The sequence below is a fragment of the Bos indicus x Bos taurus genome, chromosome 15, assembly GCF_003369695.1.
Source record: "Bos indicus x Bos taurus breed Angus x Brahman F1 hybrid chromosome 15, Bos_hybrid_MaternalHap_v2.0, whole genome shotgun sequence".
Lineage (NCBI taxonomy): Eukaryota > Metazoa > Chordata > Mammalia > Artiodactyla > Bovidae > Bos > Bos indicus x Bos taurus.
The window spans coordinates 18,062,712-18,351,069 of NC_040090.1; the positions used below are offsets into that span (position 1 = coordinate 18,062,712).

Below are 288,358 nucleotides of genomic sequence, written 5' to 3' on the forward strand. Positions count from 1 at the left end.
AACTAAGAAGTCAGTTACCTGGTTGCTGTCTCTCTCTCTCTTGATAAAGAAAATAACTTTATGAGAAAAATATTTTGGGATTTGATAACAAAGCCCCTCTCAGAATTACCAAGTTATTTCATAAAAAAAAAAGTGAATATAGAAAATAGAACCATAATAACATCACTGGATTTCTGGGGTCACAGAAGCCTAGCTTGGGTCCTTGGTTTGATCCTTTAGCCTAATCATTTAGCATTTAACCCCAGTAAGCTGTGTCAAGCAACAAAATCCTCTCCTGAAGGTTAAAAAACCCCTCTCTCCATCATTTTGCCCATCATAAAGATGTCCCTGCTGAATGCCATCCTAGCAGAACAAAGCGAAGTGAGAGATGTATAAGCAGCATTCTTTGCCATGATTAGAAGAGATGGGGGCGGGGCGGGGGAGATAGAAATGAAAATACCAGCAATAACTCTTGAGAAGCATTTCTACTTTACACTGGGATCAAGCTACTAAAAAAGAGACAGTTACTCTAATTCAAAATTGTGTGGTTTTTATGGTGGACATAAAGAATTTGCACCAACCCTGACATTTTTTCTCAAGTTATCTCCTAGAAGAAGATGCTGACACACAGGAATGATGAACCAGGGACTCACAATTCATCATTTCCCCTGTGTCCTTACGTCTTTCATCTGTGCTGAGTAAATGGAGTGAATTCACGCTCCTTCTGTTAGAATTCATCAGGCAATAAGTGTGGCTAACAAATGCTTCAGTCTTCCTGAGCCTTCTACTTAATGAGGTGGTTTCTGCCTGAAGAATGGATTATATTTAGACCAAGTTCTCAGTCTGAATTGAGATTTCTCTGAAGTGACATCTCGTTTCTCATCAGTATAGAGAGTCAGGTAAAAATAGAACTCCCTTACTTCCTTTTTGCTAATGCGTGTTAACAAGAAAAGAGTGAATGAACCTAACTTGAATCTTACTGCTCTGAACACCTGTGGGAGGGGTAATTCTCTTTCTCTTCTATTCAGTGACCACAGTGGACAAACAGTACTATAGGCAGGCTCATCTGCAGCTGTACTGTGTGGTTGGATCTGACGCACTACCGCCATTATCACTCCAGAGTGACGACAGCGTGACAGGCAGGAGGCTGACATAATAAAGATGACAATAGCCACCACTGTATGCCAGAAACTGTGACATCACCTCCTTTAGTTCTCCTCCAAGCACAGCGGGTGGGGTCATTACTAGTCCCATCAGTGCCCAGAAGGTTAAGTGACTCACTCATGTTCATTCAAAATGCAAAGGGGGGAGATGGATTCCATCTGAAGCTCACAACTCCAAACATGATTGAAATGAGTGGTTCCCAGGTCAGTGTAATTCTGAAAGTGAAATTTGCTCAGTCTTGTCTGACTCTTTGTGACCCAATGGGTTATATAGTCCATGGAATTCTCCAGGCCAGAATACTAGAGTGGGTAGCCTTTCCCTTCTCCAGGGGATATTCCCAACCCAGGGCTCAAACCCAAGTCTCCCTCATTGAAGGTGGATTCTTTACCAGTTGAGCCATAAGAGAAGCCCAAGCATACTGGAGTGGATAGCCTATCCCATCTCCAGTGGATCTTTCCAACCCAGGAATCAAACCAGGGTCTCCTGCATTGCAGGTGGATTCTTTACCAACTGAGCTATCAGGTAAGCCAATTCTGAAGGCCATGTTATAACTTCTGTGGATGCCACCGTCACTTTCTTAAGACAATGACCTGTGGCTGCTGCTATGAAGATTTTCCTCCCACCAGTTATCACCCTAAACTCCCTTCTCTTTCTACAATCTTTTCATTTTCAAGTTAAGTTTCAGGCTTCTCTAATGTCTCTCTTCGATGCTTTCAGCTTCGGAGCCAATGCTGTGCAAGAATATCACCTTCTAAAATAGAATATTATACAAGGATTTTCATTCATGATTTTCATTCATCCTAAAAATAGCTCACAGTTCTGAAAAATTAGCATACTCATTTCAATTGTCTTGATGAAAGGGCCTCCAACATCCTCTCTGTTTTATTTCTTTCTTAAAAACCTCACGGTGTCTATCTTGTAGCCTAAGTGATCGGACCAAAGTTTCAAAAGACAGATCCAGACATGCTGCTGTTTCTCTGGGTCACTTTCTTCTGATAAACTCTGGACATTGAAACATTTCTCCTCTGTTGTCATCATGATGGGGAAATGGGCTTATTTAATGGCCTTTTATGGAAAAGCAGTGTAAGACTTTTTTCTTTCTTTTCTATATTAGGAGTCGCCCTCCCGCCCTGTGCAGCATCAGAGATGCAATAACCAATCTCAGGCGATCCAAAGGAAAACCAAGACAGGGAATGAATTCCTTAGAAGAATAAATAAGAGAAGGCAAAGCCTTTATCCCTTCTTTGGTCCAACTAAGCTCCTAAAAGTACTGGAGAAGAACACTGAGAATTATAGGATTTAGGATTGGAACCTTTGAGGCCATCTGGTGATTTGTTCCATGGTATTAAACGTACCACCTTCTCATTTCTAGCAAATGGCCTGACTGGGTCCTCTCTGCTAGAAGATCCTCCATGATGGAGAGGGTGTTGCATGGGGGTGAACTGTTCCAATAGTGATGTCATTATTATTACTATAGGTTGCATAGAAGAGAGATTAAAAGCAAGATTCTGCAGAAAGACTGCTTGTACTCAAACACCAGTCTTGGCCCCCCTTATTCCATCGGTCCTGTAGGTTCATTCTCTGACTGTCTCCATTCTGCACTGTTCCCCGGGAGGCTGAACTATAAGAATTGGACTATAACTACTGCATATGAGTTATGCCAATGTGCTCCCCTGCCCTCTGCTTCCAGCTATAGTCAACAGGGAGTCCCCGCAGGGGAGAAGAGAACAGTAGGGAAGTGGGGGGCAAGTTATTTATTGCCAGACCCCTTGCCAGCATGTTGCCATGGCAACAAAGTCTCAGTCTGCATCAGCTGGAACCGGTGTGTCCTTTGGGTTCAGGCTTAGGGTGGGTAATGATGCCGCATTGTTACAACCTGTGGGCTCTGCCTTATGCCTTAGAGTTTCCCCACATCCTTCCCTTACCCTTCTAAATTGTCTCTTTATTAAACTTTGCACAACTTCCCTAATTTGAATATGCCAACTTTTCCTAGCTGAGACCTTGACTGACACAACCACTCACTATCTCTGTAATGTTGGTCAAATTCTATCACCGCTCTTGGATTCGGTTTTCTCCTCTGTAAATTGGGGGTAATAATAATAATATATGCTGTAGAAGGACATCTTAAGAATCGAATGAGATGATATATAAAGATACTTGGAACACGCAGTAAGGACTCAGTAAATGAGTAAAACTATTAATACAACTACCATGAAGTCTCAACCTGAACACTACCTTAGTTCAACTATGGTAAGTTACTTCTCATAGCTTAACTTAGGTTTTAAGTCAACAATCAATACAGAAAAAAAGAAAAAAATAATTCCTCAGAGTCAAATTAGCCTTGAACATCCCTCAAGATGGTGTAGTCAATTTTTTGGTATTCAGTCCTGCAGAGCTGTTTTTATTCACGGCAAGTTTGATAACCTGTGGGTGAGACTTAAGAAAGGTGAATCTACATGCAAATGTCAGAGCATCCCACCCCTTCTGCTTCTGCTATAACCATGGAATCCCTAGAAGAGATTGAGAGATGCTAGAAAATTCTAAAGTGTTCCTGCTGGCTTATAGGGTTGACCTCGTTCTGTTCTCACATCAGAGCTTTATCGACTTAATGTTGGCTGGGAGATTTGTAGTTTGCTGTGAAGACAGAAAGGAGTTAATGGGGTCACACTTTAGATGGTTTTAGGGGAGGCTAGATTTTAAAGTGGGCTCAGTGGGAAATTAAATGGGGTGCATGCTGCTGCTTCCATATGTCTGAGATGACCCTTTGCTGATCATTCAGGGTGTGCCGGCTTCAGAGCTAAGCGTTTCCTCCATGTTAGTTATCCGGTTTAACCTCATGGCAACTATGAGGTGGAACTATTATGTTCTCTGGTTTTCAGATGAGAAAGCTGAACACCTAAAGTGCCCAGTCTAAGACTATACAGTCTTACTGATGCCAGGGGCAGTATTGAAAGTGTTTCTGCCTCACTTAGCTCTGAGTTTAGATCCAGGACTGGGGCAGAGAGAGCCTGGCTTACCCTCCAGTGTTCCATGTATGTGCAAACTGAGAATTAAACTCCATGTTTGATAGCTTTTCGTGTTAGTTGTCCACAACAGCACACACGTTTGCCTGAATAGATTTTTACATGCCCTGTGTTTGATGAGAAGAGAGTCAGCCGGGATCTTTCTTCCTCTCCCCATACCCCCAAAAGACTAAACACACCAACTCACTTCAAGTGCTCCTCAGGGCCATGTTTCTGGACCCCTTTTCATCTTGTTGAACCATCTCTAGTCCAGTGGTTCCTGATGCTGGCTGGAGTAGGATAAATCACCTGAGGAAGTTAAAGAGAAAGACCAAAAACTGAGTCAGGACCCTGCTCCAAATCTCTGGTAGGTGGCCTGAGCATTATTGTTTGTCAAAAGCTCTCTCAGTACATTTTAATCAGTAGTCAATATGGGAAAGCACTGCTCCAATTTGCTGCTAAAAAATTGAAGAATTAGTGGGGATGTTGGCAGGGCCCTCTGGAGCGAGGAAAAAGAATCGGTTCCTTCTAGCTAATGATTATTATCCAGAATTATCTGCGGCATGTTCCACACGATTTAATAGGCCTCATCTCCAAGGGCAGCTGAATGCAAATGTCTCTCATTGTAGCATGAGATGTGAAGGTTCCCGAACAAAGCCGCTTGCAGGGAAGGTGCAAAGTGGAGCCACTTCTCCCATGGAACCTGGCCATGCTTGTTGACCCACCAGAATTCTCTCTGATCCTGAATGCTGAAAATATAATTAAGACTGCTTTTGATCAGATGGTTTAATGTGTAAAATCAACACCATCCCCCTTTCTCTGTCCTTTTACTTGCTCTGTGTTTCTGTGCCACCAGCTGTATTGCCCTTGGCAGTGAGAGCTGAGGAATGGTGTGGCTCAGTGCTCCTCACCTGCACGCAGGTACTGAGGGATTCAGACAGAGGAGTTCCTCCGTGCTGCTTGTAAAGGGGGTGTGGTAGTGTGCTGGGAGCACGAACATCTAGGGAGATGCCCGAGGTGTTGTTCTCCAGCTGCCACCTCAGCAGAAAGGGCAGTAAAATCTTTAAATTATAAAGAGAAAATGAGACTGTACAGATATGCACCTGAAAACCTCACATACAAAGTCACACGTCCACTCTTGACGGGACTCAAAGGGGAGAACCAAACACGACAAGGAGGCTCAGGAAGGTCGTTTTTCATCTACAAATGATTATAAATCGCAACTAAATTTTTAAAAAAGAAAATTAGAGGTGCTATGAGGGGTCCTATGATAGATAAGATATAGGTCTGGTTAATCTAACGGGGGCTTGCAGGAAAGAGAGAGAGAGGGAAGGGACGAGATGGGGGAAGCTTTGGATGAAGGAAGATGTTAGAATTCAGATTTGGAGAAGGGAGGTGCACAGAAACGTTTAAAAACCTTCTATTTAGTTCTTTCCTCTTTTTCTTGTTATTTCCCTCATCTGCCTATTCCCTCTTGGATATCGTGCTCAGAAAACTATCCTCCAAGGACGCTTAGATTAAACTGAACACTTTTTGAAGGTTTACTGGGTGCCAGACTCTAGTTTAAGAACTCTGAGTGTCTTTTAATTTCATTTAGATCTCTTCGCTCTGTGCGGTTGGGAATGGTACTCCCGTTTTGCAGAAGGAGTGAGGAAGAGTTGAGGAATTTCCTCCCAGATTATCCCACTGGAAGGTGAAGAACTCAAGCTTTCAGATATCAGCGTCAGGCATTTAACCACGAAGCCGCCCTGCTGGAGCTCCAGCTCCCCTGGCACGGTCCCCGAGAGGAACTCCCGAGTTTCTACGTGGCCAGCTGCATTCGGTCTTCGGAAAGGTGTCAGCACAACCATCGGGCTGGAGAGCGCCAGGAACCAGGCCAGGCATGCGGCGACTGAGGGCAGTACCCGCGTCCCAGACCCCGCCGGGAGAAATCTGGCAAGTTCCAAAGGGCAGGTTTGCACCGCGGACATCTCTCGGGCGAGTTGCCACTCTGGAAATCAAGAGAGTCTGTTTAATTCTCACCGCGGCCCTGCAAAGGGGGTTGTTTTGGCTCCATTTCTTGGAAGAGCAAAATGAGGCGTGCCCTCCCCAGTGGCCGCTACGTCGGCAGGTGGTGGAGCAGTAGGTGTCTGCCTCTTCCCAGAGATAATAAAATCTGCACGGATTTTGCCATTATTATGCAAAGCCGGCGGGGAGGCTCGGACCCTCCCTTGACCGAGCCCATCTGTCTCCGCACGCCGCCCCCGGGGCACAGAAGCCGACTATGAGCAGAGTGGAGTGGGTGGAAACCCGTCCCCGCTACTTGCCTCACCATCTCTCCACTTCTTCACCACCAGCGCCCCCGAGGCCGACCTCCCTTGGCTTAAAAAAAAAAAAAAAAAAAAAACACCTACAGCCCCCCCGCCCCCAATCCCGTACCCTCCCGCCGCCCCAGGGAGCTGCATTAATATTAATCCCGATGCATAATTGAAGGCCGGAGATTTATTCGGGCCGAGGCAAGGGAGGTGCGCAGCTGGGCTGTATTTCGGCCGTGGCCACTCATGTGTTTCGGCCGCTTGGGTTTCGCTAGGCCTGGTACCCAGGACGTGGGAGGATGGAGTGGGTGTGCCGCCGGTGAGGATGAGCTTGGGAATGAAGTGAGCCCGAGCGGGTGTACCAAGGAGTGAGGCGAGGTGCCGGGGGCTGCTCCAGGGAGGCAAGGACGGAGGGGCATCCCAGGTCTCCGCGACGTGGCCAGCGCTGTGCCCAGCGAGGGGTGACCCGGGGCCACGCGGGCTTGAGGGGAAACAATAGCGACTCCTTAGATCCTGGGCTCCTGCCACGGGCAGCCCGGGCTTTCCCGGGAGACCAGCCGGGCTTCTTTTCTTATTTGGCTAATTTATGGCGAGAGGCTGGGGGCGGAGGGATGGCAGAGGAGGGACCGCGTCTAGAGACTGGGGGCGAGGGGGCGGCAGTTAAAGGAGTCTCCCGAGGCGGCTGCCCTGGTGATGTCAGCTCTCGACGAAAATAGAGAGGGATCGCCTGCAAATCCCCAGCTCCGGCGGGGCTAAACCTTGCAATCCCTCCCCGGCCGGCGCCGAGCCAGGGTGCAGGGGCCTCCACCGCCTCTCCTGGCGCGCACACACACACCGCACACGCGCGCACGCACGCACCCACTCCCTTGCACACCCACCGCACACACTCGCCGCCCTCCCCCCTGCCACCGTCCTCCGAGCCCGCGCTCCGCCACGCGGCGAGCCCCGGAGCAAATACAGGTGGCCGCTGCACGCCGTCCAGCGCCCCCTCCTGCAGCCCGAGGGCGGCGCTCTCTCGGGGAAGCCACCCTCCAAGCACCCCCACTCCCCCGCCCTCCACCCAGAGCACCCAGCCAAGCGACACCGAGGCCGGCGGAGGGAGCGCGGGACGCGCGCGGCGGAGAGCGGGGACGCGGCTTAGAGCCGGCTGGAGCCTCCTGCGCGCGTTGAGGCGCTAAAGGGCTTACCCAGGAGGGGGGTGGAAGGGCGGGGAGAGGCTCCCCCCTTAAATACTGCGCTCTGCTGCACTCGTGCGCTCACCCCGGCTCCCGCTCACTCCACGCCCGCCGCTGCCGGATAGTGCCGAAGAGGAGGGGGCGTTACCCCAGGACATGGCATCCACTGAAGGGTGAGGGGGGCTTTGCTCGCTACCGGCAGGCAAGGGGATGGGGTGGGGGCGGCGCGCGCGCGGAGTGGCGGTTCCCTATCCCCGATGAGAACAGAGAGACGCCGGCGCCGGGCCTCGGAGACCGTGACGGAGCGATGGCTGGGCTGGGGGTGGGATGGTGGAGAGGATATTGATTTTCTTTCGCGAAGCTTGCTGCTTAACCCTTTGAAGATGCGAGAGACAGAGGATTGTTTCATTTAATTAAAAAAGGTTTCGGTGGAGGTGTGCAAAAGAGTGACGAAGAATCCTCTTGGGGTTACTTTTGAGATTTGCAAACAATAAGGGATTGGGCACAGTAAGAGCGGCAGACGCTGCCGAGCGAAGCAGCGCCTGGAGCTCGGCGCCGGATGGAAGGTGGGGACCGGCCGGGAATGAATGAACTGGGACCCGGGCTGGGGCGGGGCGAAGCCCAGCGCGCGCAGCCTTGAATGTCAGATTTGCAGAGTCGCAGAGCAGATACCCAGTTTGCTCTGATCTCTCCTTGTCCCTGGATGGCGGAATCTCCCTAGCCAGTTTGAAGGAAGCGTGGAAAAGATTTGGGTGCTTCCCGAGAAGAGGCGGGAAAATAAGTGGCTTCGGGCAAGGACAGGAGGGACAGGAGTCCCCAAATTCCAGCGGGGGGAGCGTTGATTTCCCCGATTCTCCCCGCTGTCTTGCAGTTGTCTCCTGCCTCCTGAGGCTGCAGTTGGATGGAGAATGCTCCCGCTGATAATAAGGGCAGCTTCTTTACCAGGAAGGAGATTTAGCTGCAAGAAACCCTTAAGTACTCCTATGTCAAAGAAAGTGAAAGTTGCTCAGTCGTATCCGACTCTTTGCGACCCCATGGACTATACAGTCCATGGAATTCTCCAGGCCAGAATACTGGAGTGAGTAGCCTTTCTCTTCTCCAGGAGATCTTCCCAACCCAGGTATCGAACCCAGGTCTCCCACCTTGCAGGCGGATTCTTTACCAGCTGAGCCACAAGGGAAGCCCAAGGAAGGGTCCAAAACTAGGTCCCTGGATCAGTATTTCCCAGGGAAGTCTCTCAGATTGGTAGAGTCTGAGTAAGAATAAAAGGACTGGTTGGGGAGCTCAGCCCTTTGGTCCATTCACAAAAGTGCACTAGCCTCTTGCAAGGCATCACTGGATCCATATTAAGTGGCAAGCCAGTACCAGGGGCTCCTCTAAGCACAGGTGGAGCATCCCTGGTGCCAGAGCTTTCCAGGGCTTCTAACAAATTTTACCAACTCTGCAGGCTTGTTTTGGAAAATCGATCACTAAGTAGACATGTAAAGCAGCCCCAAAGTTAGATCTCTAAACTTCAACCTCCAAGGAAGGACAAATATTTCTGAAACTGTCTGCTCTGTGTCCAGGAAAAGGAACCCATCTTTTTTCTGGCCCTGGAGTCCTTCTGGCCCCTGGAGTCCTTCCAAAGCGGGTGGGGGGCAGCTGGTATCTTGTAGCATGAGATTTCTCCTCTCTTTTCGTCCTAACAGTTCAGCTGTGTGGACCTTTTTGACTGTTTCTTCTCCAAACCGATGCTCTGGAAAGAGGTTTGTGTACAAGGAGGGCAGTACATTGTTCTAACACAGATCTCTAGAGTTCAATGTTAATATGCCTCATCCTCAGAGTCTTTTTGCCTGTTTAATTAGTCATTCATATTAGAAAAGATACAAAGGCACTACTGGCTGCTTTCAGGTCCCTTCTAGATTTGCCCCTGCTTGTAAGGGCTAGGTTGGACAACATCTGTGAAAAAGATGGATGATGGCAGTGTTTCAAGTCCTGCATCCTTATTTGATGGCCAGATAGTAAAGGGAGAGGTTAAGACAACAAGAATCCCCCAGTCAAGTGGTGTTTATCTCACCTTTGTCCTAAATGAGAGCTGCCAAATGATTTGACTCTCTATTTGATTTAAGTATAGAGCAGAAGGGATTCACATTCTATTAGTAAGGTATTATGCCCTGTGCTATTGTCAAGAAAAGATTGGTCAAAGGTATTTGTATTTAGGGAGGAACTGAGAAAATTTGAAAGACTGGGAAACAAATAGAGAAAGAACTCTGACCCTTTATCATTTCAGAGCAATACTGATGAGCAGGTGACACTCTCAGAAGCCCTGGTCTTTCCTTTTTTCTTCTCTTCCTTTCTTCCATCTTTTCACCAGATGCATTGACTCAGCACCTGTTGGGTAGACCTTACGTGGTGGGCACTCTGGGTGTGTGGGGGCTCCAAAGATGTAAGACTTTGATTAGTAGACTGTTCATATGGTTTAGTGAGATTCTCTTGCCTCTTCTGATGCCTTTAGTTAATGTACCTTGTAAAGGGAAGTTCACGGAGAATCCACAGACTGGTTGGTTGCCTTTGTTAGCCCATGTCAAGCTGTTTCCTTGAAACAAACATTGCTGAGAAGGAAACAAAAAATAGCAACAGAGTCTTATGCTTTCAATATATGTATTTTGAGTTCGATTGATCCTGAATGTTTGGGGAATGGAACTGTATGGCAAACTGGCCATTCTGGTCACCATTTATTTGGTGATGTAGTTACAGTCAACAACATAGGCAGATTACCAATTTTGAAAGAATTATTAGAAGCCATAGTGACATCTTATGTTTGTTTAGCACTTCACTTTCAAAGCTCTTTCGTGTCATCATCACATTTGATTCTTCCAGTAACTGTGAAATAGGTGGTCCAATGAGGATGAACTTTAAGGATAAAATTACATAGAATATATCATCATCTTTCCGGGAAGATTCCAGGACTTGACCCAACTTTAGAGTTACCATCTGGAAATACCAGTTATCATGGAAGAGTGTGCTAGGCATGTCTGGCACAGGATATTACCAGCTTTCTTTTGAAACTTTGGCATACACTGTGCAAATTGCCTTTGGGAATATTCTCATTATCAGCCTGTGCACTTGATTATTGCCTTTGCACAGCATACTCAAACACGATCTGGTTATGTGAGGTTTATGATTGTTTGGAATTGGGATTATTAGCATCCAGCTTCTGGAAGACTCTACATGGACTCTTTGGTAGTTCCTAGACCCTGGGGGGCATTTTCCTGCAAAGCAGTGTCTAATTTGATAGTTGAGGATTCTGTCTTTCTGAGTCCTCAGACATGGCTAAGAATTATGGTTTTGGTCCTGATCCAAATTGGGAAGAGATTATTAGTATTAGACTGGCTAGTGTCCAATATATACTGAATTATGTTGGAGCACTCATATGCGTAGTGGCAGGCATTTCAGAAATACATTCTAGGGGTGGGAGATGGCTAGGTTACCAAGTATGTCATGGACCCAAGGCGATCTGTCTTCTGATCAGCTCCCAGGAGCCAAGGGGTCAGAGCAAAAGCCAAGTGCAAGGGCTTGGGTTTCAATTTGACTTTGAAAGCCAGCAAAACAGAAAGCTGCTGACAGCAGAAAAGCCCCGCAAGAGGGACCACTGGATTTATTATTTCAAGCAAACAAAAAGCAAAACGTAACAATTGCCTTCTCCCGCCTCCCCTTGGGAGTGAAGTTGAGGTCAGCGGGAGGAAGAACCCACAGAATAGACTTATTGAAAAAGGAACGGAGGGCATAGGTGTAGGGTCCAGAGGGGGTTGCATGTTGCCTGCCTCATGCAGTTTTAATTTCTCATTTTCAAGAGTATAAAATCAGCCTCCCTGGGTAAAATAAAGATGCGTGAAACTCAAATGAGAAAGCCATTTCACGTTTACTAAGATCGCCTCTTGTGAGTGATTGAAAGCTTAATTCTCATGAAACAATTTCTAAAACCAAATGAAGCCTGTGATATGGAAAAAGCCAAGATGTTAAAAACCAGAAACAGTTCTGCCCATCAGTATCAATGGCCACTTCTTTTCTTCTCTAATGCAACATGATTAGGGGCTGTCTCCCCTGGCTTTGGATTTAAGGGAATTGTCAGATAAGGAAAAATCTTTAAGAGATGGCAGTGCTTGGGGTACAGAAACAGGCAATATTTAACAGCAAGGTGTGAGATTTCTGGGTCAGTGTGCCATAAATCATACAGATCCAGGATTGCAAAACTGACAGTTTGAAGCTCAAGAAAGGTTGATTTCAGTGAAAATCTTGCCTACTTACCCTCCTCCACGGCTGTATCACACAATGCCCAGATGTCTGGTTTTTCCCTCTTTTAAAGGCAAACTAAATTGTTTTTCATGCTGATTTTTCCCCCCTTGGGACTTGCTTCCTCTTGGAACCAACTACATCTCCTCATTTCAATCACTTGCTATACTTATTTTAATCAAACCAGACACTGGTCATTTCAAATCTAGTAATAGTAGGCAAAAGAGTCATTCTCAAGATGAAATTTTAGTTTTGTTTGCATTTTCAGAACTTGTTCTGGGAGTTTGAAAAAGCAAATAAATGCCACACACCGCCTTGCCTGCTCTCTTCTCTCCCATACCCTTAACAGCTTTTTGGGGCCAGCAGAATGTTTCATAGCAAGGGTTTTAGGTATCCAGATTACGGCAAATCTCTTTATTTACCAGATCATGAGCTTGCTCTCTCTTCCCTCTGTCTGCCCCTCACCCCTCACCTCACCAAGCGGCCAAGTCCTTGGAGTGAATTAATTAAAGGAGTGTTTAAAAATATCTCATTGCTCCATCTCCACGTGCTCCATCATTGATTGGAGGCAGATGGGTTGCAGATTTGTCAGTAGAATAGAAAAGGACCCACATCTCGTTATAAATCTGTCTGGTTGGCATCAGATGATGGCAGAAAAGACAATAGGCCAGCAATATGAAAGGGGAATGAATAAAGGCAGGGGTAGATCCTTAAATTTCAGAAAAGGATACCTCATTTCCTTAGTGTGTGTTTTTGTTTTGTTTTTGTTTTTAATTTAAATGGCTGTTTTCCAATGATATTGATATTTATTTACTTATCTTTCATTCGTGGATCTATTTAATTTCTCATGGCTGTCTGCTGAACGGCCGTCTGGTGTTCTTGGCAGTCTCAGCAGCTGCTTCAGATTATGGACTCGTTGAGCAAGGACTGTCCTTTAAAAGGGAGGACCCAGAGGGATGGTACGGGGAGGGAGGAGGGAGGAGGGTTCAGGATGGGGAACACGTGTATACCTGTGGCGGATTCATGTTGATATATGGCAAAGCCAATACAATATTGTAAAGTTAAAAAAGAAAATAAAATATATAAAAAAAATAAAATAATCAGAAAAAATGGAATGAACTCTATTTTGGCGGCTGGATTTGCCCATCTGGGTCCCAGTAGAATAGGTGGTGGTGTGTGTTAAAGACCTTGAATGAAGTCCATGGGGACAAGGAGAGGGACAACCCCCACTCCCCCACTTACAAACCCTGCATATTAGAGGCTTCATTTAAACCAAGAGGACTTTCTTCTGTTACATTTCATCAGGAGTGCCATCTGTCACTCAGTCTTTGTAATCTGGCATGGAACTTCCCATCATGTGCCCCTGCCACCCCAGCTTCCCAGCCCCTGTGCCTGAAGGATCCCGGAGATGGTGGCCAAGGTGGAAGTGGGTGGAGGCCTGTCTGCCTCCCAAGCTCCGCTCTTCCCATAGCAGCAGATTTGGGGTATCGGATGCCCGTGGACCATAGGTGGCCCACAGACATATATGTTTTGGGTCATACAGGATTCTGAAAACCTTTAAATAGTTTGCTTAGACTTAACAATGTTTCACCTAAAAAAAAAAAAAAAATGTTGATTCTGGTTTCTCCCAAATGTTGGGAAATCTGATAATAAAGGACCAGCCCTTTTGTCTTGGTATCATTTATTGAAATACTTAACAGCCCTACAGTTGCTTAAGCACTTTGCATGTATAAATTGATTTAATCCCCACAACAATGTGATTTAAAAAGACTATTATTATCCCCATTTCGCAGGTGTGAAAACTGAGGCATAGAAAGATTAAGCAGCTTGCTGTTGGCTTTACAGCGAGTGAGTGGCAAAGCCAGATTTTAAACCCGGACAGCCTGGCTGTGGAACCCAGACTCTAACCGCTAAGCTACACTGGTCCCACAGGGGTGGAGGGTGGGAAGAGTCAGCTGGGGATGAAGAGTGGCTGTCCCCCAAGACAGGCCATGTGCTCTCCAGGTTGGACACAGTCTTTTCTGAGACCAGTTGCTCGTGTTTCTTGCTTGACCCCTTACTTCTCTAAGGCAGCTACTGAGCAAGAGAGCTTGGTGTCTCTCTTCTCAGGGTATGACGCTGTCTAGCAGTTGTGGCTACTTTTCTTGTTAATCCCTTCAAAACACTCCCTTCTTTTTGTTTCCATTAACTGTGTTCTTAATGAAGAGTTCCTTTGTAATTATTGGTTGTCCAGACACCAATAGCATGATCTTATCAGATGCAGTGCTTTGAGACAGCCCAGTGCACGACCACATGGGTTCAATCCTTTGGAATATCAAGCCTTGAGAATATACTTCTTAGTGGCAAATGTAGTGGAGCATTTAGCAGGCCCTGGAATTTATTCTTTCTTATGTGATTTTCAAGCGTGGCTGGTTAGGGCTGTGACTTCACTTACCCATTTCCTAACCCAGCTACTTTTCTTATCTCCTTAGGAGTGTGGCTGATGTCCTTGATTTGTTTGTTTCTTTTTTTTTTTTTTGCAACATATGCAGACAGTGATGACTGGGGATGCCTTTTAAATTGAGGAAGAATCATTCAGAGAGTGTGTATGTTCAGTCAATTGTAACATATTGTTACAATTGTATATGTTGTGTATTGTTACAATTGTACATATTGTTACAATTGTTTATGTTCAGTTGGTCGTGTCCAACTCTTGTTACGTATTGTTACAATTGTGTATGTTGTGTATTGTTACAGTATGTTCAGTTGGTCCTGTCCAACTCTTTGCACCCTATGGGGTGTAGCCTGACGTGCTCCTCTGTCCATGGGATTCTCCAGGCAAAAATACTAGAGTGGGTTGCCATGCCCTCCTCCAGGGGATCTTCCTGATCCAGGGATCAAACCCATGTCTTGCTGCGTTGGCAGGAGGATTCTTTACCACTGAGGCACCTGGGAAGACCCTCAGAGAATGTATTTCTGTGCATTTTTAAGAGTGGCACAGTTTGATGATTGTCCAGTAGGTGGCAGTAAATGTCAGCACTTTGTCCAGACTGGCTGTTTGAGTCCCTTTGGTCCTTAGGGAATCTCAATTCTCAGAGGATCCCATTCTCTTTTGATTAAAAAATGTCTCCACCAAATATATTTTTTTGGTGTTCGTGACATGATTCTCATATGTGTGTGTGTGCTCAGTCGAGTCCAACTCTTTTGAGACCCCTTGGACTGTAGCCCTCCAGGCTCTTCTGCCCATGGGATTTTCCAGGCAAGAATAGTGGAGTGGGTTGCCATTTCCTCCTCCAAGGGATATTCCCAACACAGGGATCAAACCCTTGTCTCTTGCATCTTTTGCACTGGCTTACCACTAGCACCACTTGGGAAGCCCTGTTTACAGATATCACCATGCTGCTAAGTCGCTTCAGTCATGTCCGACTCTGTGCGACCCCAGAGACGGCAGCCCACCAGGCTCCCCCGTCCCTGAGATTCTCCAGGCAAGAACACTGGAGTAGGTTGCCATTTCCTTCTCCAATGCATGAAAGGGAAAAGTGAAAGTGAAGTCGCTCAGTCGTGTCTGACCCTCAGCGACCCCATGGACTGCAGCCAACCAGGCTCCTCCGTCCATGGGATTTTCCAGGCAAGAGTACTGGAGTGGGGGTGCCATTGCCTTCTCCAGATATCACCATAAACAAATACAAATATGACCATTTTCTTGAACTTGGAATTCCAAGTCTATATGACTACACATATATGATTTCATCAAGTCCTTGAAAAACTTATGAAATACTATGCTCATTTTACAGATGGGGGAACAGAGATATTTTGCTTTTACACTGTAATTGGGTACCTGTTTTTTTGTCTGTTACTTCTACTGTGTTTCATAGTATCCACATTTTGCAATTAATTCACATTTTATTAAAATTTCACAAGCTTTGAAACAGTACAAGGCATGACCACTTGTCTATAGTCCTTTGTTCATTTGTTTGCTCCAATCATTTTGATCAAAGGAAGCAAGATAGCCAAGTGTCCTTGCAAGAAGAGATAATCAAGAATTTAAGAGGCAACGCACAATAAGGATGGCAATGGTGACCAAAAGAAGTGAACTTATCTTTGAACAGAGGTGTGACAGTCAAAAGAAAATACTGCCATTGAAACAAAGTGGGAATAAAGTTAGGCAACTGAGAATGATGGTTAGACCTGAGCTTGTAGACATTAATCTAAAGATTTTCAAATAGAAGAAGCAGTTGCAGTGCACGAAGGGAGATAAGGTAAAAGAAAACAGATAAAAGAAGGAAAGCATTCTTCTCAATTAGGTATCAGGCAAAATTGTATTTTTGTTTGTAGACCAAATTGTAGTTTTGTTTTTACCTCCTGTGCTTAGTCGCTCAGTCGTGTTTGACTGTTTGCGACCCCATGGATTGTAGGCCGCTTGGTTCCTCTGCCCATGGAATTTTCCAGGCAAGAACATTGGAATGGATTGCCATTTCTACTGCCAGGGGATCTTCCCGACGCAGGGATCAAACCCTTGTCTCCCACATCTCCTGCACTGGCAGGCGAATTCTTTATCACTGAGTCATCTGGGAAGCTCTTGTTTTTAATCTCAGTATTCATGTAAACAGACAGTTATGATCTGATAACCAGCTTTGTTAGAGAAGTCCATGTGAACAAAGCGAAATTGGGTTAATATGTCTAGAAGTGAAATGGATGAATATCAACTGACAACGCTTAGACATGCTAAAGGGATGATGAGTTCTGGGGGATGGGTTCAGCTGTTACTTTTTATACTGAAATGCAACACAGGGTCTAGAGGAAGTGTCAAAAGTAAATATTGGACTAATTTCTAAGAAGAGAATAGAGTGTAATGGAATTATAGACTGAATCTGTTCCCCTAGTGTTTTCCTGGGATTCAAAGTCATCCATCAGCAGACATTAGTAAAACCATCATAGCACAGAAGCATTGCAGGGATCATTGATTTTTCCATCATGATTAATTGCTAACATTTCAACGAAGAGCTAATCATTTGCAGGCATTTCTGTCTTAGTCTGAAAAGACCAAAATTTGCAGTCTTTTCAAGACATTAATACACTGGGGTTGAGGACCTGTTGCAGTTCTTTCCTGGGAAATACTTTGGGATGGAGACTTGTGTGCAGGAAATTTATTGAGAGAACTTCTCAGAATAAATCCTTGTAGAAGAGAGAAGGGAACAAGGAGGAGCAGAGGAAGCAGTTGAAACAGTCCAACAAAGTGCCTGTCCCATCCTTCAGGAAGTTCTGGTGCAGAAAGGTCCTGAATGGAGAGAAAAGAGACCTCTACCACTTAGAACAACCCGCCTCTGGATTGGGTTGTGCTCGGGCAGTGGGCCTGGCCCTGGGTGAAGACACGGCAAGGCCTTAGACAGAGATAGAGTTGGTAAGCATTGTCACTTACCAACACTCCCGGCAGCTGGGGGGATAAACGCCTCAGTCCTGAACATGGGGGCCTTCAGGGGAACTCACCACAGCATCCACTGTTAGCTCCAAATTCAAATGTTTGAGAGAGGTTCTGTTGCTTTCCATCTGAATATCCAGGCTCCACAAAACTGTCATCTGTAATAAAATACTGTGCCTTAAAAGGAGGGTGCCGTTGGGCAATAGGGAGGCAGGTGGATTCTGGTGGGCAAGGCTGGGGAGCATTAGCAGGCGTCACTGCCTTGATTCTAGCTGTGACCCACACAGCCCCCAAAGACAGATGACCTAACCCTTCTCATCACTCAGACCTTCCAAAGGTATCTGGTCCAACAGGAGCCTGATTATCTCAAATTGATGCCCAAGAAAGGGAAACCTGTTCTAGTGAATGGAAGGGGCCAGAAATATCAACAGATAAATATCCCAGGAACCAGAGTCTAGCTATTACTGATAGTTCCAGCGTTCACAGCAGCTGTTTCTATGCTCCTGCTACTGTTGTTTCTCGTGGAGTCCTTGCCTTGGAAGAGGGGAGGCAGGGGACTGGGTCATCCCTTTCTGGAACATCCACTGCCTTGTTCTGTTGATTCAAGAAGCCATGCGTTCTGTCAACCTCCAGCCCAGAGCGCTTGTATGTTGACTTTTCTCTGCTCTGTTCCCTTGGTAAATATGCAGATGTGTTCAGAGACGAAAGAGCACTTTTGTATGTAATCCAAGGCCTTGCAGATTATACCTCTGCGGGTATTTCCACTTGTTTTCTCACAGCGGGTGAGACCTGGTCTGCTTTGAGACCAGGACATCAGTTATCAATGTGTTTGTATTTTTATTAGCATGACAACTCAGTTCAAATGGCCCAGTTATAGAGTAACAGAAGGTAAAGCAACCAACATCGAAACCTTCCTTCCTTCCTTACCTGTTTTTAAGAGTTACACGTCTCTTATTTACAATGGCAGATAGATATCGTGTATGTTTCCAGCAAATGGGTAAGGCAACACTGATTGTTTTCAATCTACATTTAGAGACTACAATTGGCACATGAAATATATCAGCTAGATAAGGGGGTATGAAGAATTTACTATCCACTGTCAAATAGATTATCTTAAACAATTAAAAGAAAAACTTTTTGTCCTTTGGGTTAGTGGCTCTTTTCCCATAATGAAAAATGTGGCCTTATTAAAAAACAAACCAAAAAACCCCCAAACTTCTAATATTACAGAGTAGCATAAAGAAATAAAAGATTGTCTCTCAGCTCAATCCTGTTCTCTAAAAATACTCACTTTTGGGGTCTTTTGAGACAGACATGGAACATGTAACATGAGACAATGTAAACATCCAATCCTTAATATGCAGACTGCATCGTCCTATCCAGCTTACTTCAGCTTGCTTTTCACTTCATACCTCTAAGTATATAGGCATGTGATATATACATATATATATCCTCTATATATAATCTATATATCAGGTATATATAGATTGTATATAAATATATAGGTAATATATAGATATATAGATTATATATAGAAGATATATATATGTATATATCACATGCCTATATACTTAGAGGTATGAAGTGAAAAGCAAGCTGAAGTAAGCTGGATAGGATGATGCAGTTTGCATATTAAGAATTGGATGTATGGACCTAACAGAAGCAGAAGATACTAAGAAGAGATGGCAAGAATACACAGAAGAACTGTACAAAAAAGATCTTCATGACCCAGATAATCATGATGGTGTGATCACTGACCTAGAGCCAGACATCCTGGAATGTGAAGTCAAGTGGGCCTTAGAAAGCATCACTACGAACAAAGCTAGTGGAGGTGATAGAATTCCAGTTGAGCTACTCCAAATCCTGAAAGATGATGCTGTGAAAGTGCTGCACTCAATATGCCAGAAAATTTGGAAAACTCAGCAGTGGACACAGGACTGGAAAAGGTCAGTTTTCATTCCAATCCCAAAGAAAGGCAATGCCAAAGAATGCTCAGACTACCGCACAATTGCACTCATCTCACACGCTAGTCAAGTAATGCTCAAAATTCTCCAAGCCAGGCTTCAGCAATATGTGAACCGTGAACTTCCTGATGTTCAAGCTGGTTTTAGAAAAGGCAGAGGAACCAGAGATCAAATTGCCAACATCCGCTGGATCATGGAAAAAGCAAGAGAGTTCCAGAAAAACATCTATTTCTGCTTTATTGACTATGCCAAAGCCTTTGACTGTGTGGATCACAATAAACCGTGGAAAATTCTGAAAGAGATGGGAATACCAGACCACCTGACCTGCCTCTTGAGAAATCTGTATGCAGGTCAGGAAGCAACAGTTAGAACTGGACATGAGACAACAGACTGGTTCCAAATAGGAAAAGGAGTACGTCAAGGCTGCATATTGTCACCCTGTTTATTTAACTTATATGCAGAGTACATCATGAGAAATGCTGGACTGGAAGAAACACAAGCTGGAATCAAGATTGCCAGGAGAAATATCAATAACCTCAGGTATGCAGATGAAACCACCCTTATGTCAGAAAGTGAAGAGGAACTCAAAAGTCTCTTGATGAAAGTGAAAGTGGAGAGTGAAAAAGTTGGCTTAAAGCTCAACATTCAGAAAATGAAGATCATGGCATCTGGTCCCATCACTTGATGGGAAATAGATGGGGAAACAGTGGAAACAGCATCAGACTTTATTTTTCTGGGCTCCCAAATCACTGCAGATGGTGACTGCAGCCATGAAATTAAAAGACGCTTACTCCTTGGAAGGAAAGTTATGACCAACCTAGATAGCATACTCAAAAGCAGAGACGTTACTTTGCCAACAAAGGTTCATCTAGTCAAGGCTATGGTTTTTCCTGTGGTCAAGTATGGATGTGAGAGTTGGACTGTGAAGAAGGCTGAGTGCCGAAGAATTGATGCTTTTGAACTGTGGTGCTGGAGAAGACTCTTGAGGGTCCCTTGGACTGCAAGGAGATCCAACCAGTCCATTCTGAAGGAGATCAGCCCTGGGATTTCTTTGGAAGGAATGATGCTAAAGCTGAAACTCCAGGACTTTGGCCACCTCATGCGAAGAGTTGACTCATTGGAAAAGACTCTAATGCTGGGAGGGATTGGGGGCAAGAGGAGAAGGGGACGACAGAGGATGAGATGGCTGGATGGCATCAGTGACTCGATGGACGTGAGTCTCAGTGAACTCCGGGAGTTGGTGATGGACAGGGAGGCCTGGCATGCTGCGATTCATGGGGTCGCAAAGAGTCGGACACAACTGAGCGACTGATTTTATCTGATCTGGTAATAGCTCACTGTCCACTCTATGGTTATATAATAGTTGACTTAAGCAGTCCTTAATTGATAGATATTTAGGTCATCTCCAAGTCTTTGTTATTATAATTATTAGGAGAATTTTGAGTGAAATATGAATTTGAAGAAGAGAATGAGGCAGGACCACTGCGACTGGTTAGAAGACGACATCTGGGTGGAAAATACTGGCCTATATTAGGTTATAGAGATGCATATGTATTACCAGATTCCAAGGATATTTAGAAGGACTCAATGACCAAGCACATGTAGTGGGTTGAGGGAAGACTCTTAGGGAGCTCCCATGTGTCTCTCTGGACAGAAGTGCTTCAGGGTACTTAGGATGTTGAGAAGTAAGGGGGGGAATCAGGAGAGAATTAAGGGTCTTGGAGTGGCTGACACTGCTTCATGCTACAGTGACATTAAATAATGTAAGTCCTGAAAAGGGATCATTTTCAAGGTGGTTGCTGAGCAGAGCTAGAGTCAGCAAAATAAGGGCTACTGTTGGCGTATTATTGTGAGTTGGGAATGGCTGGAGAGAAAGTGAATGTGATTTTTTTTAAGAGTGGGCATCAAGGGAAGGATGCGAGAGCAGGGTTACATTTTGGTTTACTTGCTTTCGTTTCAGTATAGGAGTGAGGTATGCATGCTCAAAAGGTTGTCTAAGTGATGCTGAGATCTTGAGTGACCTTTGTGGGAGAAGCTGATGAAGAAAAGGAGTAGACCCAGAGGGTAACTCATCACTTGCTCTGGAGGCTCCTGCAGGAGAGGACAGGGCAGTGCTCTGAGTGCTTGGTCAGAGCTGCCTGCAGTCTTCCTGCTTCAACCCACGATGCCGGGAAGGAGAGCTCAGAGCAGAGGGCGTGGAAAAACTCATGTGCCTAAACTGCTAGACCCATGCAGCCAACCCTGGTGGCCCTTTGAGTGAGAGAGGGGGCAGCTGGCTAGAGCTGGGCATATTTTAGTAGTGGTTGTTATTTATTTTTTTATACTGTTTCACTGTCCATAGCCTTTCTAAGTCTCACTAGCTGGATCTCTTCTATTTTTCTTATAATGCTTCGTTTGTGCTCTTGTGTAGCTCCTAAAACTTCCTCGGACTCGTTCTCGATCCCCATTCTCTTGGCTCTGCATTCTCTTTGGATCCCTTCTTGGGCACTTGCATACCACATGTATACCGATAACTCCCAAGTGTGTGTTTCTATCTCAGACCTTTCCTCCCAGCTCCAGTTTCCTGTATCCTTCACCCTAATGGACATCTCCATTTGGGCAATGCACAAAAAAATGACCATGGTAGAGTGGAACTGTTGGTTATTTTCCCTGCAGACTCACCCCTACTCCTTCCCAAGTTTCTCTAGAGAGTCAAAGCTAGAAAGGTAAGTATCGGCCCTGTTTTTTTCTCTTCCATCAGTCCCAACCTACAGCTTTCTCAGTTCTATCTCCAAAACGTATCTAAGTCTGGCCTTTTCTCTCCATGGTCATGCTTCATGCTAGCCCAGGCAAGTCATCTCTCCAGTGGAAGCTTCCCAACCTCCTAACTTTCATTTCCTCAAACACCCTCCAGTCTTGCCCACCTTAGGGCCCATTCCCTTTGTCTGGACCACTTCCTATCCTCCACCTACCACCATTCTCCAGTTGGCCGTCACCCTCTTACACGGAAACATTCTTTAGTTCTTAGCTGGAGCAGTGTTTCCCAGAGAGCTCTTCTCTGGGAAGTGCTCATCCCACCACTGAAAGTAGGTCCCCCTTTCTTAGTCCTACATCATTTCTCCTTTCCCCCTTCTTCATGGCATCAGTTACAATTTTATTTATCTTCTTATGTCTGTCTACCTTCGTCACCAGAAGGTAAGCACTCTGATGGTTGGTTCATCATGGCATCTCCCAGGATCCGAACGCTATGCATTCAATACACATTTATTAATTGAATACTCACCCACCTCAGCCTGGGGATGTAGGGAAGCCTTCTCTAGAGAGATGACATTTGGGCTGGGCCTTTTCCAGGAACTTTGTCCCCATCACATTTACTACAGGCTTCATTATTACAGGAGTGTGCTAAGTGTTTTCTTGTCTGTCTGAGCCATCACAATCCTGAGATCTCTCTGAGGATGAGGGCTACATTCATTTCTTTGTGCCCCAATTTATCATTATCACAGTGCATGTTGGTGTAACTGAATTGTCTGATTTGGGAAGGAGACATGCAGGGGCATAGAGAGGATGGTTTTAAGGGAAGAACAGCACCAAAGTTGAAAAAAAAAAACAACCCTGCTCTTTTGCTTGTTAGGACAAGTCCTCCTTTTTAGGTCCTGGCGATCATTTGAACTTCTCTGCCTAGCAGTCAATAACCAGCCTTTTTACTGCAAAGGTTGACAAGGTTCAAGTAGGTTATAAGAATAATTGGGCAGCAGCTCATCTTGTGAGGCCAAAAATGTATTTGTCATAGTCAATTATGTTCCCATGCTGTTGTCTGGGAAAGATTACAAACTCCTGTAGCTGCTGTTATTTTAAAATGCAATAAAATGGAGTCAGATAAGAGTTTTTGAGTCTGCTTCCCCCTCTTCCCCCTGCCTTTCCCAAGACTTCTGGCTTTCTCTGAGTGATGTCTTTCTGTTCCTTTTCCTCTTTCCTTCTGAAGGAAAGCAAGGAGACGTTAGCACTCATTTGATATTCAAAGAAGGATTTAAGTAAAAAATAATGTGTAAATTACATCAGTGAATAAATCCAGGGCTCAACAGTACAACTGCTTGTGAAACTGGTCTAGAAAAAGGTCCCCGTAGCTGACAACTCCGTTGTTAATATTGATGCTTTTTACCTTTTAAAGAGATTCTGAATGTATTTAAACATTCCCATTAGAGTTCCTTCTTTGACTTCCTATTGTGGTTGGAAAAGAAAAAGCGCTGGGTCTAAAAATAGAAACATCTTGCTGTTGGTATATGTTTTCTGGTAATGTTGCAGAAAGGGGGACCCCTTCCAGGGCCCGAAACTGGGCTCTTGTCTAACACTTGGAAATGAATTGTCTGAGGAGACACATCTGCTGACAAAGCAAGAGATTTTATTGGGAAAGGGCGCCCGGGTGGAGAGCAGCAGGATAAGGGAACCCAGGAGAGCAGCTCTGCCACATGGCTTGCAGTCTCGGGTTTTATGGTGATGGGATCAGTTTCCGGGTTGTCTTTGGCCAATCATTCTGACTCAGAGTTCTTCCTGGTGGTGCAAGCCTTGTTCAGCCAAGATGGAGGCCAGAGAGAAGGATTCTGGGAGGTGGTCGGACATGTGGTGTCTCCTTTTGACCTTTCCCAAACTCTTCCGGTTGGCGGAGGGTTGTTAGTTCCGTGTTCCTTACCAGGACCTCCTGTCGTAAAACAGCTCATGCAAATGGTTACTATGGTGCCTGTCCAGGGTGGGCTGTTTCAATGTGCTTCCCCTAACAGTAATGTAAAGAAAAATGTGTGATATTCCTATATTTCTTGAAATTCTTTGCTGGAGTTTTCTAGGGCTGGGACGGACATGTTGAGGGCTGTTTTTTGTGTCCTGGTGGGATAAGAAAATAAAAACTCTGCTCCCTCGGCATGCTTTTTTCTCCATCCTCAGGGTGAATTCTGTGATGGGATGAAGGGCCCGTTTATGGAACCCCTTCCTGAGCCTTATGAGAAAGTCTTCAGCTGGAACCACCCTCATCATCCTTAATGGTGAATGCTAGATTCTTCCTAGATTCAGAGCCAGGGCAGTCAGACTGCTGTTTTTGAGTTGAAAGTAGAATCGAAGTAGAGATGCTGTGTTTTCCAGTCTCCTCTGACATAGAAGTCGTTGTTAGCTGGAGCATCCACGGATCATGTTTTTACTTTCTTTGCTTTCACTTTCCCTCTGAAGACTCTCAGTGGGTTTCCAGGATAGTAAGCTGCAGATCTCCACACACAATCCCTATGTATAATGGTTCAGCACACAGAAAAGTCTACCCAGTTTGTCCAGACGGGGGAGCTGTGGGGCAAGGGTGGTTCTCCAGCTGCCCTGAATCAGGAGCCAGAGGGCACTTCCCTCCCCAGGCCAGCACCAGCTATTGCCACGGTTTTTGAGAAGGGAAGCCCTACCACTTCCAAGTGACCTGGAGTTGTTAAAATACCTGGGGACCAGAGCTCCGGAGCACAAGGCTATACCTGGGCAACAGGACTGAGGCTGAGAACAAGTTGACAGCAGTCGCCATTGCCAGCCTGGTCCTGGGTCGTCATCCTAGTCCTCCTGGCTTCTCCCTGAGCGTCACTGGGGGGCTTCGAGTGAGACTTGCTGGTTCCAGAGCCTGGGTAGGTCCAATCTGGTTTGGTCTGGGTTCCTGGCAGACTTTTTAAAAGTGAAGAGGCAATCATGGGGAGGAAGAGAAGGTTTTTAATGAGAGAGGAAAAAGACAAGGGATTGAGAAGTATGTTTCGAAAGGACTGGAAAGGCCCCAGAATAAACATGGCAAGAGTGGAAGCGTGAAAGCAGATATTCCTCTCTTCCAAATGACTAACCAGCCACCCCAGAAGTCCAGCTTGTGTTCCAACCCAGTTGGAAGCAGGAAATCGAATTCAAACAGGTGTGAAAGCACTGTGTTCTGGTTGCTGGGCTCACTCCTTTAGGAGGAGACCATAGAGGAAGGAGGAGGGCCTTAGCCATGTGTCCATATGCTGGTCGAAAGAGGACGTTGCTCTCCACCTTTGAGCTAAGCTGCCCAGGCCAGTCAGCAAGATGGAGGTCTTCCCGAGTGTTCAAGCAGCAGGAAAATCAGGCTTCTGTGTAGCTGTGAGTTTAGTGTCTGGTCAAGGGGGCATTTAAAATTAACTTTTGAATTTCTCATGTCATAGAACCATAGGATATTTACAGAATATATACATGAATACAGTCAAAAAGATCACTGGGGGTGAGCTTTACTGCAAGAATTTCTGAGTCCTCCTTCAAGAGAATCTTAGATTATTTGAGTTTATTGATTATACACATAGAAACACAGGGAAGCAGAGCTGACTTCCTGGGCATGGGATGGGCAGCTACACAGGGCTCAGAAGGGACCTGTCCTTGGCTTAATGCTCTTTAGTCACGTTCTTGAAATTCTTAATAACAGAGTCCTGGGGTTTTAATTTTTGCACTGAGCCCCACAAATCACATGGCCAGTCCCACCATGAAGCTCACGGAAGAGGGTGATAACCTTGAGAATATCTGATCTCTTGCAGTGCCCTAGACTGTTTCATGAGATACTTGGCATAAAACAGCTTCTGGGACCCTTGTTGTAGTGGTTGGAAGGATTTTCTGTTGCACGGCTTCCTAACAGTAAAACTCCAGGGAAGTTAACTAGCCTGAGACTCAGTTTATTTATCTGTTAAATAGGGACAATCTCACCCACCAGATAGGTTTGGAAAGGATTGAGGCAGAATGTGAGGCTGGGACACAGAGGCCACCTGTAATGATGGTTGTTTTTCTGTATCTTGGAATAGCCTTTACTGGGTTGCTTTAAGCCTGCTGAGCTTAGGTGGGGTTATCTGTCAATTTCTCTACTTTGCAAGCTAGGTTGCCAACACTCACATGCACGGGTGTGTGTTTGCTAATTCTTTCTTGAGAACCATAGGTGATAAGATTAGAAAGTTGGTCCCAGACTTCTTTGATCTTATGGTGGTATTTGCACTAGTGATGGTTTGTTTGAAGGTTTTTCTCTTTTTGTGCTTTTAACCCTTGAACTCTTTTTACTCATAACACACCTGCCTCACAACACGTGGTGCTTTTTCTACCACACTCTCCGATACCGGCTGGGTGTCCTACCATTCAGTTCAGTTCTTACACCATCTACCTGGGAGTTAGCATCAGATTCCATAAGTTAAGAGCTCAGTCCCACTGCAGATGCTGGTTGAAAGCCCAGGTTGTATTTTGATTGACAGGCTGGACATTAAGGGGGTTCCCATAACCCCTTCATCAGGTTTGCTAATGTGCTAGAATGACCCACAGAACTCAGGGAAACACTTTAGTTACATTTCCAGAAAGTGAAAGTGAAAGTCATTCAGTCGTGTCCGACTCTGTGACCCCATGGACTATTCAGTCCATGGAATTCTCCAGGTCAGAATACTGGAGTGGGTAGCCTTTCCCTTCTCCAGGGGATCTTCCCAACCCAGGAATCGAGCTGGGGTCTCCTGCATTGCAGGCGGATTCTTTACCAGCTGTGCTACCAGGGAAGCCCCCTATGTGTCCAAGTTTATTGTAAAGGATACAACTCAAGAACACGCAATGGAAGAAATGATAGGCAAGGTATGGAAAAGGGGGTCTGGTCCCCTCTCTGGGCACACCTTGATGTGTTTACAATACGGAAGCTCTAAAAGCTTCCTTTAGAGATTTCTATGGGAGTTTCATGGTGTTGGCATGATTGATGACATCACCAGCCATTGGTTATTAACTCAATCTCCAGCTCCTTTCTCCTCCCCCAGGGTCCAGGTGGGAGGAGGGGCTGAAGTTTCCAACCCTCTAATGCTTTGGTCTTACTGGTGACAGCCACCAGCCTGAAGCTGTCTTTGTGCTGCAGATGGCAAGAACTAAGTGTCCTTTCTGCGCTGTCTAGGAAGAGATGGTTGAATAAGCTGCTTCGAACTGCTGGGCTTCACCTACACGCAGGTGCTGAGTGCCAGCGCTGGTTCTCCCGTTCTCCACCTTCTTGTCTTGAGACCCAATCCAGGCCACCTCCCTGCCTCCAGCTCTGGTCATCTGGATTTTGTGCCCCAAGCCTAAGGAGGTGACATCTACCTAACAACCAAACAGGGAGAATCATCCCATTTGTCTTTATTATCCAGGCAGGTCAGACTTAAGGTGTGGGGACCAAGTAATTCAGAGTTCTTGCTTTCCTTTCCTGTGTGACCTAGGAGATGTCTGTGGGGAGCTGAGTCTGTTGGACAGCTCTCAACTTCCTTAAGGATGGAGGGGGTCCACGTGGGGAGGACGGCAGGTCAGGGAGCAGGGGGAGTAGAATGGCCATGCTCAGGTCCGCGTAGATGGGATTGCTCTTTCCAGGCTGGTAAGAAGAGATGCAGCTGAAAATTTCTATTTTGCAAGTAACTTGCAGCCTGATCACCCAATAAACTCACAAATGGAGTCTCTCAGCTGGTGGCCCAGCCGTGGGCAGGCTCCACAGGGCCAGTGTCCCTCCTTCCTATCCAAAAGGCTCTGAATGGCCTATCTGCTCATCTCATGTATTTCACAGCCCTGTGGAGCTGAGTAGGAGGCTAAGCTGCTGCTGCTTAGGGTAAGACTCTGCCTTTATTTAGATCTCTTAAGATTAGGCAGCTCCCTGAGGGAGAGGAAGGGGCACTGCTTTACTTAACTCAGTGTGGAGCTGCTGTGAACTTAATATCCTCTGGATGACTCACCCAGGGTAGCACTTCAAGTTTGGGCTGTGTTTCCTTAGCCAAACTCGGATCTTATTTTTGTTCAACCCTCTTCAAAAGAGAGAGCGGTCAGGGCATGCGAAATTTCCTTGGCAAGGAATGCTGAATCAGCTTCTATGTCACGATAAGGATAATAAGGTGTTTCTTGTTGTTGTCACCATGGACTCAGAATGTTCCAGAACATTTGGCTCAGCCCCCTCATTAGCCAGAAGTCCACAGTCCAACTGAGCAGAGAGACCTGGGTTTTAGTCCTTGCTCTGCTACTGGCTTTTGGACCAGAAATCAGTCCATTAAATCTCACAATACCCTGAGTACTGTGAGTTTGAAGGATTGGGAGGAAGAAGGAAATGGAAGTTGAAGACTGTCTCAGGCATATTCTAAGCTTTTCTTCTTCCCTCCTAGTGTGTCAGTTTTAGAAGGTGTGTTGCTCACTTCACCTGTGATTGTCCCTTCACCTTGGGCCTCCGCTGGCTATTCTGGGGTCCCTGGGACCATTACTGTCCCTTGGATGATGCTTCTCTGTCTGCAGTCTTGGTGGAAGGTGAGGTGGCAAAGCGAACCTTCCCTTAGCACCCTTGCCTTTTAATTCCCCCAGAGCCTCTCACATACAAGGGTGTTGTGAATGTATAGACTTTATTGAAGTCTATATAAGAGGGGATGATGATTTAAAAAAAAATAACATTTTTTGAAAACATTTAAAATATTTTTTAAGGTATTAAAATTTTTTTAATATTATTTTTTTTAAATCTAAAAAAGTTATTTAAAATTAAAAAATTAAAAAATATTATTTAAAAAAATTATTATTCTCCAGCTGCAACATCATGACCAGTGATTTAATTGTGCAGCAGAAATGGGACCCAGAGCTGTGTCTCTCCAAACCCCGGGGCCATTTGGCTCTGATCATTTCCACTAACTAGATCAGAATCTACAGGTTCGAATTTTCCTGGAATTCCATCCTGTTCTTGCCCAGTGGGATGGTGGCTTTCCAGCTGGTGAGGGGTGATTGAAGCTGTGGCCATGGGGTGAGCTCTCCAGGATAGAAAGGAAAGGATCTGCCCGCCTGGCCTGGCCTGCCTTTTTCTGCTAAGTCACTCGGTCATTTTCTAGGCCAGAAAGTTCATGCTTTTGACTAATGTTAAGGGAATTTTAATATTTAATCAGGAGAATTAAATGAGCTATTTGCACGTTTATGTAGTTGAAAAGCATTCTTTCGCTCCAGCAGGTTCAGGTGGCCAGATTTGCACATCCAGTGTACGAGGGACGGTCAGGCAGGTATAGGACATCGTGGCAGGTATCTGGTGCCCGAGCAGTGGGCCGAGGCTTTGGAGACCCAGGAGCTGTGTCTCTGACCCCTCCACACCTGGCTGAGGGCATGTTTGGGCACAGAGTGTGAATCTCAGCCTTCACTTTGACCACGTGAGCCAAGCAGGATGCCCCCACTGCCTGTGAGAGGGAGGTGGGGGAAAGGATCACAGCTGGGGGGCCTTGTACAAGGTTGCTGCTAAGTCACTTCAGCCGCATCCGACTCTGTGCGACCCCATAGATGGCAGCCCACCAGACTCCACCGTCCCTGGGATTCTCCAGGCAAGAATAGTGGAATGGGTTGCCATTTCCTTCTCCAATGCATGAAAGTGAAAAGTGAAAGTGAAGTCGCTCAGTCATGTCCGACTCTTAGCGACCCCATGGCCTGCAGCCCACCAGGCTCCTCCATCCATGGGATTTTCCAGGCAAGAGTACTGGAGTGGGGTGCCATTGCCTTCTCCGTTGTACAAGGCAGGGGACTTTATCTTTCAAGACTCCTGGGGTTAAGGTTGGGATTTGTTCAGGAGCTGGGGATGGATTTGGTGACAGAAAGGCAGTAAGCTTGCAAATTGCTGAGGACGGAAGGGCTCCGTTGAACAAAGACATCTTCTTCCTTCACACGTGAACTGGTGGATGCTGGCTCATGGTTATAAAAGGGGCTCAAATGTCTGGAACCTCCTCTAGTCATTCCCACAAGATTAAAACCTCAGAGACAGAAGAGGAAAATTGTGAAAGAAATGCACAGGATGATAAAGGGAGTCTGTATTCTCTCTTATATTTAAAAAACTTGAACATTTTTAGGCAAAGAATTACTTAAAATGTCTTTTAAATATCTGCATGCCATTTTAAGATGCATGTTCTAGTCACACCCATAATAATTTTCATTTGGTTATATTTCATATATGAAGGAGGCCACAGATTACTAGAAATCAGTCTTGAATATTCATTGGAAGGACTAATGCTGAAGCTGAAACTCCAATACTTTGGCCACCTGATGCGAAGAATGAACTCATTGGAAAAGACCCTAATGCTGGGAAAGATTGAAGGCAGAAGAGAAGGGGACGGCAGAGGATGAGATGATCGGATGGCATCACTGACTTGATGGACATGAGTTTGAGCAAGCTCTGGGAGTTGGTAAAGGACAGGGAAGCCTGGCATGCTGGAGTCCATGGGGTCGCAAAGAGTCAGACACGACTGAGCGACTGAACTGAACAGATTAGTCTAGAGAATGCTCAAAACTTGGAAGAAAAGTGACTGATGACTTTGTTCAAATTCGTGAAACATCCTTCGCATCTTGTCTGAAGCCTCTTCCTGATGACCAAAGATTAATTTGATGAAAGGCTTAGCACTGAATACCAGTTTGGGAATTACTTTTGCCATCTCTGCTCAGGACGTTAAGATAGCAAAAAGAATTGGAAGAAAGAATGCAGATGCTGTGAGTCACCTGCAGCCATCTGGCTTAAAAGTGACCAGGGAAGGGACTCCTGTGTTAACTGCAGGATGGAGGCAATATCAGGGTCTGGGCTGGCCTCTGTATTCAGCACGGGAGCTTTAGAAGTTAGGGGAGTCTTATGGAATATCACCTGGGCCCCCGGCTCAAGCTGCAGTAAAATAGGTGCTGTTCATTGATCTAACCGGAGAAGGCGATGGCACCCCACTCCAGTACTTTTGCCTGGAAAATCCCATGGATGGAGCCTGGTAAGCTGCAGTCCATGGGGTTGCTGAGGTCAGACACGACTGAGCGACTGCACTTTCACTTTTCACTTTCATGCATTGGAGAAGGAAATGGCAACCCACTCCAGTGTTCTTGCCTGGAGAATTCCAGGGACGGGGGAGCCTGGTGGGGTGCTGTCTCTGAGGTCGCACAGAGTCGGACACGACTGAAGCAACTTAGCAGCAGCAGCATTGATCTAACAGTTGCTTGTAGAGTAGCTGGCCCTCTGCTTTGGTGTTAAAGATGACCCTCTGTAGGGATTCCCTGCAATGTGGGAGACCTGGGTTTGATCCGTGGGTTGGAAGATCATCCAGAGAAGGAAATGACAACCCACTTCAGTATCTTGCCTGGAAAATCCCATGGACTGAGGAGCCTGGCAGGCTATAGTCCATGGGGTTGCAAAGAGGTGGACACGACTGAGTGACTTCACTTTTCCGTGAGTCAGATACCACCGTCTGGTGGGGCCCAGCCACCTGGTGCCTGGAGAGAATGCATTTTGGTCTCCTGCTACCAGCTGTCCTCACAGTCTGGCCAGAACCTTAGTGCAGGACCCCTGGCACCTAGAAGGAGTGAGAGGTGTTTGAGTATCAGACTGGTTATTTTCCCGATGAGCAACTTGGCTTCTTGGAGCTTCAGATTCCTCTTCTGTCCCTACTATAAAGTAGAGATAATAGCATCTACTTTGCAGGGCTGTAATGAAAGTCATCTGCCATTTGACTGGTCCTGAAACAAGTGCTTGGGGGAAAAGGTGGCTGTTATAAAACATATTGCCAGGGCTTCCCTTCTGGCTCAGTGGTAAAGAATCCGCCTGCCAGTGCAGGAGACACAAGTTTGATGCCTGGGTTGGGAAGATCCCACATGTCTCAGAGCAACTAAACCCATGAGCCACAACTCCTGAGCCTGTGCTCTAGAACCCGGGAGCTGCAACTATTGAGCCCATGTGCCCTAGAGCCCATGCCCTGCAACAAGAGAAGGCACGGCAGTGAGAAGCTGGCACGCTACCATGAAGAGTAGTCCCCGCTCCCTGCAGCTAGAGAAAACCTCACACAGCAACGAATACCCAGCACAGCCAAAAAGAAATGATAAATACATTAGTGTAAAATATAAAACATATTCCCAGGTAAGCACAATAGTGCTTAAATCTCTCTGGAATACCAGAAACTGAGCCTTCAAAATGTAAAAAACCTTTATTCAAAGTGTACTAATTCTACATTTATGCACGTCCCCCTGGTGGCTCAGACAGTAAAGCGTCTGCCTACAATGCGGGAGACCCGGGGTTCAATCCCTGGATCAGGAAGATCTCCTGGAGAAGGAAATGGCAACCCACTCCAGTATTCTTGCCTGGAAAATCCCATGGACTGAGGAGCCTGGTAGGCTACAGTCCATGCGCACCTCGTCGCTGCCAAAAATCTGCCAGAAAGAGAGATCTGAGGACGCCAGGCCTGGACGGATGCTGTGCTGGACTCAGGGCATCGCTTCCCGGTGGCTTTCCCAAGCCCTTCCGCTGCCACCGAGAAGAGTCTGGAAACCCTGGACGCCTTTCTTTTGACAGGCAAAATCTGGGCCTTGGAGCTCGAGCTCTCTCACTTGTCTCACTCAACAAGCATAAATATTGTTTGACCCCCGGGCATTTCTTGTGCCCACTATATGCAATAGTCTATATGCAATTGCCCATCAGGACCCCTGCCCCAGAGCAGCAGAGGCTGGCTTCCTCTGCCCGCTGCTGGTGACATCCCCTGCCCTGGACACAGGGGGGCGCTGTGGCCCCACTTTTCCTCAAAAACAATTGAGCTGCTCCCCGGGTTTCCTGACTGAGCCCTGAAGATCCTAGTCCTTTGTACTTACATGGTTTCATTTTTTCTGTGTTTTCCTATGTGGAAATCAGTGGAAGGATGGCAGCGACCTAAAATTGCACACACAGAAAATGTGTGTGACTTCTTCAACTAGGAAACATCAAAAATTTGACAGCAATTATGTTTTCATTGTAACAAATAAATATTCCACACACCTTGTGAGAATAGTCTTCAACACACACACACACACACACACACACACACACACACACATAAAATAGGACATTTATAAGTGATTTTTATTTATTCACCAAAATAGAATATCACTCAGCAATCTATTTTATTTTTTTCACTTTATAATAGCCCCAGTGACTTTTTCAGTCTTTCCCACACTATTTTTTTTTTTCCAAAATAACTTTATTTAGCTATCTGGGGCCATCAAATCTGAGGTGTGAAGCCCTGAAGTATTATGGTTGAAAATGAAAAAAGAAGCACCTTAATGAAAAGCCCTAACTGAAGTGAAGAGAAGCTTGAAATGATGGCATTTTGGTTATTCACAGAGCAGCATCTGAGCAGTATTTATTTGCATGGTGGGTCAAAAGCTGCTCATTTCCCCTAGAACTAAAGGAATAGTTACAATCCTTGAATTCCCTGAGAGGCCTTCTTCCCCAAACCTGTCCCCACTTTCCTATGGACTGGTTGACAGTCTGATGGGCCGGTTCTCGAGCCACAAAGGTGGAGTTTAGTGCTATATCTAGCTAGGAAGGCATTGTTTGAGGGAGGGGAAGGTGCCTACAAGGTAGAAATGGTAGCCCAGGCCTTGTCATGCAGTTGCTGAATCGTGTCCGACTCTTTGAGACCTCATGGATCGCAGCACGCCAGGCTTCCCTGTCCTCCACTATCTCCCAGAATTTGCTCAAGTTCATGTCCATTGAGTCAGTGATGCCATGCAACCATCTCATCCTCTGCCACTGCTTCTCCTTTTCCCTTCAATCTTTCCCATCATCAGGGTCTTTTCCAATGAGCTGGCTCTTTGCATTAGATGGTGGCCAAAGTATTGGAGCTTTAGCATCAGTCCTTCCAATGAATATTCAGAGTTGATTTCCTTTAAAATTGGTTGATTTTCCTTGCAGTCCCAGGGACCCTCAAAGAGTTCTCCAGCACTAAATTTTGAAAGCATCAATTCTTCAGTGCTCAGCCTTTTCTATGGTCCAGCTCTCACATCCACTCATGACTACTGGAAAAATCACTGTTTTGACTATATAGACCTTTGTCTAGTGATGTCTGCTTTTTAATATTTTGTCTAGCTTTGTCACAGTTTCCCAGAAGCAAACGACTTCTAATTTCATGGCTGCGGTCACGGCCCATAGTGATCTAGGAGCCGAAGAAAAGAAAATCTGTCACTGCTTCTACTTTTCCCCATCTATTTGCCATGAAGTGATGGGACCAGATGCCATGATCTTAGTTTTTTTAATGTTGAGTCCAGCTTTTCCACTCTCCTCTTTCACCCTCATCAGACTAGCATGGGTTCAAATCCCAGCTCTGTTTTTTCCTGCCCAGTTGAGTGATCTGGAGCCAGTTACGTAATTGCTTGTAATCTCTTTTGTAAAGTGTGATAATGAAACTCCTCTTGCAGGATTGTCATTAGTATCAAGTCAAATAACATATATATGTGTGTATGCATATGTGTGTGTGTGTGTATACACACACACATTAACTGGCAGACAATAAGCATCTGATGCGCTTTTAGGGGTCAGCAAACTTTTTCTGCAAAGGATCAGGTGGTAAATATTTTAGACTTGATGGACATGAGTTTGAGCAAGCTCTGGGAGTTGATGATGAACAGGGAAGCCTGGCATGCTGCAGTCTATGGGGTCAGAAAGAGTTGGACACGACTGAGCGACTGAACTGAACTGAGGTCATACACTGTCTGTGTGGCAACTCTTCACCAATACAGTATGTGAATGAAGCAGAGAGGATGTGTTCCAAAAAGGGTTTATCTACAAAAACAGATGGCAGGGTGGATTTGACATAGACAGTCGCTGCTGACCCTGCTCTAGGTCAGCGCTGCCCGCTAGAACCTTAATATGAGCCTCCTCTGTAATATTAAATGTTCTCATAGCCACAGAAAGTAAAGAGAAACAGGTGACATTCGTTTTAGTAAAATATTTCATTTGCTTCAAATTATCCAAACTATTTTTGTTTTCACATGCAATCTAGGAAAGATCATTAATGAAGTATTTTACTCTAATGTTTAGTAATATTTTTAAATGTCTGCTGTGTATTTTAAACTCACCGCCCATCTCATTTCATACTAGTCACATTTCTAGTGCTCCATCCCTACATTGAACAGCACAGCTTTGGACAGTACTTCTCAAACTGCCATCATAACCATTTAGTGGGTCAAGAAATCCATTTGTTAGAAAAAAGTCAAATTAAGAAAACGAAATAGAGAAGGATAGAACCTGTCAGGGTACATTCCGTATTGAAAGGATACAGATTGTTTCCTGCAGTTTTGTGTGTACTTGCCCATGTGTCTATGTGCATGCATGTGTGTGTGTGATGCGTGTAAGTGTGTGCTGGGTCATGGTGAGAAACGTCAGATGTATTTCTTCCTGTGGGCTGTTGTCAAACATGCTTGATGTTCACTATTTTACACACTATAGTCAAGCTTTTTTTTTTTTTAAACCCAGGCTGAGATGTTTAGTTCCTTCCTCACTTAGGCCGTGCAGGACTGTGCCAGGAGCTTTGTATTGACCGCATGACGGGTGTAGAACCAGTCAAACGAGTAACCTAGTGTCATGCCAACCATTTAAAAGCACAAATCAAAATTCTCAACTTTAAACTTTACTATCGCTGTACTTAATTTCAAAGACTCCTCCTTTTACAGATAGTAAGCTGAAACCCAGAGTGGTGCAATGCATAACCAAGATCCCAAACATGAGCCGTGTGTTGGGGTGACAATGAGACGCTCTGTGTGCCCAGCTTGGGGACAGCTCCTGTTTCACGTGATGGGGCTCCACCTGTGCACGTGGACGGGAGCCGGTCCAACTCACCCAGTGACTTAAGTGTCACGAGTCCCTGAGGCTTGAAACTTTGGGGTTTATGAAACACAAGTTAAAGGGATGTTGCTTAAAAGTATTTCCTTCTCTTCTTGATTCTTTCATTGATTCTTCCACTCGTTTTTCTGAGCAATGACCCAAAAGTGAAGTAAGTTCATGCTCTGCCCTCAAACAGCTCAGCTTTTATCTTTCTATAATAATATGTCTAATATTTTTCGGAAGGTAGTGGAGAAGAGCATGTTGTTCTGTCTGGTTCCTAATTGTATAAAAGTTGAAGATAGGAAACTGATGAAACTCATTTTCCCTTCTTCTCTTTAGCTGTGTGATGAAAGATATTTTAAATAGTGTGTATAGTAAAAATGATTTAAGGTCCATTTTCCTGAAGTATATTCTGAGTTTATCCCCCTCTCAGTTGGGTTCAGTTTTCTCCCTTTCCCACAGGACTGGTGTGAGGACACAATACACACTTTGGATTCAGGTTGACTTGGGCACAGATCCTGCCTACATGACTTCTAGGCTGTGAGGCTTAGCCATGGTCTCTAAGATTCAGCTTCTTCGCCTATAAAATAGGGATACTAATTTTGGCCTCATAAGTTTGTGGTAAAGATTAGTTGGAGAAATACATGTTAAGATAAAAAAACTTTGTGTGGAAAAATTCTTTTACATATGAACTTTCCTTATGAATATGTTTTCATAATAATAGAGCTGAGTATAGAAATGTTATATTTTTTCACTTCCTCTTCCTTCCAGGAGAGTGCAGTATAGAGCCAAGGAATGCTTTTGTGGCATGTATTTTAATGTCCTGATTACTTAATGACTTAGGGACTGCATTTTACGGTATCTTTTCTCCACCTGTTCATATTTCACTCTCACATATAGACAGTTTCCGTCATGAATTCACATTTGAGAAGAAATGGTCTTACGTTTTAGATACTTAAAAAGAAACAAATAAGGGCTTTCAGCTGTTGCCACGACAACCAAACCCTCTCCGGTCAGTTATCCAGAGTGAATTATTAAAGAGAGCTGTCCAGAGAGTCGCTCCAAGGGGAAGGTTACATGGCTCTAATAGTGAGAGACGGTTGCAGTGCTGGAAAATGGGGTATGGGCTTGCTTTCTCACTTCATCCGCAGGGAAAGACTAAAATGAGCCAACCATTTGCACCTGATCCTCTTCCGTGGCTAAAGAGTCTGTTTTCCCAGAATTTCAGGTTGCTTAAAAGACTGAGTGTCTCTCTGAGTCACTTGTTCAGAAGCAGGATGCGTAAACGAGCACTTTCTCTCATTCCCGGAAAGAGTTGACCTGTTCCTGCTCAGATAATCCTTCCTATAATTAAGATGTCCATCTACAGTGATTGGTCGGTCAGGAGCAAGTTGTTATACCAATTCCAGGAGAGAATGGAGGAGGCTGCTGGAAGATGAGAAAGTCAGAAAGTGTAGGTTTGCAGCTTATTGAGATATAAATGGCTGTCCTCATTTTTATTTTAAAGAAATGCCACGTGTTAAAGTCATAGATAACCTTCTCAGACAAAGTAATATTAAAGCAACTTGCTTAAATTTTCTGAGCCTCAGTTTCCACGTAGGTAATATAGGTTTCACCAGATCTTTTAGCGGCGGTTGTGAGGATAAATTCATAGAAAATGTAGAGCGAAGTTATGGCACACAGTAAGCTTTCAGTGTGCTAATTGTTGTGCCTAAAATGGTTGATTCACATGCCACACATCATTATTTCCCTAACATTGTTGAATCTCTTGAAATCTATTAGGATATTCAAAAGAAAACATCTTAAAGTGACTTTGTTTTCATTTTCAAAAATAAGAATTGGTTTCCTGTTTTCCTTTCAGAAGAAAATGCTTGAACCTGCCATCCAAGTAATAACACTTTGATAGCTTTTCTTCAGTATTGAGTTTTGCTTTATACTCACATCTTTGAGTTTCATTGCAGTGGTATCTGAGGTTGTCAGTGTCTGAAAGTATATAGAAAATATATGCATTTTAAAAAGACACGTTCCTTTGTGTGTGTGTGCGCAAGCTCGGTCACGTCCAACTCTTTGTGACCCCTGGACTGTAGCCCGCCAGGCTCCTCTGTCCATGGAATTTTCCTTTCCTGACACAGTAGGGGAGAGAGAGATGAGAAGGCAAGACGGGCCTAAGAATTTTGGTATCCCATTGAAGAGGAAAACCTGGTGATATGGAAAAAGCATGGCAAGGAACACGGTGAGGCTCAGAGATAGTATTTTCCAAAGGATGATTTTGCTTGCTGCTTTGCATCTCCTCTGCCTAAATTCTTTTAAAAATAATTTTGTTTATTTATTGGCTGTGCTGGGTCTTCGTTGCTCCTTGGGTTTTTCTCCAGTTGTGGCGAGAGGGACCCACTCTCTAGTTGCGGTATGTGGGCTTCTCGTTGCCTTGGTTCCTCTTGCTGTGGAACATGGGCTGCAGTGAACGTGGGCTCCGCAGTTGCGCTCCTGGGCTCTAGAGCAGTGGCGCAACAGCTGTGGCCCGTGGGCGTAGTTGCTCTCAGGCATGCGGGATCTTCCTGGACCACGGACTGAACCCATGTCTCCTGCATTATCAGATGGATTCTTTACCACTGAACTACCAGGGAAGCCCCTAAATTCTAACTCTGATGAGTCAAATTCCTGTAGGGTCAAGAAAAATTATTATATGAGTTTGGTTAGAAGATACTAAGGAGAATCAGGCAGAGAGAAATGAAACTAAGCCCTGTATCTTTGAAGGAACCCATCTTGGGGGAAGATCAGGAGAGCAGATGGGCTCGCCTGGCTCCTTGTAGAGCTACTGTTCTGAGATAACTTACAGGTCTCAAACAGTGTATGTTTAAGGAGTTCCAAAAAGACCATTTCTCTGGCAACCATGCTCCACTGCAGGATCTTCTGCCTGGGAAGAATGGGAGACACAGTATTGCAAAATTTGGAGGCTTTAGAATAAAACAGACTAGCTTGGAGAAATTACCTGACCTCTCAGGGCCTCAGTTTGCTCATCTGAAAAAAGGGAGATACTATTTTTCTTGTAAAGTTGTGAAGAGGATGAAATGAGAAACAATCCGTGATGCGCTTCTCATGTCATATACTTTCAACCTCTGTTATTCCTCTTCTGAGTATCGAAAAAGTTGTCCATTTTTCTAATTCATAAAGAGGACGGCAGAGATGGTTTGACCTGGGAGATTTACTGGTCTTTCTAAGTTACACTTAGGGGAGAGGGGGAGAACTTTTGTTTTTGAATATTTCTATTTCACTCTGAGGCCCGATCACATATGATGTATATGTGATTATGATCTTACCATCATTCAGCATGTGAGTAAATTTTTATTATCATATGTCTTTAGTTTATCCTTGTATAAGCAACAAATTTGTGGGAAGTTTAACCATAAGTGCCTCTCTATGAGTTGGGCCATATGTAGGCAGGTGGTTACCTATTTACTGAAGCGACTTAGCAGCAGCAGCAGCAGCAGCAGAGTAGAAAAACTATACTGCCCTGAGACTCTGACTGTAGGCTTCTGGGCTTTGGCAATCACCTTGACCTCTCTAATCTTTATTCTTTCTTTCATATGTAAAATATAAGGTTGATGATTCGATTTCTAAAATCCTTTTACATCCTCCAAATTCTATGATTGACGTTCTCAGTTATTTGTGTAATTGTCTAATAGCATAAACAGATCAATGGCCAAACCTCTGTGATGGTATTTTTCATTCGTGAAGTTGGTGAATCTTCTGAAGGTTTGCAGGTTGGGACACTGATGAGTATGCCACAGCACAAGTACGGACAGGTAACTCAGCAAGTGAGTAAGCCTCAGTGATGAATGGATGTTCTCTAATCCACTGGGCTGAAAGCTGGAACAGTCTGAGACTCTTTTAGGATTCAGGATTCTTGGATCCTCCGCATGCTTGTCGTTTTGAATTATGGCCATATGCTGAGCAGATGGCCTCTGGGCTGGCCTTCCTTGTTTGAGCGGGAACAGGTCATCTTCATTTATCTGTACATTATATTTCTAAAACTCATGGGATTTTAAGGATGAGTTCAGAATGAAGACATTCTAGGATCAAGCCATATGGATGAGAACACTCTTCTTCCATAGTCCATGTGGGATCTGAGGTCATCCAGAGTTTGACAAATGCTTGTTGTTATATACTTTGAGTTAAAATATTTCTAGAATTATGATATTTCACAAAGTCATCCTCAGCTCTCACTAACCAATCATCCAGTCCTTGGTCCAAATTGCATTTGGCAGGACAACTTCTATTATTACTTTGTTTCTTATTCTTGGATTCCATGAGATACCCACGCCTCACACTATCACACTCTCCCCTTTTGTTGTGTGTGAGTGCATTTCTCTTTCAAGTAACCAACAGAGTCCAGACCAGAACAGTAGAGGAAGATGGCAGGCCACTGCTAAACTTTACTGGGTTGTGGCCGTACTGTTTTTCAGCTGTCTCCTTTATTCTGTTAACTGTCAATGCTCCAGACTTACCACTAGAACGACTGCTGACCCTTCGGCACCAAGAAGCCCCAGGGACAGGATCTGGAGAGAGATTTCCACAAAACGCATCATGATTGAGGTGGTATCGTGGTGGCTGCTCCTGCAAGCCCTAGCATTGCCCCCAGGAACCCATCTGGGTACCATTCAACAGACATTGATCAGACACCCACTGTGCATGAAGCCCCGTGATACTTGCTGGAAATATAAATGTGGATAAGATAGGGTGCTTGCCCTTGAGTGGCTTTCACCATAATAAGCAACAGCTTATCCAGAACATGCCCTATGCCAGGCATTGTTTTAAATGCTTCACGTGTGTTAGCTCTTGTGACCTTCAGAACGACTCCCCGGGGTCACTATTACTGTTCTCAACCCTGTTTTCTAGGTGGGGAAATGGAGATGCTGAGAGAATGGGCAACTTGCTCAGTTACAAAGCAAGTGAGTAACAGAACCAGAATCCAATCCCAGGCAGTTGACTTGAGTCTGGACTCCCACCCACCCTGGCACATTCTGCTAATACTTTCCTTTTCTCTGATAACCTCAGTAACATCTTCATCTGCCTAATCTTTGTAGCTTTTTTATTAATAACCAGTATTAACAATCATTTGTCAAATAACATCATGATAAAAATAATGGTGCTCAAAACAAAACAGATTTCAACCAAAAAAAATCACAAAGCAAGAGAGCAACCAACCAAAAAAAAAAAAAATCACCACAATCATTTTAATGTCTTTTTAATCTGTTTTTTTTTTAATCAACATTTTAAAGTCTGAATCTTTCACTGAGCACTGTGACAGGTTTGTTTTTTTCCCCACTATATTCTTCATCAACATAACTTTAATGACTCGTCGCTTTGCAAGTTTTCAAATCATACTGTGCTGTTGACTTAATCACTTATTGTTGGACATTACTTCTTACACATCACTGTTGCAAACCACGTGATCACGCACATCTTTGTATATACATTTTTTCATATATGTTTAACAGTTTCCTTAGATGGTTGTCTGTTGGATTTTAACTTTTGTTGTGTTTGGTTGAGGAAAGCAGAACCAGACTTTGGAATCCGGTTCCAAAGAAGCACTTAAGTTCTTCTTATTCCTGGAGAGCTGAGAAATAGTAATACCATAAATGTTTGAAGCATGATCTAAATCATCTTTTACTTTTTCGGTGAACAATTTTAAACTTAGGATTTGTTCTCTTGGAAATAGAATTTTCATCTTGAGGACTGGATTCGTGATTCTGCCAAAGATTAGCTAAATCACGATGTAACTGGTCTGGTTGCCTCTCTTCCTCCCTCTTGAAGAATCACAGTGAAATGCTGGCGAATCAAACACACAAAGTTCAGGAAGACATCAGTTTAACAGGAGCTCTGTGGGAGTGAAAATGTAGAGAGGCTGACAGACCAGGATGGAACACACAGCGTGAATAAATAGCAAGTAAAGGTCCATCAAGCAATGGGTGGTTCGATACATAGCAGTCGACCACAGGCTTTGGAGGTACATGGGGTTGAATTGGAAGCTTGACTCCACGTCTTTCTTGCTGTGTGATCTTGCGCAAGTTGTTCCATCTTTCTGAACCTCAGTATCTTCACCTGTAAAATGGGTATGTGATAGTTATCTGCTTCAAAGAGTTGTTGTGAGGATTTAACCAGATCATGTATGTAAACATTATATATATGTAAAGTAAACATTCTAGTAGTCATATATGGATGTGAGAGTTGGACTATAAAGAAAGCTGAGCCCTGAAAAATTGATGCTTTTGAACTGTGGTGTTGGAGAAGACTCTTGAGAGTCCCTTGGACTGCAAGGAGATCCAACCAGTCCATCCTAATGGAAATCAGTCCTGAATATTCATTGGAAGGACTTATGCTGAAGCTGAAACTCTAATACTTTGGCCATCTGAGGCGAAGAACTGACTCATTTGAAAAGACCCTGATGCTGGGAAAGATCGAAGGCAGGAGGAAAAGGGTATGACAGAGGATGAGATGGTTGGATGGCATCACCGACTCAGTGGACATGAGTTTGCGTGAACTCCGGGAGCTGGTTACGGACAGGGAGGCCTGGCGTGCTGCAGTCCATGGGGTCACAAGAGTCGGACACGACTGAGAGACTGAACTGAACTGAACTGTAAGGAAACGTCTAACTGTTGTTGACTGCTTTGCCCAGGGCCGTAGATTACGGCAAGTTCATCATCGTCAGTATCACTCAATGGAGGGGACTGTGTGATCAGAGGTCAGTACTCACACTCCGTTGTGGGGCATGAAAACCATCAGGAAAGTTTGGTTTTCTGGGAATGACAACAAATGAAAGCGTGCCATGTGACAACTGTGGGAAATGAATGCTACTCTTTATTTTCCGAAAGTACAAAGTAGGATCAGCTGGGAATTTCCCACCTGCTTTCTGAGGGCAAATGAGGGCAGTTAAGAGGCCTTGGGCAGCAGGATGGGCGTGAGTGGATAGGCGTATGGCTTGTACTTTAACCTTCCTCTGGCGTTTTTTGAAATCTACGTTTGGAGATCACTCTGCCTTATGCTTCTTTGGGGTACTCTTGGTGGAACCCCAACTCAAAGGGAGAAAAGGGGAGCTTTATTGGTTAAGGTCACGAGGGTGTCTAGGGAGTCAGTGATGGATCAGGGCCAAGGGCACAGACATCATGAGGATCATGCTGTTCTGTCCCATCTCTTGGGCTTTCCTGGGTTGTCTTGTTTCAGGTAGTGATTTGAGGCTCCTGAGAGCTCAAAGCTTACAGCATCCTCACCGTCGATGAGCTTAGTAATAAAAAGTGCTTCTTTCCTGATGCTTCAAGGAAAAGGCCCAGGGAACAGCCTCATTAGCTGGACTCCCAGTCCCACCCATTCCTGGTCTGACCGGTGTAGGAAAGGTCATCTGACTAGATCACTTGGTTCACGTCTAGGATCAGATGGAAAGGGGTGGAAGAGTAAAAAGAAAGGAAAAAAAGGAAAAAGAAAAGAAGGAGGGAAAAGGAAGGAAGGAAAAGAAATATATATAGCTACTAAAAACTCCTAAAAATCTCATGGTTATGTGGCTTACACCTGAGCTCTGCAGTACTTAATTTACTAAGTTTATGAAGAACTCTTTCTCCCTTTTCCACCTCTGCTTCCACGTACGTGTGATTGCTAAGTCAGGTGTGGCCTTCCGACGCCCGAAGCTTCAGCAGTCGCTGTGTGCATCCTGCTTCTTTAAGCTCAGGGTGTCATTAGTGGCATAACAGCCAGCCTGTGCCGCTTAACTTCTCCCTACAGATTCTAAAAATACCCAGTGGCTGTCAAAACAAACAGCGAGGACGCAGCGTCTGCAGGCGCCACCGCAGCCCAGCTCCCTGAATGCCTTAACGCTGTCCTTGGAAAGACAGCCACTGGGTCCCTCAGCTCCATTCTTCATTCTTTATTTTCCGCTTTGGCTCAACTATACCGCTACTTAACACAGAGGAGGAAAAAGGTTATTGACAGGACAGAATTGACTGGAAGAAAGGGAAAGAGAAACGAACCCCCAACAAATTCACGCTGTCATTTTGCAGTTCTCTTGTAGACCTGAACTAAGATGTGTCAAGAGATCAGTCCAGGGAGCAGCAAAGATTAGACAGGATTTAAAATAAAACTCTTTAACTCCAGGTCACCCAGAATAACTCTCCCATGTGTGTCCATGAAGACACCCCAGGACCCTATTCGGAGAAGGTTAGTGCTCACAAACCATCTGGATTGCTACCTGGATGCTTTTTTCAAAGGAAAGCAAAACCCAGCCCCCCTTCGGTGAAATTTTTAGGTGGAGTTGCCTCATCCAGGGTATTGAGGTTTTCCTGTTTCAAGGAGGTGTCCCATTCTGTGGGGTGGAGGTGCTAATATTGGCATCACATGTTTTGGGAAGGTGCTGGGTGTTGTTTGATCAAATCAACGAGCACTGGGTTGTTTTTGGAACTTGGCCAAGGGATTAAATGATAAAATCAGATGGGTTATGAAAATATGTGAGTCATTACTGATCAGACCTTTTATAGATTTCCTGGAAGAATCAGATGTCTCTTGAAGATAATGAACCTGAACCCAGTAGAAGCTTGAGAGTAAGGGCTTTTGCTGTTTGTGCTTACCCGGAATAATAGATGTCATGAGTGATGCTCATGCAAAGCAGAAAAAAAAAATCAAACACAGCTTTTTATCAACTCTATGGATGTCCAGACTACATCGAGCATTTGTTTTAGCTCTTGGGAATTGCCACGCGATTAAGATTGCCCAGAAGTTGTTCTCAGAACAACCTTTCAGTTGGCTGATTTATGGCAGAATGCTGGGATTTAAACTAAAAAGTTCAGCCTTGTAGGGTAAGCATGAGTAATTAAGTTCTTAGGACAGAGTGTACTTAGCATTGTTTCCATCCTTACGTGAATGAAGCAAGCGTTTGTACCTTGGACATATGCTTCTCATTGGAAAATGCGATCAAATATCTTTCTGAACTGGTTCTCATCAGAAGTCCTTGGCATCTTCTCAAGGCTCAAGTAAAGACTCCTCAGCTCCCCAGCTGCTAGGTGGTCTCTCCCTAGGAAAGTGTCAGAGGCCGGGGCTTCTTGCTCTTTGTGGGTGGGAGTTTGCTCATTCTGGATGTCATGTCTGCCTTCTTTAAACTATCTGCATTGCTTATCTAACTGGAATTGCCTAAAGGTGATGAAGGTTTTCTAATAATTTTGCGCATCTGGGCAGCCTAATAAGAATGTTAGTAATAACAATAGCAGCAGGAAGGACAGCTAACTAACCTTGCTGCAGCACTTCCTTTATGCCAGACACTGGTCTGTGTGTCACAGATTTTAATGCAGTCAATCCACAAACAATGGGGTTTCGGCTTACCCGTCTATCTTCTCCTTTCAGAGCTACCATTTGCCAGGATGCCTACACACACTTTCCAAGATTGCCAGCTTTTAATGACATCCATGCAGATTTGACTTTCAATAGAATTTAATTGAAGAGAGCCACGTGTTATGTGTTTGTTGGGACACACATATCTTTCATATTCTTGTTGGTCTGTGAGCCGTAAATTCAAAGCACACTATTTATCAATCCAGTCCAGAGTTTCAGTTCCTGGAAGAGACTCTTTTGGTTCCCTCTGCCCTTCTTGCTTCCAGCACTTTGGAAAGGTTCTCATTGTATGCTAAGTAGTTAAATTTCATGAGAAAGAAGAGCTGTGGACTTTTAGAGTTGCTCATAAAGACACCAATTGCTGATGCAAATGGGAAGGGTGAGTGTTTTCCGAAATGAAGATTTTGACAAAACAGTTCAGGTTTGTGACAATTTTAAACTGCTTCAGATCAGTCATTAATATTCATTTCTGGCTTTTCCTCTGCCTTTGTAGGCGATGTATGATGCGGAGCTGCGAGCTGCTCTAAGATTGCTGAGTTCCCAGGAGGCAGGGTCCCCCAAGTATCCTGTGTGTCATCGCCCAAACAACATTTCAGAATAATCGGTCCTCCAAGTATTATAGTGCAGAGGCATCAGGCTGCTTCCACTGCGCCTGTGTGTTAGGATCTGGGGCTTCTGTCCTTTCCAAAATTCCACATTGCTTTTCTTTTCAGAATGTGAAATGCTATACCGAGAATTCACTTTTGAGGAAGGAGAGAGTGATATTGCTGATTCTGTTTCCAAGTTTGAAACCAACGGACTGGGCTTGCATTGAGGGGCACTAAGCTGGTTTGGTGTGGCTTTATTCTGGCTGAAACCAGTAAAGGAACTTCCAAGTGCCAGGCTGGGCCCATTTGCCACGTGCACGTGTTTTCATTTAGGAACGCCTATTTTGTGAAAGGGATTGTAAATCTGAGTTTCTTAAACAAACAAACACACTGGAATGCAGGAGAGGGGTGTTTGCAATTATCTAGATGGTTTAAGTCATGGAGATGTCTAAAATAAGAGATGTAGGCCCCAAAGAAAAGAAAACAAGCAAAACAAACAAGCTACTCTAATTTTTTAGGGTCTAAATAATCTGGATTTGATCACTGTGACAGGTGAAATCAAGGACAATGGCAGAATCTGCATGAATTTGCTTATGTAGATCTGTCTTTTAAGGTTACTCTGCAGGGACTTGAGAAGAGGTTTTCTTTCTTCTTACCTACTTGATTTTTTTTTTCACTTTATGAGTCTTCCTTGGAAATGGAATGAATGAAGAGAGCATGATGGGCCTTGGCTATCAGGAAGATTCAAGCTTGAAAAATTCCAGTGTGCCCACTTAGCTGTCTGGTAACCTTTCTGATGGAGAAGGCAATGGCACCCCCACTCCAGTACTCTTGCCTGGAAAATCTCATGGGCAGAGAAGCCTGGTAGGCTTCAGTCCATGGGGTCACTAAGAGTCGGACACGACTGAGTGACTTCACTTTCACTTTTCACTTTCATGCACTGGAGAAGGAAATGGCAACCCATTCCAGTGTTCCTGCCTGGAGAATCCCAGCAGCAACCTTTCTGAGCCCGTTACCTCTTTTGAATATGGAGTTGATAACCACTCCTCTTTGGTGATGATCAAATGGAATGATGGATATAGAGCATTTGGTGCATGGTGTGTATTCTGTGATATTTGTCTGGTTCACTTTGCATCTTACTCTCTGAGTTGAGGACAAACCAGAGGATGATTTATTAGAGAGAGCCAATCCAATTTTGGCTGAAGTAAGAAAGTCAACAAAAAAAGGGAAACCTACAGTCTCTCATGATAACATGCTTTTCATGTTGTATCCCAACTCTACTGCTGACTTGCTGTGTGACCTTTAGAAATTGTTTAACCTCTCTGATCTTCAATTCCCCGATCAGTGACTTGAGAGTTATAATCATAGTTTCTTCCTCCTGGGGCTGTGGAGAGGATTAAATGGGCTAATGCAGGCAGAGTGTTTACCTCCGGGCCCTGTACGTAGTTATCGGGAGCTGTGCCTCTGTTTGTCCTTTATCTCTGGCTGCCAGCCATGTTGACCCTCATGAAGATGCGGGTCTCCCTGGCTTGCCCATTCCTCCTCAGATCAGATCAGATCAGTCGCTCAGTCGTGTCCGACTCTTTGTGACCCCATGAATCACAGCATGCCATGCCTCCCTGTACATCACCAACTCCCGGAGTTCACTGAGACTCACGTCCATCGAGTCAGTGATACCATCCAACCACCTCATCCTCTATCGTCCCCTTCTCCTCCTGCCCCCAGTCCCTCCCAGCATCAGAGTCTTTTCCAATGAGTCAACTCTTCGCATGAGGTGGCCAAAGTACTGGAGTTTCAGCTTTAGCATCATTCCTTCCAAAGAAATCCCAGGGCTGATCTCCTTCAGAATGGACTGGTTGGATCTCCTTGCAGTCCAAGGGACTCTCAAGAGTCTTCTCCAACACCACAGTTCAAAAGCATCAATTCTTCGGTGCTCAGCCTTCTTCACAGTCCAACTCTCATATCCATACATGACCACAGGAAAAACCATAGCCTTGACTAGACGAACCTTTGTTGGCAAAGTAATGTCTCTGCTTTTGAATATGCTATCTAGGTTGGACATAACCTTCCTTCCAAGGAGTAAGCGTCTTTTAATTTCATGGCTGCAGTCACCATCGGTAGTGATTTTGGAGCCCCAAAAAATAAAGTTTGACACTGTTTCCACTGTTTCCCCACCTATTTCCCATGAAGTGGTGGGACCGGATGCCATGATCTTCGTTTTCTTAATGTTGAGCTTTAAGCCAACTTTTTCACTCTCCACTTTCACTTTCATCAAGAGGCTTTTGAGTTCCTCTTCACTTTGTGCCATAAGGGTGGTGTCATCTGCATATCTGAGGTTATTGATATTTCTCCTGGCAATCTTGATTCCAGTTTGTGTTTCCTCCAGTCCGGCGTTTCTCATGATGTACTCTGCATATAAGTTAAATAAACAGGGTGACAATATACAGCCTTGACGTACTCCTTTTCCTATTTGGAACCAGTCTGTTGTTCCATGTCCAGTTCTAACTGTTGCTTCCTTATCTGCATACAGATTTCTCAAGAGGCAGATCAGGTGGTCTGGTATTCCCATCTCTTGAAGAATTTTCCACAGTTGATTGTGATCCACACAGTCAAAGGCTTTGGCATAGTCAATAAAGCAGAAATAGATGTTTTTCTGGAACACTCTTGCTTTTTCTGTGATCCAGCAGATGTTGGCAATTTGATCTCTGGTTCCTCTGCCTTTTCTAAAACCAGCTTGAACATCAGGAAGTTCACGGTTCACATATTGCTGAAGCCTGGCTTGGAGAATTTTGAGCATTACTTGACTAGTGTGTGAGATGAGTGCAATTGTGCGGTAGTCTGAGCATTCTTTGGCATTGCCTTTCTTTGGGATTGGAATGAAAACTGACCTTTTCCAGTCCTGTGGCCACTGCTGAGTTTTCCAAATTTGCTGGCATATTGAGTGCAGCACTTTCACAGCATCATCTTTCAGGATTTGGAATAGCTCAACTGGAATTCCATCACCTGCACTAGCTTTGTTCATAGTGATGCTTCCTAAGGCCCACTTGACTTCACATTCCAGGATGTCTGGCTCTAGGTCAGTGATCACACCATTGTGATTATCTGGGTCATGAAGATCTTTTTTGTACAGTTCTTCTGTGTATTCTTGCCACCTCTTCTTAATATCTTCTGCTTCTGTTAGGTCCATACCATTTCTGTCCTTTATCGAGCTCATCTTTGCATGAAATGTTCCTTTGGTATCTCTGATTTTCTTGAAGAGATCCCTAGTCTTTCCCATTCTGTTGTTTTCCTCTATTTCTTTGCATTGATTGCTGAAGAAGGCTTTCTTATCTCTTCTTGCTGTTCTTTGGAACTCTGCATTCAGATGTTTATATCTTTCCTTTTCTTCTTTGCTTTTCGCTTCTCTTCTTTTCACAGCTATTTGTAAGGCCTCCCCAGAGAGCTATTTTGCTTTTTTGCATTTCTTTTCTGTGGGAATGGTCTTGATCTCTGTCTCCTGTACAATGTCATGAACCTCATTCCATAGTTCATCAGGCACTCTATCTATCAGATCTAGGCCCTTAAATCTATTTCTCACTTCCACTGTATAATCATAAGGGATTTGATTTAGGTCATACCTGAATGGTCTAGTGGTTTTCCCTACTTTCTTCAATTTCAGTCTGAATTTGTCAATAAGGAGTTCATGGTCTGAGCCACAGTCAGCTCCTGGTCTTGTTTTTGCTGACTGTATAGAGCTTCTCCATCTTTGGCTGCAAAGAATATAATCAATCTGATTTCGGTGTTGACCATCTGGTGATGTCCATGTATAGAGTCTTCTCTTGTGTTGTTGGAAGAGGGTGTTTGTTATGACCAGTGCATTTTCTTGGCAAAACTCTATTAGTCTTTGCCCTGCTTCATTCCATATTCCAAGGCCAAATTTGCCTGTTACTCCAGGTGTTTCTTGACTTCCTACTTTTGCATTCCAGTCCCCTATACTGAAAAGGACATCTTTTTTGGGTGTTAGTTCTAAAAGGTCTTGTAGGTCTTCATAGAACCGTTCAACTTCAGCTTCTTCAGCATTACTGGTTGGGGCATAGACTTGGATTACTGTGATATTGAATGGTTTGCCTTGGAAACGAACAGAGATCATTCTGTCGTTTTTGAGATTGCATCCAAGTACTGCATTTCGGACTCTTTTGTTGACCATGATGGCTACTCCATTTCTTCTGAGGGATTCCTGCCCGCAGTAGTAGATATAATGGTCATCTGAGTTAAATTCACCCATTCCAGTCCATTTCAGTTCGCTGATTCCTAGAATGTCGACATTCACTCTTGCCATCTCTTGTTTGACCACTTCCAATTTGCCTTGATTCATGGACCTGACATTCCAGGTTCCTATGCAATATTGCTCTTTACAGCATTGGACCTTGCTTCTATCACCAGTCACATCCACAGCTGGGTATTGTTTTTGCTTTGGCTCCATCCCTTCATTCTTTCTGGAGTTATTTCTCCACTGATCTCCAGTAGCATATTGGGCACCTACTGACCTGGGGAGTTTCTCTTTCAGTATCCTATCATTTTGCCTTTTCATACTGTTCATGGGGTTCTCAGGGCAAGAATACTGAAGTGGTTTGCCATTCCCTTCTCCAGTGGACCACATTCTGTCAGATCTCTCCACCATGACCCACCCATCTTGGGTTGCCCCACGGGCATGGCTTAGTTTCATTGAGTTAGACAAGGCTGTGGTCCTAGTGTGATTAGATTGACTAGTTTCCTGTGAGCATGGTTTCAGTGTGTTTGTCCTCTGATGCCCTCTTGCAACACCTACTGTCTTACTTGGGTTTGTCTTACCTTGGGCATGGGGTATCTCTTCACGGCTGCTCCAGCAAAGCGCAGCCATTGCTCCTTACCTTGGGTGAGGGGTATTTCCTCACCGCCTCCCTTCCTGACCTTCAATGTGGAATAGCTCCTCGAGGCCCTCCTGCGCCCATGCAGCCACGGCTCCCATTCCTCCTAGTGTGTGTCAAACGGGCTGCACTTCGGGAAGCTCACCCATGCCTATGAAGTGGTACTTCACCTCCAGGGGATCTGAGCCTTTCCTGGGCAGTGGCCATCAACCTGTGGATACTGAGTAGATCTATTGAGTAGTGATGCTGAGAATGTGAATCAGAGAGGGAAAGATGAGAGAGAGACACACCTCAAAGCATGTGTAAATGATCTGTTCTTTTTTCTCTCCCAGTTCTTTTGAGATATAACTAACGTGCAGGCCTGTGTCAGTTTCATGGCGTGATGATTTGAATGACATACATCATGAAATGATGATCACAATAAGTATTGTGAACATCCATCATCTCACATGAATACAAAATAAAATAAATAGAAAAAATCTTTCCTTAAGATGAGAACTCTTAGGATGCATTATTCTCTTACTAACTTCCATATACAACATACAATAGTGTTAATTATATTCATCGTTTGTACATTGCCTCTCTAGTGCTTCTTTATTTTCTAACTGGAAATGTGTGCCTTTTGACTGCCTTCATCCAATTCTCCTGCCCCCAATCCTCATTTCTGATCTCTTTTTTCTATGACTTTGGGTGTTTTTTTTGAAGTATGATTGACCTACAACAGTATACCTTAGTGATTCAACATTTCTATACATTTAAAACCGAAGTGATATGTTTTTCTAAAGAAGATCCAGGTTTCTAAACTTAATCATTGCTAGCTTCTGTTGTTCACAATTTTAAACAGATTTAATGTCAAGTTAAAATGAGTACTTATTTACATATTTAGGAGGAAATGTAGTCTGATTACAATGACAAAGATAAACACATTCATTTATAAACTGAGAATGTCACTGGTTTTGATCCTTTTGCCATATGTATATTTTTTTTCAACGCCAAATTCTGTAAAAATTTTAGATAATTTTAGACTTAAAGAAGAACGGTAAAAATAAGACAGAGAGTTCCCGTATGCCCCTCAGTCTGCTTCCTGTAATGGCAACAGTTTACATAACCACAGGACATTGATTAAAACTAAGAAATCAGCCTTGCTCCAATACTATTAGAACTTGCTTGGATTTCCCCAGTTTTTCCAGGAAGGTCCTTTCTGTTCTGGGATCCAGTCCAGGGTCCCACGGTGCATTTAGCTGTCCTGTCTCCTCCCACCAGTGACAGTTCCTCAGTCTTTCCTCGTCTTTTAGGACCTTGCCCCTTTTGAAGAGGTCTAATCAGTTATTTTGTAGAACACCTCTCAAGTTGGAATTGCCTAATAATTTCTCCATTTTTAGGTTTTTAGTTGACTGTTCTATATATACTTGACTACTCAGGCTGAGAAACCTTTCACAGATAAATGTTTCAAGGTCTGATAAATTATCTAGTTGCTTTTGAGAATAGCTGATTAGGTATTATAAATCCTAGCAGTTAAGAGTATGGACTGTGGAGCCAGAGAGCTTGGGTTTTGTTCCTGGCTCTGTGACTTACCTGCTGTGTGACCTCAGGAATGTTACTTGACCTCTCTGTGTCATCATCTACAAGATGGGGATACTATTGGGACTTCTTTGGGTTATGGTGAAGACTCAGTTACAGCACTCGGTGCATCAAACGGTACCTTGCATGTGGTCATCACTCAGTATGTCTTAGCTGTTACCATTGCTCTCCTCTGCAACCCGGCCCCACGGGAGTTCAGGACTAACGATTTCCTGTTGTCACTTTTCAGGTCTACAAAGTCAGGTGTGGTTCTTGCCAGAGTGATGACTTGGCAGCAAAGCCCCGGGGTTTTTGGATATAGGCCACACATCCCATCTAGAAAACTTGTTTCAACAGGAGGATTGAATCTCGGCTGCCAGAACCATGTAGAAGTTCAGTCTCCAGTGTGTCCTGGCTGTGCTCAGCTCTTAGAGCGCACCTGTCTCATCTCCCACCCTCAGCCCCTGCCGACAGCCCTGGGATCTGCTCAGAGCTCTCTCCAGGAGTCCTTTCTCTGTTCTGCCTTCTCCCGGGCCTCTCACCTTGGCGCCCTCTCTTCACCTTGTTCCTCTGACTTGATGTGAGGCAGCAAGGCATAATGGTTACACACACCGCTTCCATAGGAACACTGGCTGGCTTTACTTCCCTGGCCCATCACTTCAATGTTACTTAGATCTCTGTGCTTCAGTTTCTTTGTCTCTGAAAAGGGCAAATGATAGGAACAATTATTATAATGAAATTTACTTTATTCTTTGTGATGCACCATTTTACATGTTACCTCTCTTATTACAACCATATGACAGAGCTACTAACATGCTCCCATTTTACAGACGAGGAGACTGAGAAACAGAGAATTTAACTAGCTTGCCCTGATCACAGAACTAAGAGATGGAGGAGTCTAGATTCAAACCCCACCTGGTCTCGGACTTCACATTTCTATTCACCCTGTGCTCTTCACCACATGGAGTCTTGGGGTGGGGGGTGTTCTGTAAATAATTTACAGGGGTTTAAATAATTCTCAGGGGGTTAAATCATTTACATAGAGCACTTATCAATGTGCCTGGCTTGGGGTTAATGTTCAGTCAGTTTTAACTATCATTAATCCCATGATCTGACTTCTGTTTCCTCTGGCTCGTGGTTTATATGATTCTGGGTTGCAGGTCCTAGGGTTTATCAGTCATTGACTTGGCACCCTGCACTGTGAGCAATGGATACCTCGCCCAGTTCCCAGACCAGTGTACCCACACTCTGCCCATGCTGTATTAGTCCCACAAGCCCCCCACCCAGCAGATAGGCTCGCCCACAGCCCTTCACCTGATACAGTCAAGCCTTCACTCCTCTGTCTGTTTCTAATCGGCTCACTGTCCAGTGTCTTTACTCCTTTTCCAGTTAGTTTCACCTTGCACCTCCGACCTTTGGTTCTGCTTCTCTGGCCCAGTTTCTGCCTCCTTCCCCTTACCCACAGCTGGCCTCAATGCCTGCTCTGGACCAGCTGCTTCCTGTCCCCAAGCTCAGCGCCGGGGGCCTGTCATGTGGGACAGTCTGAGACAGATCCTCATGACCGGTGTCCCTGCTGGGTTTGCCCAAGTCATGAAGGAACTCTGCCTTGTGGTGGAAACAGCAGCACCTGTTTGTGGGCCTTGAGGTCTGAGAGAAGGTGTTCAAGGAGCTGTTGTTGTTTGGTCACTAAGTCATGTCCAACTCTTTGCGACTCCGTGAACTGTAGTCTGGTCAAGAATGCTGGAGTGGGTTGCCATTTCTTTCTCCAGGGGATCTTCCCGACCCAGGGATCGAACCCACATCTCCTGCATTGGCAGGTGGATTCATTACTGCTAAGCCATCAAAAGGACAACTGTGGGAGAGGCAGGGAGCAGGAGCTGGCTAGCATTTTGTTCCCTGGTTCCGGGAAGCTCTTTTCCTCAAACCTCAGTGTTTAAAGATCACCTGGAGATTCTGTTAGATTATGTTTCGCGGGGCCAGACAGAGCCTGGGACTCTGCAGTTTTGTCTCCTAGGTGATGGTTGCTGGAGTACCCATTGATAAACAACAGATCGAGCACAGTAATTCAGCCAGTGGCATTTCTGACTGTTCAATAAGAAATTCAGGCTACAAAAGCAATGTCTTGAGTGTCAATGCAGATGTTGCCTCCTCCTAAAGATGTTAAATGGGGTCATGGTCTGCTTTGGCAAAGGTTTTGAGGCATCCCTCATCTTCTGGTACCAAAGAAAATGAGGCCACAAGTTCAAAATCAGCCTCTTAGGGAGCAGTCAGCTTCTTAACTCAGTAGTCATTGGCCACCAAGGTCGTATGTGAGGGCGAGAAAAATCCACTGTGGCCAAGGGATGGGGTCCTGAGGGCCCAGCTGGACCATGGTAGACACTTCTCCAAGTCAACAGGAAAATGAAAACTCATGAAAATTCAGAGTGAATGTGGGTTATGGTGGAGTTGGTGCCCCATCCAGGTGCTAAGGGGAGGCCATAGATAGGAGATGAATGAAATGATAGGAGGCAAAAAGTTGGCTTAAACTTTGGCATTCAGATCAGATCAGTCCCTCACTCGTGTCTGACTCTTTTCGACCCCATGAATCACAGAACATCAGGCCTCCCTGTCCATCACAAACTCCCGGAGTTCACCCGGACCCACGTCCATCGAGTCAGTGATGCCATCCAGCCATCTCATCCTCTGTCGTCCCCTTCTCCTCTTGCCCCCAATCCCTCCCAGCATCAGAGTCTTTTCCAATGAGTCAACTCTTCGCATGAGGTGGCCAAAGTACTGGAGTTTCAGCTTTAGCATCATTCCTTCCAAAGAAATCCCAGGGCTGATCTCCTTCAGAATGGACTGGTTGGATCTCCTTGCAGTCCAAGGGACTCTCAAGAGTCTTCTCCAACACCACAGTTCAAAAGCATCAATTCTTCGGTGCTCGGCCTTCTTCACAGTCCAACTCTCACATCCATACATGACCACGGGAAAAATCATAGCCTTGACTAGATGGACCTTTGTTGGCAAAGTAATGTCTCTGCTTTTGAATATGCTATCTAGGTTGGTCATAACTTTCCTTCCAAGGAGTAAGCGTCTTTTAATTTCATGGCTGCAGTCACCATCTGCAGTGATTTTGGAGCCCAGAAAAATAAAGTCTGACACTGTTTCCACTGTTTACCCATCTATTTCCCATGAAGTGATGGGACCGGATGCCATGATCTTCGTTTTCTGAATGTTGAGCTTTAAGCCAACTTTTTCAGTCTCCACTTTCACTTTCATCAAGAGGCCTTTTCGTTCCTCTTCACTTTCTGCCATAAGCGTGGTGTCATCTGCATATCTGAAGTTATTGGTATTTCTCCCGGCAATCTTGATTCCAGCTTGTGTTTCTTCCAGTCCTGCGTTTCTCTTGATGTACTCTGCATATAAGTTAAATAAACAGGGTGACAATATATGGCCTTGCCGTACTCCTTTTCCTATTTGGAACCAGTCTGTTGTTCCATGTCCAGTTCTAACTGTTGCTTCCTGACCTGCATACAGATTTCTCAAGAGGCAGATCAGGTGGTCTGGTATTCCCATCTCTTTACTGACTCGAATGACGTGAGTTTGAGTGAACTCCAGGAGTTGGTGATGGACAGGGAGGCCTGGTGTGCTGCAATTCATGGGGTTGCAAAGAGTCAGACACGACTGAGCGACTGAACTGAACTGAACTGATTCCTTACAAGACTGAGGATGGGGCACCAGCGCAATCAGACCTTGTGGGTGATGCTGAAATAGAACTTTCATGCTAAAGAGTATCTGACTTCCTCCACCCTCACCACCACTGCCTTGAGTTCCATGACAAAAGCCCCATCCCCTGGGGATTACATTAATCTCCAGAGCCCCCAGTCTCTGGGAAGGCAGTGGGGGAGAAAAATCCTCTCTAGGATGTGTTATTTCTGCTGCACCCCCACTGTCAGCACCAGAGCAGGACTTGAGGCTGGTGCTTTAAGACCAGTGAGGGGTGTGGGGGGGAAGGCAAGCGGCAGGTGTGTATGCTGTCTCTCTTCCAGACTTGTGCTTCCTGTCCATGTGGGGCTAGTGGTAAAGAATCTGCCTGCTAATGCAGGAGATGCAAGAGACCCTGGTTCGATCCCTGGGTTGGGAAGATCCCCTGGAGGAGAAAATGGCAACCTATTCCAATATTCTTGCCTGGGAAATCCCATGGACAGAGGAGCCTGGTGGGCTACAATCCCTGGGGTTACAAAGAGTTGGACATAACTGAGCACCAAACATGTATGCATGTATCATCTTAAAGTGTTCTCTGCAGGTGGTGAATCTGAAGTAGAGTAGGATTAAAATCAGGTGAGACATGTATAAATGGAATATTAAAAAGGCACAAGAAATGTCAGCCTTGTCTGCAGTGAACTCTGCCATGATAAGTGGCAGGGCTCTGCATGTAACCATGTGTCTCTGAGTGGTTTTAGATGAGATCTTTGCCCTCACATGCTGCCCTCCACAAAATGGCAAGCCCCAGAGCAGGTTGGCACACTTTGGGGCCAAAGATGAGGCAGGCACTTCACACACTGGCCTGAATCTGCTCCAACTGACTGTTTATGTCCAGGCATCAGTGCCTTCTGTGTTTTAGTCGGAGGCAACCGAGCAGGCCTGTAGAGTTAGAGAAAATAAAATAGGACAGGAATAAAAATATCCAACTTAAAATAGGTAATAATCCTGACTGCACATTAAGGCAGCTGTTTATGAGTGGAACAAGCAAGGCTGTGTGACCTTGACAGATTAGGCAACTGGTCCTTCCTTTCTTTGTCTGTAGAATGGGCATCAAAATACCTAGCACACACTGGACTTCTCTGGAGGTCCAGCGGCTAAGACTCTGCAAGGGGCCCAGGTTCAATCCCTGGTCAGGGAACTAAGATCCCACATGCCACAATTAAGACCTGGTGCAGCTGAATAAATATAAAAAAATACCTATCATACAAAGTTAACAGTAATAAATAGTAATGACAGCCATAATTAATTGAACCTGACTGTGGGTCAAGCATTATTTGAAGGTCTTCACATTATGAAGGTGGGAGTATTACTATCCTTATTTTGCAGATGAAGAAAGAGAAACCCAGAGAGGTTTAGGAAGTGGTAGAGCTGGACTCAAACCTGTGCTGTTAATAATAAAACCACACATGGTAAGAGTCCAGCGCAATGAGACAGCTTTATTCAGAGCATGAAACACGTCCCGGTGAAATGAAAGGTGATTTAGATGGCTGTGCACTGGTGAAAAAATAAGGAACGTTTTATCACATGGTGAGAAACTTCCTCCTTTTCTGAATCTCTTCCAACCTTTCTGATGATGACAAAGTTAAAACCTTGGTCAGGTGCTGCTAGGCCTTTATCACTGTCCTAAAGCCTTTCAGCTTCCCTTTTAAACAAAGAGAGCAGGAGGCTGGGGCTTCTGCAAACATCCAGCTCGCATTCAATAAAGATATTTGTTGTCATGTTTGTTTTCATGCCTATCTTCTATTTATGACAAGGGTTACTGGGTTTTCATTGATAGTAGGCATGTAAAAATCCCTCTGAAGATACATGGATTTACGTACAAAGAGTCCATCAGCACTAAACATTATTAAGCCAATTCTAGTAGAGGTGGTATTCAGATAAGGCAAAAATAGCCAAGGCTCATGCTTGTGAGTGACTCAGGCATGAGAAATCTTGTGATAGATCGTGAATAGGTTTCAGCCTGATGCGTAGCACGGGGTTCGTACTCAATGAATGTTAAAAACAGAGGGAAGGGAGGATACCATGCTGTCTTCTGATCTGGGAACTGGAGAAAAGAAATGAGCCCCTGGTAAACTGCAGGAGACAGTCTTTCCCTTGAAATTTTGGGTATGAGTTCAGCTTGTTCTGAAGGTTGATGGATCAAGCAGAGGATGGAGAGAATGAGGTTGGTTTTGGTCTTCAGAGAACCCAGGTGGCTGAGTCTGGTGGTGGACTCAGATCTTAGGGTCAGACCCGAAGTTACAAATGGGAGGCTCCAGATGGGGGGAGGGTTTTCCCCAAAGTCACTCAGGTGGAGAGCAGCTGAAGTATGAACTGGTGTTTCCATCTGTTTCTAGCCAAGTGCCTCGTCTTTGTCTCTTTTCCCAAAATAGTCACCAGGCTTGAACTAGTTCCTGGTAAAACCCAGATGGCTCAGGGATAAGTCCCCATCTCTAGGTGCTCACCACTTCTCAGCACTGCATGAGGCATCCTGAGTTACAGGAACCTCCACGAGGGGAAAAAACAATCATCTCCAACCTCAAGGATCTGGTAAAGTTCTGCTGTGTGATTTTGCCCTTAGACGAGCATCCTTTGAGAGGTAAGTAGCCCAGGTTTTCTAGAGTAGCATCAGTTAGGAAGGTCCCTCTAGGAGTGATAAGCCCTGTATGACTCGGCTTTCACCAGGTTTTGCTTCAGTAACAACAACTCCCAAATCTCTGTGGCTTACAACCACGGAAATTTGTTTCTTGTGTCTGTTACATGTTGGTTGCGGGTCAACAGCAGGTAGCCACCGTGTTTCCTCCATAAGGGACCCAGGCTGAAGACACAGCCCTCAGCTGGGTCATGCCATTCTCGCAGGAGAGGGAAAAAGCAGTGACAGAATCACCTGAAAGTTCTTGAGGCTTCTGCTAGGAAGAGAAATGTGTTGCTTCTATTCTGTTTTGGTTTGGGCAGACTCCAGAGCAGAATCCAGAACCGGTAGTTTATTTGGGAGGGGCAGGAAATACCAGGAGGGAGGGCTGAAGTGGAAGGGCAACCAAGGGAGGGTAGGTTATCAAGCCCACCACCTCTGTGGGCGACTCTAGTTTAACCCACAGGAAATCGTGGAGACGGGGCAAATTACGTGCCCTGTTAGCCCTGGAGTCATGTGTCCTGGTATCCTCTCCAGGAATGAAGGAGCTGATGTATTTATACATTCAAATCTGCCAGTCATTGGCTGAGGGCTGCTCCTTGCAGAAACGTTTAATTCCCCACCGTTTCTGGCCCACAGGGAGCCAGAGCTGCCTTTTAGCTTCTGAGAAAGCCCTCAGGCAAAGAGATACAGATACTGGCAGTGGGAGTTAGCTGGAACACATTACAGTGAGATGGAAAATGTCTGAGACATCTCTTATTCCACTCACCCAAGAGGAGAGGCAAAACGTGGCATCAGGGGTGGAGGCAAATGGTCCTCCCCCAGAGGTCCAACTGTTACCTGAGGTCTGAAGCACAGCGTGCAGCAGCCCCTGAGCCCTGATGTATGCAGCGCAGTAAACTCTTGAGTCACGAGCAGGAGTGATGCTTAATTGAGAACTACTAGGTAGACTAGGGGCTTCTCTGGTGGCTCAGGTGGTACAGAATCTGCCTGCAGTGCAGGGCACCGGGCTTGATCCCTGGGTCGGGAAGATCCTCTAAAGAGGGAAATGGCAACCCACTTCAGTATTCTTGCCTGGAGAATCCCATGGACAGAGAAGCCTGGCAGGCTACAGACCATGGGGTCGCAAAGAGTCGGACAGGACTGAGCGACTAACACTCTCACTTTTTGGTAGACTAGATTGTTGACCTTGACAGCATTGACATTTGGGGCTGGGTCGTTCTTTGCTGCGGAGGGGCTGTCCTATGCACCGTAGGATGTTTAGCAGCATCCCTGGCCTCCACCCATGAGGTGACAGTGGCACCTTCCCACCTCCAGTGGGGTCAACCAAAAATGTCTCAGATGGCCAAGAGTCCCCTGGGGAGTGAAATTGCCCCCACAGGGAACTGCTGGTGTAGATCATGCATTCACTGCTAGTTCCCAGAGAACTGGAATAAATTCCTAATTCCCAAAGAATTACATGATAGGTGCCTGGGCAGAGGAGTTCACAATCTAGTGGAGGAGACAAACAAATATAAACTCTAAGGACAAGTTACTCTGTGCTGCAGCACTTTGAAATATGTAAAGGAAGGAGAACTAGTTCAGGAACGGAAAGAATGCATTCTTTGAAGAGTGGGGATGGGCAAGGAAGCAAAGAGCCAGAGACAGCTGATTAAGGTTTTGAAGGATGAAGAGGAGTTTTCCCGGTAAGTGATACCATGTGTAGAAGTTAAATATAATCTTTGATGATGGTGGAGACTTGGGAATGCTGTAATAATTGATGCTGGAAATGCTGACTTCAGAGCCTTCTCACACTCAGGCCAGATTGCAGGACTGTAATTGAATCTGCTTTACCTTGTGATAACAAAGCATTCTGAGTGCATAGGGACCTGGGTTCCAGCCCTCTTCTGTCCATCCACCAGCTGTGAACTTTTCTGACTCCCTCCCCATTTTCTCATCTATAAAATGGGTATAATACCTACGTTATGGGTCTGTCTTGAGGACTAAATCATGCTAAACTCTCAGCCCTGTACCTGGCATGTAGTATGAGAACAATAAGTGACAGTTAATTACCATAAATATTATGAAATAGGCTGAATTTACATAATAATAGCTAACTTTGAATGAGAGTGTATTCTGCTCCAGGAACCAGCACAAGGGCCTGTCTGTCACAACAGGTATTATGATTGCTATCTCCATTTTACACAGGAAGAGGCCAAGGCATGAAGTAATGTGTACGGTGGGTGAATGGTACTCAGATGGCAGCAGATGTCTGAACAAGCAGTCTCTTTGCTGGATGATTTGGTACTTAGCATTTCTCCTTAACTTTTTGAAAAGAAATCAAGGGCTTGGTTATAAAGTTACTTTCACCAAAGTTTTAGAGCCAGTGTAGCAACTTTTGAATAAATGAACTTTTCTCACTGTTGACTGAAGGTCCTTAATGCAGTTATAGAATATTAATAAGAAAGTGAGTGAGCAGAGACTTATTTTTAACCACAGTATCTGTGCTGGCCTCTCAGTGAGAGTCTACTGGGGTAGATGATGAATCACCCAGTGCTGACCCCTTCTAGAAATGTCTGTGAGAGGAACACAGAGGGAAACTTGCAGCTGCTTAATGCTCCCCCTCCCCAGTCCCCACCCCCAGGCTATTAAAAAAAAAATGCTGAAAGTGTGTCAGCCTCCAGGATACCAGGTCCAGAACAGGAGGGGGTTTGTCTTCTCTCCCTTTGTGACAGGGACACACATGGTGTTCTTGGCGTTACGGGGAGCAGAATGTGTTCCAAGGACTGCTTTTAAATCTAGCCTCCCACCGTGTGCCAGCGGTGGAAATCAGCGTAGGGTCCCAGTGTCTGGGGGAATACCCTTCTTCTCGTATACGCTTGTTTCTGGCTGAGCTCTCATCTTTGATGGCCTCTCCTTGTAGGAACAGAATATACAGCTCAGTGAGGGCATGGAGCTGGTGTGCCATACGTAGTTCTGTGTCCTGAACCCACTGGAGGAGCTCCAACAAAAAAGAGTCAGTGAGTGAAAGGTGCGGATGCTCCTTCTTTCCCAATACCACCTGTACGTGCCTGGACTACACCTTCGCCTTTGTTTCTCCCATCTTGGGCTCAGGTCCAGACTCCAGTCCTTGCCAGCCACGTGTTCTGGAGTAGATTACTTCCCCTGTTTATGCCCCGCCAGTAAGATGGCCTGTGTGTGTGCTCAGTCATGTCTGGCTCTTTGCGACCCCATGGACTGTAGCCAGCCAGGCTCCTCTGTCCATGGAATTTTCCAAGCAAGAATACTGGAATGGATTGCCATTTCCTTCTCCAGGGGATCTTCTTGACCCAGGGATTGAACTTGTGTCTCTTGTGTCTCCTGCGCTGACAGGCGGATTCCTTACTGCTGGCGCCACCGGGGAAGCCCATCGGTAAGGTGGAGCGAATAATAATTCCATGCAGAGGGAGGCTGCAGGAAGTCAGTCTAAAGTACTTGGCTTGTAGAAAGTACTCTTGGTGGTAGTTCTTTTGCTTATCATTTCGAGATGGAGCTGGATCCGTTGGCGGTATCCTTGGGTGGGGGAGAGGGACTGGCATCCTAGAATTCCCCAAGCCTTCCCTTGGAGGGATAGTAAGGTGCCCTCAGGTTCTGTATTCCAGATGATGTTTGACACCCTCTGGTGAGCCCATGTTTTCCAAATGACAAAAACCATGGCAGCCTAGAGAAAGAGGCATCTGCAGCAGCTTTGCCTGGGCTCCAGCTGGCCCCCTTTCCTCGCTGCCAGGTAGCACCTGCTGTCTGCCTCCTACTCAGATGTGCGTGGGTTGGTGGCAACCCCAGAACATCTGGGGCAGAATGTGAATGCCACTTGGACTGTGCCTGACTATGTGATTGGCTGGTTGTTTTCTCTGAACAAGACCCCCCAAAATGTTTTTACTCTCCATGCCTCACCCACACCCATTCCTGCCTCCTCCACTTTCTATTCTTTCTTGAATATGCGTGCTTCACACTACCCCTTCTCTAGAGAGACAGTCAGCTCCCCCAGGGAGAGGCAGGGTCATGTAGTGGGTCTGGGCTCAGGCTCAGGAGTCCAAACTTGGAGGGTGTGGATCCCAGCTCTTCCGTGGAGCTGCTGTGTGAACGTGGGCAAGTTACTCAGCTTCTCTGTGCGTTCTCCTGGTCTATAAATGAGAATAATAGCAGTGCCTACCTGACAGGGTCTTTGAGAGATTTAAACAAGCCAAGCTCATGTAAAGCACACAGAATGTGCTTTGACACATGGTGAGTCTTCAGTGAAGCTTGGCTGATACAAGATCTTACAGTGACAAGAGGTAGCAAAAGGGGATGGTGATGCTTCAACCATAAGAGCTTGCGTGTAGTCAGGCTGCCGAGGGGATCTGGGATCGAAAATCCAGTTGGCTGTGGATTTGCCATGGATTCTTTAAAAAATTTTTTCTTTACTTATTTATTTGACTGTGTTGAGTCTTAGTTGTGGTGCATGGGCTTAGTTGCCCTGCGGCAAGCAGAATCTTCCCGGACCTGGGATCAGGTCCCCTGCATTGCAAGGCGGATTCTTTACCACTGGGCCACCAGGAAATTCCTTGCCATGGATTCTAATGGCAACTTTCAATCGTGAAATTGTTCAAAGGACCTTAAGGGCTCATGAAGTGAAAGTGTTAATTACTCAGCTGTGTCTGACTCTTTGTGACCCCATGGACTGTAACCTGCCAGGCTCCTCTGTCTAAGGAATTCTCCAGGCAAGAATACTGGAGTGGGTTGCCATTCCCTTCTCCAGGGAATCTTCCTGACCCAGGGATTGAACCCAGGTCTCCTGCATTGCTGGCAGATTCTTTCCTGTCTGAGCCACCAGGGAAGCCCAAGGGCTCATAAAGGCAATGGCTAATGTGCTTCTGTAACCTGATGAATCCAGGTTAAATGTCAGGGAGTGAGGCTGCCCGGGAATGAGTGGTTAATGATCACAGTGGGTGTACGGCTAGTAATGGAGGAATGAGAGTAAGTGCCAAGGAAGGATAGTGTGGTAACAGTGACTGGGGCTTGCCAGCTAGCTGCTGGGCTCGCTGGGTAAAAAGTCACAAAACCCTGAGAGGAAAGAGGTGTAGTTCTTGCTTATGGAAAGGAGAGGGACATCAGAGGTCTAAGATGATCCTGTCGAGTTCTCAAACTCCAGTAATTACACAATGTTCAAACAGTGCCCTTGGTGCTTTTCAGCCAAAGTATACACTCAGTAGGACAGTTTGTTACTTCTGTGACGTCGGGACACCGGCTAGGTAAACTTTAAAGCACCTGACCGATCTTCCTGCAAGGTACAGCAGCACCGAGATGCAAGACAGAACTCATGCCCGCGCTACGGGGCCAGCGCATTCCTGGAGACGAGAGCATGGTCAGGTCAGGAGTCTTGGGATGGGGTGGGGCTGGGCTGTGCGGGGCGATGAGAAGGGAAGAATCACTTTATATTCCTGGAGGAAAAGAGAAGTGACAGGTGGAACAATGGGTTATTATAGCACACTCATTGAAGCCTGTTTCGGTATCTGGCAAAGACACTTGCTTTCCCCAGGGGTTGAGGTAATGTGCTTCCTTCTGTGAACCAAGTCCTTCCTGGAAATGTAGAGGTGTCAAGAAAGGAGTGAAAATTGGGAAATGTAATCTGCTTATCAGAAAACAACTGGTTCTGAAATGTTTCAGACTGGTGAAGAAAATGTGTGGTCCCTTCACCCTGATGCCTAGCGATGAACCAGGCACATGGTTCCCTTCCAATGAGTGTGTGTTGAATGAATGAATGAATGATATTCATATGTTTTCATATAGGCGTGTTCTCCTTTAGTTGTTGTTTAGTCGCTAAGTCATTTCTGACTCTTTTTGCAACCCTGTGGCCTGTAGCCCACCAGGCTCCTCGTCCATAGATGACTGCTTACATAACATATTAATAAGGTGTTTAGTGATGACTTGGAAAAACTGTACCTTGTACTAAAATCATCATCTGTGATTGCATCTTAAAGAACTTAAGCACCCAGATGTGAGCCATAGTCCTTAATGAGGATGTCACTCGCACTGAATCCCGGATTCTAGAGGTGCGAATGTTAGCATTTTCAGCATCGTTGCTGAAGGAACTGGTCCAGATAAAAGCCTATGTGTCTCAGCTCTGCCGTTTACCTGGCATGTGATAACTGTATTTCCCTGTGCAAGCAGGTACCCGGTGCGATTTCATTGAGACTGTGTTGTCAGTGAACCCTGTTGCAAAAGCTCTTTAGTCCAAAGATTTAAAAGCAAAAGTGTTTAAGTGGTATTGCTCTGTGACCTGAACTTGGTGTGATGGGAAAGCCAGCAGGCTTGGTTTTCAGGTTGGAAAGACACTTTCTGATGTTGCTAAATACATAAGGTATTTGGTTCAGTGTTGTACTCTGGGACCCTGTTGCTGCTGCTAAGTCGCTTCAGTCGTGTCCGACTCTGTGCGACCCCAGAGACTGCAGCCCACCAGGCTCCCCCATTCCTGGGATTCTCCAGGCAAAAACACTGGAGTGGGTTGCCATTTCCTTCTCCAATGCATGAAAGTGAAAAGTGAAAGTGAAGTCGCTCAGTTGTGTCCGACTCTTAGCGACCCCATGGACTGAAGCCTACCAGGCTCCTCCGCCCATGGGATTTTCCAGGCAAGAGTACTGGAGTGGGGTGCCATTGCCTTCTCCGGGGACCCTGTTAGCATTTCTTATCTCTCTTGCAGCACAAAGTGTAGGTGTTACAAAGACCACCAGCACCTCCTGTCATTTTTCCTTTTCCAATCGCTCCTCTTCAATTCCCTCCATAATTGGGAAGAAATGGCTGTAGTTCATTTGTTAAGTGTATCTATCGAGTGTTACCAGTTTTGGGCTCAGTTTTAGGGTTTACTAAATTGGGATGGTACTCAAATACTCTATCCTTTTATACATTGATTTGTATTTGCAGAAGCCCGAAAAGACTTTAAAAAGTCTAGTGAAGAAGAAATTGCTGATAGCCATAATTCAGGAAATCAAAAAGGGATCAGTGTGGAAAGGTCAGATTTTGAGCAAGGACTCTCTGTATGTGTTTGACACTACCAAGTTGTGAAAAACCTATGATTTGCATTTTTTTACATTCATTCAAATGATTTATTCTGTTCATATTTTGGCTTATTTCTCCTCACTCTTTAAACTAATTTCTTAAAGTTCATTTGTTCATAGTTTCATTTTAAAGGCTATTAATGTTATGATTATAAAAGTTCTATATGCTTATTATAACCTATGGTTAGAATTTTTTTTAATATAAATAAGGGGGCAGAATCACCTGTAATTCCTTCAACCAGAGATAATCGCTATTCAAATATATCTTTTTCTAGTCATAATGTAGGATAATATTTGGGACCATGTTTTATATCTTCAGTCTTATATCTGTTTTTTAGATTATCCCCCTCCATCATTTTTTTTTAAGTAAGGGAACTCAAGTCATTATACTGTAAATTCCTGTTCTGAAGTCCCTTCTACTCCTAGTGATTACTCTTGAGTCCACTCTTGTCTTGTGTGGGCTGTGTGAAGGGCCTGCTCTATGTCCAGCTGCATGGACAGGCACGAGGTTGACAAACGGAAACATGGATAAGAAATTACATCTTTTAATGGCGTTGTCATACTTCACTGCTGCTGTGGCATTGTTTGCTTCACCTTTCAGAGAGAAGGAACTGAGTTGTTTCTGATTTTCTTATTATCTACATAGTGCTACAAGTAATCATCTTTGTCTGAATTGAATTCACTTTTCTTGGACATTGTTCCCAAGATGGGGTTGCCAGGCCCATGAATATAAACAGACTTATAATACTTGCTACCTCTTTACAGTGTTACTTAATCCAATTAATACTGCCACCTGTGATGTCCAAATGTACTTGTTTGCAGAAAGCCCACTCCTGTCCAATCTAAGTCATTATATTTGTTGGGTTTCTCTGGTGACTCAGTGGTAAAGAACCTGCCTGCCGATACAGGAGACCCGGCTTCGATCCTTGGAGTCAGGAAGATCCCCTGGAGAAGGGAATGGTGACCTACTCCAGTATTCTTGTCTCGGAAACCCGATGGACAGAGGAACCTGGCAGGCTGCAGTCTGTGGGGTCTCAAAAGAGCCAGACATGACTGAATCGGACACAACAACAATTTATATTTGCTGCCTTAATAGGGATCTAAAATTAAGTGAAACAGATTTGAATTTACTTTTTGAAACTCTTACCTTTTTGTCACCAGAGGTACATATAATGCTTGCCAAAAACGTGAAATGAGTTTGTTAATTATTACCTAAACAATACTTTAAAACATGTAATGTATTATTAAAAACTTAGTTTCTACTAAGTAATAAAATTAGCATAAGGACGTAATGTTTGGGAAAAGTTCTGAAAGAAAAGACTTGCTTCCATTTTGATTTTCCCTCATTTTTCTTTGTCTTCTCACCAAATTCTCAGAAATTTTACCATTCTCAATGCCATTCACCTGCTTGCCCTAAATGTTTCAAGCAAGCCTAAGCAATAAGAGAAGTGATATTCTAGACCTTCAGAACCAATTTCCTTTCAAGTGGTGGAAAAGGGTCCTTGGATTTCCTTGCCTTGGAAAGAAAAGATGCCATGAGTTCTTGACCCAAAGAGGCTGTCCTAGAATGCACCCCCTCTCTCTCACATCCGAACCAAAGGCATTCTGCCCAGAACTCCAGGTGAGCCCTGGTCACTGCCTGGAGTCTTAATCTTAGCAAACACACAGTCATAACATTTGGCTAGAGAAGCACGTAAATATGAGCGGATTCTCTCCAAATGAACCTTTCTACTCTCCAGGGACACCAGTGGGGTGGAAGACCTTATCCCTGTACATTTATAAGACAAAGCAACACAAGCCCCTAATACCCTTGTTAAAAATCAATTAGTAATATTGTATGGGTTGGTTGTAGGTTTGTGAGTATGAATTTGGAAAAAAAAGTTACAGGCTCCCTCAGTTTGGTCTACTTGATGGCACTCAACCATCAAGTTGAATTCAAGAACATCCAGAGTGTAAACATCCAAAGAGTACAAGGCTCTTGAGGCTTTAGAATCACCATGGCTGGATGTCTTACAACTCACTCGGAAGACTAAAACAGCTGCTGCGAGGCTGTGCATTTCACATGATTACTTTCACGTGATTATTTTATGTAACATCTAAAGAGAAAAAACAGCTCTGTAGTGGGCAGTGCTGTGATCATCCCCTGCCACTCTCTGTCTGAGAAAACCGAGCAGAGTTACCTTCCCATATCCAGTGAGATAGTCAGCCAAGGTGCTGAGTCTCCGCCTGTAACTGACCTCGCTCACTCCAGAGTCATGTGTTGACCAATCCCCACTGATCTGCAGCACCTATGCAGTCAGACAAGACGGTCAGCAGGCAGGACCCATGGGTGCTGCCCTCCCAGTGAGCCGCCGAATGCCCCCAGGTGCTAATCACAAGAAAAGGGGCCAGTTATGGGAGAGAATTGAAAAGGGGCCATGGAGATGAAGAGGGTGGAAGTGCAACAGGAGGGCACTGAGGGCCAAAAGGAGGAAGAGGAGGGCAGCCCACCATGGTTGGCATCATCACAAACCCTCTGCATACTCGCTGTTTTTCATCCTAAGAATAAAGTCTGTGCTTTGAACTTTTCTTCCAATGAGGGGGAGGACTGTGACTTCCCACTGGGTGAGAGAGCCTGCTGCAAGGCAGGAATCCTCTGAAGGCTTGTGTTTTGTCTTTGACATTCAAGCACATTTTACACCATCTTCTATCATATCTCTGTGTTTATTTCTGTATGTTATATTATTTTAAATTACCATTTAAATGATTCTACTATGCAATCATTTATGAGTTTCCATTGATTTCAAAACACCACATGGATGGGGAGGGAACTACATTAATTAAAAGGCACATTCCATTTTCAGAAATATTGAAATATGGGGACAAGGTGTACCTTAGAATGAAGACATTGAGCAAATTCTGAGTGAAATCGCCGCTCCTGGAAGCTGTGTCATGTTTCTGGTGGGGCTGAGTCTGTCTTCTGGTATATGTTTGTGTACATGTAGGGGCAGACAAGTACCTTGGTATCTAATGCACAACCTTAGATGTGTTGTGGGGTGGGGGTGGGGAGTGTGTTGGGTTTGGGGCTGAGAGGTGTAAGGAATTGCCCAGTGCCCATTCTGGATTCTTTTCTGTCATCCCTTAGGACAGAGTTCCTAGACCTTGGCAATGTTGGCATTTGGAGCCAATTAACCCTGTTTGGGGAGATGTTTAGCAGCATGCCTGGCTTCTGTCCATGAGCATCCCTTGTCCCTGGTTGTAACAACCAAAAATGTCTACAGATGCTACAGAATTGCCCTTGCTTAAGAGCTACTGCATTAGTGCCAAAAAGAAGCTCCCAAAGCAGTGGACCAATACAGAGTATTAGGGAAGAGTATTTCTGTTCTTGAGGAAGAGTATTGTGATTAAGAACAAAGTTTCTGAAGTTAGGCTGAGATTTTCAAAACCCACTTACTCTGTCATTTTGGGCAGATAACCGCACTTTTGGGGGCCTCAGTTTCTTTACCTGTCAAATACCTCTGTGACCTCCCGGGATCGTTGTGGGCATGAAATGCTTGGAAGGAAACCTGGAGTAAGTGCTTTGGACATATCAGCTACCATTACTATCAATGGTATTGTTGTTGCTATTATTATTGAGGGTCCTTTGGCCACCCCCACCGGCTGGGATAATCACTGGCCATCTCTCGCCTGCAGGCTCCCGCCTCCCGATCGTGTCGATAGGGCTTCTCACTCCCTGATCAAGCTGCTTAGGTCCGTCCTCTCTCACCCCCTGACTTCTCATTTACTTCTGCAGCGCTGTTTACCATCACATTAGCCCACTCATTCCCAGCCTAATCCTTGGAGTGAAAAGTGTGCGTTATGTTTATTACAAAATAAGAGCAACTTGCCTTCTCTCTCCTGCCCTCTCCCTTCTCTCTCCCTCTCTCTCTGTCTCGGGTTTGGTGCAACTCCTTCTGAGATATTTTTATCAATCTAAATGGAGATGATACTATTAGGAAGAGAAAGAGAAAAAATTGTACCAGTCCTTTGGAGAAGCAAGCTGGAACCTAGCTGTTTCGTCCACCATTGGAATGGCTTCTAGAAGGACAACCTTGGCACCAGGACAGGATAAAAATGCCTCATCTCTGTGACCTCTGAGGATCGGCCAAGGCAAGAGTGGATAAAGAGCTAACCTACTCCACCTGCCAGCCAAAAATAGGCTGACTGCGTCACAGGGCTTTTGGTCATTAAACCTTTCCTCTGCAGCAGTCTGTGGTTCCAACTGGAACGGGGCCAGGGACGGGTTAAGGTAATTCACTCCCAACCCTGATTCCTCTCCTTGCATCAGAGGCAGCCTTGGAAATTGAGTAGTGCTACATGCGGGTGTAAATTCCTAACCAGGAATGATATATAAGCGCCAGCTGCAGGAACATGTGCAATGAGGCTACTTATAGATTAACTATTCTTTGTCTTTTAAATAATGAAGACCTATTTTTTGGATCAATCAGTTTATTTTTTTAACTTTTGTTTCTCATTCTAAAGGTTAATTCATGTTTGTTGTAGAAGGTTTGAACATAAAGAATCAATAAGAAATTAAAATCTATCCATCATCTTATCATTACAGCCACTGGGAACATTTTGTGCCTTGTTTTTCTTGCATCTTGATGCAATGTACAGTTTTCCTAAAATTGTGATCATATGCAGTTTTCTGTCTTTTCATTTCAAAAGTACACACAAAGTACTCACAATGATACTGCATCTCAGATTCAATTCAAGTGTTAGCCGCTTCAGTTCAGTTCAGTTCAGTCAGTCGTGTCCGACTCTTTGCGACCCCATGAATTGCAGCACGCCAGGCCTCCCTGTCCATCACCAACTCTGTAGTTCACTCAAACTCATGTCCATCGAGTCAGTGATGCCATCCAGCCATCTTATCCTCTGTCGTCCCCTTCTCCTCCTGCCCCCAATCCCTCCCAGCATCAGAGTCTTTTCCAATGAGTCAGCTCTTCACATGAGGTGGCCAAAGTACTGGAGTTTCAGCTTTAGCATCAGTCCTTCCAATGAATACCCAGGACTGATCTCCTTTAGAATGGACTGGTTGGATCTCCTTGCAGTCCAAGGGACTCTCAAGAGTCTTCTCCAACACCACAGTTCAAAAGCATCAATTCTTCGGCATTCAGCTTTCTTCACAGTCCAACTCTCACATCCGTACATGACTACTGGAAAAACCATAGCCTTGACTAGATGGACCTTTGTTGGCAAAGTAATGTCTCTGCTTTTGAATATGCTATCTAGGTTGGTCATAACTTTCCTTCCAAGGAGTTAGTGTCTTTTAATTTCATGGCTGCAGTCACCATCTGCAGTGATTTTGGAGCCCCCAAAATTAAAGTCTGACACTGTTTCCACTGTTTCCCCATCTATCCCATGAAGTGATGGGACCAGATGCCATGATCTTCATTTTCTGAATGTTGAGCTTTAAGCCAACTTTTTCACTCTCCACTTTCACTTTCATCAAGAGGCTTTTTAGTTCCTCTTCACTTTCTGCCATAAGGGTGGTGTCATCTGCATATCTGAGGTTATTGATATTTCTCCTGGCAATCTTGTTGCTTAGTCGTATCCAACTCTTTGTGACTCCATGGGCTGTAGCCCACCAGGCTCCTCTGTCCATGGAATTTTCCAGGCAAGAATACTGGAGTAGGTTGCCATTCTCTTCTCCAGAAGATCTTCTGACCCAGAGATTGAACCTGGGTACTATATCTCATGCGGTCATTAAATATATTACTTGAGAACCAGATGGATTTTGGCTTATTAACTTCCTCTTGACTGGGCTGAGTGTACATGTTAATAGGAAGAGGCTCTGGTCTGGGGAGCCACTGGAGTGTTCTTCAGACTCCACAGTCCCAGGAGGAACTGATGTGCCATCTGTGGGAGCAGAGACATGCTGGTCATTCTGGGAGGTGGGGAAGGAATGGGAGGCTGGCAAGCTGCCCTGGAGAAAGCGTGGCAGAGGGAGTGGAGTGTGGGCTCCTAAGGAAAGAACTTCTGGGTTGTATTCTGTCTGTGCCACCAATCATTTCCCTGACTTTGATTAACCTATCTCACCCTCTAAACCTCAGTATTCCCATCTATAAAATGGAACTAATGATTGTGTCTATTTCTTTGGATTACTGGGGATAGTACCTGACTCAGAGTGGGTACACAGTAGTGATCATTAGTATGCTATCATGATTAATCCCTCAAATGAAGACTGGGTCAGCCGACTCCATGCTATGAGGATAGTGGGTAGATGGGTTCACCCTGTAAGAAAATGTCTAAAAGAAAATAAAAATGTGGATTGGATTTAGTATGTTCTCCCAGAGGGGAGGTGCAGTCAAGATATAGGGTGGTCCAAAGAATGGAGTTAGGGCTCCTTCCATTATGCTTTTGAGGCCATTAGTGGAGAATGCTTCCAATGCCTGCTAGGAGGTCACCCACCCCAGAGTCTGGGTCTAGACCAGAGTCTCCAACCCCAGCCGGGTGTCCTCCTAATCAGGCTTGATGGAGCAGCTAAGAGTATTTAGTACATCATGGCAACCCACTCCAGTACTCTTGCCTGGAAAATCCCATGGATGAAAGAGCCTGGAGGCTGCAGTCCATGGGGTCGCTATGTTGGACACGACTGGACAACTTCACTTTCACTTTTCACTTTCATGCATTGGAGAAGGAAATGGCAACCCCCTCCAGTGTTCTTGCCTGGAGAATCCCAGGGACGGGGGAGCCTGGTGGGCTGCCGTCTATGGGGTCGCACAGAGTCGGACACAACTGAAGCAGCTTAGCAGCAGCAGCAGTTCTGTTGCTGCAGCCAACGTTGACTTGGAATTGACACATTGGGATGAAATCTTATCTCCCAGTGCCTTTGTGGAAGGATCGCCAGGTAGCAGGGGTTCAGGTCTGGTTCCAGTCAGGATCAAGAAAGCATCTGAGATGGTTGGACAGACCTGGGTTTGAATCCTACTTCTGCAGTAGCTTTAGGATACTTTGGGTAAGTTTCACACACTCAATTGCTCTTTACCTTCTCACTTGATCCAAGTTAAATATCTGTACCTTGTGGGTTGATGTTGAGGATTAAAAGAGATAAAGTCTAGGACGTGCCTAGCACCATGCTGGACTTGCTATTGATACTAAAAAAATGTTGATATCATCTTCCACCTTCTCAATCAGCAAGATAAAACAAGGAATAAGAGAGTCTCTTGGTTTCTCCATCTGTAAATAAGAAGGGTTAATAAAAGTTAATGGCTCACTCAGCCTCTAGGGTTTGGGAAATATTTGTTTTGTCCTTCGACTCTCAGTCCTAAACATCAGTAGTGAGTTTCCAGTATTTGCTGGCACATCCTGGAAGATAACCTTTGAGTGTATACCATGTGGCGAGCACTGAACTCAGCCCTTTGCATGGGTCATCCCATTCAGGGATTACATTCCATAAAGAAGAAAAACAGAGGCTCAGAGACATTATTAAGAGACTCATTCCAAGTTTCTTACTTCATAAGTGGTGGAGGTGGGATTTGTGCCTAGACCCTTGGACAGAGAATAGATCAAACCAGAGAATCCTAAAGGAAATCAACCCTGTATATTCATTGGAAGGACTGATGGTGAAGCTCCAATACTTTGGCCACCTGATGTGAAGAGCTGACTCATTGGATAAGATCCAGATGCTAGGAAAGATTAAAGGCAGGAGGAGAAGGTGGTGGCAGAGGATGAGATGGATAAATAGCCTTACTGACTCAATGGACATGAATTTGAACAAACTCTGGGAGATAGTGAATGACAGGGAAGCCTGGCATGCTGTAGTCCATGGGATTGCAAAGAGTCAGATATAATGTAGTGACTGAACGACTCTACTTCTGGAGACCACTTTTACAACTAAAGACTTCTGCCCCACCCCCCGTTGGCAAAGATAAGTACAAAACAGACTAGAATGGCCAGTTCAGCAACTAAATTGAAGCCCCCCTGAGCCCAAGGACTGTGGGTTATCCACTCTGTCCCCTCCCAGGCAGGCAAGCAGCAAATACGAACTTGTGGAAGAATGTATGGAAAATCTAAGCATTTGAGTCAGGCTTCCTTTAAATGAAGATGTCCTGTGAACAGCAAGTGCCTTAGACACGTAACTCCACTATAAGAGAGTCCAGGACTTTCTCCGGTCCCTGGGTGACTGTTCGGAGCAAAGGAGACTGAAAATCTGGAGGGGAAGGACATTCCCTCAATTTTCATTTCCCCACAAAAGGAAGGGAGGAAAGGACCAGAGATGAAGAAGACAGCTTCATAGGTTTCAAAGCAGAAAACCATCTGAATTATTGATTTCCAGGACCTGGACATTAGCTGGACAAGGTTTGGTGGTTAGCAGGCTATGTACAGAATCTGTGTTTCTAAGGACTTATAGAAAACTGCAACTTCATCCATCATTTAATTTCTTGTTCCCGGGAATGTTGGCCTTTGATTCCCTTTGTGCTTTTGATTCCTTCCTGATTCTTCTTTTTTTTTAATTTTATTTTTATTTTGTGTATTTTTTCTTTTTTTTGACCGTGCTGGGTCTTTGTTGCTGCGTGTGGGCTTTCTCTAGCTGTGATGAACGGGAGCTACTCTTCATTGCGGTGCACAGGCTTTTCATTGCGGTGGCTTCTCTTGTTGCAGAACTCAGGCTCTTGAGTGTGGACTTTGGTAGATATGGCGCACAGGCTTAGTCATCCCACCATGTGTGAAATCTTCCCAGACCAGGGATCGAATCCATGTCCTCTGCACTGGCAGGTGGATTCTTAACCACTGGACCCCCATGGAAGTCTCTGATTCTCCCTTTTAATGTGGCCTTGGTTTTTATCTTTATTTCATCCATATAGTGTACACCGTAATTCTGGCCTTATTCCTCACTCTCTAGGTGCTCCCATTCACATCCTGATTTCCCATTTTGCTGCCTGTTGCTCCCAGATTCACTGCCCACATGGTTCTGCCTGTTCCTGAACCTTGCCTTTCCCAGCCCGCCCCTGGGCATTTGCCCTCCCCTTCCTCTTCTGATGCACGTCTCCACTTCTCTGTCCCTAGGCAGTGTCTACCTATAGCCTTCTAGGGTCAACCCACGTCCTCCTCTGTGACTGTGTCCCAAACTGTTTCGTCCGTCCCTTTGTCACTCCAATTGCACTGATGTGTGTGCATCTGTTCCTCTGGCACTTAACCACATGCTTCCTCTGTCCCCTCTAGCCTTTCTCCCATCTACTCAGGAAGTCTTTAAATGTCTGTCTTATTATGGTGACCCCACTACATACAAGGCACTCTGCTGAGAGCTGAGGGACAGCCAAGAGGAATATCGGGTTTGCCCATCAATAGATGCTTGAGGGAAGACACCCCAGAAATAAATATCCATTGGCCTGACTCATGGCTGGAAGTTCTTTCACCAACAGCAGAGGAAGCCAAGGCAGGCATGCCTCTGCTTTTGACTTTCCTCATCTCTTGTCTGCAGAAGCAGATGCCTGAGGAATGCTTTAGTGTTAGCCTGGGTTCACAGTCTAACTCCTAGCGAGGTTGTGCCCATCAGTCCCAGAATCCACCAGCTATGTGAATTCAGCATCTCCCACTGGGCATCATGTGGATGCTGTTGGGTTGGGCACTTTCTCTGAATGAGAGCAGCCTCAGCTCAACCCAAGTGGAGCCCAGACCATCACAGGGAGTACAGTCCTTGGCAGGGTCAGAATGGAAAGCTGGCTTCAGAGGGAGAGGCCCCTTCTGCCACTTCTGCATGTCCTAAAGCTCACCGCACCCAGCTTCTTTGTTGTCGTTTTTCTTAGGAATAAATGAGTGTGATAATTCATTTAATAAATATTTGCTGAGCACACCATTCTCTGATGTCCTAGTTCCTCCCTGGCACAAAGATAAATATGACTGTCTCTGCTCTAAGTCAACATCTAAGAAAGAAGGCATATGCAAATTACTCAGAGAAAGATGGCAAATATGGGCACTCCTCAGTATCGTGTCCTTGACAAACATTGCTAATCAAGCATAGAACTCACCTTGAATCTGAATTCAGTTCAGAATCCTTCTCAATACATTATTCTAGGCAGCCGCCGTTATTGAATTGGGTATTGGGCAAGAGTCAACTGGCTTGTGAGCATTCTTATCTTTGTTGTTCAGTAACTAAGTGTCCAACTCTTTGTGACCCCATGGACTGCAGCACACCAGGCTTTCCTGTCCTTTACTATCTCCCGGAGTTTGCTCAAACTCATGTCCATTGAGTCAGTGATGACATCCAACCGTCTCATCCTTTGTTGGCCCCTCCTGCTCTCAGTCTTTCCCAGCATCTTTCCCAGGGTTTTTTCAATGAGACGGCTCTTCTCATCAGATGGCCAAAGTATGGAAGCTTCAGCATCAGTCCTTCCAGTGAATATTCAGGACTTCCAGTGAATATTCAGTGAATATTAAAGGACTGATTTCCTTTAAGATTGATTGGTTGGATCTCCTTGCTGTCCAAGGGACTCTCAAGAGTCTTCTCTAGCACCACAATTCGAAAGAATTCTAATCTTTAAGGCAGTCTAAAGGCCACTGAGATAGAGGGAGGGGACTCATTGTATTGAGTTACTGTGTCTGTCTGTTTAGTGGAAGTGCTCAAAAGTAACAGTGCTTTTGGGGAAAACCCCTAAGATCACTCCTCATGACATCTTCATGCTTCCCCTGCTCTCTCATGCTCCTTTCTGCCTGTGTTTTAAGGATTCTTCTTCCTCTCTTTCCCCACAGAAGTAGTTGTGAGATTCAGCTCTCATCCTTTTTAAGGTCTTTGTTTTTGCCTGTTCTCCCACTTGGAGAGTTAATTGAAGTGGTCAATTCCCCAATCTTTATCTTCAGGTACATGTTTTTTTTCCCAAAGTCTTATTCCTTTGGCATTGGAGCACCAGGATAACCTAAGCCTGCATTATCTTCCCTACTCCCTCCCCAGCCCCAACTTCTTGCCTCCAGAGCCTCTACTGGGATCATCTGGGTCCACTCATGTGGAGTCAGCTATGGGGTGTCCTGCCCCCATGCCTCTCTTCTCTGCTTTGTCACATCCTAGCCAGCATCTGCAGAGAGGGCAATGGCACCCCACTCCAGTACTCTTGCCTGGAAAATCCCATGGACGGAGGAGCCTGGTCGGCTGCAGTCCATGGGGTCGCTAAGAGTCAGGCATGACTGGGCAACTTCACTTTCACTTTTCACTTTTCACTTTCATGCATTGGAGAAGGAAATGGCAACCCACTCCAGTGTTCTTGCCTGGAGAATCCCAGGGATGGGGGAGCCTGGTGGGCTGCCATCTATGGGGGTCGCAGAAAGTCGGACACGACTGAAGTGACTTAGCAGCAGCAGCCAGCATCTGAGTCTCAACCGAACTGTCACTTCACCTGGAAGGTCATCCCCAGCTTCTTTATGATTTCCGAAGAGAACCAGGGGCTGAGATTCTTACTATCTTCCTCTTTCAGTCATTCAACAAATAGCTGCTAACTGCGTCCTAAGGATCTGCAGTGAATACGACGCGCACCCGCCCTCAAGGAGCCTGGAGTCTGGTCGCACTTCTGCTGCTAGTTGCTCTGGTTCATATGTCACACCTCTGCCATCAGACCAAACCCCTGGTGGCCACTGTGTCCCCACAGTCCTGTGTATAACCAGATGCCCCACATATCCTGGAGCGGACTGAAAGGTGGCCTCTCTCAAGTTTGACGAATATGTAGTCCTTAGGGCAGCTCAGAAAGGGTGGAGGGCTGGAGAAGAAGGAACTTGGAACATGGCGGCTGGACCCCAGAGCATTGGGAGCTGGGGCCAGGGATGGACGCCTAGAATGGAAAGCAGTTGTGGTTAAAACGCGTTAAGGATATGAGCTGGGTTTGCATTCCAGCTCTTCTGCTTAATAACTAAGAAACTTTGGCAAGTAACTTAACATATTATTGACCAGGGGATTTTTACAGAAACCTGTGGCTGACGATTTGTTATATAAGTGAATATTGTTACATCTCCAATCAATAACATTTGGGTAACAAATGTTATGTCTCTGGTCAATAAGTTGTTAATTTCTCTGTGCCTCAGTTTTCTCATCTGCACAATGGGTCTTAAAATGTCACCCTTATAGAGCGGTTATGAGGTTTAAATAAGCAAGTGGGTTTAAATGAAAATAAAGCGCTGAATACAATGCTTGGTCTACACATCGGCTATTACTTAGACTTTCCTGACAGTGGGATTTACTGGGGATTTTTAAAGTACCTTTCTGTAAACAAAGTGCATATTATTTATGTAACCTGAAAAACAGACAAAAAACTATTTTTCTAAGAGACAAGGAAAGAGTCTGGTGGGTAAGGGGGTCACAGTCATCTCCGCTAGCTCCTGCTCCTTGGCCCATGTGGAGATTTCTTGGTGCACTGCGTGTTGGGAGGTAAGTTTCAATCCCGCCACCCTGCCTGTTCTCTTTGATCCCTCCTTGTCCTAAGAGTTTCACAGTGTGAGGCTCCAACCTTCCTGGATGCTGTCATGGTTTGCTCCCTAGAGTCGTTTGTTCTCATAACTTGCTTGGAGAACAGAAATGAATCACCCAAGGGTTCCCCTGCAGAGAGGATTCGCTGAGTAGTGTGGTAGCAGGGGTTCCTCAGGCCTGGGCAGAGGTCTCTGAAAGTGGGAAGGTATATGCAGTGCTAAGCAGAGGAAGGAGGGGGCCAGCTTGTGTTTGCAAAAGCAGGAGCCAAGTCCATACATTTTATGAAGTGTTTTATGGTGAAGCTGTAATTGGAACCCTGTTATTTAGCAAGAATTATGAGGTGTGATGGTCTTAACGCTGAGAGTCCTGTGGGGACCTGAGAGAAACTGGCAGGGGAAACAGAGAAGTAGGCATCGTGGAGTGGGTTGCTTGGATTCCTCACACTGCTTAAATCTGCCTATTTATTATTTTTTAAATTATTGTTATTCAGTTTTTATTCTGGGACATTCAAAACTCAACTTAGAGACAAACCAGATATATTTGACAGTTACCTACTGTCTCTCTGAAACAGAGTTGCTAAGCCTCATTGAGTGGTTCGATCCTCTTACTACCTTCTAGAGATGAAAAGTGCCCCTGGGTCACTTCCAGCTCAGAGGGCAGGGGAATGGGACCCAGTCAGTGAGCTCAGGACCCAGAAGCCCTTGCCATATATAGAGAGGGCGGTTGTCAGGCCCACGGTTGATCCCGCTCATCATTGCCCCAGCCTAATGTCTTAGTCCCCCGAGCTGAGGGATGGGCTTTCCAGGTGGCTCAGTGGTAAAGAATCTGCCTGCCAATGCAGGAGACTCGGGTTCGATCCCTGGGTCAGGAAGATCCCCTGGAGAAGGAAATGGCTACTCATTCCAGTGTTCTTTCCTGGAGATTTCCATGGCCAGAGGAGCCTGGTGGGCCTACAGGCCATGGGGTCACAAAAAGTCAGACAGTACTGAGCACGCACACACAGCTGAGGGAAGGGGTTCGCATTCCTTTGGATACCCCAGAACCTGCAGGTTGCCTGAGGAAGGGATGTGGTCTCCTCTTTGTCTCTTTTACCCCGTGAGGGATGGCCGCCATGACTCAGGCTTTTGGAGCCATGCTGTATCCAGAGTGACAATCTTCAGTGGTTGGAGAAGGACCAGATGTTGTTCACCAGGGTCCATGAGTAAAAGGCTTCGGGGGTCTTGGATTGTAAGGAGAACGTATGTGCGTTTTCAGGGGGAAACGCCTTCAATCACATCAAACATGTACTCGACGGAATTTGCCTGTCTGTGTGAAGGTGAGGAAATCCTCCTTGCTGTTTTTAGAATTTACCACCTCGCTCCTGCCTCTGGGCCTTGGCACTTGCTGTTTTTACTCTCAGAATACATATCCCAGGGTTTCCACATGGTCACCCTGACTATTTTCAAGTCATTGATCAAATGTGCCCTCCTGACCCGCTTATATAAAATGGTCCTCTGTCACTCTCTGTCCCATTGCATCACTCCATTGTTTTTCCACAGTGGTTTGTGGTACTTACACTGTATGACATTATTTGTTTATGATCTCTCTCTGGGTAAGCCTCTATGGTGTTCACTGCTCTTTCTGTGGTATGTAGAATAGTGCCGAGACCAGAGTAGATGCTCAAGTGCCAAGACCAGAGTAGCTGCTCAAGTGCCAAGACCAGAGTAGATGCTCAGTAATGGATGAGCAGATGCTCAGTACCATCTGAATGGATGAGTGAATGAACAAATTAATATCTTTGATTATATTTGGGTCTCAGATGTCAAATGTATTTTTTTAAGTGATAGAAGATGGAAGTCAGTTCTTTTTTAGAAATTTTTGTTGAAATATAGTTGGTCTGCAATTCTGTGCTGGTTTCAGTTTCAGATGCAGAGAAAAGCAGTTCAGGTTCACACCCATATTTTAAAAATATATATCCTTTTTTCTAACATTCTCTTCCAGTATAGGTTATTATAAAACAATGAGTATAGTTCTGTACTATACTGTAGGTCCCCATTGGCTATCCATTCTATACACAGTGGTGTGTATAGCCCAGTCCCAAACTCCTAATTTGTCCCTCTCCTGGTCCCCAAATAACCACAAATTTGCCTTCCATATCCATGAGTCTATCTCTGTTCCACAAATAAATTCACCTGCATCACTTTTCTAAACCCCACACACAAGAAATACCACACAATCCATCCCTAGCTCTCTGTCCCACCCCCGCCTCCAGCACTCAACACACACACCCCACATCTTTTCCATCCGTCCATCTGTCCATCCATCCATAGACATCCAGGCTGCCTTCATGTGCTGGCCACTGCAGACAGTGCCACTATGAACACTGGGGTGTGAGTTATTAGTGGGGCTGCTTCTCAGCCACGTACCTTGGGTCTCAAGCATTTCATCTGCTATGAAATGCATGTGGGCACTGCAATGGACATGTGTGTGTGTGTGTGTGTGTGTGTGTGTGTGTGTCTCAAAATGAAGCAGTCAGATCTTGGTGCACAGATATTATTATTATTATTAATTGTTATATTCTGGGGCACAGATAATGGGTTTCCCCCCTTTGAAAATGGGGTACTGACATTGTAGACACATTGGCATGGTTTTTGTGACTTACCTGAGCCCTTACAATCTGTCAGAGCAGGATAATGATGAAAGTCTCATTTGCAAGCTGCAGCCCCATCCTAGAATCATTATTACCACATTCTGGGGGAGATGTCCCAGGGGTTGAACTGAAGTGACCAGGACCGGTTTGGGGCTGGTATTTTCTCATGCATGAACTCCTGTGTGAATGGGATACAACGGCCTCTGTTACTGACCAAGGGGAAGTGGAATTAAGACTAGGAAAGGAGATTCTGCATTTTCCTCTAATTGTATTTTTTAAAAATTAAAAAAAAAATTAAAAGATTTATTTACTTATTTTTGGCTGTACTGGGCCTCTGTTGCTGCGTGAGGGCTTTCTCTGGTTGCAGCGAGCGGGGTCACTCTTCGTATCTGTGCGTGGGCTTCTCCTTGCGGTGGTTTCTCTTGTGGAGCATGGGCTCTCTCTAGGCACGTGGGCTTCAGTGCTTGTGGTGCACGGGCTTAGTTGCCCCACGGCAAGTGGAATCTTCCTGGATCAGGGATTGCACCTGTGTCCCCAGCAACTGGCAGGTGGATTCTTAACCACTGGACCACCAGGGAAGCCCCATTTACTTCTAATTTTAGAGAAGAAAATAAAAGGTACTCACTTTTCCAGGAAGTATATCCCTTCTGGTCTCTTCTCGTCAGATTATTTGTTTTGTTTTGGGGGCATAAACCTCAGAATCATTTTGGACAGAAGGTTGTCTTTAGTCAGTATCTGTATGGGATAAGCTTGGAAGTAAATTCAGCACTCAGGCTTATGACCTCCCTGATAACTCCGCTCTAAAGGACAGCTTCTAAGTTTTGTGTTTTAAAAAGGTAATACTTCCCTGTATTAAAAAAAAATATTCTGTCCTCTTTCAGGCATTTTAGATGGCTTATTCACCATTCTTCAAAATAAATTTTAACTATAGAGCAAGACGCATGGATAGCATTGTTTCAAAAGTCAAAACCTTAAAAAAAGCCTACCAAAAATATGTATACACACACTTACCTCTGAAACCCTCTTCCATTCCCAGAGTTAACCCCGAGAGCGTTTTTACTTCTCTTTCCAGAATTTTTCTCCATGCATTATAAGTGTACATGTAAGTATACAATTTTTATATATTTATATCCTGTATATTTTTCCAAATAGTGATACATCATTCTTTAAAACAGATGCAGTCTTTCATTGCATCAAAGTGTATCAGAATTTATTTAGCTATCCCATATTGATGGAGTTTAGGTTATTCCTCAGATTTTACTATTATAAGCAATTCTGCAAAGACTATACATCTTTGTGCAAAGGCTTGCATGCTTCTCTAGGACAGATATTAAGAAAAAAATTTCCAGGGGATCAAAGAGCATTGCTTACTTTTAATTTTGATATAAACTACATTAACCCTCCTTCCACCCGCCTTACCAATCTAGATTCCCATGTTTAATTTCCTACATCCTTGCCAATCCTAGATATCACAATTTTAAACTATTTTGTCAACTTGATGTGCAAAATTGTTCTTTTCCTTTGCTATACTCTGATTTCCAAGGTATATGAGAATCTGTTGCTTGTGATGCTCCCAGCATTGGTGGGTTTTTAACATTATTTTCAAACATTTTCATTAATAAGACTACCCCAGAAATGCTTCTCTTCCAGGACTACCACACAGTTGGTAGTTAAAATATTGAAATCTTTAGCAAAAACAACCAGCTTTTACCGTATGTGTGTTGATAGTGATATGAAAGTGACTTGGAGGGATAAAGCATTTTCTAATCTGGAAATCACTATGGAATCACAGCTTCTGGTTATGTTATATGTTCTCCATAACTCTGAAAACACAGAATCCTTTGGAAAGAAATATGTTGGGGTACATAGTTGGGTTATAATTATACTTTTAAAGTTAGTATTAGAGGACTGAGGCCACCTCTGCCACTAATATGGCCCGTGACTAGTTAATAAACCAGGAGATGAAACAATAAGAAACAAATAAACATTGAAATACTTTCATGCTTGTTGGTAGAGTGCCCTGACCTTTAGTTCCTATTCCCTCACGCCATGCCGTGCACCTGCCTGGGAGGCAGCAATGAAGAGGTTAATATGCAGGCTAGAGGTGCAGGAGACCTTTGAGACCTTGCTTTGTCACAGTCCCAGCCTCTGTTCACATGGTTTGGTGCCCTGATGTACTATTTAAACAATATTTAGACAATTCTCTCCCCTACTCGCAACCGCGTGTGCTCCACCTGTGTTTTAAGACATTTGGCAGTTTCTGGCTTCTGAGAGAGCCGCTGGAACATACTGCTGGTTTGCTTCTTGAATGGGTCCCTGTTTTGTTTGCTGGTTTTCCAGGATTACGCTTGCATAATTTCCTTGTGCTCTTAGCCTGCACACCATAATCCCAGAGGGCATACCAGGGAAATAAGATGCCCCTTATGTAACTTGTTATGTAAGAGTCCAGAGATCCGAGTCTCACTGGAGAGTGTCAGCCACGTTTTCCAAGAGGTCTGAAAGTTCATTTTGACAGGGGTTTGTGTTGTCTCTTTCAGTCAATTGAATTCTTTCAAAAGCATTGTGTTATTTCAGAGATAGCTGACTGGAAGGGAGAAAGAAGAAAGGACAGTACTGCTATTCTGTGTCAGATGCTTAGCGGAAGTTATTGTATCTAATTTAATCTTCTCTGCAATCCTCTTTCCTTCTAAACAGACCCAGGCTTTCAGGGACAAAAGCGAGTAGCTGAGACTCGTGGCTGGAGATACCAGCCCTGGGCTGTACAGTCAGACCCAGGTTCTGTGTATAGAACGAGCCTGTGTGTGTGTGTGTGTGTGTGTGTGTGTGTGTGAGAGAGAGAGAGGGAGAGAGAGAGAGAGAGATGGGGCATGAGTAAGTCAGAATCATGCTAGACCACTCTGTTTCATGTCCTATTCTCTTGAAGCCAAATTTTGCCTACTGATTTAAAGCTGATAGGAAGCTCAGACTGTTCTGAGCACTTTCAGTGCCTTGGGGGCCAGGCTAAGGCCACCTCTTTGATCTCTGTGCCAGAGACACCCTCCCTGGGCCTGGCTGTGCCCAGATGGACTGGAGGCTGGCACTTTGGCTCCCTAATGCCCATCCCCTTCGTCTTTACCTCAGAGCTATGGCAGACACCGAAGCAGCAGGTCCCATGTAACATGCTTGCCAGTCACAGGCTGGGTCTCCCTGCTTCTTCTCCCTCTGCTCAAAGTGAAGTGGAGAGGAGATCACACCAGGGTGAGTGTGTGCAATGACAAAGCTCACCAAGCCTCAAAGAAAAAGCTTAACCAGGAAGCCTGAGGAAATGCGGTTCTGGTTGTTTAACTTTTAGGGTCACTGGGAGATGAAAATAGAGGGGTTTCTCAGCAAATATATTTTTGGTAATTCTTAGTTTTAATTCTTACATTGAGAAAGTAATAAAAACACGTGGAAAAACATTCAGATTGTGCTAAAGAGTGTCTGCCTCTCACATGAGATACCTATTTACATATTCTTGTCCTAAGAGGCCACCTCTATTAACAGTGCCCCATGATCCACCAACAATATTATCTGTAATCTTTATGTATTAGGTTGGTGCAAAGATAATTGTGGTTTCAGACCATGAATTTTAAATCATTATAACTAGGCTCAAACACATCTTCATTAATCAAAACAAGAACCATTACAATCAACATACTTTTGCCAACAAAAAATAGTTTATTCATGTAGCATAAAAATCTGTGCTTCAGAATTCAAGGAACTCTTGGAAAGCATTTTCTGCCTCCTGCTGATGGTGGAAATATTTTCCCCTGCAAAAAGTTGTCGAGATGGTTAAAGGAGTGGTAGTCGGTTGGCAAGTGGTCAGATGAGTACGGTGGATGAGTCAGAACTTGTTCATTCGGTTTTGAAGCGTTGGTTGTGCGACACGCAGTTGGTGTTGTCACGGAGAAGAACTGCGCCCATTCTGCTGACAGGTTTCAGTGCATCTCATTGATTTGCTGAGCATACTTCTCAGATATAATGGTTTTGCCGGGGTTCAGAAAGCTGTAGTCGATTGGATGGGCAGCAGACCACAAAACAGTGACCATGACCTTTTTTTTGGTGCAAGTTTGGCTTTGGGAGGTGCTTTGGAGCTTCTTCTTGGTCCAGCCACTGAGCTCGTCATTGCTGGTTGTCGTATAAAATCCACTTTTCATTGCATGTCACAAACCAACTGAGAAATGGTTCATTGTTGTTGTGTAGAATAACAGAAGATGACACTTCAGAACGATGATTTTTTTTCTTTGATCTGTGGTTAGCTCATGAGGCACTCATTTATCGAGCTTTTTCACCTTTCCAATTTGCTTCAAATGGCAAGCAACCATAGAATGGTTGATGTTGAGTTCTTTGGCAACTTCTCATTTAGTTGTAAGAGTATCAGCTTAGATGATGGCTCTCAGTTGGTTGTTGTAAACTTTGGATGGCTGGCCACTATGCTCCTCATCTTCAAGGCTCTTGCCTTCTTTGCAAAACTTCTTGAACCACCCCTGTACTGTATGTTGGTGAGCAGTTCCTGGACCAAATGTGTTGTTGATATTCTGAGTTGTTGACGTTGTGAGTTGTCTCCACTGCTATATAACCCATTTTGATTTCGAATGAGAAAATTGCCTGAATTTACTTTTTAGTCCCACATCGTTTCCACAGTCTAAAAGAAATATGTAATAAACAGTAAGTAATAAGTCCTTAACCAAAAAAACATAAAGCAGGAAATGTGCATTAAAATGATGTATAACACAACCACATTTGTTTAAGAAGGTATTCCAATATCAAATGGCAAATTTCAGCAATGCAAAAAACTGTGGTTACTTTTGCACCAACCTAATATATAATAAGTGTGTATATTTTCTATCTAATCATTTTTCATCAGATAGACTAGAATAGAATCATCATTCTATTCCAGCCTATGCTTAACTCTTGTAGTTGAAAATTATTTAGAATTCTCAAATTTATTTTCTCATCTTGGTTTGTTGGGGGTCACTACACCCCTGACAGAAGGTCTTGTGTGTCCCCTGGATGCCTGTCTGAGGTCCAGCCCTCATTCTAAAGTCCTCCAGCTGGTGAAAGTGTAGCACTGAATCACACAGCAACCAGAGACCTCTCTGAGGTGGGGTTGCCATATCCTGCTCTATACTCCTCCTTGTGTCTGTCTTTCTCTTCAGAGAATGTAAGGAGATGCTGGAGGAGGAGGTGATAATTTTCCCCCTAGTCTTCTAGGTTCTTGGATCATAGCTTGTGTAATAAAAAGGCAGATTAACAGGAGGAAAGCAGATTTAATTACTTATGCATATATGTACAGGAACTCCACAAAGATCTGAGACCCAAAGGCAGCCAGGCAATCAAGACGTATATATTATCCCAAGCTAAGAAAAGGGATAGGAGTTTAGGGCTTCAAGAGGAGAAAGGCAATTCATAGGAAGAAAAGAAGGGCAGATATTTAGTAGATACATGTTTGCCCTGCCATGCTGGTAAGTCTCTCAGATGAAAAAGTTACGTCTGGTAATAGTTTTCTTCCAGAAATACAGACCTCCTTTCTAAGTTCTTTTAGACAGTTAAGAAGAAGGTAAAAAGGTCTTCCCAGCTGGCACAGTGGTAAAGAGTCTGCCTGCCAATGCAGGGGGTGCAAGAGATGCGGGTTCAGTCCCTGGGTTGGGAAGATACCCTGGAATGGGAAATGGCAACCCACTCCAGTATTCTTGCCTGGAAAATTCTATGGACAGAGGAGCCTGGTGGGCTCTAGCCCATAGAGTCGCAAAGAGTCAGACATGACTGAGAGACTGATCATGCTCAAAAAGCTTTACTGAGTCTGCTGGATCTTGATTGACTTCAACTCAAGATGATCCTTAAGCCAAAGAGGCATATTTTGGGGTTGGCATGTTCTGCTCCCCTTCAATGACCTGTGGGTGGATGGATCCAGTTGGGTGAGATTTCATGGAATCCTTGCTTCAGCAAAAGCAAAGCCCTCTTTGACTCATCCTTTGCTAGAGAAGGATCCTAATTTATAATCCTTTCTTCCTGCATGGAGACTTCCTGTTTACCTATGTTGATTGCTAGATAACCATATGCTCTAACAGAAGGTCAGTTTTCTCTGCAGCAAATTTTTTCCCCCTTTAAGTATGGCAAGAATAATAGGCTTGCGAAATGGCTAAGACGCCACTTTTTACTACAACTCCCTCTGAATTACCACTGGAGAAACCAGTACTCTACTGGGCCTTGTCACAAGTGGAAAACAGGATGATCCCCAAAGAACTACTCTCTAGAGAGCAGAGATACAGTTAGGCAGATTCCTTTTTCAGAGAAAGGAAAATAACCTGTTGATTGTGTTCCTGTCCTAATCTGATCTTCTGGAGAACTCTACATCTGGTTCCTACATCTGGCTCTTCCTCAAAGAGCCCCATGTAGAATTGGGTCCTAGCCTCTGCCATCTGCTACCCAATAGCTATGTAACTTTGGGCAGGTAAGTCTCCATGGGCAAAATAATTGTCTATATCAAAGGATTGTTTTGTTTTACTTGCTAGTGATAGATGCCTGACTTAATCTGACTTTAATAAGTGAATGTATTGGCTTATTAGCTGAAAAGTCCAGAGGTAGCTTCAGGCAGCGTTGGATCCAGAAGCTAAAATCCTATCATTAGGACTTGTTCTTTTTCCATCTTTTGTTGTCTTCAAATACAGATATCCATGCAGGGTCTTGTTGGCTCTGGACTTACATCCTAACAGCTCAGAAACCTCTGCAAAAAAAAAAGTTTTTCCTTCTCACAATTTCCAATTTCAGTCTTAGGACTGAAACTTACATCCCCACCTCTGAATCTCTGTTGTCCTGGGGATGGAGTATCTTGATTTGTCCGGCCTGAGGTGGGCAGTGGGTCAGCTCCACCCAAACCACAGGGTCACCAAAGGAGGTGTCCTAAGGGAAGTTAAAACGGCAGAACCAAGAACATAGTATGTGGATACTAGGTAGGCAAGAGCAACAGGTTTGCAGAGTAGGGACTAAATGTTGCTGCTACTGCTACTGCTAAGTCGCGTCAGTCGTGTCCGACTCTGTGCGACCCCATAGACGGCAGCCCACCAGGCTCCCCCATCCCTGGGATTCTCCAGGCAAGAACACTGGAGTGGGTTGCCATTTCCTTCTCCAGTGCATGAAAGTGAAAAGTGAAAGTGAAGTTGCTCAGTCGTGTCCGACTCTGTGCAACCCCATGAACTGTAGCCCACCAGGCTCCTCCATCCATGGGGTTTTCCAGGCAAGAGTACTGGAGTGGGGTGCCATTGCCTTCTCCGAGGGGCTAAATGAGAGGTCAGCAATTTTTGTTTCTGTGAAGGGCCAGATAACAAACATTATAGGGTTTCTGCTACAACTCCTCAACTCTGCCCTTGTGGTGCAAAAGCAACCATAAACAATGATGGGCCTAGCCATGTTCTGATAAAACTTTATTTACAAAAACGCAGTGGGCAGGATTTGGTCGATGGCTAGAGTTTGGTGATCCCTGATCTAAAAGAATGCACAGGATCTTCTCCCATATATTCCAAATGACATCTGCACATACAAAGTAATTAACAGATACTGGCTATTATTAGCATTTAGGCTGTAAGTAAAGATAATGACAATGATAACATTGAGAATAATTATGAGAACACTAATTGGATAATGAGACATAATGCATTGTGAGTAATATGTCAGCCATGTGTTCCAGGACAGTTTCTACCCTGTTAGTGGGGCTTCCACTGCACCTACTCAAAGAGCTGGAAGGCACCACAGAGGTATCCAATGCAAATGTCTCCTTTTAGCCATGAATCTTAGGCTCAGACCAGGGGCGACTCATGTACAAGTTTATATAGCAAACTGGTGGCATTTTCAGAATTTGCAGCTGTTACCTCTGGCCCCTCTCCTGCAGTCCTGAAGGACTCTGCCCTATAGACACATGGTACACCTAGTCCATTTTACAACAGAAGTAGACTCAGATCATAAGTATTCATTTGTTGTGAATCCAAACTGAGTAATGTAGTGACTTCGTATCAGTACAGCTCTTGGCACATTCTTGACCCAGTGGAAAGACCTTCTTCTGGACCAGTATGTTTTTATAACCCAGGGGAACTGCCTGCTGTTGGGATGACTCAGATGTCTGTTTTACACGAAGATTACTGAACACCTCTTGATGCTTTTGAAAACAGTGAATAAAGTGAATAGATACTCATTGCCTTACTTACTTCCCTCTTTGTCACTGTTTCTGTTGGCTTAGCATGCTGGTAGCCATCCAAACAGCTAGTGTCCGATTTAGCTATATGCTGATGAAAGCTTTCCCCTGATATCCCCCATCAACATTTACAGAGACCCCTGTGCTCTAAGAGGGTTGAATTGTGCTGTGGGAGAAGACTCTTGAGAGTCCCTTGGCTGCAAGGAGATCCAACTGGTCTATCCTAAAGGAAACCAACCCTGAATATTCATTGGAAGGACTGATGCTTAAGCTCAGTACTTTGGCCACCTGATGAGAAGAGCTGACTCATTGGAAAGACTTTGATGTTGGGAAAGACTGAAGGCAATAGGAAAAGGGGGCAGCAGAGGATAAGATGGTTAGATCGCATCACTGACTCAATAGACATGAATCTGAGCAAACTCCGGGATATAGTGAAGGATGGGGAAGCCTAGTGTACTGCAGCCCATGGGGTCACAAAGAATCGAACATGATTTAGTGACTGAATGACAACAAAAGAGGGTCATACCCTTTGGGCAAAGTCTTCATGATTAGCAAAACCCTCTGTGGGGTTTGGTTAACCAATAAACAGCCCCACAGTGATCCAAGAGATGGCTATTGTAGAACCACAGCTCTGTAGCTTCTCTTATTTCCCACAAATTTATTTCCGATGGTCATTACTCAGTCTTATAAATCAGTTAATTTACATAAATCAACAAAAAGAAATTTTTTTTTCCGATCTTTACAAAAAAGTTTGCTGACCCTTGCAAACAAAAAGTCGTGTCCACGACTGAGCGACTGATCTGATCTGATCTGATCTGAAGGCAAGGGTCAGCAAACTTTTTTGTAAAGATCGGATGGTAACTATCTTATGCTTTGTGATCCATTTGGTGGGCTATGATTTGCTGACTCCTGCTCTAAACTCTAGTTAGTTACAAAAAGCAGAGCAAAAGATGGAGTATTTGCATGGGCTGCCCAGTTTCTCAAATACAGTCTTTAAAAACTCGAGCTTTAGAGTTAGACAGATGTAGGTTTAGCTCTGTGGTTCTGCTGCTTTGTGGGTGAATTTAGGCATGTTAGTTTTCTTGCCTATAAAATGGGAATATTAGCAGTCTTCCCTTAATGACTTGTGAAGATCAACCAAAGAAAGTCACTTGCCCCAGACTTGGTGTGCTGTCTAAATTATAGTAGTATAATGTGCACAGCTATCGATAACCAAGGTCAATGGGTAAAAGGAGCTATTCAGTAGGATGCAATTGAGGAATTGACCTATCTGGTTACCTTCAAAGAAAATTAGGTGGGGAATGCCAAGAAACCTATTTTTATCATCATTTTCTAAGGGAGGAATCTGAGACTAGATTTGCTTTGCACTGTTGCTAGGAGGCTAGTGCTAACTCATGACAGACCATGTTCCTTTCTCTGAGTCCTTACATCATTCAGAGGAAAAATCTCAAATTAAAATCTCTTTTCTGAACACTTTCTTCAGTCAGAGAGTTAAGGCAAGTGGCCTGCTTTGGGTCTGGATCGTCAACATGATCTGAGAACAGGCGGGAGGAGGGATTACTGCCATGGAAGCTCTGGGACCTTGCTAATTACTTCCCAGTGACTTCATCATGCTGTCTTGATTTTGCAACCCTTGTTGCCACGGCTGAAACTTGAAAGAATTTGGCCTGAAGCCACCTATATGCTCAATATACTGGGGAATGTAGCTTTCAATAACTAAATTTTATATTTATTTCAGAAGAATTATGAGCTATGAGGTTGAAGTTGGGTGTGTTGGTTAAGACTGGAGAATGAAAAGTTTACTTCCGAAGGGCAAAGTAAAAGAAAGTGCAAAATAGTAATCTCTTTTTCTTACACACACACACACACACACACATCACATCACACCACACTCTATTTAGAACAATTGGAAGTCAGGTCTATGATTCAGTAACTAAGAATGTTATTCTCATTTGAAAGTTCCAGGTTCTTGCAGCTGCCATTTTTATGGTAAAAAGGAAGAGGTTTTGAGTAAACACAGATCATGCTGTGATTTCCAGCTCTGTCGTTTCCTAGCTATTTGACAGCAGGCAAATTACTTAATCTTGTTTACTTATCTATAAAATAACTTAACAATCACTTCTCATATTATACAAAATGTCTGTCTTAAAAGATGCTGCAAGTAACTGCTGTCCAGCCGGACTGTACAGACTGGAGTTCAAATTACCAAATCTACACACCCTGCCCCTCACTGTAGACGTGTTAAAAAAAAATAAAAGGCTGAAGTCATTCTCAGCATTTTAGCACATATTGAGTCATTGCTCTAGAGGGTTCTAATCCTGGGGCCATGATAACAGGGAGACCTGCTGAAAAGACAATGTAAAGCCTACTCCACCCTCCATAGCCTGCTGGCCTGACATTAGTTGTTCTTCCTTGCATTGTCTCTACCTGCTCTCAGGGAAGGTGCGGGCACAGGTCACTTGCTTTTCACTCTTGTCCCCTGGGAAACTTTGTTCAAAGTTGTAAATTATGTGACATCTTTAGTAACAACATGATTCACTCTGAACCACACTCCTGGCCAATAAATACTCAGGCTTGCTTGGGGATTTCGTTTATGCACGCAGGAAAAGTCCTCATCTATACAGCGACAGAACTACAGGGAACAGGGATTGCTAACTTAACAGGAGCCAGGCAGGTGTATAAATGAAGTCAGGAGGTGGTTTATGCTCCTCTCAACATTTCTTTCAGGAAAAACAGCAGTGTAAGCTGTTTTTGTATGTGACACTGGGCTTTGACATCAGGGAGCAATGGTGGGAACTGGGGCAGAGTAGAAAATTTGTGTCTGTCTAAAGGACAATCACTTCTCAGTTCTAGTTGATTGTTATCACTCAGGATTTAAGTTGGAGGATACCTAGATATTTCTAGTACTCTAAGAGATAAGAGAAATCTGAATTTTGACATGAAGTATATTAGGTTTTAAACATTGTTCAATAATTAAAATTTTAAAAAGTAGTAACAGCAACTGTGTGTTACTCTTGTGTTATAAGCCCTTCCATAGACTGAAAGGAAGAATTGGTGGGGAAAAAATGAAGTTGGGGGAAAGATAGTTGTGTGGACTAACACCTCAAAAAATGGTATTTGGCATTTCTTGTAATACTCTCCAAGTGGAAAATCTTGCCTATTTCATTTAAGCTTCGTCATATTCCTCAGACTTTACTTACAAAGGCAGGAAAGTGGTCAAACACCTTTGGTACTTTAGATCCAAACAAAGAGCAATGATGTTTAGTTAAGAAAAATGTAAATGGTTAACAATTTGCTGGCATCTATCACTGCAAATTAAAAGAGATTTTTAGGATTAATTCTCAAATTGTTACCTTTAACATTGCTAAAGTTACTTCTGACTGAACGTAGCCAAAAATAAAAGGAATATTTGCCTAAAGGAGTGAATGGGTTCTGTGACTTCTCTCCTTTATTTTTGGTGTAAAAACATAAGACTATTTTCTTAGTGTCTAAGAAAGAGCTCTTTGGAAGTACTTGTTATACCGTGTAGGGATGGGGAAGAGACCCACTAAAAGGAGCATGCTTGAAGAACGACAGTTGGGCAGCTGTTGGACAATCCATCAGGCTTGTGTTTTGCTCAATGGACTATGGTAACTGAGAGTGAGGAATATGGAGGAGTATGAGGAAGAAGGACAAAGATGATTACAATGAACTTTTATTATATGTTTGCTAGGTGGTGTGTGATGTAAAACCTCTTCTCCCCGTTCTCTGTACTGCACTGTGAAGTTAGATCTGTTCTCAAGTAAGGGACAATGGCCCAACTGTCAGCAGAATGTGACCTTAGGGCACATGGGCTGGGTAGAAGAAGTAGGAGAAATTGCCCATGGCAAGAAAGCCTGCCACTTCTGTATTAACTCAAAGCCCTAGGATGTCCTGGAGTCCCAGGAACTGATTTCAAGGAACACTGTAGATCTTATCCAACCCCTATTATCATATTTTATCCTAGCACTTACTTTGATCTACTAGTTTTCACTGAACACCTATTAGGTGCCTGGCATTGTGCATGCCATTGTATAGTGGATTCAAGGAAAGACAAGGCATGATCCTTGTTTTGATGTCATGATTTAAGAGCCAACTAGATAAGTCCTTGATGTGGAAATAAAGCACACTCAGAAATAAATGAAAGATTTTAGTGGTTTGAGCAAGATTGAACCTTTCTTCCCAAGCACCTGGGATGAAGAACTTTCACTTCAGTTGTGTGGAGTGAAATGGCGTTGATGGTCCAATGGCCAACATACCAGACCCCTTCCAGGGATATCGGAAGAGCTGTGACTGGAATGATTCAAGGGTGCATAAAAAGTCAAGGTATGACTACTTTCAGTAATTAGAGGCCCTGGTTGCTTTTGGCAGGGTCATCAGATGTTAGTTGAGCTTCCGGTCGACTTCAAGGCTGAGGAGTTTTGTATATTCCTTCCTTGTGCTTTGTTTGTGCTTCTCTCCAAATCCATATCCCTAGGAAGAGCCTCTTATTTAGTGCCTGATCTGGCACTTGTTGACAAAGTCACCTCCTAGATCCTAAAGACTTGGGTCCCCCTGGTACCTGCAAATCATTAGTCTCTCAATGAAATCTTGTGTGCTTAGTCATTCCGTCATGTCTGACTCTTTCGACCCCATGGACTGTAGCTCACCAGGCTCCTCTGTCCATGGGGATTCTGCAGTCAACACTGGAGTGGGTTACCACGCCCTCCTCCAGGGGATCTTCCCAATTCAGGGATCGATCCCAGGTCTCCTGCATTGCAGGCAGATTCTTAACCAGCTAAGCTACCAGGGAAGCCCCAATGAAATCTGAATGAGCACCTAATAAATATTGGATCCAGGAGTAGGTACGGGCCTTCCCTCACAGAGTTTAAAGCCTAATGGGGAAGATATTCAAACGTTAAGGAGGCAATTTGAATGTGATAAAGTATGAAGTGCAAGCTCTTACAGGCATGAAAAGTAGATTGGGACTCAAGAAAGGATTATTCAAAGAAACAATGTCAAAGAGTCATTTAAGATTTCAGGTTTAATATAAGAAGTAATATAGTCCTAGAACACCATGAACTATACATCTAGCTATTAAAAGTAGGGGGGGGAGGAGGAATGGATCATAAAAAAGGATATATTCCACTTGTGGGTTTTGCCAAATTTATGTAGACCACTGTGAACCAATCTGTCTCAATAAGTTACCAGTTTGAGAAATGCAGATTCTTCTCTTAAGAAGGAATTTTCCTGGTGATTGAATGGCTCTGTTTATCACTTGTAAAATAAACATACAAGACTAGTTAAGAGGAGATTGGGCAGTCAATCTGGTGGAATTAACAGGGACTGAATATCTAGTTGACAGATTCAGTTCAGTTCAGTTGTTCAGTCGTGTCCGACTCTTTGTGACCCTTTGGACTGCAGCACACCAGGCTTCCCTGTTCATCATCAACTGCCAGAGCTTGCTCAAACTCATCGAGTCGGTGATGCCATCCAACCATCTCATCCTCTGTTGTCCCCTTCTCCTCCTGCCTTCAATCTTTCCCAGCATCAGGGTCTTTTCCAATGAGTCAGTTCTTCACATCAGGTGGCCAGAGTATTGGAGTTTCAGCTTCAGCATCAGTCTTTCCAATGAATATTCAGGACTGATTTCCTTTAGGATTAACTGGTTTGATCTCCTTGCAGTCACTTGCAACTCCTTGAAGCTGACAGATTAATAGCCATATATTTATCGGCTCATTAGAAGGAACCAAGGTAAGAAAAAAACACAAGTCATCTAGGAGGCCCTGAAGTGCTTCTTTGGGTGTGTTAACCTAAAACAATGAAACAGCCAGTTATTTTTTACTAGCAAGACAGGTTTACTTAGGGGAAGTGAAGAACTGAAATTTGGGACATGCAACTATAACGAAACATGTATAAATCTGGTTTAAAAAAAAAGAGGAGACTTTTATAGAGGAGAAGAGGAAGTTGGGAGGGACTGCTATAAACAAAAAGCCCATCAGAGGAAACTTTGAGTTCAAAATCTAGTGGCTTCTCATTGGCTGAGTTGTGAGTCTCTCATTGGCTGAACTGTTGCCAGGAAAGCAGAAATCTTTCTTCTTCCTGATCAGGGTAGTGTCTCTCCCTGCTGGAGATGCAAGGTATGTCTCTTCCTGTTGGTTTGTGCATGAGAGATCTCCCTTCTGGTCCCCTAACTCCACTCTAGTGAGTTTCCTTTTATTAATTTTCACAGATGATGGGTACCATTTAGAGACAGGATGTTGACCAGTCTTTGAAACAGGCTAATGGTTAAGGAAAGATGGTGCTTTAGTCTCTTGTTTATCTAGAGCTTCCCTCGCTAGCGGAAGAAGGGAGGAAGGGTGATGTCGAAGAAGTCTGCCTACATCACAGGAAGGGAGACTGAGAGGCAAGCCAGCTGCCTCTCTGAACAGAACTCTAGAAGGAGAGGAGTGAATATTGATCAGAAACTCCCACTGTCTGCCATCTTACCTCTTAAGCTTACTATAAACACCAAATAAGACACTTAGCCTATGGTCTGGGACTATTACTTTTCTATTGTTGCTATAACAAATTACTACAAAGTAAGTGTTTTAAAGGCTTCCCTGGTGGTGCTAGTGGTAAAGAACCTGCCTGCCAATCTAGAAGATGTAAGAGACATGTGTTCGGTTCCTGAGTCAGGAAAATCCCCTAGAGCAGGGCATGGCAACCCACTCTAGTGTTCTTGCCTAGAGAATCCCATGGACAGAGGAGCCTTGCAGGCTATGGTCCATGGGGTCACAAAGAGTCAGGCATGACTGAAGCAACTTAGCATATACACACAGCCTAAAATCAAGACGTCAGCAAGACTGTGTTTCTTTCTGAAGGCTGTAAAGAAGAGCTTGGTTTTTTGCCTTTACCAGCTTCCAGAAGCTGTCCACGCATCCCTTGACTCACGGCCAATGATGTTAGACAGAGTCTTTCTTGTGTTGCCATTTCTCTAGTTCTCTCTCTCTCCTGCCTCCTTCTACGTACAAGAGCACTTGTGATGATATATGTCTCGCTTGGATAATCCAGAATAAACTACATCTCAAGGTCAGTTAATGAGTAACCTTAATTCCCCTTTGCCATGTAACTGACATTCTCATGGGTCCTGGATTAGGGCATGGACATTTTGGGAGAGTGGGCATGATTCGGTATCTGTACTATTATGCTGGTACACAATAAAAGTCAATCAATGGTCCCTGTTTATTATCAGTACTCTTGATCTGTTCTTTCTCAAGTGTAAGATTAGCTACTGGCCTTCATTCTTCAAATGCAGGACCAAAGCCTCAGCTCTGGTAGACTTTAGAAAGCCTGCCCTTGACTGTCTCAGGGGGCAGGGATGTGGCCAGACCCCACCCGGAGGGTTGTGTCTGGCCTAGGAGGTACATTGTAAGTGGATGTAAGTGGTTTGAAGTGCTGCAACCAGGGTGCTCAGGAACTTGAGGAAGAGAAAATTATGGGAAAGATGGTGGGTAGAGAAGGAATTAGGCTTCAGGTGTTACAAGTGTGTCATGATTAAGAACATGCGCCTTACACAGCTAGAGCTGGGTTCCCATCCCGGTTCAGTCACTTGCCAGCTACCAGGCTTTGGGCAAATGATCTCCCCTCTCTGATCTCCAGTTTTTCGTCTATGAAAAGGAACAATAATAGTATCTATGTCGTGAAAGTGTTTGGAGTGGTCAGTGAGATAATGCATGTGAAATGTCTAGTATGTTGCCTGGTGCTAACTGTTATTATTATTAACTGATTTCCATGGGGTAGAAAAATAACCAATGAGTAGAAGCCACAGGGAAAATTTAGTCTCATCGTAAAGGAGGAGCTTTGTAATAGTGAAAGCTGTCCAGTGGCAAGACGGTGAGATGTGTGAAATCATAAGCTCCCCTTCATCACACCAGTTCAGATTTTGACTGGACATCAGCCTGTGGATCGACAACAGCAAAGCCACCTGAATGCTTTCTAAAAAGTCCAGAGGTCTAGGACTCAACCCATGTGCTGAACTGGGATAGTCAGGGATGGGGCTTAGAGGTCTGTGTTTTCTTAAAAAAAAAAAAAAATAGCACCCAGGAGCATTGATTGTGCAGGACAGGTGACAAGATGATGGGTTCCCTGAGCTCACATTGCCTTTTTTCTCTGCTAGGGTCATACTCCTCTCTCTGATTTCCTTCTCCAGGAGCTAGACTTGCATGTCCCATAAGTTGCCAGTGCCTGGGCAGAGATGGAAATATTTTTGTGTCCATCATTCTGCAGACATCCCTAGTGAGGATGTAGCCAAAGGGCCCTAGACCCAAAGGCAGAGTACAATACAGGATTTCATTCTGCTGCAAGACCACCTGGTTCAAGCCCCAGCTCAGCTGCTTCTGAACTTGTGCGAGCTTCAGAATTTCCATGTCTGAGATGGAATAACTCCTTCCCAGTAGAGGACATCATAAAGAAATAAGTTAATAGATGTGAAAATATTTTGTAAACTATGCAAGTGTTAAGTTGTGACTATTTTTAATTTATTTATTTTGGCTGCACGGGTCTTCAGTGCTGCTGCTGGGCTTTCCTTAGCTGTGGCGAGCCGAGAATTACCCTCTGGTTGTGGCTTTTGGGCTCTAGAGTGCAGCTCAATAGTTGTGGTTGCACGAATTTAGTTGCTCTGCGGCATGTGGGATCCTCCTGGACCAGGGATTGAACCTATGTCCCCGGTCTTGGCAGGCAGATTCTTAACCGCTGGACCACCAGGGAAGGCCTTATTAAGTTACTATTAACTTATGTGTTTATAAGTTCAATGGCTCCCCTGGTGGCTCAGAGGTTAAAGCATCTGCCCGCAGTGCAGGAGACCTGGGTTCGATCACTGGGTTGGGAAGATCCCCTGGAGAAGGAAATGGCAACTCACTCCAGTATTCTTGCCTGGAGAATCCCACGGACGGAGTAGACTACACAGTCCATGGGGTCGCAAAGGGTCGGACACGACTGAGCGACTTAACTAAGTAACTAAGTTCAATGGATAAAATGTTGGTTATTATTTATAATTCAAAAGAAGAATGAAAAGAGAAGAGACTACAAGGAACATTCTTTTGGAAGTTAAACTGTGTGAGAGTACTTTGCAGTTATGGGCATGGAAACACAGATAAAGAGGCAGATAAAGACCGGGAATTTCTTTCTTGGGACCCATGAGATCACTCTCGGGTTAACCTGGGCTACCCACCAATTTTGTCTCATCTGAAGAAGACCTTTGCTGCTGTTGCTGCTGTTCAGTCACTCAATTGTGTCCGACTCTTTGTGGCCCCGTGAACTGTAACCCACCAGGCTCCTCTGTCCATGGGATTCTCCAGGCAAGAATACTGGAGAGGGTTGCAATTTCCTTCTCCAGAGGATCTTCTTAAAGTGTTTTTTCAAGTCTAAGGTGCACACAAAAAAGCACATAGACTTTAAATCACCAGCTTAATTAATTTTCGTAAATTGAACACACATGTGAAACTAGCCTCCAAATAAAAAAGGAAAGTAGAAAAAGAAAAAGAATATCGGTAGCCTTAAGAAACCCTGCTGAGGCCACAGAATTTGAACTCAGTGACTTCAGAACTGACTGGGGCAAAATTCACATCCAGTGTTCTGGCCTCCCCTCCTTTTATTTGGCTTCTGGATGTGGTTTTGGTCAGGATCTGTGTCTAGGGATTTTCCCCCAGCCAGTCCTGTTCTTTGGGAGAGGTCTGAGAAGATCCTTCACACTGAGGTGTCAGTGAATGCCTTTCCTTGGATTTCTAGCTTTCATCTGGTCTCCTGCAGGGATATAAAGGGGCAGGTCTCTCTTGAGGAGGACTTTCAAGGCCTCTGGGAGCCAGGAGTGGGTGATTTTGAAGAGCGATGAAAAACCTTAAAGAAGTCCTAAAGCGTCACCCCTCTGGCCTTTTGATTCCCTGCCCCTATCATTTACATGGTCATGATGGTGACTTGCCTTCTTGCTTATTCCTGACACCACGTTTCAAGATTGGCTGCCTGGAGAGAAAAGGTCTGTGAACAGACAGACCACTGTGTTCACAGAAGACTGCACTGAAGAGACGCAATGGTGAGGTGTGACCAAAACGCCCAGAAAGTCTTAGCTACTGGATGCCTCACCCAGTTTCTACTGGTGCCTGAAGGCGGTGCAGCTCATTAAGCTACTTAGTCAACATATTAGCCACTCCCATGTCTGGGGGACTGGTTGGGAAGGTCCAGTTTGGGGAGCTTCTGGGGCCAAAGGAGGAACTTCCCAGGCCTCCGGGCCAAATCCAGAGCTCTGTTAATCAAGGGAGTGCCTTGAAGTCAGAGTCCCATTGGGAAAGGAATAAATGTCCAGGCTCTTTGGTCGAAGGATCACATTTTCGAGAATCCAGATTTAGGGATGTTGATCTTGGCAATGGAGTCCTGAGAAATGGAATATTTCCTGCCGTATCAGTAAACAAGGATGTCATAGTCACCAGCAGTTGCAGCCACCACTAATGGTGAGGTGGTGAGCCCTGAGGAAACTCAGGAAAGAAAGAATACCTGCTACCTAGCAGCCATCAGACCGCAGCCACTCCCTACTGTAAGCCCTGGAAAAACTCAGGATGTGAAAAATGCCAGAATCCAGCCCCAGCTAGCTGAGGTGCATGTCAAAGGAATGATTTCACTGAGCCCAGACTCTTGCATCTTCCCAAACATAGAAAAGCTCTTGTTGTTTAGTTGTTAAGTTGTGTTGGACTCTTCATGATCCCACGGACCACAGCATACCAGGTTCCTCTGTCCTCCAGTAACTCCCAGAGTTTGCTTAAATTCATAGTCATTGAGTCAGTGATGCTATCTAACTATCTTATCCTCTCCCGCCTCCTTCTCCTCCTGCCTTCAATCTTTCCCAGCATCAGGGTCTTTTCCAATGAGTCAGCTCTTTGCATCAGGTGGCCAAAGTATTGCAGCTTCAGCCTCAGTATCAGTCCTTTCAAAGGACACTCAGTCCTTGCAATGAATATTCCAATGATTTCCTTTAGGATTGACTGGTTTGATCTCCTTGCTGTCCAAGGGACTCTCAAGAGTCTTTTCCAGCACCACAGTTTAAAAGCATCAATTTGAAAAATGCTAAATTTCTTAATTTGGGATATCTGGCTTCCTTTAATTAATAGTAATCCTTTGATGTTCAGACTACCTGTCCTATCTTGCAAAACTTCTGTACAAGCTGGCTCCTCCCCTCATCTCAGCACTTCTCTCAGGGTTACTTGAGATGCTGTCTCCCAGCCTTAAGTTCTAAAAATTCCCACCAAATAAAACATAACTCTCAACTTTGAGCTTTTGAATATTTTTTAAGTCCACAGTCCTAATGTATCTTCCTGTGTCCTCATCAGTTTTCCCTGAAGGCCTCATTAGCTGAGGTTCATGGCTCCACATTCCCCGAGAATGCTGGGAGCAGTGAGGCCACCACGCTTGGGCAGGGCAACTGGATCAAAACCACCAGCAAGGAAGGGCCAGTGCTTGAGTGGTGCTGACCTGCCCTTCCTACCTCCCACTGGTTTTTCTAATGTGAGTGTTTGTACTTCTGTTCTCTTTTCTCTCCTCCTCACAGATTTCTTAGTCTTTTAGAACCCTACCATCTAGAATGAAGTATCACACAGAACCTGTGACTACAACCTATTTTTCTATCTAGTCACCCATTCATTCATTCATTTCTAAACATACGATGATTGAGTGTCTACTATATGCCAGGAACCACACTGAGTGTGGGGAAGACAGAATCAAGTAAGTCAAGATCTTGCCTTAATTCTAGTCCAGTGGGGAAAAAGACAAGTGAATTGTGGTAAATACCTTGAGAGAGATAAGCTGCAGGAAGAATATCCAAAAAGCAAACTCGGGAATCAACAAAGACTTCCCGAGGGAAGTCATAGCAGAGATGAATTTTTAAGAGGAAATTAAGATTAGTCTACAAAGCCTGGGTCAGAGAGTGTGGGGAAGAAGAAACTTTAGCAGAAGAGACAGTTTGCCTCAAGGCAAACTAATTGAGGCCAGGTTCCCTGTGGCTCAAACCTGGAGCCCATGCCCCATGAATTGCCTCCTTTTATTGGACTAATATGAAGTTTTCAAATTTATTTTCATGTTGTTCAGTGAACCAGAGCCAGAGGGAGTGGCATTTACTTCAGAATCGACATGCCCCTGGGGATTGGGCTGGCCAGTGTGTTCCTAGGCCATGGCTCAATCTTTATTTTTAGAAGGAGTTCCCAGTTTGGGAAGATCAAACACCTCCACCCAAGCCTGTCACTTGGGCCTGGAGATTCACTGTTCCTTGGTGTCTTATTTCTGTTTTGGGTGATGAACCTTTCTGGAAATGGGTGATTCCATTGGGTCAAGGCTGACTCAAGTCTCTACCCTGGGGAGGACCTCACCGAAGTCCAGAGGTTTTATTTAAGGATGTTCTCCTGATGTTCTTCCAGAGGTGATCCAGGCCAGTTCACAGTGTGGAGCTTACAGCCCTGGGAACTTCCCAGACTCCCACCCACTTGGGCCTCCTTCTGGTACTTTCTTTTTGTAAAAAGCACAAATACCGTTTGTTGCTATAGTGACATACTGGTAGCTAAGCTATCTGAGTGGTCATTTTGTACCATTTTAGGCATTTAAGATAAGGAAAGGAAGCTAAAATAGAATGTTGATTTTGCGTTAAATACTGTTGGTGCTTTCATAAGTACCATCTATTTTCTTTGGCTCCAAAATCACATTGGACGGTGACTGCTGCCATGAAATTGAAAGATGCTTGCTCCTTGCAAGAAAAGCTATGACAAACTTGGACAGTGTATTAAAAAGCAGAGACATCACTTTGCCAACAAAGGTCCATATAGTCAAAGCTATGGTTTTTTTTCAGTAGTCATGTACAGATGTGAGAGTTGGATCATAAAGAAGGTTGGGCACCAAAGCATTGATGCTTTCAAACTGTGGTGTTGGAGAAGATTCTTGAGAGTCCCTTGGACAGCAAGGAGATCAAACCAGTCAATCCTAAAGGAAATCAACCCTGAATACTTACTGGAAGGACTGATGCTGAAGCTGAAGCTCTAATACTTTGGCCACCTGATGCAAAGAGCTGGCTCATTGGAAAAGACCCTGATTCTGGGAAAGATTTTAAGGCAGGAGAAGAAGGGGACAACAGAGGAAAGATGGTTGGATGGCATTACCAATTCAATGGACGTGAGTTTGAGCAAACTCCGGGAGATAGTGAAGGAGAGGGAAGCCTGGTATGCTGCAGTCCATGGGGTCACAAAGAGTCAGACAGGACTTAGCGACTGAACAACAACAAAAAATCTTACTGAAGGTTCTATAAAGACCCAGTGAGTTGAACGTTATGATTCTAGAGATGAAATGAATGCCTTGTCCCAGCCATAACTGGAAAAGGTAGATTTTAACCAAGAATCCGATGACCATGTAATTATGTAGTTGCATTCTGCCAAGGTCCCTTCTGTCAGCTGCTAATCAGAGCTAGTGTTTTTGACTTTTGGTTCTCAGCAGAATGAGTGTCATTTTATTTATTCCTTTATGTTTTTTTCTCCTAGTACTTTTTTTTTAATTAAAAAATTTTAACTTATTTTTTATTGGAGGATAAGTGCTTTATAATGTTGTGTTGGTTTCTGCTGTACAACAAAGTGAATCAGCTGTAGTTACACATATATCCCCTCCCTCTTGAGCCTCTCTGCCACCCCACCCGCTACCCATCCTAGCCCTCTAGGTCATCACAGAGCACCAAGCTGAATTCCCTGTTCTATACAGCTGCTTCCCATTATATATTTTACATATGGTAGTGTGTATGTATGTGTGCGTGTGTGTATAAATGTATGTGTGTGTGTGCTGAGTCGCTCAGTCATGTCCGGCTCTTTTCACCCCCATTGACTGTAGCCCACCCGGCTCCTCTGTCCATGGGGGTTCTCCAGGCAGGACTATTGGAGTGGGCTGCCTCTGCTAGTCTCTCGGTTCATCCCACTCTCTCCTTCTCCTCCCTGTGTCCACAAGTCCATTGTCTGTGTCTGCACATCTATTCCTGCCTTGCAAATAGGTTCATCTGGACCATTTTTCTAGATTCTATATATGCATTAATATGCAATACTTGTTTTTCTCCTTCTGACTTACTTCTTTCTGTATACAGTCTCTAGATTCATCCATGTCACTATAACTGACTCAAATTAGTTCCTTTTTCTGAGTAATATTCCATTGTATATATATCTCCTACTACTTCCTGTGTGAGAACACCTGAAGTCCCAACTGACTCTATTTGCCATTTAAGTCATTAGCCAGTTTGGGCCCCTTGGCCTGGAAAGTGATAAAAATTCAATTAAAAAAATCATTTTTTTATCTTGATTGGCTGTGAATGAGATAGGTGACCTTTCAGTGATTCAATGGTGAATTTGGCAATTGGCTGGTCAAATGCCAGTTCACCTGTTGGAATATATTTCCACGACATTGATCTGCCCCTCTGAGAAGCTTAGACTAAGAATTGGTCAGACCTGAGAGGGTATTAAGATGATTCCTGTGTCTGAATTATACACTGAATTTGACCCCAAACTCAGTGTTAGTAACTCTAGAAAAACATGCTTAAGTAACAGAGATAAGAAAGGAGGAAATGGAGGTAAAGACATTAAGCAATGGTTGTTGTTACCACTGGTTTGTCTCTTATCTGTAAGTCACCCATAAGGTCTAAGCTCGTTCAGTCTTGAATAGAATAGAATGGAGGCTGCCTCTCTGGAACTGAAGGCTATTAATTACCACCTTGCACTCCAGGAGAATTAGAGAATCACAGAATTTTAGAACGATAAGAGAATTTCTGATACAGCCCTTTTACTTTACAAATTAAGAGCCTGGGACCTAAAATGTAAAAAGCTGCCAAAATTGATACCTAAACCCCACTGGTATTTCAAGAGTGTGTTTTTGTCATTTCGTAGTGCTTTACTCTTCTGTCTGCTGATTATGAGCAAGGAAATTTACATCCATCTGATACTATTTCTGACACAGCCAGTTAGTAGCACCCTGGAGTTAGAACCCAGACCTTCTGGCTTCCCATCTCATGTTGTCTACTAGGTCCAATCCCATCATGATTAGGGATAATTGTAAACTGTGCTCCTTAGCCAGACCCTCCGATAGTCAAGAAGAAGCTTAAGATGTATCATTTGTGAAGTCTGGTGTTCACTGGCAGAGCTTTTCCAGCAAGTATGTGATCTAGGAAATAGACAGAGTGAACAGAAGGGACTGAAGGAGATTTGGAGGCTGTGAACCTCTAGGTTTCATTTATTCTCAGAATCAATGAGGGCACAGCATCTGTCAGAGAGATTCTGACTTCTTGGTTAGTGAGCATCCTTGACATGGTTAAACCCAGTCTTACAGGATCTAGAATGGGTGAAGGGAGTGGTTGTTGGAAATTCCCAACTGTATTAGAGTTCCCGTCCCTTTCCCTACGGGGCTGGTGTTCTTTAAGGAGCCAGGGAATTCCCAGATGTGGGACAATCACAACTGTAACCACCGTTTTGTGGTGTTCAGAGCTGACAGCACTGGTATTTCCGGAATTCTTCTCCAAAGACCTTGGCCACCTTGGGGGAAAGCCCCCTCAACAAACACTGTTGCTATTCTTGAGGGTCTAACCTAGTGTCTCCCATTAGGGCAGTTTCTGGACACTGTCTTTCTGCACCTCTGAGGTCTTTGATTTGGGCAGCAGAGGGTGGGAGGGGTGATGTTCATGGCAGATCTCACATCCTCCAGATAAAAACACACCAGTTGCTTTTAGGTTCCCTGGAGAACATTCTGTTGTCACCTCACTGAACCAGCGTAGGAGGAAAAAGGGAATTCAGTGCCAGTTAAGTTGACACAGAAGCGTGCAGGCAGGAAATCTGTATCCAACACCACATCACATCTAATGAGCCTATCGTTAGAGGCTCTTGGCAGATCGAGGGAAAACAAACGCAAATGAATAACAGGTTCTGAGAACAGTTTAAAACTTAGTACCAGCCCCATTACACACTCCCTTTGGATTCACAGAGGATGTTCTGCACGTTAAGCTGAGCTTGCCTTTGAAACAGAACTCACGTGGATTTGCATGAGAAAGAACAGGCCAGCAACTGACTGCAAAATTAACAGCTGTTTAAATAGTTCAGTGGAGGAGCTAAGGCAGAAAGAAGTTATAGGCTCATTGTTCAAGTCTGGATTATCCAAGAAGCTCTCCCATCACATGGCCTTACTTTGTTGGGCAGTGGAGAGAGATCTGGTGGAACTGGCTTATGGAACATTCCAGTACTCTGTTAAGGAATTGCATTGCTAAATCTTCCATCCGGAAGGTACTCAAGTAGAAACAGAGGTGATGAACAGTTTGGGGAGAGCATCAGGCTTGATGGATTTGGTAGAACCAAGCCTCACACTTGGGCTTTCAGAATCCTTATTACCTAGTCCCATCTGCATAGCCACAAGTTGTAGGAATGGAGTATTAATATAAGGATAAGTGTGTGTACTTGGATTAACTTACTGTGTTTATCCAACAGACTTACCTAGATCAGGCCTTGCCCTTCCTGTTCATTGCCAGGGTAGCAAATCTGCAGGCTGCTGTGACCTCAACCTTCCTCCTGGGTCCAACTCACATTTCTCTGGAATTCATTTCTCTTGAAGCTGGGACAGTCATTGAAATCCGCCATATTCACGATGATAATGAGATGTAGCATTACTGCCTTGACTTTTGTTTGAATCTGTGTCTGTGCTAAAAACCAACATGTGGACACCAGAATTGGCATCTGGCAGGAGCTTCAGGCGCTAGTTTGGACAAATACATTCCTAAATTGTGTGTATTTCATTTATTTTGCTAAGCTCTAGACAAACTGCATTCTTAATTTAGGAGACCCCTCATTCCTCCAGGTTTCTGGTCAAATGCCCTTTATCACAGAAGCTCCCCTTTCCTGACCAGCTGATGCAAAATAGCTCTGTCTTCTTTCTGCATGTCACCCTCTTCCTAGCATGTTGTCTCCACTTGAAATATATGTATTCATTTCTTTGTTCTCCACTAAAATGTATATCCTGCAAGAGCAAGAGCTTTGTCTCTTTTGCCTATTGTGTTATTTTAGCACCTGTAACAGCATGGGGCCCGTAATATATGCCCAACAGGAACTTGTGGAATAAATGCAGAATGGTGAGAGGGTTGCTAGCTGGTATGCTGCCAGCTACTGTAGAAGGACCTGGTTCCCAGGAGGAAGCACAGTGCCCTGTATAGCTGCTTTCTGGTTCATAGTTTCTTTGAACAAACATTTATCAAGTGCTTGGGGCCAGGTGTTAAAGAACACAGTCCTGCTCTCAGGGTTTGAAGAGTGGTGGAGGATGTAGACGTTTAAATCCATCCTTTAAGATCCAGCTCTGGTATCAGTCCCTCCTGGGAACCTTTCTTGAACTTTCTTCTTCTTCCCCAAAGCTAGGTTAGGCACCATTCTTACCAGGTCCCATAGTATCCTGTACAGGATCTTATCATGGCCAGTATGTAAGGAGACAAGTACCAGACCCTGTACTTTGCGTTCCGCATATGAACTCCTTAAGGGCAAGGATTATACCTTACTCATTACCGACTGTCGTGTCTGACACACAGAGTCCTCAGTAAATACCAGGTATCCTTGTTATCCTTTTTACCAGGTACATTCAGTAACCAGCATCCATATAGCTGTGGATGTGTGTAAAGTCATATGAAAAACTGTATCTGTTCCATGGATGTAATGTACACCATGATAAATATAATAACACTGCTGTATGTTATATATAAAAGTTGTTGAGAGTAAATCCTAAAGGTTCTCATCACAAGGAAAAATGTGTTTTCTATTTCTTTAACTTTGTACATATATGAGATGATGGATGTTTTCTAAACTCACTGTGATAATCACTTCACGTTGTATATAAACCAAATCTTTATGCTGCTTACCTTAAACTTATACAGTGCTGTGTGTCATTTATATCTCAGTAAAACTAGAAGGGAAAAAACCTTACAACCATAGGAAGGAATAAAAATGATTGCTGTTATTCAGCTGCTAAGTCGGGTCCTACTCTTTGCTACCCCATGGACTGGAGTATGCCAGGCCTTCCTGTCCCTTACTGTCTCCCTGAGTATGCCCAAGTTCATGTCCATTGAATTGGTGATGCTATCCAACCCTAAAGATGATTAGAAATGGTAAATACAAAATAAAAACAAAGCGATGTGTCTCTTCTTCTGAGGATATATAAGGCTTAGAAGCAGCTCCGTATTGAGCTGTACCATGCCATTTAATGTTATGTTCTATAATATTCTCCATTTCAAGCTCTCTTTGTGTTCTTGGCAGGTGTAGAGATCACTTAGACTTGTCAAGGATTTTTACAAAGAGTTCTTGGCGGACTCCCTGCATCCCCAGAGGCAAGCCGAGGTCCTGATGCACTTTAACGATGATTTTCTACACGCAGATGTTAGAAGCTCCTTCGAGCTTGGAGTGCGTGTTTAATTCCAAGTGGGAAAGTCACAGGCATCCTCTCAATAAATACTTGTGGGTTCATGAGATTTTGATGCTGCCCACTTTGATGTGGCTGTTTTGATTCTGGGCTTCAGAGATGTTTTGCCGTGGCTTAAAAGACAAATCGTTAAACAGAGATTTTGTGTGACTCAGAAGGGTGGCCAACAGGCATCCAACCACACTGCTTGATGGGGTGTGGACGTTAACCTAATATTTGTGTGTTTTTCCTTGGATGTGGCTGTCTTGATGCCTGACGCTTTCATTACATCGTATGGATCTTGCCAGAATGTCTGGTTTAAATACTTGATAGTCTCACTGAAATACCAACCATGATTCTAACTTCAGTGGCAGGAGGGCTTCAAATGAAACAGAAGGCAGGGGATTACGCTCTTGAGGCGCTCATAGAGTATTTTGCCAAGGGCTGGCTAACGAATGCATTCACCATTTCAGAACATGTATGGCCGCCATTCTTTATTGGCAATTTCCTGGTTTACAGCTTCAGATTATTGGCTAGAAAAGTGTTTAAAATTATAAAAAGATCCTAATGCAAGCATGGAAATATGGTCCATCTATGTTAAAAAGATCGTTTTGATCATTTTCCCTGCTGTGCTGTAAAAAGAACTTTTCCGTCTGTTTTATTTGGTGATGGGAGGAAATGGTCTTTACTGCTTGCTGGTCAGACAGCCCTTGTCTGCTTGCAGTGAACTTCCTGCCCTGTTTTCTTTAGACTGCCTGAATGATCATTAACATACACACATGCCAGATAGTCGGGGGGTGCCCGCAAACTAACTAGATGAGTAGAAAATTAGGCCACTGTAGGAAGACTAAGATGCTTTTATTTTGACTAATGTTTTCATCTGAGTGTTCCACCAGACCTTGCTACATTATTCCTAATTTTAAAATATTTTAGAAGCAAGTACATTAAGCAGTTTGTTAAGAAAAAGTAAGACATTGTATTGGGTCCCTGGTCTTGATTCTGAGAGTCCAGAAGCTAAGCTTGGTGTCTTGAAAGAAAGAAAGAGAAGTCACTCAGTCGTGTCCAACTCTTTGCAACCCCATGGACTATAGCCTACCAGGCTCCTCCCTCCACAGGATTTTCCAGGCAAGAGTACTGGAGTGGATTGCCATTTCCTTCTCCAAAGATTGTTTCTGCCCTGTTTTGAACTGGGGACTTTTCACGTGTTAGGCAAACGTGATAACCACTACATTATGGAAACCATATGGCTATAAGTCCCTAACGGTGTCTTGAATGGTGGTGCAACTGGATGGGTCCCCTAAGTTAAATGTCACACTTGTCGTGAATATTCCCTGGAGAAAGGGACCATGCGTGCTGGCTGCCTAACACACATCATCATGTTTAACTTCCACAAGGTAGGCCTTGAGCCTTTCTTTCCTTTTTCTTTTTTTTTTTAGAGAATATTTGTTTATTTATGGGTATGTCAGGTGTTATGGCACGAGGACTCTTCCTTGAAGCCACACAGGCTTCTCTCCAGCTGTGGTCTGCAGGCTCCAGAGTGCCTGGGCTCTGTAGTTTGCAGTACAGGCTCTCTAGTTGAGACCCTGGGCTCACTAGTTTCGGTATGTGGACTTAGTTGCCTCACGGCACGTGGGATCTTAGTTCCCCGACCAGGGGTCAAACACATTCCCCCTGAGCTGGAAGGCAGATTATTAATCACTGGACCATCAGGGAAGTCCCGAGCCCTTCTTTCTATAAACCACACAGCTAGCAAGTGATAGAGTCATGATTTGAACCCAGGCTCTCTGATTCCAAAATCCACACTATTTCCAGTATAACCAGTGATTTCAAACCACTGGTCTGCAGATTGGTGTTGACTTCAAAGGAATGTCTCTCCAGTCTGTGGTGGGAATATCTGGGGAAGGCTGATACCTGTTTATCTTGAAGAAAGGCATGTGTGCTAAGGTGAATCAGTCGTGTCCAGCTCTTTGCTACCCTGTGGACCACAGGCCACCAGGCTCCTCTGACCATGGGATTTTCCAAGCAAGAATACTGGAGTGGGTTGCCATGCCCTCCTCCAGGGGATCTTCCCAACCCAGGGATTGAACCGGCATCTCTTAGGGTCTACCTGCATCGTCAGGCAGGTTCTTTACCACTAGCGTCCCCAGAAATAGTTGTTTATTCAGAGACTGTGACTTGTCTTTCAAGGTGTTAAAGATCTTTTTTTTGTTTGTTGCATGATGGTAGTATAAATGACAGCTAACAGAAATGTCCTTAGATGTCAAAGTAAAAAAAAACTGGCCTCCCTGTGTTGGTCCCCAAGCTTAAACTTGAAATCTTTTTGGCCCAGGAAGTGACAGAGCTGGAAAAAAGAGACAATCTACTCATTGTCCTGGCAGAGTCTCTGATGGATGACTTAGCAGAGCTTGGGTTCACGTGGGGTTTTTCTGGAAGAGGACTGGGATGCATCTGCAGTTGGAGGCGATCACAGGCTGCTTAGAGAGATGCTTCTTTGACACTGAGGAGCATGACTCTTGGGCAGCTCAGAGGAGTCCTGATAATGCAAGTGACCTTTTAAAAACCACAATGGAATCAATTTTTTTTAAACTAGAAAAATCATCTTTTCCAAAAGAAAGGTAGAACTTGGACTACTAGCATGTCTGAGTTTTCCATGTCCAGGATGGGGAAGACTGGAGCTCAGAGGCATTTAATTTAGCAATGACTCAGGCTGTTACTTTCCTGACCTTAGATTATTAAAAAGTCATCTTTTTGTTCTTGATACAAGAATGAAAGGGCTCAGATTTTGGAACCAGACATATCTGGACAAATTACTTTCTGTGAAATGGGGTAGGGACACTTGCCTTGGAGAGTTACCATGGGACTCTTGGAAGAACCTTCCACTGCCTGTGCAATGCCTTTCCTGCGATGATTCAAGAAAATAGGGATAAAAGCACTTAGCTCATTGGCATTTGGTGTGTCCTGGTGTCCTGCTTACAGGTGAACTATCATCCAGGGCACCCTGAGTTTCTTTGACTTTTTACTTCCCTGCCAGTGATTCCGGAATCCCAGCTGTGCCTGGGGAGGCTGTTTTGCCTTCTACATCCTGAGCCCTTCAAACTGCAGAGAGGCAGTGCCCAGCAGACTCTAACCACTGCCTTTACTTCTGTTTCAGTGCCAACAACATGCCCAAGCAGGTGGAAGTACGGATGCACGACAGCCACCTGAGTGCGGAGGAGCCAAAGCCACGGCATCTGGGGCTGCGCTTGTGCGACAAGCTGGGGAAGAATCTCCTGCTCACCCTGACTGTGTTCGGTAGGAGACAGGTGGCCCCACCCACTCCTCCGCCCCGGGTCTCTCCTGGCTCTGTGTGGAAGCTGGTTCTGGCAGCAGGCACTCTAACCCAGAAAGCAAGCCACACGTGCTGCCTAACCCCACCTTTTCCCTGGCACAGCCGCCTCAGTGAGACTCTTTTCCCTTTCACCTGCCCCAGCCATGATTTCCTCCTTGGGGTTCTAGTGGATCTCAGATTCCAGTGAGCACGACCAGTTTCTGTGGGTAAATGAGCATGCAGATTCCCGGGTCCTGCTCACAGACTGTGCTGTGGGCCATTTGCATGAGACCTTGGAATCTGCATCTTAAACCTTCTGTGCATGTGTGCATATGTGTGTGTGTGTGTGCGTGCACTCAGTCGCTTCACTCATGTCCAGCCCTTTGTGACAATAGGGACAGTAGCCCGCCAGGCTCCTCTGTCCATGGGATTTTCCAGGCAAGAATACTGGGGTGGGTTGCCATGCCCTCCTCCAGGGGATCTTCCTCACCCAGGGATCCAACCCACATCTCCTATACCTTGGGCATGGCAGGCGGATTCTTTACCACTAAGCCACCGGGGAAGCCCCTTAAACCTTCTAGGTGATTCCAAAGCAGATGATCAGTATACCACATTTAGAGAAGTACCTGCATCTTGATAAAGGCAACAGTTGCCAAAACCTCACCAACAGGACTCCAAGGATTCACATTCTCCATGCACTTCATTAACTTAGATTCAGTTAGCACGGTAGCTAACAAGGTCAGTGTGGAAGAGGCTTGTCCTGAAGCTTTGACCTGCTCCAGCTCCACCTCAGAAGCCTTGCTCCTCTGCTTCAGGTCTCACCCAGGCTCTGGTTGTACTTTTGTGTGACGGTTGACATAGACTTGGCCTTGGGTTTTCAACCAGGATTTATTGAAAATGGGGGAAATTGCAGTTTCTTGTGCTGAAACCACGGCATTTCACGCCCTCTCCTTTGAGCCAGTCATCTTGGGTGTCAGTGGACTACTGTCGGGAGTGGACATTTGCCCCAGCTCAGTTCACTTAATAGAAGAAAACCGCAGACATGGTAGGGTTTTCCAAGGGTTACCCTCCACAGAAAGGATGAAATTTCATTCATCGTAAGTTTTTAAAAAGTGTGCTCTTCACTTGTGGAAGAAAAAAATATCAGATTTCCGGCCGTGTTACGTACTCTCTTTGCATCTCTGGGGTTAATCCCATAGCCATGTACCTAGGATGCCCCTGCCTCCCTCCCCGACTCTAGTCATGCTTATGACCCCATTTGTGGTTTCCACAAGGGTGGCTTATGTGAGCCACCAGTTTGGAGCGATCCAAGGTTTTGTTGTGGAATCCTTGAGTATACAAAGCGAAAGGCTCCTGGTAGCTTTTCTGCTCAAATTGTTTCCTCCCAAATCTTATATTTTTAGACACCCTCCTTGATCTCCCTTAAGATCAACACGTTTCAAGATTATGTATCAGGACATAGCAGTCAAAGACAAAGCTCTTTGAGGATGAGCCATGGGCAAATGACTGGAAGTAGAAAAAAGAAAACTAACGCCAGTTTGGTCACATAAATGTTCCTTTTGTCTGATATTCAGTTAAAAAGATAAGAAATATATTAGACACCATGGCATGTACCCAGCCTAGGCTGGGAAGAGAATCATATCTGATGTTGTGGGTTATTTCTACTGACAATCTCTGACTCTGCAAGTGGATGATATCCTAAAGAAATTGGGATCAAGTTGCCAGGTTATATTTCCCACAGAGCCTTCAGAAGGCTCTTCTTGACTCTTCCAGTGTGGCCTTTTCAAAGAGTTGGAGATAGAAAACATTTTCTCACAAGTCAACAAAATTAACTTCACTTTTCTAATGGTATTTTTGTTATGTGTTAATCATCATCTGATAATAGAGAGGTACGAGAAAAGTTAATGTTACTGAACTATATCCCTGCTGCTGCTGCTGGTGCTAAGTCGCTTCAGTCGTGTCCGACTCTGTGTGACCCCATGGACTGCAGCCTACCAGGCTTCTCCGTCCATGGGATTCTCCAGGCAAGAACACTGGAATGGGTTGCCATTTCCTTCTCCAATGCATGAAAGTGAAAAGTGAAAGTGAAGTCGCTCAGTCGTGTCCAACTCTTAGCAACCCGATGGACTGCAGCCTACTAGAGGCTCCTCCATCCATGGGATTTTCCAGGCAACAGTACTGGAGTGGGGTGCCATTGCCTTCTCCCAACTATATCCCTAGAGCTATTCATTTGATGAGGGCAAAAAATAGATTCATATTTTTTCTCCTTCCTTATAGGTGTTATCCTGGGGGCAGTATGTGGAGGACTTCTTCGCTTGGCATCTCCTATCCACCCAGATGTGGTTATGTTAATAGCCTTCCCAGGGGATATACTCATGAGGATGCTGAAAATGCTCATTCTCCCTCTCATTATCTCCAGTTTAATCACAGGTAAGACTACTTCTCTGGCACTGGGTCAAAGTGGGTCATACTCCTCTAGCTTTTGGACTGACCATAAAATCTCAATTTGGTTGAATCAATGAATCTGATCATCTTCTGTGTCATTTCTCTTCAGAGTCTTGATTTTCCTAACTCTAAAACTGAAATAAGCAACCCTAAGAAAAAGAGTTTGGTCGGTCCATCTGTCTGTGTAGCGACAAAAGATAAAAAGGAAATAACCACATGTTAAAAGTGATCATCTCTAGAGATGTTGATTTTTAATGTACACTTTTCTCATTTTCTAAATTGTATTTGTTCAGAAACTGACAAAGATAACATGTAGAAAAAGAAGTTTTTTCTTTAATATTTAATTGAGTGTAGAGGGAAGTGGTTATTAAAGATAAATGAAATACTAGATATGAAACTCTTGGAGTGTTTCAGAAGAAAGATACCCTTAATGTGTAGTTCATGTCTACTTATTTTTTGGTTCAGAGTTGTTTCATTTGAAAGGATTTTATTTTTTCTCCTCCCTGGGCTTATACAGGTAGTTTCCTCCTTACCAAATATTACTCAAATGTTGTTGAAATCATTGAATTTTAGAGACTAAACTCTGGGTTAGGGATGAAGAGCTGGGCTTTGGTTTGCATCTGGGGGACCAACAGGCTGGGTGATCTTGAGAAATCTGTTCTAGACCGTCCACCTTATGAATGTAGTGAAGCTCTGGTAACTCCAAGAGATTCAGCTGTTACAGCCTCATAGCTGGTTGGCCAATGAATCCAGTGAGGGAAAGAGTTGGCACTCAGTGTCAGGAAGGTCTTAGCATTCAGCCTCAGACTGCATGAAGCTGTATTTTACTTTAAAAGCTCCTTTTGAAACCAGAGAAATTTGTTTTCCATGCCTGTTTAATAGATTGTACATTAGCCAACCCAGTAAGGAAGTTTCATTTCCATTAGCTAGAGTTAGACTTCAGATTGACTGTAAGGACAAATAGGTCATATATGGGTCAGCTTCATTCAGAAAAGTTAATGTCAATAATAGTTTCCTCCTCCATAGCAAAAAAGACTGATGCCCAGTAAATGTTGCATGTCTCAGTCTGTAAAAGCAGGAACTGAAACCAGGAAGTAGAACAACTGAAGAAACTACTGGAAAAAAACCCAGTGAAGGCTGGAGTTTTTGTGACTTGCTTGGAGTTTCTGCTAACCATCACAGAAGCTTCTGAGATATCGATGGAGCTTCCACCCATGCTGGGTGTTCTGTGCATGTGTTCTCACATCCCTACACAAGGTCAGAAAACGTGGTCTCCATCAGGTTTCATCTGTGAGGAGTGATAGGGCTGTGCTAGAACCACTTCCATTTTCCCAGACTTTGGATTTTGTGACCCGTATTCATCAGGGGCTTCCCTGATGGCTCAGAGGTTAAAGCATCTGCCTGTAATTCAGGAGACATGGGTTCGATCTCTGGGATGGGAAGATCCCCTGGAGAAGGAAATGGCAACCCACTCCAGTATTCTTGCCTGGAGAATCCCATGGACGGAGGAGCCAGGTAGGCTACAGTCCACGGGGTCGCAAAGAGTCAGACATGACTGAGCGACTTCACTCACTCACTCGCTCAATGTATTCAAAAGAGATTTTGAATACATAGGGCTACCAACCTTTTGTTTCCCTAAGTGAGGACCTTCAAACAAACAAACAAAAAAAACCTAGTATGTACCAGCATCACCACTTTATAAGGAAAGGATTTCTTAATACTTAAGAAGTGGGAAGGACATAATCTCAGAATCGAAAATTGAATAGAGCATTCAACTTTCACTATCACAGGCTGAAAAAAATGTTGTCACCAACCCGTTTATAAACCCTGGACCAGATGTTCTCCAACTCTTCCCAGTTCCCTGTGTGCGTCTGATCAAGTTGCTCAGTCGTGTCTGACTCTTATGACCCCCATGGACTGCAGCCCACCAGGCTCCTCTGTCCATGGGATTTTCCAGGCAAGAATACTGGAGTGGGTTGCTGTTTCCTCCAAGGGGTCTTCCTGACACAGGGATAGAATTGTGTCTCTTGCGTCTCCTGCATTGGCAGGCAGATTCTTTACCACTAGCACCACCCTCTAGAACCTCAAAAATATCCTTGGAAAATTGAATCGTAAACTGTGGCGTTGACCAAATATTCAGTTGAAGGGGGTTTAATTAATCATTAATACATTTGAGTAATACAAAGCCGGGGGTTGGTTATAGGTATGCGTGCCAAGTAGCTTCAGTGGTGTCCGACTGTTTGCGACCCCATGGACTGTAGGCCGTCAGGCTCCTCTGTCCATGGGGATTCTCCAGGCAAGAATACTGGAGTGGGTTGCCATTTTCTCCTCCAGGGAATCTTCCCAACCTTGGGATCAAACCCAGGTCCCCTGCATTGCAGGCGGATTCTTTACCACTGAGCACCTGGGGAAACTATAGGTATGCAGACAGGGGCAAGTAACAGGAAGATAACAGAACTAATCCTTCTGGATTTCTTTTTCTATCCAGGGTTGTCAGGCCTGGATGCTAAAGCCAGCGGCCGCTTAGGCACAAGAGCTATGGTGTACTACATGTCCACAACCATCATTGCTGCGGTGTTGGGGGTCATCCTTGTCCTGGCCATCCACCCAGGGAACCCCAAACTCAAGAAGCAACTGGGGCCTGGGAAGAAGAACGATGAAGTGTCCAGTTTAGATGCCTTTTTGGACCTTATTCGGAATCTCTTCCCTGAAAACCTTGTCCAAGCCTGTTTTCAGCAGGTAACCCAGAGTTCTGATAGTCTTGCTTCTCCAAACTCTTAAGTTATGCAGGTGATAACTTTGAGACTATTTCAGCAAACCAGCTGTGGGCAATAATTTGTTTCATATTTATGTCTCTGCCTAAGTGTGGGGGATCCTCTGGGGCAGAATTTTCGGATAGGAGTCGCTTAGTCTTTTTTTTTTTTAACTTCCATTTCTTTTGCAGTACTTTTAATAGCATTTAGCTCCAGAATCTCTCTTCTCCTTTTTCCTGTTTGTCTCTTTTTCTTCTTTTTGGTTCTTGTCTCTGTATCATCCACAGGCACATTTTTATCACCCTTGCCCACAACCCTCTAGAGTTCGGTGGTTCTCGATCTTAGCAATGTAGCAAAACCACGTGTGGTCCATTTCAAAATGCTTATTTATGTTCTACAGAATCAGAATCTCCAGAATGGGCCCAGTAATTGGGTATTCATCAAATTAATACTATTGACAAAGTAATATTTGAGGATTGTAGAAATTTAAAGAAATTTCTGAATGCACATAAAGTAAAAATTCAAGTCCCCATGTCCCTTCCCTAGGCTACTCATGTTTCCTCCTATAAATAAATATATATATATTTGTCACATATGTATTGTGTATGTGTGTATAGAATAAAAAAATATCAATCTGGGAATATTGCATCATACATACAGTGTTACATTCTACTTTCTTGTTTAACAGTGTTTTAGTGTCATCTCTTTTTCTGTTGTTGTGTAGTATTTCTAAAGGATAAATTTTAGAAGCAAAACATGCCCTGCCAAAGAGTTGATATTTTGAATTTGCTCATGTTATAAAAAATGGTCCTACAAAATTTGTAGCAGTATATACTCCTACCAACTGCATACACGCATATCTGTTTTTTTAACACACAATTTTTAAAAAATGTTGATTCTGCTGGATATGTTACTGGCCAGAGTTCTTAGACTCTAGAAATTGATAAGAGGTCATATGAGAAATTTAGGCAAGGCTTTATTTGACCTCAGGCTGCAGCTGGAGGGAGTGAGAACAAGTAACAGCTTCTCTTGTTCTGTCCCTGAATGTGTGTGGGGGGGCGGGGGGCAGGGGTTGGGGGAGTGCAGGGGTGCAAGACAAGCGGGTCCCTTAAATTGGGTGAGGGTAGGGTAGTCCAGGGGTTAGGCCAGTAGGGTGCCTTGGGTGGTCTGCCCACTCCCTTGGTGGTGCTGTGTGCAGGGGTCATGCCTGGTACCCTGCTTTTGTTCCAGAAACCTCAGAAGTGGCAGTTGGGTTTTGGGTCTTTTTGCATTATGTTGTTCATAATTTGCCTCAACTGTGCACGCCTGCAGTTGTCTTTAGTCCCTGAGAGCTTCTTTTTACCGTTGCTTGAGGAGACATTTGCCTCGGTGCAAGCATGGCAGCAAAGGGTCCCGGGTCCCGGGTCCCAAATCCTAGCCTCTCTCAAGTACATCCACTGAGTCAGCTGCCCAGACCCCCCTCAACAGACAGCCAGCCGTCTAGACCCAAAGTTAGTTTAGGTTAGAATATACCTCAGTTCCCATTAGCCCTGGTTGGAAGTAAACTACAACCAAGGAACCTCCTTCAGCCATTTCCAGTGACTCACAGAAGAATAAATTTAGGAAACAGGTTACAGAGAAGAGAAGTCTGCATTCCCAGCTGCCCTCAAGGTGCCATTGCCACCCACTGCTGAGCCACTGCACTCTGGATGAATCTGGAATAAGGTCTCTGCCTTCCAAGGCCACTTTGGATGGCTCATTGCAAGGCTCACTTGCACTTGTAGCAAGGAGCTATATTAAAGGAACCGTCCCAGGCAGGAGAAGTTGAGTGGGGAGTGACCAGAAACTGACTAGGGGACTCCCCTGATGGTGTGGTGGACGGGAGTCCGCCTGCCAGTGCAGGGGACATGGGTGTGGCCCCCGGTCTGGGAAGATTCCATGTGCCACGGCATGGCTGAGCCCATGCGCCGTGACTGCTGAGTCCGCGTGCTGCAGCTACTGAAGCCTGCGTAACGTAGAGCCCGTGCTTCACAACAAGAGAAGCCACGGCCACGAGAAGCCCTCACGCCCCAAAAAAGAGGAGCCCCAACTCACCACAACTAGAGAAAGCAATGAAGACCCAGTGCAGCCATAAATAAATACGTTTAAGACAATAAAAACATTCTTTGTCCTGCAAGCAGTCACAGATTTTAAAAAAAAGAATGAAACAGGCTAGGGAAGGGGTGCTTCTGGGTACCCTCTCTCTAATGCCCCTGCCCCTCAGCCAGCCTGTTTAGAAAGACAAGCTTGCTGGCTTTGGGGCGATGGACACAACCAAGTGCCAAGTCTATTCTTAACATTTTGGAAAGAGCTCCCTGGAGCTGGAGCAGCTGGAGGCCAAGCCAGTAGGAGACCTGGGGTGGGAGCAGTATCGGAGGGAGGGGAGAGGGACAGATTTGGGCTTCCCTCCGGTACCCAATCACGACCATGCTCCATGCAAGAAGGAGCCTCTTTTGTCTGAGTGACTGGGGCAGGACTGAGAAGCAGGCAGGCCCCCAGAGCTGTGGATGTGAGCTAGAGGAGAGTTCTGTGGTGTCAGCCATGCTCACGCTTCCTGAGCTGTCTGGTCGATGGGCAATCTCTGCATGTTGCTGCTCTCAGCAAAGGGCACTGGGGGGTGGGGGGCAGCACCAGGATAGACGATCGGGCCATTCCCTGCCCCGCCCAGCCCTGGATCCACCCCTCCACTGGCAAAATTCACATGAGGAGTGAGCTCTTCATCCTCCAGCGAAGCCCAAGGACATGGTCCCTTTGGGTTAGGACTACCGGGAAAAAAAAAAAAATGTGGAATATTTTACCTCAGGCTGAGGGAGGGTGCAGATTTCGTAGGCCAGTCTCCGGGCAGCCCAGAGGAAAGGGAGCTTAACCCATGGGCAATCCCAATGGCTTAGGAGGGTCTTGAAGAGGGTTGGAAGACAAAGAATGCTTAGACCACCGTGGCATTGCCAGAAAGAAAGGCAGAGAACCCCATCTCAGTGGTAGCATCCCTAGCACCTGGCCTCCAGCTCAAGCCACTCACCTGTGCTCTTTGGGAGCTGTATTTTGGAGTCAATAGAACTCACTTTGAATCCTGGTTTAGTAACTACTAGCTCTCTGTCCTAGGGTTACTCAGCCCTGTGAGTCTTGAGGGGCTCCTGTTGACATAAGAGGTAGACAGATGTCGCATGAATGTGGTATACCTGGCCACCTGATCCTGGAGGCCACCATTCATTCAGGCCATTGGCCGTGGTGGCGCTAGTGGTAAAGAATCCACCTGCCAATGCAAGAGACTCAAGAGACATGGGTTTGATCCCTGGATCAGGAAGATCCCCTGGAGAAGGGAATGGCAACCCAGTCCAGTAATCTTGCCTGGAGAGTCCTGGGGACAGAAGAGCCTGGCAGGCTACGGTCCATGGGGCCACAAAAAGTCGGATAAGACTGACGTGACTGAGCACACACATGGCCATTACTCCTGAGCTTTAGCTTTTTTAGCCTTCTCAGAATAGGCCTGTATTTGGCTACGGTCCCCACTTTGTCCCCAGGCACATGACTCTGTTGTCCATGGAGGTGTCCCTTCAGATTCCCCCCTGCATTCTCTCTTTGGGCCATCATTGCCCAGGCCAAGGGGGCTGTGAGCTGCCTGCTTACATTCAGCCGGCCTGCTCCTCTCCCAGCACAAGTGCATGGGAAATTTATATATAAATTTGTCAGGTTGGAACACAGAGCACTGCCCCGCCCCAGGGCATGTACACTGTACTTCCCTCTCCCAGTTAGGAGAGCTGATCTGTTCAGCTTTGCTTACCCTTGGGCTCAGCTGCTGGAGGATTGTGTCCATATAGTTTAGCAGGCAGCACAGGTGGTGAAAGAACTCGGGGGTGGTCAGTGCATCTGAGCTGAAGTCCCAATAACTCTATGACATCTGACGAGTCACTTGACTTCTCCATGCCTCTTCCGTATCTATTCAGGCTTCAGCCATCTGTTGCCTACTACGTGCCGGCACTGACATTCTAGGATTCTGCACGCCTTCTATTTTCATGCCCAGGGAGGTAGTGATTCTCTGGGCTCAGACGTTGCATTTTCACAGCATGCAGAGTGCCTGGCACCTTTGAAAATAGGATGGCTGCCCCAGATGTCGAGGAACAGCTTGAGAGCTTCTTAGGGGACTGTTGGCCCAGAGATGCTTGGGGAACATGGAGCAAGTCTTGGTATCATTGCCCGGAAGGAGAGGCTGTCTTCCCACCTCACACCTCCCTGCTGTGGGGGCTGCTGGTGGCTGGCACATCTGGCAGCCAGATGGAAATCCCCAGCAGAGCCAGGCTCTGGGAGGAGCCCACGTGAAAGTGGGTCTGTGAAGACTCCATGTGACGGAAACCAGGCAGAGAGAAGCAAATCGTGTGGGTCATGGAGTGCTGATCTGACACCCACCAAGACCCTCCTATTCCTGGCCAGATCCAGAACCCGTCAAGGGGGCCAGCAGGTCATCCAACTGGGTCTCATATTTGATATTGTCTCCCTGGGAATGAAAGAAGCAGACAGGCGTCCCTCCGCTCAAAGCTTGTGTCCCATTACTGACCATACTGCTCATAGTAACTACAAGAGGATGTTATAAATCCTGTCCCTACCATGGGATGAGGACAGCCATTTCTCACCTGTATTTGTGCCTTAAGGCATCACCCTGTCAAATACAGACATATAAAATATTCCCCAATTTTATAATCTCGTTTATGACATTTCTTAATTTTGACATGTTAGGAATTTAAAAACACATAATTGGCTAGGATTTTGGTGATTTTAACAGCGTCTCATCTTTATGTTCTTTTCCTCCATCCCATTAGATCCAAACAGTGACGAAGAAAGTCCTGGTGGCCCCCCCATCAGACGAGGATGGCAATGCCACCAATGCTGTCCTCTCGCTATTGAATGAGACTGTGACTGAGGTTCCGGAGGAGACCCAGGTGGTGATCAAGAAGGGCCTGGAGTTCAAGGACGGCATGAACGTCTTAGGTGAGTACCCTTGTCTTCATCTCCTTGCGGGAGACACCTCTGCCGGGGCCCCACGGCTGGCCTTCCCGGTTTCCTTCTCAGAAAGCCAGTCGCCCTGCTGTCCTGTAGGTGGAGCAAGAGGCTTTCTCTGGGGAGCGATTTGAGGGTAACTGGGACTGAGAGCTGAGATGAAGGGCAAGGGAGAAGGCAGGAGCAATACCACGTCGTTGGGGTGTGGGGACCGGAGTCGGAGAAGGAGAGGGACTGACACTCACGGGGCACTTCCCCCGACTTTCTGCCTGGTGTTGGCCAGTCACTTTCTCTGACTCTCCATTTCATGAGGTTACACATCCGAGTCTTTCATTTCTTTCTCTTCTAGCCACCCTTGTGTGAGTCCCAGGACTGTGTAGGCATAGGAGCTGTCCCACCCCAGTCCTCACAGTCTTTTAGAAGGCAGTGCTTTTAGAAGTGGGAAGTGTTGCATTGGTGCTAAAAGGAACTTCTCAAAAGGAGAAGCTTTTGTTTTAACTTTCTGGTATTCCGGGGAGCCCTTTCCCCAAGTGTGGAAACTTCTGAGCATGCCATCACAGGGGTTCTTGGACTCTGCAGTTAGACCAGTTTGGATCCTGTTTAGATCCCATATGGACCATTCACTGATTATCTAATTGTGGACAGATTCCTCTATGTCTCAAGATTCATCTGTAAAGTGGGCATGGAGTTGGCATTTCTCTTGTAGATCATTGCGAGGATTCAGTGAGATTGTGCATGTGGGCCCAGCGGTACGTGCCGTGTGCTTTCTCATGTGAGCTGCTCTCGTCATTAAAGGTGAGCTGCTCAGTAGGAAAAACCCACAGAGGATATTCCCCACTCAGTTTACTCCCCACCCACCCCCGGGTCCATTCCCCACCATAACCCAGTCCGCTGCTAGAATGGTGTCCCCAAGCCAAGACAGAGGGGCATTTGGTTATAAGGTACGAGAAATGGGAAATCTATGTGGAAGAAATATGCTGATCCATGCAGAGCGAGCTTTCTAAGGATTTGAATGAGAGCTCTTTAGAAAAGATTGAGCTCGCTTTGTCATCTAAGAGATCAAATGCCCTTGTCTCTTTGGTAGGGGTGTCAGCTAATATACAGGGTGCCCATTTCATGTGAATTTCAGATAAACAACAGATAGTGTTAAAGGGTTATGTCCCAAATATTGCACCGGATATACTTGCATTGAAAAAATGCATTCTTTATCTGAAATTCAGATTTCATCTGGTAGTCCTTTTTTTCCCCTCAATTTGGTAACTGTACTCCTTACTCATCCAGAATGGTTGACTCAGCAAGATTGCCCCACCACTAAAAAGTGTCTTTTTCTTTGACCTGGCAGGAAGTGAGAGTGAGGGAAGAGATAAGCAGACCAGGTTGCCAGGCAACAGAAGATCAATAAATATTGTTGACAATCAGTGGGAGGCGAGAGGAGGAAGGAGAAAGTGGGAGAGTTCCTCTGAGGAGAAGGATTTGCAAACACCCTCCGCATCCAACCTTGAGTGGCTCTTCTTTGCCACTGTCCGGATATCTGGGGCCCTTTCAGGCGTTCCCAACTCCCCTTGACCCCCCCACGACCCACGGTCAATGTAGCCCCACCGTTTTGTACTGTGGCCATGAGTAATGGGGTCAGGGCTCTGGAGTGAATCATTCAGAAGACTTTTTGTGGTCATTTCCAGGGTCTTGGTGGATTCTGGGAAGTCACATGACCTTTGGCTGTATTGGGGAGTTTCAACACCATTCAGGACTCGCTCAATCCCAGTGACCAAGTCTAAGAGGGCTTTGTTCAAACAAAACACTGGCTGTTCCAGTGAGTGAGTTCAATGAGGCAGTGTTTACAGAGGGAAATGACAGGCAGGCCATGGGCTTCTAAGTGCAGATTGAGGCCCTGGAAAGCTAAGGGAAGTTAGACTGTTGAGAAACTTCCCATTTATAAATCATGGCTGAAATAAGGTTCTTTCCATAGTCTTCCAAGGCAGAGATGGTGGCTTTTTTTTTTTTTTTTTGGTTTTTGCTTGTTTTTTTGGCTTTGGAAAGTCCCGAGGATCAAGCATTGCAATAGTGAAGATAAAAACTCCGGTTCCAGCCTCCCACTTCTTTAAAGACTCATTTCTCTACTCCCCAAACCTCCAGACTACTCTAGGCTTCACTTCAATTCAATCTCAACCACTTAAGTCAACTCCTGTGAGAGATTACTCCTTTCAACATCTCTCTCTCTTATACTCATGGAGATGGACAGTTTCTGCTGACCCTGCCAGGGATGCTATTTTATTCTAGTTCTTTGGAACCTTGAAACCTTGGGTATTTTCTCTTAAATTTTCCAGATGGAATTAAGCATGTGACACTAGCTTTTCTCAGCCATGATATTCACAGACTATCACTCACCATACACCTAGAAAACTCCTCTCTGTGGGTTTGAGATGAGCCTAAATTTGATTTCCTCTGTTACTGCAGAACTAGGTCACTCTAATTCTAGGTCACACTAATTCTTATTAAGCCTTTGTGTTTATGGCCAAAACTGACTTGTAAGTCACTAGTTAATCTTTCTGGCTAAGAGCTGAAAAGGGGGAAATATTAAATATCATGGATTAAGAATTTCAGTGCAAGTGCTAGATTCTTTTTTCTGAAGAAGAGAAGGTCCAGCAAAGGATAGTTGAACAATCTGGGTTGATATGTACTTGGTATGAGAAGTGAATGGTTTTGGTAACTACGGAAAAGGTAAATTCAGAAGTTTGGACAGAAAGAATTTTCCTCTAAGAGAATCAAATCATAATGCTATAATTTACCTTGATATGGCTCAAGACTGTGGACATAAATGGACACTATAGGAAACTGGATATAATAGGGAGGGGCTAGAAATAAAGTCTGCCAAAGTGGGACAGAGTAGGTGTAGGGAAGAGGAAGGGGAGAGAGGGAAGAGGAAGGGGAGAGAAGGAAGAGTGGATGGCCCATACTGCAGGGCAGAAAATAAGTCAGATGGGCAAGCAAGGGCCTGTTGCCAAGGGAACAATGACATTGGTTTATAGTCCATGCAAGTCATTAGCATTGGAGCACGAAGATTGGCAATCACAGATTGGTAGTTGAGGGGCACATGATGACTGGTTATCAGAAATCCAGAGACACCCACCCCCCACAGGCAGTATGGGGACATCTGTTAGCCATGGAGCACACCCCAGACACTGGGGGAGTCTGGATGAGACTCCAGGGTGAGATGCTGAGGAAGAGGGGTAGAGAGAGTGATGGCAGAGAGAATTTTCTGGAGAGAGAAAGCTGGGTCTTGCCTTGGAGGAACTAACATATCAGGCAGGTTTCCAGGACAGATACTCAGAGAATGAGGCAAAGACAACACAGAAATAAGATCCAAGGTTGGCGGTTGGTCTTGGTCCAGGACTTAGTGCATTTTGACACTGACATCAAGAGGTGGGGACAGGGTTCCCCAGACCCTCCTGGCCTGGGATTAGATCTACCCTGGGAGCTGGGGTGGGGCTGCACTTAGATGGAAGTCAAGTGACATCAAGTAAAAGGAGGAGAGGGCCAAGGGTCTAGGAAATAACAAAGAGTATATTCTAGTTTTATGATTCTGAAAAAAAAAAAAAGCACACACAATAAAAAAGAAAGTGTTCTAACCGTTTGGACCATGGGAAAAATGATGATGAATTAATAAATAACAGGTTAAATCCAAACAAACTGGGTCATCTGGGGTTTCCCAGCTGTTTTGGATTTCTCATTGCTTTCCCTTTGATTTTTCAAGATTTCTTCCTCCTTCTCAAATAAGCAATAGAAAAATAATTTCATGTTTAGGATTTTCCTAGAGTGAAACATATACCAACCATGCATTAATTTGGGATAACACCAAACTAATACAGATATAACCCTGGCAAAGACTGAATTGGCTAATTGGTCTCTACTCTTCTAATATTGGCTCCAAGGCTTGCATGATAATCCCCAAGTCCCAACAAGCCTTTCATCATTAATCTATGTACTAATGGAATCTGCTTACACATGACTTCATAAGTGAGTGGTGGGGCGGAGAGAGAGAAGAGAATACTTTTTAGTTTGGAATGAAAATGAATTAATTTTCTCCAAGGACCTAACCTGCTTATAGTTCAACTTGCTCATGTGGAAAATATTCAGGAAAGCCATAATTATGCAGGGGAAAGGTATTTTCAGTGTGGGACATAATACTTCTGTCTTTTAGTGCTTAATTCATAGGGCAGCTGGTGGTGAGAATGTGGCTGCATACACAGGGGATGGTTATGAACAAGAAGAAAACACATATCTTATCATTTGTCCTTTTGTGTTCTGTGATTCCCCCAACAGGTCTGATAGGGTTTTTCATTGCTTTTGGCATTGCCATGGGGAAGATGGGCGAGCAGGCCAAGTTGATGGTGGAATTCTTCAACATTTTGAATGAAATTGTAATGAAGTTAGTGATCATGATCATGTGGTAAGTGGATCTGTTCTTACATCATTGTGGTGGGGGTGTGAGGTGGTCATGGGGTCTCCATAGGACCCTGAACCCTCCTAGCAGGAAAGAGTGAGCAGGCATGAATCAAGGAAAGATTTCTCTGGAAAGACTTTGAAAAAAAGGAATGGAACTCTCTTTTTTGGAACTTTCCATAGATAATGAGCAGGAAAACTATAAAGCCTGTGGGCCAGATCTTATCTGCCATTTGTTTTGTGTGGCCTGTGAGTTAAGAATGGGTTCTATGTTTTTATTTTGCTGAAAAAAAAATCCAGAATATTAATAATCACAACACTTGGTTATGCAAAATTCATATTCAGTGCCCATAAATAGTTTTGTTGGGACCCATCCTACCTATTTGCTCATGTATTGTCTAGGGTTGCTTTTGTGCTAAAAGACAGAGTTGAGTAGTTGTGATCAAGACTGCATAGGCTGCAAAGCCTATAAAGTTTACTGTTTGACCCCTTACATAAAAAGTTCACCCATCTGTGCCCTGGAGGAAAAGAACACACACATACACACAAAACCAAAAAACCAAAAATCAGACAAGCTGGAAATATCAATCAGTAATAGTGAATCTGAGCAATATCAGGATACACTGCACTGAGATAGGGCCAAGATCCCAAGGATGTGGCATGACCCAGGGTGTGTGGAAGAATCACTTCTCCAGTATTCTGGTGTCCAAAATGAAATGCCTCTTAGATCTGGGTTCTCATGACTCATACAGATGATGAATAAATAAATAAATAAGAGGCAGTTCTCAGGCCATGCAAGAAAAAGTGCCATCACACAGGATTAAGTGCTCTTGGAAATCTGGTTCCACCCTCTAGTTTTACAGTAGAGAAAGCTGTGGTCCAGAGACGCTAAATCTTGATTCTTTAACATTGTTATGATCATCATGATCTTTCTGGCTTTCCTTTTATCTGCCAAGAGTCATGAGAGTGCTTCGTACCTCTCAAGTGTAATCCCCACAACCCTGCAAAGATGGTATTATGGTTCCCAATTGACAGAAAAGGCAATTGAGGTTCATGGAGGTGAATTAACTTGCCTAAGATTATATAGCCAGGGAGAAGAGGAGCTGGTGTTTATACTGATATCAAAGTCTTTGGTGTGTACGTGGGGTGGGGGTTTTGTTGTTTGAATCATGTAAGTGGTGTTGTCTCCACTTCATCTCATGTGTGTTTATGGTCAGTGGTTCTGAAGTCTAGGGTAGCCCAGGACAGCATAAGCTTCTTCTCCTTCACAAGGGATCTGTATCACCTCCAGTTACTGGAAATTTCTCGTGTTCAGTATCTACCAGATAGAACGATTTTTACATGTATTCATTTCAGATCCCTACAATGGTCCTGTATGCCTACCTGGGAATAAAGTAAAACCACTCTTAGACCAAACAACACTTGTGTTCTGTTTGCCACGGGAATTCTGGGTTACAGAGTCCTTCACTCTGCCTGTTCCAGCCCCCTGCACCTGCCTCCCCAATCCTCCTCCACTTTCCTTCCCCTGAAATTCCACCTGTTTCATCTCTTCTTCCTTTTCTTGGCCCTTACTTCCCACCTTACAAGGAAAAAATCTGTTCTCAACTTGTATTTTATCACCAAGTACAGTGATGTGCCTGTAGTAAATTCCTACTAAAACTTCAGGAACAAGTGGGCGAGCTGAAAGCCCCAGGGTCTCAGATCAAGAAGATGTTCCTCATGATTTCATGAACCATAGTTAATAGTTCAGGTCTGTTCTGATCATTGCTTTATTGACTTTGGAAACACGGAAAAGATTCTCGTACAATAGTGTGTTCTTTTCAATTATTGTATTGATTCTTCAACTTCCCAGGCAAGGCTAGATTTCTAAATATTTCTTTTGTGTGAAGATTTAAAGTCACACACAATGTCATGCTGTAAAAATATTTTAAAATATCTTTTAAGGACTTCTCTGGTGGTCCAGTGGTTAAGGCACCATGCTTCCAATGCAGAGGGCGTAAGTTCGATCCCTGGTTGGGGAACTAAGATCCCACATACTCACGGCCAAAAAAAAATAGTCTTTTGTCTTTTGAATCCATTCTGAGCTTGCTGAAAGTTTAATAAATGGTAATATGTAAAACTTCCTCCAGCCCAGCATTTCTCATGATGTACTCTGCATATAAGTTAAATAAGCAGGGTAACAATATACAGCCTTGACGTACTCCTTTTCCTATTTGGAACCTGTCTGTTCCATGTCCAGTTCTAACTGTTGCTTCCTGACCTGCATACAGGTTTCTCAAGAGGCAGGTCAGATGGTCTGGTATTCCCATCTCCTTCAGGGTTTTGCAGTTTATTGTGATCCACACTGTCAAAGGCTTTGGGTCCGTCTAGTCAAAGCTATGGTTTTTTCCAGTAGTCATGTATGGGTGTGAGAGTTGGACTATAAAGAAAGCTGAGAGCTGAAGAATTGATGCTTTTGAACTGTGGTGTTGGAGAAGACTCTTGAGAGTTCCTTGGACTGCAAGGAGATTCAACCAGTCCATCCTAAAGGAGATCAGTCCTGGGTGTTCACTGGAAGGACTGATGTTGAAGCTGAAAGTCCAATACTTTGGCCACCTGATGCGAAGAGCTGACTCATTAGAAAAGACCCTGATGTTGGGAAAGATAGAAGGCAGGAGGAGAAGGGGACGACAGAGGATGAGATGGTTAGATGGCATCACTGACTCAATGGACATGGGTTTGGGTAGACTCCAGCAGTTGGTGATGGACAGGGAGGCCTGGTGTGCTGTGATTCATGGGGTCGCAAAGAGTCGCACATGACTGAGTGACTGAACTGAACTGAATATGCAATGCAGAACAGGCCTCTTAGTTTTAAACATTAAAGATCTGCCTTTACTTCCTAGAATTCCTAGCAAAGTGAGCACCCTCAAGTATGCAGCTCAGTTTTCTTTACTATGATGCCAATGATGTGGGTTGTGTATGAAAATTCCTTCCTTCATCCATGCCATGTCATTTCCACTGAGCCCTTGAAGCAGGAGGAATCTTCTAGGAAATCAAATGAGTCATGGGATAAAGTGTAGCCTCCCTTCTCCCCAGGGATGGAGTGGGTGTGGATCAAAATGTTTCCTCCTCACTGAAACCAAAACTCCTAAAGATTTAACATCATATCCCTGGAGATGAAGAGCAATTGTGAGTCAGGAGCAAGGCCTATGGAATGGTTTCTGACAGCTGCTTGGTTACCACATCCAGCCCAGCAGTCTGGAGGGTGTAGTATGACATGAGATGTCAATCCTACACATTTATTTCATTCTTCAGCTGCCTTGCCAGCAGTTGATAACGATGTGTATAAGAAGGTTCTGGATAAAACAGCCAACCACATCTTAACTGACATCCTCAAGGCTTAAATCATCAGAGTTCTTTTGTAGTCTTCTTTATGCAATAGTAAGAACAGTAATAATAGTTAAATAACAAACTAGTGCTGCCATATGACCCTACAATCCCCCTCCTGGCCATATACCCCCCAAAAATATGATCCGATAGGATACATGCATCCCAATGTTCATTGCAGCGCTGTTTACAGTAGCCAAGACATGGAAGCAACCTAAATGTCCATTGACAGGTGAATGAGCAAAGAAGATATGGTACATATGTACAATGGAATATTAGCCATTAAGGAGAATGAAATAATGCCATATGTAGTAATATGGTTCGGAGAAGGCAATGGCACCCCACTCCAGTACTCTTGCCTGGAAAATCCCATGGACGGAGGAATCTGGTGGGCTGCAATCCATGGGGTCGCTGAGGATTGGACATGACTGAGCAACTTCACTGTCACTTTTCACTTTCATGCATTGGAGAAGGAAATGGCAGCCTACTCCAGTGTTCTTTCCTGGAGAATCCCAGGGACGGGGGAGCCTGGTGGGCTGCCGTCTATGGGGTCACACAGAGTCGGACACGACTGAAGTGACTTAGCTGTAGCAGCAGTAATATGGTTGGATCTAGGGATTGTCATGCTGAGTGAAGTAAGTCAGACAGAAAAGGAGAAATATCATATGACATCCCTTATATGGGGGATCTAAAAAGAAATGATACAATTGAACTTATTTAGATAGCATATTGAAAAGCAGAGACATTACTTTGCCAACAAAGGTCCGTCTAGTCAAGGCTATGGTTTTTCCTGCAGTCATGTATAGATGTGAGAGTTGGACTGTGAAGAAGGCTGAGCGCCGAAGAATTGATGCTTTTGAACTGTGGTATTGGAGAAGACTCTTGAGAGGCCTTTGGACTACAAGGAGATCCAACCAGTCCATCCTGAAGGAGATCAGCCCTGGGATTTCTTTGGAAGGAATGATGCTAAAGCTGAAACTCCAGGACTTTGACTACCTCATGCGAAGAGCTGACTCATTGGAAAAGACTCTGATGCTGGGAGGGATTGGGGGGAGGAGGAGAAGGGAACAGCAGAGGATGAGATGGCTGGATGGCATCACTGACTCAATGGACGTGAGTCTGAGTGAACTCTGGGAGTTGGTGATGGACAGGGAGGCCTGGCGTGCTGTGATTCATGGGGTCACAAAAAATCGGACACGACTGAGCGACTGATCTGAACTGAACTGAACAAAACAGAAACAGACTCACAGACTTAGAGAATGAACTTATGGTTCCCAGGGGGAAGAATGGAGGCAAGAGATGGTTAGAGACTTTGGGATAGACACATACACATTGTTGTATTTAAATGAATGACCAACAAGGTCCTAGTGGATACACAGGGAATTCTTCTCAATGTTATGTGGCAGCCTGGATGAGAGAGGAGTTTGCAGGAGAATGGATATATGCATATGTATGGTTGAGTCCCTTTGCTGTCTATCTGAAGCTTTCACAACATTACTAATCGGCTATACTCTGATGTAAAATAAAAAGTTGTTTAAAAATTTTAGAAAAGAGTAGTAATAATAGCACAAAGCATCACTGAGGAGATTGCTATTAATCTAACAATGCTAGTGTGTGATATGTTAGTCACTCAGTTGTGTCCAACTCTTTGCAACCCCATGGACTGTAGCCCGCCAGGCTCCTCTGTCCATGAGATTTCTCGGGCAAGAATAATGGAGTGGGTTGCCATTTCCTTCTCCAGGGGATCTTCCAACCCAGGGATGGAACCCGTGTCTTCTGCATTGCAAGCAGATTCTTTACTGTCTGAGCCACTAGGATATTAAATTAATAACAGAATTACTAAATTCTTGCTATATGTTCAGCACTTTTTCAATTACTCCCCTGTATCTATTATTGAGAAGGTAATAATTATTATAATTATTATTTTAGGTCATAACTAAGATTTTCCAAATTCCTGCTACATGCCTAATACTGTTCCAGTATTTTACATGCATTGACTCTTTTATTTGTCACAGTAAGACCTAGTGAAAGTGCTGCACTCAATATGCCAACAAATCTGGAAAACTCAGCAGTGGCCACAGGACTGGGAAAGGTCAGTTTTCATTCCAATCCCAAAGAAAGGCAATGCCAAAGAATGCTCAAACTACCACACAGTTGTACTCATCTAGCAAAGTAATGCTCAAAATTCTCCAAGCCAGGCTTTAACAGTACGTGAACCATGAACTTCCAGATGTACAAGCTGGATTTAGAAAAGGCAGAGGAACCAGAGATCAAATTGCCAACATCTGCTGGATCATCAAAAAAGTGAGAAAGTTCAAGAAAAACATCTACTTCTGCTTTATTGACTACACCAAAGCTTTTGACTGTGTGGATTACAACCAACTGTGGAAAATTCTTAAAGAGATGGGAATGCCAGACCACCTGACCTGCCTGCTGAAAAATCTGTATGCTGGTCAAGAAGCAGCAGTTAGAACTGGACATGGAACAACAGACTGGTTCCAAATAGGAAAAGGAGTACGTCAAGGCTGTATATTGTTACCCTGCTTATTTAACTTATATGCAGAGTATATCATGAGAAATGCTGGGCTGGTTGAAGCACAAGCTGGAATCAAGATTGCCAGGAGAAATATCAATAACCTCAGATACACAGATGAAACCCCCTTATGTCAGAAAGCGAAGAAGAACTGAAGAGCCTCTTGATGAAAGTGAAAGAGGAGAGTGAAAAAGTTGGTTTAAAACTCAACATTCAGAAAACTCAGATCATGGCATCTGGTTCCATCACTTCATGGCAAATAGATGGGGAAACAATGGAAACAGTGAGAGACTTTATTTTGGGGGGCTCCAAAATCACTGTAGATGGTGAATGCAGCCATGAAATTAAAAGATGCTTGCTCCTTTGAAGAAAAGTTATGACCATCCTAGACAGCATATTAAAAAGCAGAGACGTTACTTTACCAACAAAGGTCTGTCTAGTCAAAGCTATGGTTTTTCCAGTGGTCATGTATGGATGTGACAGTTGGACTATAAAGAAAGCTGAGCACCAAAGAATTAATGCTTTTGAATTGTGGTGTTGGAGAAGACTCTTGAGACTCCCTTGGACTGCAAAGAGATCCAACCTGAATATTCATTGGAAGGACTGATACTGAAGCTGAAACTCCAATACTTTGGCCACCTGATGCGAAGAACTGACCCACTGGAAAAGACCCTGATGCTGGGAAAGATTGAAGGCAGGAGGAGAAGGGGACAACAGAGGATGAGATGATTGGATGGCATCACGGACATGATGAACATGAGTTTGAGTAGGCTCTCGAAGTTGGTGATGGACAGGGAGGCCTGGCATGCTGCAATTCATGGGGTCACAAAGAGTCGGACACGACTGAGGGACTGAACTGAACTGAAGACCTACCAAAAATAGGTACTTTGGTGAACCTCATTTTCCCAATGAGAAAACCATGCACATTGGTTAGCTTGCCCAGTGTTGCACAGCCTTAGTAATGGGAATTATAGAAAAGTGTTATTAAACTCAACTTCTATCTGAACCTGGGATCCTCCTCTTATGAGCTGAGTGACGTTAGGTAAGTCAGATACACTCTACACTCCTCATCTTGACCTGTGAGATAGATTGATCATAGAATCCACATCATAGGGTTGCTGTGAGAATTGAGTGAAATTGTGACAAATAGTTGTGGAGCAGTTCCTGTGTGCTGGGACCCGTCTAAGCATTTTATATGAACTAGTATTGTCATTAGGGCTTCCCTGGTGGCTCAGGGGGCTTCTCTTGTGGCTCAGCTGGTACAGAATCTGCCTGCAAGGCGGGAGACCTGGGTTTGATCCCTGAGTTGGGAAGATCCCCTGGAGAAGGGAAAGGCTACCCATTCTAGTGTTCTGGCCTGGAAAATTCCATGGACTGTATAGTTTTCAGTTCAATTCACTGTATAGTTCACTGTATAGTCTGCTGCTGCTGCTGCTGCTAAGTTGCTTCAGTCGTGTCTGACTCTGTGGGACCCCATAGATGGCAGCCCACCAGGCTCCTCCATCCCTGGGATTCTCCAGGCAAGAACACTGGAGTGGGTTGCCATTTCCTTCTCCAGTGCATGAAAGTGAAAAGTGAAAGTGAAGTCGCTCAGTCGTGTCCAACCCTCAGCGACCCCACGTACTGCAGCCTTCCAGGCTCCTCCATCCATGGGATTTTCCAGGCAAGAGTACTGGAGTGGGGTGCCATTGCTTTATAGGGTCACAAAGAGCTGGGCATGACTGAGCGACTTTCTCTTAACTGGTGGCCCAGCAGTAAGAATCTATCTGCACGAGGCACAGGAGATGTGAGTCCAATTCCTGGATCAGAAAGACCCTCTGGAGGAGGGCATGGCAACCCACTCCAGTAATCTTGCCTGGAGAATCCCAGGGACAGAGGAGCCTGGTGGGCTACGGTCCATGGGGTCACAAAGAGTCAGACATGACTAAAGTGACTTAGCACGCTTGCAGGCACAATATTGTTATTACCATTATTATCAATTCAATCCATAACATTTGTTTCTCTGTGCTCATGAATTCCTTAAAAAGCCTGCAAAGCCCTCTGAATCACCTAAAAGAAAGAAAGAAAAACTCTTAATTTCGGTGTGATTTTCATATCCTCATTTTTTGCAGAATGCTTTAAAACACTTTTTTTCAAAACCTGCAAAACATATAGAAAGTAAAACTTTTCATAATCTCACCACCATAGAAACATACAGTAAGAAGTGAAATCTCTCCTCACTGTTTCAACTCTCCTTCTCAGTTAACCTACTACCACCACCATCCATCCACCCCCTATCCACCCACCCACTCATCCGTCCATTTATTCTTTCACTTCCAAAATACTTTTGAGCATGTCTTCTCTGCCAACAACAATGTGATATAATGGAGCCTGGAGGCTCCATGAACTGACTTTCACTCTGTATTGATAAAAAGTTCTAACCCCCATATGGTAACTCTCAGCAAAAGTGACTTTTTGGATAGCCAGAACCTCTCCCAAAGTAAACTGGGAAAATGGAGATTTGTGTTTCTTCCTTACCCTGAATTCAGACAGCACCTTGGGTAATTTTTGGAATGTTTATCTTTATTGACAAGCTCTTCCACCTCTTGAGTTCTCTTGAAATCTGCCCCAAACTGGTAGACCAGTGTTGTTACTGGCAACATGTGGGACAGAACCACAGTGACTTCAGGGCAGGACTGAGAAAGTCCCTCCACTTACCTCCATCCACTCCAAGCATCTGGCCCACCATCTGTCCTGTCTTTGAAAGTCCCCAGTTAATCATTTTAGTGGGTTAAAACTGGAAGCCTAGAATAAGTTGCAGCTAAATAAAGGAAATGGTTTCCAAAGACTAACCAAGGAATATCTGTATTTCAGCCATTGCATATCAGGTTTTATTGCTGAAAACAGTGATTTCTAGATACATCAGAATGACCTGGGGAACTTGTTTGAGGTATAAATGCCCCAAGGCTGCTGCTGCTGCTGCTGCTAAGTCGCTTCAGTCGTGTCCGACTCTGTGCGACCCCATAGATGGCAGCCCACCAGGCTCCCCCATCCCTGGGATTCTCCAGGCAAGACCACTGGAGTAGGTTGCCATTTCCTTCTCCAATGCATGAAAGTGAAAAGTGAAAGTGGCTAGCTCTGGGAAATTCTAACTCAGTCCCTATGTGGTGGGTCTAGGGAATCCATGTTGTTTCAGGCAGGCCAGGTGATTTGGAGGCAGGAGTCTGCGGTTACACAGACTGAGATCGGAGTACATTAGTGCTGTGGATGAGCCTGTTTGTGGAGTAGAGAGCAGACCTTGGTGAGAACCTTAAGATAACAAGAACTGAGGTGCGAAGTGGGCGGAGGAAGGAAAGAGTGATGCAACAGTAAGAAAAAGATGCCACGGGCCAGTCCTGGATGAATCAATGGCTTTGAAAATGCTGCCGAGAGCTGAGGATACAGCCAGTTTCAGGGCAGCATGGGAGCCATTCCCTCTCCCAACTCTGTAGTCATATCCTTCTGATTTCGAAACTGCTGGGCATCACTTGACTTTAGAAACCTCACGAGAGTTCTCAGCCTCTTCATGCACTTTGGTTTACGGCTTTGGTTGTTTGCTTCATCACTTTAAGTGGTGATCTTGAGCGCTTGCTCATAAAATCACCTGTAGTTGGGTGGCAGTAGCCTGTGAGATACCTTGAAAGTGAAAGTGAAAGTCACTCAGTCATGTCTGACTCATTGTGACCCCAGGGACTGTAGCCTGCCAAGCTCCTCTGTCCTTGGAATTCTCCAGGCCAGAATACTGGAGTGGGTAGCCGACTCCTTCTCCAGGGGATCTTCCCAACCCAGGGATCGAACCCAGTTCTTCCACTTTGCAGGCTGATTCTTTACCAGCTGAGCCACCAAGGAAGCCTTAGGAAGTCTCTTTTAACTCGGACTTGACTCATTCAGCATGGTGACTAGGGGACATGGAGCAGATGTGTGGAAACAGAACATGCAAGGGACCCCTGTGTCAGGGGGGTTCCCCATGGCTCAATGGGTAAAGAATCTGCTTGCAATGCAGGAGACACAGGAGCTGTGGGTTCAGTTCCTGGGCTGGGAAGATCCCCTGAAGGAGGAAATAGGAACCCACTCCAGTATTCTCACCTGAAAAATCCCATGGACAGAGAAGCCTGGCAGGCTACACTTCACAGGGTCGAAAAGAATTGGACATGACTGAGCGGCTAAGCATGCACACCTGTGTCAGCAATCGGAGAGCTAATGGTGCTGACAAGGATTGGTGGGGGCAGGACTTCTGATAGTGTGTCCATATATGAAAGTTCAAAAATGTGATCACGGACTTCCCTGGTGGACCAGTAATTAGGATTTTGCCTTCCAATGCCAGAGGTGCAGGTTTGATTCCCTTCCCTGGTGGCTCAGATGGTAAAATGTCTGCCTACAACGTGGGAGACCTGGGTTCAACCCCTGGGTCGGGAAGATCTCCTGGAAAAGGGAAAGGCTACCCATTCCAGTATTCTTGCCTGGAAAATCCCATGGACGGAGGAGCCTGGTAGACTACAGTCCATGGGGTCACAAAGAGTCAGACACAACTGAGCGACTTCACCTTCCTTCCTTCCTTGGGGAGCTGAGATACCACATGCCTTGTGGCCAAAAATCCAAGGCATAAAACAGAAGCAGTATTGTGACACATTCAGTAAAGACTTAAAAAATCCACATTAAAAAAAACAAACAAACCTAATTCTCACACCAATCCCATGAGGTTGTAGTTAGCCTCTCTAAGCCTTGACTTGCACATCTGTAAAATGGAAATAAGTCATCAACGAAGGTTATAGAGCTGGTAAATGGCTGGATAAGCTCCACACCTCGTGCAATTGTGCATATGACTCTCATCCACGCCTCATGGTTTGGCTTTAATCCAGGAAGTGCTTGCTTGCTCCAAACACAACTGATAGAAAAAAACCCACCAAATCTGCTCGCTGTCCTTCTCTTTTTTCTGACTCCCCTCCCCCAGCTGGGAGCCTGACTTCATTTGCCCCACAGTCTTTCTTTCAAATATATTCATAATTCTTAATAAGGTAGCAATGTTCCCACAGACATATTCATTTCAGTCAGAAGTGTCACAGGCTGAACAATTTCATGCTCCAACACCAGCAGGTTAAGCAGTGAAAAAGGGGTGTTGCCAAACATATGATGGAGAAGGCGATGGCACCCCACTACAGTACTCTTGCCTGGAAAATCCCATGGACGGAGGAGCCTGGTGGGCTGCAGTCCATGGGGTCGCTAAGAGTCGGACACGACTGAGCGACTTCACTTTCACTTTTCACTTTCATGCATTGGAGAAGGAAATGGCAACCCACTCCAGTGTTCTTGCCTGGAGAATCCCAAGGACAGGGGAGCCTGCTGGGCTGCCGTCTATGGGGTCGCACAGAGTTGGACACGACTGAAGCGACTTAGCAGCAGCAGCAGCAATGTGAAAAGTATACCCAAGGTGAGAGAAAAAACATGGTTGGCTGAATGAAGAATGAGGACGATAGTAGATTGTTTCCAAGCATACTATAAAATAATAATAATATAGACATATAAAATAAGTTTATCTTAGGATAGATTGATAGGTGACAAATTGTTTGCTTCTGTACAAAAAGCTGCAACTGCTCCTTCAAGGAAGTGGTTTGGTGGGTAGAGGTGAAAACCCCCAGTGGTAGAGTTTCACAGATCTGAGATTATTCTCCTCCTCCTCTTTCCTGGTTTCATGATCTTGGGCCAGTCATGTAAGTTTTCCAAACCTCAATTTCCTCATTTGCCAAACAGCCATAATGAGATCTTGGTTTTAGGGTTGTGGTAAGAATTAAATGTGTGGATCTCTCCCCATAATGCTTGAAATATGATGAGTGGCAGCCAGCATTCTTGTTGGAGTAAGTATGGAAAGAAATACTTTCAAACTTGGAAGTGATAAAATCACATTTCTCTAAACATGTTCGTTGGCTCATATGATTTTCTTGTTTGGGCAGCTCTCTCTCTCTTTCTCTAGATTCCTTCCAAGCCAAGAACAAAGCACAATTTACAAACACCAGTGTTCATAAATTGATGAAACTCGGATAATTTTTCTTGGAAGCTCTAGATTTATTCTCAGTTTTCAAGAAAGGAGATATGGAATAGAGAAGTCAAACAAGATTAGTAAAGATGTAACCTGGGTGTCTCTTAACTTTAAGCGTGGTGCTTACTTAAGAGGTGGTAAAACTTGTCTCCTCTAGCCCTAAAAAATTACCTGAGCAACAAAGTTTATCTTGGGATTTTTCATCAGAGCAGGAGCCACTGGGTCCATAGGAAAGATTTCAGATGATGTGGCTAGTCAGAAGCAAAATATAGTATGTATTGAATCTCCTGGTCCTCTTTTGTAAACACTCTTTGTACAGAAATGTGGAGGGTTTTCCTCAGGGTATGGTACCTAGGAGGGCCCAGATTTTAAATTCTAAATCCCATCACCAGCTCTTTCATGCTTTTTCTTTTCTATTTTTCAGGTACTCTCCCCTGGGTATTGCCTGCCTAATCTGTGGGAAGATCATTGCAATCAAGGACTTAGAAGTGGTTGCTAGGCAACTGGGGATGTACATGATCACGGTGATTGTCGGCCTCATCATCCATGGGGGGATCTTTCTCCCCTTGATTTACTTTCTAGTGACCAGGAAAAACCCTTTCTCCTTTTTTGCTGGCATTTTCCAAGCTTGGATCACTGCCCTGGGTACCGCTTCCAGGTAGAGAACACAAGAAATCACCATTTCTCTCTGCTCGCTCCTTTAACTTGCCACTCCTTTTTCAAAATCTTCCCATCACAATATTCAATGAGAACACTTTTCACATATTATTAAAATATTTTTGAAAAAGTAGAACACTGTAGATTCTTGGATCCTTTTAGGAACTTTTGATTTTTCTGCTGAACTTTTTGCTGGTATGCTGCTGTCCTGGAACTATGATCTCATATAACATTTCCCAGGTGAATGCATACTGTTCATCTTTAGGCATAATTTGCCACATATAGCATTAAGGAAAAGTGTTAGTAGCTCAGTCATGTCCGATTCTTTGTGACTTCATGGACTGTAGCCTGCCAGTCTCCTCTATCCTTGGTATTCTCCAGGCAAGAATATTGGAGTGGGTAGCCATTCCCTTCTTTAAGAGATCTTCCCAACCGAGGGATTGAACCAGGGTCTCCCACATTGCATGCAGATTCTTTATGATCTGAGCCACCAGGGAAGCACATATAGCATTAGTTCAGCTTTAAATATTTTCCAAAAGGGTGTAACAGGATGCTATTTTATATAAGAAATTCTCTCACCTGTGATTTGAAAAATGCTATTACAGCATATCACTCTATTGAGTAATTTTTCAAGAATAAGAGAAAAAGGTTTTGCAGGGTGAATGGTAGATTAGGTGAGATTTTTCAAACAAACCGGAAATCAAACAAGTCTTTGAACCTGTAATGGACTATTCAGTCCCATTGATTTTGAGGAAAGTCCAGTTGGTATTGATTTGACTTGATATTGGCTAAGAGTTGGTTCCTTCTTTGTTACCTAGTTCCAGTGCCTCAGAAGGCAGCGAGGGCTCCAGAGATATGCAGACAAAAAAAGCAAAAACTCTTCTTTCTTGGATACCACTTTGGACTGAATTTAGCAAAAACAAACCAACAAATAACAAAAACAAGTACATAAGAAACACCAAACAATGTCGAACTTCCAAGACTAAGAGAGTTTTATTTTCTCCGCCTGCAATATTTGCTTTTATTTCTGCACATGTATCCTTGGTTCGAGAAACAAAGATTGAGGCCATAAAGTAGGTGGCAGGGAGACAAACAAACTCCGCAACCCACAGCTCAGTGTTATCTCTGGAGTCACAGGTTGGCAGGTCCTTGTTACAGAGCCCATGACCATGCTCTGCCAGGAAGGCAGCTACTCTGTGACACAGAGAAACTGCTGCTTCTGAACTACTGAGCAGGCCATCAGGTTTTTCTTAAGTTACATAATAGGCCCCTAGTGCTGATACCTAGGAAGCCAAATTATATTTCCATCGTGCAAATCAATGAGAAGTTTGGACTAGTAGAATGTAAGGTTTCAGAAAAAGTGAAAATATATACAATCTGGGAGATCTAGATTCTGCATTTGGTTTCCCAAGATGAAGGTAAGCACTCCAAAATTTCCTTTTTCCTTCTTGGTCCTATAAATTTCTTATGGCTAAAGAGTTCTATCCATAAACATCCTGTCTTTTTAGTGAAAAAGTTAACTTTTTTCAAAAATAAAAACAATCAGGTTTAGTTTTATTTTTGTTTTCTGGTTACGAGCATGATGTTTGCTCATTATGACAAGTTCAGACAGTGAATAAAAGTTTGGAGAAAAAACAGGCATCACCACTGATACCTAAGTAGTAACATTTTAGTTAATCTTTACAGTTATGCACATTTCCATTTCTTATTATGTGCAGATATTGTACATTGCTAAAGCAGGTCGAGAAGATCCCTTGCGGAAGGAAATAGCAACCCACTCCAGTATTCTTGCCCGGGAAATCCCATGGACGGAAGCCCAGCGGGCTACAGTTCATGGGATTGCAAAAGAGTAGGACCACAACTTAGTGACTAAACCCAAAACAACAAAATTTTCACTGGTCAACATAAGAGTTATGATATAGCTCTTACTATAACTATATTTATATTACTACTATTTTTCAACTTCGTAATAATACGCTGTATGTACTATATTACAACCACATCCCAAATGTATATTTAAGCCTTGTATATTGAATAGGGCTGTGACACGCATCCTTGTAAATACATCTCTGCAAGGATGTCTGATGATCTCAGGATAAATTTCGAGTTTCTGAATCTGGTGGTAAGTACCTTGATGGTTTTGAAGCATATCACCAGATTACTATTTGGAAAAGTACGTTAGTTTATGTCCCTACTAACTGGGGACATAAAAGCAGTCATTTTAACACTTTCCAAACCTATTGGTGAAAAGTGATCTCACTGAGTTTGCGTTACTCTGATTACTGGGGAGGGAAAACATCTTTTTGTGTTCTTTTTGACCATCCTTCTCTCCCCTCCCCTGCCCTGTGAATTGTTTGTGAGCTCAATTTCTTGTTGGGGTATTCTTTCCTGATTGATTTTCGGCTCTCTTCATGTATAAAAATATCAACTTATGTATCATATGTTGCAAATAATGCCCCTCTTCACTTGATATTTGTCTTAAAATTTTACTGTGCTTTGTATCACTAGCAGATTTTAATTTGTGGAGCTTCCCCGGTGGCTCAGTGATAAAAAGATTCTCCCTGCAGTACAGGAAACACAGGCTTGATCCCTGGCTCAGGAAGATCCCCTGGAGAAGGGCATGGCAACCCACTCCAGTATTCTTGCCTGGAAAATTCCACTGACAGAGAAGCCTGGCGGGCTACAGTCCATAGTGTTGCAAAGAGTTGGACATGACTGAAGCGACTGAGCACAAAGTCATCAATATTTTCCTTTAGTATTTAAAATTCTGACTTTGCTTAGGAATATCTTTTCCACTAAAGATTGTAAAATATTACTTTATATTTTCTTCCAGTGCCATTGTGGTTTTGATATCTATACTATCTCAAAATATTATCTTTTCTTTTGAATGACTAGACAATTATCCTAGTCTCTTTATACAACAAAGGTAAATCTTAAAATCATAGGGAAAACCCAAAATTATATCTAAATCAAAGACAAATTCTTGGGTTATCTGACCAAGACCACAAATATTAGACTCATTTCTCCCCTTTTACCTTGTATTTTGTTTGAAAAAAGAATATGGTTTTAATCTTTGGTTAAAATGTGGCTTTTGCCTGGATGTAGAAAATCCCATGGACAGAGGAGCCTGGTAGGCTGCAGTCCATGGGGTCGCTAAGAGTCAGACACGACTGAGCGACTTCACTTTCACTTTTCACTTTCACGCATTGGAGAAGGAAATGGCAACCCACTCCAGTGTTCTTGCCTGGAGAATCTCAGGGACGGAGGAGCCTGGTGGGCTGCCGTCTACGGGGTCGCACAGAGTTGGACACAACTGAAGCGACTTAGCAGCAGCAGCAGAATTTCTTTTATTTTCTTTTTAAAGTCACTGTGGCAGGAGTCATGTACTGAGAATTAACTCAAGGTTTCTTTCCCATTATGACCACAAGGGAAAAGCCCCAGGGACAGCCAGTTAAATACACTTTCTACCTCCTCAGACCTTGGCCTGAATGGGACATAGAGGGGAGGGTTAGCCCCATTTTCTCAATAGGCACAGGGGCTGGTATCAGGGCAGCCGGATTGGGGTGGGAGTGGCCTGGGACACATCTCGCTGCATCCCCCTGACTTCAGTGCCTGCTGTTAAAACTAATCTGGATAAAAAAAAAGAAAAATCTGGAGTACCAGACAGTTATAATCAGCAACATTTGAAGAATGTCATATGACCATGGAGGCAGGAGCCAAAAAAAAAAAAAAAAAACCAATGTCAGAATGTCAGCCTGTCAATACAAGAAAGACTTAAAATTCTCAAATCCTAATTTGGACTGATGGGGTACATATGGATTTTTAAGACACAAAGCATATTCCCTAGTGGCACTAAGAATATTTTCATGCCTCACCAATTGTGTTCCTTAGTCTGTTGAATTGTCTAAAGACCCTTTGATGACAGTGTGGGGAAATGAATGCAGCAATAATAGTGGATATATTCCAGTCGTCCCAGCAGTGTCCTTAGATTCATACCAGTGAGAATCTAGCTGCCCATTTCAGACCACAGCTGTGCTGCCATTTCAGACCAATCGTGGTGTCCTGGTGACGTCAAAGGGTCTTAGAAAGGGGCTGGGGGTATGGGAGAGGAATAAAGGACATTAAGTGAAAGTTGGAAAAGACTCTGATGCTGGGAGGGATTGGGGGCAGGAGGAGAAGGGAACGACAGAGGATGATTTGGCTGGATGGCATCACGGACTTGATGGACGTGAGTCTGAGTGAATCCCGGGAGTTGCTGATGGACAGGGAGGCCTGGCGTGCTGCGATTCATGGGGTCACATAGAGTCAGACACGAGTGAGCGACTCAACTGAAGTGAAAGTGAAAGTGAAAATATTAGTTGCTCCCTTGTATTCGACTGTTTGTGACCCCATGGACTGTACCCACCAGACTTCTCTGTCCATGAAATTCTCTAGGCAAGAATACTGGAGTGGGTTGCCATTCCCTTTCCAGGGGATCTTCCCCACCTAGGGAGCCAACCTGGGTCTCCTGCATTGCAGGCAGATTCTTTGCCATCTGAGCCACCAGGGAAGCCAAAGGACACTAACTTCTCTTGAAATAGCTGGGGCAGCAAGCCAGGTACAACGACACCCCCGCATGTAAATGAGGCCAGACCCCAACCTTTTCCCTGGGGTTCCTAGGGTTTTTTTAATGAGACGTCTCCAAACATCCATAACTTTTCCCTACCTAAAGCCAAAGAGGAGGCATGAGACAGACCCCTGACCTGAAATCACAAAGAATGGTTCAGTAAGATGACTCTGCCTTCTCTAAGGTTGTTAATAGGGCTTGTGGGTCTGTGGGATGTTAAGGTGCAGATTTAGGAGACCCTAAGTTTGGAGCTTCAGGGTCCTTGGTTCTGAGCTGGTCCTGAAATCTGCGTTTTATTTATCATGCCTGAAGCTGATGGTCCTCTTCCGCTCTGAGAAACCGAGACCTTTGCAAAGGTTTTTGTCTAGCCCTAATTCTGACAAGTAGAAGGGAACTATGACTAAGGCTATAAAGACAAGAGAGACAAATGTGCCGTCCACACTAGGGCTTTCTCTCAAGTCAGTTTGCTCAAGTTTGAATAAGAAAAAAGAGAATGGCTCACAAGGTATTCCCATGGCAGTTGGAATGTTCTGCGTTGCTTTCCATATTCATTAAACTTTGAAGCAAATCCACTTGCCCTCCCATCACCTCTATCCACATGGAAATAAATAGTCTGGCTTTCAGCAACTCTTACTCTTGTAGGTCTCCTCTTTTAGAAGACACTGAACATGTCAGGAGTTCTGGCCTTTGAGATTGATTCCTATGGTCATGAATTTGCATCCCACGCCTGGGAGGAGTGGGAGTGAAGTCACTCCACATTGGGTCTTTGATTAGCTACAGAGCTTTTCTGCCCTAAGTCATAGGAGAGACTCTAGAGTTGGCAATGACGATTTATCAGGGAGTTGGAATGTCTTTGAGGATCCCCAGGGAATTTCTAGAAACTTGGATTCTTGCTGAATGGTGCTTACCATATTTCTCCAGCTTTCTCAAAATTAGCAAGCCAGCTCAGGGCAATTCCCAAGGGCTGGGTACAACCCATGTAGTTAATCTTGTTGGAAACAGTGTTTCTAGCATAAAATTATGGGTCATTCAAAAATTCCTCATTCTGTCTTACTATTAGTAGCTGATCCTTTTCCTTACCTTTATTTTGCAGCCCCATTAATGTGGGCAATCACACAGGTTTTGAATATTTAATCCAAGACGGAAACAGGGACCAAAGGGAAATGAGAACTGAAGCCCTGAGTAGATCTCAAAAACTAGAACCAACAAAAATATTTTGCTGCCTAATTAGCATCTTAATAAGATAGAATTTGAGCCTCCAAATCAAGGGTTTTTTTGTTTGTTTCTGTTTTGTTTTTTGTTTTGCTTTATTGCTAGAATTAAAATTTATTTGGATTTAAAACATTTTTTACTGGAGTACAGAACTCTATTCAATACTGTGTAATGGCCTATATGGCAAATCAGTGGGTTTTAATTTAGTTCTAGATGCTGCTTTTTTCAAGTCACATTGTTTGATTGGAACAAAGAACAAAAGCTTTGTGGTGGCATTTCAGATCGTGCTTCATCCTGCTTCTCTAAAGTGGACATAACTCTCGTCTCTCTTGTTATCCCTTAGTGCTGGAACTTTGCCTGTCACCTTCCGCTGCTTGGAAGAAAATCTGGGGATTGATAAGCGTGTGACTAGATTTGTCCTGCCAGTCGGAGCAACCATTAACATGGATGGTACGGCCCTTTATGAAGCGGTGGCCGCCATCTTTATAGCCCAGATGAATGGCGTCGTCCTAGACGGAGGCCAGATTGTGACCGTAAGGTGAGTGAAGTGCGTGGGGTGAAGCACTGAAACAACCCTTTACCTTTTTGTCCCTTCCACACTAATTCCGTTTCACAGAGGCCACTTCAGTTTCAGTTATCCGGGTAGAAGGATGGTGAAAGACATAAACGAGAAGAGGAATTATTGGCAAGCTCAAAGGGAAGATTGGAAGAGGAATGAAGCAGGCTCACACTAATGTCTTCTGTTTGTATTACCTATGTGAAATTGCTTCAGAAATTTGATATTAATTGATTTTTAACCATCGCATGATGTTCCATGGCAGTTGCTTCTATGTTTATTTAATAGATGAAGAAGCACAGGCTTCAGTCCAAAGCTGTAATACTGTCAGTAATGAGCCAGAAGGGCTGTTACTGGGACCAGCATCAACTGACTCTGGATCCAGTTTTTCTTAAAATATGCTCCCTTCAGCATTCCAGGGAATGACAGCATAACTGATAAAGTACTTGGAGGAAGAGATTCCTCAATGTAGCACATAACATTTTATTACAAATAAATAATAATTTTTTTGTTTTTGCTAAAGTCATTTTATCTATGTAATTATCATTTTTAAAAATTCAGAAAGAATATTTTTCCAATATGTCATTAAAGACATATTGCTTCTCTGCAGACTTAAAGATCACACCTACTTGTATGTATTAATTTATCTAATCCTAACAACCATCCTAGGAGGTATGTACTTTTTCAGTCAGCTCAGGCTGTGTAACAAAATACCACAGACTATTTGGCTCAAACAGAAGGTGTTTATCTCTTACAGTTCTGGAGGATGGGAAGTCCAAGATTAAGGTGCCAGTGGGTTCAGCCCCTGAAGAATGTCCTCTTCCAGATTTGCAAGTAACAGCCTTCTAGATGTTCACTCACATGGCCTTACCTTGGTACCTGGAGAGAGACAGCAAGTTCTCTTATGTCTCCTCTTACAAGGGCACTAATCCCACCATGAGAACTCTACCTTCATGACCGAGGCTCCATCTCCAAGTACCATCACATTGGAGATTAGGGCTTCAACAAATGAATTTGGGGAGGATGCACCTCAATCTATAGCAGTACTCTAAAGGAGCCTCAATTTCAAACAATAGGACAATAATCACGTATTCTAGGGTGGTTTAGAGCACCATGCCTGATATGTAGTTACCTGTCAATAAATCTTAGCTACTAGTATTATTACTATTATTGATGCTTATTAATCAAATACAGTACTCCTAGCATATGACAGAAAAATGTGACAGTGATATAGTGAGTAACATGATGTTACTCAGTGGAAAACATGCTTTACGTCAAATTATCAAGCCTTCTAAGTCATGTCCTAACAGATTGTGTATAGGACTGCCAACCTCCCTTCCTTTTAAATTCAAAGACAAACCAACCTCCCTTACTTTAAAATTCAAAGACAAACCAACCTCCCTTACTTTAAAATTCAAAGACAAATGGGGCTTTTTAATGTCTCTGAAGTCTCTCATTGATGAAGCAACCATGCTTCCCATCAAGCCCACATCATTAGATGAGAACTTGCAGATCGGACCAGGTGACTGAGATAGTGCTTGAATTATTTAAATCTACCCTTTATTTTAATAATGATAGTACTGAGAATTTTCACAGGACAAAGGATAAAGTTGGCCAAATATATTTAATAGTGGTGCCCCTGGCAAGTTCAATCAACTCTGCTGTTTGTAGACATCACAAGGGCTATCTCTGGGAGACACCCCCCACCAAGGAGTATATGTAGTTCGTATACTCCATATGTAGTATATGTATATGTAGTATATGTAGTTAGATAGTTTCCTGGCTGCTACATAGTATGTGTAGTGTATGTAGTTCCAATTTAGTCAGAGGAAAATAGCCAAGTCTAGCTTCATTGCTGTGCTTCCAAGTACATTTCTCGTCTTCTCAGTTCCCTGCATGTAGCAAAACAGTGGCCAGGAATTCTCAGCAAATTTGTTAAGTCTTAGAGTTCAATGTGCGGAGAAGGCAATGGCACCCCACTCCAGTACTCCTGCCTGGAAAATTCCATGGGTGGAGGAGCCTGGTAGGCTGCAGTCCATGGGGTCGCTAGGAGTCGGACACGACTGAGCGACTTCACTTTCACTTTTCACTTTCATGCATTGGAGAAGGAAATGGCAACCCACTCCAATGTTCTTGCTTGGAGAATCCCAGGGGTAGGGGAGCCTGGTAGGCTGCCGTCTATGGGGTCACACAGAGTCAGACACGACTGAAGTGACTTAGCAGTAGCAGTAGCAGTAGCAGAGTTCAATGTGAGGAGGGATCAAGAGACATAAAAAGGCAGCATGGCATTGGAATCGAGCAGACGAGTACTCAAATCCCAGCAGACCATGTTCAAGCTGAGTGACCCTAAGTTTCTCCACCCGTCCAATTGATGGTACAGCCAGATGTACCTTACAGGGTTACTGTGAGGTTCTGCTGCAATTAATGTGTGTGTGGTATCTTGTACAACATCCAAAAACCAGCCAGAGAAGTGAGCCAGAGGAGCAGAATGATGTGAAAATCTGGAAGGGATAAAGAGAGGGAAGATCTCCACCTAGGGGCTATTGCAGGGCTTAGAATTCCATAGACACCCCGCCTATGTTCAGGTCAGGGAGTGACAGATGGAGGAACAGAAAGAGAACCAACTTCCAGGAAGATTTCTTTACAGAAGTTTGTCTCACACAACCAAGGGGTAACAATGTGGGCACAGCACCCAGGGATGTGCAAGAGTGACTCACAGAACAGAAGCAATTGAGGTTGCGAAAAAAACAGCCTCAGCCGAGACTGCTGGAACTTGGGAAGTTCCCCTTCCCTGGTGTGTTCTCTCCATCTTGGGGAGATGACTGAGAATTCCCACCTGCCAGCTCTTGGGACTTTAGGGAAGTTTTCATCGCAAAGCGGCCTCATCCTGCCCGAATTTCCCAATAAGAATAAGAATTCACATGTATTAGGGGGAGGGGAATTTGCAGTGTGCCAGCCTCTTCTAAGTGCTTAATTTCTGAGCTCCTGCATACTCCATGAGTGCGACCCCATTGTTATCTCTTATTTTACAGATAAGGGAATCAAGGCACAGAGAGGTTAAGTAAGTTGCCCAAAGTCACGTGCTTAACAAGTGGCAGAATTGGGATTTGAAGCTGGGTCGTTCAACTTGAGAACCTTCTCTGATAACCACTACTAATTACTATCTTCTATGACCTAAGTGGATGCTCCCCACCCCCCAAAATGGAGCTCTTTAAACCCTTACATCAGCTCTGTATTGCTGGGGCAGGGTAGAAGCAAAGATGGGTTCTAATCCCACCTAGGGGGAGTATCTGTTTTGTGATAAGCCTAAGTGGGGGAAGGATGGCAATATGGAAAAACCAGTGCAAATCACAAAGCCTCCTGGGAACTTTCTTTCCTCATGTGTCAGATTAGGTAAATTCAAGTTCCTTTTTACTGTAATACCAGGGTTTTGTACATGGACACGCCAATTGGCAACCCAGCTTGGGAGTCTGATTCTTTGTTTGAAGCCAGAAGACCTACTCTAAAAACTCTATAAAAACTGTAAAGAAAAAAACAAAAAAAACAACTTTATATAACCACAGAGAAAGCCGCCCCCTTTTTCTTTTCAGCAGTCAGAAAAGCAAATTGGGAATCCATATTTTTATAAGCTGTCCATTCATAAATGACAGCTTTTATAAATAGCATCCAGAATAGAGGGAGAAAAAGTCACTGTCCTTTGCTGGACTACAGAGGCCCTCTGGTGTCTAGGCGGGGTGCTTGAACCCTAGATTAAACTCGTTTCCAGAGACAACTTCAAAATGGCACTGGGTATGCCCTTGGCATTCCTTGGAAAGCAAGGAATGAGATGTTTCGGGAGGAAGGGCTCCCATTGTTTTATTATCTTTTCTTGGCACCCTCTTTCTGAATAATGTACTTCCCAGCCCATGGTGAAATGTCCAGGCATCTAAAGCTTAATGTCATTTGGAATTCTGTCAGTTTGTTTCCCCGATGTCCACTCAACTGAGTCTGGATGTTTGCTATTCTGAGTTCTCATGTTAATGTTGGCAATGACCTCCTCAGACTCTCTTGCCACTTAGTCTAGAAGTCTCTGTTTCTCACAGAGACATAAAGACGTAAGCAGAAATGAATGCAGTGGTATTCCTGTGGAAGGATTAAGGGTGATTTGTTTTTCTTCTTTAGTATTTCCTTGCCTGCGTTTAGAGCCATGCTTACCTTATTTGAGCCCTGTGATATATTTGGTGAATTGCATGTCATGATGGGGGCAAGACTCTGATCCATGAATTTGTAAGCTTCTATCAGATGAGCAAAACTCAAATAGACCCTATTTCCTGGCTCGTGGTACTCCAAATTCCTCTATTCCTTGGGAGGAAAAAGGGATTTTATGACTGCTGGGAAAATTAGAGCTTAAAATTGCCTGCCAGTGATGGTTTTGGCAAGGCTACTTTCTCTTCCTTTGACCTGACCTTTTTTGTTCTCACAGCCTCACGGCCACACTGGCCAGCGTTGGTGCAGCCAGTATTCCCAGTGCTGGGCTGGTCACCATGCTCCTTATTCTGACGGCTGTAGGCCTGCCGACCGAGGACATCAGCCTGCTGGTGGCTGTGGACTGGCTGCTGTAAGTGTCTGTGTGTGGTTCTGCTGGGAATGTGAATACTGCCGCCCAGGGGTGGACAAGATGCAAGGTTGCGCCAAGATCTTCGCCAGTCCCCATGACAACTCTCTCATTTCCTCTCCCCTTTCTTCCCCCTAACATTTACTGAGTGCCTCTTTGGGAACCAGAGAAGAAAAAGAATGTTTGAGAGATTCAGAGTCTAGTGGAGGAAGCAAATTAATTAAAAGCCAAAGTTAAAAGCAGAGCTACAAGGGACAAGTTACTGTTGAAGCATGCTGGGGATCTCAAAACTGAATGAACTGATTATACTGAGTGTACAAAGCACAAAAGAATATATACTGTATGATTCCGTTTATGTGATGCTCTGGAAAAGATAATATGATCTCTAGCAGTAAAAAGAGATCATGGTTGCCTGGGCCCAGAAATCGAGGCATGAGGATTAACCAGTAAGGGCACAAAGAAGGCTTTAGGAGTGATAGAAATGTTCCATAGACACAGGTATGCACAGGTGTTCACATAAATGGAAACTCGTCAAAACATACACTTAAATGGGTACATTCTATTGTATGTAAGTTATACTTCAATAATGTATATTTCTAAATTGCACACACATAGAATAGTAGAGATAGACACCCAGCCCACACTAGGATGGAAAGGCAGAGTGGAGAAATGAGGAAACACGGGAAATGGCTACTGAATACTATGGGTCAGCTACCCTGAGTCCTTCACAGCTTTCTTTAACACCGCTAAAGAGTTGATGTTTTCGCTTCTATTTTATAAATAAGAAAACTGAGGTTTAGGGAGAATGAATAGAGATTCGACCCTCGGCCTGCTTGGGTTTGGAGGCCACCGCATTCATAATCATGGCCACATTCAAGTTTCTAAAGGTGGTGATACCTAAGCTGGACCCTAACAGGTAGGTAGACATCACCCAGGTACGCACGGGGTGGGGTGTAGGACATTCTGGTCAAGGCAAGCCTGCACAAAGGCACAGAGGCGACAGATAAAGTGGAGGCCTCTGAGTGGTTCGCTACTGTTGGAGCACAAAGTGTAAGGTAGGGCGTGGTGAGAGGTGACGTAAGGTAGACAGCCTTGAGCCCGTGCAGAGATGCTTGAACTTGACAGTGTACATGAGCACAGCTTGCTTTCCAGTGAAGGACATTATCCTGGTGTGAGACTCACTATCTGTTCCCAAAGGTGGGTCAGTCTATCCAGATGGCCCCCAGTAGGAGGCTGGCATATTCTTGCCAAGGCCTTACTGGGGCTCTGATGTTCTATGGGATGTACACTGATACTTCCAGTCCAGTCCTGGCACTCCATGACAAGGGCCAGCCCTTGGCTTCAGAGTCAGAGCCTCGGAATGACAAGTGCAGAGATCCAAAGTGTTCACACTTAATTTTGTAAAATTGCCCTACCTGCCAGTAGCGATTTTTCTGACATTTATTGACATAGATTTTAAGAGCCAGAAGCCACATTTTATGGACTTGAGTTCCTCTATGCTAAAGAAGTTCCACTTCTCTACAAGCACCCTTCCGAAGAGAGAAACATGCAAGTGGCCGAAGGGAAGAAGGACATCGTGGAAGGTTAGAAGGAAGCCTGGTCTTTCCAGAAAACTTGCCTGTTCTTGAGGTTTAGTTAGAAATGAGAAGTAGACAGAATCTGTTCAACTCAGGAGGGGCACAGATCTTCCTGACTGGTTCTTCTGTCACCAGAGAAATACCCTGGAAATGCCTTTCAGGAGATGAATCTTATCTGTCCCTGCCCGTCTCTTTCAATGGGGGTAGTTCTCTGTGCCCTGTGCTGGCCCCAAGGGGCAGGCTTTCTCATGATGTCCATCCAAACAAGGCAGGTATGGGGGCAGCTGAGATTGGTTGGTGGGGGTTGGTGGAAGGATTTGGAGAAAATAGGATAAGAGAGACTAAGGTGGGGTTGGTTTTGGTTAGGAGGAGGACAAAGTGGAAATAAAGACGTTGTGGCAACTGTTGGGGACAGAGCACAGAGCAGGAGCTCAATAATTGCACGCTAAAGTGACACGCAGAGCTGCTTTGTGACAACCAGGGGCCTTTCCACACATGAAGAATGACACAAGAAACTATTGAAGTCCCAGCTGCTTCCCTTGTGACTTTAGCCTCCTCTGCCTCTGTGACCTTTGAACTTTTGTTGTTAGGGTCCGTTGCCTGCTCCAGACACATTGCCTACTCTCTTCTTGGACTTGTTGCCAAGGCCTGAAGCTGCCCCCCATTATAATGCAAATTCATTTAAGTGGAAAAATGCGCTTGATTTATCAGGAATGAAGAAAAGGAGCTGGTCTTTACACCATGCTCTTTACATTGGTTTACAGCTAATCCATAAAGAGCACAGTGGTGTGTTTCACAGATGAGGAGACCAAAGGTCCGAAGGCACAGGGTGGCTTGTGCGGCCTGGTCAGGGCCCTTCACCCCACCCCACACGGGCGCAAAGGGGTCCAGAATCAGAGAGGTTGGGAAAAACAGGCTGATTCGGGGCACCCCTCGTGCTACATTCTAACCAGAGAATTTTTTGTCTGACTTGTTTTTTTCCCCCTCTCTCAGGATTAAAACAAAACAGAACAAGGAGGTTGAGTGGGGACAAGCAGGGTACAATGAAGGTCTCAGCCACTCTTAGGCTTCAAGTCCTCCGGCCTCCTTGGATCGGCCACTGTGGGCTGGGCTTCCTGGCAGTCATCTTCTTCCAAGCCTCTTGGAGGAGAGTCAGCTCGTGAAACATGCACGACCCTGCCTCCTCCTGACCTAAATGTCAGCGAATGGGCGCTCCCAGGCTCACACCTGCCCCCAGAGCAAGGTGTCCTCATTCTGGAGGTGAAACGTGCTAGCGGGAGGGAGTTGGCTGAACAACAGCAAAAACATGATGATCCGGTTGGATTAACTCTATTGATGAGATTGCATATGAGAAAACGTCATTGCAGGCTGCAGCTGGAAAGGGTAGAGTGATTGAAGAACACGCTTCTAGTTCTGGGGTCTGATCTCAGAGGGAAAGAGGCTCTGTGATCAAGGGGAGAAAGCCAGAGGCCTGGGTCTGAACTCTGCACTTACTCCTGGTAGGACCGTGGGCTAGGTACTTACTTTCTGGATTCAACTGTGTCATGCGGACAATGGGAGCAGTAAACCTACCAGCTTGAAAGCACAGTCTAGACCCCTGTGCCCTTGAATGCCCTTCCAGTTTTAAGACCCAGACTAGGATTCTGCTGGTGATGGATGTTTATATACAAATGAGCATGAACATTCCTTTTCAGAAGCAAAGAGAAAGGGAGGGTAGAGGATCCTGGGAAAGTGTGCAGGGGTCTGTAGCTAGGTCAGATCTGCTTTGAATTAGTAACGGTTCCACATTCTTTCTCACCAGCAAGAGGAGTTCTGGAAACACACTCTTGGTCATGGGCTCCATGGCTGTCGGATGCCCTTCAGTGTGTGAGTGGGGCAGGGGGATGGGTTGAGAGAGGGGTGCAGGGGGCTCTGGTTTTTCCCTGGTGATGTAGTCTGTGCAGGAGACAAAGAAAAGCAGGACATTTCTTTTCCTCCCCAGGTTTGTGAGGTTTGTAAGCTTTCATAACTCTAGCAATTTTTCAATTTAGAACCAAACAAAGCCCACAGTGACATTTAATGTGCCATGCCGTTTGCCAACTGCTGGAGGTCAGCCAGCCACATTACTGTCTGCCAAGCCCTGGATGATTTTCAATGAGCAGGCTTAGCTGCTCTGTAAATGTCATGGTGAAAACCAAGATTCTGGGCCCTGCAAGTGTCCGAGTCCTAGAACACTGGATGGGAGGGGCTGGTAAAATCAGAACCTCCTCCAGGGTCCAAGAAGCCCTTTGCGTCAGGAGTCCTTGGCAGATGTTTATGAATCCTTACTGACATCCCCCCTCTCTGTGAAGGCGTCAGGATGGAAGGAAAACTGGGGGATCAGTACCAGACTTGCCTGCTTAGTCACTCAGTCGTGTCCAACTCTTTGCAACCCCATGGACTGTAGCCTGCCAGGCTCCTCAGTCCATGTGATTTTCCAGGCAAAAATACTGGAATGGGTTGCCATTTCCTCCTCCAGAGAAATCTGTACCTGGCTATGATCAATTAATTGTAAACACCAATGCCCTCAGACCAGCCAGGGACCGACCCAGGGATTGAACCCACATCTCAGTGTGTCTCCTACATTGCATGTGGGTTCTTTACCACCAGCGCCACCCAGGAAGCCAGTACCAGGGAAAGGTGATAAATAACTGAGTCAGACCACAGGTGGGAAAAGGAAAGCCAGGTGGACCTACAGCCCGGTTATCACATAGGACTGCTTATGAGATTGTTTCTGGGGACATGTTTGCTCATTGGAGATATAGTTGAGTTCTTTCCTTATAAGGAAGCCTAAGGGGGGCCTCCACCCTGCAGGGGGCACCCTGAAGTTCCCCCATTAGCCTCCCAGAGGGAAGAGAGCTTTGGTTCTCAAACGTGAGTAGGCACTCAACCTACTGGAGAGTCAGAAGATCTGGGGAGGGGCCCAAGAAGTGGCTTGTCTAACAAATTCCCAGAGGATGCTGATGATCAATCCAGGGACCTCAGCTCCAGAAGCAATGGAGCAGAGCAGAGGTAGAGAAGCGGGAGCAGGAGTTCCTGACTGTGGTATGTGAGCATCTCTACTCTTTTCTGAGCTCCAGCTGACATTGGGGGCATCCATTCAATGAAAGGAGATCAAGAGGACACCGGACTCTGATAACTAAAATTCAGTGTCAGACATTGTTCTCTACGTGTCACATGGACTTGTTTAAAAACTTGCAGCAAATTATGAGGCAGTAGTAATACTATCCCTGTTTTACACTTAAGAAAACTGAGGCTTAGAGCGAAGAAATATATCCCAATTTAGTAGGTCTTAAAGGGCTGACGTAGGATTTAAACCCAGACCATCTGGCTGTTCCTTGGGTGTCCCAGGCTTGCCCATCTACATTTTCATTAGCTCATTTAAGACATGCACACATGCATATTTACACACACTTAGCTGAGGTAACCCCTGCTCTGTGTCTGGTGGAAAAGAAAACCAATTCCTATGCATACCATACCTCTGAAGAGTCTACAGGTTTATGTTTAAGCCTTTTGCTTCAATTTCCTACTTCCACTGACTTCTCCTCTTTTCTGCATCTTACCTCATCTTTCATTTTTTTGTCATCCTTTAGCATGCCAGCCTTACCCTTTTTGATTAAGTCCTTCTCTCCCCTGCCAAAGTGTTCCTGACTCAACGCAGTGTAATTCCCCATCGAGGGAGTGGGGTGGAGGTGGGTCACATTTTAATGCATTACAAAAGAAATATATATATATATATATATACACTCATGGAAAGATTAGAGGAGGGGCCAAGCTCAGAAGAGCTATAAAATGAGAAAGAAAAATCTCCTTTTCCTTGCAGCTGCATCTTGAAAAGGAGCAGAATATGAGACTCCCCAAAATGCTGGTTAGCATGTGGCTTATTTTAAGCCGAAAGTGGTCAGGACCCATCAGACTAAGGACAAGCTTTTTTCCTCCTCCTTAACTGACTGAAAGGATTTAGAAGGAAGCCTATACCAGGAAGAACTCTATTACCAGAGAGAACTTTTTTCACTGGAGAGGCTTATCTGCATGGCCGGGCAAACATTTGTTTACCAAATATTTGCTCTTCCTGTGAGCTGTCTTCCTGTCCTTTCAAGCCCCAGACCCTTGTCCCCTTCCTTCCCTCAGGATGGCATGTAAGCCTCAATTACCTGACTGCCTTTGAGTCTCCTATTTTATTAAGGCTCAGGCATATACAAAATTACATTTTCCCATTAATCTCTTATGTAGATTTAATTATTAGACCAGCCAAAGAGTCTAGAAGGGAAGAAGGGAATTTTTTTTCTTCCCCTATTATCTCGTGTTTCTCTTGTATCAGAATAATAATTTATGGAAAGTAAAAACTTAATAATAGGCATCTATTTTCTTTTTGAAACATCCTTTGGTGTACCCCACCCCTGGGAATCTCTTCCTGCACCTGTTTAGTTGCAGTCTCTGCCTACCTGGCTGGTCCTCCTCACTCTCCACCTCTGTGTCTTTCCTCAGTTCTCAAGACACTGCTCTCATTTTGCTCTGCAAGGGAATCTGGGCTGTGTCTCCCTCTTCCTTCTTCTAGATCTCACCCAGTGTCCGAACTTTTTACCACTGCAATAGCCAGCCAGAGGTTTGGTGAACAGAAGGCAGTTCTCTTTCTAGGGTTAATCTGCTTCCCCTTCTTAAACAATGATCCATCCCCACCCTGCCTCCTTCACATACCCGCTTACCTCCTTTCCAGCCCTCCTCCCCTCCTGCCCGTGTCATAAACAAATACAACATGGTATCCACTCTGAAAGGGCTTGTAGTCTGGTCATGGGGACAGATGTGGTCAGAAAATCCCAACAGAGGTAGGTACAGAGGAGGAACGTCTAAGACGTTATGAAGGAATAAGAGAGGAAGTGATTTGCTCCCCTTTGTGCTTGGACCAATGATGAGGGTGGTGATGCAGTTAGGGCTGAGCACTGAACTTCGGTCAGGTGCTCTGTGAAGGCTTTTATAGGCAGTTTGGTCCAAGACTTCTCAGAGGTTGAGCACTTCTGTGGGTTAGCCGTTGTTATCTTTTCAACACGCTTGGAAGTGGATACTGCTTTCCATATTTTACAAATGAGAAAACTGAGCAGAAAAACCAAACAACCTTCTCTGCTGGAGCCAGGATTGCAATCCAGGCTCAAATCCAAAATTCAGTGTCCTGTGGTTCCTTCCTGCCTTCCCTAATCGCATGTGGTCTGAGCCCTCCGATGCCCAGAATGGTGCCAGCCTTTGCAAGGTCTGGGGCCTCAGGTGACCCGTCTGCCACATTGTGCACCCACATCCTGAGAGGCAGACACAATGGTTTGTTTCTATGAGTATTAGGCTGGCTCATATGAAATGGCCAATAGTTGGCCTTTCTGAAAGAAAGTGAAAGTCTCTCAGTCTGACTCTTTGTGACCCCATGGACTTTACAGTCCATGGAATTCTCCAGGCCAGAATACTGGAGTAGGTAGACTTTCCCTTCTCTAGGGGATCTTCCCAACCCAGGGATTGAACCAGGTCTCCTGCATTGCAGGCGGATTCTTTACCAGCTGAGCCACAAGGGAAGCCCAAGAACACTGGAGTGGGTGGTTGGCCTTTCTAGACTTATAAAAACGGCAGTTTCATAGGGTTCACTCCAGTACAAGGCACAAGTTGAATTGTGCGTGACCCTGGATCTGTTCTTCTGTGAATAAGACTTTCAGACAATCCCACCATCTTCCTGCCAGACTATTCTTCTGTGAATAAGACTTTCAGACAATCCCACCATCCTCCTGCCAGACAATTTAGACTGAGAGAAGGAGAAAGAGAGAGCACCTTGGCAATTTTTTTTCTTGCAAGAAACCCGACCCAGTGCCTCAGCATGAAAGAGCGTCATCAAGTCCCCATTTTGGTTTTCATTCCCGGAACTCCAAAGAATAGCTATATCATTTTGTGAATTCATTCAATTAAAAGCTCACGTCTTTCCCCTTCTCATGGTCTGGACATGCCATATCCAGACCAGAGAATAACAGGAATCACTCTAAAATTCTTTGTACGAAGCAGCCTAAAAACCTCCTGAGATCAGTGGGGTTTCATGAACAATTGGGGCTGTTGGGAGAGAAAATGAAAGCATTTGTCTGTGGAGAAATTTTCCACATGTGAGCCATAAACCCCCGTATCCCGCTCTTGGCTGGAGTCGGACTTCCCCAGAGTCGGTCAGATATTCCCCTGGTGGCCTCAAAAGCAAACCCAGACTTCTCTCTTCTGCCTGCCTCTACCGTTCTGTCTCCTCAGCTTCGCAGTCAGGCATCTTGAATGAGGTGCTTCTGCACAGTGTTCCCCTCTTCCTTGCCTCTCATGTAAACTTCTTCCAGTGGAGAGCTGGCTTCCGGCCCTGCCTGGGGATTGAAGCTACCCTTGCCAGGTTGATCATGGCCTCTTCATTGCTGAAGCCAAGAGGCACTTCTTTTCCTCATCTTACCCGACCTCCAGGCAGTCATGGGTGCTTCCCCTAGCCTCTTCTAAATTCCTGCCACCTTTGCAGGCTCTTATTCCTTTGCCCATTCCTTAACTATTTTGTCTTCCTCAGGGACTAGATTATTTGTCTTCCTCAGGACTAGATTATCTGCTTGATTCACTTTACTTTCTCTCCAAGGATGAACTGAACCTGCCTTGGCACTCACCCATGGCCTCCTTAGGGGTTGACTCTTCATTCACTACCTGCAGCTCAGATATCTGTCCTGACCTTTGCTCCATGTTCCCAGTCATTTGCGGGACATTTCCCATTGGCTGGGTCGCAGTCCTCACATTTACTCTGGCACCAGAATCTTTTTCCTCCCAACCAGTCATGCCCCCTACATGTGGTAGCCTTGTCCTTTGGTTGCCCAAACCAGAAACTTGAGAGGAATTCTCGACTCTTTTTGTTTGTTTCTTTTCCGTAATCAATCAGTCCTCAAGTCCTGTAATTCTGTCTCCTGCTTCTTGTTGTTAAGTCGCTAAGTCATGTCCAACTCTTTGCGACCCCATGGACTGCAACACACCAGGCTTCCCTGTCCTTCACTGTCTCAGAGTTTGCTCAGATTCATGTCCACTGAGTTAGTGATGCTATCTAACTGTCTCTCAGGTTCATCTTTCTCTGTATCTACCACAGAGAAGATCTACAGATCTTCTCTGTATCTATCTTTATTAAGCAGATTCTGCTTTTTCAGTCTTGCCATTCTTTATAGTGAAACAAGTGTGATGCTTCCCTTCCTGTCACACTTGGGGTAAAGTCCTAAGCCTTGCACTTGACTGATAAGGCCATATGTGATTTGGTCAGTCCTTTCCTTCCACTCCCACTGTACTCATTAGCCATCCTGAATGCTCCTGAGAGTACCTACCTCTTAGAGTTCACACGTATTAGTTCTCTCTTCTCTCTAGCTCATCATCTCAGATCCACCCTTAGTGCCTAACTCAAGACACTTCAATTCCAGCCATTGGTGAGACCCCAGTGTAAATAAAGTGCCCTGCCTACAAAACCCAAGAACATCCAGTACTTATTCCTATTAGAATATTTATCTTATTCTAGTGGAGGATACAGACAAGTAAAGAGAGTGTGAGTTTTCACAGAAAAGAGAGCATAGGAAGGATCTTTTCTTGTTCTTTACTCTTTGGACACTTGGCATAGTGCACACACTAAAATGCTCATTATGTATTTGTTGAATGAATCAATAAACCATTGGGTTGGTCAAAAAGTAATTCAGATCTTTCTATAAGATAGTATGGAAAAACCCAAATGAACTTTTTGGCCAACCCAATAACAAAGAGCTCAGCAAGTATTAGAGTCCACATTCTTATCTTGTTTCCACTTGACCGGGGATCCTGGTGGGCTGCCGTCTATGGGGTCGCACAGAGTCGGACACGACTGAAGTGACTTAGCAGCAACCACTTTCAAACTTAGCCATTTTTCCAATCAGGGCTGTCTGGCTCCTGAGTGCTTTGTGTCATATGGTGGACAGTAGATTCTAGAGTCACACTGCCTGTGTCCAGATTTGGTTCTGTGACTCTACAAGGGGGTGTGACTTTGAAAAGCCACGTAATCTCTTTCAACCTCAGTGTTTCCATCTCTTAAATTTGGATAATAGTCCTTCTTATAGAGTTATGGTGAGGATTAAATAAGGCAATATCTATAAAGTGTATTCCTATTCATATAAATGTGAGGAATCACCACATTTCAGCATCATCATCAGGCTTTCCCGGTCGCATGGGATGGCAACTAGTTGGACACAACTTAGCAACTAAACAACAACTGTGATCATCACCACCACCATTACTTTGGTCCCTCTATTTGCCAATAAGACAGATTCTTCTGGGCCATGAGATGAGTGGGTATTCAGAGCGTTCTTCTTGGAGGCTTTAGTTCTCTTCAGAATTAACAGTTAACCAGGAGTGCAGAGCATAGGCCAAGAGGGATGGGAAGTATAGTTGAAAAACGACAAAGTAGACTACAACTCTCTGAGGAATAAATAACTCAGCTGGTTAGTTGGGAGTGCCGCCTTAGGAACTGGCCTATAAATAGGGTTGATGTTTCAAAGGGAGACAGTAACTTAAGCAGGCATGTTTGGATGGTCTACCTAGGAGGTGCCAAAAGAGTATAACAATTGACTTAATAAGATTAACAGTAATAGTATGAAAGCGAAAGTGTTAGTCACTCAGTTGTGTCTGACTCTGCAACCCCCTGGACAGTAGCCCTCCAGTCTCCTCTGTCTATGGAATTTTCCAGGCAAGTATAATGGAGTGGGTAGCCACTCCCTTCTCCAGGACATCTTCCCAGACCAGGGATGAAACCCAGGTCTCCTGCATTGCAGGCAGATTCTTTACCATCTGAGCCGCCAGGGAAGCCCAGTAATGATGGTAGCTCACATTTATGTGAACAGGAATATACCTTATAGATATTACCTTATTTAATCTTCACCATAATTCTATTAGAAGTAAAAGTATACAACATGCAATAATTAATTTTGTGAGTTCTCAGTAAATGTCTGGAACTATTCTAAGAATTATGTTATTTTATTTAATCTTCACAACAACCCTTCTGTAAGGAACATTTTTTTATTATTATTTCCATTTTATAGATGAGACAACCAAGGCTCACAAACATGTATGATCAGGGTTGTCCAACAAGTAAAGGGAAAAGCTGGCATTTGAATCCAAGTTAGCTTGCCTCCAGAATCCAAGCTTTTCCTTTCTTTCTTTCTTTTTGGTTGCTCTGGGTCTTCGTTGTTGAATGCAGGCTTTCTCTAGTTGCAGGGGGTGGGGGTTACTATTCACTTCATTGCATGGATTTCTCATCCCATGGCTTCTCTTGTTGCAGAGCACAGGCTCTAGGCATGCAGCCTTCAGTGGTTGTGGCTCATGGACTCTAGACCCTGGGACTCAGTGGCTGTGGCTCATGGGCTTAGTTTCTTGGGTTCATGTTGGATCTTCCCAGACCAGGGATCTAACCCGTGTCCCTTGCATTGGCAGGCGAATTCTTATCCACTGTGTCACCTGGGAAGTCCCAGGCTTTTTCTTACTACATAATTCCATCTCATCTCCTTATATTGGGGCTTCTTAGTGATCTCCATGTCAAGTGCCTGAGACTTATAGATGACCTCAAGACCCAGTCTTCATTCATATTAAGACTATCACTCTGAGGTAGATTCTCTAAACAGAAGGGAGAGCAAGAACCTTCTCAGATATAGAGATGTCCCTGAGAGTTGAAGCGGGCTGTGATCTGTATTTTTTTCATGGACAGTATCTTCCTGCTCGAAACCAGAAGGACGGCTGGCTCCCAAGCTCCTTGCAAGAGAACCAAGCCAGACTCCTTCTACTGCAACTTCATAATGACCGGGCTTCCCTGGTAACAGAGCTGGTAAAGAATCCACTTGCAATGTAGGAGACCAGGGTTCGATTCCTGGGTTGGGAGGATCCCCTGGAGAAGGGATAGATTACCCACTCCAGTATTCTTGGGCTTCCCTGGTGGCTCAGATGATAAAGAATCCTCCTGCAATGTAAGAGATATGGGTTTGATCCCTGGGTTGGGGAGATCCCCTGGAGAAGGGAATAGCTACCCACTCCAGTATTCTGGCCTGGAGAATTCCATGGACAGAGGCACCTGGCAGGCTACATACAGTCCATGGGGTTGCAAAGAGTCAGACATGGTTGAGTGACTTTCACTTTACATGAGAAATAGATTTGATCAGAGCAGGTAGAATTTATTTTAAGCTTTTGTTCCAAGAACCAATTAAGGTTTCCACTTTGCCTTAAACCACTTCTGGTATCCTCATTTTATTTCTTTTTTTAAATTTTGAATCGAATGCTAAAGTGCTGGGCTAAGATGTCTCGGTAGCATTTTTACTTAAACTCCTTTTTCTTTTCTTTGTGATTTTCCAGCATCCTTCTTTTTTAGAACTTTGAGTATCTCACAAATCTGGTCAAAAGGACTCTTCACACTGTTTTTAACTTATGGGTGAGAGATTACAACCTACTCTTAAGAACTTAATTAGTTTTCCCGATGCTGACATTTTGAGAGGGAGTGTTATGAGCCATCCTATTTTTTCCAAGTCAGAACTTGAGAAACAGATTTGAGGAAGGATTTTTCTCAGTCCTTCCTGGTTCAAGAGGCCCTCTGGAAGATTTTATTTTTTTCAGATTAACAGAAAGAGCAAGAGAAAGTATTTTGGTTTTTTTTCAGGGCACATCGTCACTACACATATTAGTCAGGGAGGAAATTGTGACTGGGTGTCTTACCCAACAGCTGTGTCTGTGTGTATGTGTGTGTTGGGCAGAGATCCTTACAAAAAAGATAAAATTCTATTATGAGGGAATTCATAGGTGGTTATTCTTTCACAAAAAATTAATAAATAAGTAGAGGTAATCTGGACTCTTCGAACAGTTTAAATCAAGAGGACTTGCTGGACATAACTAGAAATGGCTGCTGTCTGGGTACTAATTCTGAGGTCTGGACGTTGTTGTTGCTGTTCAGTCACCAAGTCATTCCAAATCTTTGTGAACCCGTGGCCTGCAGCATGCCAGGCCTCCCGGTCCTTCACCATCTCCCAGAGTTTGCCCAAGTTCATGTCCATTGAATTTCCCATCATATATGAATGGCTTAGATGGTAAAGAATCTGCCTGCAGTGCAGGAGACATGGATTCAATTCCTGGATCTGGAATATCCTCTAGAGAAGGGAATGGCAACCTACTCCAGTATTCATGCCAGAATAATCCCATGGACAGAGGAGTGTGGTGGGCTACATTCCATGGGGTTGCAAAGAGTCAGATATGACTGAAGCAACTTAGCATGTACACAGAATGTGAAGCAAAATGAAAGAAAGAGGATTCAAACTTGATTACTGGTGCTGCACGCCTTTCAGTTCAGTTTGGTTCAGTTGCTCAGTCATGTCCGACTCTTTGAGACCCCGTGAACTGCAGCATGCCAGGCTTCCCTGTCCATCACCAACTTCTGGAGCCTCCTCAAACTCGTGTCCATTGAGTCGGTGATGCCATCCAACCATCTCATTCTCTGTCGCCCTCTTCTCCTTCTGCCTTCAATCTTTCCTAGCATCAGGGTTTTTTCCAATGAGTCAGCTCCTTGCATCAAGTAACCAAGTATTGGAGCTTCAGCATCAATCCTTCCAATGAGTATTCAGGGTTGATTTTCTTTAGGGTTGACTGGTTTGATCTCCTTGCACCCAAGGAACTCTCAAGAGTCATCCCCAGCACCACAGTTCAAAAGCATCAATTCTTCAGCACTCTGCCTTCTTTATGGTCCACCTCTCATGACTACATGACTACTGGACATTGTTTCCCTCTAATTCTTCCTCCTTCCTGCCTCCTTTCTTTTCTCATGGACTCTAGAGAGTCCATTGTTTATTGGGCTTACCATTTCATTAGACATTTTGCTAGCAATTTATGTACATCATTTCGTTTAATTTTCATACAAGCTTATGAGAGAAGTACGATTGTTATCTCCAGTTGACAAACAAGGAAATCAATGCTCATGAAAGTGAAGTCACTTGGTCCAGGCCAGTCACAAGTCCAGAGTGAAAGATAGAGCTAGAACTCAACCCCAGGGCTCTCCAGTCCAGACCTTGACCTCTCAACCCTCACATCATACTGCTTCCTCACTAAGCGTGTTCTGTTCTTTGTCTCCAGGGACAGAATGAGAACGTCTGTCAATGTTGTGGGTGACTCTTTTGGGGCTGGGATTGTCTATCACCTCTCCAAGTCTGAGCTGGACACCATTGACTCTCAGCACCGAGTGCATGAAGATATTGAAATGACCAAGACTCAGTCCATTTATGATGACTTGAAGAACCATAGGGAGAGCAACTCAAACCAGTGTGTTTATGCCGCACACAACTCAGTCATAGTAGATGAGTGCAAGGTACCTTTCCCATTCATGGATATCGAGACCTGTATATAATAGTGCATGCTCAGTTTCTTAAAGCAAACACAAAAGCCCTGCATGTATTATCATCACATTTATTTTTCTAAAGAATCATATAACTCAAGCTTCGATGAGTCCCAGATCATCTAACTCTGTGTCTAACATGGCAGGAGATCAGTAAGTCTAACAGTGAAAGAGTCAGATGGTTGCTTGTTTCGTCTCTGTGATACAAAACAATCATTCTGATTCCCCTGTCCACCTACTCTGCAAATTTGATCAGTTTTGTCTGAATATTATGCTCAAGAATTTGTGGTTTCTAGGGCTTTGCTGACTTTCAGATATTCTGTTCCTCAAGTGAAACATCAAGAGAAATGCCCAGAATCACTTGATTTACGTAGCCCAAGTGTTCCTCCTAGCTGTATATCATGTATTGGTTAAAAAAAAAGAAAAAGAAAAACATGCCCACATAACTTTGCAAAGCTATCATTCTCTTAATTATTTTCATGGGAGCATGAGTTTTGACCTAGAAGCCACTTTGCTCCAAGAATGGGGAAGCAATTGTCTCCTTCAGGACAATTATCCATAGATGTCTTTTAAAAAACACGACATGTCACACATTGCCTGGCAGCACCATTATCCCTGAAGCATGGATGTTCTGGACTCTTTTCCAAGCTGTTGGATGCTAAGTCTTAAAGCTCAATGGGCTCTGTCTTGCCTTCATTGTAACTAACTTGACATTGTCAAAGACTGAGTGTCATGACCAGAGTGAAGCAAACTTGGAGAAACCCCGGCAGGTGAGCAAGGTCAACTTTGGAGGGTCTAGACAGCAGTTGAGGACAATCCGAACCCAACACAGGTTTCTGAGACCTTTTTGACTCCTGTTGATCTCATTTAAAAATTAATTTCTCCCTATGTTTCTGGGTCATTCCGAATATATGCCAGACAACTAAGGATGACATAGAAGCAATTCTCTTTATTGGACTATAACATAGTCCAGTGGCTCATCCCCTCTGTATCAGCTACATTGTGCATAAATTTTCTAATGAAAATTAGGGAGGGATCCCACTCATCAAGAGGCAATTGCATAAATCAATTAACTCTGTGAAAACAATTAAAACTGTTGGAAATTAAGATGGACCTAAATGGTAAACTCCATTCTCCTGGAAAGTCAGTGTTTTCCACATCTAAATGAATATGCTGGATTATTCTCCATCAAAACGTTAGTTTTGGTCAACAAGAGTCAGTACTTCATGGAATAGGTTTATGCTCTATTATATTTAACAAGTATTTATTGTGTGCCTTGTGGGGTTTAATTGAGCACCCCCATCTTATTCCTATGACTTCCTACATTTTGATTACTAATCACATTTTACAGAGTGCCCATAACCTGCAAAGCCCTGAATTAGGCACTGGAGGACAGCAAAATGAATGTACAATTACATAGCAAAGATACAGCTTGATCCCAATGGCTGCCATACAAGGAAATACAGTAGTATGAACCAAAATAAAATCACCATATGTATTTTTTAATTTTGCAGTTATATAATAGAAGGATCTTGGAAGTTAATTACCTTTGGAGTGACCCTTTTGGAGCATCTCAGCATACTTCTTAACAATATTGTACTGGACAAGTTTTGAGGAAGATTTGTAAGCGTGGGGATAGTTTTAGATTTCAGACTTCCCAGATTTTTTTTTTTTTTCCCTTAAAGGACATCAAGCATATCAGGACAAATTCCTTTCATTTTTTTAGCAAACAATTCAACCCCCAAAGGGAAATGTTGGTCTGCTCTCCCTATCACTAGGAAATAAGCCCATGAGAAAAGAAACTGTATTCCTATTTATCACTGCTGTGCCCTAAAGCAGTGCCAGGGATGCAACGGGCTCTGCAGAGATATTTACTGAGTGTATCCTTTTAGCATCCTGACCCTATGCTTTAATTCAGATAACCTTTTTTTTTTTTTTTGCTGGGCTGTTCCATAGAGATAGTGGCTTAGTCTCTCTAGGTAATTAACCACTGAACCAACCACTCATTGGTGAATTAATGTTTAGATAATCAAGTAATGAAACTGAGCAGGTCATGAAACGACCATATTGGTTTAATAAGTATTCACTGTTTTCATTTTTTAGTTAAGTGATCGAGTTCAGCTCTGTGGAGATCGTGAGGTCAGGCAACTGACTCTTCTTGTTCTTGACCAATCCGCTGGGTTGACACCCATGCACAGAGGAGGCAGCCAGAGCTACAGAGATGAATTCGCAGGCTTTACCCAGAGTATTGGAGTTACGTTTACTCCTGCCTTTGAAACTCTTTCTGGTCTGTTTTGTTCCACTGTTTTAAAAACTGAGCTGGGGACCTCAGTGCTTTCCACCAGTCCTCTACCCTTTAGGCTTTTCTATTACCCAGATGTTGGGAAAGAGCCGGGTGGAATGGATGGGGGTGGTGGAGCCCCGACTTCCTTTAATCCAGTCAGAAAAAGGGAATGCCCCCTCAAAACTGCTGTCCCAGCTACTTTAGAGACAGAGGTCCTAATATTTGAAAACAACCCCCCACCACCACCACCCAGGTTCTGTCTGGTTTTCCAAAGGCACCACACTGAGATTTATGATGCTGCACAGCTATTGATCTGGTTCATTGCTAAAAGGCAAATGGGCCCATCCGAGGTCATGGAGAACAGGCAGCTTGCTCCAGGCAGTTTGTCCCTGGCAGTCTTTCCTGACAGGTCACCGAAGGGGAAACAAATTTGCTGCTGCTCTGGTCACAACTTTAACCATTTTAAGCATTGTGATGTCATGTTGGCCTCTCCAGTTTCAGACTCTTGCCTTGTAACCGTAGTTGGAAATTATGCAATGTTTTTTATTTTAACCAGAATAACTGCATGTGATGCTTACATTTGCTTCTTGCATGGTCTTTTTTTTTAAATGGAGGCTTCATGGGGACTGGTGGAAGGAGTAGTTTTTATTTTCATTTGCTTGGTTCATGAAAGGCATTTGGTTTTCTGTCCCTAGCATGTTTTGTGTGTTCATAATGCATGTGTCTCCCTTCCACTTGGGTAAGAAGAAGGTCAGATTTCTTTCAATCATTGCTGCCGTTTGTCATGTCTCCATGTCCTAATGCTTCCATAAATCCAGTCTCTCCATTATGTGGAATATCAGTCGTGGGTTTAAGTTTGCACATGACGTTGAGGACAGACAGATGGAAGGTAAGCTAGGATAACGATTTAGATGTGGAGGGGGAAACCTCCCATTTTGTGGAAGGGTTCAGTTTGCTTAGAGCCCAGGAAGCATAATCCGGACAGTCTGGTGATTATAGTTGATTAATAAATGTCTGCATTGAAATAATTTAGATTTACTGATCCCCGGCTTTTAATTCCCTTCTTTTCTTCTTTCAACGTTTAAAGCCTGGACAGCTTATAAGGTGGAGCCAGACCACCACGACTTCTGATTTTAAAATTGGACATGTATAAAATCCACCCGGGCTCATTGAAACCGAACCTTTCACGTGCATGAGTAGAACTAGATGCTGGTTCTGGATTTTTTGTTTCTCTGCGGTTGTCTGGAGTAGCACGGGGCACTGTGTTTTAAGGGCTGTGTTATTGTGTGGTGAGTCTATGGCTAATTAGACCCCCTCACAACCCTAAAAGCGTCATACAAGTTATTTATTCCCCAACTTGCAAAGTCGCTCTAGTGCTTCAGATACCTCCCCAAGGCAAATACGCATTTTTAAAGTGTGCAAGTCATTGTTGAAAACCAAGACCAGCTTAAAATCAATTTGGAAAGAACAGTGTCTAACATTAATATTTAAGTTGCGTAGTAGAACCTGGGTCTGGTGCTCCTCCACATAACCCCCGGGGTGGTTTTCTGGTTCATGACCTGTAAGTTGGATGTTGATGATAATTATTTTCAGGTAACTCTGGCAGCCAATGGAAAGTCAGCCGACTGCAGTGTTGAGGAAGAACCTTGGAAACATGAAAAATAAGGATATGACTCTCAGCAAATTCTTGAATAAACCCCCCAACGTATCTTATGGTAAAAGAGGATATAAACAAGCTTTCTTTAAAAAGAAAAAAAATACATCTATTTCTGTTTACTTAATCTATTAGCTGAGGCTTAGAGGATCTGTTGTGAGTCAGTGACAGGCACGGTGCTGTGTGTCATTGCCAAATAATGCTTCGTAAATGTCTCATTTTCTCACTTGTATTATTGTTTGAATGGATGCTGCTGGAGGAATCAGTTTGAATTGAAGACGCATTCTTGCCAGCTTCCCTTTTCTCTCAAGATGTAGAAGCGTGGGTGCTCTCTTTTCCAGGAGACACAACTAAAGGCATGTGGCACATTCTGGGGATTTGGAATAATGAGCACACACTTGGTGTGTTACTCTTTCCAGTGTTCCCCAGCCTCACCTGGTAGCACACAAGAGATTCTCTTAGAGCCTTTGTAAGAAATCCCCTTCAACGTCTTAGAGCGTTTGCCCTTGTGTTTTTTGGTGAAAAGAAAGTACCCATCTTAGGGAACTCTGACAGTTTCTCTTCTGTTGAATTTCTGTCTTTAAGTTGAATGACTAAATGTTTCAAAGAGAGTCACATTTGGAGCCATATCTTAAGAGCAGCCTATTACGGAACCCACTGAGTCTCTGCCCTACCCCACATAGTCTATGGGAATAATTGTTGAATTTCAAAGTATGTTTCATAACTTGCTCTAAATTCGGTAATGGATTAGGGTGTAGCTTACATAGAATTGCTGTATATATTGACAATACTTGGAGAGCACAGTCAACACAAATTTTAACCAGATGCAAATTTGTGTTTGGGTTACATCACCTTGGATAGTGAAATCAAGTGACATTATTTGATCTATGTTTTGTCCATAAAATTCTTATTTGGGTTTCTATCTTCATCTCCAAATTATTTCTGTCATATTCTCATCAGACTAAAAGACTTAATCATTTTACTGTCCTCACAGATGGAAAACAGTTACGTTGGCTGTGCCTCTTTTCATACTAATCTCATGATAAAAGCAAAACCAAAACACGATTCGTCATCTAATATGTAGAAAGCTTCTTGTTATATTTTATCAAAGCACCTAAAACCAATTACAGGGCATAGTTGAAAGCAGAACCCATCTTCCTCCCCAGTGTTCTCCGTGGAAAGAACCAGAAAACAAACATATGTGCGAAATCCTATAAAGGTGACATTTCTACAGCAAAGTCAAGGCAGCCTTGAACCATAGAGTAGGGGAAAAGTGTGGCTTTACGGAACTTCACAGACGGAATCTTTTCCAAGCTGTGGAAGTTTGCGGGGATACGTAATATAATACTGGAGTAACTCATCAGTGCCTTGCATGCTGCAGGCATCTCCAAGCTGTGTTTTCCAGTGTCTGTACTATCATTGTCTACTGAATAACCCACAGTATTTTCGTAAGGTGACTCTAAGGAATGTTGCAAACCTTGGTCCAATGTGGGAGCAGGGTGGTCATCTGAGGCCAGCAGATGTGTACTGAGATATTCATGGATAGTTGTAGAGTCCAAGTTTTCACAGGAGAAGGTGTGTATGGACATCACATGCCCTTCATTACCTACTCCTTGTGACCTTACTCTTTCCTGTAGGGAAACTTTGGAACACACAAGAGACATGAGAGTCTAGTAGTTTTGTCTCTTAACCCTAGTTGGTTTCTTTTTTTTAATAACAATCACTATTGAGCAGTATTAAGTAGCTCTTTGCTTTAAAAGAAAATAATGCATTGGTCTTCATTTTCATTAGATGGACGGTTAAGAGGGTGGCCAAGGGCTTGCTGAAATGTAGTAGTGGTAAATGCATCCTTTATAGTAGACGTCATGGGTCATAGGGATGGTTCCTGGATTTAACTGTGAAACTGTTAAGGAGTCTCTTTAAGTCAGGCTTCTGAGGGCATTTTTTATGGTGAGGAGAAGGATGTAGCTGTCCATCTAGGAACAGGTGGTTTTGTTGTTTAAGGCCAGCTTAGCACTTGAACATACTGACAGGCTGCTCAAAGGAGTGGTCTCAAGATTGTCTTCCAAAGATTCTGCCTGAAAGTCTTCCATGACTGCTTGTCTTCAGTTTTTTCCTAGTTATTGAGTTAGCCTATACATATATAAGGGGACAGTGTATTCAGAAGAAACTAGTTGCTCAGCTTAACAAAGCGGGTTTTTCTAGTTTGAAACTGTATGCAGTAAGTTTCATGAGAATATCCTTAGGAAATCGGTTTATTTGGAAGTTCAACAAATCAGTTAAAAATAAGCAATTTCTCAAATTCAGGAGTAGCTTGAAAACCCAGGGTATATGTAGAACTGACATGTGACTGTGTCCTCTGGTTTTTTAGGCCGCTCTCATTCTTCTCATGCCATGCCCATTGGGGTTTCCTTGTCCAGCATATGTGCCATAAACAGGACAAGTAGATCCAGAATATACCTCTAACAACCATTTTCTAAACAGGATATTATAACTTGTCAGTTGTATGCACAGATTTATTTTAACAAGTCAAACACAAATATGAATGCTTATAACACTCCATTCATGTTTGATCATGCATAAATGTTACATTTGTACACAGACATGGCAGGCTAGATATACACACTGTACCCTGTAAGTTCTGTTAAGTCAGGGCTTTGGCAACATCATTTTTTATGGACTCATTTACTATATTTAGGAATCAGAACCATTTCAGGAGAAAAGCAAGTAGACTTTTATTCTCTCCTTTCTCCTTTATATCCTTTGAAAAACCCAAGTGGCATCATCATTTGATTACCTACTGCAATTCAATGAATCAAGTCCTATTCGTGAAAAGAATGGAGTAGCTCTCAAGGCAGAGCTTTATCTTAGACCTTTGGGGATGTGCCTCCCATGAAAAGAGCACCAGAAATTCAAGGCAATCATCTAAATCACTCAGATCTTTGATATAAAACTTTAGATGGTAAGTTCTGAATCAAGTAGTTATCAGATTTGATTCTTATTTTTGGGAGTGGAAACACAACCCATAGCCTGCAGAATTGCCATGTTCCATAAAATATAAATATTGACTTCTCTTTAACTACTCATCAGCTTCGATGTTCAGGAAAGTCTAAAGAAAGGTTGCCAAAATGCCTGGTTTTTGGATTTGAACTGGTGGATGCTAAGAAAGGTTAGGGGAAATTCAGTTTATGGGGAGATGTACTCTTGGTCAGTAAGGTCAGGAATCCCAACAGCTGGTTAATTAGAAAGTCTCAGATCATTTCCACCTGTGCACAGAGACATATGTCATTTGCGAGTGTATATCTAGTCAAGAAGCCACTTTGGAGTCAGGCAGAAAATCCCATGGACACGAAGGAGCCTGGCAGACTACAGTCCTTGGAGTTGCAAGAGAGTTAGACACAACTTAATGACTAAGTAACAACAATTCACCTACTGGATCTCCAGAGGGAAACCCAATCCTGCCGTGTTTTTGCAAATACCACACTTCAGTTTGTTCCCAATAGCAAAAGGTATGGTACCATATTTCACTTTTGTCTGAATCAAGGGTTCTGTTTGTGCTATGTTTTCCATACAAAGAGCGTTAAAGAATTAAGGCAGTCATCTAGAGCATGCAGATCTTCATGATCTGAACCAAGTAGCTGTTAGAAATTCAGCAGTGAATTCAAATAGGTACCCACATGTTCAGAGAGAATTCTCTATCATTCAGACTCTTGATAAGCCTCAGCAGCTCTTGCCTGCTGTGATGACTAAATGCTCAGAATTTATACCCAGTGGAGGCGGCCATTCCCACTTCATTACTCTTCAGTGCTTGGGGCCATACAGTCGCATGGGTTGCTGGTTGGGCTTTGCTTATTCTCCAAATAAATTCATTCCAAGCCAAGGAAAGGGACCAAGTGGGATTTTCCAATTATATAATACTTGCTGTTTGAATACAATATGATGATCCAGGAGCCTGAAAAGATTAAGGTTAAAAGCAAAAGGCCTGAAGGAATTTTGAAGTGAGAGTTTTATAAATCTAGTTGTCAAAGAAGATAAATGGTCTCAGTATCTGGTAATTTTGTCTAAAACCAAGAAGGGCCACTGAGCACCAACCCAGACAGGTTGCAGTATTGGCAGGTTGGTCTCTGGGATGAAGTGAGTGCAAAGCTATTCAGACATCAGTTGCTTTTGATTTTTTTCTGAAAAGAAAATTCAACTTCCGCTCTTCCTTTTCCTCTCTTCTTATTCCAGTGATCATTGTTGCTCAGTTTAGTAAATGACCATCCAAGTTAGTGCAAAGGTTGCTTTTAGAACAGATGACAAGGAATCTTAATTGAGTAGTATCTAATTTCATAGCACAGCTAGTTTAGGAAATAACAGAAATAACAGAGATGAGGAGAAATAATGCAGTTAGGAAGAGAAACATTTGACTGAGACTCTGCCCATTTTTATTCATACAACTTACACTAGTCACTTTACACATTAGCACCATTGGGGGGAAAAAAAAGGACAGGCTAGATTAAATTATTAAAATGCCCATCCATTCCTAAGAAACCACCATATAATTATCTCTGCTTTAACTTCTTTTTCTTAAGAGGCTTACTTCTATATGTGCATGCTAAGTCACTTCAGTTGTGTCCGACTCTTTGCAACCCTATGGACCATAGCCCACCAGGCTGCTCTGTCCATGGGAGTCTCCAGGCAAGAATACTGGAGTGGGTTGCCATGCCCTGCTCCAGGGGATCTTCCCCACCCAGGGATTGAACCCACGTCTCTTATGTCTCCTGCATTGGCAGGCAGGTTCTTTACCACCAGCTCTGCCTGGGATACTTACTTACTGCTATAACACATTACTTATTTGTATTGTAAGTCAGAGGAGCCCATAATAAAGAATAATCAATTTGGATTTTTCTCATTCCCTTTGGGAGAAATTAAGTTCAAGCCTCTCTCTTCATTTGATGTCTTAGAACAAGCTTGGAAGATGGCCATGTTCATCTACCATTTGGTGTTTGGGAATACAAACCAACCTCCTTTTATAAAACTGTCCTTTACTTAATGTGCTGTCCTAGTGGAAGTAGCCATTCAGCTCAGGGAAAAATGCTGCCCCAGTCACCATGAGGGGCCAGGATGAATCTGTGGCCTCCCTCAAGGTCTTGCATCATTCCTGCTGTAGCAACAGAGCCCACACTGAATACCCAAAACACACAGTTTCCTCCAGACGGTCCTAATTGCCAACGCAGTATGGGAATTTGGGAGCCTTTGGCAAATCAACTTGAACACTCTTATGAAATTTGGTGCAAGGCTTACACAATAACAGCAGCTGTCTGTAAATACCTTCCTTTCCACCAGTACTCAGACACGCACATCCACATACAGGGTGGGATCGAGCCAAGTCCTTTCTCTGGAAAGGTTTGCAGAGATGTTTGATTGAGTTCATTTTCAAAATTTCCTCTTGGTTTGTTTTCACTGTGGTCATCCCATCACAGGTGGAGAAGGTCTATCTTACAAGAGTGGACTTGTATTGGTGATCCTAGATCTTCTTCTATGCTCAGAGTTTTTAAAGTGAATAAGATGCATGGTCTGTCTGCAGGGGGCGTGTGACCAGCCATGGCCTTTGAACAATCTCTTGAACATTCCAGTATCACTGCAATGGGCTGCTGTTTGCATCCCTGCTCTTTGTCCAAACTTCTGCTAAATACGGAATAGGATTTGTGTTACTGTGCCACGAACATTTTCATTTTCATTAACATTTCATTTTCATTAACAAAGACCTCAGCTCTGTAAACGTGGGGCAGAGAGATGTACAGCTAGTACTGAAAGGATAGAGTTAGTTTCTGTTTGTTTAAATCTTTCTTGCAGAAGACCTAACACCAGAGCATCAAGTAGTATGACCCATATAAGAGCATATGAAAAAGTAAGAGAAGCCCTCAAGTTGTTATTTCATTCACTCTGAGTAACTACTGATCAGCTTGCCTATGTCCAGCCTTGCCTCACTCTCTTACCTCTGGAGCATGTATCCATTTCGATATATTTTAAAGTCCTTCTGATTGTTATACAGGGCCCTTTGGGGCTGATGATAAAACCTGCTACTGAACAGATCCCTGTACCTTGAAGAGTCAGCACTTGACCTAGAGCCCAGGTAACAACAGGTCTCCAATTTCTCCAGAGACACCCCTCATCCCTGGGTGAGTGTTAGAACGTAACTTATGACCATGACCATTGTCATCTTTCCCCGCGGAGGTGGAGATGATGCAGTGGGAGCCTCACTCCTTCTGGGGTTCTGTTTCTTCTCATGGCAACCATGTAAGCTGCCTAAAAACAGTCTGTTGCCTTTGGTAGGAGAGAAATGCACACACTAGCCCAGGAAGTTAGTTTAGCCTATCTCTGAGGTTTCGCCCCCATGTAGCAAGTTCTCTGAGATGTATGATCAGCAAGCTGGTACTCTGGTTTCTTACTTCCCCAGGAGAGTTCTCCTCCTTACTCGGATCTCATCCTTTGGCAGCCAAATCTTTCCATAAATGACCTTCACTCCTTCCCCCAGGAAATCTCAGCATTACATTTCCATGTTGCACAGGACAGACCAGGTTATCTGGTCACTCTAGAGATTTGTATATAAAAAGATACTTTTGTGAGGATTTTTGTATATTGTTTTTCTATTTGTTTTCTATGGCTCGAGGAGAGAGCTGGCAAACTGTGAATCTAATTTGATCTTGCTGCCAGCAGACATATTTTGGCTTCCTGGTAAAAATTTATGTTACCAAGGAAAATATATTGCCCTCTGATCAGTATTGTACTCTCCAAAATTCACAGATTCCTCCAATCCAACCTTACATTCTTATTTAAACAAATCCCTGGGCTTCTTTGCTGTTATTTATAAAAAGCATGAGAAAACTTATTTAGAGTCCTGGATAGTGTATATTTAATATTGATTTAGCCTTTAATAATTTTATATAGGTTTGTATCTATTCTTCATAAACCATAAAGAACTCAGTGTAGACTGAATGGATCTATTTAGTATCTGTAATTTTGCAGACAGATATTTTCTTACGGTATTTTCTATATAACCACATATGTATAATTACAACTAATTCAAGCACAAGACATTTCTACAGCAATTTAGAGCTGTCATTGTTTCCTGAGCATACAGTCACATTTGAAAAATGTAACAACTCAGTCCTTTGCGATGCAATGAACAAAATGACCATTAAGAACAAAGAGTCAGTTAAATCCTTTAGCTGGTTAGGATATGTATAATATTTAAACAATTAGGCTTTTTAACTCAAGGAATGGTGCTGACTCTTTATTTTTGATACCACATCTGGTTATTCCACCTAAGCTTTCTAATTTTGCTTTTCTCCAAGAACATGAAAAATAAGATGATTAATAGTGGAATCATCTCTATAATCTCCATGCCTTCCTAATAATTTATGTGAAAATTAGCTTAGGAAAACTTCGGATAGCAGAGATTGAGGGTGAGTGTGAGGAAGCCAATCAGTACAGATTTGTTGCAGTTCATTCTTGCCAAGCAAATTGGTAGTAAATGTCACATTGTTATGTGAATTGAGCACATATTTTTAAGGTTAAAATAAAACACATTAGTACCAGCTATGAAGCAATACTTTATCAATGGGGCTTAAAGTCTCACTGAAATTATTCAGAAGCAGCCCAGGTAGATTCTGTCCTCAGGTGAGTAGCAATCTATGTAAATTTCCCCAAAAGACAAATCAATAATCACTGCAAAGACAAGGAAGGGTCTTCCTTCCGCCAAACACAGTTTCTGATAATATGATTGTAGGGCTAGTATTTTTGCTATGTTTTAGGAAATAGATACATAGAAAGTGTACTGGTGTGTATTTAAATCCACTCCTCATTAAGCAATCAGATTAGATGTGCCCTCAACTGGCAACAATTATATCTGTGATTTTCAAGTACAGATAGCTGTCAAGCATGAAGTTCTTGTGTATACACAGTAACACATGGTTCACGCATGAAGAAAAGTGCCTATGCACTTTGTGTAGCTATAATGTAGATATCTATGTGTAATTTCAGTGAAATGGTATATAGATGTATTGTAATTTAATTTAAATGTTATTTTTGGCTGTTTATCTAAGTGCAGTAGACATGTTGATTGATGTTTTGAAAATCCTTCTTTTCCTTCTTAGATAGCTAGTGGTAAATCATTTCTCCTCTTTCTTAAAGTGACTTGGGAATGTATATCAGTGAAGAACTTATCTGTGAATCCTTTGTACTGATGATTGGTTGAAAGTCTGTGTGTATCCAGTATCTTTGTAAATATGTGATTCAGGGCAAGGGGGTGTTGGATATGTGTCATGATCCTTAGTCAAAGGTCATCTGATGTCTATGTAGTACCCAGTGAATACATCTGTGGAACTTTTGATTATCTAGGCCTAGGTAGATTTAGAACAAGGACATTTATCTGCAGCCAAGACATTTGTATTTGCTTGATAAATTGAGCTCAAAGAGACGAAAGGTTCATCTGCTGAGCATAAGCATGTTAGCATTATGTCTGTAGGTTAAAGTTCTGCTTCTTTGGTTGCCAAATACCGATCATCATGCTCATGACTTAAAGGTTGTGAAGAGCCTTGTCCCTCTTGGTTTCTTGAGTTGGGGTACAGGAAAGGCATTCACTAACTGCCATGCAGGTAAAATCCCACGAAAGCACACTTCTGGTAGTAAATTGCACAGCTGTCTCTAGAAAGAGCATGAGAAGCACAAGCATGGTCAGTATACTCTTGGGGGGATTGCAAAAAAAACAGCTAGTGAAGCACAGATCCCGCATATGTGAAGGGAGTAGGACCTCTAGCTCCTAGGCTTTGTGTGTGTTTCAAGTGTTTGAAGAGAAGGTTAACTAATGCAATTATATACTTGCCTCCCAAACACACATTCTAATTATCACTGAGTTGAATGCTATGAGGTCTATAGCTCCTGTAACCCCCTTTTCCTTCTTTAAGGACAGAGAAAAATGACCATGTGCAGCTGGGAACACTGAGTGTTCCTCTCTTTTCACAAGAAATGTGAAGCTTAGGAGATCCTCTGAGGGCACAAAGCATGTTAATTTTCAGTGTCTACTCCAGAGACTGGGGTGAAAGGATGTAAGTGTGAACAGGCACATTTTTTTTTTCCTTGAAAATGTGGCTTCTTCAACTTGTGTCATATTCAGGATGGAAACCTTACTGAAAGAAATCTAGCCTTTAGGTAGAATTACCTTTGAAGATTCTTGTGTGTATCCAGAATGAAAGATAAGAGTAATTGTTTCCCTCACATTCACAATCCCCATTGATCTAAAGTCATGTAATGTAGAGCATCTATAGCACATTGGGTTTAATGAATGAAAAAAGATAAAAAATTTCAACTAATTTGGGGGTTGTTTCTTACATATGGTACTAGGAAATGCCTTGTTGGCAAAGCACATTTTGGGTATTTGAAGTATTTTACTTTCACCTTTAGCTTTCTTACAATGTGGACTGATTACTGTAACATTACATGTGTAAAATAACTGGATATTCTTTATATACTGGAAATAATCTTTAAATCCAATATTTCACTAAGTGTTTTAACTTCTATGTATATATCTCTCATTAATAAATGTGGATTCCAATTTCTCTTGGCTGTTGACTCTCCTTCAATTCCAATTTTAAGCTAGTGTTTATTACATAGTAAGTGTCTCCAGTGTTCCTTTTGGAAAAATTTGTGAATTGAAACCTACAATGTCTAAATTAATATTTTCTAGGAAGCCTAAATATACAGTGGAGTTACATCTTATGCTATAAAGTTATGAGTTGGACAAAAATGGCATATAATCAAAATTACGCTTGTGAATCAGCCAGTATGGGTTATCTCCCACAACTCAGGAGCTTAAAGCAACCAAGGTTGATTTCTTACTCATATGACATGTCCATCACTGTTTGTCTGGGGGACTTTGGTCCACACCATCCTCAATGAGGGAGTCTGAGAGAGACTTCTTCCTTGTGCTTCTGCCTTTACCAAATGCAAGAAGAAAGGAACAGGGCAGATTTTACACTGACTCCTAAACCGCCCTTCCAAATGGAGTGTGCCTCAGTTCAGTGCAGTTCAGTTCAGTCGCTCATTCGTGTCCGACTCTTTGCGACCCCATGAATCGCAGCACACCAGGCCTCCCTGTCCATCACCAACTCCCGGAGTTCACTCAAACTCATGTCCATCGAGTCAGTGATGCCATCCAGCCATCTCATCCTCTGTCATCCCCTTCTCCTCCTGCCCCCAATCCCTCCCAGCATCAGAGTCTTTTCCAACGAGTCAACTCTTCGCATGAGGCGGCCAAAGTGTTGGAGTTTCAGCTTGAGCATCATTCCTTCCAAAGAACACCCAGGACTGATCTCCTTCAGAATGGACTGGTTGGGTCTCCTTGCAGTCCAAGGGACTCTCAAGAGTCTCCTCCAACACCACAGTTCAAAAATATCAATTCTTCAGTGCTCAGCTTTCTTCACAGTCCAACTGTCACATCCATACATGACCACTGGAAAAACCATAGCCTTGACTAGACGAACCTTTGTTGGCAAAGTAATGTCTCTGCTTTTGAATATGCTATCTAGGTTGGTCATAACTTTCCTTCCAAGGAGTAAGCGTCTTTTAATTTCATGGCTGCAGTCACCATCTGCAGTGATTTTGGAGCCCAGGAAAATAAAGTCTGACACTGTTTCCACTGTTTCCCCATCTATTTCCCATGAAGTGATGGGACCAGATGCCATGATCTTTGTTTTCTGAATGTTGAGCTTTAAGCCAACTTTTCACTCTCCTCTTTTACTTTCATCAAGAGGCTTTTTAGTTCCTCTTCACTTTCTCCCATAAGGGTGGTGTCATCTACATATCTGAGGTTATTGATAATGCCTCACTTCTGCTCATTTATCAATAGCCAGAACAAGTCACATGTCTCTACCTAACTTCAAGGAAACAGGAAAGGGCAACCTGACCTGGTGTCCAGGAATAAAACTGAAAAGAGCTGATGAACAGCTCTAATGGCTATTAGGCCATTAAAAAAATACCCTTAAATTATTCATAAAGTATAGTATGCAAACATGTAGTCTTTCAGTAAATCCAACACAGTAAGTTTTTCTCTAGTATTGGAAAAACCAATGCTATGGAAGTAAGTGACTAGCATTTAATGCTACATTGTAGAAATAAAATGCATGGTCTTCAAGAGTAGGGTCACATTCAGCAGAATGAGATTCTCATCCAGTGAAAGGTAGACATATAGGAATGGACCCCCATCGAGAACAAGACATGTTTTCTTTTCACACTTCAGAGAACCCACAGATTTAATAGGATACTTTGGATTAGTTGAATTGTTGTCTCTCATTCTTTTGGGGGAGGATAAGGAGGCAAATATTTGATTTTTAAGTAAGTACCTAAATGTGACACACCACACTTTTCACCAATGCTAGCAATTTAAATTGTTGATGAAAATGGACACTTCCTTTGAAAAGACACTTTTCTTTATTCTCTTGGAGTCAAGTGTACATCACATCCATGTTCAAATGTTATTAAAATCTTATTTACAGAAAATATGCTCATCAGTAAATTTCTGGGCTGCCGTTTTGTTTTAAAGTAGCAGAGAGCCACCGATTAGAGTTAAGTTAGCTTAACACTTCAGTATGGATGCCATTTGATCATTATCAACCACTCCTTCCTAAGAAACATGACTTTGCTTGTTCAGGGGCTATAATCCCCATGTTTTAATTGCTTGCCCTTTCTTCTGGAACAGAGGTGTTTAATCCACCCACAGTGGTTGTAAGGCCACTTACTATACTGGTTTCACTTATTGAAAGAAGAAGAAGCAGAAGAAGAAAAATAATAAGAATCCTTTGGAGGCTGAGAATGGAAGGAAGGATTATAGGTTAGGAACCAGCAGGCAGGAGTTCTGACCTTCGCACAGTCACTAAAGGGTTCTGCAAATGTGGTCAAGTCCCTTAGCAATTTGGAAGTCATTTTGACATATGTAAAATTAAGGGTTTGAAGTAGATACTTTCTAAACTTCTGAACTCTGAAATTTGAATTCTATCAGCTGGGTAAGTTATCATGACTACAGATAATTTTGTTTTTTAATCTGATTATTCTAGCATAATGTCTCATACATACAAAAGGACATGTGTAATCTATATCTAAGTTACAATGCAGCATGCTATAGAATCCTATGACTCGGTAAGCCAGTGTAGGCACTAAAACATCACCAAGTATTTCGCTTGACCTTTGTACTCCTTCCTTATTCCATTCAGCTGCTTTACTCCCCAGGGGAAACTGCTACTGGAAATTTTGTTTATCATTCCTCTACTTTTAAAAATAGTTTTTTATAAATCTCACACATATGCATGACTCCACAAGCTCTGCTTATTTCTGAGCTTTATAAAAACGGTATTGCATTGCATGTAGTCTTTTCCAATACGTCTCTTTTCTTCTTAACATGCTTCTCAGTTTATTCATGCTGTTACAAGTAGCTGTGGTTCGTTTTCATTTCTGTATAATTACATAGTATGTGAAATGTGCCGTATTTTGGCTACTCACTTTCCTGCCAGGGTATATTTGCCTCATTTCCAGTTGTTTTCTGATGTTAAATAAGGCTGATATGAATGTTTCTGTATGTTCCCTGGGCGTACAACCTAGGGAGGCTTTGACACATGTGCTTCTAGAGATAATAAATAAAATAATGTGTGTTTTTGTGTGTCTCTGTGTGTCTGTGTATGTGTGCACGCATGACTGAAAAGTTCCTCTTCAAGTCTTCCATTTATTTGTCCATGGCTCCTTGAACGCACTCATTTGTGAACCACTGATGGAACTCTTGGTGATTCATACACTGCTGGCTATTTAATGGAGTCCATCTCACTGGCAGGAACACCGAGGCAGACAAAACCAGAGTATTTTAATTTTTAAATTTTTGGCCACACGTGGAATCTTAATTCCTCAACCAGGGATGGGACCTCCATTCCCTGCACTGGAAGGCAGTCTTGACCGCTGGACCACCAGGGAAGTCCCTTTTATATGATGTGTGTGTGTGTGTGTGTGTGTGTGGCCACACTGCGCGGCATGTGGAACTTCCCTGACCAGAGATTGAACCTATGCTCCCTGAAGTGGAAGCACGGAGTCTTAACCTCTGGACAGCTGGTGAAGTCCAAAACAAGCATTTTAAAAGAGGAATTTAAATTTAAAGCTGAAGCCTTCTTTCCTCAGGCTCACATGATACGTACGGTCAGAGAGCACAGCTCTGACATAGCCAGAGAGGGCCCGCTCAGCCTTTGACCTCTTCTTTAAGCAATAATGTGTTACACCCAGCAACTCCACCCAACATCAGCAGGTTGCTTGCTATGATGCAAACAGTGGTTTGAAGGAAGAAGCTAGAGGAAGTCACAAGAAATATCTCTACCTACCCCAAGAACCACTAATAGCCCAATTAGCTGCACTCTGTACCCCCACAGTGGAAGATTGTGGAGCCATAAAGGGCTCTGCAGCTACCACCTACAGCCCTGAACCTTCTGGGCATCTCTCCTTCCAGGCGCGGTGACATAAACAGGAAGCCAGGACTCGGTACTTCAAAGAACCACAGGTAACGGAGGGTTAGGCACCTCCAAGGAAGCATTCACGAGGTGCTCTCCCTGCTCGTCACCGCTCAGCTCAGACAGGAAGGCATGGGTGGAGATGCCCACACAGTTGATGTGGGCCCGCCAGAATAAAAGACTGTGGAGTCCCCAGCAAATAATACTTTCCTTCCTGGTAATTTTTAAACTTCCGTTCATTCATCTTCTTACTGAGGCAGTGAGAGGCCATCTTTAATTCCCATGTCATGGTAAGAAAAACTGAGCCACAGAGGCTGAAGTTCAGGAGTGTTAGTTGACCTCCACGGCCTGTTCAAGAACAGTCTAAAGAGAACAAAAGCCATCCAATAGAAATACTGTTCTTACCCTCAAACATTTAAAAGCAGTGATTTTAGGACTTCCCTGGTGGCCCAGTGGTTAAGTGCAGGGGACACAGGGTCAGTCCCTGGTCCGGGAAGATTCCACATGCGGGGGGGTGACTCAGCCCCTGCAGCACAACTACTGAAGGGCATGCGCCCTAAAGCCCATGCTCCACGGCAAGAGAGGCCACTGCAAAGAGAAGCACTCACGCCACAACCAGAGGAAGCCCATGCACAGCAACGAAGGCCCAGTGCAGCCAAAATAAATAAACGGATAAAATTTTAAAAATAAAAGCAGTGACTTTAAATTCTTCTGAATTCCATAAGCAGACAAATAAAACATTATTGCATTTCCCCTGTCACTCTTGATTGGGTCAGAATGAATACGCAAAACCCCAACATCTATTTTTGTCTGTGATTTAGGGTGATCAGATTTCAGCCTTCCAAATACTGTCTGGAAAAATCTAGAGGCCACTAGTGAAGGAAAAAAGACAAATATAGAACTGCTGTCATCTACGGTACACTCCTTTTGTTGCATGAGCTGACTCTCCTGGAATTCTCCAACGGCTTCTGTCACTTCTCAGATGCTTTCCAGGCCTGGGTAATGTATTGCTCACAGAAGGAGGGGCCAAGGAATTTCCAAACTGCCTTCATCTGAGTGAAAAGTTCAACTGGAACCCAGCTTCTCTTTTCCAGTTGCTTACTCTCCTGATCTCAAACTTTCCTCACCTCTTAGTAAGGAGGACAGAAATCATTTCAAACTGGAAGGTTAGAAAGGACCTCAGGGGAAAATATTTGAAGTTTAGCCATGTCTTTTTGCAGATGGGGGGTTCCCTGGTGTCTCAGATGGTAAAGAACCTGCCTGCAATGAGGGAGACCTGCGTTCTATCTCTGCGTCGGGAAGATACCATGGAGAAGGGAATGGCTACTCACTCCAGTATTCTTGCCTGGAGAATTCCATGGACAGAGGAACCTGGCGGGCTACAGTCCATGGGGTCACAGAGAGTCAGACATGACTGAGCAACTAACACTTTCATTTTCTTTGCAGATGAGGAAATCAGTAGCATAATTAAAATGAATTAGAGGTAATACAGTGGCAAACCAAGGTTAAATCCTGACTCTGTAACTTTTCCAACTATGGACTATTGGAGAGTTTATGTAGCCTCACTTTCCTCATCTGTGAAATGGGGCTAATCATGCCTATGCTACATAAAGCAGTTAACACAGTACTTGGCACATATTAAGGGTTCAGTCAATGATAGATATCATCAACGTCACTGTTACCATCCTTAGCACTATCAGTCACAGCTTCTTAGTGACTAAGCTGGAAGAAGTCTGGCTTTCTCTTTCCCAATTTGGCCTCTTTTTCAGCCATACCACACTGACACTAGCCTGTAAAACAGAGTTCAGCTGGTCTTCCAAAAATCTGGGCTTTATTGTTAGACCATGACCTCTCCTGACCCAGCCCGGGATAATCTCTACTCCTAGAGGAGCTTTATGAACATCACGAGCCTTTCAGTCTCTTGTTCCTGGTGCCCCTCTACACTTTCTTCTGCTACTCACCAAAGCTCTGATTCTTGACAATGAGGGAAGGCCCTGGATTTCTTCAGGGACGGGAATTGAATCTCAGCCCTACCCAAGTGGCCTCTCATTGGGATGGAAGCCTGAGCTTGCTCTTCCAACAGGAAGGAGAACATGACATCCAGAAATGAAGCAATCCTTTTCCTCACATAGAAGGCCCTCGGGGAGTCCCAAGCTTGCAGCGTTATGTGTAGTAGTAGAGACAAATGTCATGAGAAAAGCTGTTGCTGTGGAATGTGGCCAACCCAGCAGGTCCCTCAGAGCCCCTTGGCTGAGTCTATTCCAGGCAGTTTCTCTTCCCATCATCCTTTTCTCCATTGCCTTGTCTTCTTGCAAGAATGATGTTCGCTTTCTCCCCTAACAGTGTCAAGAACAGAACTTGGGAGAAACTTTGTGGAACCTTTTGGTTTGGGGAGCTCATCCATTCCTGTGTTAGAATCACCTCAAAATGGCGCCCCTCTTCAGTCTGCAGCTGCTTCAGGGCATGGCCACACTCTGATGAAAGTGAAGTCGCTCAGTCGCATCTGACTCTTTGCGACCCCGTGGACTGTAGCCTGCCAGGCTCCTCCATCCATGAGATTTTCCAGGCAAGAATACTGGAGTGGGTTGCCATTTCCTTCTCCAGGGGATCTTCCCAGCCCAGGGATCGAACCTGGGTCTCCCGCATTGTAGGCAGACGCTTTACCATCTGAGCCACCAGGGAATCAGTGAGGAGCCTGATAGTTATGATTAATAGTAGCTATTATCATAGGTGGTATCCCTAGAAGCAGAACCTGAGACAGGATTCAAGTTCACAGGGTGTGTCTGAGGCGTACTTCTCGGGAAACCCTAAGAGACTAGGAGAGTAGTGGAAGAGGGAAAGGGAAGAACCGAGCAAGAAGATAGCTTCAGGGAGAGTCTAACCTTGTGTTGTCCCCACTTGAGGAAAGGAAGCTTGTTTTTGGCACCTGTATCAGTCAGTCAGTGACTGCGGGCCCTGTAGGGGAGGTGTGGGCAGAACCTGCAGGGTAGGCAGCTCTCATCTGCAGAAAGCCATCCACTAGAGAAGAAGCAGCCATGAGCTGTTAGCTGTCAACACAGCGGTTACGAGATGGGTGGATGAACCTGAGAAGGGCATCTGGGCAGAATACCTATGGCATCTGCTACAGTTTCCCTTCCACACGTGGCAGCCTCTTGTAGACCTTGGGTGCTTGTCTTCTCGTAACAATTCTGTGAGGCAGGTGCTATCACCCTCCCTGTTTCACAGGTAACATAAACAGAGATTGAGAAACTTATAGACCTAAGAAGAAGCTGGCTCAGGGCTTCCCTGATGGCTCAGTGATGAAGAATCACCTGCTAATGCAGGAGAGACGGGTTCAATCCCTGATCCGGGAAATCCCACATGCCGTGGGGCAACTTAAGCCCATGCACCACAGCTACTAAGCCTGTGCTCTAGAGCCCAGGAGCCTCAACTATTAATACTGAAGCCTGCCAGCCCTGGAGCCCATGCTGTACAACAAGAAAAGCCTCTGCAGTGAGAAGTCTGGGAACCGAAGCTAGAGAGTAGCCCCTGTTTGCCACAACTAGAGAAAAGCCCATGCAGCAACAAAGACCCAGCACAGCCAAAATTAATTAAAAATTAAAAAGCTGGCCTGGAGGTCTTTCTGATTTCAATATCTCCCACTATACAGGCTCCATTTCCCCTAATAACCCAGCAGAGTACATTGCCACATTATTGATTGTTTTAATGGCATTTAAACCTCTGGGCTGAATGCAATAGTCCTCAATGTCTAATTTGGAAGTCCAATTATGCATGAGACTTTAGGGCATTCATTCAAAGAGGATTGGTCATGCTTATCATCACATAACGTCCGCATCATCTACTTAACTGCTCCAAGGAACCATGAAACCCATGTTTGGTAAAGAGAAGATCTCAAAAGATACCTGTAGTCCTAAGGTACACCTGTCCTTAGCTGGCCCAGGTTGTTAGAACATTTTCTCTTCCTTAAAATATTTGCTAAGTCAATAGGCCAATGAGTGTCATCCAGAGTGTCAACTCTGATCAACTGAGAGTGAGGGGGATTCCCAGCTGCCATCTGTGCTCACTAGGGAAGAATCCTGTTTGATTATCAATAATGACTGCAAGCAAAGAGGTTGTGATTTATGTTTGTCTTATATCTGCCGTCTTTCATTGTAGCAGTCTGAGTTGCACAGCAGTGACAAAGAGCACCCAGGTCTTGGTGGCCTCAGCATGATAAGTTACTGGCTCAACCATAGTTAGGGTTACAGAGGTCACTCTGTTCACTGCAGTTACTCTCAATCCCTCAATGATCAAACAGCTACTATCTCATAATAGAGAGGAAAGAGCGCCAGGAAGATCCTCAACATGAACAGTGAAATGTCACTTCGGCTTCCAACTTATTAGCCAGAAGGATCACAGGGTCCCACCCAGCCCCGAGGGAGAAGGCAATGCAGTCTCACTGCATTCTCAGGATGCGGGAGATGGAGAAACATTTGTTGACCAGCACTAACAAATTATTACGGCCCACTTCTCTTGTCATCTGTTATCGGATGTACTTTGTTTTCCAAAGGCAAAATCTGTTTACCACTCGGCCAATGGAGACCATATCAAAGTCTCACCCAATTGTGGCACCACGCTCAAAGCCCAGTATCTTGGGGTGATGTGTGGACATTTCTGCATATGGTTCAGATGTGGCTCCTGTTGGCCTGAAAACCAATAAACAAACAAACAAAAATCCAAGTTTTCTGCAGCTCCTAATCTCTCTTCCATACCCCTCCTACCAACATAGTCCCATAGTGAAATAGGATCAATTTAGTCACTTTGAAAAGTGAAAGTCAAAGTGTTAGTTGCTCTAACAACTAACATCTGACTCTCTGTAACTCCATAGACTGTAGCCCATCAGGCTCCTCTGTCCATGGAATTCTCCAGGCAAGAATACTAGAGTGGGTCTCCATTCCCTTCTCCAGGGGATCTTCCTGACCCAGGGATCGAACCTGGGTCTTCTGCATTGCAGGCAGATTCTTTACCGTCTAAACAAGCAGGGAAGCCCCATAGCGAAGTCGCTCAGTCGTGTCCGACTCTTTGTGACCCCATGGACTACTGCAGCCTCCCAGGCTCCTTTGTCCATGGGATTTTCCAGGCAAGAGTACTGGAGTGGGTTGCCACTTCCTTCTCCAGGGGATCTTCCCGACTCAGGGATTGAACCCAGGTCTCCTGCATTGCAGGCAGACGCTTTACCCTCTAAGCCATGAGGGAAGCCCCTGGGAAGCCCTATAGTCACCTTAAATTATTCCCATCTGGACAGGAGACAAACAGAAGACCTAGAGCCACAGAATTTCAGAAATCCTGATGGGAAGACATTAGAGGCCCCCCAAGAAATTTCTTGATTAGGTTTTGATCTAGCTCCCTGGAAGCCAGTCCATTCCCCACACCCCACCAATGACCCTTAATTCCACCTCCTAGTAAGCCCTTCTCTTTCCATTATACTTTTTTGATGCACATGAAGAGGATACTCAGAAACAATTTCTGCTTTTGTTCATAGAACAAACATTCTCTACCTTTTGTTCATAGAAAGACTATGCTGGATGCCACATTAGTTTCTGCAGAGGTTTTCACAATCGACATGATGACCATGTACTTGAATTGACTTTGTTTCTGAGGCTAAGCTGACCTTTAGGGCACAAAGCATCTCTCCATTTTTTTGGGTTTGAAAAGTGCTAACTTCTTCCAGCTCTACATGTTTTCACATTTCTAGAGTTTCTCCTTCCCTCTGGGGAGATAATAAAAGTATTTGACTTAGTCACTGTGCCATTTGTCAGGGTCTCTCGGTGACTCTGATGGCAGAGTCTGTCTGGGACCTGGAATGGGCACACAGCATACAGTGGGCAATTCGGTTTGGTTATCTGGGGCCACGGAGAATTTGCAGTTGTTTGTACTGCTAACGGCTGCCTGATATATTAGGCAAATTTATTTCCTGCTCTGGGTTTCAGCTTAAATGTTTCCTCTCTGAGGCAGCCTCATTTGGAAAAAAAATCATTTATGATTCGGTAACGATCTGAGGATGATGTATGTCTAACTGTCCTGAAGGAAAGGGAACTCAGTTGTTCCCTGTGGAAGCCAAAAAAGGCTTCCAAAGGCACAATGGACGAGAGACAGCAGAGATAAAGGCAGTCTTGGCTGCATTAAAATAAGTTGTTTTTTGAAGACTGAGGCCAGAGTTTCACAATCACAAAAAATTATATTTTAAATGCACCAATTTCAAATTAGGAATGAGATTTTTTTTTAAACCAGCTATGTTATTGGAAACAAAAATTATGAATTGACTAATTAAAAATATTGTTAATTAACAATACTATTGTTACACCTTTATCTCTGCCCCAGTGGAATGGGCATCTCACTGTCCTCTGAATGATGGAAGTCAGAAGGAAAGTCTGTCCTTTCTCCAGCTGGATTCTTGCTTTGGGGAATGTTCCTGCTGCCTAGTGGGGCACATGGGCAGTTTCTTGTTTAACATGTATTGAACCTGTATTAGGTGGTAGACACTGGTCTATGGAATGGATATCTTTATCTATATCCTCACAACAACTCTATGGCATAGGTGCCGTCACTAACCCCATTTAACAGATGAAGAAACTGAGGCCCAAATATGTTAAATAAGGTGCTCTCAGGCATAATGTCCACTGGGCTTCCCAGGTGGCACAGTGGTAAAGAATCTGCCTGCCAAGGCAGGAGACGCAAGACACATGGGTTCAATCCCTGGGTCAGGAAGATCCCCTGGAGGAGGAAATGGCAATCTGCTCCAATATTCTTACCTGGAAAACTCCATGGACAGAGGAGCCTGGAGGGTTTCAGTCCAAGGGGTGACAGAGTCAGACATGACTGAGCACACTCACACCTAATGTCCATTAGGAGGAAAGGATACCCCTTTTTCTATTCTTGTCTTGGGTAGTTGGAGGCTGGGAGAATGCTGCCACCATGACCTCCACCACCAGCTCTACCGCTGGCCATGCTGCCGCATTCCTACAGCCATCATTCTCTCTTTGCGGCTCTCTTGTCTGTGTGTCACTTACTCAAGATTCAAAGCCCAAGACAGGTGTGTCCTTTTAGCCAAGCTTGCCTAGCGCAAGTTTAAGTCACACTTTTGCATTTCTCACCCACACTGTGTCCACGTGATGCCTCAAGACCTAGGGCTCTCCTGGGTTCTGCTGGACCTCTTCCCAGAGACACTTGCTCTGCACACACCTCGGGTTAGAGCTTCCTACACAGCCCGAATCAGGAATCCCTTACCATTTACTTTGAGTCTTCCAAAATCTGTCGAAGTCTCTTTTTCTGCTTAAGTGTCTTCTTTCAGTCTTTTTGTGTGGATTGGTCTAAACTTTTGATGCATTTGCTATCATTTGAGTAAGGTTTTTTTTGGCTGTGCTTGGTCTTTGTTGCTCTGTTAGGGCTTTTTATAGTCGCTATGCTCCAGTTTCAGTGCCAGGGCTTCTCACTGCAGGCTTGTTTTGTTCCAGAGCATAGGCTCTAGGGCACGCGGGCTTCAGTAGTTACAGACCTGGGCTCAGGAGTTGTGGTGCAAGGGCTTAACTGCTCAAAGGCATATGAGATTGTCCCAGACCAGGGATCAAACCCATGTTGCTTCATAGTCAGATGGATTCTTAACCACAGGACGACCAGGGAAGTCCTTGTGTAAGCATTAAGAAAAACACTTACATTCAATCTGCTGACTTTAACAGAAAGTCTGAGTTGGACTCTCCGTTCTCAAATGGGAACAATAGTGTGTGTCATGTCCCTTCCCAACTGGAAGTGCCTGGCTAGGACTTGGCCGCCCCCCCGCCCATGCCCACGTCCCTTGTTTATATGCATCACTGTATAAAAGAAACTCTTCTATACACCGCCAGTGCACTCACTAGTTAGGTCCACTTTGACAGCTGGGTGGCATTCTGCTAACTCTTCGGCAGCTGGCCTGGGGAATACATTCACAGCTTAATTCTAAGTTATGACTTGGATTGAAAATAACCAGACTCCATATCCCCATTCAAATACCCTGGAAAAAACCTCCAATAGCAGCCAGTGAATTAGGTCTCTCCATTTTTTGCCACGTAAGATGTGTCTCTTGCTATGCTTCTCCGGTGCATTTGATCAACACGCATGACTGAGTACCTACTGTGTGCCGGGCATTCCTGCAAGTGCAGAGGACACTGCAGGGAACAGGAAGCTTATTGTGAAGGTTGTAATCCAGCTACTGGATTCAAAAAACTTCCATATTTGCAGCAATACAGTAGGGGGAGGATGCCCAGACACTGTGGACTGATTTAATTTTCATTTCGAGCTGGTATGTGTGTGTGTGTTTCGGGGGGGCGGCAGGGGGTGGTGTTTCCTCCTGGAGTGGGCAGTGTGAGATGTGCTTAATTCCCATCCGTCATCATATCTCCTCCATTAATGCCATCCATCTCTGGTGTCTCCTCCCTTCCTCCTTGCATTTGCCACCCCTTCCCACAGACATAATCACATCTCTGTGATTTCAGCTTTCTTGGCTTCCCTCAGCTTTCCCAGCCTGCTGTGTTAAATGTCATTTACTTTTCTCCTACTTCAAGTTATAGCTTCTCCACAGACAATGGTAGGCTCCGTGTCTGCGTCTTCCGGGTCCCCTGGGGGTGAGCCCTGGGTGCTGGTTACTGAAGTGTTAGAGGAAAAGCCTGATGAAAGTTTGCCACCCTGGGTGGTGGCTGGGCTTCTCCTGGATTGTGCTGTTCGAAGTCACTTCATTCGTGTCCAACTCTGTGCGACTCTGTGGATCGTAGCCCGCCACGGCTCCTCCGTCCATGGTATTTTCCAAGCAAGAATACTGGAATGGGTTGCCATTTCCTTCTCCAGAGGATCTTCCCAATCTAGGAATCAAACATGCCTTTCCTGCTTTGGTAAGTGTGTTCTTTACCAGTAGCACCACCAATTAGGCATATTTCATCATCTCTAGGATTAATTTCTTTCAGAAACGTCCTGTTCTGACCTAAATAACACATATTTTCTTCCATTCATTTTGACACTCCCCCTAGAAGAATTAATAGCTGGACTAAATATGCTTCTAGAGCATTCATACCAACCTGGCCTTTGAGGTCATTTTTCAGGCACCTTACTCTTACTGGATAGTTCAGTTTAGTTCAGTCACTCAGTCGAATCTGACTCTTTGCGACCCCATGAATCGTAGCACACCAGGCCTCCCTGTCCATCACCAACTCCCGGAGTTCACTGAGACTCATGTCCATTGTGTCAGTGATGCCATCCAGCCATCTCATCCTCTGTCGTCCCCTTCTCCTCCTGCCCCCAATCCCTCCCAGCATCAGAGTCTTTTCCAATGACTCAACACTTCGCATGAGGTGGCCAAAGTATTGGAGTTTCAACTTTAGTATCAGTCCTTTCAATGAACACCCAGGACTGATCTCCTTTAGAATGGACTGGTTGGATCTCCTTGTAGTCCAAGGGACTCTCAAGAGTCTTCTCCAACACACAGTTCAAAAGCATCAATTCTTTGGTGCTCAGCCTTCTTCACAGTCCAACTCTCACATCCATACATGACCACTGGAAAAACCATAACCTTGACTAGACGGACCTTTGTTGGCAAAGTAATGTCTCTGCTTTTGAATATGCTATCTAGGTTGGTCATAACTTTCCTACCAAGGAGTAAGCGTCTTTTAATTTCATGGCTGCAATTACCATCTACAGTGATTTTGGAGCCTGCCAAAATAAAGTCTGACACTGTTTCCACTGTTTCCCCATCTATGTCCCATGAAATGATGGAACCAGATGCCATGATCTTTGTTTTCTGAATGTTGAGCTTTAAGCCAACTTTTTCACTCATCTCTTTCACTTTCATCAAGAGGCTTTTTAGTTCCTCTTCACTTTCTGCCATATTGGATAGTAGAGAATATCTTATCCAAATCATGTTACCCTAAATTCTGAAGGCATGAGGAAATATCAGTTCATCTGGTCCCACTGATGTTATTTGATATTTAACTCATTTGTATAATTTGTTAATAAACTGGAGGATACTTTGGGGGACAGAAAATATTTCCAGCAAAAGAAAGACTTCTAGGAATAAAGAGTTTTCCAGAAAACAGATATTTTGTTGTCTATTTACCTTTCCATAGTAATGGAGTAGACCATTAATTTTGTATTTTAAAAAACTTTTTTTGGAAGGCTGCATTCCCATGGCACGTGGGATCTTCTTCCCCAACTTGAGACCAAACCTTCGCCTCCTGCGTTGGAAGGTGGATTCTTAACCACTGGACCACTGAGGCTGTTCCAAATTTGGGGTTTTAAATGCTAACTCTAAGAAACAAGACAAAACACCAAATGAGCCCGTCTCTTCTTTGAAGAGGTCTAGATTCTTTTAGCAAATTCATTTAGTCAAAAGAATAATTCCAAACCAAAATCAGGAGCCACAATTTGGTATGGGATTGACTTTTTCCTCAAACACCAAACTGACAAGTAATATGTGCTGTATTTAGAACCAACTAATAGGCACAGACTGCTTGAATCCCAGATGATTCTGAAATTCATTTACTAGCTGGTGAATGCTGATGCCAGCATCTTTAAGAGATGTAATGAGAATCATTCCTGCTGAAAAGATGCGTAGGTTCTCTCTGCTATACTTAAAATAGATAACCAATAAGGTCCTACTGTATAACACGAGGAATTCTGCTCAATGTTTTGTGGCAGCCTGGATGGGAGGGGAGTTTAGGGGAGAATGGATACAAGTATATGTATGGCTGAGTCCCTTTACTATCCACCTGAAACTATCACAATATCGTTCATCAGCTATACTCCAATATAAAATTAAAAGTTTAAAAAAAAGATGGTTCAGGCAGTATATGTAGGAGTTGAGGGAAATAAGGAATAGGGAAATATTGAGTTAAGGGAAATTGCCAACATCTGTTGGATCATCGAAAAAGCAAGAGAGTTCCAGAAAAAACATCTACTTCGGCTTTATTGACTATGCCATAGCCTTTGACTGTGTGGATCACAACAAACTGTGGAAAATTCTGATAGAGATGGGAATTCCAGACCACTGGACCTGCCTCCTGAGAAATCTGTATACAGGTCAAGAAGCAACAGTTAGAACTGGACATGGAACAACAGACTGGTTCCAAATTGGAAAAGGAGTACATCAAGGCTGTATATTGTCACCCTGTGTATTTAACTTATATGCAGAGTACATCATGAGAAATGCTGGACTAGATGAAACACAAGCTGGAATCAAGATTGCCGAGAGAAATATCAATAACCTCAGATATGCAGATGACATTATCCTTATGATAGAAAGCAAAGAAGAACTAAAGAGCCTCTTGATGAAAGTGAAAGAGGAGAGTGAAGAAGTTGGCTTAAAATTCAACATTCAGAAAATTAAGATCATGGCATCTGGTCCCATCACTTCATGACAAATAGACATGAAAACAGTGGAAACAGTGGCAGATTTTATTTTTCTGGGCTATAAAATCACTGCAGATGGTGACTGCAGCCATGAAATTAAAAGACGCTTGCTCCTTGGAAAAAAGCTATGACCAACCTAAACAGCATATTATTAAAAATCAGACCTTTACCAACAAAAGTCCATATAGTCAAAGCTATGTTTTTTTTAGTAGTCATGTATGATTGTGAGAGATGAACTGTAAAGAAAGCTCAGCGCAAAACAATTGATGCTTTTGAACTGTGGTGTTGGAGAAGACTCCTGAGAGTCCCTTGGACTGCAAGAAGATCCAACCAGTCCATCTTAAAGGAAATCAGTCCTGAATATTCATTGGAAGGACTGATGCTAAAGCTGAAACTCCAGTACTTTGGCCACCTGATGTGAAGAACTGACTCATTGGGAAGAACCCTGATGCTGGGAAAGATTGAATGTGCAAGGAGAAGTGGGCAACAGAGGTGAGATGGCTGGATGGCATCACCGACTCAATGGACATGAGTTTGAGTGAGCTCCGGGAGTTGGTGATGGACAGGGAGGCCTGGCATGCTGTGGTCCATGGGGTCGCAAAGAGTCAGACACAACTGAGCAACTGAACTGAACTGAAGGGAAGTAGGCGCTGGCTCCAGGCTGCTCATGTTGGCATCCTGGCTCTGCCACTTACTAATTGAGCAACCGTGCTCCCATGCCTTCGTTTCCCCATCTGCAGAGTGAGAATAATAAAGTACTAGATCTCACATGGCTGTGTGAGTCTTATTTCAGTTTCCTTATTTTAGCACACATGTGTGCTCTGTGCCAGACACTATTCTGAGACCTTCAAGATGCTAATTTGTTTAGTTCTGATAACACTGTAAGCTATATTCTAAGACCTATACAGCCCCAGAGAGGTTAAATAACTTAACAGATAAGCACACACATTTTTTCAATTCAATTAAAATTTCAAATTGAAACATTGTTGATTTACAATGTTAATTAGTTTTAGGTGTACAACAAAGTGATTTGATATTTTTATAGGCTTTGCTTCATTCAAAGTTATTATAAAATATTAGTTGGGCTGTACATTATATATTTATGTCTTACTTATTTTATACCTAGTAATTTGTACTTCTTAGTCCTTCTCCTATTTGCCCCTCCTCCAACCCTTCCTCCCACTGATAACCATTAGCTTGTTCTCTGTATCTGTGAGTCTGTTTCTGGTTGGTTATAGTCAATCATTTATTTTATTTTTGAGAGTCCACATATCAATGAAAGTATACAGTATTTTTCTCTGCCTGACTTACTTCATTAAGCATAATACCCTCCATGTTGCTGCAAATGGTAAGATTTCATTCATTTTTATGGTTGAGTAATATTCACACACGTGCTTGTGCATGTGTGCACACACACACACACCCCCCACATCTTTATCCTGCTATCTGTTGATGGATACTTAAGTTGCTCCCATCACACCACATGTTTTAAATAGTGTGTCAGGTAGATGATAAACAGTCAGTGCCAGCCTCTGTAGACAGATACCCTCCTCTACAGCCCCCATCACAGCAGCGGGTCCTCTGCCACAGTTCTCTGTGTACCTCAGACAAAGACGTGAAGCCCAGCACACAGCACACGCCCAGTACATAGGAGGAGGTATTCAGTATTATGACTAAACGGCAATTAATTAATATTTCCTTCTCCTTTAAGCATCTTTGAATCCTTTTCAAAACACAAGGGAGTGATTTAAAAGAAAATGTAGACCATCAGCTGTACTCTGACCCTTGGTCCCATCACCCAGGCAACCCAGTTTCATTTCCAGTCCACACAGCCTTAGTGCACAGACTCCCACCTTCATCTTCTTCTTTCTGGTTTTACTTTGAAGATTCAAGGACTGAAGTCAGGTGCTAGTGCTAAGTCACTTCAGTCGTGTCCGACTCTTTGCAACACCATGGACTGGTAGCCTGCCAGGCTCCTCTGTCCATGGTATTTTCCTGGCAAAGATACCAGAGTGGGTTGCCATTTCCTCTTCCAGGGGATCTTTCCAACCCAGGGAAAGAATCCACCTCTCTTAAGTCTCCCGCATTGGAAGGTGGGTTCTTTGAAAGGTTCAGTTCAGTTCAGTTCAGTCGCTCAGTCGTGTCTGACTCTTTGTGACCTCATGGACTACAGCATGTCAGGCATCCCTGTCCATCACCAACTCCCGGAGCTCACTCAAACTCATGTCCATTGAGTCAGTAATGCCATCCAGCCATCTCATCCTCTGTTGTCCCCTTCTCCTCCCACATTCAATCTTTCTCAGCATCAGGGTCTTTCCCAATGAATCAGTTCTTCACATCAGGTGGCCAAAGTATTGGAGTTTCAGCTTCAGGATCATTCCTTCCAAAGAACACCCAGGGCTGATCTCCTTTAGAATGGACTGGTTAGATCTCCTTGCAGTCCAAGGGACTCTCAAGAGTCTTCTCCAACACCACAGTTCAAAAGCATCAATTCTTTGGCACTCAGCTTTCTTCACGGTCCAACTCTCACATCCATACATGACCACAGGAAAAACCATAGCCTTGACTAGACAGACCTTTGTTGGTAATGTCTCTGCTTTTAAATATGCTATTTAGGTTTGTCATAGCTTTCTTCCAAGGAGCAAGCGTCTTTTAATTTCATGGTTGCAGTCACCATCGGCAGTGATTCTGTAGCCCAGAAAAATAAAGTCTGACACTGTTTCCATGTCTATTTCCCATGAAGTGATGGGACCAGATGCCATGATCTTGGTTTTCTGAATGTTGAATTTTAAGCCAACTTTTCACTCTCCTCTTTCACTTTCATCAAGAGGCTCTTTAGTTCTTCTTTGCTTTCTATCATAAGGGTAATGTCATCTGCGTATCTGAGGTTATTGATATTTCTCCTGGCAATCTTGATTCCAGCTTGTGCTTCATCTAGCCCAGCATTTTTCATGATGTACTCTGCATAGAAGTTAAATAAGCAGGGTGACAATATACAGCCTTGACGTACTCCTTTTCCAATTTGGAACCAGTCTGTTGTTCCATGTCCAGTTCTAACTGTTGCTTCTTGACCTGTATACAGATTTTCTCAGGAGGCAGATCCGGTGGTCTGGTATTCCCATCTCTTTCAGAATTTTCCACAGTTTGTTGTGATCCACACAGTCAATGGCTTTGGCATAGTCAATAAAGCCGAAGTAGATGTTTTTTCTGGAACTCTCTTGTTTTTTCGATGATCCAGCAGATGTTGGCAATTTGATCTCTGGTTCCTCTGCCTTTTCTAAATCCAGCTTGAACATCTGGAAGTTCATGGTTCACATATTGCTGAAGCCTGGCTTGGAGAATTTTGAGCATTACTTTACTAACGTGTGAGATGAGTGCAATTGTGCAGTAGTTTGAACATTCTTTGGCATTGCCTTTCTTTGGGATTGGAATGAAAACTGACCTTTTCCAGTCCTGTGGCCACTGCTGAGTTTTCCAAATTTGCTGGCATATTGAGTGAAGCACTTTCACAGCATCATCTTTTAGGATTTGAAATAGCTCACCTGGAATTCCATCACCTCCACTAGCTTTGTTCATAGTGATGCTTCCTAAGGCCCACTTGACTTCGCATTTCAGGATGTCTGGCTCTAGGTGAGTGATCACACTATCGTGATTATCTGGGTCATGTAGATCTTTTTTGTATAGTTCTTCTGTGTATTCTTGCCACCTCTTCTTAATATCTTCTGCTTCTGTTAGGTCCATACCATTTCTGTCCTTTATGGAGCCCATCTTTGCATGAAATGTTCCCTTGGTATCTCTAATTTTCTTGAAGAGATCTCTAGTCTTTCCCATTCTGTTGTTTTCCTCTATTTCTTTGCAGATCGCTGAGGAAAGCTTTCTTATCTCTCCTTGCTATTCTTTGGCACTCTGCATTCAAATGGGTATATCTTTCCTCTTCTCCTTTGCTTTTCACTTCTCTTCTTTTCTCAGCTATTTGTAAGGCCTCGTCAGACAGCCATTTAGTCATTTTGCATTTCTTTTTCTTGGGGATGGTCTTGATCACTGCCTCCTGTACAATGTCACGAACCTCCATCCATAGTTCTTCAGGCACTTTATCAGATCTAATCCCTGAATCTATTTCTCACTTCCACTGTATAACTGTAAGGGATTTGATTTAGGTCATATCTGAATGGTCTAGTGATTTTCCCTACTTTCTTCTATTTAAGTCTGAATCTGGCAATAAAGAGTTCATGATCTGAGCCACAGTCAGCTCCCAGTCTTGTTTCTGATAACTGTATAGAGCTTCTCCATCTTTGGCTGCAAAGAATATAATCAATCTGATTTCGGTGTTGACCATCTGGTGATGTCCATGTATAGAGTCTTCTCTTGTGTTGTTGGAAGAGGGTGTTTGCTATGACCAGATGGCTGGATTCAATTTCCACGTGGATCACAGGGATGTTTAGAAGTGTCCACTAGGGGGCGCATGATCAACAGGTCAGGAAAGGCCGTCAAGGACGTTGGACTTAACAGGGAAAATACTCAGTTTCTGAGAAGACTGAAACTAGGTGGGAGAATTCACGTTGATCTCATCCTTTGTTTGCCAGATGAACACCCAGGATTTTTCTTAGCTTTTCCATGAATCTCTAAATTCTGCCAAAGAGAAAATAGGTGTAAAACACAGGGTCAGAAAGTCTGTCTGCTGAGAGAAGTCTCAGCCTGGTGCTGTCCTAAGATGGAGCCCCAGATCACCAACAACTCTGTAACCTGTCCAGACCTTCTGAAGGTGCCAGACCCCAGAGCCCAGGGAATGTGGCTTTGGGGGCGCAAGACAAGAGCAGCCAAGTGTGGCCTATTCAATCTGTCCTGGGAGTGCAGCCGGCAAACCTCACTGAGAATGAGGGGGAGCGATGCTGTCCTTCTTGAGACTTTTTGAGGCCAATTACACCTATTCTTGGGCTTCCCAGGTAACTCAGACCATGAAGAATCTGCCTGCCAAAGCAGGAGACTTGAGTTCAATCCGTGGGTCAGGAAGATTACCCTGGAGCAGGAAATGGCAACCCATTCCAGTATTTTTGCCTGGGAAATCCCATGGACAGAGGAACCTGGTGGGCTAGAGTCCACGGGGTCACAAACACTTGGACACGATTGAGCACACACACACACACACACCTATTCTTTTTTCTATGATTGCTAAATGCCAACGGTCCTTAAGAAATAGGTACTACCTTTTTTTTTCCAGAACAATTGTTCAAGTCTCGCTCTTCTTTGTCTTCTTCTAATTCTATTTTTATCCTTCTGACTGCTTTTCCTGACATTTCTTTCTTCATTTCTTAATGAGATTTAAAGAAACTTGGGAGGAGTAGAAAATTAAAAGCGCAGCTCTTCCTGAACTCCAGTAAGCTTGCCTGTGTTGGAATTGCCCTTAAGCCTTTACAGATTAAAACCTGTCTCCCCACTTCTGCGTGGAAGACTTCCCACGGTGAGGGCCTGTGATCTCTGGAGCTCGGTCCCTGGAATTTCAACCTGTCTCCTCTCTCTCCCCAGGAAAGAGCCACCCTGAAGCTTGGCTCTGGCAGGGCCTCTGTGTAGTAAGATTTGTCAATACTATGCTTTGATAATTCCACCCTTCCCTAGAAAACAGGAGGGGAACCTCTTTTCTTCTCTATTTGGGCATCTCAGGGTGGGAGGTTCTTAGGACCCCAATTCCTAGAAGGGTTTGGGAGGGGCTGAAAAATTCTGGAATACCTCTGACTTCCCCTGCATCCTGGTTCACATTTTATCTGGGTCCCTACTGTGGATTCACACAATAAAAACTTGGAAGATGTCAAGAGACAGGAAATGCGTGTTCAACTACAATATCCCATGTATTTTACACGCATTATCTTATTTAATCCCCCAGCAGTCTTTCTGGTGGTAATTACTATTCCCAAGTTACAGATGAGGCAATGAGGCACAGAGCCATTCAATGACTTGTGAAGGTCATAAAGGGAGTAAGTGGCAGGGGGTGGATTTGAACTCAGTTTTATTTTATTTTACTTTTTGGCTGCACTGTACAGCTTGCAGGATCTTAGTTTCCCAACCAGAGAATGGAACTCACATCCTCTGCAGAGAAATCATGGAATTCTAACCACTGGTGTGCATGCTGAGTCACTTCAGTCGTGTCCGACTCTGTGCGGCCCTATGGACTGTAGCCCACCAGGTTTCTCTGTCTGTGGGATTCTCCAGGCAAGAATACTGGAGTGGGTTGGCATGCCCTCCTCCAGGGGATCTTCCCCACCCAGGGATTGAACCCATTTCTCTTACATCAACCTGCACTGACAGGTGGGTTCTTTACCACGAGTGCCACCTGGGAAGTTACCACCAGGAAATTCCCTGTTTCATTTTAAAGACCGTCATTTTCTAACTAAACTTCAGCTGCCTTTCTTGAGATTTTTGTCACTCCTCTTCAAGGACTTAGGAAGAAGGAAGTGGTTTGGACCAGACTCCTGGAAAACAGTAGTCATCACATGATGAAGCAATCAGTCTGGAAACCTGAGGGGGCGGGATTGAGGAGGCGGGTGATGGGGAGCCGTGATGGGCAAACTACTGGTGATGAAGACCAGATGTCAACACAGGCATGAGATGAGGCTGGAGGCTGACGCGCAGTAACTGGGCAAGAAGGATGGCTCAGCCAGACTGCCTGCTCGCCTGGCCCTTTCCCCCAGGCGTCATGGGAAAAATCACCTTTACGTGTGTCTGACTCCTTCACTTTTCAATAAAGACAGCTTCCATGAAGTTGTTTATGGTGTCCTAAATTAATTCTATTACCACTATGGCCAAAATGGTAAATGCATCTTCACTTAGTCATCCCCAAACCCTTCCTGTGGTTTCCAAACCCCTCCTTTGGCCCCAACAGGCACAGAGAGGGCATGCTGACCTGGTTTGTGATACTTGGAGACCATCTCTTAAGTTTGCCAAGTTCAGTTTACCGAAAGTCTGCAACAGGCAATAAAGTAGGTTAAGTCAGAGTCTTTGGATGGAGTTGGGCTCCATTTCAGGCCCCACCACTTCCTACTTGTGTAGCTGGGGGACATCATTAACTTCTCAGTACCTGCCAGTACCTCACTTGTTCAAATGGGGTAAGAATTCCCCTTCATGGGTAGTAGGGAAGACTCATGAGTGTATGGTCAGTCCCTAAGTTGTGTCTGACTCTTTGCAAACCCATGGACTGCAGTTCCCATGCTCCTGTAGGCTCCTCTGTCCATGGGATTTCCCAGGCAATAATACTGGAGTGGGTTGCCATTTCCTTCTCCAGGGGATCTTCCCAACCCAGGGATCTAGCCCACATCTCCTGCATCGCAGGCGGATTGTCTACCACTGCGCCACCTGGGAAGCCCCACTGCAGGTGGTTTCTTTACCACAGAACCAGCGGGGAAACCCAGGGAAGACTAACAGATGTGCAAACCCAGGTATCCATAAGTGAACAGCAGATGGTAACTTTTGAGGCTGTTATGAGGCTGGGCCTTCCGTTGTGTGTTGGAGATACAAAACCAAATCTGCCCTCAAGAGACTCACTTGTCTCATGAAAGAGAGGCCCACAGGCAAATGAAGAAAATGGCAGAGTAAGACCTGCTTCAGGGACATGTGGACACGGTGGAAAGGTGCTCTGAGGGGAAGAAAGATCTCCGTTCAGGTGGGGGTGGGTGAGGCTACTTCCTGGAGGTCAGGATCAAAGCCGTGGGTGGGGCTCCAGCTCTGGTTAATTTGCAACCACAGCTTGAATAGTGAGATTTCTTCAAAGGACAGCAGCTACCCTGCTTCCTGGACTGCTCTTCAGTCTTGCTTTAAAGGAGAGCCTTGGATTCTGAAATATTCTGGGTCCAGATACCCTCAGTTAATAGTCACTCACATTTAAAAACTGGCTGATTCATGTTGATGTATGGCAGAAACCATCACAATATTGTAATCATCATCCAATTAAAAATTAAAAAAAAAACAAAAACCCGGTTAGAGTTTGGAAAACTGGAGGGGGTGAGGAAGAAGGAGATTAAGTACCTAGAGTGTGTCTGTGGGAGATGAATTAATATTCAGATAAGAATATTTTTAAGGACCTGATATATGCCAGCCACAGCCATGTACCGATTCTCTCCTTCAACCCTCACAGCAAGCCTGTGAAGGTTTGTGGTCTTTTTTTTTTACAGATGAGAAAGCTAAGACTAAAAGCATTTAAGCTGTGTGAGCAGGGTTGAGCAGTGGTAGAGTGGTAGAGTCGATATTAAAACTCAGATTTGTCTAATTCTAGAGCTCATGTTCTTTCTACTGTCCTATCTCCCAAACTATATTTTACATAGGATCCGGCTCCTTCCTTTTCCAGTGAATAGCAATTATGAAGTTGTTTATGGCTTTTTAAAAGAATGCTATTGCCAACACAGTCAAAATGGAGTGTGTATCTTATGCATAAACAGGAGAGGTGCCCTTGAGCACAAGAATCTTTCAACACATCTGTCATAGGTTGATTGTACTGATGGCCCTGGTCATTGATCTCCTCAAAGCTACGTTTTTTGTGATAGGACTTTGCAGCAATTCCCATGAAGAGGTAGAATCTGCTTCCCAGTGTCCAAATCTGGGCTCGTCTTGTGCCTTGCTTTGGTGAATAGTATAATAGTGTTAGGGTAGAGGAGAAGTTCTTGGCCTCAAGAAGTGTTGTGGGCAACTGCCCTCACCTGGAACCCTGCCAGACCTTGGAGGTGTGTGAGGAACACACACAAAGAGCCTCCAATGGTCCCCCCATCCTAGATGAAGCCATAGTAGATCAGCCAACTTCTAGCTGACCTGTTTGCTAAGTACAACCATGAGCAGTCCAGTCATGTTCAGCTGAGCCCTGGCCAGATCCCAGAAGCACCTGGTCAATGGGTGGACTCATGAGAAATAACCAATGTTTGTTATTTTAAATTGCTCTGCTTTGGAGTGGTTTTAAAATGCCTCAGTAGTTAGCTGCTATAACTGAAAAATAACCTTTTTAATTAGAGGTCAACAAAGCCAAGGCATTTATTGCTTCCTTTATTAATCAGTATTCTAGTTTGGATTGATTGTTCCTGAGACATGCAGTACAGCGTCAGCTCAGGGTCTCCCTTTATTATCTCTTTAGGAATTTCTTTTACTTTGCTTTCTGAATCTCATATTTTCCCCTTTCTTAGTAACTCCCTTGCTTTAATGGAGTATATCCTTCAGGAGTAGCCTGGGAATGGATGACTAGGTTTGGAGATAATGCAGATATGAAATGTTTTCACTCTGCCCTTACAGTTAATTTGTGGTTTGGCTACATTCGAATTCTAGCTCGAAAACATTTCTCTTAGAATTTTTATGGCACTTGTTTCATAGTCCTCACTCAAGGTGGCTGTTGAGAAGTCTAAATCTATTCTTACTCTCAATCCTCTTTATGATATACACTTTCCTCCTCAGAAACTTATAAGACAATCTCTTTGCCTTGACTATTATAAATTTTTTAAATGATATGTCTTATCATGTATCTGTTTTCATCCTTCGTGCTAAGCACTCAATCCTTTTAGTCTAGTATTCATACTCTTTAATTCTGAGGAATTTTCTTGACCTACTTCTTAAATGATTCCTTCTTTATATCCTCTGTTTCTCTTTGTGTAATTCCTATTATTTGTAAGATAGATGTTCTAGAATTTTCTCTACTTTTCTTTTCTCCTCTGTTTCCATTGCTTTGTCCTCACACTGTTATCTGGGATATTTCTTCAATTTTATTTCCAAACTTGCTGTTGAGTTGTGTTTTTTTGTGTGTGTGTGCTTTCAATTTGAATTTTTAAAAGTTTCTTTTTTAGGGGTTCACTAAATGTTCCTTTTTTACCAGTTCTTCTTTCATAGATAGAATTATCTCTTATTTTCTTACTGAGACCATTACTGATATATATTTTTAAAGTTTCCTTCTCCATGAATTGTCTCATGGGTAGGAGGGAGCCACAGTAAGCTAAGAGCCCCATGCGCCTGGAAGGGTTTGAGATCTTCATTGTAGATTGCTTTGCTGGGCTATATATAGCCTTGAGAAGCCATCCTGTTACTACCTTTTGGTTTGCTCTGAAGTTTATCAAATTCCCCAGGAAGACTGAGTTTTGCCTGGAGCATATTGTATATGCTTGTCCACCAGCATTCTGGGAGCCAAGTTGGAGGAAAATGTCTAGCAAGGCTGACATTCCTTACATACAGTTCCACTTTACAGAATGATACTTTTAATGTCAACTGTGTAAAAAGTTGGAGAAAGAACAGTCATTCAACTACTTAGTCATTTAGCCATCTCCCTAATTTGAGCCCAGCCTTCTCCACCAGGGCTTCCCTGGTGGCTTAGACGGTAAAGCGTCTGCCTGCAATGCAGGAGACCCGGGTACGATCCCTGGCTTGGGAAGATCCTCTGGAGAAGGAAACGGCAACCGACTCCAGTACTCTTGCCTGGAAAATTCCAGGGACAAAGGAGCCTTGTAGGCTACAGTCTGTGGGGTCGGGTCACAAAGAGTCAGACACAACTGAGCGACTTCACTTCACTTTATCCACAGTGTCCAGAAACAGCTAATGCTGCCAAATCTTATGACTTTGAGAGTTCTGCTGCACAAATCTGGTTGCTTCTCAATTCCTCCCTGCTGGCTTGGGATCCAGCTTTTCCAAATTTGCTCAGTTATCAATGAACCATCACTTTCCAGCTTCAAATTTTTGCTGTTATTGACTCTTCCTCCATCCTCTTTGGCCCCATGGGTTTAAATCTTTTTGCAGTATCTCTTCATTGTCTTTTTAGAGCCTTGCATGAGGGAAGGAAGGTGAGTATGTTTTCTCTCCTTTCTTTAACTAGAAGGCCAATGGTAGTTCTTGGCTTTTAAAGTATTAACACTTTACAGTATCTCATTTAATTTTAATGTGTGGACCACACACTTTTAATGGAAAATTACACTTTCTCCAAAAGAAGAGTTTTAAGTGTTAGAAATTAATTTAATGTTTCTTTTTAGAAAAAAATGAGTGTGAAGCTCTAGTCACCTCATAAACCTTTAACTTTGTGCATCTAAATTACCCAAACAACCAAATCGTCACAGCTCTGCCCCCCTACGCCTCCTACCCCTTTAAATCAGAGGCTCCTGAGTCCATTTCCCTTTTAACCCACTAACCATTTTAATAGTAGCCTTTTAATATGTTCCAATAAGTGCTTCCAGCTGAGTAATATATATATCATGCTTTCCTCATTATTATTGGTCATTAAAAAAATATACAAAAATCGGAGTTGAGGGTGTGCTGCAAAAAATCAAAGTATTTAACAATGGCCATCATGCATGCATGAACAGTGAGATATTCTTGGAAAAATTCAACACAAGTGGTTTATAAAAAGACATTCCTGTGACAAAAGGATGAATGTTATTCTTAAGTACATTTTGCTTTCTAGAGAAATTAGTGATTTCTTTCTCCTACTCCCGTGCTGTGTACTGGTATATTGAGTGAATGGAGGCCATGAATTGATTCTAGTTGTCACGGTCTTGATGTAAAATTTCTTGAGAGGTTCTGCTAGAGAAATCTCTACCAGGCTAGAATCTGCAAAATATGGATATGAAGGTATCTTTTGCCCCATCTTATTTTTCACCTAATGCTAATTTAAAGGAAGCCCTCAGGAGACACAAAAGATTTGTAGTTTTTCAGGAAAAATTACACCTGAAGCCCTCAGCTTTGCAAAACTATCAGCTTTGCTCTCCTAAGCTCTGCAAAATGACAAAATGCTGGCCCCTTTCTTTTACAAATAATACTCAGTTTAAGACCCAGCCCAGGCCACCTGGCAAGCTACTGGTAGGAATGGCATGGAGTTACATCCTTATTTCAAGTGGCAGGGTGTAGATTCTATTCCCTGAGCACAGGCAATGTTGCAGGGGTATTGTATCCTAGGATGAAAGTTTTAGACTTCCCCTTTCCCTTTCCTAAGAACACAGAGGTATAGCCAAGTGAGGGGTGACAACAATTATGAAAGGGAAGATCATATGTAATTCCAAAAGAGAGTAGAAAACAATCTCCTATTTCAGCCTACTTGATGGAAAAATCCCTGCAGATGGTGATTGCAGCCATGAAATTAAAAGACGCTTGCTTCTCGGAAGAAAAGCAATGACAAACCTAGACAGCGTATTAAAAAGCAGAGATGTTACTTTGCCAACAAAGGTCTGTCTAGTCAAAGCTACGGTTTTTCTAGTAGTCATGTATGGACGTGAGAGCTGAATCATAAAAAGGCTGAGTGCTGAGGAATTGATGCTTTTAAACTGTGGTATTGGAGAAGACTCTTGAGAGTCCCTTGGACTGCAAGGAGATCCAACCAGTCCATCCTAAAGGAATTCAATCCTGAATATTCATTGGAAAGGCTGCTGCTGAAGCTGAATCACCAGTACTTTGGCCACCTGATGCAAAGAGCCGACTCATTAGAAAAGACCCTGATGCTGAGATAGATTGAGGGCAGGAAGAGAAGGGGACGACAGAGGATGAGATGCTTGGATAGCATCACCGACTCAATGGACATGAGTTTGAGCAAGCTCTGGGAGACGGTGAAGAACAGGGAGGCCTGGCATGCTGCAGTCCATGGGGTCCAAAGAGTCGGACACTACTGAGTTACTGAACAAAATTTCAGCCTACTTGATGGGAATGTATAGAAGGTGTGGAAAACCTTCCCGAGCTGTGAGACTTGTATGACTGTCCAGGACCCCAAAGAGAATCTAGGGTTGGTTGAGCTGGGTCTGGCTTTCTTGAATCTGCCCCTGTCGTGGTTTGTTGCATTTAAGTTAAAGAGCCTGCATGAACCTGTCTGGGTCTGAAGCAGCCCAGGAGAGCTCTGGCTAGTGGGGGTACTTGGACAACAGCAGCAGTAACAACAGAGTGGCTTGAAAATAAAAAGAACGCCAGACAGCTAACTATGGAGCTGACTGAGGATATCCCCAGAAGAGAAAGGAAACTTTCAAAGACCAGGATGGGGAGCGGGTTGTGAGCGTGGATGGGGAAGAGTCGAGTTTCCGAATGAGCAGAAAGCTGGCAACTCTCCTTAAAATACTGATATGCTCTTCAGAATCCACTCTTGGTGTAAGCCCAGCCCTGATTCACATGGGACTGTTGTTTTCCTTCTCTTCCTTCTCCTCCTCCTTCTTCATATTTGGGCTGGGAAACATTGTCAGTTGTAATCAGTGTAGGCAAATTACTTTTTCTGGGGACCTAAGGAAGCAGGTCCCAGTTTATTTTTATAGATTCCATTTTTTCTATTACCAGCAGCCTTTGGAAGTTTTAGGACCAACGGAGTCTCCTGAACTTATATATAAAGACTGCTAAAGACTTGCCAAGCAGGAGAGAAAGCCATTATTCTCTTATTTGGCCATATAACTGCTTATTTGGTGATGAATCCAAGGTGGGAAGCCCTGTAACCTTTTGAGGGATTCTCCAGCCACTTAAGTTAACCCTGAGTAGTAATGGCTTTGAATGGAGACCACTGGCTTGAAAAAACATAATACAAACACGGCCATAAAAATCCTCCAACAGGATCTGCACTGCTCCCTGCCCCACTTTCCCTACTTGTGCCAGTCTGTTGGCTACTGTCTGTCCTCCTTCATTTCTATTGGCTTCTCCTTTTATTACAAAAGGTTAGAAGGCACTTGCGTGTTGTTTTTGGACACCACCATGGAACATCACAAATGGTAGGTCACGCACATGTAACGTGTCTTTTCACCGCCTTTCCGGGGAAAGAACAGGCAGCCATTCATACATAAAAGCAGCTGAAGGTCCTCCTCTCACAATTTTGGTTGTAGGACAGGATAGAATGCCTTTGGAACCTCAGAAATAAAACAGTACTGTCTCCCCTGGTCCTCTGTGAGATTTGGGTGAGTGAGCCTGAGCGGGGGCTTTGTGGCTCTGAGATGAAGACTTGCAAGGAGGATCTCCTTGCCTCTTTCTGATGAGCTGTTGGGACCCAGGCTTTGCTGGTTAGGAAACTGAAAGATCACAGCACAAAGGGTTAAGGTGGAAGAAGTACAGGTGTTTATTATGAATCAGCATAAACCCCTTTATGCCTCTGACCAGGTAGGTAACCAAAAAAAAAAAAAAAAATCACTGATCAAAGGACCTCCAGGGTTTCATATTTCAAAAACACAGATAAATAGCTTACTATAGATAAATAGCTTCACCGTTTGGGTATTTCCCAGAAGCATCTGAAAATTTTCCAAGGAGTCTGTAGAAGGGGATGTGTAACCAGTACACCCCCATCCCCAACCCCACTTGAAAGAAATGCCCAGGGATTGGGCTGCTGGAAGGGCAATATGGACCCATTCAAATTTCCTACCAGGTGCCAATCCCTCTTAGCCCTGGGGATGTCCTTAGCAGGGGGCTGTTCCCTGGCAGGTGGGGTGAAGAGGAAGATTGAGGGTCAGGAAGATGGACGTGTGGCTTTTGTTAGAAGCTGCCCATCACACACCTCAGGGAGGTGAGACGCTTCTCAGTGGGGACTAGAACAGTCCAATTCTTGCTGATTATTAACTGGGCCCTCATTTCAGAAAGCAATGCTGTTTTTATCAACTGGATCTGACTTTGAAAAATAAAACACAAAAAACTCCCAAAAAAGGAATAGAAAATTTTATGCTAAAAAAAAAGATCCCCAATGAAACAATCAGTAGCACATTGCATCTGTGAAGTGTCCCAGCTCCCTGTAATAGTTGTGTCTCCAATGGTGGTTTATTTCCAAGGTCATGAAGTAGGTGTTACACCCCAATCTTCATATCCACATTCTGCAAGTTCCGCGTCTCATCTGCCGTCATGAACTGGTCTTGGGTCTCTGACGACCCCTTGTTCACCAAATGCACCATCTCCTGAGACTTGCTAGCTTCTCCATTGAGTCCGCTGGGCTTTCTCTCCTCCATGGTTCCATTCCCATTGTTGATCACCAGTTTTTTCTTCTGCCCACACCTAAGAATTGAAAAAAAAATTGTAAGAGAAATGGGTATGATGATTCTGTCATCATTGTCACAGTTAATGCCACCATCACTATGGTTTATGATAATCTGAGTATATTTCATCCTACTGACTTTTAACAATCAGCACTTTTCACAGCAAAGTCCTTGACCCAGTAGCCAAAGCATCACTTGTAAACTTGTTAGAAATGCAAATTCTCAGGCCTACCTCAGACATCTCGAATCAGAAAACTCGAGGAGCGGGGACCAGGGTCTGGGACTTAGCAAACCCTCACGGGCTACCTGAAGTGAGTCTGAGAATCAGTGGTCACAGCTATGGGAAGCCAGTGCTCACTGTACTTCCCCATCACAGCTAAAGAAATCTTGGGCTCAGAAAATTCCGTCACTTGCCTCAGTTTATTCAACAAGTGCTAAGAGAATTGGGATTCAAACCCTGGTGTGTCTGACTCCCAAGTGCTAACTCTCGTTCCATCATATCATGTAAGGGAAACATTTGCCTCTGTTAAACTCTGGCTGTTTCTGCAGGCTTAGATAAACCATCAACGGGACGACTGTAAATCATTCTGATTTGTGTATTCAAGAAAGTCCCGTTACTTCCTCTCCTAGTCAACACTTTGTTGGCGTTGTCAGGGTTATTATTGCAAATACCAAGAAGAATGAGGCAACGCTTTTCTAGAAGTTATAGTGTTAGTGTTAGTTGCTCAGTCGTATCTGACTCTTTACAACTCCATGGACTCTAGCCCAACAGGCTCCTCTGTCCATGGAATTCTCCAGGCAAGAATGCTGGAGTGGGTTGCCATTCCCTTCTCCAAGGGATCTTCCCAACCCAGGGACTGAACCCTGCATTGCAGGCAGATTCTTTACCATCTGAGCCACCAGGGAAGATATAAGGCCACACTGATTTTTCCCTTATCCTTGGCTAATTGCCATGTAACCTTAGATATGGGAAGTTTAACTCTATAGGACAAGTCGTTCACTATTTAAGATTTCTTAATAACATTACTCAAATGCAGAAGGTCTTCTATAGAACAGCATGACCTTGATCTTGTTGCTGGGTCAGGGCATTGCCTTACCCCCGCCCCAGCCTGAAGCAATGCTTCCTCTTTCCTGTAACATGATCACTGCCACACATCAAGAAGTCAGATGCTGCTTAAACAAAAGCAAAGGTACAAACCCTCACAACTACAAATAGAGTGGGAGTGAAGAGAAGTGTGCCTTTATTGGACACTTCCTGAATGTCAGGCACTTTCCATGTAATTTCATGTAATCTTTACAGTAATCTCACAAAGCAGCTGTTATTCCCATTATACAGCAATGGAAACTGAGGCTCAGGGAGGTTTAGTAACGAGCTTGAGGTCACACAGCCAGTAAGAGGGACAGAGTCAATATTCAAATGTAGGCTTTTATGACCTAAAGTCTGGGCTCTGCCGCCCTTGCTTTATTCATGCTGCTAACCATCTGGAGATCTGGAACAAGTATGAAGTCGGAATTGTTCACTTTGCCGCTGGATATTTGGAGTTGTAGAGACAAAGCTTCTATTATTCATGATCGTGGGCCAATCCCTCTGGAACTGCCAAGGCCATAAACTTTAATCACTTGTTTGGGGAAGTGGAAATTATACCTCCCGAATATGAGGTTGATCCTGTATCCTCTGGCATGACTCTTGATGAGGGCAGGAGGAAGGCCACTTGACCTCTGCTGGTCTGTAGAGCTGGGCATACAGATGCAATCCACATAGACAAGAGCAGGGGCTTGGGAGGCCTGGCTTGAGGGCCTTACTACTGTGTGACCTCGGGCAACTCGCTTAACTTATCTGAGCCTCAGCTCTCTTATCTGTAACACCAGACTGTTAAGAGCACCAGCGTCACAAGACTGTGGAAATCCCTTGAAACAGAGGCTGGCACTGGATACGTGAGTTTACCACCATTCTGAACAAGGTAGAGTAAGGCAATTGAGGCCTTGGATAAGCACTTAGAACGGTGTCCAAAACACAGTGAATGTTCAAGAAGCACTTGCTGTAATTGTTAGTGTAACCAGAGCCATGTAAAATGTTTGGTTTGTTTCTTCTGCTACCTCCACTCCCCTTGGTATATTTACGATGAAGATGTTGTAAAAGGCCAAAGGTGGGTGCTGCTTGTGTTTTTTTCAGATTACCAAGGGTTATCTCATTTGTCTTTGCTTTTGCAGTTTTTTGTTTAAATTTAATTTTTTTGTAGTACAGTTGATTTACAATGCTGTGTTACTTTCTGCTGCACAGCAAAGTGATTCAGTTATACACGTTCATGTGTACTAAGTCACTCCAGTCCTGTCTGACTCTTCAACCCCATGGACTGTAGCCCACCAGGCTCCTCAGTCCATGGGATTTTCCAGGCAAGAATACTGGAGTGGGCTGCCATGCCCTCCTCCAGGAGACCTTCCCAAGCCACAGACTGAACCTGCATCTCTTACATCTACCTGCCTTGGCAGGTGGATTCTTTACCCCTAGCCCCTCCTGGAAAACCCTCAGTTATACACACACCACCCTTATGGCAGAAAGTGAAGAAGAACTAAAGAGCCTTGTGATGAAAGTGAAAAAGGAGAGTGAAAAAGTTGGCTTAAAGCTTAACATTCAGAAAGCAAAGATCACGGCATCTGGTCCCATCGCTTTATGACAAATAGATGGAGAAACAGTGGCAGACTTTATTTTCTGGGCTCCAAAATCACTGCAGATGGTGACTGCAGCCATGAAGTTAAAAGACGCTTACTCCTTGGGAGAAAAGTTATGACCAACCTTGTGAAGTCACTTGTCAGTCATGTCGGGCTTTTTGTGACCCCATGGACTGTAGCCTATCACGGTCCTCTGTCCATGGGATTTTCCAGGCAAGAGTACTGGAGTGGGTTGCCATTTCCTTCTCCAGAGGATATTCCCAACTCAGGGAAGATGACCAACCTAGACAGCACATTAAAAAGCAGAGACATTACTTTGCCAACAAAGGTCCATCTAGTTAAGGCTATGGTTTTTTCCAGTGGTCATTATGGATGTGAGAGTTGGACTATAAAGAAAGCTGAGCACCAAAGAATTGATGCTTTTGAACTGTGGTGTTGGAGAAGACTCTTGAGAGTCCCTTGGACTGCAAGGAGATCCAACCAGTCCATTCTGAAGGAGATCAGCCCTGGGATTTCTTTGGAGGGAATGATGCTGAAGCTGAAACTCCAATACTTTGGCCTCCTGATGCAAAGAACTGACTCGTTTGAAAAGACCCTGATGCTAGGAAAGACTGAAGTGGGGAGGAGAAGGGGACGACAGAGGATGAGATGGTTGGATGGCATCACCAACTCAATGGACATGAGTTTGAGTGAACTCTGGGAGTTGGTAATGAACAGGGAGGCCTGGGGTGCTACAGTCCATGGGGCTGCAGAGTTGGACACGACTGAGTGACTGAACTGAACTGAACTGATACACACATACATATATTCTTTTTCATGTTCTTTTCTATTATGGTTTATCACAGGATATTTAATATAGTTGCCTATGCTATAAAGTAGGACCTTGTCATTTATCCATGTTATATATAATATGGGGTTGGCCAAAAAGTTTGTTTGTTTTTCCCATAACATCTTACAGAAAAACCTGAATGACCTTTGTGGCCAACCCAATAGTTTGTATCAGATGGTCTTTGGAGAAAAGGTATCTTATTAAAGTAATTTCCATTCATCCATCAAACGGGTACTTGAGAAGTTGGATGAAACAGTGCGGGAAAGTGATTTATAATCATAAGATAAATGTTTGTGCAAGGGGCTGAGGTGGGGATTAACATTATTACCCTAAATGAAGCTGATTTTGAAAGTGGGTAACATTAGACCTGCAGGGTGGAGGAATGTTGTGCTTGGATTTGATCCTGCCCCCATTTCCCTCTGGATTTATGAGTCTCTGTTTTCTGTCTGAGTTCTTTCAGGAGGGCAGGGTGATGCTCATAAATAACTCAGCCCAATATTTGGTGCTCTGGGCAATTCATAAGTACTTTTAAAAAGCAAGCTCTCATTTTTTTCTTTCTTATTAGTTACAGGAATTTAAAAAGAAACATTAGAGCTAAAGGGACTTCAGAGGTGATCCAGCTTATCTCTTTTCTGAGTCCAAGAAGTCAAGCATATCACCCAAAGCTACCCCGCTAGTTATGGCAGGAACTACAGTCTAATATTTACAACTTAGACTTTTTGACTCTAAAGGTCAGAGATCTTTACTGAACCACATCTTGCCTGTATCTCCTTTCCTCTTCAATCTCAGGCATTAGCTGAGGACGCAAGTAACCTCACAACGAGGAAGCTGTCAGTCTGAAGCCTGGCCAGGAGTGGGTGGGCAGGCTATGTGGGGTTTAGAAGCCAGGAAATATATTCTTTAGGGCATGGAGGAGTTTATCTTAAAAGTTAAGGGGTAAGGTAACTTAACAACTGGTTTTGGGACTTCCCTGGTGGTCCAGTGGTTGGGACTCTGAGCTTCCAAAGCAGGGGTTGCAGGTACAATCCCTGGTTGGGGAACTAAGAGCCCACATGTTGTTGTTTATTCGGTCAGTCGTGTCCAACTCTTTGTGACCCTGTGGACTGTAGTCCCCCAGGCTCCTCTGCTCATGGAATTTCCCAAGCAATAACACTGGAGTAGGTTGTCATTTCCAACTCCAGGGGATCTTCCCAACCCAGGAATCGAACCTGTGTTTTCAGTTTGGCAGGCGGATTCTTTACCATTGAGCCAACCGGGAAGCAAGATCCCACGTGCCATGGCCAAAAAGATAAAAATAAATAAATAATTCTATATGTAAACATCTGTATTAAGTTCATACTAATGTCATCAGTTCTAATCCATTACTACAGGGATCATTCTGGCCTCCTCCCCTTCCTTAAAAACAACATCAATAGCAAAAAAAAACAAAACAGAAAACAAGACTGATCTTACGCCTCATCTACCTGACAGTCCTGAAAGCAGAAATCTATTTTGCAGTGTGTTGGAGCTTTGCCATTCCATCCAGTAGACACCAGCCATAGGATATAAACTAATTCAAATGAAATAAAATCAAAAATTCACTTCTTAAGTTGAACTAGCCACATTATGAGCCTCAGGAGCCATAAGTGGTTAATGGTTGTATATGAGCAAAAACATGGAACACTTCCGTCATCACAGAAAGTTCTACCAGACAGCTCTGTTGTAGAGGGCAGAAGGAGTTTGGGTGAGCTTAGATTAGAGTGAACTAGGCTGCAGCTTAAAAGAAGGAAGACATTTCTAAGTCATGGAGATTTACGGAGGGGACACACCAGGCTGAGGGGGCATGACTGCCCTCGGGGATGTAGAGACAGGATGATTATTCCCATGACCGTGCAAGCAGGCAAAGGCCTTTTCTGCACAATCGCTACAGAAACATTCCTTAATCACTTCTCTTCTGTGAAGCTTTCTCTCTCCTCTTCACACAAATCCGATAAATTCTTTAAGGAGAAAGGCATCTAACTTCCTCTCTTCAGTCTCATCCAATATCTACCAATCCAACTGATTCCTAAAAGAGCTGTCACCTCTCACAGAGAGTGAATAAAGTTCTGATTTCCACTGGAAAGGTGCAATTCAAGGACTCTGGTTATAAAAAGAACAGCAGAAAAGGTAATAATGTGGGCTATGACGGGGACTGGGAAAGCGAGAGAAATTACAGGACCCCTAAATCAGCATCTTTAAGACGATGGAACTCACAGATCACTCCTTCACGGAAGCCCATGTTTAACTCTCCAACCTCAACTTCAGTAGTTAATGATTTTCCACATCTATCTTTTAATCCTAACTCATATAACACGGCCTGGCCTAGAGCATGTTGGCAATAAACAGTAGCTGACTCAAAGTGAACAGGCCAATACTGCCACAAAACCTCAAGATTTGTGCAGAGAAGGCATGGTACCCTTTTTGTTTTTATCTTTTCCTCCTCTGTAGTGCCGACGTCACAGATGCCCCTCAAAAGACACTTGCTGAATAAGTGAATGCCTGGTATAGGCCTCTTATTTTCAAACAAACTTTCTTTGATGAAAATAGGATTCTGTATCCCTCTAGAATGCCACGCTCCAAGTAGAAAGGCCTCTCTGCCTTTTGAGAGGATTAGAAATGGGCTGCTGGCTTTAGAATCACAGTGTATATCCCAGGGCCTCTGCAGCCGTTAATCAGTCTTTAGCTCTGTGGCAAATCTGTTTTCGATTATCAAATCAGGACATGGTAATTCAGAGCATCCGAGCAGCTACTCTCCCGGTGAGACGCTTGCTCTACCGGATCCTGTGTGTCCCTGTTTGCCCGTTGCCAGAGTGACCACTGGTATTGGGAGGAGGGAGTGGGGAAGCAAGGGGGCCTGCTTATGCTGCTGACATGATGGGAAGTGACACACGAGCTAACCAGTCACACTGCAGGGACTCCAGCTGCTCGGGGGACAGCTGAGACACTTCTCTGAGTTCTCCCCCACGTTGAGAGCATCTGAGGCCAATGTTTCTATGGCGACATGTACAGAGCTTATAGGCTGTATATGTGAGCAGAAGTGGTACATTTTAGGGCCTGGAATAAAAGGACTGATTTCCAATAACAGGAAACTCATATTTAATTGAACAAAAGTCATCTACGAAAAAAGCACAGAGGCTGAAGGAAAGTATAAAGACTCTTTGTAAGGGCTCCCTAAGTCATATTTAAATTCAACTAAAAAAAATCTCTTTCCATTTAGTCATGGGAGATTTTTAGGAGGTCCTTCAGATTTCTTTTCCTAGTTTTTGTTCCTTATGCAATTGGCTAAATTTCTTTTTGTTTTACAGATAGCAAAAAGCACTTTCATTAACTTGTATGAATATAAAATGACATTATTTTATTTCCTCCAAAAAGGAAAGATACTGCATGAGCCATAAATGGCAATGGAATTAGCTGTTCCTTGGCTTTCCAAAAGCCAACAAGAAAGATTCTAGAATTTTCTCCAGGTCTTTTCCCAAATGTAGGGGGGATTTTCTGACCTGTTTGATGATCTAATGAAACAATAAATGTGGCCCACTTGGAAATAAGATTCTTTTTTGCTTTATAAGAAGAAACCTAAAGGGACATTTACAAAAAGTTTGATGTTCCTCTGCATTTTTTTTGGAGAAAAATTGTGCATCTTTGAGTATCTTGAAATTTAGAGCTATATTTCTGGAGTACTCCTGTGAAAGTTCATTTTCTCTGATGTTAGAATTACTGTTTTCCTTTGCTTAATTTTAAAGGCAGCGTTATTTCTAGAGGCTGGTCACAGCTCAATCAAGTATATGCAGGTATATCATTCCAAAACAACAGGCCTTGGTTGAGGGAGGGAGAGAAGAGATGTCTGATGATATGAAAACAACCCACATGCCAGTTCTAGAGAGGTGACTGTCTATTTTCAGACTTTCCATGGAAAGTCTCAGGGAACTCTTCCTAGGCCATAACCTGAATCCTTTTGCTGACAGCTTTCAGAAAGCAGAAAATAGTGTCACTACAAAAAAAAAAAAAAAAAAAAACAACCACAAAATCACAAACCCAATGCCTGCTTTACATAAGGGTTCTAGAGGTTTCTAGGGGCCTCAGACAGGCTAAAGGGCCAATCCTTGAATCTCTATACAGCATTTTTGGGTACTGTGAAGACACTTGATAAATATTCGTTCAATGAATCAAAGTGAAAGTGTTAGTCTCTGAGTCCTGTTTGACTCTTTGTGACCAGATGGATTGTAACCCAGCAGACTCCTCTATCCACGGGACTTTCCCAGTAAGAATACTGGAGTGAGTTGCCATGCCCTCCTTCAAGGGATCTTCCTGACCCAGGGATTGAACCCAGGTCTCCTGCATTTCACCATCTCAGACTTTTCACCATCTCAGCCACCAGGGAAGCCCAATGAATCAATGAATGAATATACTATTTCATGTCTTACTGGTGAGATATTGCACAACTCTCATCACATACCCTAAAATTAAGACCCACAAAAGACCCATTTAAAATCAGATGTCCTAAGAATCACAGTCTCCCTTCTCTAAAGAATATACCAGAGCAGAGCTTCTTAAACTGTACTGTCCACATGAGTCCCTGGGGTCTTATCAAAACACAGACTCTGATACAGGGGGCTGGGGTAGGGCTTGAGATGTAGCATTTCTGACAAGCTTCCAGGGCACAGAGGCTGCTGGTTGCAGGGGCTACACTCTGAGTAGCAAGGACATATTGCCTATGGCTTTTTTTTTTTTTTTGATTGATTGAAGTATAGTTGACTCACAATATTCTATTAGTCTCACAAATACAACATAGTAATTCAACATTTCTATAGATTACACTCCATATAAAGTTAATACAAAATATTGGCTATATTCCCTGTGTTGTGCAATGTATCATTGTGGCTTGTATTTTATACTTAGTAGTTTTATAGCCTAAGTTTAAATGATGCCCTTTCAAAGTTAAGGCCCCGAGGAGCATCGCCTTACCTTCTCCTACTGTTGACAGCAATGCAAACCGCGAGAATCAAAGCCAAGGCCAGGAGAGATGCCAAGATGATCAGCCATTCTGGTGGGAAGCCAAAGACATGCATGAGCTTGGGGAATGCACTTTATAAATTGACCTGGTCCAAACAAGAGCTAAAGTCGGCTCTACACATGGGTCCAACCAAAGGTCTAGCCAATAGCCAGCTAATAGTAGAAGAACCATTTTGCTATAGGTCTTTGTCTAACAGGCCTGTTTATCATACCTTATGATCAGTCAAGATTTCCAAGTTTCCCCAGGAGAAACACATTTCCAAAAAGCATAGAATGAACTGTAAAACCTGTAGATACCTTTGGTGCAATATCATTAAATAAATTAAAAGACTGTTCCTTAAAAGTATCATTCCTTTTCTATGTGAGAGCATTCGCATTACATTTTATTAAGGAACAAAAATGGAGGTCATATACTAGTGGGTGGCAGAAATGACATCCCTGTGGAGAGGTCAGGAGGGTCATTTGGCAAAATTTGTCAAAATCCTTCAAAATGTACAGCCTTTGATCCATCAGTTATACTTCTAAGTATACAGGACCTCAGACTTGGCTATAAAGACGTTTCTTACTGTGCTATTTATAAAAGTTGGAAACCATCTACTATTCAGCAATAAGGGGTTGGTTAAATGAATTAGGGTCCATCCGTTGTACTATGTGCTAAGATACAGAGGAAGACTAGTGAATGACACTGAAAAGCTGTGACCAGCCAGTTGGGAATGAGTTTACTAATCAGTGTGTCAAATTACATGTTTGTATAGAAATCAGATAGAAAAATAATGGAAAAGACACACATGAAAATGATTACCATGGTACTCTGGATGGTGAGGTAACAAGGGAATTATATTTTTACCCTTTTGTTCAGCAGTATTTTCGAAAATGCCTCCAATAATTAGTGTATCACTTGTAAACCAATAAAATGTCACATACATGTTTTTAAAACCAAGCTGTAGTAGGATTAAAATATAACTTGACAATCTGAATAAATTCAATAGCAAAGTAGATTGTATATCCATGCAATGAACTGAAGCTGAAGGAACAAGAAAGATGGGAAGTCATTCACTGGCTATTCTTCTTGGACAATCTTCATTTTCCTCTGATTTCCTACTCGGTACTGCCTCAGCCTGATCCCTCCCTGGTTAGATGAGTTTGGGAAGCGAGGTTGAGTCAGGAGATGTGGAGGCTGACAGAAAGGTATCCTTTCTGTTCTTTCCCCATGGGTCTAGCCCTAAGATGCTCCACACTCACTCTCACTAGAGCTGGGGAAAATCCTGCTGCCTGATTATAGCAACTGCATCCCACCCACCCCCTTAGTCCACTCCTCCGACTCCACATGCTCTGCTCAGGTAAGTCAAGGCAAGGGGACATAGGCCACACCACACTCTTCCCTCTTCCTAAGGGAGGCTCAGCTTGAGATCTCTGTAGAGCGGAGAATTAAAAGAATAATTTACAACCCTAGGAAAAACCTTCCTTAATTGTAATCCCACTTTACACATGTCCAGTTTGGAGCCTAAGTCAAAGAAAGCATTGGCCTCAAATGCCTTAAACCTTGATGCTCAAGGGAGCCAGGTGGCCCAGCCCTCTCACCATATTCTGAAACTTTCTTCTCTCTGAATCAGTAAAGATTGTCCCTCGTGAAAAAGTAGTTTGGGGACCAGAAGAATATTTTCACTCCACCCAACACACATGACTCTTGTATTTCCCCATCGTCTGCAATGTGAGGAGAAAGTTACACATCCACCCTCAAACCCGGAAATATAGAGGGAACTGGCCTCAAGTTCCTGTCCCCTGGGACAGGAAGATGACTCACTTGGGGAGAGAGCTTTAGTAACTAACAAGGCACTTCTTTGGGACAGACCAGGGACAGGTCCGAACATGAGCTCAGCCAATCTATGGGACCAAAGCAGAAGGAAAGATTTCATTCTTTCTCAAGAGGCTGTGGTACGGTCATTCACCCTTTAGCTCACAAAGAGGAGCCATCAGGTTCAAGGGTAGACATGTAGGAGAATGTGCTTTCCAACTGGTCTATTCTTCCCTTCTGTGACATTCAGAGAGACCTGCTTTTAGCATTTTTTTCCTTCATAGCTCAAAACTCACCTGGAATTTGAGGTTTCCGCATAGGACCTGAGGTTGTGTTTGCCCCATGTTCTTCACTCCCACTTGAGTGTCCTAAAGAGAAAAAACAACATCTCTCAACAAAGTCTGGAACGTGTAACCAGGAGTTTCTTACTGAGCAACGCATAAGGCCAAACTCTACAGACTATACCACTGCAAAGCTATAGATGCCACCCACAGACATCCATCTTGTGTTGTATGAAAGAAACATCCCTCCAGAAAAGCTCAGTTTGATTCAGGGTAAGCTTTAGAAAAGTCGTTTTTCAACAAGAGTATGAGAATTTTCAGCCGTACAACTATGCAGTGTTTAAGAGGCTATAAATAAATCAAGACAGCCCTGGATTCAAGTCCTACCTCTGTCTCTCCCCAGTAATATCTGCTGGGACAAGTCTCAGCAGATCCCTCGCCAGGTCTGTTTTCTCACTCATAAGATGGGGGTAATAATAGAATCTGCTTTGTCATAATTTTACAGAGGTTTAAAGAGGCGAACAAGAATGGTAATTGTGTGCAGTTACTGTAATAGGGAAGAACCTTTGTTTATATTACCAGCTAATCATTAAAGAAATGCTATCTATAAGCTTAAATTATACATAGTGGCCCATCTCTGGGAACCCTGCCTTCCAGGGAATGAGCATTAAGCTAAAATATCTTGCTCTAGTTCATAGGAAGCATCCTGACAAGCCCCACCTGTGAATGACTGTAGGAAGGAAGAAATTAACAAGCCTGATGGAAACAAGGAAAAGTTTGATTTCACTTCTGTCCCTGTTAGTATAAAAGAAGCCTGAATTCTAACTCAAGCAGGATGGTTCTTTGGGACACTAGTCCACCGTCTTTGTCTGCTGGCTTTCTGAATAAAGTCACTAATCCTTGCTCCAACAACTCATCTCTTGATTTATCGGCCTGTTGTATAGCAAGCAGTACAATCTTGCACTCAGTAACATTACAATTCTCTATTTTTAATTTAAGACCTTGCTACCCTAGACCAGCAACATCACCATGGGAGCTTGCTGGTAATACACAGCCTCAGGTTTCATCCCAAACCTCAGAATCTTCATTTTAACAAGATCCCCAGGGGATTCAAATGCTTCAGGTAGTTCAAAGCAAATCTAAAAATTACATCCAACGTCTTCAATAGTCATAAACATTAAAAAAAAAAAAAGGATTCGGGGTAGGGTGGGGTGGGCAATGTCCCTTCTCTTTGTGAAAAATCACCCTAAGGAGAGCGCCTGCTAATATGTCTATATTCCCAAAACATGCACTTCTTAGAAGACAACCTTCTCTGCTGCTACAAAATCAAATGAGGAGACAAAGAATCCAAACTGGAGGGAAGCAGGATAAAGAATTCACAAATCAGAACAGGAGGTTCATCACAATGAGGGAGGAATCATGTTTTAAATGAAACTTCTAAGGCATTTTGTGAAGAGACTCACCCAAATGAAAGCTTTGGTGTGTGTGTGTGTGTGTGTATGTCTGTGTGTGTGTTGTGCTTCCTCCACTGTTTCAAAACAAAATGTGAAAAATTCCCACTAAAATAAACTCTTTCCCCCTACCCAATGGGAACCCACTGCAGAATCCTGAAGGGTTCCCAGGGAAGAAAAAAAAAAAAAAAAACAGGAAGTCTGTTTGGCTAATCAATAAATGAAGATGTTGTTGTTGTCATCAGTCAGTTGCTTAGTCGTGTCCGACTCTTTGTGACCCCATGAAGATGGGCAGAACTTAAATAGCCTTTTCTCAGAGTCAAATTTCTGACTGTAGATGGTGAACTCTGAAATTTTGATGGCTGTGGTTATTTTGAGTAGAATGTCTCCTGTTTATGCAATTCAATGTACTAGTTAAACTCAAAATGGAGCAAAACAAATTCTACTGGACATCTGGCTGTTTCAGCAGGCCATTTTGACAGTGTCTTCTGTCAATCAGAAGGAATCCAAGGGGCCTCCTCTAGCTGCCTCCCAGAGGCCTTGGTCATTATTGGCAGGTGTTTGCCTGAACAGGTCATGGGATACTAGCTGTCTAAACTAGAGATCTTTGCCTTGATAACCACCTAAGAGGTAAACCACTCTCGCTGGTCTGTCTCTGACTCACAGCAACCTTTGATATTTGAACGGGAGGCCATCAATGGGTCATCATCTCTTTATTTTGATTTTCATAAAATGCGCTCCCAGAAAGCAAAGATCAGGGTGTGTGTACAACCAGATGAAACCTTCCATTTGAACAACGCACACCTGCTCAGGAGGCAAACATAAGAGACTAACCCCTGCCCACCTGATTCTTACTTCAAGAACGAGCCGGAGAAGACGAATGAGACCCAGCAGGCCTGGTCTTGCACCCTAGAGCTCTGCGAATCCAGCCGGGGTAGGGCTGGTTGGGGAAGTAAGTTCTGCAAAGAGGGATGCTTGACAATGCAGTTGGGAGGTGAGATCCAATCTGAGACATGTGCACAGGTGGCTTGCACTGTGAGGAAAAAGTCTAAACAGTGCTTCTCAAACTTGAAAGTACATACAAACTGCATAGTGGGGGTAGGGCAGGGTAGGCCTGGATAAAATGCAGTTCTTGATTCAGTGATCTGGGGAGTCCGCATTTCCAGCCAGCTCTTAGGTGATGTCCCTGCCACTGGTCCAGGGACCATGCTTGGAGTGGCTGAAATCATTTGATTTTAAAGAGCACCCCCCCCCCAAAAAAAAACCCAAAAACTAAAGAGCACCTCCTTATAGTAATACCTCCATATAATTTTCAAAACACTTTCATATTTTTAATACAGCATGCTCTTCACAAGAGCTCTAGGAGGTAACAGAGGCCTGTGTCCTGATCTCCTTTTTCACTAACAAATTGAAACTGGAAAAGGTTAAATGCCCCACCCAAGGCCCCCAGAGAGCCAGGGACTTCTGTCTTTATTTTAGAAGCATTTCTACTGGGCTTCTACATCCCTGTGCTCTTACAGGATAGGTTATTACTGAAGCCACCATGTAAATATCCATTTCAATATTTGCTTTAAGTGTGTGAGCCTTCAAGCTTAGAGTCAACCCTACTCCCAGCTGGGAAGGAAGGGAAGGACAGTAGTTCATATGGGGTTCCTTGGCTGACATGGGGTCACCTGGGCTGGCAATAATCAGGGAGACCACAGTGAGACAGCACGGCAGAACCTTTCGGGAGCAATATTAGTGATCACAAGTCAACCTGCCTCATGGCAGACTTTTGCTGCCTGGAGTGATTTTTCTAGAGGTGTGATCATTACAGTAATTATGGCAGTAATGATGGTCATTACAGGGTATTTCTCCAGATCATGCTTCTGAGAGGCAACACAAGATCCCTGGGCTTAAAACCTGGCTTCACCATTCAACTCTACCAAGTCAACTCAGCCAAGTTGCTTAGCCTCTCTAAGCCTTAGTTTCCTCATTTGTAATACTAGGATAACATAATTACTGATAGAATTAAATGAGAACATAAAAGATGAAATACGGGGAATCACCGATACCTGACCGTTGATCTACAGAAATGGCAGTTTCAGATGGTGCAGCCTAACACGTGTATAGTGTTCAGAACGATGCCACCAGCACACGGTAAATTCTCAGGAAAGGCTAGTTATTATGCCATGTGCGGTGGGCAGGGGAATTATGCTAAAGACTTTACAAGTATACATCATTTAGTCTTTAAAACAATGTGTGCATGGGTGTGCATGCTCAGTCACTTCTGACTCTTTGTGACCCCATGGACTGTATCCATGGGATTTTCTTGGCAAAAATACTGGAGTGGATTGCCATTTCCTCCTCCAGGGGATCTTCTTGATCCAAGGATCAAACCTGAGTCTCCTGTGTCTCCTGCATTGCAGGCAGATTCTTTACCCACTGAGCCACTGGGAATGCCCCTTTAAAACAATGCCCTGTGACAATTATTATCATCCCAATTTATTTGGTTAGGAAATCAAATATCAGATCCTTTTAACAAGGTCCCTCATTGGCATGTGAAGGAGCTGGAATCAAACCCAGGCCATTCTTTCTCCAAAATCTATGTTCTTAATCACCCTGGTAAAATGCAGTGTTAAACTGAGCACCTGCCTGAATTCTTCCTGATTTTTTCAGATGGAAGAATTTTCTCAAAAGCAGTCATCCTCAAAGTGGAGTCCGTGTCTGAGCAGAATCAGCATCACCAGAGAAATTACTAGAAATACAAATGCTCAGGCTTCATTCCACTCCTCCTGAAGCAGAAACATTTAAGGATGGGGCCCAGCAGTGTAGTTTGATAAGTTCTCCCCGTGACTGTGATGCATGCAAAGAATGTATAAAAACCACTTCTGGGGAGACACTGACTCATACATCATTAATAATTAGCAGGTTCCATGATGGTAACAGTAAATGACAAAGCAGCTCAAACTCACCAGCTGATTCAGATGCGTGAGTTGTATAGGATCTTCCACTGGGGTCGCGGGACGAGCCGTAGTCTCCTGTAAGAAGCAACAGAGGGAAGTTCAATTCCATACGCTCAGTTACGTTACATCTGGGCTTCCTCACCTGTGCATTTTCATACATCCCATCACAAAGTCTTTTAAAGGTAACCAAAAATAATGACAAAGGAGTTTCGAATGGGTCCATGATATGAATTATTGTCATTGCTTCCTTTACTGATGAGTGGGTTAGAGCGTCAATCAAAATTTTAAAAACTGGGACAGCACAGACCAGTAAGGATGACCATAGGAAGTGTGGCTTCAGTAGAAACCCCCAAATTGTAACTCTACCAAAAATACTATGATGTCTTGGCAAGTCTGAGGTTGGGATTTGATGTGTCTTTGACATAACGATTATATGCTTTGAATTATGATAGATGTGATCATTGGGAATGCATGTACTCTGTGGCTTAGGGCATGGGACGTTTAAAGAGATTTCTCTGAGGCGGGAAATTGAGAAATGTTTTGTTTGTTCAATAAAGTATCTTGGGGTTGAGTCAGTAAGGATTCAAAAAGAAAATTCAATTCAATTTAGAGAAAATAAAGTCTGAAAATAAGTGAAAAAGAAATGGGGAGATAACTAACATGTGTCTAAGGTGGCTACCTGGTTATTAGAATATATTTCAAATCGTATTTTCCAAAAACAAATCTGTATTTTCAATACCAAGAGTTAATATAACCCCATCTTCTCAAACATCCATCACCAGAAGGCTTTACATTGAAACAAGTTCATGAATTGCTAAAATTTGGATCCACAGGTCAAATCTCGGGTTCAGAATATGGAAACTCTGGTTCCTCCCCCTCCTGCCTGCACATTCCCTAAAATTATAATGAAATCTTGAAGCAAAACGAAACAGGTTCATAAAATGGCTATGGTCACCCATTACGAAAGATTCCTCTAAGGAATACACAGTAATCTGATCTTCACAATGTCCTTATTTAGAGAAAGTGGAGATAGGCGATCTGTAATCTCTTACACAATTGTATGGAGGAGATAGATTGCGTTGTTCCTTGGCCGATGGTTAGAAAAACTGAAAACAGCATTTGCTGAAATGCTGACACCAAAGCACTCAATACCACCACCATCACCACCACCACCACCGTCACGATCTTTTTCACCACTACCATCACCACCAAGACCACAGCCACCACAATTAAGGATGTTTTCAAAAGAGGGAGAAAAAAATATATGGGAAGAAATTAGCCTTATCTGAGTGTTCTGGAAGAAAATCAAGGATGATAGATTGTTTAATCCATGGAGAACTATGGAAAATCTGTCTGCACCACTGCAGAATGCAGAAGGAATCAGGGTATGTAACTATCGATTTTGTAGAAAGCATTTTATTTACTAACAAATAGGCTATGTAATCCTTTGAGGCTACTGTAACTGTTAAAATTGCCATTTAAATTCACTCGGCTGCATAAAGGGCCCTATTTTGCCAAGAGAAACCAGGCAGTGCTCTAAAATTCATTTCTCCAGAAGAATACTGGCACAGCTACTTGGAATTTTTAATAACTGAGGGCAGCACCATGCCGAATAAAGAACCAGCAGGTGTAAAGGGGCTTTGTCCTGCCAATACTGTTGAGGTCAGGATTTTTAAAAACTGTTTCCCTTGAAGCCCTGAGATGGGCAGCCCAAGCATGTGGGCTCTAAGATACAGGCCAGGCACATGGCATTCTGTCCCACAACAGTCATGGCATCACACCTGTCATCTGCCTTATATATTGAGTTCCCATGAGATTTATTGTTCATTTGAGGGGGTATGGGGTAGGAAAAGACATGTGCTACTACATATATATATGTATGTATATGTTTAAAATAACGGATCTTTAATATTCCTTAATGGTTGAATAGTAAGAACACTTAAATATCTGGCACCAGGAAGAGATAGTTCAATTTTAGTTTCTTAGCTAGGGTAAGTATTTTGCAGTTCCCTTTTCTTCAATATTAGTTTCTTAATGCAAACAGAGAAACAAAAGTAGAAGTGGGAAGGATGGCTAGATCCACGTGTAACTTAATTGAATAAGTCATCTTCGATCAACTCTTTGCTCTTACAAGAGAAAGGGTCAGTTCAGTTCAATTCAGTAGCTCAGTCATGTCCGACTCTTTGGGACCCCATGAACTGCAGCACGCCAGGCCTCTCTGTCTGAGAAAGGGTAGCTAGTCATAATGTAGATTAAATCATGAAATTTAAAGTGTACACCATAATTAGAAGAGGTATCCATCCATAAGCCCTTCACCAAAAATAAAATTCACCAATCTATCACCAATAAAAGAATAATTTCAGAGCAAAGATATTAGTATAGGGAAATTATTCACAAGTTGGATAAAACCTTACATAAGCAGCATATATTAGCTGAATCAAATGAAACTGATACTTGACTACTTTTACTTACAAAAATGTCGATTTCATATGGTTCAGTTAAATACATCAGAAGGTCAGGAATAAGACAAAGAAAGAAATTCTACCATAACAACCAAGTCACAAAAAATAAATGGAAATTACACAGGTAAATAAAAGCATTATTCATCTAAAGTAAATCTACTGCATTAGAATGATGACCTGTGATGAAAGCCATTCCCATGACACAAATCAATCTAATTACAGTCTACACAGAGAAGACGTTCTTTACTATATGAAAGTATATGTTGTTTCTTCCTATAGAGAAAGCAAACCAGATATCAAATGGGCAAATTACCTGGTAAAGTAAGATCAGCCTTAGAGGTGGAATCTCCAACAATAGTAACTTCAGTAACTCCAGGGGACCCAGTCTTAGTAGGGGTCACTGGGGTGAGGGTTGTGTATTCATTTGTGTCTGGAGAATGAGTGTAACCTTCCATTGAAGCAGTTGCATCTTCAGGAAGATTTCCACCTCTTCTGCCATCGTTCCTATCTGTGTGGAGGTGGAATCAACGGTAAACCCACATTGGTAAGATCACCACCCAAAACATGCTTGTCTTCAGCATGTGCAAATGCTGCAAAAACTTTTCACTTGTTATTTGTGAACATGGAGCAAAAGATGGTGCAGTTTGTCACCCTATTGAACAGAATCAATATTTTGCAGTCAATACCATCTGGACATCGTTCCGTGGAAGAGAGTGGCGGTCCTAATATCTAGAAGAGACATTCATTGCAACATCTGCCTGGCTTATTCAAATACAGTTTATGCCTCTAGAACTGTTACCTTGAAACTCGGGTACTACATAATCTTGAGTTCTTACTCAATTGAACCCACCGCTGATGAAGAGGAAAAAACATGTTACTGAATTGAAAGGTAAAATGAGGCTGTGCGGTTGGGATAGCAAATGCAAAGTTTCAAAGATGTGAGGCTTTGATTATTCTTTCCTTTCCTTGAACTGCTTCTTGGTCACCTGCACCAGGGATTTGTGGTCCAGAGGATAAATGGCAAAATAATATTATTAATGCAAGGAAAATAGAGAGTGCTATAATTCAGATTTTTCCACCCAATCACACACCAGCAATCTGTTACTCTTAAACAAAGTCACTAACTCTAGGGTTTAAGAAACCCAAACTTGAAGATTAAGAAAATATAGTTTGCATTTAATAGACAATGGCTGCTAAGAGATCTACCAAGCAGAAAAGTCAGAGAACCATCACCAGCCACACCTTCTGATCAGGAGTAACAGCATGACAACAGCCAACTGATGTACCTCCACCAAAGACACTGCAAAAGCACACATGGTTGATTGACTTTTCTCAATAGCTGAAGCCACGTGGGCTTTACAGTTCTTACTGATAGATGTTGGAGCAGCAGTCGTTGAGTGGCCTTGGTCTTCTTCTAAGCCGCCATGCGATGGAGAGAAGCTGTGAGTATCACTCTGCTCTGTTTCAATGAGGGATGAGTCCAGTATTAATTGGGGGCCATGAGACAAATCCTCCATTATCTGCTGACAGGGAGGATCTGATACAGTCAGATGGGTAGGTACATAGGAATACCAAGGTGTTTGCATGCCATTCTCCTCTGACTGAAAGAAATGCACAACAGAATTCTGCTTTGCCCCTTAGCTGGTTTTGTTTTTCTGTATAATAAACAAGGTGAAGTGCCAAGATGGAATCTAAGCCAAAACTTTGTCCACCCTGGATCATCCTGGCCCAATTATAGCACTGCTTCCTGTCACTCAGGGAAAACCCGAAAACACAGAGACAAAGCAAAAGGAACACTTGAACCCCGGTGCTCCTATCAGCCACCAAGAGCAATGTCACTGTGTGTAAGAAGTGTGACTACAGGGAAAGTAAACGCCAGCAGAGCAGGTAGTGTACCTGTAACCACAGAAGAGGAAGAAGTTCATCTAGAATAACCTGCTCAAGTAACTCAGATAAAATTTACACAAGGAAACACTTAGGTCACCACTGCACTCCATGATTAGCTTTTTGATCTCATTTGTGGATGAGGATTCTCATCAATGCACTGAAAGGCCAGGAAACGCTTGTCTGGGCAAATACAGGGCCCTCACTGATACATATCAATTTCTGGTTGAACCGTTGCCCATATCTGAAATGGTTTTCATTGTTCTGAGTTAATTTATTTTGTGTTCTTCTAAGAAAAGGACTGACCTCTGAGTTACAGGTATAAGCACACCATAAAGCATACCACTAAACCATGTCCACTACCCAGTAAATATTACAACCAGGAGAAAGACAGCCAACAAATCCCAAACCCCATAACAGAACAAGTCAACAGGGGCATAAAGGAGGACTATACGACCCTTCATTGGCAGGGACCAGTTTTAGGCTTATTTGCATCTCCTTTGAAGCCTGGTTGCTGGGTTATTTACATTCTTGACAATGAACACATGCTTGTTGATTTTTCCCCTTTGCCTGAAAGGGCTCACATGAAAAGACTCTGCCCAGTATGTCTAGCAAGCAGTGAAATGAGGCCCTCATAATTCTGGATTTCTTTAATACTCTGCAAAGAAATTATGAATGACTTTATGTTGATCTCTGGGATAGCCCTGCACCTATGGTGGATGTTAAGGCCACTAGACGTTTAGCATTGTTTCTGCCAGATGTTTTAGTGATAGGAAGAGATATGAGCAAATGTTCTTCTTTTATTCCCAGGGCCCTGCCACATTTTGACAATGTCAATTGTCAAAAAATTGTCTTGATCCTCCTCTACAGGCTAATGTGATTCCCCGACTCTCTGAGATTATCTAGCCCCAAACCATCTTTTTACAACCACTGAGAAATGCTACCCTTCTTCTGCCTTGTTCGAAAGATGGGACTCACAAGGAACTGGTCAGTTAAAACAGAGAGATACCACTACCCTAGCTGTGGTCTTGAATTTCACTAACTCAGAGCAGGAAAATCAAGTGGAATGGAGTCCCACATCCTTTTCCTTTTTAACATAAAGAGGAAACCACCACAAATGAAGGTATAATCAGATTTAAAGAACCACCCAGAAAACAAAGACAAGGAGGACAGATTTGATATTCTGAGTTGAGCTGAACCACACAGCACTGAATGAGCTATACCACCACCAAGCCCTGCATCAGGGCCAAGGAGAGCAAGAGCTGAAGCAAGAATACAGGTCAAGAGGCTGAGTGTCTTTATCCTTACGAGTTGTCATTGAGAGAGGTCCTGTCCTGTCCAAGTCTCCCACGGAACTCATGTTTGGATCTGCAGAAGGTTGAAGCGTTGTACTAGGGCTGGTGTCTGTATGTGAAGGAATTAAACCAGTGTTATTGCTTGATTTCCTAACTGCTATTTGAAGGTCATTTCTGGTCTAGAGATAAATAATGCTTACATTCAAACCTGCATGAGAGGAAAGAAAGCACATACTAATTCACGTCTCCAGAACTGAAATAAATGATCATTTCTCCAAAAGGGCCTCCCAAGAAGTAACTGGCTTTCATTTAAAGGCTGAGTGGTATGAAAGCTACAATCCTTGTTGTTTTTTGCTGAGTCTGGAAGAATGCTAAATGAGTACATGATGGGCCTCCTAAGCCTTGCAGAGAGACAGACATATAACCCATGTGTGACTTGTCCTGTTCTATACAAATGATCTATGCATGCAGCATGCTCAGTTGCTTCAGTCTTGTGAGACCCCATGGACTGCAGCCTACCAGGCTCCTCAGTCCATGGAATTCTCCAGGCAAGAATACTGGAGTGGGTTGCCATGCCCTCCTCCAGGGGATCTTCCCGACTCAGGGATCGAACCCGCCTCTCTTGTGTCTACTGAATTGGCAGGTGCATTATGTACTGCTGAGACACGGGGTAAGCCAGTGATCTGACATGTAGATAAAAGACAAAGTGCACTGGTTCAGGCACAATTTTGTCACACCCTCTTGACTTGGCAAAAAAAAAAAAAATGTTGTTACAGTCCTCTTCCCTCATTTTCTCCTCTTTTGCTTCATGAACTCAAAGTATAAATCAAATCAGCATCCCATACCATCTAGATGGAAGCCATGGGGATTTCTAGGGCAAAGAATAAGCATTGGATAACAATGAATCCTTCTTCCCATACACATACGTAGGAGATGTCTTTGGAATGTAACATGTATAATGTTGAACTACATAGAAATTTCACTGAACTATTTATAGAAGCTGTTTCTAATAACTATCACAAATCAGTTCTGCTGAAATAACAAGTCCCGAGTGAAACAGAGGCCACACAAGCCATAAACACCACCGCTATTGCCAGTTCTTGGATTCAAAGCCCACCCACTCTGCTGCCTCTGGGGAGGTTTAATCTGTTCCAAATGACTCCAGAGGGGAACACTGGAATATTAGGGACCCACATCTACACTGTAGCCTTTCCACTGCACATCAGGGTCTTCGTAGAACAAAATGTGGCTGACTCTATTATTTTAAAATAATAGTAGTAGTAGTAATTGCTAAAAAAGAGGAAAGTCTGGCTAATCCAAGTCAAAACCCCAAATGGATATTCTCCCAGAAAATGTCCAGCCTGCTGATGGTTCTAGACACTCTTGTTCATCTTTCCTTTTATAAGTAGAATCCTTTAAGAGGCGTGACAACATTCTATGGTTGAAGCCAATTATAATGTTCTTGACATCATCAATTTGATGAAAACCCTTTCTGTTCATCCACATGAAGACAATATTGACCGTGAAGCTCTTTTACTGGCTTGGTTTTCCACAACGGGTATCATCAGAGCCTCCAGCCACCATGTGCATAAAATGTGTTTGGGTCTACACGCGGTACTTCAGCCGCACAACATAATGGCCCCAACCCCACCATTCACACTCATCTTTCTTTGTGACATATGGATCGACTCACTCTGTCAAATTCATTTCCTTGGCTTTCTTTCCTTTAACCTCTCCTTATATGTGTTTTTTTTCCTAAAAAAAAAAAAAAAAAAATTCCCCTACTTCCTTTCTCTAACTAACCAGATTTTTTCCCCATTTTTCAAAAACCAGATCCAATCTACCTTTCTCTGAGGTTCTCCAAGGGATCCTCAGAATTTCTTTTGTGTTTATTGCTAGCAATGTTCATTTGACATCTATTACTTACTATCTCATACTATTAGATCTATTTTGAAGCTGTTTTCCTAGCTAACTTTTAAGTTCCTTAAGAGCATGCATGTGACTGCTAAGTCGCTTCAGTCATGTCTGATTCTTTGCGACCGTATGGACTGTAGCCTACCAGACTCTTCCGTCCATGGGATTCTCAAGGCAAGGATACAAAGTGGGTTGCCATTTCCTCCTCCAGAGGATCTTTCTGACCCAGGGATCAAACTCACGTCTCTTATGTCTCTCACATTGGCAGGTGGGTTCTTTGCCATCAGCACCACCTGGGGAGCTCTACCTTAAGAACATGGACCATGAATTATCTGCACACTGCGTGTCTCCATAATGCACTAAACATAAAGTACAATTACATTAGCAGATATTTAATACAGTCATACTTTAAGGGATATATGATCATTAATATTTGGGTACAACATAGTTACAATGTTCTGGAGAAATGAGACCACGGAAACTACTGGATTCATTTTGGAGATAACTTTGCTTAACTCAATACTGAGAGACATTATGTTGCATTCTGAGAACTCGCTTCAATAAGTCCTGTGCAGTGCATACCCTTGGGAATTTGGATCCAAAAAATATATTTGAAACTATGACTGAAAATTCATCATCACCATGTTTCTTCTCTTGGTTGATCTCCCTTTGTGGAATGTTACATGTCTGTGATCAAGACATCTTGTTAAATTTTAAAAAATTAATAAAATTGCATAATTCTATCCATGGATTTAGAACAGAACATGGATTCTTCTTCTTGGCAAACACTGGGAAAAGAGGGGCACCACTTGCTACCAATTCTTACAGATTCTCTCAGGAAAGTTGTCACCTGATTCTGATAAAGGAAACATGTCTTTTAAATTTAAAATTGTGTCAAATACAATAATAATCTTCCACTGTTGTCGAGCTCCAGCTAGTCTTTTTCTCACTCTCTCTTGTTTAATTCTGTTTTTGAATTGCGTATAGGTACATTGCTGTTTACTCACTAAGTTGTGTCCGACTCACCATGACCCCCATGGACTGTAGCCCACCAGGTTCCTCTGCCCAAGGGATTTTCCAGGCAAGAATACTGGAGTGGGTTGCCATTTCCTTCTCCAACAGGTAAATAAGAATGCTAATTAAGAAAACAATGATTCCATCCTGTATAAAAGCTGTCCATGCTTTAAATTCACAAACATTTATGGAGGGCTTCCCTGGTGGCTCAGAGGTTAAAGCATATGCCCACAATGAGGGAGATCCGGGTTCGATCCCTGGGTCAGGAAGATCCCTGGAGAAGGAAATGGCAACCCACTCCAGTATTCTTGCTTGGGGAATCCCATGGATGGAGGAGCCTGGTGGGCTACAGTCCACGGGGTCATAAAGAGTCGGACATGACTGAGCGACTGAAGGAGGAGAGGGTGGTGCAAATCCTAAGTCACTGAGTAGTGTATTTTATTTCTAAATTTCCAGGAGTAATTCACACAATTTTCTGGAGTCTTTTAGTTACTTGTTTGGAATTTTTGACCTCGAACATTTCTCTACCAAAGACAAGTTTTATCGTGGGTCTATAATGGAAATAGTCACTGCATCTATTACTTCATCCTTTTTAAAACCCTGTACTTGGAAGTACCTGGAAAAGAAATCTTGAGACTACTCCTCTTCAGAGAAAATGACTTCCATTCCCATCATTTTAGGACTAATCCTTCTTTATTCTCCTGCCAAATTCTCCGCTCTTGCCCAGGACTTCAGATTCAGATGTATATGCATATCAGTCTTACTAATAAAACTAATTTTGGAAGAAACAAAGTTCTTCTGGAAAGCAGACTGGTCTAAAGCCAAAGGGATACTTCTAGGAAAACAGCCATTTGGTGGCTTTCTAAAACATAATATATAAAAGAGCTCAGAGATTATTACCCATCCTTCTTTTTGTTTGATGACCTCGCCCCATTGGATGCGAGACTGGGTCGAAGACATAAGTCCAGGAACTGTCCTCTTGGCTCTGCGTTGTTACTCTTTGATGAGGATGGCTGACGTGCGTCGAGGCTGTTGTGACTATGCAGTTTAAGCAATTATCAAAGTGTTAGTTGACATCTAGCCAGGGATACACTGATTTTTTTTTTTTAAGACTATATTCTCTACTCAAGACAACGAAACCGTCTTCTGGGTCTAGAGGGCTGGGAAGTTGCATAAATGCAGAAAGTTTTAGCAGGTACAGTTTCATCCATGCTCATTTTCCCTGGCAATCAGCATGTGAACTAGAGGATGCAAAAGCACTAATAACTTCTCTAGTGGGTAGATGAGAAGTTATAGTAAAGATGGAGGAGAAATAGTTCTTCACCCACACCACATTGCCAGCATCCCTGGAAGGAGGAAGTGCAGGAGTCCAAACACACGGGATCATTCCTAGACAACCACATCCCGGTGAAACGCACGTGAGGCCAGTAGAGATGCAGGGAAGGAGTCAGGTAACAGCTTCCCCACCCCCCAGACAGACAGGAGAGTCAATGCCATTCATCTCAAAAGCATGAATGGACTCCATTAGAAGCAGTACCACCCAACAGTGAGATTATGGCACCAGTGACATAAGAATGCAGCACGTGCTTTGGCTTCATTCTGAGCCAATGAAGACGCAGAGGTAGAAAAGATGACAATAGTGACCCTTGGCAACAACCACATCATATAGCCAGTCACTGAATTCATCCTCTGACAGCCATGAATCCAGAAGCTGCCACACACCGGAAGAAAATCATGCATTATATCCTATTTTGCAAATGGAAACACAGGAATATTTCCCACTGCTATCAAGTAAGGATATGGAATTCACATTCTTTTACAAAACAGGATGCATTTTAAGGCTTCCATCACACATGCATAGGAGCTGGCAGAGTGAAGCTATCAGGCAACGCTTAGAAATGATAAGAGATGACAAGATTTGACTCCAATCTCCCCAATTCCACAGTTCAAGTATAGAGGCGGGTTTTTTTTTTTTTTAATTTAAGAAGAAACTATTGTATATTCAAGGAGAAATCTCCAAATAAACATGACAAAAGGCTAAATGACACCAGACAGGTGTTTGTCTCAAAATGTCTGGCTCCATTTCTTCAACTACTGAGGGTTTTCTGACCAAAAGCCTTCTAACAAGCCCAGTATTTTTTAGAACTGTGTTGTAAAGCCTGGATCCACATCATGGAGAAGATTCCTTTACAAAAGAAAAGGTAGTATTTTATACGATCAGAGTCTCTTCTACAGTCTCCCCAGGGGATGCCGACATTAGATCCGAAAGTAACATGCGCAAGGACATATTCTCTGTGTCTCCTTTCTGTGTCTGTATCCATTTCTGTGATTTATTATGAGCACGTAAGGGCTGGCTCTGTGACCATGTGACTGCATGGTCATTGATTAAGAGACTGTAACATCTTGTGACAATTATTTCCAATTTTTCTTGTTCACTGTCCTTAATGCCCGGCATTTAACACCCGAGGAAATTTTCACCCAAGTCTGCCTGTGAGCCCATGCATTACCAGTTGTCCCTGCTGTTGAATCAGAGTCTTCTTTTGGTGTGTGGGGAAATTCCCCAGGCCTTCCACTCTCAAACCACTGCTCTTTCTGGGTAGCTGTTTCTTCTGCTGTACTAGTAGTGGGTGCCTGGGCTGTGAGAAGAATGTCCATGGTGAGCTGTTACTGTTCAATTACTTTCCTTACCAAAACATAGCTTTCTACCTTAAACACATATACAGGTGGGACAGGAGGCAGAAAGGGACAGCAAGAAAGAGAGAGACCACTGGTAACTCTGAAGGGGATATTAGAAATCAGATGGCCTTTAGTCTTTAGACTTTAGTCTAAATCCTTTAGTCCTTTCAGGTGAGAAAACTGGGGCCCAGAGAAGTTGTGTTTTGCTCAAAATCACATCGCCAGATCAGCACAGTTATAACTAGATCACAGTCTATGAATTCCTAGTACTATTCTCATTTTACTAGAGTTTATGGCCTCACATACCCTGCCTGAAAGAACTGTTTATTCAAAAAATTAACCTCTTGTCTTCAGTGATTTGAGGGAGAGGAGTATATTATATAACAATCTATGATGAGATCAGCCTAGTAGGAAGGAAGGAAGCCTTCTCAAATAGTGGTCATATGACTCAACATCGCACACACTGGGAAACGTACCAGCAGTGCATTTGCCTAGCACGAAAGATGCTGGGAATGATTGAGATGTTATTCCACTGACATGTTACGAGGTTATGTCTATGGAGCCTCTAAAATTGTCAAAATCACGTTTTAACAAATTTAATTCAGTAGAAGAAAACTCTTCTAGCCAATGTTTGACATTATCTAAAACCTTTCTAACCAGTGTTTGGCTTTATAAGAGCGTGTGACAGGCTTAAAATTTCAAGCACTCAATGTTGTAATTGTCTAGTTTTAAAAAGGACAAAATGAATGAAATAAAATTGTACCAGGGTGCCTTTGGGAAGAATCAGAAAGTCATTGACATTTTCATCCATTGTGACTAACACTGAAGTTCTGTTCATCAAGAAAATGAGAGTGTTAAATACTGTACATCAACTATACCTCAATAAAAAAAAGAAAAAGAGACTGTATAAACTTGCCAGGCTGAAGTACAGTTTGCAGCTTGTAAAACTTATTTCATTATTTTAGAAAATAATGTGTGTGACTTGACAACAGCAAAGACATTTAAAAAAATAAAACTTACTGCCCTCATTTTACCCTTGCATTGGCCAAAACATTCCTGAAGTTAACAGGTTATCCAGAGGGAGGGGAAAAAATAAAAATCTTAAGTTTTACCTCCCCTGATTAAATCACTACCTCCTGACAAATAATGAAGATAGAAACAACACTGGATGTAATTACCAAAAAAAAAAAAAAAAGAAAAAAGAAAATTTAACCCAAATATAAGCTGATTAAAGTCAAAAAGAAAAGAAAAGAAAAGAAAAAGAAAAAAATGCACACACTATTCTGTACTCTACCACTATCTTTATAAACAGAATGATCCTTTAAATAGCCAGTAACCCTCTGTTGTCTTCAAAATATGGGTTAGCAGACTATAGGATTTCCATTGCAAATACAAAGATTGACTCTCTTCTAGAAGCTGTAGATGTTTTTTTGATAAAGCCTAGAAATCGCCAGCCAGAATCACTTGATGTTTTGCAAGTCCTCATAAAAGAATTGCTGAAGCAGCTGCCACTCTGTGTTAAGTTTTGTTATGTCCTGTTTTTCAGCTACCCTCCAGTATTCATCCCCCTCCCCCACTACTTTTTGACAATAGGCTCATTAATTCCCAGCCTCTTAAATAGTACACTTAAATAATACAAACTTTTAGGTACAAACTGTCTTAATAATTTCTAAGATAAACTATTAGGACCCAAAGGGACTGGTACAGAATCCAATTCTGAAGAAATTTCTGTTTCTTATTTATTTCTCTTATGTCTGTTTCTTATTTCATTAGACTTTTTGTTAACTCAGCCCATAATCCTCATGTGTATATCAAATCTATTGTGGTCAATAATGAGACGCAGGCCTGTTGGGTGTATTCAGTACGATGCTCTGTGCTGTGCTTAGTAGCTTCCAGCTCTTTGCGACCCCCTGGACCGAAGCCCACCAGGCTCCTCTGTCCATGGGGATTCTCCAGGCAACAATATCGGAGTACTGGAGTGGGTTGCCATTTCCTTCTTCAGGGAATCTTTCCAACTCAGGAATCAAACCCAGGTCTCCCGCATTGTGGGTAGATTCTTTACTGTCCAAGCCACCAGGCAAGGTCACAATGCTCAGGATGTTCAGTCCTAATCTATTCAGTCCTAGCTGATGTCTGAAAGTTTCTTTTTTGTCTGAAGACATCTTCAAACCATGGACTCCCAAACTCCTTTGACTTTTAGTGATTGTTTCTTACATTTTTTGCTTTTGGAGTGTTTAAGGCTATAAGAACCATGGTTGAACTATAATTTCTATAATGCTACGAGCTGTTATCCTAAATTAAAGCTTCTTTTATACCAAATATAGGCATCTCTGAGAGAGAGACAAAAAAAGAAGAGAATATACTTACTTCTTTTTTGTCCTATCCTCATAGGCCAGTAGAAAGACTTGAAATTGCTTTAGGAAACCTGAGATGTTTGCATATAAGTAAAAACAGCATCAAAGCCTTCCCCCAAATTACCCTGAGCTTAAAAACAGAAAAAGAACAGTCAAGGAATTCAAATATAGTCCATCTAAGTGACTGTCTTTCCTCCCAAGAGGACAAGGGAGGTGTTTCTACAATGGGGTGAGAAACAGAACGTGAAAAAGAAGCTGGATTTCGCAAAGATCTTTACAGAAAGCAAAGAGTTGCCAAGATCCTTGCACCTGTCACCCTTTCTTTTACATGCCACTGCTAAGCACCGAAAGAACACACTCTCCTTCAGACATTTTCGTAAAAACACACAAACTCCCCAGATGGAGCCTCTGGGAATCTTTAACACAAAAAACCATATCTTAGATATTTTTAAACATTTTGGCCTTTTGGGCAACTTGACAAGTTAGTATTTTTAATTCCCATTTCTAAGAAACCATGTGCAGATTTGGCAGCTTTTTATGCTCTGGGGATAAAAGAAATTACTGTGTGGAGATAGAAGATGTAGCCCATGTCTTTTCCCTACTCTCTGGAGTGACTTCACTACTCAACTACACCAGAACTGCTGATTGCCATCCTTCTTACTTGTGCTTGTAGAATGCGGGGTCTCCTCTTCATCATGATACCCACGGTGACTGCGAGAGGAGTGTGGTTCCTGGGTCCAGCTTTCTCCGTAAGCACTGGTACTACTTCTGTCCACATCTGTCGTGATGATGGTTATATACATTGTGACTTTTTATCAACCGGTTTTTGATGGTTCTGTGTGTTGTTTTTTTTTTTTTTTTTTCATTAAAGTACGTGCCATCTAATGGTTCAATGTCTAAGTAGTACCTCTGAGCATCAACTCTTAATACTTTTGCATGATATTGCTAATCTCTCCCAAGAGAAAACCAAAGTGCATAGAATTTTGTCAAGGGCAGCCCCGCAAACTATTTTAACATGTTCAGTTTTATAATGAAGCAATGTAAAATATCTTATGCCCAGATGATATAATTGACAAATGACTCAAGCTGAATGGAAGTTCAAGCTTCAAGTTTCAAGTTTCAATCAAGTTTCAAGCTCATGAAAGTTCATTAAGAATTTGTGATGAAATATTAACTAAATTTCCCCACTGTGTCCTGATGATTGACATTTGCAGCACCAAAGACTTTGAGGGGGAAAAAAAATTCTTTAAGTATGCATAACCCATTACCAGTCATCCTTGTGGTTGTCTGAAGTGATGCTTCTGGATTCGAATGGTCTGGGTTCCTTTGGATCCAATTCTGGTTCTCTTGTGGGTGGGTAAAAACCCGTGGTGTGGTAGAAACTGTGACAATGATGATTCAAGTAATTAGGAGAATGTTATTTCTTGAGCCTTCACCATTTGTTTTGTACATTTCTCCCTTCTGTAGTCTACAGAGTCATTCATCTATACCAGGCTGTATAGATGGTAGAGCAGAAACGAAGGGACAGTGGAGAGTGGCTTCAGCTTGACTCAGCCATACTGTTAAGTATCTCAGTGTCCTTCGCATTCTGTCAGAGAACACGTGGAGGTCAGAACATGAGATCTCCTGGAGAAAGCAGCCAAAGAAGCTGCAGCAGGAGGAAGGACAGCTTTGAAAACACCAGCCCTCCACCGAGGAGAACCAAAGACATCAACGCATTGCACGTCCATGCAGTCTGTAACAACCCTCTGCACTTGAAAACCCAAGGAATCTCTAACACCGACAGGCGTGCTTACAGTAGATGCTTGAGCTGAAGAGTAGATGCTTGAAAGTTATGCCGTGATGACCACTTTACTTCGTTAGTAGCATGATGGGGAAAGAAACACCCTGAGGAGCCAGAGCTTTCCTACTGACGATTCAAAGGCAGAATATCTACCTAGAACAGCCATGTGATGAGCTATGTATTTCTGAATATTTATCAAACACGTCAGAAATTCTCATCAAATACAGAGCATTTCATGAGCAAGCCATTCATAGCCAATGAAAAGAAAACCAAGATGCATACATTCAGTAGGAAAAACCATAGGTAGCCAACCACCATTGCAGCAGCGCCCCTAAAATAAAAAGCAGCAGACATCCACCACTGCCCTGATATTGTCACCCCCAAACATGACAGGGCTGGAAGAAAAGACGCACACGACAGAAGAATCATGACAAAATCAGAACCAACGTCTTTTGGAAAGGTTATTTGCAAATCCATCCTAATTTTTTCAAACTTTATTTTGATACCCAAATAATACAAAACTCTTTTCAGAATGATAATACTATTGGATTTTATTTCACAAGTTAATAAAATCAGGTAAAATCATGAACTACGTTCTCAATTAGTATGAAAAACTGGCAGTTATCATACCCCAATAGAAGGAAGTGGGCATCCAGCTCAATTAACTGCATAGGTGCCAAGAAGGAAAGTGAGCTGAGATGGAAAAATATGCCGCAGACATGAAATGATATCAAGGGAAGCTCCCCCCTGGAGCCTGAGCATACAATTTATTTTCAGGTTGATCTGTTTGGCTTGCCATTTAAGAGGGTTTAGTTTCTCAAGTATCAAGACCACATCTTTCCCGATGCCTAACCTAGAAGATACGGCTATATCCTGAACCCAACAGACAGTATAATAGTAAAGCTCCAGTGTTTTGAGGGTATTTGGTATTCTTTCTGAAGTTACTAAGAGAGCTCCCTTGTTAGTTTCTAAGCTCTGCAGGGGTGTCCAGCTAAGGAATACAGCTTAGATATAAAGCATATAGTTCACCCCAAGTAGTTGTTGTACCGATGTCATATACTCAAATGTCATATACTCAAATAGCATAGGTCTAAGCTATTCTTTTGGACCCCTTCCTCCTGGGATGCTATACTTTTGGGGAGGACGCTCTCAGGTTCAAATAGGACAGACTGGACTTTGGTGACCTGAGAGAGCTCACTTAGCACCCCAAAGGCACATCTTTTCTTTAAAAAAAAAAAAGGCAGAGCTGTGATGGAGTCAGTTTCAGCAGTCTCATCTCGTTCAGCAGTATCTTAGCTCATGAACAGGTAAGTATAGGAAACTCAGTTATCTGGCAGAGTATTAGACCAATTTTTGATTTTTTAAAGGACCTTTCAGCTCAATTTCCATCTCTAGTCTTAAAAGAGTTTTATAACTGTCACAAACTTGGATACTATGGCGCAATGGCTTCACTATTTGTCTTTAATAATTGGCACTGTCATGTTATAGCTCAGCTTTAACACATAAATAAACAAAACAGGAAGGATTTACACGAGGCATTGAGAATTTTATAAAAGAGTTCCTCCGTGTCTCCTCCAAAGATATTTTGGCTTCCATTAAAAAAAAAATCAGTTTCTTCTTTCATAATCTCATCAATGCATAACTAACCTGTGATCACAGGCTTATGCTCATTTCTCATATTAACTATTTCCCAAGAAAGATCCTATCGGGCTTCATTCAGATTAATCGATAAGCCTGGCACAGATGGTTCTATAGGAATTGATTATTCTTACTGGTGCTGGAGATAAAATCTTCATCATCACCAATGCCTGATCCAGAATAACTGGGGTGTCTGTCTCTTTCATCTTCATTTTCTTCAGTTGGCTCCCAGCCTGCTGAGATGATACTTGAATCCGTACCTGTTGTGGTGACTTGCGTTAGTAGCTGAGCTGAATGCCAAGTGACCCATTTCACAAAGGAAGAAAAACAGGCACAGAACATACATCGAATTCCCAAGATTATAAGAAAGAAGTGAGAGATTTGACTTCTATACTCCAAATTGTTATATTCTGGTCTCAAGCTAATGTATAGATCTAAAGACAATTGGGTATGATCTTTACAATGGAATACTCTTTTCAAGGAAGTTAAAAGAATAAATATAGACATAACCTTGCCAAAGAAGTAAAAGAGAAAAACGCCGATAAACTCTCCCATGCTTTCAGATGCATTTATTATTAAGCATATGCCATGAAAGCTAGGCTGTCAAGAACAGAATAAAAAAGTTTCACACGTGCCTATTTGTTGTGTTAAGCCACCTTCAGTAATACCTTGGAATCTAAACACATGTCAATCATTTCTAAAAATCCCTCAGTTGTATTCACAATTTGCTATTCACCCAGCTATTAGATTTGATCTTCTCTAGCATTTGATTTCTGTAACTCTGAACGCAAATTAAGGCTACACGGCAGTTCCCAAAATTATTTTGGCATACAACCAGAAAACTGATGAGAAGCCCTCGCTCCACAACCAAAAGTAGCCCCCGCTTGCCGCAACTAGAGAAAGACTGTGAGAAACAAGGAAGACTCTGTGCAGCTAAATAGATAAATACATAAATAGAAATAAAAAGGTGATAATCAGAACTATCCACCAATGAGCTTTTACAGAAAGTATTCTATTCCTCACCATCAGAAAGATCATTTTGCAGATTGTGTACGAGATCAGATGATTAGAAATGTTGACTGAACAAGACATTGATCCTCTCCACATATGACGCTGATGCTGGGAAAGATTGAAGGCAGAAAGAGAAGAGGGCGTCAGAGGATGAGATGGCTGGATGGCAGCACCAGTGCAATGGACATGAACTTGGGCAAACTCTGGGAGATGGTGAGGGACAGGGAGGCCTGGTGTGCTGCAGTCCATGGACTTGCAAAGAGTCAGACACAACTGGGCGACTGAACAAGTAACAGTCTGTGCTTCTAAAATCCAGCTCTTCAGAGTTCCAGCCTTGACCTTATTCACCTTCTACCCTCTATCTTGGTCAACCAATATCATCCTCCAAGAATCTAGGGTGTAATACATCTGCCCACAGCCTCAGAGACATAGCCCCAACAATATCAGACACATGGCAGAGGGGCAGCTGAGGTGAAAGCCTGGAAGAGATGCCATTCCACTTTTCTCCAGTTAGAGTCCAAATTCCCAAACAGCGTTGCCCACGGTTACTTGTACATCAATGCTAGATTTTGCAAAGCAGAACAGAACATTTTGAGACTCCGTTTTTGAAAATAGAATACTCAATCAGGAAAGACAAACTGAAGTGACCCAATGATCTCACTAACAAGACTAGAAGCCAGAGTCTTGATTGGAAACTTCCAAAGACTGCCATTTCTGTAGCCATGATGTGCGTCAGAAGAATAGTGGAAAATAGTGCTATGTGCTAAGTCACTTCAGTAGTGTCCAGCTCTTTGCGACCCTACGGACACCAAGCTCCTCTCTCCATGGGATTTCCCAGGTGAGAATACTGGACTGGGTTGACATTTCCTTCCCCAGGGGATCTTCCCAACCCAGAGATCGAACTTACATCTCTTATGTCTCCAGCAATGGCAGGCAAATTCTTCACCACTAGTGCCAGAAAATAGTAGATACAAAAACTGAGAAAAGTTCAAGCAGAGAGGCTGAAACCATCATTAAATCCCCAAATACAATAGTAAGGCGAATTAGACTTCTTTTTTCTAGCTATCAAGAAAGCCCAGAAGTGGTCCAAGGAGAAGTACTGACAAGACCTTTTCCTTCACAACATTTGTCTGATGAAGATAAACCTTGTAAACATTTTAAAAATACCATTATTTAAATTCTGCATTCAATCTCTCCCCCACCCCTCCAACGTTATCTTATTCACTATCATATGCAATCATAACATAATATCAGTACTATTTTCCTTATAGGAATATTTGTCAAAATAAAAAATACAGTTTATTTAGTCTTATAAGCTAAGCAATTGTAAAGGATCTTTTTTATAACTCTTCTTCTGAATTAAAGAAGTTCTAATTATTTTGATATATGGTCATATCCTCCAACAACAAAAGTTAGTAAATGAAGATATGCTAACAACATCCCATTGTTACACACTTGGAATCTTTTCCCACAAAAACTCTTAAGTCAAAACACTTTATAGCTACTTAGAATGAATAGTCAAACATCCAGGGAGCTTGTTAGAAGCCTAGATTTTTACATCAGGCACAGGTCACTTCCTACACTTTACAGTTGAGGTAGCAGATGTCCAAACAATTGTCCGGGGCCTACACTTTCCATCTGTAAATCAGTATTTTCCTCTGTTATTATTATTGGCTGTGTTAATTAGATCAGTGGAAACCAGGAGTATGCATTTTTTAATAGACTTCTTTTAAGAGGACGTGTTCTGATTGAATCTCTAAATCAAAGATCTGAAGGAAAAATAATTCTGATTCTAGGTGCATGTTGCCAGAAGGAAAACAAGTAGGACATTGAGCAGAATCCAGTTGTGTGCCCAGATCCATTGGCCTCTCTATTAAATCAAATGGTGCCAGATTCTGTTCTCCCTAAGGATGGTGACAGAGCATCAGTAGGAAATTTTGACATAATAATGAGGTCCTTTCCCTTAATACTGAAAGGCTTGGCATTCAAGACAACAGAGGCGCAAGAGACGTGACAGTTCACCTGTCACTGCTGCTGTTGTTTGATCCTGAGTCTTGGGCTGTGAATTACCAAACGAAGACCATATCCAATTACATTGCTCCTGAGCTGCTGCATGGCGGTTTGAGTACAAAGTTGAAGAAACCGGATCAATTAGATCATTTAGTGAGGTCTTTCCAGAAAAACTTTACTCTCAGTCCTCTCTATATAAAATGTATGCATATATTATAGAATGAAGATTAGAGAAGATTGAGGCCTAATTTTATCTTTCCAGGCTCCCCAAATCTCTTAGGACAACAATCAGAAATGCAAATTCAGTATGCTTATCCATACAGTGTTACTCATTCTTCAAAGGAAGCCCCCTGAATACAGGGTCAGAACAAAATCAAGTAGCAACTTAATAAGCCGTGAGGGAAAAGAGATTTTATATCTACTTGATTAGGTGACCCAGCCATGAACTGGAAGCCTTCTATGTAGCATTTCATAAAGCTGCTTTCATTCATTTATTTTTGGAGTATCTTTAGAGGTGCTTGCTTGTAACTTTTGGATCTTTTTGTCATTTTACCTGAGGAAGCTTGTAATGACAACTAGCATTTCCAAGTTCCGCCCACATTCATTAATCTCAAGTCAAGCTTTACACTTGAGCAGGAACTTTGCAAAGGGTGTATATTCCAAGTGTTGAAATCAGATAAAGATTTCTCAAGAATCCATTTATCACTTTCTGTCACTTTTAATTCTCATACAGAATGCGTTTTCAGAAAGGAAACAAAAACTTCCCAAGTTAGAGAAATTCTGGATTCTTTTCAAATTAGAGGAAGGATAATTGCCATTTTGCAATTTTGAAATCTCCCACTTGATTCTCAAGTTGGACTTGAGTCCAGACTGTTTCCCTGAAGAATGGCAAAAATCATCAGGATAAACCTCCAAGCCAGTTGAGATTTTTAAAAATCATTTTGAGTCATATACTTCTTTGAAAATCTAATATAAGTTATGGCTGCTCTCCTCAAAAAAGGGAGCCTATACATACATGTTTTGAAAGTGTTGCATATTTTTTTCTGGTGGCTCTTGAATACCTTACAGCTTATCATTGAGCCTACTGGAAGCCCATGAGCTCTAGATTAAAAGCTTTAACTCTATACACATTCAGTGTCAACTCCTTACACAGTATGTTCTGTGCTACAAAGGACACATATGCATAAAAGGGACTAGAGCGATAGGAGCCAATTTCACGCCGGATGTGCCAGCTAAACCTGGGTATCCTCCTGGAAAACCTGCAGACAACCCATGTTTAGCTCAGAAACTTTATTAAAGGTACAGAATTCTGGCCACCCTCTCCCTCTAGTACATCCGGCAGAAACCAACAGGAAGTAAACATACAAGAGCAGGACAGAAATAGGCATTATTTCTGTCTTCTGAAAAAGAGGTGTATGAGAGTTGGAGAAACTGTAAACAGCTCTCGCCTAGCCAGCAGAGTTTTCAATCTTCCCCACACAAGTAGACCATGCTAGACCAAAAATAATAATAAACATATTATTATATTATATGTTATTATATGTGTAATAAATATACATGTATATGTAATTATACCCAGAAGACAAGGAGATAAGAGTGTTCCAAGGCAAGAGTCTGCTTCCTGAATTAGTTTAAGTTTCTGGATTCCAAACGATTCCAGATCACCAACAGCAAAAAGGCTGACGACATACCTCCAGGAAGGCGCTTCCAAAAACAACATTTATAATAAAAGGCTTGCTGGAAGTCAAACGCTTCCCAGATGGTCGTTCTCACTGGCTCTCCCTATTGCCACCCACCGAGGACCCTTAAGGATGGAATCAACCACACAAGCCAAAGATGCACTTCTTGGTGCTCAGCCAGCCTTCCTCTTGACCTCTGCCCTCCTCATCCATTAGGGAGGTTTTGTTATCACTCCCTCTCGCTAAGTCCCAACTCTCAGTCCAATAGCTATGACGCTTGGGGATTCTCCTCACTCGGCTTGGAAAATACGGTCTGCTCAGGAACTTATCAGTGCCAATGTTCTCGAGTCTGCCACTTGAACAGGCTACGTTCAAGTTTCCACCTGCTTGTTTTCCTTGACACCGTTCTTCGTGTGAGCTGATTTATTCAGCATCGCCACACTGGATCCTGCAACACTCTCGCGACCCTCAGGCTGGCTCTGGACTTACTCTGCTAGACATTTAAGTCTCCTCCTACACTATTGAAACTTAGCTAAGTGTTCTGGAAAGAGAAAAGCACAATTCTTTCCTCAACCCAAATGCTAAACTATGTTTTAGTTAAGTAAACATACTTAACCAAATCATTCCCTTGATTTCTGTATAGGAAACAGGCTCCATGAAGGGAGGTCCACCTCTGAGTCCCCAGTAACAAGATCAATGTCTGACTCAGTTCAGTTCAGTCCAGTCGCTCAGACCTCAAATATTGGTTGAATGAAAGATGAGGTTACTAATCCTTACTTTTTCCTCAATATTACCTTCTAATGGTGTTTACCACTGGGTCCCAAGCATTAGACTCGCTTGATACATAGTAGGACTTCAAAAATAGGTTTGCTGACTAAGGCAGGAAAGCTATGGTCCTTAAAGGATGTGCCATGAATGTTTATAAAATGTCCTCATTGCCCTTCCTGAAGCACATGTGAAATACTATTTTCTATAGGCTGTTAGCAGCTTAAATGTTAGTTTCATCTGGTTCCCACAAGATACATTTTGTCTTGATTTTCTTCTTTGGAGGGAAATGGTACTTTAAGACTGCCTTGATCTGCTTCCTGCTGAGACCACTAATTGTTGCTTTTGCTAAAATTGCATTCCCTGAACACCTTCTAAGTGGTTACTTTAGAAAGGCAGGGGACTCAGGAAGGAGCAAGTAACTAGCAGCTCCACCTGCTTGGTTTGCAGAAGCTTCTCTCCAGAAGGGTTGTTCAAACCTGGAGGGATAGGGTGGGGAGGGAGGTAGGAGGGGGATTCAGGATGGAGGGCACATGTGTTATACTTATGCCGATTCATATTAATGTATGGCAAAAAAAAATCACAATATTGTAAGGTAATTATCCTTCAATTAAAACAAATAAATTTTAAAAGAAGGATTGTTCACAGGATTACAGACAATACTGCAACGCAGTCTCCAGAGATCTGGGTAATCACGGGAAATTTGAAAATATCTGCCGTTTGAAATGCTTCAAAGAATCTGTGGGGAATGACCGGATCCCAGCTTTATCTGTGCCCCTCCCTCGGCAAGCTGCTAACAGAAATTTAAAACACCATCAAGAAAGTGACCTTACGTTAACTCACAGCGCTCTGACAAATCGCCCTGGCTTCTGAAGAGTAGAAAAGGGCCCCGTCTTGAGCACTGGCAAACCAAGACATTTCTGCCACACTCTCTGGAGACCAGAATTTCACCCCCCCAAGAGCCGCATCCAGGAGAAAAGATCCACACCATACTAGGAAAGCTGCTCAGGAGGCAGAAGGCCTGTTTGGGTTTGAATAATCCTCCACAGAAGGAACACAGCCAATCTGGAAACCTGTTTTAAAACAAACCGTAGGGGGAAAAGCAAAGAAGGAAGCAGAGAAGACCAGAGGAAGATGTAAACACTTTCCAGTGAAAGTGAAACGCCGAGGCCAAACCCCAAAGAAACTGCATGTAGAGCTTGAATAGCTGCACTCCAGCAGTCCCAAAGATGAGTTACCACATAACCAAGCAAGTATGACGAGCTTCCCCAACCAGCTGGGATATAAAACCCGTAAGTAGATTTAATTTGATCAGATAACTCCTTCAGATACACTCCCTTAGGCCAAAAACAAAGGAATTGTTTAGCAAATCATGAGTGGAGAGTATGACCAATTATTACCCAGTTAACAATATGAATATAAATCAAGTTAAAACCTAAACATATAAAATGAACCTGAAAAAAAAGTAGCAGATGAAATGGTATGCATATTTTATGATCCCAACTTTATGGAAACAATTTTATCCATAAATGGGTAAGAACAAGAAGGGAATGTGCTAAAATGAAACTAGCTTGTGTTATCAGATCTCAACTGTCACCATTTCTCTGGGACAAGACAACAAGGGATGTTCTTCTGAAAAATTTCCTGTACGGTACTTCTTAGAGATGGAAAAAAATATTTTTTTTCTGTAAGCGGTAGCAGTCAATGATATAGCACACCGAGAACTGCAGGAGGCCACCTCCCCAGATCATGTCACCACCTTCTAGAGACAGACGCTATCCACACGAGTTCACGTCCCTCAGATAGACCAGAGACATCCCTGGGAACCAACTGCTACTGGAAAGCACAGTGACTCATTCTCCTTACTGGTATCCGAGGTATTCTCTGGCTCGCTGGAGACCCAGGGGCCGTCTTGGTCTGGGGACGGGTGCACAGTTGGGAGGTGCGTGTGGAAGATGCTGTAGCCTCCTGAAGTGCTTCTCTCACTGGGGGAGCCGCTGCTCATCTCATCGTCAGGAGGGCTGCTGGGGCTAACGACGCTGGGGTTGATGTCTTCTGGGTTAGTTCTGTATTCGCCTTTCTTGGTATAACGGGTGCCATCACGGTTTACAATAGCTGGAAGACAGAGGAGCCACTGTCAGAACCTGACAGCTGATGGATTCTGACTACAGGAAAGACGGTGGCTTATCTTATAGTGACTTCAGAGCTATTCTTTTTTTTTTATTAAGCAAAACAGCAGCTAACTACATCTCTAGTGGGGAAGACAGAGTGGCTGATGCACTAAGACGGTGAACCCTCCCTGCCCACTCACACACTCTGCAAGTGGGAAAGTGGGGGAGAGGGTGTATTTAGATGTCCCCAGGTTTGAATCCCAGCTTTGTGTGGCTCTAGACAAGGTAGGCAACCCTCTGAACTTCAGTTTCATCATCTGTAAAATGGGAATGAGACTATCTTCTGTTATAAGCGCTATATGATACATTGTATGGAAAGTACTTAGCCTAGTATTCAAAATAGAGCTGGTGCTCAATAAATGATAATTCTGCTGCCTGGTCCCTATCCTTCCTTCTCAAGTACATGTAATATTCGTTGCTATTAATTCCATCTATTTTGAGAAAGTAGGAGACAAAGAGGCAATCAGTCTCATCAGGGAATACAAGACATAACTTCTTTATTAGTACTTCAGTTTATCGAGCTTCACAGATACTGTGTTTTCCACACAGAAGTTTTGTGGAAACTCTTCGTTGTCAGATAATGGTGAGCATTTTTTAGCAATAAAATATTAATTAAGGCATGTACATTTGTTTTAAAAAAAAACAATGCTACTGCACACTTGGATTATAGTATAGTGTAAATGTAACTTCTACATGTGCTGGGAAACTCCCCCAAATTTATTGAAATGTTCGCTTCATTGCAGTGGTCTGGAACCATACCTCTGAGGTATGCAAATCCATGAAGAATTAGATTTTCTTTCTAAGTGGAAAATGTTTCCAGTTTCAATGAACCCCCAGTCCTGGCTAACAAAGCAGCATGCTGAAATATTGACAGAGGTGCTGCCATCTGTGAAATTCAACTTGAAATGAGGACACAGGAGTGAATATAAAGATCAAAATCTTTGGTTTAAACAAGAAAATGACTAGAATGACATGAGGAGAAAGAGCGAGAAGGGCTTCCATTCATAGTTCTCTTCTAAATGTGTTGCCTTCAAGTATGAGTCACTCACTGCACAAGTGTGCATTTAGCTGAAATGATTTTCTACTATGTGGCATGGGCAGGACTAAAGATTCCTTCTGTTTATCTATCTTGTCCAAGTGGAACTATTAATCAAATATAAATTTTAAAAAATCCAAAGTCTCCATCACCCTAATAATCTCACAGACGGAGATCTGATCAAGAAATAGGACCGCACTTGAACGGGTCTGGATGTGGAGAGAAACATCTGTTGGGACCAAGGAAATGGGGCATTTATTGAGCATCTACTATGGGCCGGGCATGGATCAGATTATCTTTTTTAAGTTTCATGACAAATCTTATATGTTGATTCATTACTCAAACGAGAAAACTGAGGCTCAGATCATCCAGACTGTAAAGAACTTGGATTTCACACCAGGCCCGACGCAGACAGAGCACGTCACAGTCGCCGGCCCCCTCTTCCTCCTGTCAGGTACAGGGCAGGGGCAACTTCCTGCCTGTGGGGAGCTGGAACTGCGTGGGCCAGGAATGATTTTCGTCCCCCTGTCACCACGAGCACTCCCGTCACCTTGCACATCGAGGGGTCTGGCTTTTAGGAGGCAGAAATCCAGCCTCCTCATCACTGTCATACTTCTCAAAACATGAGGCTCAGAGGCAATTAGATCAAGTTAACAAGTTAACCTGTTTGAAAGTTCTGGCTGAAATACTGTGTTTTCTGCAGTGTCAACTTCTCAGGATAATCAGGAAGATTTTAGGTCGATATAGTGTAAATAACGTTGAAACACATATTAAGAAGTTTGCACTCTTATTATCATTTTTAAATACTCCAATTGAATCAAACAGAAAATTTGGGAGGCCAGAATGTCCCTCCCTCTAACACGTATTAATCCCTGCCTCTGAGAAAGGGAACATGGCTCAGACTCAGAGCCTTCAACAGCTAGAATTTAAGAACATTATTTAATTTTTCTTACATTTATATTTATTTCTAAGGTTACCTTTTACTTATAACCAGAAGTGTTGGCTTTCCATTTGGAGTTATATTAATGCTTTTTAAGTAGAAAATGATGGGTTAAATAAAGGAAAAATATCAGGTAAATGACAGTGCTGTGTCCACAGAGATGCCAACGAATGTGAAAGCACCTCTCAGGGGACTGATGTTTCAGGAGCAATGAAAGCATTGGGGTAAACCATACAGCAATAAAGGGACAGTAAACTGTAGCCCTGTGGTTAGCCTTAGGGAAATGAGTGCTATTCCATTCAAATGTGAAACATAAGAAATGCACCTGATCTTTTCCCCAAGAATGGGAAAACTCAGCCAAGGTTAGAAGAGATACATACTTATGGTAATTGGTCCTTCAAAGGCATTGGGCAGGTCCGTGACCGATGTACAGTCTTCCCCAGGTGGAGCTATGAAGTAGAAAAGAAAAAGAGACATGAGAACGCTAAAAAACAGAAGCATAATTGATGTTCGTTTCTCTTCGCTAGGATGACTTTTGCTATAACTTATCCCAGATCATTTTCTTAAACTTGACCAAGTCACCTAGGAACTTCTCTGACCTTGGTGATGCATTTTTTCACTTTTATTTTACTTCATACATCTTTGGAAGGTCCCCACACCAACATATCCATTCATTAACAAATGTATATGCTCTATACCAAGCATTATAGAAGGCTGGTTGATACAATGGTAGTAAGATACACATGGTCTTTCTTTACTGAGGCATACATTAGAAGTTATTTTTTAAATTTGTTATTATAAAATTAACAGGGGAAACACTGCAAAAAATGTTATCTGCAGAAACAACAGAAAAATATAGCTGACAAATGCAATCAAATACTTATCAACATGAATAGCATAAGACTCTAAAGACTATAATAATCCACATAGAACTTACTTGGTAGGAATGTTTTTTTAAAAAACCAATCTTTTGTCTTTTTATTAATGTATTAGTTAATGCATTTAACTAATCCCCTACGTGCCTACTCTGAATAAAATACTTCTAACTGTACAGCTTCTGAGGCTGTCCACCTTTGGTCCAGGTGCCCAGAATATTTTCTGAGGCTTCTGTTTTAGCTTATTATCATCACAGACACTTCTGACTTCCTTTTCTTCTTCCTTCCATTTATCTTCTACTTCCTCCCTTCTTTGGGAATAATGATTTCTGACTGTACGTTGGGCCTACCTGATCACCCATAGATGTTATGCGAGCAGCTCTTTGAAAAGCACTGTCTAAAGCCCTTTGAAAGCAAACTCTGACAGTTTCCCCCTGCCAGCCATCCCTTGAGTACTGTAGGAAGCCTGCAGAATGCTTTAACCAACGGTTCCATTCCTGCCCAAATGCTCTATTCCGTAACTGGACCTTGGTTAAGCTCTAAAAACTCAGAGAGCTTTGAGCTAGCTTCGCTGTTACAGGAAGGCTGGATTCAGTTGTGTATTACAGTTTTTATACTCGTGTGTGTGTGTGTGTGTGTGTGTGTGCACGCGTGCTTTAACTGATGAAATGGAAAACTGACTTCTTAGGTTAGTTTTTCTAGAACTGCTTCTTGGCGAAGAGGACAAAGAAATGGATGGATGGTTGGTAGATGGATGGATGGATGGATGGATAAATGGATGGATGGGTGAACGGATGGATGGATGGAAGGAAGGATGGATGGACAGAGGGAGGCAGGCAGGCAAACTGCTATTACAAAGAAACCTATTATCACAAGTATTTTAAATGTCCTGCCATAAATCACTGGGTATTTATGACTTGGACAAACACACAAGTCTAATAAAGCAGGGTTTGCTTGCTCCCCAGTTCCTAGGAGCATCTTTTCCCACATATAAAGGGCATGATGCCCTTTACTGGCCTATCCTTTGACATCATAATGGAAACACCTGGCAGCTTTATACACTCAACTAGAGAAAAGCAGGTTTTAAAAATAGCCATTCTTGTAAGGGCTGATTAAAAGATTTCTCAGAAGAGAGATTCTTCAAAGAGAAGTCACCTCCTTGGAAAGGTCATTCCTCATAATCCAATCTAAGCTAGCCCCTCACCACCCCCAACACCCATCACCACTGCAGAGTTGTTCTCTCTCATGTCCTCTTCTGGCTCACCACTAGCTGAAATTGTCTTGTTCATTTTACTTGATGGCTGTGCATAGCACATCTCCTATCCCCTACCCCCTGCCACCTCCATAGAAATACGGAAACTCCACAAGATGAGCAATAACTTTATCTTTCTTGGCCAGAACATTTATGTGTGATGGGGCTAGAGAGGCACTAAAATCTTTGTTGAATGAATGGGGGGTGGGAAACCCCACCAATATAATTTTCTTATAGTCCATTCTTCCGGTAAACATATCTAAGATATTAACTCCCCCCCACAAATGGTCTGCAAATACAAACAAGTCAAGAAACATTCTTATCAAACCTGAATGACAATGCCTAAGAATTAATGAAAGGAAGTTTTAGACCTATCAGTTCTTTTATTCATTTTAAGCATTAACTCAGCACATATGACGGATCACAGAATAAACAAGGAGCAAAAGATGAACATTTCTGTCTGCTTTTGAGGAATCTGAAGGTCATGGGAGACAATAATAGTATTTCTTTAGACTTGTACTGTTTTCAAAAAATTCCCAGTGATTCTCTCATCTGAAAATCAGGACAAACAGCCAACCTGGGAGATCCTGCAAAGTAGATCTATAGGATCTATTTTGGGGACACCACCAGAAACTGACCTGACCTGTGAGATGTTTCTGATTTATCTGTTATGTGACACAGAACCAGAAGCAGGCCTTGGATTATGACTTCAACCAGTCCATTCTGAAGGAGACCAGCCCTGGGATTTCTTTGGAAGGAATGATGCTAAAGCTGAAACTCCAGTACTTTGGCCACCTCATGAGAAGAGGTGACTCATTGGAAAAGACTCTGATGCTGGGAGGGACTGGGGGCAAGAGGAGAAGGGGACGACAGAGGATGAGATGGCTGAATGGCATCACTGACTCGATGGATGTGAGTCTCTGTGAACTCCGGGAGTTGGTGATGGACAGGGAGGCCTGGCGTGCTGCGATTCATGGGGTCGCAAAGAGTCGGACACGACTGAGTGACTGATCTGATCTGATCTGAATGTCAAGGATGGAATAACCTCCCCCAAATTCAAAGACAATTGCAGGTAACAGTAGTGCACTGGAAATTTCCAGGAATAAAGTTGCAAGAGAATGAAGCAGGATGTCAAAACCAATAAGGCAGTTTTGCAAATGATTAGTGCATTTGTTGGAATGGAGTCCCTTCATGCTCCAATTCACCTGAACTTTTATAAAGAATATCAAATCTGGCAGGCATACTAAGATGGATGGTGACCCAAATGTGCAATACATTCGTGTTCCCATGTCAGATATAGGGCCTCACTAAACAGCCTTTCATTCTGTTTAATGAGCATCACACTGCTGAAAGAATCAAGCCTGTGGAGTTTCCTTGAACTGAAGGATTTGTTAGAAAGACTCTGAGGTGAGCCTCCTGATACATTGTATCTCATAAACCTTGCCTCCACTACACCAAAATAGCCAAGAGAGATGTTAATTATTCAGTCTAGCCAATCACTCAGTGACAGATGGACAGACAGCTTCCTGAGTCCCCAGTGCATGCTTGTTGAATAAATGAGTGAATAAATAAACAGATGAATGTAGAATCTTCCCCTAAATTTCTCCTTTCCAAACAGAAATGGGCATTTTACTGAAAGTAAACTTCAAAAATGAACTAATTCCGGTCAGTTTTTTGTATTAACACAGAAGTCACCAGTGCTGGGCCTGACCACTGAGAAAAGAGGCAATAAACACCATCAACCCTTTTCAGGGTCTGCCGTATTTTCATTTGTCAACCACAGGCCATGTTTTACAAAAAATACTGCTGACATTTTAAGCTTATAGAAGGCATCTGCTAAGATGGGGCTGGCTTTGGTCCCTGTGGCCAGTTTTCAAGGAGGATCACATCAGTGGGCACTGACCACCTGCTGAGCAGTCTCAGGCTAAGATGGATTCAAGGATCTTTTCCAAAGTGATCCCTGGCACAGAGCAGAAGGTTATCAAGATCTGTCACCCACTTAATACCCCCATCATCATCCAACTCTAATCCAAGACATTTAAAATGTATTTCTCCTTTGATAAACATTCTTCCCTAGCTCCTTTATTTTTCATCTCATGACTTCGACAAGATTAACTCTGGAGACAAGAAAAATGGCCTCTGGTTCCTTCTCACTCTACTCTGCCCAGCACAATACTGAATGTGTGTCACTGATCACTAAATACTCTTCTTTAAAACATATAGAAAATTGATAAAAAGCACTCTAACATATTGAGTAAATTTGCATACGAGAAAATTAAACCCATCGCTTTGAACTTTACTGCTTTACTGCAGCTACTTTGGCATGCAATACCCTCCAGGACTTCTCAAACTTTTCAATGGAACTAACTTCCCCAAAGTAGAGGAAGGTTCATCAGTACTGTTCACTCCCTTCTCTGAAGATGAGCCCAACCCTATGGGCAAAAAGAAAGGCAGGGAGAAAAGTCTCAGTGGTAACTGGCCTGTGCGTGCCTGCTAAGTTGCTTTAGTCGTGTCCGACTCTTTGTGACCCTATATACTGCAGACCCTATAGTCTTGCAGACCAGGCTCCTCTGTCCATGGAATTCTCCAGACAAGAACACTGGAGTGGGTTGCCGTGCCCTCCTCCAGGGGATCTTCCCCACCCAGGGATTGAACCTGCATCTCTTATGTCTCCTTGCCACTGTCAGCACATGCCCTGATGCTCCCACGAACCCGGCTGTGCACTGCTGTCCACCACGCTGTGGCTTCCTTCCCTCGCTCCCATCAGGGCTCTCCCACACCCACCTCCTCATGGGCTCTCTCTCTGATGATCTTCTCAGAAAAAAAAGCGCCCCTAGCACTCTGTAGTCCCTTGCTCTGCTTTCTTTTTTACAACACTTGTCACTGTCTGACTTCATTAAAGTGGTTTCATATGTATTTACTTACTGTTGGCCTCTCCAACATAGCAGGTAAGCACCCTGGAGACAGGACTCTTTTTTACTACTGATGAAATATGCAGCAAGCATCTGTTATGTGAATGGAGGCTGCATGAATCCCCACTGAAGCTGAGACTGTCAGCCATGCTGCCGAAGGCTGGCCTGCCAAAAGCCACCCAGGACTTAAAGCTGACCCACTTGGGACCAACCTGAGGCATTGAAGCAGTACGTGTCATACTGGGAGGTGTTGGATGTGAGGATGTACACCCCCGTGTTGTTCGCAGCACAGATGGAATTGGGGTGGATCCGGGGAATCACCACATGCCCTTCTATGAACCCGTACCTGCAAAAGAAAACCAGAGGTCACCCACCTGCAACAGTGTAATTAGGGACTTCATAAAATCCCACCCAAGGACGTTTCTGCAGTACAAAACTTCCTTCCTGAGTTATACAAAACTGAGTTATAAAAAAGCCAAAAACAGCAGCAGAGGGACAGTGAAGAGGCCAACAAGGCTGATGGAGACAAAGTGATTTTCTTGGCGCTCTATAAAACCTTTTTTAAAAAATCGATCCATTGCCAATGAAATCTGTGACCAACAATTAGTTTGAATGAGCAGAGGGAAGCCAAAGTCATAGATAAAATGACCCCGTATTTACCATGTGAGATCCACTCTGGCCCACCATTACGTTCCTATTTGCCAGAAAATATGGAAAACTACTGGCTCCCCTCAGATGGGAACTAGGTGGCTTTTCATCTCAGTTCATAAATCGCAAACCCATATCCTTCCCATATCTATCCTCCTCTTCTTTCCTGGTCTCACCTTTTTCTGCGATTCCCTCATTCCCAACTTCATTGCTCTAAACATGTAAAAGTCGCTCAGTCATGTCTGATTCTCTGCGATCCCATGGACTGTAACCCACCAGGCTCCTCTGTCCGTGGAATTCTCCAAGCAAAAATACTGGAGTGGGTTGCCATTTCCTTCTCCAGGGGATTTTCCCAACCCAGGAATTGAACCTGGGTCTGCTGCATTGCAGGCAGATTCTTCACCAACTGGGCTACCTTATTAATATATGCCAGATACAATGCCTCTTGTCCCATGAACATCTCAGGCATGATTCCACTGCCAGTGGAAGTAAATTGATAGTCATTAAAATGCGAGTACTAATGATTAATGGGCTTCCCTCATAGCTCAGTTGGTAAAGAATCCACCTGCAATGCAGGAGACCCTAGTTCAATTCCTGAGTTAGGAAGATCTATTGGAGAAGGGATAGGCTACCCACTCCAGTATTCTTGGGCTTCCCTGGTGGCTCAGCTGGTAAAGAATTTGCTTGCAATGTGGGAGACCTGGGTTCGATCCCTGGGTTGGGAAGCTCCCCTGGAGAAGGGAAAGGCTACCCACTCCAATATTCTGGCCTGGAGAATTCCATGGACTGTATAGTCCATGGGGTTGCAAAGAGTCAGACATGACTGAGCAACTTTTACCACTAATTATTACGTAGATAGCAAAGCCTCATTAGCTCAGGAATTTTCTAGAAGCAACAGTCAGAGAAGTGCTTAAACTCCTCCATCCCATCATGGCGTTTCTGGGAGCATGCTGGAGAAACACGTGTCTCCTTTTCAGATACAACATACAGTACCCAGCCTCTGACTAGCATCGTGGTGGTTGAATACTTACCACACGATTTCTCTCAAATCTAAAATGCTTCAAAAAATGAGGTGTGAGCTGAGAAAATACCATTTGCAAGGGAAAAGGAGAGCACTAAATCCAGCAGGTTTTTGAAAATGCAATGCCCAAATCCCTTCAATCTTTCCTGCCAGAGGCGACAGTATGTACTGCGTTGCCCTGCAAGACCCACAGAAATGGCTGTGAGTCTGAAATTTCTAAGCACCTTGAACTCATCATGTTTAAATTGCAAAAGCTGACATGACTAATTCCTCATCTGCATGGCCGGACTGGTTTCTCCAAAGACTTCTGAGCTTGGTGGGGGGAGGGGCACAATTAAATATTAATGCGTTTCCATGTATCTGAGGATCCCAACTCATCAGGGTGGGGCAGACTGAAGAGAGTAGCTGCTAAGGTTTTCCCATCACCTGTGAGACTCTCCCACCTGTCCTAAGGCAGGTATCTGATTCATAGCTACCTGAGTGAAATTATGGAAATACATTTTGCAACACTTAGAACCAGCTATGGGTGGAACGGTAGATTTCTTTGGCACAGTTTTTCTTTGCCTTTTTTAAATAGTAAAACTCCTGGCGAGCCCACTCCCCATTTTACTCCCATCACATTCTGCTAGTCCGTATACACCGACATTCTAGAAGTTACAATCCCCTCTGTAAACTGTTGCTAAGTTTTTACCACGTTGTGTTCACTGTAGGTTTTACCTGTCACCCTGTCCATCAGTTAGGGATATTAAAATTCTTACATGTGTATACTACATGAGTCGACTTAGCAGACACGCACACGTACTACATGAGTAGGTTGCTGTTCCCAGGAAGAAAAGAAATACTCAGCAAATCCATCCATGCAGCAGACTTTCATCTCCCTTTTGCTCTCAGTTCTTCAGGAGGGCTGGGTCATTAAATCTTGCCCTGGGCTCAGAAGCTGGCCTGGAGTCTAGACTCCTCCCCATGCAAGTGATGTGGCCCAGATAGGCTGCAGAACTAAGCCTCAGTTGCTTACTTTGCAAAGTGGAGTCATACAACCAACTCCTGGTGCAGTCTGAGGATTAAGAGAGGGATACACATGGATGAGCCGGGGTCCGTGCTGTGCTCAGTCAATAAGTCGTGTTCAATTCTTTGCAATCCATGGACTATAGCCTGCAGGCTCCTCTGTCCATTCTTGTCCAGGCAAGAATACTGGAGTGGGTTGCCATTTCTTCCTCTAGGGGATCTTCCCAATCCAGGGATCAAACTCATGTTTCCTGCATTGGCAGGCATAGTCTCTACCACTGAATCACCTGAGAAGCCCTTTGTCCAGCGTCTAAGGGCTGGACAATTGGCCACTGGGCACAGTAAGAACTTCCCTTGTTCTCAGCATATAAGAACATTTCCGTATTTCATAAGTTTGCCTTGCCTGCATTTCACAATCAAAATTCAGCTTATGAAATCTACTTTCTTAGGCCACTAGCCTAGTCAGGGCCATATTTAAATAATTAGCCTTAGGAATAGAATAAATGGACCTGCTAATTAACTTTCCTGCACTGCAGCCTACACCTCAAGTTCAGAAGCTACCTGAGCTATCTGCTCCTTTTATATTCTCCCAGACCCTGCTGCGGAGAAGGCAATGGCACCCCACTCCAGTAATCTTGCCTGGAAAATCCCATGGATGGAGGAGCCTGGTAGGCTGCAGTCCATGGGGTCTGAGGGTCGGACATGACTGAGGGACTTCACTTTCACTTTTCACTTTCATGCATTGGAGAAGGAAATGGCAACCCACTCCAGAGTTCTTGCCTGGAGAATCCCAGGGACAGGGGAGCCTTGGTGGGCTGCCATCTATGGGGTTGCACAGAGTAGGACACAACTGAAGTGACTTAGCAGCAGACCCTGCTGGAACACATGCAGATATCTGCACACATCTGCTCTTCGCTTCAGAAAAAAGGTGCTCAACAGAACTTTCTGTGAAATAGAAACATTCTATAATCTCAGTTGTCTGATAAAGTAGCTGCCAGGCATTTGTGGCTAATTAGGCACTTGAAACATAGTGCCACCAAGGGCCAAAGTTTTGATTTTATTTAATTTTAATTAGATGTCACTAGCCAAGCGTGGCTAGGGGTCACCATATTAGAAAAACTGAAAAGATGCTTCATTTTCCACGTCAGCCTGAGTCTCAGTTCCTACCCAGACTACAGGTGCCTTACCCAAGGACAGGGGATAGATGCACTTAACTTACATTGAATGGTTTCCAAAAAGAGTTCTGCAGCTTGACTTTTTAAAAAGCAGCCTGTGTTTGTATGTGAGCGTGTTAATGAGAAAAGAACCATGTCACCTAACGTCACGTTGCAGAAGTGCAGAGGGGCGGCTGCAGGATAGGGCGGAAACTTCGGACGGCAGTTGTCCAGATTTCCTAGGGTTCTTCACATGAAGACAAACCAAACCCAAACACCTCACCACAGCGGTCACCACTGCTCACTCTTAATGCGCATCACTTACCACAGGGCCATTAAAAAAATTCAGAAAATAAGGGCCATGCCTGCTGTGAGGGTTGCCCAAGTGGCTCAGTGGTGAAGAGTCCACCTGCCAACGCAGGAGATGCAAGAGATGCAGGTACAATCCCTGTCTGAGAAAATCCCCTGGGGTAGGAAATGGCTACCCACTCCAGTACTCTTGCCTGGAAAATTCCATGAACAGAGCAGCCTGGCAGCCTACAGTCCATGGGGTCGCAAAGAGTCAGACACGACTAAGCAGCTGAGTGTGCACACACAGGCGAGCCTGCTGTGAACATCCTGGAGCAGAAGGACCTGAGGACTGCTCCCTGAGCACTGCGAGGTCCAGGAGGAGGAGCTCAGGAGGCCTCCCTTAACCCCTCTCACTGCTTTGCAATCACTTGTAATAATATACATCTTAATAATTTTCATGCCCATTTCTCTCAAATCAGAGCAACACAGAAGAAACAAAATCAAAAGAGAGAAAAATAGTTTGAAAAACCTGCTTCAGCCGAGTCTACAGGGTCAAGGCTCCACCAGGCACGTACTTATCTTAAACACTGTTATTTGGTTTTTCAATTTCTTGTGGTTCTGACAATGATATTGCCGGCTTCTTCAAAGCCCAGAGAACGCGCTGTTGACAGGAGCTTCAAGCAAGCGGATTCCAACCTACGACCTTTAAAGCCTCCCCTGGGAAACCCCGCTGTGACTCACAAAGGTGTCTTTAGCTGGCCTTAAATTTTAGTAATCATACTGGTTCCAGATTGACTTGCCGAAATTCATGGGTGGGGCCGACTCTTCAGGCAACCAGCCATTCAGCTGTCAGAGAGGACGCTTCCGGGTCTAAGCCCCGCCCCCTGGACCCAGGCAGCTTGCCTTCCGCAGTGGGCTTAGTTGGGGCCTAGGCGGGTGCTGGTCCCTTACCTGCAGGTCTCAAACCCTATGTTCCGGGCCGCCTCCATCTGGGCCATGGTGGGCAGCGTGCTATTAAAGGCCTTGCAGAGGTCGGCAGCCTCAGTCTTAGAGATGCTATAGCGACCATTCTTCTCCACGTGGAATACACCTGCATATCGGCAGGTTATATTCAGATCTGTGGGATGAAAAGGAACAGTTAGATTGTTCTGCATCCATAATTTGGAAAGGGTAAGAACTTTGTTTTAGAGCAGCCTCATTGCAAAGCCAGATAATCTTCCCTACTGGCCAGAGCCTTCCACCTTCGCTGCAGCATGTCAATGCATCGCTGCCTCATGCTTAAATCTGAGATAAGATGCAGGAAAGTAGCATCACTTGTACATTCTGTCCAGGTGGCGCCAGTGATAAAGAACCTGCCAATGCAGGAGACAAGAGACCTGAGTTCGATCGTTAGGTTGGGAAGATCTCCTGGAGGAGGAAACGGCAACCCACTCCAGTATTCTTGCCTGGGGAATACCATGGACAGAGGAGCCTGGCTGGCTACAGTCCATGGGACCACAGAGAGACACGACTGAGCGACTGAACACATCATTGAGAAAACTGAGGCTCGGAAAAGTGAGCTGCCCAAGGAAGTGAGGATTGCTTTCAAGAGCCTGTAGCTGCCTTCCTGAATCCCAGCTGTTCTGTTTCAGCAATATGTTTCCGAGCTGATAGCCAGGGTGGGGATGCCTGTGATTGCAGTGTCCCTGGGTACCCAGTTTCTTTGGGGTTCTGTGTGGCATCATCTTTCAAGAACCCTGAGAGGTGACTTATAGGTAAGTTATATACATATTATTCATAGGTGAAGAAACTGGAGCTGAGAAAAATGAAATGACTTCCCAGAGTCACCCAGCAATTAAGTGGCAGAGCTGGAATTCCATCTCAGGTCTGTTTAACACCAAAAGCCACACTCTGATCCACTTACTCCCGTGTGCTCAGGAATCCTTTCATATCATTAGAGCAAGTCTTCACTCTGGAGGGATACGCCTAAAAACTGTGACCTAATGACAAAGAGGATCAATGTTAATGGAACTGTAAGGACAACAACTGCTCTCTCCTTTCTGAGCAGGAAGTAGCTTCCAACCACGAGAAAACAGTGTCTGACAAAGAGCAAACCGAGATGATAAGAGAACTGTGAAACCTCTCCACAATCTTTCTCGATTCTGAACATAGTAAAAGAAGAAATGGAGCTTTGAAAAGACATAAGGCAGTATCAAGTGGTTTTCTTTTGTTTCATCAGCATGTAGGTGCTTTTAAAAAAGTGTCAGAACTAGGTGAGATGGAGCAAACGTGTTTGGGGGATTTCCTTTCTGGTCTAATGGTGTCCTTCGGAAGCCACTCACACAACGCTTGGCTGATGAGGCTAGAGGAGCACAGAGGAGGGAAACGGACAAGGCGCTTTTGAAATCCTGTTTGTTTTTACTGACATTTTCAGCTTTGGCTTCGGTTGGCCAATCTTTGCCAAGAGAAACTGTTGCGCTGAGTGACTGTCCTTCCGGAGGCTCTCTGTGTGTAGCTTATAAATGAGAAACAAAGCCTCCCAATCAGCTTCTTGGAGGCGAGACTGTTAGGAGAGATCTCAGCAGATGCCAGGAGAGGCAGGGCGTGGCCGTTTGCACGCGGCCGGGTGGCTGCCGTCACTCCCAGGTTAAATATAAAGTCTGAGGCATGGACAGTGGCTCGGAGCTAAATGGCAGTTTCTGTGTTATTAACATGAATTTGAGTTTGCCACCTGGCATGTAGAATATGCAAATGAGAAAGGAACCATTCAGATTGATACTTGTGAATTAAATCTCTCGAGTTCCAGGAGGAGCAAACAATATCCCTTGATAGACAACACACACATGCAAGTGTGAGGGTGTCTCTACGTGTGCGTGAGAATAGTGTGTGTCGTGTGTGCTTATGGTCAGCCGAGACAGGAAAGCATGGATAAAATCTAGCTTCAGCCTTCCTAGAAACGCGAAGATTAAACAGGGCGTGCAGTAGATCTCAGAAAAGAGGCTGCTGGATGAATGAAGAAATTCTATGCAATGTAAGGATTCCACAGCTTATATTCATCTTAGTCTCACACATAAAAAAGGTCCCATCCTAGCCCTGATGGCATTCAGCCATCTGGGAATTCCAAAGACGGTTCCAAAACCTTCATTTCAGGTCAAGAGTATTCACATTTCCTCCCCTCTGGGTCCCTCGTGCCTTAAAAAGGACCAAGCCTTTCAGGGTTGTGTATCTGTTAAGTCTTCAAAATGTATGAAGACTTTCCAACACTTCCTTAACACTTACACAAGCAGAAATTACTACCCCCAAAGGGTATCAGTAATACTAACAGCAATAATAGCTGTTAACACATGTTGTGCACTTACGATGTATAGGCTAGACACTCTTCTACACATTTGACAAGTATTAACTCGTTTTATCCGTAAAACCCCACTATATGGTAGGTAATATTATTGTCCCCACTTTCCAGATACAGAAACTGAGGCATAGAGAAGGGAAGAAACATGACCAGGTTCACAGAACTCATAACGATGGAGCCAGGATTCAAACCCAGCCAGTCTGGGCACCAAGAGACCACAGGCCTAACCACCAGGCCACTACTTCTAAACCCAATTTACAAAACATTTTATGCATTCTCAACCTCCCCCATGTAGAGCCAGAAATATCCCCAAGGTTTAAGTTAGAGCAAGGCTGAGGCATGAGTAGCCATGGACCACAAATCACAGGACAGCCACCCGTGTCCATGGCAATGGCCACACTGCCAACACCTGTAGAGAGGCAGAACTCCCCAGATATCTGGGCATCGCTCTAGATAAACAGAGATCTCTGTGATCGAGGAGCTGCCGTAACTCAAGGGCCTAACAGTAAATGGCCAAATGCATCTCTCCAATAAGCCTGTCCAACTGGACATGAATCAAGAATGCTTTCCGCTGGGCCCTCTGGTCTCCAATAAATCATGAAATAAAGGAATGATCCCATGTTCCTCCCTCTGAGAGATCTGATGGGTAACACTAATGGTTGGAGGCCACTTTCAGATTCAGGGTGGCGTCTGAAGGAGGAAGAGTGTTTGTTATGATGCGGTTGCCAGGAGGACAGAGGAGCCATGGGCCTGGCACCCAGGGATCTCACTGCCCATGTGAGAAGAACTCTATCAGTGGCCTGTTGGGAAGACCACAAAAAACGTGCTCACCAAGAGACCTGTGTAATCCACTCTCTGGCACCAACTCACAATGAAGCCTTGTAGTTCAACTTAGAGGAGATATACCCAAGATATACCCTGGCTTCAAGTCCTGACATTGCTACTAGCTCTGGGTTACACAGATAGATAGTTCCTTAACCTCTCTGACACTCAGCCTTTTCCTTGATGGGATGACAGTGCAATAGGGGTTTGTGGGACTGTGAAATGAGACAAAGCATGTCAAACACTCTGTATGATGTCTGGCACTTAATTAGAGCCAATGGGTGTTTTATACTCATTAGGTGGGTGATCTACTTCAGCTAAATTAATTCTCACAAAAGTGCTATGGAATAGGCACTACTGCCAAGCCCATTTTAGAGAGAAAGAAACTGAGGCACAAACAAATTAAATAATGTGTCCAAAGTCACCCAAGTGGGGGAGTCAGGGTTCCAACTCCTGTGCTATGCCACCAATTCCGCGGGGTTCTAGGTAAATTTGTTTTTGGATAAACCAAAGCTGACCCATACCACCATTAATCTTGCCTATATTTTTCACTAAGACTCACATCAAGAAAAATAGATCTTTCTGGTAAAATCACCCCAGCACATTTCAAAATCTTGCCTAAGGCCTGAGATGAGTAGCTTCTTGGTTTGCTCCAGTCGCTTCACAAGTAGAAGAAAATCGCAGCCTCTTCTGAGAGTACCACACTGTGTAATCTTTACCCAACTCGCCATTGTCTGAGGATCTCCAGACTTTCCTAGGAGGTGAGTAGCGTGGGGGAGGGGATGTCACACAGCTGACCAGTAGGGCTGAGGGACAAGAAGTTTTCACGAGCGGGTTTTCAGGGGTCTATAAACCTGTGAAATTACTTATATGCAAGATTCTGTGTGTATGTACGTATCTATGTTGCAAGCGTGTACACGTGTATAGGTGTTTCGCTGGGTTTCCATTAGCTTCTCAAAGATGTCTATGACAGAAACAGGTAAAGAATTGTAAGAAATTATTATCTTTCAAGTGAAAGTGTTAGTCACTCAGTTGTGACTTTACAACTCCATGGACTATAGCCCACCAAGCTTCTCTTTCCATGGGATTCTCCAGGCAAAAATACTGGAGTGGGTTGCCATGCCCTCTTCCAGGGGATCTTCCTTTAAGGTTTCTTCATTAATTAGAAATTCCAGGATTCTAAAATTCTGGAACTTCCTTGTGGGCTTCCTGAGAGCAGTGACTGCATCTCTCCCCAGGGTCTCTCCCCAGGACCCTGTGCAGGACCACAGAGGTAGGCACACGTGGAACAAGTGAAGGAGGGAAGGAAATGCTCCCCACTCCCCCCAGGACAAACAGACTGTGTGAGGTACAAACAAAACACGTCTCAGGTCTGCTCCCCGCATCGTGTCTAAGAGAATCAGCAGCTGGCCCTGCTTGAGAATTCCCCAGGAGGTATTTCAAATGTCTTGAAGCGTTTGCTTCTGAGAACTTATGCTGTTTTCCCCGAAAGCAAATGTTGCAGAGACCAACTTTCAGCTCTGTAACCAGTGTTGTCTGTCTGGACTTCACAGTCATCCTCTCCAAGATGAGCAAGGCCTTTCTGCATCCTGTCATAGGGCCCCTTCTGAGGCCAGATCTTCTGAGACCTCTCGAGCACACACACGGAGCACCCCACGTGCAGACCCCGGGAGACCATCTGCAGTCATGCTGTGCCCAGAGACTCAGTTCTCCGAGCCAGACTTCTCCAGATGGCCCCAAACGAATTAGTGTGTTTTCCAACAGGCGCCACCTAGATGGGCCTGGCCCCTTCCGTCATCTCCTCATTAAGGGTGAGGCAGCATTAAGGCAGAATGAGATTTTTTTTTCCTGATTTGGTCCCACCAGAGTAGGCTGTGAGCCTGGGGAAGCTGGTCTTCTTGAAGACTGGGAGAAGGCCAGGTCATGCGACTGAGTGACTCGTGCACTTTCCAGGGCCATGATAATAACTGCAAACATTCATCCAGCACCTAATTGGACCCATATGAGGTTTTTAATATTTTACATCTAAAAATTCACTTAATTCTCACAGCAGGGTGGTATATGGCAGGCACTTTTATTATCCCCATTTGACACAGAAGGTAACTGATTCTTTGAGAAGACAGGAATGACCTGAGCCAGGAGCCAGCAGAATAGATTTCCGACTGGGCAGTCTGGCTGATCACACTGCAGTGTTAAGTGGCACCTCATGCATGATGCTAAGACAGATGCTAAGCTACAGGAAATCTACTTCTTCTTCACGTGGTTTTTAAGGTGCAGAGAGGTGAGAAGTAAAAGAGGGCTCTGCAGAGAGGAATCTGAGCTAGTAAGCTCAAGTATTATTTTAAGATCACAGGTCTCTTGATTCTGGACCAAAAGCTTAAAAGGGTAGGGCCCTTCTCCTAAGAGCTTGGGAAGATGTCAGTGGGAAAACCTGCACTAATGGAACTTACACCCTCTCCCCGAGGCAAAGATGCCAAGGAGGTCCCTGTGTTTGCTGACTTTCCCCAACAGAAGGCTGGCTTCCTCTTTCTCACCCTACTTGTCCTCTTCCCGTCATCCCCTTGAAGATCAAAGACTCCAACCCCAGCTGCAGCCTCAGGCCTCTTCTGCCCTTTACAGTCTGAGGACTCTGGCGCAGGTCAGGCAGGGCAGAATGAAGACAGGTTGGCCGAGGACTGGGATGCCAGACCACAGGCTGTCCCTGTGACATTTTGACATATCTGATGACCAGCCTACAAATTTCAACAGACCAGGCCATTCCAGCTGGGGCATGACACTCCATTCACTCCATCAAACTCCTGGAGTCAATCACATGCAAGTCAAAAGCACCTGTGGGTTCTCCACATTTTCACCTTTATACTATTTATCATGAGTTAGCCAGGATCCTCTTTCTATCTTCTGATTTGCTGAGCTCACGTCTGGAAAAGGTTATGCAACTCACAAATCTAGTCGAACTGATTCTGATCAGAACTAGAAGAGAAAAGGTCAATTAAAAAAAAAAAAAAAAGCTTTATTGCTAATTGGATCACCTGTGTTTAAAGCCAGGCGAGATAATAGGGAGCAGCTAACCACATTCTCATGAGACACAAGAGGAAACAAAAATCCACAATGACTGAGCATGGCCCCCCTAGCCAGTTGTGAGAGAAGCAGGCCCTCCGGGGTCCATAATTGCTAGATTCTGGATCGCCTGTCCAGTGCTCTGACTACTGAACTTGCTTTTGTAAGAGGCCTGAGCAAGCCGTTCCAATAAAGGCCACAGTCCACAGTGTCAATGGGACACGAAGAAACCATTCTGTTCTTCACTGTGATTGTTTAATGTCTTCAAAGCCCAGAAGTTTCCATCTAGGAGTCTTCCTGGCAATTACAGCCCCTGCTGCCACCCAGGTCTGCCAGTCCAGAAGGCTGGCAGCATTCCTGCTGCCCCACATCTCTCGCCCCCATCCCCTGATGCCCATGTGATGGGCGCCTGATGAAAGGGTCTATTGTTCAGCATCCCCTTCTGAACCAGGCCAAAATCACGCTCAGTGGCCGAATCGCCTTTGGCTGCCCCGGGCAGACCATGAGTCTTGAGTGACTCAGTCTCTCCCGGAATTGCCCTGGAGGTGGGTGAGGATTTAATGAGCAGAGAAAATACTCATACACCATCATCCCCAGAGAATTTCCTCCAGAATGTGTCCTGGGTGGCTTTCAACTGAGCTATTCATCTCTTGGCTCTCAGAAGGGAAATGCACCCCAATTTCTTGGCACCTGACTCTATCCCCTGGCCTCTCAGCCTCTTGTCCAAGGAGCCTGTCATGGCAGCCAACACTGAACCAACAAGGACCTATCACATCCGCTCTGTCAGAGGAGAGTCCAAGGGCTCTCAGCCACTACCCTGACCCTTCAGTCCAGGCCTCCAAAGGACCAACCCCATGAAGCTCTTAGCTTGTTTGTACAGAGTCTAAAGAAAGAGCCCCCACCCCTGCCTCCTGGTGGAAGGATGGGAACTGGGGGAGAGGAGAGGGTGGGAAGGTCTGCTTAGGCCCCCACTCCTGATCCTGGATCCAACAGTCTTTCTGGCCAAGGAGAGTGTGTCCCAGAACTGTCACCTTGGTACCCAGTTCTGTGAGGCTCAGTGGTTTTGATGAACGAGTCTCCGGGAAGACAGCTGAGGGAGAGAAACCACAGCGTGTACCCCTACGTTGCCATGGCGACCAGAAATGCTCAGCTCTGGACCTAAGACCTTTATTTTCTTCTGTTTTCTTCTTTTTTGGATCATATCTGTTTAACAGGCTGACTAACACAAACCCAGGATGTGGTTAAAAACAAATGAGAAAGTATCTCGGGAGCCCACATGGGGTTTTTCCTGTTGCAAGTAGAAAAAAAAAAAGAGGTTCTACTTTGTTTCATGCCTATATATACTTTGGTGGCGTGGGGAGCTAGTTAAGGTTATATCACCTATCTAGGTGGTAGGATAAAGCAGGGAGGAGCCAGATGCACACCTGGGATGATATGAACATCTGAACACTTTTTAAAAATTGAATATTGATTAAGATGCATATAGGCTCCAACCCCAGCAGAACAGGTGGATCAAAGCACAAGCAGGTGTCAGTAATATCACTATGGCGGGGTCTTTCCAGCTCCAATTACAAAGCATTTCTACATCCAAAAGCAGCCCTGTGAGGCCTATCAGGTAGGTACTATGGCCCCATTTTACAGATGAAGAAACTAAGGAGCAAGAGATTCAGAGACTCCTAAGTCTTACAGAATCTGAATAAAATCCAGACCTCAACTGATTTTCGAGGTATTCTGATTTTCCCGATTATCCGTGGTTCTGCCCTTTCCATCTTGGGTGTCAGCCAGCAAAGGGGGAAGGTGGCAGCATTCAGACAGAAGGGTGGTGGTTTTCATACTTTACCTTCCCTTCTCCTCCCAATGATGTCTTAGGTAGAACCACAATATTTAAGAATGGAGGAAAGCAGAGCTGCTTCCGTGGGAGCTGGAGTGAGGATGAAGGGGCAGACCCAAGACCCTGGATCCAACAGCGGCTCGTTCTTGCCCAGCCCCCACCCCACACCACCAAGGTCCTGATACCCTCCACAATGCTTTAAGAAGCTGCATGGAACACTCAGGAAACCACTGCAGTAGGGGCCCATAATAGCAATGATAACCACTGCTTGGCAAGGCGTGCTATGTGCCGGGGGCTCCAAGGCATACTAAGACGGATAGTCACCCCCTATGACAGCTGTGAAAGCAGAAGGTCAGAGTGCTAAGTCATTAGTACAAGGCTCTGAAGCTTGAAGGCTGCAGCCCAAATGAAACGCATTGTATAAAATGCTTTACAAGTGATCCAAGCTTAGTAATTAAAAAAAAAAAATGCTCTCATCAGTCTCAAGAATAAAAATGCCTTGCAATGTAAAGTTCTCCTTAAAGGTTGGTCCTGGTTCACCCTGTGGAGAGAAGATAGCTAAGTCTGCCTTTCCAAACCTAATCTACAGTGATGGGAGCTGATCAGCAAAGGACTCGAGAGGATTGCCAGATCCAGAAACTGAGGTGAAGCTGCTGCCCTCCAAGGTAGAGCCATCCAGGCTGAGGGGAACAGAAGGCCAGCACCAATTCCCACAGAGCCCAGCAGGACTGCCCAGTCTGGGGTATCTCCAACTTGGATTGGAATTCCTTGACGCTATCTCTTCCAGCATCCTTTCAAGGGATGAAGAGAAGATTCTGGAATCCATGGAGCTGCTTTTCAGTGTCAGACATTAATCTAGGTGTGGTAACAATGTCCTACCATGGGATCCTCAGAGCAGCTTTGAGAGGTCAAATCATCAACTCCGTTTTTGCAGATGAAACAAGTGAGGTTCAGAGCACAACTGACTCAACATTCGACTGTGAAAGTGGCATGGTCACAAGTCAAAGGCTGGAATTATCCCTGGTCTCTGACATGAGTTAGTTCAGATGTTCACCAAAGCCACATGCCTCTGCTTGGGGCACAAAGACTCTCACACTGGGGGCTGGAAATGCAAGGACCCTGTTGGGTGTGGTTGGGACAGGTCCTACTGCTGGACCTCTGGCTGGGCTTCTCTGCCATATTACCAAGAATGGAGCACCTACTGTGTGCTAAGTGCTTCACACTGATTGTCTCATTTAATTCCCACAACAAATGTATGATATAAGGACTATTATTGATCAGACCTTATTACAGATACGAAAACTACAGTTTAGAGAGGTTAAGAAACTTGTTCTTTTCCTATTCATTTATTTGTATAATTAAATGTAAGTTGCCTCTATAAGTTAATTATGTCAAATTAAACATTTAATTAATTGGCACTTTAATATTTAATTGTTGACATTTTACCTGTTTTTCTTATTTTTGAATTTTGGTACTTGGAATACAGACTCTTATGATATCCAAAAAGAAGAAAATAATTTGTCCAAGTTTGCACTGTTAAGGGGTCAGGCAGCCTGGCACCTTTACATGGATTGAGATAGAACAAGAACCAGGCCTTTAGGTCGCCCCTTTTCTCTTCAAACAACGGTAGTGAACTGATGCAGCAACAAAAGCATGTATTTATAACAACAAGTATCAAAGTGACCAAGGAGAATTCTAGATTTCCACCGATTTTGAATTAGGAGGGCTTGGAAATCATCAGGTCGTGTTTTTGTGACTCAGTCATTCTCTCTTCTCATAGATTATGTTTCTCTCTCTCTCCCTCTATCAGATGCTAAAGTGAAGAGCGGTGTGTACACACCCATGTGAATCACAGTCTCCTTTGCAGTTCAAGAACCTGACCATTATTCATTCTCCAGATGCTTTTGGAATATTACTCAGCCATAAAAAGGAACAAAATTGAGTCCTTTGTAGAGATGTGGATGGACCTGGAATCTGTCATATAGAGTGAAGTAAGTCAGAAAGATAAAAACAAATATCATATATTAATACATGTATGTGGAATCTAGAAAGAAATGGTACCAATGAACCTATTTGCAAGGCAGGAATAGAGACGCAGACATACAGAACGGATATATGGACACAGAGAAGGGAAGAAAAGGATGAACTGAGAGATTAGAATCGACATATATACACGGCTGCTGCTGCTGCTAAGTCGCTTCAGTCGTGTCTGACTCTGTGTGACCCCAGAGATGGCAGCCCACCAGGCTCCTCCATCCATGGGATTTTCCAGGCAAGAGTACTGGAGTGGGCTGCCATTGCCTTCTCCGCATATATACACTACCATGTGTAAAATAGATAGCTGTTGGGAAGCTTCTGTGTAACACAAGGAGCTCAGCTCTGTGCTCTGTGATGACCTAGATGGTTGGGATTGGCAGGGGGAGGGCAGAGGGAAGTCCAAGAGGGAGGGAATATATGTATACATGTAACTAATTCACTTAGTTGTACAACAGAAACTAACACAACATTGTAAAGAAATTACACTCCAATCAAAAAAAAGTTCGGGAAAAAGAATTTACAAAAAAAAAAAAAAAAGATTAATACAAATTTTTCAAACCCTACAAAGGGAGACGCTGGATCATGGGGATATTTTTAAAAATCTGGGCCAGGAGGTTTCTAGGATCAGTAGAGTTCCAATTGCCCTGTGAGCTAAGAGCTTGTAATTCACACCTCTTCCTGAGCTTTCAATCTCTGAAATCTCATCTGTAACCACAGATGCCAGATTGCAAATGCCAGGCTCCAGAGAACTCATTCCTGACAAGCTTTTAAATCCGACTCAAGCCACAGAGTTTGGACCAAAATCTTTACCATTTCATGCGTCGCCGGAGTGGGCCAAACATAACTTCCTGCTCTTAAGGAACATGGCCACACAAAAAAGCCAGGAGGCTTGGAAATAGAGAAGGTTACAAATGACCCTTCTGCCAAGCTGTCAAAGAAAATGAGATCTGGATTTTCCTTCAAATAAATGGTCACTGGACACGGAAAGAGACCACACCTGGGTGAAGGCCTAAACTCTTTTCACCATGGACATCTGAGGGGCATCCTAGAAGCTCTAGGATGAGGATGACAAGAACTCTTCCTATGAAATCTGTGCCTCTCAGCTCACTATTGGTCTCCCTAGGGCATGGTGCAAGGCATACATTCAAAGCCCCTTCTAGAAGATACGACCCTGGCAGCTGAGGACAGACAAGGTCCCTGCCCTAAAAGAGCTTACGCACTAGCGTGGGGAAACAAGACAGTCATACAGGGAAATGCTGAGAATATAAATAAGGCAGTGTGGGGTGGTGATAGTACTACACAAAAATAAAAGATAAACAGGCTGCCTCTTCTGGCAGTCTGTGTGGTCTGAGGCCCACTCTTTTATGAAGCTGTTGGGTATATTTTCCTTATTTATTATGGGGCTCTTGGTGAGATCAGATACCTGACAAAAGAAAATACCTACACACAAACAGAGAGATTAAATCATATTTGGAATTCATCTTTGCCTTCCAGGGTCCATGACGAGATGTCCCTAGAATGCGGGCTTAGGATAAACATGGGAGACTTGGAAGGCAAAGGCCACGGCAACTGAATGAGCCCGCTTCGGTGTCCACTTCAGCCATAAGCTGGGTACAGAGTTGATGGAAGTGGGCTGCAGACACCCATTCTGGGTCTTTGCCTGAACTTGAAGGAGGCAAATCAGCATGACAGAGCAGCCCATCAGACTGCAACTGTGCTAAGTCCACGCACCAGCCCTGAAGGCTTTCAAGAATCTCCCAGCATCTTCAGCCTCTCGGAGTTTACAGTTACTAAGGTGATGGAGCAATCACCCCCATGGTGTTTGTAAGATGGTACAGCAGCCAAGCTCATAGTCTTTCACATTAGAGAGACTTGAGTCAAAAGCCCAGCTTGGGGTCCTGTGGAATGTTGGGCACACCGTGTTTTCTTAACCTCTCAGCCTCATTTCTTCCTTAGTAAAGAAAAGGCAGTAACTCCCTCATGGGTGCTTTTAAGTGTAAACGAAGACGTGCGCTCGAAACAGGTGGCAAAGTACCTGATGCTTAGTAAGGTGGCTGGGATTTGATTAATATTAGACAGTCATCTCAAGGATTAAAGCGTATTTAAGGCTAAGAGCCTCATGCTCTGACAATTCTTGATAAACTGGCCAGCCATTCACTGTATCATCGGTAACAGCCACTCAAAACTCCCAGTTAGGAGTCAGGAGCTTAATTACTCGGATACACAAGTCCCCACTCTATACAGAATGTGCAATTGACAGATAGGAAGGAAAGGAAGAAGGAAGAGGGAAAAACAGAAAGGAAGGAAGAAATCGTCAGATAGATGAATGGATAGATGGATAGACAGACGCTATTTATAAAACACTATTCTTGGAAGAAGTCTGCCTCAAGTGATACTAACCCATAGAATCAAAATGGGTTCCATTAGGACCATTCCTTGTTCATCTTTGTATCTGCGATGTCTGATTCATAGTATGGTGGCCCAATAGATGTTTCTTTAGTTTTGTGGGAAATACATTAGAGTCCAGTGACCTGGGATCTGGAGTGTGACTTCTTACTAATAAGCCATCAGTACTCATCAGTAAGGCTTCAGTTTCTTTATCAGCCCCAGGAAGAAGTTGGTTTTGGTAGTCTCTAGGTCCTTTGGCCAACCTAATGCTCTGCCTGTAGAAGGACAAGTCTATGTTTCTTTTAAACTTGTTCTCCAAACCCGAGTGGCTCCCTCTTGCCTGCAGGGTTGTGGTATTTCCCTCTGGAATCAAGGCGGCGGTGGTGTGATGGCTGCGTCAAGCAGGCTGGAGCGGCCAACAAAAAGAAATAATAGACAAAACAAGAGTGTTACCAGCATCCTGCTCTCCGATTACAGCAACTAAACGCCTTCCGGCCCACAGAGACTAGAACCTGCCCCATTGAAGTCAGAGGGAGAGAATGGTTTCAATTAAGAGAAGCACAGCAGGATCGCGGATTCCCTTAGAGAGACTGCTCCTAACTTATTACAAACAGCCCCAGTGCTCCCTGTAGCAAATTTCAGCACCGCGGGCCAACTCAGACCATTCTTCAGTTGTGAGACAATCCTCCAGTGAGATGCTTTTGAGCAGATCCCACCTGCACCCCTGGAAGTCGAGACGCCCACTCTTGATTGACTCCCTGATCTCTGGTGGTCTCGCAGGTCCCGCTGCCAGTGCAGAGAGCGAAGAGGGAGGTTCGCTCCACCTGTTTTCCCAAAGATGACTCTCAGTAGTACTAAATTGTTTCAAGACCATTCATTTTCAAGGAGCCAGAAAAACCCAGATTCTCAGGAAAAGGAGACGCCTTGAAGCTTTAAGGCCTCCGGTTCTGGAGATGGGGAGGATAGGATGGGCCCCATAAGACTGAGTGGGAACGTTGGTGTGGTATTAGAAGAAGATGGAATTCCAGCCCCACCACATGAGAGCAGAGACTTCTTGGGCAAGTTACTTCATCTTTATGAGTCTCAGTTTCTCAGCCTATAAAATGGCTCTGAGGAAATGCAGTCATTCATTTTACTGAATGGATATTTGCTGCAAACCTCAAAGAGAGGTTTATGGGACTTAGATAATAAACTCACGGGAAAGCATCAGCATTGAGTTTGGTTCATAACAAGTGTTCAGTAAATGTCAATCTTTTTCCTTCTCCCACAGGAAGATTAAAAAAAAAAAAAAAACATCTTGCATGACCAGCCCCAGCTCTCCCAGATGTCAAGGGGACCCCTGGGTTCTGATTTATAACGTATTAACACTACGAACAACTGTTTGTGTTTTGATAGTTTTGTTTCAGCCCAAACAGCAGTCTGCAACCACACTCTTAAGAAACTAAAAGCAAGATGAGAACGTGACACAAAGCCGTACACTCCTATTAAAAGAGGCAAAGTTTTAGTCACTTCTGAGGCGCGGCTGGGAGGGGCCGGATCTTCCTTTCTTTAGAGGAGAACAGAACTAAGCAGTTAAAGGTAATTAAAGTATTTGGGGGAGATAAGAGGATTGAACATCCCAATATGATTGAGGGGTGGGCACTTCATGTATTCAAAAGCTGGTCAGCCAGCCCCAGCCCCTCCACAACCAGGAAATTCCAAGCCTGGGCTTCTGGGGGAAGAAGTGGACCCTGAGGAACTTCAAAATTTCCAGAATGAGAAGGAGGCTACTGCATTAAATTGCCCCTAAGGGTCTTTCTACACTCTGAGACCAGGAAATAGCACTGTAAAGGAGCGCTTCTCCCCAAGAGGGAGGGAAATACCATCTCCTCCTCCAGTCTCATGCCAACTGTCAGCACTGAAGGCAGGAAGAGGCAGATCCTGCTGAGACAAGCAGCACTGGAGACTGCCTGTCATCAAGCAAGTAAAGACAGGCCTGGAGCGCGTCGGCCGACTCGCTTTCACCAGCTTCTGCAATAGCCAAGCTTCCCGGAACATCCCCGGCTGCCGTGTCTGCCTGGCAACAGTTGTTCCAGTAAGCACGTGGGTGTCAGCACTCTGGTGTCCCCTCCCCACCAAATTAAATGAGATCTTATTGACTAATATTTGCCCAGAAATGGAATGAACATCTTCCAAAGGCAGCTGGAAGCATTTCTCAAGTGCAGCAGGAACAAATTTGGGCTGAATGAGGAAGGGAGAGGTTCCGGGTCTAATACTACACTGATGACACTGAGGATGCTTGCTTCCTGTCAGTTATTCCACACACGATCTGGTAGTCCTTACACAATCCTGCACCTAGGTATTATTACTCTGCCTTAAAGATAAGAAAACTGAGCTTCAGAGTGTTGTCAATTGCCACATAATTGATGAGGGGCAGGACTCGAACCCAGGCTTCCGGGTGGCTCAGGGGTCAAGATTCTGCCTGCTATGCAGGAGCCACAGGAGATGCAGGTTTGATCCTGGGTTGGGAAGATCCCCTGGAAGAGGGCACGGCAACCCACTCCAGTATTCTCGCCTGGAGAACCCCTTGGACAGAGAAGACTAGTGGGCTACAGTCCATAGGATTGCAAAGAGTTGGACACGACTAACGCAACTCGGCATGCATGCAGGACTCAAACCCAGATTGAACTCCAGGACCCACAGTGCTTTCTGAGAGTGGGATACCAGACTCAGATCCCACTCATGAATCCCTGACCTCGGTGCTTAGCCCAGAGGCTGAGCTGACAGTCAGTCCTACTAACTACAAGGATGACGAGTAAACATTCTCTAATGTAGCCTTTAGAAGAAGACAGAGAACCTGACTTTGAGAGACTATTTTCTGATGGCCTATTTGAAGAGATGCCTGTTTCTAAATGTCTTCGATAGAGTCTGGGAAGCTCATCTGGAGAAGAAACCGGATGAGTTTTCCAAAGGTTTTAACAATGCACACAATGCAGAATACAGAAGTAGATGTTGACTTTAGCTTTCCGGGCAATACAAATAACAGGAAGCTCAAACAGATAATAGGATACCTTTCCTCTACCCTGAGAAACAGTCTTTAAGGAAGGCTGGAGATTATCTGATGATGCTTTTATGTCAGGAAACAGAGCTGCCCCCCAAACAAGTTTCAAAAGAGAGCCATGGGGAGCCCCACCCTCTGTCCCCAGTAAGAAGAATCTAGAATAGCCAAGGCTTGCCTCCCCAAACCTTCCTCCATCTCTTCTCTCCTTCAGCAGAACATGTTTCCTCCTCATCTTTCACAGCCATCCTGAACATTGCACATATTCAGCCTCTGTTTGGTGCCTTTGCAGAAAACCATGCAAGAGACTATATCTAGGTGATGACAGCCAAGAGGAATGGCAGTCGGGGTGATGCACAGTCACAGAGAGGGGGGAGAAAAGATGTGGTCTGTTTGCTGACCCTCATTTGCTTTCTAAGCAAGTTTGTCTCTTACTCCAATAAATAGATAGATGATACATACATGGATAGATAGGTACATACACCAACAGATACAGATGATAGACATATATGATAGATACATGGATGGACGAACGGACAGATACATAATAGATACATGGATACATACATATGTAAAGTTTTTTTTTTTTAACTGAATTTGGACATCACAGACTGAATCTACCAGGGTAAGCCACAATCACACAAATCCAACCAAACAATAAAGTGGATATAAGCCTTCAGAAAAGAGAAGACCAATTCCAAGTCTATTCATTCAATAAGGTTTTATCCAGTGCCCCCATGGGCACTGTGCTAGGCACTGAGAGACCAGGGCATTGAAAAAGGTCAGCAAGCCATTGCCCCGACATAGACTATAGTCCAGGGAAGAAGACAAACACTCAACAAAGCAACAACACAGCACAATAAATGTTGTAATAGAAGTGCAGGGTGCTGAACGCTTGCCCTTTAAAGGGAAGCCTTTCCTCCCAAGGCCTCTGCTGTCCCCAAGAGATGCCTTCCTGAGGCACTGTCATCTCAGCTGAGAACTGAAGGACAGACAGGGAACTAGCGGGCCAGGGTCAGCAGGCCTCAAAGTCAGGAAATTCACCTCATAATAAAGCGTAAATCATTTCAGTTTGATAGAATCCATTTCCTCTCGCTCTTTCATCATTAGATTTTGAGAAGCAAGGCCCCCTTCCTGTGTCAGAAACCATCACATTCTTGAGGTCCACGTTAAACATCCCCTGGGTTTCTGGATTCAGTCCTTATAAATCCTTTAATGATACTTAAGTGATAAAAAGGAATGGAAAAAAATTTTTTTAATTCTGAGTTTCCCTCCATGCTGTTAGATTCATGAGCACACTGCATGAAGGCAGGACACTGGCCCAGAAAACCCACCTGTCCATCTTTGGACTAATCAAAATGTTAAGATGTTGGGCCCTTGAGCTTTGGACTCAGAGAAACTATTAATATTTGGAAAGAGTTTTTCTGCTTATGAAAGAGCAATTATTCATACAAAATTCAATAGTTAATTTAGTTTCCCTGAAGCAAGTCTGATCCATGGGGAGTCAACACGGCGTGGTTGCAGGAACATCAACTCTGAGAGTGGAGAAGTTAGGCTGCAAATCCTGAATCTGCATTAATTCTGTGATCCTGGGAAAGTCATTAAATGCCTCTCCTCTACAGGAGTGTAATGATGCTAACCGGGAAGTTGATGTGAGTGCTGGATTAGATAATGGAGCTGAACACGCGTCACACACATTAAAACACTCCAGGAGTGTAGTTTTTGAAAAGGGAAGCCGGCCTTCTCCCTTGGGGGTCATCATCTCATAATTTACAGGAAGAGATGCTCTTCCAAGGTCGCAGTAATTCTTTTTAAATGGATCACTACAGACCCATGGTCCTCAGCAAAGTGCAGCTCCAGCAGCGCTGAGATGAGCTGCAATGATGAGTTTCTAATAGTAAAGTGCTCAAGTGTGCAAAAGATGGACTATTTCTTGCAAATTAAAACAGATTTAAGGTTATTCCCTGATATGCTTTTATTGGAGAGAGAAAAAGATAAAGTTATAGCTATCATGATTGAGTATAAACCCAGACCATCCAAGCCTCCAACTGCAGTGTGTCCCCCATGTGAACTCTTGTCAGTGAGGTGTGTCTTCCCGGGAGAAGCATGAGGGTGTGACTTAGAAAACACAAGAACTTGCCTTTTTTCTTTTGCCTACATAGAATTGCAAATCAAACTCTACCAGCTGTGTCGACTCCCTTAGAGCCTTATTGATTATAAGAGACATTGTTACCATGCAATAAAATTCTTCTAATTGAAGACGAGGCCACCAACTCCTAACTCATTTGGGTGGATCATGACTGGTCTAAGTCGAGCACTGTGGTCAGAGTTCTCCTTTCCAGTGATCAGGTTAGTGTGGATCTCCCGGGGAATGGCACCCCATTCTTCCAGTGAGAAGTAAAGTGAAGTCGCTCAGTCATGTCCGACTCCTTGAGACTCCATGGACTGTAGCCCACCAGGCTCCTCCATCCATGGGATTTTCCAGGCAAGAGTACTGGAGTGGGTTGCCATTTCCTTCTCCAAGGGAAGTCAATTAAGGACTTCTGGAAAAGCCATCCTTCCATTTTTTTTTTAGAAGAGATATTTATGAATAAGTATTCCTTCTGGTGGTAGACACTGCTTTTCGTTTTGTTTTTCCATAGGATGCCTGAAACTGTGAGAGTCAACTTGGGACCATGAAGGAGGCTAAACTATAAGAAGACACTCTGAGGGGCAGACTGGAAAGCTGGAAGAAAACTGATCTTTGATAACATCATTGAGCTTCTGGAATCATCCTGTTTCCATACTTCTTGCTGTGCTAGATAACAATTTATGAGGGTTGATCATTCTGTTACTTACAGTGATACCAGCTGACATGCACTGACGTGGGTATACCAAGAAACATGTGACAGATAGCAATTACATGGGACTGACACATCATGGTTTGATCCATAGATGGGCTGTGGCTTTTGTTCAATCATGATAGCTATAACTCCATCCTTATCTCTCCAACCCAAGAAAGCACATCTGAACAAAAGGAAAAGGATGCCATCACCATCACTGGGAGGGGGAATAACCTGAATGTGCTCTTGTTTAGAAGACACAGCTGTTTATAACTGACCATCTGGATGGCTGGTGCCTATACTCTGCTAACTGATAAATACTATTAGCACTGTGCACGTGTGTGTGCACATGTCCGACTCTTTGCAGCCCATGGACTGTAGCCCTCCAGACTCCGCTGTCCATGGAATTTTCCAGGCAAGAATACTGGAATGGGTTGCAATTTCCTACTCCAGGGGATCTTCCTGACCTACGGATTGAACCTGCATCTCCTGCATTGTCAAGCGGATTCTTTATCACTGTGCCACCTGGGCTTTTACCTGAAAGCATTCTCAGTGATGCTTTGTGGGGGGGGGGGGGGGGTTGTTTTTATTTTTTCCTTACCACATCTATCTCACTCTCCTCCTTACCACATCTATCTCACCCTCCTGATAGAGTCCACTCTGGTCATCTCCAAGTATTTACCACCAACAAAGAGATAAAAAAAAGTGAGGCCTTTGTAGTCAAATAGTTGGACATCTGAATCCTAGGGCTCTTGCCTGCTCCTCCTGCCTGGACCCAGTCAATGCACCTGTATGGCTGCTGGAAGTCATCCTACAAACCACCCCCTAGGGACACATCAATCAGACCCTGGCCTCAAACTTTTGCCACCAAAGTGTTCAAAACAAGACCAAGAAACTTCCAATAAAATGGACCAAATTTGACCCTAAACCAAAGCTTAATGTTCAAGATACCTATGTAAATTATGAATTTTTCTCCCATGGAAAAATGATACTTTCTGCCTCCCAGGGTTTGGGTTCCTTCATTGCCCCAACATGTGCTTCTAAAAGTTTGAGTCAACTTGGAGGTTCTCATGGTTCTCTTCCCACCACTGCCTATTGCAGGGCAGGGAGGACAAACCTATTGCTTTCAGAATTTTGAGGAATAAAACCTTGAGGTTTTGGCCCTCTTATTCATTGGACCCTATGTGAGGCAGCCAGAACAGGAGCCGCTGTGGCTAGAGTTGTGATGAGGAGCTCTGACCTCACCTACCAAAATGTCCCCTGGACTTGAGAGCTGGTGGGACTGAGGAGTCCAACACGTGGCCCCACCCCCACGCCCCCACATGGAGCTGCAGGGATCCTGCAAACACACTCACTGCTATTCATTGACAAGTCTTCTCTGATGCTCTCAATCAGGCGCAGTCTCCCTGTTACATGCTCTCACAAGCTCCTGTACTTTTCCTTCTGAGCTCTGACCACAAGTGTAATTAAACAAGGGTGTAATGAGTTGTTTACAGCGTCTTCCCAGCTTGAGCATAAGTCCCATCACAGCAGAAACTGTGCCTCTCTTGTTTAAGATTGTATTCCTAGTGCCTGGCAGAGTGCCTGGCATATATTGGTATTCAGTAAATACATGTTGAGTAAACAAATGCACCGTTTGAAAACCACTGACTGCTCAGAGAGGCTAGGTAAGAGCCAGGCCAGGCGATGCTGGGCCTTCTGATTTCCAAAGGCTCATTGAGTCATAAAGGATCAAAACAAACACCAAGTATGCGTGCACAAGGTGCTACATAGGAAACCAGATCTGAGAGCAGTGAGGGCCCAGCAGAGTATAAACACCTGCCCTATTTCCCACTGTGTCACACACGCACACACAAAACCCAAGCCCAGGCCTATTTTCTCTTCCTCTCTGTCCCTCCAAATCTTCCGGCCCTGGTCAGCCACGTGTCCTCCTGTTTAGTGCCCTCTCCTATCATCTCAAAGGATGAAATGGAAAGGGTACTGGATGGAGGGTCAGAAACCAGAGTTTTGACTCCAGCTGGCTGTGTGACCTTGGGCAAGTCATGTGCAGTCTTCGAGATGGCCTTCCCATAGTCATCCAAAAGAAATAGGTGGACTGTATCTTCCAGCACCTTTCCCCATCCTGACATGCCATCATCATTGGCTTTGTGTCACCAGATCCTGAAAACTTCTCACTTAGGGCCCTTTCTCCGCTTTTCTGTCTTTGGATCCATAATTCAGTGCTGCTATAGGATGCAGCTCAGCCTTGCACCTTCTAAGCCCTAGCAAAGACTCTGAAAACCCTCCCTCATTTGCCTCCAGCACTTTTATTGAGTCACTGCAGTAGGGGTATTGTGACACAACTTGGCAGGGCACCGCCATCCCCTGCAGGCTGGCTGTGTCTGCCCGCCTCCGGAAACGGCAGGATCAAGAACTTGAGCACATACCAAGGGCCCTAGATAAGCGCTGCCCTGGAGAGGAGGGCAGCACGTAGGAGAGCATTCCGAAGACTACAATTTCAATGACTGGGGTCAACCAGCAACAGGAGACAGAGATAAAGGTGAAAGTGACTTCAGGTAATAACAGAACCTTGTAGTTTCTATTCTAACATCACAAGTTTCTGCCTACCAGCACGAAACACTTTTACACCAGCAGGTAAAGGTGGAGAGGTCTAGGAGAGGCAGATGGATTATTACCCCCACGCCATTTCACACAGCGTACTGAAACATTAGACAGATAAAGCCAGCAGCCCAGGGTCACACAATTAGGCTTTGACACGGTGGGAATTAGAGCAGTGTCCTAATCTCACCCAGGGGCTATTTCCAATAGACTCCTGATGGAGCCTTTGTTTATCCCCTGGTTCTACCTTATCTTAGCTACCCAGACAGTGAGCTTGCTTTTTTCCCTTGGGGATGAACAGGGGAAAACTGGAGCTGCTCAGAGTGGGCTGACCAGCCAGAGTTCAGAATCCAGCCTTCTCGACTTGGATGCTCCAGCGGGGCCAGCCTATGGAATGTTACTACTGTTTGTATCTGGGAGGCAAGGAAGAGCCCCCCGTGGCAGCTGAGAATGCAGAGGCTCCAGGGCTGATAAAAGTTGTAATTAACATGCACATATACCCCTTTCATCTTCAAAGGCTTTAAGTAACATGAGTTAGCTATGCCTCCTATCATCCCCATGGCTGAGGAATCATTTTCGTCTTCTCAGTTTACAAATGAAGAAGTTGATGCGAGAAGCTACCCTTGGCCACGAGGTCTGGGCCTTGTTCAGGGGAGATTCCTGGCTCCGAGCACCTTACTTCACTAGGGTTGATGGGAAAACAGAATGTGAATGAATCAGGAGAGAAGGCTCAGGGGACCAAACTCCTCTGGGAAAGAGGCTGCATTTATACCATTCTGGAAGGAGACTGAGTCTATGGTATGGCTATTTAACCAGATTAAGTGGGCTAAACTCCCAGCGTTACACACACTATCAGAAAGGTACACCAGAAAAGCCTGCTGCTCTACTGTGGTGATGTCTGTGTGATACAGGAGGGTCAAATCCTCCATACTGCGCCCATAACAGACATCATTAATTGACCACAGCACTCTCTGTGGACTTCCAGATGGCGCTAGTGGTACAGAACCCAGTGTCAATGCAGGAGACATACGAGACGTGGGTTTGATCTCTGTGCCGGGAAGGTAGAGTCAGCCTGCAATGCAGGAGACCCAGGTTCGATCCCTGGGTCGGGAAGATCCCCTGGAGAAGGAAACGGCAACCCACTACAGGATTCTTGCTGAGGAAATCCCATGGACAGAGGAGCCTGGCAGGCTACAGTCCATGGGGTCGCAAGAGTCGGGCCTGACTTAGCGACTAAACCACCACCACCAATATTCTTGCCTGGAAAATTCCATGGAGAGAGGAGCCTGGTGGGCTGCAGTCCATAAATTCCATGGTCAGAGGAGCCTGCTGGACTGCAGTCCATAGGGTTGCAAAGAGAGTCAGACATGAATGAAGCGACTTAGCACACACGCATGCAATCTTTGTGGCTGAGCCAAGGTCTGACTTCTTAGCACAGCCTCTCAGGCAGCCTTGAGTAGTCAATGGGAAACGATACAGGAGCTGAAATCTGTTTGCTATTGCTGCCCTGCTGTAGAGCCTGTTTGCGATTCTCTTTAATTGCCAGAAGTTGCCAAAGTTAGCTCCAACATTGGAGCTAACCTTTTTCTGAACTCTGTCTAGCACTGTCTAAAGAGGGTGTCATGAGAACTTCTAAGTCTCTGGAATGGAATCTCATAGATGGTGCCACTTGATCACTTGGAATCTGTCCAACCTCATCCTTCACTGTTCTTCAACATGGTGTCTCTTAATTAAAGGGCATGGAGCCCCTTACTGACCCCAATCAAGTCATACTTATTTCCCCAACTTTAAACTTTCAGTTCATTCTTTATGCTTTCCTGAGTCGCTCTCCTTTCTCTGTTCATCTTACTCACACTCAATTCATCCTAAAATTTTACTGCTTCCGTGAAACCATCCTACACAATTGCCAACACAGAAATGTCTGCTCTCTTACATACTTTCTTCACTTGTTTAGTTCTTCTTTCACCAAACAGTAAATTCTCTGAGGACAGAAACTAGATCTACTTCCCTCACTTCTTTCCACAAAGACAATCACATAATAGTTTTTTGTGCATTTCTTGAATCAGTGGGTTTATCCCCATTTTACACCCAGAGAAACAGAGGCAACTAATAAAGAACCTTGCCCACAGTCATGCTGTAACTAAAATGGAAAAATGCCGAGCCTCCGCTGGCCACATGTGGTTCTCACTTCTCCTAGAAGGCAGTGTCTGGGGGACTGACTGGAGATACAGATGACTGGACCATACCCAGCAATTACTGAGAACAATGTCAATGATAGGAGAACTGAATCCATTCAGAAGTATTTCATCTTCTGGTCAGTGGATTCTAGATGGATATGACACAGGACGCACCCAGGATGCACTCTGATCTGACCAGGGTTTTCAGTGACCGATAGAAGAGCAGAATCCCAACAGAGCATTTAGTCTCTGACTTACCACCTTGAAGTGAAGGGTTAGTCACTCAGTCATGTCTGACTCTCTGAGACTCCATAGACTGTAGCCTGCCAGGCTCCTGCGTCCATGGAATTCTCCATGCAAGAATACTGGAGCGGGCTGCCATTTCCTTCTCTAGGGGATCTTCCCAACCCAGGGATCGAACCTGGGTCTCCTGCATTGCAGGCAGATTCTTTACCATCTAAGACGCCAGGAAAACCCAACTTATCACCTGGACAAACTCCTAAGTAATGTAGTCTTTCTAACGTCCTTCCCCACATCCTGCCCTCACTGAGCAGGAAGAGTTTCTCTGGTTCCACAGAAAAGAAATAAATATCTTAGTAGGAGTGTGGAAGTTTCTCCATAGAAGAAGCAACTCACCATCTCAAAAGACTATCTGTACCACCTTGGTATATATATATTTCTTTGTTTTGTTTTCAGATTCCCATGGCAATCCTAGTTCTTTTCCCTAGGATGCTACAGCTCATCCTCTAAGCACTGCTTTGGCTGAATACTGTGGTTCATTTTGCACCAACATGTTACAGGGATCCCTTGAGGAAAGCTGAGAAATCCAATGTGTTCATGGAGCTTTGAGAGTGAAGGACACAATCTTTTCTCTTCTTCAGGGGTTGACTTCTTTAGCCTCTTGAAGCAATGTTTGTTCAAAGAATATTGCATCTGGAAATGAAGTGAAAGTCGCTCAGTCATGTCCGATTCTTTGAGACCCCATGGACTATACAGTCCATGGAATTCTCCAGGCCAGAATATCAGAGTAAGTAGCCGTTCCTTTCTCCAGGGAATCTTCCCAACCCAGGGACTGAACCCAGGTCTTCTGCAGGTGGGTCCCTTACCAGCTGAGCCACAAGGGAAGCCCTATTGCATCTGGATCCTGTGGCTAATCCCAGGACTGACTTTGGGCAGTTTTAGCCGTGGGACTGACATCTGTTGCTAACTTCTCTGGCTTAGACTTCATCTGCTCACCCGCAGAGGGCCAGAAGGATCTGGAGGAGTCCTCTGAGCAGAGCACCTTGGCCCAGGAGTCCATCCAGCCAACTGGCATTTAGTGTAACTCGGTCCATATGCTTGTTGTTTCTGGTATGGACTAATAATTCACTTCTGGTATTTAACACAAACCAGGCATCACTTTTGTGCGTTGGGGGGCAGTTGTGGGGGCGGGGAAGGGACTGTATCATAGCGTGTTATTCCTTGCCTTAACTTTCATGAGGCTTAGGTGTTCATGGGCCTGCAGAATGGTGGGCTTACAGAATGTGAGGCTGGGAAAGGACTGCACAGATCAACTAGAAGCCTGCTGTCTCATCTGACACATGGAAAATTGGAGGCAAATTGGCGTAAAATGATTGGCTCTGAATCACAGTCAATCAGTTACAGAGAGGTGCTGAAGAATTACAGGCATTTCTATACTCGAGGCGCCTTCTGTGTGCTAGACCCGAGCTCCGGACACTGGGTACTGAACATTGTCCTAGACGCTTAATGTGTGCAGCCACTGGGGCTCACGCTGCTCCAATGGGGCCGGGAGGAGAATCAACCTGTTCCACAGCCCCTCCTCCTTCCACACAGCCCTCCTCCAAAGCCAACCTTCTCATTCCCATCCTACCACACGGAACAGCTGGTTCAGTACAGAGGTCTTTAAATCACTGAAAGAAAGAACTCCTCCCTTTTTTCCTTTTAACATAGTGACCAAGAAGCCCACCTCTTTTCTCTAAGTGTCACTGGAACATGATTTTGAGGCTTGGGTTCTGCGTGAGGTTAGATTTGGCAGTGTTGGGGCTGAGAGGCAGACAGACCTCTAGGAAATTAAGATCCTTGGTCTATGGACAAAACCCAGTGAGCTCTAAACTTCTCCTGGTTTGCCTGATACGTCAAACTCGAAGAAAGACACACTCAAATTAGAGCGAATGCAGAGTAAAATGATGTCAAGGAGATGTGAGGATCAGTATAGGAAGCACGAGAAAAAAAATAACAGGTTTCTGTATATCAGAAAGATTTAAAAAGATGAAAAAACATTAGCCAGAACCTATGAAAATCACAAAAGGTAAATGATAAAGATGGCTTTGCTAGCCAAATCTAGAACTTTCATTCATTCAGTCCAGCATTTATTGAAGGTCTACTATAACTGAGAAACTGACAGATGGGAACCTCAAGGATACAAAATCGTACATAATGTACATAAAACAGAAGCTTTTCCCTAAGGAGCTTACAGACTCACCTGTGAAAGAGAACAGAGGCCATAATATAGCTCAGCAGCATCCTTTGAATTTTTTAGATAGAAATATGCTCGTGGGCTTTTCATGAATCATCAGGGAGAGACAACTAGTAGACAAAAGGGCAAAGCAAAAGTCACTTGAGGAAGTCTAGAGCAAAGGTCTCCAACCCCCGGGCCATGGACCAGTTTTGGTCTGCAGCCTGTTAGGAACCAGGCTGCACAGCAGGAGGTGAGCAGTGGGTAAAACTAAAACCATCTCCCGCCCTGTCCATGGAAAAATTGCTGCCCATAAGACTGGCTCCTGGTGCCCAAAAGGTTGGGGACTGCTGGTCTAGAGGGATGAGTCTGACCTCTAAGGTTGACCTTGGGAAGATAACTAATTCTATCACAGAGAATCCACTACAAAGATGAAGTTCTGGGCAGGAGATTTCTATGGCAGTATTACTTGTCTCTCCAAACTCTGCTTTATGTCTATGTGACCAGCTTTCTTGTGGGTACCTACACCCTTGTCCTCCCCTTGTAGGGAAGTGTGGCCCTGAAACTCGCTGGTGGCTGAGGGGCTGACTCAGTGACGTCAGCTGGTCTGCCATAGACTATAAGATGATGCTCAGCTCTGTTGGAATCTGTTTCATGAACTGGACACATGCAACAATGGCAACATTCGTAACTGGCATACAGTATTTATGCCATTTGATACTTTTGGAGCCAGGGGCCTGGATAGAAATGATCTTCCAAGCCAGAGGCAAGAGACCAGGTCTGAGCTGCATGGAATTGTTCCTTTCTCCCTGGCATCTCGAGTTCCATAATGGTCAACACTTGTGAAGAGGCCTTATCATCCCCACTCTAATACCCTGGTGGGTTCTCTCTGAGAGAGGAAGTACAAGATGCTGCCTAGATCCACTATTGATGTGTGGTTTCTTCTAGAAGGCATTGCAGACCTACTCAAGTGCAAAAAGATGTACTGAAATTGAAACAGACGGGGTTCTGTGAGGAGTCGCTGCTCCCGGGCCAAAGGCCCAGCTGCCTACCTACAGGCTGAGTTGGAGGTCTCAGGGGCCTTGGCTTCCCCCTTTCTGGGAGAGCACCCAGAAGAAATGCTACGTGCCCTCTCCCATGCAAAGGCTACCTGCTGGGCCAAACTGCAGCCAAGCCACAGGTCTGCACTGGAGCTGGGAAGAAGGGCAGAGTAAATGTCTAGTTTTGGCCCGATTTCATGTGCCCAGGGTGAGCATGGCCTGCTGCCTGACACTCTTCGCTCTCAGAGTCTATCCTTCTGTCTCCAATTCGAGCTGGTAGAGAAGGTCCTGGCATTAAGGACCCTTAAGCTGAGGGCAAACGTTTTCACTGCTGTTCGACTGGCTCCTCTCCCAACTTTATCCTGTCATGAGCCAAGGTCCTAGACGATGGAGCCATCAGTCAGCAGCGTTCATCCACCATCCAGGGAACAAGTATGAAGTGATACTGAACAAATGACTCGGTTCACCACCCACTGAATCCTACTCCTTCCTCAACTTCCCCCACTCCACATCCCATATGGAAGTAAGCAGACCTTCTATCCAGGAACTGGAATGAATGAGCCGCACAGAGTAGGAATGGGAAGACGTTTCCATGACAACTTCTTTCTCCTTCATATTTGCAGCTCCAGCCCCCTCCTCTGACATCATGCACATAAACGGAGAGCAAATCCAGCTCTGTGGATGTTATGATCCTGCCCAGCAGTGTACTAGCAGGTATGAAGACAACCAGTAAGCATACTAGCAGGTATCACTGTTTGGGTTTCTGGACACCCTGATGTCTTGATATACTAAGGAAGGCAGAGCAATGCGGTCAGCAAGGACATGAACCCTGTAGCTAGACCACCTGGACTTGAAACCCAGCTCTACTGCTTACCAGCTCCGTGGCCTTGGGCAAGTTATTCAAATTCTCTATGCCTCTGTTTTCTCATATGTAAAAGAGGGATAATACGAGCACGCCTTCCTAAGGTTAGTGCATGGATTAAACATGTTAGTAGAGGGAACAACAGGATGATGTCAGCATGTGGTCAGGACTCCGTGTTTGCTATTATTACCAACAGTAGTGACAGTATCTCCAATATATACAACTGACTGCAAAGAAACAAACACGAAATGTACAAGAGCTCTAACTCTCCAGAAAGGTTGAGGGTTAGAAAGATGGACTTTCAGGCACAGCTCAAGGAGACTTACCATGACACCATGGCAAAGTCTCAAAATTACTGGTCTCTGTGAATTCTCTCTCTCCCTAGAATTTTGCACTTAACATTCACTCTCAAAAACTGAAGACTCGGGAAAGATTTTGGGGACCTAGGTTTTGCAAATCACCTCCTTGGTGACTCAGCCCTTCCCCACCCACCTGGGACCTATCTGCCCACACTTGTTCTTAGGAGAGACTCTTGCCTCAAGAGGACACACCCAGGCAGCCGATGCACCCCCAAACTCAGGGAGATCTGGGTTTGTGAGGTTCTGGACCCCCCTGACACTCACCCTTCATCCTGCCCCCAAGTTTCACGGGGTGGATGAGCCATGGGTAGGCAGAACCTGCCCCATTTGTGGTCAGCGTCACACGTGGCAAGCTCCATGGAGACAAAGCACCGTTGGCCTCCACATCAGATGTCAGGCTTTGCTGAAGACCTTTAGTAGCTGCAGGAGTCCCACAGAGAAGGCAAGGATCTTCTGGGAAGTTCTTCCACTTCTCTGCCAGCTGCTAACACCTTCCAGAAATTGGAAGGGGGCAGTGTTGGAGGGAGAGTGTGGGTCTCTCACCCAAGAAGTCCAGCATCAGATTAGCATCTCCAAAATAAGCCAGCGTTCCAAGTGGGCCACTGCCCAAGAGTGTTTTATTTTGAGGTTTCAATATGGGACTGGGTGTCATCATCCGGCCTAACTCCCACTCCCTCCTTGGCCCAAGAAGTGAGTCATCCTGTCCTTAGACAGACGTCCCCAGTCACGGCAAGCAGCCACCAAAGCCGCAAATAGATGGGTGATCTCCCTACTTGGGCAGACCAAAAACGAGTCCTGTGGTGGGCCACTGTCCAGCCAAGCGCTCATCTCAGCCTTGTCCTGGAGGCAGTCCCCATCACCACTATCATGTACAGATAGAGGCCTCTGCATCTTAGGTAGACTGTGCAGCATGTCTTCATATACCTGGATGTAGTAATTTCTATATTCTAAATATTCATTTCAGTTCCACAGTAACAGATAACAAATATGGGCCAGGACTGGGTTCTGAGACTACAAAAATGAATGCGATTCCATCCCTGATGTCAGGGGGGCCCCCCACAACACTGCAGAAGAGAGATAAGAGAAGATCTATCTGGTCTGGGGTTTTCCGCCAATGAGAAGTGTGAAAGTCATGAGCACCTCTTGGCCCCAGAAAATAAATATGCTTATTGATCTTAATTTCCCTGTGCAGTTTTTAGGCTAATTAACTGGGGACCTATGGAGACCAGATATCTCCTTGTCAGAGACGAGGTTGGCCACCATTCAGTGACGCCAGGGATTCTCAGCTGGGGGTGACTTTATCACCACCCCCCCGTTTGGCCATGTCTGGAGGCTATATAGGCTGTCACACCTGGCCAGGGGGCGGGGTGGTGGCGGTGGCAGGCGTGCACTTTCAGAATCTAGAGTGTGAATATACCAGAGATGCACCATCAGCTGCTATCCAGGAAACCGTCCACTCGACCACAAGCTACTTGAGAGCGAGGACTGTGCCCTGTAGACCATGAGTTCTCAAGACTGCTTGGTGCACCAAATGGGCACCAAGTGTGTGAGCTTTTGCTGGATATATTGCCCAGTTAATGAACTTGCTCAAGAGTGGGTAAATGAATGGCAGGGCAACAGAAATACACACGGCCTGGGCTTATTACCGCTTCTTCAGATGCTCAAATCTTCTCTTGTGCACACAGCCCCCTCTTCTTCCCCATCACTGAGTCCCCCAGGCCTCCTGGCTGTGCCTTAGCTTGACAAGGCTGTCAGTCTTGTGGTCCTAGTTGGGCAGGCTGTCACTCCTTGGTAAGGTGTTCCCATGTAGAACCTTAAGGTTCTTGGATACAGTCCTGCTCTCCCAAGACACCTTATACAAACTTAACGACTGACCAGCAATACCACATTATGGGTAGACACATGCGTTCAGATACTTACACACCTATGGGCACACCCACCATGTATATGTCCACACCTAGCAAGCAAAAACCCAGTATGTCATTTTTCTTGGGGCTTCACATATTGGGATGATCAAGAGAGAGCAGAGGGGCACAAATGTTCCTCTCCAAAGTATAAATTTTCTGAACCAGATAGCAATTTAATTGGATAGTAATTTAATTAGGCTGATTCATGAGCTGT

At 44.0% G+C, this 288,358-nt stretch overlaps 2 protein-coding genes and 1 non-coding gene across 12 annotated transcripts in view; 1 reads left to right on the forward strand and 2 right to left on the reverse strand.

Moving 5' to 3' along the window:
- The first annotated feature begins 7,113 nt into the window (after nt 1-7,113).
- On the forward strand, nt 7,114-176,387 carry SLC1A2 (solute carrier family 1 member 2). 2 transcript variants are annotated; one of them, XM_027562667.1, is made up of 11 exons: nt 7,114-7,787; nt 110,470-110,609; nt 112,903-113,055; nt 115,559-115,809; nt 120,656-120,824; nt 125,154-125,280; nt 137,649-137,882; nt 144,043-144,237; nt 148,718-148,852; nt 162,589-162,820; nt 166,725-176,387. In XM_027562667.1, exons 1-11 carry the CDS (start codon nt 7,771-7,773, stop codon nt 166,794-166,796), a joined length of 1,725 nt encoding a protein of 574 aa, XP_027418468.1. In that variant the 5' UTR covers nt 7,114-7,770; the 3' UTR covers nt 166,797-176,387. The 2 variants fall into 2 exon arrangements, with proteins under 2 accessions (XP_027418468.1, XP_027418467.1); XM_027562666.1 differs by lacking the exon at nt 7,114-7,787 and adding an exon at nt 63,840-63,936.
- A 6,531-nt stretch (nt 176,388-182,918) lies between these two features.
- TRNAC-ACA lies at nt 182,919-182,990 on the reverse strand. Its single transcript has one exon. It is a non-coding gene; the product is annotated as a tRNA-Cys (tRNA).
- Nucleotides 182,991-205,707: 22,717 nt separating this feature from the next.
- Nucleotides 205,708-288,358, reverse strand: part of CD44 (CD44 molecule (Indian blood group)) — an 87,853-nt gene continuing 5,202 nt past the window's right edge. The window contains exons 2-17 of one of the 9 annotated variants that reach the window (XM_027562675.1): nt 258,373-258,538; nt 253,515-253,648; nt 248,644-248,712; nt 245,983-246,231; nt 238,786-238,911; nt 236,499-236,612; nt 235,892-236,008; nt 232,708-232,836; nt 231,101-231,238; nt 227,286-227,381; nt 225,463-225,552; nt 224,407-224,601; nt 221,641-221,706; nt 217,251-217,322; nt 215,112-215,190; nt 206,300-206,651 (exon numbers count right to left, since the gene is read on the reverse strand). In XM_027562675.1, coding sequence (XP_027418476.1) covers nt 206,447-206,651; nt 215,112-215,190; nt 217,251-217,322; nt 221,641-221,706; nt 224,407-224,601; nt 225,463-225,552; nt 227,286-227,381; nt 231,101-231,238; nt 232,708-232,836; nt 235,892-236,008; nt 236,499-236,612; nt 238,786-238,911; nt 245,983-246,231; nt 248,644-248,712; nt 253,515-253,648; nt 258,373-258,538 — 2,045 coding nt within the window. In that variant the 3' untranslated portion in view covers nt 206,300-206,446. Of the gene's footprint in view, nt 206,652-215,111; nt 215,191-217,250; nt 217,323-221,640; nt 221,707-224,406; nt 224,602-225,462; nt 225,553-227,285; nt 227,382-231,100; nt 231,239-232,707; nt 232,837-235,891; nt 236,009-236,498; nt 236,613-238,785; nt 238,912-245,982; nt 246,232-248,643; nt 248,713-253,514; nt 253,649-258,372; nt 258,539-288,358 lie in introns of all 9 variants that reach the window. The other 8 variants (XM_027562669.1, XM_027562670.1, XM_027562668.1 and 5 more) reach the window with 8 other exon arrangements.

Bases quoted from the DNA above. Each gene is read 5' to 3' on its own strand.
- SLC1A2 (XM_027562666.1), top strand. From the start codon at position 63,887: ATGCCCGCGCTACGGGGCCAGCGCATTCCTGGAGACGAGAGCATGGTC. The intron at 137,883-144,042 runs GTAGAGAACACA...GTTATCCCTTAG, and splicing joins GCCCTGGGTACCGCTTCCAG to TGCTGGAACTTTGCCTGTCA. The intron at 162,821-166,724 runs GTACCTTTCCCA...AATTATTTTCAG, and splicing joins TCATAGTAGATGAGTGCAAG to GTAACTCTGGCAGCCAATGG.